Below are 288,358 nucleotides of genomic sequence, written 5' to 3'. Positions count from 1 at the left end.
GCAGTCAGATGATCTAGAATTCCAGGGGGCAGATTCAATTGACCGCGTTTGCACACTATTGCCATTAATACGGTAATAGTGTACATTATTACCGTTAGTACAGTCATTCAACGCTGATACTTGCTCGCGGCTCTAGGAACCGCAGGCATAAATCAGGTTAAAATTACCATATTAATGGTAATAGAGCGCAGGCCGCGTTACTTTCACAAGTAACACTGTCAATTGAATCTGCCCCCAGGAGTTAGTACAGGTAATTGCATAAACATACATAGAGATGATACAGAGGGAAAGAGTGATGAGATCAAATTGAATTAGGCTGTATGAAATATGTGGCTATTTTGGGAAATATGGGGACATGCAAGCTTTTACAATGTCTTAACAACTATATGAAAGCATGTGAAACTAAATGGTTTTACTAAGGGGATCATATTGGCTATAAGGATTTTCTTATCGAAATTTTAGTAGTGCACAACTAGTTTAGTGTGTCAATGGTATATTGGTGTCTAGTATTGATATTAAAATGTTCAATCTTGGCCTCATTAGACCATGGAGGGGCTAATGCTCAGTTGGAAGTATGCCCTTTGATTAGAGTAAAAAGTTGCACTGCGCATGCCAACACACAAGAGTGTACGTGTTTGTCCATAAGCTGAGTAGGTAGCTTCTGACACCTTCACCCCCTTACCACTGTAGAGTTGGAACGAGGGAGGAAATTGGTGTGCAAACCCAGGCTGAGTACAGGCTGAGTTTGCATAATTGTGAATGATGCAGAACTGCAGGGACACACATTAGCCGCATCCTTTGCTGGTGCCTGAGAGATGGTGCAATCATCAGTGACAATGATGATAATCAACAGCACAGAATTTTGCAGTATGTAAAAAAATTAAGGTAAAATAAATATATATTTTTGAAAATACGGTGTTACCCCCTGAAAGTGTGTCCATCACCAGTTCTCACAGTCTGGGCTGGTAACATCAAAATTGGGGTGAAGTAGGTGTCACCCCGAAAAGTCACTACCTGTACTAGGCTACAACAGACTGGGTGGCACTATAACAGGAAAACCTGCAGAATAAGTTCCCCCCTGTTATCATGTAACGCAGCCCTAGCCTGTTCAGCATGTGCCTGAATTCCCTAAAACAGCTCCACGTGTTTCAAAAATCAGCTCTACAAAGCTGCATGCAAAACTAATGTATTTACACCTATATGCTCAGGTGTAAGCATCTGAAGATACGTCCATTTCTGCACAAGTAGCATATGCGCCAGCTTTATGCCAAGCATATTTATACCCAGATACACTTACACTCATCCTGGTCATAAGCTCAAAAAAGTTTGTTAACCTTTGTTTTGATATGAAAAAAACACATTCATATTTAGGTTTGTTTTAAATTTAGAAAACCTCTCTATTAGAGTAGGTAGAATATTCCTAATCAAATACAAATGCAAGTATCAAAGAAATATTTTAAAATACCCCAAAATCATATAATCTATGAAGACAGCACCTATCAGCTTCAGACGTGAATTCGCAATCAACCAATCAGAAGCGGTGCTGGCATCTGTCATCATCATCAGTGCATATTTGCACTAACCATTAGGTACTCGCAATTGACAGACGTATATATGCGTCTCCGTGCAGGAATGCCTCAGTTCATAATTACATAAACGACACCCTTATTTTACTCGGGCTGTGTTTGCACATCCTTCCCTTCCCAATCCCACCTTTTCAAGCATAAGTTACAGATAGGTTTCAAATTTGCATATGGACATAGTCATATTTTTGTTTCGCGGGCATGCACAGTTCACATTTGCATGTTTTGTGCTAAGCAAATGGGTGTACTCCCAACTCACCATGAGCTCTTAAGTGTTTAGGTTCTGTGAAATTATAAACAAAATTGTTCAAACTTTATACTGAATCCACCAAGAGGATGGCTTGCTGTTGCAGTATAATCTTGGAAGGTGACAGCCTACAAATACATATTTTGTCATTATTTGAAGGCACTTTATAGACGCACAATAAGCATGTATTTTATTAGTTTTGCAGATTAAATATTTTAATCAGCAACAGATGAGTATGCCTTACTATTTACTATTTAGGCAAAAACACATGTTAATAATAATTATCACGTATTGATTATGATCCTTCGCTCTTTATATCCTGTGCTGTTAAATTGTTAGCATGGATTCCAGATGAATGATATGGCCTCATGTTGAAATTTGGTATTACCCTAAGGTAATAATTTATTGCTCCACAGCTGCCTACACCCCCTGTACTTTCCTATTGCAGCTGTGGTATTAATTGTTGTATTAATTCAGGTGCAAGAATTTGAAGTCACAACATTAATCATTTGTTTTTTAATATTTTCTTGATAACTTCCGCCCAACCAGCATTTTATAATTTAACTTCATGACAATAATAGGACAATTGAAATTTAGATGTGTAAATATAAATTTAGCTTTGGGACATGTAGAACTACATGTCAGCTGTGGGGCAATGTATCACAACATATAAATATCTGTGTGCGGGGAGTGCTATAACTTGTGTGCTGTAATAGGGATTACACTGTTGCATAAAAACAATGGTTGTTGCTTTTTATTATGTGCTAATCATACATTGCATTATATGGCTAATGACTGTTGTAGGTTGTGCTTGAAACCCCTCAGCAATTTGCTGAAAAGTGAATGCATCTGCTAGTTGGCTTGTGTCCGTATGGTTGCGTCTCTCTCTGACGCTGCTGATAAATATATATTGAGACTATAGTGGTGCAGCAGCGCTTGTATGCGCAAGGCTTGGTTGGAAGGAGATATTATGGAATAGCTAACATAGAAAATACATTGTGCATCCTGTTAAGTTTTGAGTTGAACTGTGAATGTAACAAGGATAATTGATTAGTGTTTGGAAAGTAAGAGGCAGATTTATCAAAGGGCAAGAACCCTAGTGTCAATGAACATGGATGTTTTTGCCTGCCTAGAGCTTTTTGTTGCTGGGCTTTGCCTTGTGTGGTTACCACTAAAGATACTAAAGATAACAGTGCTACCACCTGCGATAACCAGCAAAATTGAAAAAAAATTATTTATTGATCAAATCATTTTTTTCAGAACAGATCTTTTTAATATTGTTCCCAAAAGTAAATATTATTTTTAGTGTGTATGTGTGTGTGTGTGTGTGTGTGTGTGTGTGTGTGTGTGTGTGGTGGGGGGGGAAGTTATATATAATATAACTTACATTTTTATATACGTGACACAGGTGCCACTGTGCCACTGTGATGCCCAGGATAGGAGAAAAACTACATCTCCCAAGCTACACTGCTGATGGGGAGAGGCCAAAGGAGAAGGTAAGCCAGCCCAGTGGATATGCCTGGTCAAAAAGGTGTCAAACATGGGGGCGGAGTCAGTGTGTGAGGAAAAATCGGAGAGAGGAGTCCGTAAGGACAGAGAAGCTGAGAGAGGAAGATACCAAGTTTGTGAGAGGAGAGAAAACAGAGCGGAAGCAGAGAGAGAGAGACAGCAGCAAGCAGTGAGAGAGAGATACTGTGAGGAGAGAAAAAAACAGAATCCTGAAGCTGCCATTTGGGACAGAGTGGAAGAGAGCAGCCATTCAAGGAGAGTTCAACAAGGAGCTTTGAAGTGGAGGAATTGCAGAGAAGTATAGCTGTTTTTTTTACTTATTTGTGTTAGGACTCTGTGTTGGTCTCTGCCTTTGTCCTGTTCCTGGATGCAGTACCTCCATCCGCCAGAGGTGCTGCTCTTTTCTTATGGACATTTTCTTCTCACTGGTAGGAGTTCATCTCTGCACCTCATTATTGCACACCTATGTCACTCATTTCTTATACCAGCTTCTCCCAGGTTCATGGGCTGGTCATTGATGTTCCTGAGTCTGCTAATGTTTGTTTGTCCCTGGAATATCTGCTTTGTTATTGATTTTTTCTGTGGATATCCTTGTTTTAGCCAGCTCTTGCTACTCACATGTACCGTATCTCCTGGAAACCTACCTGATGTCTCATGCCTGGATGCACTACTAACTTATAGTTCCTGAGAACTCCTGATCTGGCTTCAGCTAAGTTACCTGCTGTATTTTCATTATCATTTACCTGCTGTTTTGCTATACCTGGAAGTCCATTGATTTATCAAGTCTGAGATGGTCTCTCTTTATTCGGCTTCACCTGAATTATGGTTTCGCTATAATAACCAGTTTAATGGTTGTATCACATTTCTGGCTCCATGGATATAATTATAAAGAATTTGTTTTTGAACAGAATCATAAAAGATTCACCAGTCAAAAAAACATCTTTGGAGCCGTGTGAAAAATTCTGCTTCAGATTTTTACTTCTGGGCCTCTTACTACAATTGTTTCCATTTGTTTTCTCCTGCAGCATGTCTGCCTTACCAATTACTGAATTGCCTCTGCTACAGATTCAATAAACAGGTATCATTTTGTTACGCTCACAGCTGGCTCAGTTTTTTGCTTTGCTTTTGGACCCACTCAGGAAACTGTCAGACTTTGTTTCTCACTATTCAAATACTCTTGATTTGTCGCAACTGACTTTGACTGCTGCTGAATCAGTGCAAACAGCACCTCTGAATAGTGCAATTACAAAATTGCAGTTAACTAAGAACTGCTGTGTACCAAAGTCCAGGGTTGCAGGTGGTCCACGCTTCTATCTGACTGAAAAGGAGTGGCGACACAGGAGGACTAACAAATTATGTCTTTTCTGTGCCAGTAATGTACACTTTTTACAAGACTGTCCACTCGCGGACCACGACAGCGTACAAAACCATTTTCTGTTTACTCTCCTCCTCCTTCCAAATTTGTTTGCACTTCACTTCCTGTTTCTATATTTCAACCTGTTCTGCTCCCCGGGATGAGGCCTTGCCTGCCAGCTCCGGCCACATGTAATGAGGCACCTCTTCCAGCTGCCTCAAGCTCTGAGGTACCATCTTCTGCCTCCAGCTCTGAGGTGCCATCCTCTGCCTCCAGTCCTGAATGTCCTGCCATTGTCTCCAGTGCTAAGTCTCCAGCTTCTGTTTCCGATCCCAAGTCTTCAGGCTTTGGCTCCAGTACCGAATCGCAAGCTTCTGTCTCCATTCCAGAGAGGTGCCCAGTCCCTCCAGTCCGCTCCATGGAGGGCCCTGTCCCTCCAGTCTGCTCCAAAAAGGGTCCTGTTCTTCCATGTGGTTCAGCCCTAGTTGCCATTCCATGCCGTTCAGCCCGAGTTACGTCTTCATGCTGTCTGCTCTGAGGCTTCTCACAGTGCTATATGTTCTGAAGCTTCTCACAGTGTTGTCTGCTCTGAGGCTTCTCACAGTGCTGTCCAGTCTGAGTGGTGTGCCCAACTTGCTGTTCCAGCCATGAACTCCTGCTCTGCCGTCCCAGACGGGGACTCTCCAGAGACTGCTGCACAAGTCGGGAACTCTCCAGTGTCTGCTATTGAGCCAGAGCGCCCAGAGTATGTTATTGAGCCAGACTGCCCAGAAGCCTCTTCTGAGTCATCAGATCCTCCTCCAGTCTTCTTTGATGGAGACACCAAACAGTTTATTACGGTACTTCAACTTTCCATGAAACAGTTTCAAGAATCTCCAGATTACTTTGCAGATCAATTTAACCAAGTGGGTTCAATAATCATGAGTTTTAGAGGGGAGCCACAGAATTTAGCCTTCTCCCTTCTTAATTCCGATTATCATATTATCTATAACACTGTAGATTTTGTTAATGCAGTTTGTGAAAAATATTCTCCATCTTCCTCAAATCACAATTCCTCTGTTCCAATTCACACCTCGACTTCAACCTCTGTATCAGTTCCCGAGTTAATTCATAAATCATCTGTGCACATGGCCTCAATCTGTCCTTTTATGTCTGCAAAGAGAAGCGTAAAATTAATCAGGGAAAAGTCCTTTCTAGTCTGCATCAGCCATTAAAGACGCCAACTTTGGTTTCCGGCTTCATGGGCATATCATTATCTGGTCATAAAATAAAAAGTCCAATTCCAACCTTAGGTTTGGACTCAGACTCTGACACTGAATTTGATGTTCCTAAAGACTTAGTTGATGAGCTTGCCCATTCTTCTTGTGATTTTGAAGAATTGGGTCTTGTCTGCACCCTTGTGGAGAAGGGCTCAATGTTTTTTTCTAGAAGATCCCAGAAGAAGAATAAACAGAAGAAGTAAAGAGCCTGCATGGAACCTTTGTGGAATCCACTCCTTTAAGGAGGGGTAATGTTAAGACTTTGTGTTGATCTCTGCCTTTGTCCTGTTCCTGGATGTTGTACCTTCATCCGCCAGAGGTGCTGCTCTCTTCCTATGGACATTTTCTTCTCACTGGAGTTTATCTCTGCTCCTCGTTATTGCACACCTGTGTCTCTCATTTCTTATACCAGCTTTTCCCAGGTTCATTTGCTGGTCATTGATGTTCCTGAGAACTCCTGGGTATTGCTGTGATCTGACTTCAGTTAAATTACCTGCTGTATTTTCATTATCATTTACCTTCTGTTTTGCTATACCTGGAAGTCCATTGATTTATCAAGCCTGAACTGGTCTCTCTTTATTCTGCTTCACTTGGACTATGTTTTCGCTGTAATAAATAGTTTATTGTTTGGATCATATTTTTGGTTCCGTGGCTATAATTATTAGGATAGTGTGGAGAGTCCTGAAGATGTGGATTTGTGTGGATGTGTGATCTTTTACGAATGTTCGACTGAGATATCTTTTGCAAGGGCAATCGAGATTAGGGAGAGAATGTAGTTAGGTATGAGAAACTGAGTTTTACCTGCTTCTGGTGATATAGATATTTGCTGAGCTTGACTGAGGATGACTTCTTCACATTCTTATGTCCCGCTAAAGTGATTTTCATGTTTGTGGTCATAGTAGTGAGCAAGGATCCCCTAAATCTCCTCTTGGTTTTCGTGACCCATCCACTCGACAGAAAAATTGCTGCTGTTGTCAGAAGTCATAGGACTACATCAAAAATAAAGATGCTGAACAAAGAGAATTGAGCTTGCTACCCGCCATATTGTGTGTATACAATTCAGCCCATGAAGAGCATCCATGTCAGAGATGACAAAGTTGGGCTATTTGGAAACATGTACCTCATTTATTCAATAGTCAAGTGATTTATCCTGCTAATTGCTGTGTGTGAGTACATGTAATTTATTGAAGTAACTATGTTTGAATTCAAGTTGTTCATCTACATAGAGTGAGGGTGTTCAATTGAGCTATTGTTTCTAGGGAAGAGTGATAACTGGTTCACCAAGGATGTAAGAGATCTCTATTCAAAAACAACTATGTAAAGTACTGTGTCCAAGGATTATCTGTCTTGTTTAGGTATATGCATATACCATGAAAGATCACAGGCCACCATTATACACCAACAAGAGAGCCAACATTATTATTATGCATTTACTTATTTGAAGGGTTTGGGTGTGGGAGAGTGTGTTGAGTACTGTGTAAAATACTGTGAAATAATGTGTAAAAAGTTAAACAGCTAAGGGAAATACTGCTGGAGGCTGTTATTCAATCAAACCAGCTAGAGTAATTAGATTAATTAGAGTGCCAGAGATACCTCATTCATAGGCACTATTAGAGGTAAATGTAGTAGTGTAAGGCAAATTATTGCATTTGCTATGCAAACTGTTAGCTTTCTAATACTTACGAAATTGCTGCCTTTATTCTTGTATGTCGAATTGTTTTGTGCCCTTTCATTACTTTATGTCAAAAAATATATTTTATCTATAAAATGCAGAAAAGTAGTTGCTGCCCTATCCTCATATAATAAATATAATAATATAAATGTGCCAGGATGACTTCTTCACATTCTTATGTCCTGTTAAAGTGATTTTCATGTTTGTGGTCATAGTAGTGAGCAAGGATCCCATAAATCTCCTCTTGGTTTTCGTGACTCATCCACTCGACAGAAAAGAAGTCACATGTGAAAATTTGGGAGGAGGCATTGTGCAGAATAATAGAGGTGAGAAGAAAATCTACATCAACATAATTTACATACAGAAATTCCCAGAGGAGACTGGAAAAGGGGTGTGTGAGGAAACTGGGGTGCTACTGGACTGAGGACTTTGTATTCATCACCCATTTCTCATAGTTTAATGTACTTTTTAATCCTTGGCCCAGTCTAAGTATATACACCAGATCATTGGTGTATTATGTGTATTATTATTTCATGTTATTAGGTATATTTTGACCTTGCTATTACCTGCAATATTGTATATAGTAGAAATATAAAGAATTTTGCCATACTGTGTAAAATAACAGGACAGTAGAAGTCATTTTTCTTGTGTTAGCTAATGTAAATACCATTTGTCTAAAATGTCCATTGTTATGAGGTGCATCTTACATTTGGTTTGTAATCAGAACAATGTCTGAGTCACTACTGGCAGCCCATGTTAATTAGCTAGGTCAACGGGTAATCTGAGAGGTAATTAGGTTAGAACTTCTAGATGCTATGCAAATTGCCTCCACAGTAATATACTGGCTGAAATAGCATTGGGAAATCTATCAATATGTATCAATTTAAATGTTATTGTATCAAAATGTATCACAGACTCAGCTGATGTAACACTGCTGATACAATGTGTCAAAAGTCTTATTGTTTCATGTAAGCATGCAGTGTCATTCCCTGATGTAATATTGTAACCCAATGTTTAGTGTATCCAGCCAAAATAGCTAATTGAGTTAAGCCATTCCATTGTATAATCAGGGTAACAGAGACAGTATGTCTAACTGAGAGACCCCTGCAGTAAGGGGGAGATTGAGACATTTGACCCTACTTCCTGTGTATAGGGGAAGAATAGAGGGAGAGGAGAATGCCAAGGGAGCTATTCTAGCATGGAGGATCCTGGTGTACAAAACATCAATGAAAAGGACCCGGGGCCATGCATCGTGGTGTCGCTGGAGGAAACCCTACTAGGACAGGGTCTGCGTGAGCCAGTAACCCAGGCTGGGCGACACCGTCACAGTTTTGCTATTTGGTAGAGTTAATATTGCTGGAGGATAAGACTCTGAAAGATTCATTACTGAGATCATTACTTTGGAGTGCTGACTGCAAGAGGCTGCTGGAGGATACATGCTACCATTTACCCTGTAACTTGTGAACGTCCTGTGGTGTTGTGCAGTCATAATTAAGCCTTATTTTGGATATATTCTGGTCTACCCGAGTGAGTTGAATCCCACAGAAGGTAATTGCCATCCCAGCTAAGGGTGGTATCTTCACAGGGTGTAACACATATATTCTGTTTTATTGTAAAAAAGTGTTCAATGCCATGTTTGGACCCACTGTGTAAAACAAAGCATAAACAAATGTGAACAAGTAACAGTAACTTGTTGGACACTGTGCAAATACAAAATTGCTTTTTTAAGACTCTTTTGAGTCACAATGATTCAGTGCTAATTAGCAGCGCACAGGATCACCATGGCATTTCAGGGGACAGCAATGGGATTGCCATAGAATGCAGGAAGAGTAGTTGAAGCAACTTACTGTGGAGACCATGCTAAAGTGGTGCTGTAAGAGGGGGCTGAACCCTGATGAGAATGAGTTGGCTCAGCTGCTGCATTTCACTGTCAATATCAGAGAATGCACCTGAATGCCCAACAGCAATTGGCAAATTAGGAGCTGTACAGACATGGTGGATTAGCCTCATAACATCGGAGAGCAAGTAGAGGTGTTGTTTCATAACAGGTTTGGGAATGTTAAATGACACAGTCACAGTGGGCAAAAAACTTGGATCAATGAAGATGTTTGAGGAGCTGCACCTTCATGGGGGATGTTGCCCCAATGAAAGTTTGGTATTCTCATCATTTATGGGAGCTATGAGGATCATTTTTATAAAGATCACAAATGCAGCCATTCTGATATGTAACAAGGAGGAGACTAGTTATGCTTATTTACATATTTTTGAAAAATTATGCATGAGTAACATAATATTCTAGAGATTGACTGGACTAAAATTTTTATTGAAAATTTAAGTGGAATAGTCTGTGACAACTATCAAGTGCTTTCTCCAGAGCAACAGGCAGACTATGGGGAAGTGAAACAAGCACTTTTTTAATATATGGACTCATCTCAGAATATTTTTATAGATTCTTAGTTCTACACTTTTATTCAGACCTGCCCAAGCAAGTTGGGAAAAGACCAGGCCTAAACAAGACTGAAGAAGTGCGTTTAGGTATCCAGGTGGTCTCTTCACAAAATTCTCTTTTTTTAGTTCCTGCCACTCTGACATTTCAGAATAAAAGTATCCCACTCAAGGCTTTTCTGGACAGCGGTGTAGCAGGTAACTTCCTCGACATTGATGTCGCTAAACAGTTTCACATTCCGTTGCTTGAGATGGAGAATGTCGTCACCGCCTGCAGGCTAGATGGAAATTCTCTGCTGGGAGCTTGTATCTGATTCCACACTCATCCACTCTCTCTAAATATTGGGGCTCTTCATACAGAGCTGATATCATTCTATTTGATTAGTTGTGCATCTGTCCCATTGGTCTTGGGACACCCGTGGTTATCTACTCATAACCCTGTCATAGACTGGAAGCAAGGGGAGATTCTTCGTTGGAGTTCCTCATGTTCTGCCTCTTGTCTCTCCCTTCCTCTACGTCTTACTCAGCCTGTGGATTCTCTTCTGCCCAACTTCCGAATTTTCTGATGTATTCTCCAAGAAAAGGGCAGATTCTTTACCTCCACATCGTTCCGTGAATGAATATGTTACGGAGAATTTACAAAAAGGCTTTATTAGGCCATCCAAGTCACCCTTGGGAGCTGGATTCTTTTTGTGGCCAAAAAGGATGGTATCCTGCAGCCTTGCATAGATTACAGAGGGTTAAATGCCATTACTATCAAGAACTTGTACCCACTCCCCCTAATTCCGGGTTATTCGATCAAGTATGAGAAGCTCAGATATTTTTCAAAATCGATTTAAGAGGTGCTTATAACTTGATCCATATACATCCAGGAGACAAAGGAAAGACAGCTTTCAATACTCTTGCTGGTCTCTATGAATATTGCGTCATGCCTTTCAGACTTTGTAATGCCCCAGCAGCCTTCCAAGACCTTATTAATGATGTGCTCCGAGAATTCCTAGGGAAGTTCATGGTTGTCTACCTTGACAACAGCCTTGTGTATTCCTCTTCCCGTGAAGAGCATATCATCCACATCAAAATGGCTCTCCAGAGATTGCGAGAAAATCAACTCTTACTAAATAAGGGTGGGTTCTGTGTCACAAAGATCGCCTTCCTGGGTTATGTTATATCTCCCTCGGGCTTCACTATGGATCCCAGTAAGGTGCAAGCTGTTTTAGAGTGGGTTCCTACGCTTTCTAGGTTTTGCAAACTATTATAGGCGTTTTATTGATTCTTTCTCCATCATCGTGGCTTCTAACACCGCTCTTACACAGAAAGAAGCAGATCCAAAAAATTGGACCCCTCAAGCAATCAAAGCTTTTCAGACCTTAAAACATGCCTTTCCTCAGCTCCTGTTCTTTGTCATCCTGACCCGAAACTCCCATTCTTTCTTGAGGTGGACGACTCTGATATTGGGGTTGGCGCCGTGCTCTCTCAGGTTTCGCCGGACGATAATAGACTTCATCCATGTGCCTACCTTTCCTGAAAATTCTCCCCGGCTGAGATCAACTATGACATGGGCAATCGGGAGTTGTTAGCCATCAAGTGTCATTCGATGACTGGAGACACTGGCTTTAGAGATCCACCCACCGGATCACTGTATACCCAGGGGTGGGCAAACCAGTCCTCAAGGGCCATCAACAGTTCATGTTTTTAGGATTTCTTTAATCATGCACAGCTGAGTTAATCTATTTGGCTGGGTCAGTAATTATCCCAGCTGTTTCTACAGACAGAAATCCTAAAAACATGAACTGTTGTTGGCCCTTGAGGACTGGTTTGCCCACCCCTGGTATACACAGACCACAAAAACCTCATTTACATTCAACCTGCTAAAAGACTGAATTCCAGGCAAGCCCTATGGGCCCTGTTCTTCACCCGATTCCAATTTCTGATCACAGATAGACCTGGCTCAAAAAATATCAAAGCGGATGCGCTTTCATGCAGCTTCCAATCACTGCAAGAGAGTCCTCCTGTTCCCATGCCTATCATTCGGGATCAAAACATCATTGGTGGAATCACTCAGGACCTTCAGTCTTCACTCCAATGTTTCCAGGATCAAGCCCCTGTAAATACTCTGGCACACCTCTTATTTGTTCCGTTTTTTCCTCAGGAAAGCATTCTTGATTGAGTGTCATACTTCTAAAGTAGCAGGACATCCTGGAATCCTGAAAACCTTTAAATTACCTAGATGTTCTGTATGGTGGCCTGGAATGAAGAAGGATGTGGTTTCTTTCATTTCTGCTTATGTGGTCTGTGCCCAGACCAAAGTTCCTAGTACCCAACCCATGGGGGAACTCCTGCCACTGCCTATTCCACATAAGCTTTGGTTTCATATTTCAATTGATTTTGTGGTGGACCTCCCTGAGTCTCGTGTAAGCAATACAATATGAGTAATTGTCGACCTATTCAGCAAACTTTGTTCCACTCTCTCGGCTTCCCAATGCCAAAGTTCTTTCGAATCTATTTGTGAGGCACATCATCAGATTGCACGGTCTTCCAGAGGACATCGATTCCGATAGAGGCCCACAGTTCATCGCTGCCATCTGGAAAAAAATTTGCCTTTCCCTTGACATTAATATCAGTTTGTCCTCTGGATATCTTCCGCAATCTGATGGTCAGACAAAAAAGGTGAATCAGTCCATGGAACAATATTTGCGTTGCTATATCTCTAAAATGCACAACAACTGGACGGAATGTTTACCCTGGGCAGAATTTGCTTACAATAACACCTGTCATTCTGCTTCTGGTGTTTCCCCTTTCTACTGCAATATGGTGTTCAATCCTCGTTGCAATTCGATTTCTCAAATTCCAAGTTCAGATACACCCAACCCTAGATCTCCTGCCAATCATCTCAGGGCAATCTGGAGAAAGGTCCATTCTGCTCTTCACGCTGCCTCCATTACTTCCAAACAATTCGCTGACCGACACCGTATCCCATGCTCATTTAAAGTCAGAGATCGAGTTTGGTTATCTACCAAAAACATCAAATTAAGACAGCCATCTCGAAAATTCGGGCCTCGGTGCATCAAGCCATTCAAGTTCATGAAAAGAATAAATCAAGTAGCTTTTCAATTGGAGTTGCCCAAATCCTTAAGGATTCTGTCAACATTTCATTGTTCTCTGTTCAAACCGGGTTATATTTTTTTCCAGGTTCTCACCCCGTGTCCAGACCAAACCTCCCCAGATTATGGTGGAAGGAGAACCTAAATTCGAAATAGAGAAAATCCTGAACTCTAGGCTTAGGAGAGGTCAGCTCCATTTCCTTGTCCACTGGAAAGGTTTTGGCCCAGAAGAAATATCGTGGTTTTCTAGTGCTGATATCCATGCGAATAGGCTTAAGTTTGACTTTTTTAAATAATATCCCAAGAAACCAGGTTTTAGGGGTTTCCTAACCCCTCATCAAGGGGGGGTATGTGTTATGACGCTGGGCTCTCTGTCAGAGTAACTAGATAGATAGTTAGTTAGGGATAGGTAGGCAGGTAGTTAGGTAAGTTACATAACCACTGGATGTTTAGATAGGTAGTTAGTTTAGTTCTTACATAGATTAGATAGATTAGTTTAGGTAGATCAGATAGGCAGATAGATTAGCTAGATAGATTAGATAGGTATTAGATAGGGTCAGTTAGGTCTGTTCTCTGTCAGAATCTGCCCTCAATTCATGCTGTTATTTCTATATTATGCCTTACCTGACCAGTCTGTTTCTCCTAGCTCATTCACCTGGCTTCCTAATTATCACCTGCAGCCTATTGGTTCTGCTCTCCTTAAATAGCCGGCTAATCCTCTGCAGGATTGCTGGTAATAAGTTTACCTTAGTGTTCTGCTCCCTTGTGTTTGCCCTGTTACCTGCTCCTGTTGTTTCCTGCCGGCTTAGTGTATTCCGTGTACCAGACCGTTTCCGTTCCTGACTACACTTTATTGGATTTCCCTGTGTACCGACTCGACTCTGCTTTGACTCTTCTCCTGTGTTGATATCCTGTGTACCAGACCTGATTCTGTTCCTGATGATTCTACTATCTACTCACCAGTTCCAGACAGTTTTCTCCTGGACCCCGGTAAAGTCGTGCTCTCAGGCATGGCTCCGGCATGATCTGCAGCTCCTCTGCTCATCCTACATTATATGGAGACGCAGACCCTGCAGCATCCATGTGCTCAGATTTCAACAATCTTCCTTTGGCTCCGGACTCAATCTTGCCACATGTACTATTGACTGTTGACATATATCACCGTGTGTCTATAATTGTAGTTACCCCTGGCAACCATCAAGGAACTGTTTCCCTCCAATCTCCAGATTTTCACTGGTACTGTGGGTTATAGTTACCCCTGGCAACTGCCTAATAACTATTTCCCTAAAATCTCTGGACTCTCACCGGTACTGTGGGTTGTAGTTACCCTTGGCTACTGCCTACGTTCAGTATCATCATCTTTACCTATCACTGCAAGTTCCGTTCATTTCCAGACAAGCACCGGTACAGATGTTGCTGTGTATCAGGGGACTTCTCTATCAGCTGTTTCTTTATTTATTCCAGTGGCCACGAGTGATGTATCAGTCCACTCGGTGTCTCTCCTGGCTCCCTGCTGCACTTCCTACTCTATGGCCTTGATAACTCTATTCCTGGGTTCTCCCCAGCCAGTGCACATCTCACAACCCTCTGTTTGTCTGCAGCCATGCCTGTACCCACCACTAGTGGCAACAGTTAACACCAGACATTCGGAGCAGACTCCGGGTTTTGCTGTACTGGCTGAGGGGTTCCGAACAGTTTGGGCCAACAAGCTACCAATAGCTTAGCTGCCTTAAGCCCAACAGTGCTGTCAATGAACTCTACGGGCCTTATTCATTAAGGATCTTGACTTAAGAAACTTCTTATTCAAGTCTCCTGGACAAAACCATGTTACAATGCAAAGGGTGCAAATTAGTATTCTGTTTTTCACATAAGTTAAATACTGACTGTTTTTTCATGTAGCACACAAATATCAACTTTAAATTTCAGTGTACAAATAAGCTATCAAGTATTTGTGTGCTACATGAAAAAATAGTCAGTATTTAACTTATGTGCAAAACAGAATACTAATTTGCACCCCTTGCATTGTAACATGGTTTTGTCCAGGAGACTTAAATAAGAAGTTTCTTATGTTAAGATCGTTAATGAATCAGGCCCTACTTTATTAAATCATGTCTGCTTGTGCTGCATCTTTAATCTCCTTCTCCTCTCGGGATACCTCCCACTCATCCCTGAAGAACTACCAAACTTATGAAGACACAGGAATGGATATTACAACTGGAGTGGTATTAGATCTGCTTCAGACAGACACGGAACATATGGGCAGTATGGAATCCGTCATCTGGGATACTCTGCATTGAACAGATATTTAATGCAATAAATAGACGCAGTTGAGCAGACAGTACTTAAGTTAAAACCTGAACCACCGGATGAGATCTCAGATTTAAGAGAGATGTAAAAGAGAGATACACTGCGCTTCAGAAGAATAATACAGCGGAGGCCCTGAGGCAGGTCCAGTTTAAAAAACAGCTAAGAGACCTGAGTAAACAAATGGGTGTGTCACGTGTCCCTGCAGACAAAACTTTGGAAGATGAAGACGAGGAGGTGGGCATCACCCAGAGCACTCCTATAACACAGTTGGAGATGGTGAAACCAGTGAAAAACAAAGTATGTGGTCACACGTGCGAGAGAGAAGTAATTGAAAGGATGATTGCAAACAAACTTCAGAAGGGTAAATCCGTCAGTTGTCCAAAAATTTGCTGAATCACTCTGACATGAGTATATCAGAACTTGTTCCAAACAAATCAACTAAAATGAGCCATTGACATTCACAGCAAAAAGCAAGATCGCCACTGAGCTTAGAAACGGCTCCAATCCCCCAAAAAAATTAGGGATGTGCACCGGCGACTTTTGAGGTCTCGTGTTTTGTGTTTTGGATCCGGATTTTCGTTATTTTTGGGGTTCGGATTTGTCTCGCAAAACACTTGACGAAAGGTCTCGGTTCGGATTTAAGGTTTTGGATTCGGATTTTTTTTGAAAAAAACATAAAAAGTTTAAAAATAAAGTTATTGGGCTTATTTTCACTCCTACGCTATTATTAACCTCAATAACATTCAATAACAAGCATTTCCACTAATTTACAGTGTATTCTGAACACCTCACAATATAGTTATTAGTCCAAAACGTTGCAACAAGGTATCTTTCTGGACTGCGTAGAGGAGTGGGTCACCACAATATATATTAAAAACCCTGAACTTTTATGATTCGCACCAATAAATGTACCTGGACTGCGTAGAGGAGTGGGTCACCACAATATATATTAAAAACCCTGAACTTTTATGAATCGCACCAATAAATGTACCTGGACTGCGTAGAGGAGTGGGTCACCACAATATATTAAAAACCCTGAACTTTTATGAATCGCACCAATAAATGTACCTAGACTGCGTAGAGGAGTGGGTCACCACAATATATTAAAAACCCTGAACTTTTATGAATCGCACCAATAAATGTACCTGGACTGCGTAGAGGAGTGGGTCACCACAATATATTAAAAACCCTGAACTTTTATGAATCGCACCAATAAATGTACCTGGACTGCGTAGAGGAGTGGGTCACCACAATATATTAAAAACCCTGAACTTTTATGAATCGCACCAATAAATGTACCTGGACTGCGTAGAGGAGTGGGTCACCACAATATATATTAAAAACCCTGAACTTTTATGATTCGCACCAATAAATGTACCTGGACTGCCTAGAGGAGTGGGTCACCACAATATATATAATAAGAAAACCATCAACTTGTATGATTCGCACCAATAAATGTACCTGGACTGCGTAGAGGAGTGGGTCACCACAATATATATTAAAAATGCTGAACTTTTATGAATCGCACCAATAAATGTACCTGGACTGCGTAGAGGAGTGGGTCACCACAATATATTAAAAACCCTGAACTTTTATGAATCGCACCAATAAATGTACCTGGACTGCGTAGAGGAGTGAGTCACCACAATATATATTAAAAACCCTGAACTTTTATGATTCGCACCAATAAATGTACCTGGACTGCGTAGAGGAGTGGGCACTGGGCACCACAATAAAATATATAAAAAACCTTCAACAGGTCTGCATTACACTACACATACGGCTGCTCCTCCATCCTCTCCATCATATACATGTTGGAGTTTTAGCGTGTGACAACCTCTTGTTTTTGATAATGTCAGTGCATTTTGAATATTTTTCAATTTGTCCCACACCACTGAATGTACTTTATCTATGATACGCATCTATCTATCTTGACTGCGTAGTGTGGTGGCCCCGGTACACAATTTGGTACCGAGGCCACAATATAATTAAAAAACCCTCCACGTGTCAGAATTCCACCAAAAAAGGGTATGGACTGCGTAGTGTGGTGGCCCCGGTACACAATTTGGTACCGAGGCCACAATATAATTAAAAAATTGGGCATCAACTGTCACCGTTGTTTAATATATGATACACCTAAATATGGACTGCACAGTGGAGTGGCCCCGGTAGTAAATTTGGTGCCGGGGCCACAATAAAATAAATACACCCTCAACTGGTCTGAATTCCACCAAACAAGTATCTGGACTGCGTAGTGGGGTGGCCCCGGTACCCAATTTGATACCGGGGCCACAATACCTCCTCCAAACATGGTACAGACAATTCGTCATTGAGATCCCATCAAGTATGTTAAAGACAGACAGGGTCGAAGTGTTATTGGTTGACTTTGTAAACCAAAAAACTGTCCCTGTTGCACATAGTCGTGCAATGAAGACTGACTTTTTCATTTAAAGGCACCATCTTTCAAGTGTAGTGTTTGTAAGTCTAAGTCATATTATACTTTTGGTAAAATTGGTTTATTTTGTTCCTCTTTATGGTAACTACTAATAGAATTAAAGTATTAAATAGAAGCGGCAGTTCCTCTTTATGGTAATTAGTAATAGAATTAAAGTATTAAATAGAATTAAAGTAGTAAATAGAATTAAAGTATTAAATAGAGTGGTATAGAGCTCTAGTGTGGTATAGATAGAGTGGTCCCCACAATATAATAATAAAACCCTCAACTGGTCTGAATTCCACCAAACAAGTATCTGGACTGCGTAGTGGGGTGGCCCCGGTACCCATTTTGATACCGGAGCCACAATAAAATAAATACACCCTCAACTGGTCTGAATTCCACCAAACAAGTATCTGGACAGCGTAGTGGGGTGGCCCCGGTACCCAATTTGATACCGGGGCCACATTACCTCCTCCAATTTCCAAGTGTAGTGTTTATAACATCTTAACACTACACTAATTCTAGCACGTCAAAACCTCTTGTTTTAAATAATGACAGGGCATTTAACTTTTGATTTAATTTATTGAATTTGTTGGCATTTTCTTTTACTTTTTGAACATGGCAAACGACTGTTGAATGGTCACATAATGCCAAAAAAAAAGTTGCAAGATGGAATTGTCCTTGGGCCCTCCCACCCACCCTTATGTTGTTGAAATAGGACATGCACACTTTAACAAACCAATCATTTCAGCGACAGGGCCTACCAAACAACTGTGGCTGAAATGATTGGTTTGTTTGGGCCCCCACACCAATAAAACAATTCATCTCTCCCTGTACAAACTAAACAGGCTCTACTGAGGAAAGATGTCGTCCTTATCCTCAACCTCTGATTCCTCTCCCCCTACAGTGTGTACTTCCTCCTCCTCACACATTATCAATTCGTCCCCGCTGGACTCCACAACCACAGTCCCTCTGTACTGTCTGGAGGGCAGTGCTGTACTTCATTGAGGAATTGATTATTCATTTTTATAAACATCATTTTTTCAACGTTGTGAGGAAGCAACCTCCTTCGCCGCTCACTGACCAGGTTCCCCGCTGCACTAAAAACTCTTTCCGAGTACACACTGGAGGGGGGACAACTCAGTTAAAAAATAGAGCCAGTTTGTACAGGGGCTTCCAAACTGCCTTTTGGAGTTCTACCACGTCACTACCTCTAGTTAATTTAGATTGCAAGGCTTGTAAATATAAATACTTTGAAGATAAAAAAAAGCAGGCTGCACAGACTGTGGAGCTAGAAAGTGAAATTAAATGGACCACGTTACTTTGGTGGCTATCTATGCCCCCCCCCCCGCCCTACACTTGTAGTTGAATATAAATAAAGCAGCCTGCATAGACTGTAGAACTAGCAATTCAAATATACAAAGAAATGGACAAAGGCAGTTTGGTATCTGTCTGCATCAGATCCCCTCTCCACTAGGAGTAAAACAGAAAACTTTTCAGCCGTTATATAATCTAGAATATAAATAGAAATTGAGAAATGCAATTTGGTATCTGTCTGCATCATAATCATCAACATCCTCCTCAGCGCCAGCTACATCAATATCCTCCTCCCAGTGTACAACATTCACACCTTCATTAGCCAAATCTGTAACTGGACTGTGGGTGATCCTTCCAGCATATGCAGAGGGCGTGCTGCAAATGCTGGATGGAGTCACCTCTTCCCGTACAGTGATGGGAAGGTCAGGGTTCACAACCAACAACACCCTTGGACTCGCCTTGGGGATTTGTGATGTCATCTGTTTAGAAGGCAGAGTTCTTTGCTGTTTTGTTGTTGTTGCTGACAGCATAACTCTCTTAAATTTTTTGTAGGGGGGGGAGGAGGGCTTAGATCCTTGGGTGAAGCTGGACCACTAGTCATGAACACGGGACAGGGCCTAAGCCGTTCCTTGCCACTACTTGTCGTAATTGGCATATTGCCAACTTTACGTTTCTCCTCAGATGATTTTAAGTTTCTTTTTTTGCTGTTTTTTGAGAACTTGGGCTTTTTGGATTTTACATGCCCTGTACTAGGAGATTGGGCATCGTGCTTGCCAGACGACGTTGATGGCATTTCATCGTCTATGTCATGACTAGTGGCAGCAGCTTCAGCATTAGGAGGAAGTGGGTCTTGATCTTTCCCTACTTTATCCTCCAAATTTTTGCTCTCCATTATATGTAGCACAAGATACTGCAGAATGTGTGAACTTGGTAATATTGCAGTACCAATGGACTTATACTGCTGGATTTGGTTTTGCAAATTTGGTTATAATTATATATTTTTTTTTAAATTTTTTATTTTTTATTTTTTTTTACTTTTTTTTTATTTTTTAAAAACTTGGGAATAATGGGGAAATAACTATGCCCTTAGAAGCACAGAGCACAGGACACAGCACCACTGGACTAAACAGGACACGGCACAGGACCCAGCAGCACTACGGAACTCAGCAGGACAGAGCACAGGACACAGCACCACTGGACTGATACTGCAGAATGTGTGAACTTTGTAATATTGCAGTACCACTGGACTTTTACTGCTGAATGTGTGAACTTGGTAATATTGCAGTACCAATGGGCTTATACTGCAGGATTGGTTGTGCAAATTTTGTGGTAATTAAAAAAAATTAAATTAGTTTTTGGTATTTTTTTAAATAACTTTTTTTTATTTTTTTAAACACAGGGGAATATTGGGGAAATAACTATGCCCTTAGAAGCACAGAGCACAGGACACAGCACCACTGGACTGAACAGGACACGGCACAGGACCCAGCAGCACTACGGAACTCAGCAGGACAGAGCACAGGACACAGCACCACTGGACTGATACTGCAGAATGTGTAAACTTTGTAATATTGCAGTACCACTGGACTTTTACTGCTGAATGTGTGAACTTGGTAATATTGCAGTACCAATGGGCTTATACTGCAGGATTGGTTGTGCAAATTTTGTGGTAATTAAAAAAAATTAAATTCGTTTTTGGTATTTTTTTAAATAACTTTTTTTTATTTTTTTAAACACAGGGGAATATTGGGGAAATAACTATGCCCTTAGAAGCACAGAGCACAGGACACAGCACCACTGGACTGAACAGGACACAGCACAGGACCCAGCAGCACCACTGACCTCAGAAGGACAGAGCACAGCACACAGCACCACTGGACTGATACTGCAGAACACAGCACAGCACAGCACAGCACAGAACTAAACAGCACAGCACAGAACTAAACAGCACAGCACGAGATCTACCAGGACAGAGGACCACCTAACACACCCTCCCTCTACCCTGATCAATGCCCGAGTGAAGATGGCGGCGACTAGCGGGGAATTTATAGGATTATGAGTCAGAGCCTCAGTTTCAGATTTGAATTTGGCGCCAATACCCGGATCTGTCTCGGATCCGACTCGGATCGGCAACGTTCGGGTGGGCTCGGATTTCATAAATCCGAGTGCGCTCATCCCTAAAAAAAATTAAATATTGCTAGGTACCTTTGACGTAAAGTCTCAGATTACAAACACTTTGTGCAATACTGATGAAACAGCAGTAAAGTGGAATGTTTGAGCAATACATAGACATGTCTACTTAGACATTCATGCTTGCATTACTTCTGCAAGCAACTTTGTTCTTTGTTACTAAAACATCTAGGTAACATTGGCACACAGCGGTAGCTGCAAGGAAAAGTGGTGCAAGATGGAATTTTCCTTGGGCCCTCACACCCACCTTTATGTTGGATCTTAAAAAGGACATGCACACTTTAAAAAACCAAGCTTTTCAGCGACTAAGAGTGCCACTTTTGTGGCTGAAGTGTATTGTTTGTTTGGGCTCCTACAAAACAAGCTAACAATGGTCTTAAGGCACCTAAGCTAACAGTGCTGTTAATGAACTCTTCTTTGTCAAGATGTTGTCATAATTCTCAACCTCATCCTCACCCTCATCAATGTGTACATCATACTCACACATCATTAATTCCTTTCCGCTGGAATCCATCATTACAGAAGTCTCTGTACTTTGATGTAATTGGTGGGAAAGGCCTTCATTGTGGAAATTGTAGTTAATTTTGATGAACATCCTCTTTTCCACATTTTGAGGAAGTAGCCTCCTACATCGATCACTGACAAGGTTCCTTGCTGTCCTGAAAACTCTTTCAGAGTACACACTGGAGGGTGGGAAGCTTAGGAAGTGCAAAGCGAGTTGGTACATGGGTCTCCAAAATTCCTTTTTTTCCTCCCAGTATGTAAAGGGACAGTCTGATGTGTCTATTTTTATACTGTCGTTAAAATAATCCTCCACCATCCTTTTGGATGTTGATTGTAGGATCAGGTGGCGTTACGGCAGAGGTGTCACTTTTTTGGTCAATTATTTTAGACCAGACCAGATGTCAAAATGTTTTGCTGAGTCATCTGCATAATCCCTGGGCCTCTTGGGAAAGTTTTTTCCTAGCAGCAGTTGACTGAGAAACTGAAGGAGGAGACGTCATCCTGTCACGTAACACTTGAGCTGTCATCTTGCTCACCAGGAGCTCCTTGCAACTCTTGAGATCTGGGTCAGTTGGAAACAAAGAGAAGACATAGCTCTTAAACCTAGGATCAAGCACAGTCGCCAAAATGTATTGATCTGATGTCAAGATTTTGATAATTCTTGGCTCCAGGCGAAACTAATAAAGTATTTGATCTACAAGTCCGACATACTTAGCATAATATCTTAGTTTCTTCTCCTCCTTCAGCTTCTCAAGCTGCTTTTCCAAAAGTCTAATTATGAGAATTACTTGGCTCAAGATAGCAATGTCTGAACTCCCTTCACAGGTGACTACTTCGAATGGTTTCAGCACCTTGCACAACACGGAAAGTATTCTCCACTGCACTTGAGTAAAATACATCCCCCCTCATTTTCCAATGTTATGGCTTGTAAAGAAAGCGTGGATGGTTTTTCGCTGTCGCTCCATCCTCACAAGCATATAGAGGGTGGAATTCCACCTTGATACCAACTCTTGCTTTAGTTGGTGGCAGGAAAAATTAAATTGCTTTGAAGCTGCTGCTTTTTCCTACATGCTGTTGCCGAATGCCAGAAATGTCCAGATATTTTATGGGCCACAGCAAACATCTCCTGCACGTCCCTGTCATTTTTTAAAAATCTCTGCACCACCAATTTTATTGTGATCCATTTTGTGACTGAATGACGGCTTTCATACTTGCTTCCTTTAGCAAAGGATTGTTTAACAGTCAATTGTTGTAAACTACTAGTAGTCTTCTTCTTGGTCTGCATCTGGGATGAAGATCCACCCCAGCAACAGGAGCAGCAGTGGGTCTAACGCTCAAGAATATTTCTAAGGAATCTTGGATAGTAGTGGAGTCATCTAGCCTTAGCAACTTGGATGCAGGACTAACTCCTATCGCTACGGAGGATATTGATGAGGAAAGTGTTGTGTAGATAGCAGGTGCCAGGATCTAGCTGAGAAAAGGGACCTAGCTGATGCTGGACTGCTTGTTGTCATTTTTTTAGCATAAGTTTCAGATTTTTCAAACAGCTTGCCATGAACTCACTTCAAATGGCGTAACATGGATGAGATTCCTATTTAGTTAAGCTCCCTACCTCTACTGATTGTGGCTTTACAAACGCTACAAATGGCTAGACAACTGTTGGTAGGATTTGGGTAAAAATAATTCCACACATAAGAGGTGGATTTTCTGGTCTTATGCCCAGGCATGACAATGACCTTCTTTTATCACATGCAAGAACTGCTTCCACCAGAGCCGGATTTAGACTTAAAGATTGCTTTACTCTCTTCTGTTTTCTCATCTTCTGTTCTGATTTGTCTTCTTTCTTGCCCCGTTGTGTGTGCTGCTCCTCTCCGATCCACAGTGAGTCTTCGCTGAATATGATGTCAGGCATGATGACGTGTCACGGCGTGACTCACGCCTGACATTCAGTGGAACGTAATGGTGCAAAGAAGAGGGGACGAGGCTGCCATTTAATTTATTTAATTTGTTATTTTCTACCTCAGGCACAATATTTATATATTTTTGGCTGGCATACCCTACCAACCGCCTTGCTGCCGGGCCCCCTGGGGACCGCTGGGCACTAGGCAAGTGCCTAGGTTGCCTAGTGGTAAATCCGGCCCTGGCTTCCACTGGTGCAGGACTTACACAAACAACATCATCCTCATGAACATCCTCATAAGCACCGTTGTCAGCTACACAAAATATCCCCCTTACCCTGTTGCAAGTCCAAAGTGGCTTCCTCAATTTGTGTATCAACGGCTACACTTTGGCTGCTCATCCACACATCTACAGAAATCCTAAACAGAGGTTTCTTTATGGGTACAGTATCAGAAAGATCAGGCTTGCACATTGCACTCGTGGATAGACTCTCCTCAGGGATTTGTGCCATTTCTGAATCTGAACATAGATTTTCTTCAAATGCCTTACTGTTTTCTTCCAGCTCAGCTTTTACACGTAAAACTATTTGTGCAGCACTTTTTGAGTCGGAATCACAAGGTCTTGCTTGTTTATGGCTGATCGTACAAGAAAATAGCTCAGTGACAGTTGCAGAACTAGCACTCATAGAGAAAGACAAAGGCCTGATTCTTTCCTTGCCACTGAGTGTGTAGAATGGCATGTTGGCAATTTTAGTTTTTGCTGCAGTTAACTTTGCCTGGATTTAAGATCTTTTTTCTTTACCAAGTTAAAAGGTGTTGTTTTACATTTTTTGTTTTCCTGACTTAAAAACACTATGCACTTTGACACAGGTTTTAGCAGATGACGTAGAGGAATTACTATCATCATGACTGGTGCCAGCAGCTGCTTGGTGCTCCTGGTCTTCTGTGTACTGCTGTGAATCCATTTTGACAACACAGTACAATGTGACTGCAGTTAGCAATGGAGCAATGGCACAACGACTGTAGACTGGCAACAACACTGGGACCTCTCCTCTTTCTGTGTCATTCTACCAAGTAGAATGACACTGGAGACTTTTAAGAAAACTGCCACCCCTCCTCTATCTGTTTTAGATTTGATGCTGTCCAACTGCACTAGAGACTGCCAAGAACTGTGTCTCTCTGTCAAATGGCGCCGGATCTCCGAAGAGGGCGGTACTTATAGAATCCAAAACTCATGAGTTCCAATGATGCAACAATGACGTTTAGCCTCGTTTTCACTTCCGAGGGCATGCAAAAGTACCGAGCAGGCTTGGCTCAGTACTCGGATCGGCAAAGTTCGGGTGGGCTCGGTTTTTGGAGAACCGAGCCTGAGCATCTCTAATTTGGACCCACCAAACAGCAAGATAATACATATGGCAGTTTGGAGGTGTGAAATCACTGTGTAAAAATCACCCCTTGATACATTTCCCATTAGAAGTGAAAAGTCTGACCAATCTGCTGAGAGAGATTAGCATGAGAGGTCATGAGATCAGGAATGCCTTTAATAAAGAGGAAATGGTCCTGAAGAACAAATTTTAGACAGTTGAGAAATAGAAGTTATTTCCACTTATAGAATGATGCACCAGTACTTTGTTATGAATATGAATAGGATGGACATATTTAGAATGTTCAGGAGGATATATAGATCAAGCTCAACATATTAACACATAATGTTATTAGGAGCTCCCATGAACTAGCATGCCATGGTGCACCTCTGCCAGTATGTGATAAATTTAATTAATAAGCCTTTTTTAGGAGATTAGTCTATAATAATGACATGCCTGTGTTGGCAGATAGGTGAAAATCACTGAGGGAAGACTACCAGGAGTTGTGGGGGGACGTAAACAATCCAGTTAAGAAGCATATTCTTTTATGGTCAATCTATGCAACTTGTCCTTACAATTTTATGCTGCTACCTAAGTGGATATACTTCTTGAATAAATGTATAGTATTAGTGATCAGGTAGAGCCTGTTGCATTTGCATTTAGTAAAACTTATAAATATAAATGCAAATTAATATTTGAATTGTGTGCTTTTTTGAACTGCTAGTTTGTAGCAGCAACTTCATTTGATCATTAGTTATGTTGATACAATTTCCATCCTCCTTCCTGTGGGACATTTTACCAGTCTCTATAGAGTAGTGTACTTTGTGTAGTTAGGGAAATATCTTACTATAAAATACCAACAATACAATGTGTTCATCCAGAAATGTAAAATCACAAAACTATGTAAAACGATATTTTGTGATACTCTGTTTTTATTATTATAACACTAAAATAATTGAAAACATTACTTAGTTAATGTGTGATTTATACAATTTTTTGCTGATGTATTAATGACCTAGGACAATCCCTGTACAAGAACAATTTCATAAGAGAGGCCTGTTATTGACTATAACTAGCTTGTATTGTAATAAAACTATTTTTGTTCGTTTATTTTTCCATGTGATGTTTGCGTGAATATGTACAGTATATATATATCATAAATATAAAATTATTGGACTGTTTGTCTGTTCGGTTATGCATTCGGACACCCCTGCACCGATTTGGATAACACCAACGTGTGGTGATCCATGTGGATCCTGGCCAGGTTTTAGGGGGGCTAGAGTCACGGTTGGACCTCCCGTTGGTGTAAACTGGGCGGCGGGAGATTTATGGAATGGGTTTCCATGGGCGAGAAGCTGCATGAAAGCCTCACATCACCAAGACCATTGCCAAGCGTCAGATGAAGTGGTGTTAAACCATGCTGGCACTGGACTGTGGAGCAGTGGAAATGTGTTCTGTATAGTGACGAATCACGCTTCTCTGGGAGTTAGATGGGCGAGTCAGGTTTGGCGGATGCCGGGAGAACATTACCTGCCTGACTGCATTATGTCAACTTTGAAGTTTGGTGGAGGAGGGATAATGTTATGGAGCTGTTTTTCAGGATTTGTGCTAGGCCCCCTTATCTCCAGTGAAAGGCAATCTTAATGCTTCAGCATACCAAGTCATTTTGGACAATGCTATGCTTTCAACATTATGACAACAGTTTGGGGAAGGCCCTTTTCTAATCCAACATGACTGTGCCCCAGTGCACAAAGCAGGGACTACAAAGAAATGGTTTGATGAGTTTGGTGTGGCAGAACTTGACTGGTCCGTACAAAGCCCTGCCCTCAACCCCATCGAATACCATAGGGATGAACTGGAATGGAAATTGCAAGCCTTCTCGTCCAATATCAGTGCCTGACCTCATAAAGGCTCTACAGATGAATGGGCACAAATTCCCACAGAAACACTCCAACATCTTGGGGAAAGCCTTCCAAGAAGAGTGGAAGCTGTTATCGCTGCAAAAGGGGTCCAACTCCATATTAAAGTATATGTATTTGAATACTATGTCATTACAGTCCCTGTTGGTGAAATGGTCAAACATCCGAATACTTTTGTCAATATAATGTGTGTGTGTTATGTGTGTATTACAATGTTTGTTTAATGGTTTACTATGTTCTACCCAGACATATACTGGATCCACAAAGAGGCAAGTTGCCACTCAGCCCAAGGGCTGTGTCTAGATCAGTCTCGTATATGGGTAAACATTATGTGTCAAAATTGGACAAAACCAGGCCTATTAGTACAGTTATAAGATGATAGACAGGCCATTAGTAGTCATCCTCAAATAGCATTTACCGACATGCACAATAATAATTTGATTGTTCATGATCAGATTAATATCAGACATCAAGGGGTAAGTTTATCAAAGTCCGGTTTCTTCATCTCGCAGGAGATCGGCGTCTTTGCAGCTAAAATTTAAAGGGGCGATGGCTTGTAAAGGCAAGTTTGACTTTACAAGCCATCGCCCCTTTAAATTTTAGCTGCAAAGACGCCGATCTCCCGCGAGATGAATAAACCGGACTTTGATACATTTACCCCCAAGTTTCTTTTAGGGCCACAACCGTGCAATATCACTACTGATATCGCAGAGTGTATGGTCATCCTTATATTTGGTGAGTCTTTGTTGGTCTCTAGTATAGAAACAAATTCTACATATACACTTCTGTCAATAACTGGAAATTGTAGACAATGAGCAATCATAGTGGGCAGTAATAGCTGATTTACTATTGATCTAAAATATTTACTGAGAAAATACGATCTTTTTAAATGAAACAGCAGAAACAGACCTGTTGGTAAACAGCGAAAAATAATGCTACATATGCTGTATTTTTGGATATTTAGACACTGTGACTACTCTGGAGATATCACATTTAAACACATTTAATTTCTCTTATATGCTGATGGAGAGTCCCTATTTTGCTATAAATACAGTTAAATGCGCACTTCTCATTGACAGTGAAATTTACACATGGTACATTATATTGCACGTGCACTCACAAAGTAATATCTATAATAACTAGATTGAAAATGTTTTAAAAAATCACTGTTAATACCTGAGCATGTCTTTCTTTATTATTGTCCTCAAAGGCCTCTTGCAGCTGCTTGTTATTAAAAATAACTCCACAGAGTTTTATATTATAGCTCATAAATTGTCTACGTTTTAAAAAGCGGGGTGTGTAGATAGATGAAGGAGTAACGATAAAGTCTGATGTATTATTATTATTATCATCATTTATTTGTTAGGCGCCACAAGGTATCCGCAGCGCCGCACACAGTACTAACAGTAGACTATACAGGTTCAAACCATACAGAACAATGAACAAAAAGTACCAATACTTCAGAAACTCCGGCCAGTCATATGCAGTAAAGACGGAGCGGAAGAACATGTATGGAGACAGGAGGGGAGAGGGATGTAACATACATGCATGTCACTAAGTTCTCATTTAATTCATTCACTAAAGATAGTGACATCTATACAAATTCCGTTTTACGTTGAGCAACTTCTCAATGATTTTTTCTTAAGTACAAATAGATATCAAAACATGCCAAGAATTATCCAAATATTTTGGTACATGTTCATCATCATCATCATCATTTATTTATATAGCGCCACTGATTCTGCAGCGCTGAACAGAGAACTCATTCACATCAGTCCCTGCCCCATTGGAGCTTACAGTCTAAATTCCCTAATATAGACACACTCACACACAGACACAGACAGACACAGAGAGAGAGAGACTAGGGTCAATCTTGATAGCAACCAATTAACCTACTAGTATGTTTTTGAAGTGTGGGAGGAAACCGGAGCACCCGGAGGAAACCCACGCAAATGCGGGGAGAACATACAAACTCCTCACAGATAAGGCCATGGTCGGGAATTGAACTCATGACCCCAGTGCTGTAATGTAGAAGTGTTAACCACTGAGCCACCGTGCTGCCCATGTTAAGAATAAATCAGACCAGCGTCAACACCATGAGAACCTTTGTGGAACAAAATGGTCTGCAGTCAAGAGGGAGAGGAAGGTCCACAGAGTGCTTCCAAAACGTTAGTAGACTATAGTAAGAACTTCAGTATTGGTGGGAGTGCTTGACTACAGGTTGGCCTACTGTTTGGAATGTATAAACACTGTATACAGATCCTGGTGTAACTGAAAGCCACTTGTGAGACCTCTGAAATGTCTTATATTGTCCACCACTGTCTTATGTCATTCAAACAAAGCTCTGGGATGTTTTTTTTTTAACTTTTGGTATGGAAGGTTAATACTTATACTATCATTTTACAGTTTTTGTCAGCACATTTAACTTTATATTTCATTTATGATGCTCTAACTGTTTGAGGGTAATTGTATTTTATCCATTCTTAGTGAAGCATGTAATTAATCTTTAGTGGACAGTTTGTGTCTATACCAATTGACAACTTTCCTAAATGATTTATGACTATTGTTTTAATTAACTTTTAATAATAGATATAAGCAAATTGGAAAACATTTTAGTGAACAGGTTCCATGAGTTCGGAACAACATCTGCCTAGGCTTTCTTGTATTTATTTACGTAGATATTTGCAGCTACATGATGTTCCAGAAACCCATGTTAAATCCTCCTGTTTCAGCTGATGTTTTGGCAAGATGTTCCCTGGCGGTAACCTTACAAGAATATTTCTAACTTTGACAGAGGAACAGCTGAACACTTCACAGATTTTATGCGTCTCTCAAAGCATAATTTTCACATTCCCTTGTCATGCAGGAAGCAATTGATCAACAGCTTCAGGCAGTGTGTAAAATATGGTATGCATGTGTGGACCGTTACAAGCCTGTCCAGCAGGTGCAGTGGCCTTGTACCAAGCGGAGCTCTAACTGCACTGCTTGTCACACAGTTTAACTAAGATAACTTTGGGAAAAATGTCCATGGTTGACGGAGTTGAATTATCTTCAGTTGTACTTTTAGGTTTCCCAGCAACTCCATCCTGGCTATGTTTTGACATTTGATCCTAGAAACTATTATAGTTAACTATGCTCTATAGGGTTATCCCTAGTGTTTATGTCATGGTGAGGATAAGCACTGTAACAAATAGGCAAAGGCTGATTTTCCCTAAGATAATGTGTTTTGACAAGACACAGGGTATAATATATGCCTGTTTAGTAAAATAATTAACTATTCAAATACACAGTGTAACAATGAAAGTTTGGAGAATTGTTACATAAATAAATATATATATATATATATATATATATATATATATATATATATATATAGATATAGATATATATATATAGATATAGATATATATCTATTTATATATTTATATATGTATATTTATATTTACTGAGTTTTTGTGTAAAAGCAGTAATGAAAAAAATGCCCTTAAGAGGTGATATGAGGCAAATGTCAAATCCCACCTGCTCTTTACGACAGGACAGCTGTGCAGATCCAATGGTTTTGTATCACCCTTCTGGCTATATTGCTAATAATAATTTATTTTACACAAAGTTGTTACCATGTGTTTTGGACAGCTGGATGTATTTGATAATGCTTCCTATGCATTAGGCTGTTTCCCTAAATGCCCCTAGCCCAATACATTGTTAACTCTTATAAATATGGGCCATATGTGGGATTGTCGCAATCTGATTTAAAAGTTTTAACTGCAGTTATTTTGGTTTTGATTTTTTTTTTCCTGTTTTTTTCTTTTGTATTCTGTCAGATATGCAGTTTTTACCTATGTAGCAGATTCAAATAAAGTTCATACAGTATGTTATGGATATAATTAAGGCTACCATTTTTGATCATGTTCTTACAGACATTATAACTGTTTCTATATACGATATGGCAACTCCCGGTAAGGTATGTGTACAGCTGTGTATGCTAAATAGTACAATCCACGAAGAAAAAGTGTAGGTTCATTTTATAAGCCATTTGACATATGTTTATGATTGCTCATTGTCTTTATGTTTCATGCACTCTGATTGGCCGGATTGTACAGTGGGTATTAATTATTCAGTGGTTTGCAAATCAGCACCATTTCACAAATCATCATCATCAACATTTATTTATACAACATCAGCAAATTCTGTAGCTCTTTACAATTGGAAGCAAGCAGTAATAAAACAATACTGGGCAATACATACACACAGAGAGGTAAGTGAGCCCTATTTACAAGTTTACAATCTATGGGATTAATTCTCTAACAGTGATTCTCAGAAATTCATCCAAATGTAAAACTGACTGAATCACTTTGGCCATCTATAGTGGTATTGTAGACATATACATGTTGTTATCGGATATTAAACGTGGAAGCAATTAGGTTATTCCTCAGTACCCAAGTTTAATAACATAACCCAAATATACAATCTCATCTAAGTTTTAACTGTAGCTATTTAGGTTTTGTGTTTTTGCCTGTTTTTTCTTTTATAGCTGCCTACAAACTCCTCTCTCTCTCTTTTCTCTTGTTCTATTGTTTCTTAGCTCTAGTGGCCACCCCATTGAACTGGTCTTCACACATCACTGTGATATCTCTGAATTTATAAACTACCAATTCCCCCTCTTTGACCATCACTTCCTTTGTTTAAGCCTTTCCTTACCTACTTCACCTCCTCCTCCCAAATCCACTATCATCTTGATACCATTGATCCTGATATCTTCTCCTTCTCAATGTCACTCTTCTCTCCCCCATCTCCTCCCTTTCTCCCCTAACCTATCTGTTCCCATCTACAACAACTCCCTCTGCTCTGCACTCCAAATGCACCAGACACCTCCAGAAATGCTCTGTACTGCTGAGTTACTTTTAGTTTAAGTGACAGTTTATTTCCCCACCTAGCCTCCCAGTGCTGCTTACTCTATTCCTAATAAAGGTATTGTAATGTAGAGCATATATTGTTAGTGTACTTTTTGCCTTTTTTGCTTGATCCTATTATGCCATGTTCTGTTTTACTGTATGCTCTATGTACGGCACTGCAGATCCCTTGTGGTACCTTATAAATAAAAGATAAGAAGAACAGAACAATTCTGAACCTGTGTACAGATTTGCAGTTGTGATTCCCAATCATTTGTTCTATGAATTCAAAGGCATCATAGAAAAGCAAATTCTATCAAATAGCAGTATAGACATAAATATCAATATATAACATAATATAGTATAATATAGGTAAAACACTTTTGATCATTGTATCTGTCAAGAAATGGACCTTGAAATCCTGCGGTTCTAGAGCATTCATAAAGCATATTGCTAACATTAAAAACTATTTCAGCTTAATGATTCTACAGTGCTGGGGCTAGATATCTTTTTCCTGACCTGCCCCAAGTAAATGTGAATTATTTATTAACAAATTGCAAATGTGAAACCCATAGCATCCAATAATCAACTTTTGTTTTTGTTGTCTAACTTGCTTCATTATGGTTTTGTCCATTACATCAATAAAAGAAAAGAAATGATAGTGCACACAGGCGATTTATTGTAGTGGTTGACAGAACATGCATGAAAACATTATACTTTTGATTGTCCCTGCTCCATCATCCATTTCTGTAGAAGTTGCTCGTACTGAACAGCCGTCTATGACTCTCCGTATAGATCAGTTGTCTCTCATTTAGAGTTAAGAGTAAATCCAGCTAGAAGGTGTCATTTTGCACCTTGACAAAAACGTGTTACGCCACAGGGGTAAACAAAAATAAATTGTGAGGATAGAATTAGAGTTGGGAGTGGGCAAATCCTAAATCACAGTGTAAACATTACGCTACTATTTGTGTGCTACATGTAAAAGCAGCCAGTATTTTCACTATATGCAAAAAAATCATTTTATTTGCATCCCTTGCATCACAACTTGGTTTGCACCATTTAGCTAGACTTGCACATATCTCTAGCTGAAGCCCATGCCAGTGTCCGTTTCATCTTCACAAAACAGAACAGAGGCGAGGCCAATTGTTGTTTGTTTGTTATGGATTACTGCACATTTATATTTTTGCACTTTGTTAGTCAAGAAGACAGATGTGTTCTAAAGCTGAGTACACACCTATGCAATTATTGTGCAGATCACATGATTCAGGACTGTTCGTTCAGATATTGCAAGAGTATTTGTAAAGATGCTCCCGGGTGCCCGGGAGCTGGTGCCCGAGAAGAGGGCGAAGATGCCCTGCATTGCTGCGCCCCTGGAGGGGCTGAAGATGTCCCTGATGGCTGAGCCCTACAAGCGGGTGAAGAGAGAAGAAAGAAGTGACTTACCCGTCCAGCGATGGTGAGTATGTCTCTTTTCTTCCAGGTCCTGTCCGCGGAGGAAGGATGAGCCAATCGGGGCTCACCTTTCTCCGCTGGCCAACCAGCGGCCGGATACGCAAGCCAATCGCGGCTCGTGCCCGGACGTTTGAAAGATTGGCACCACGGCGAGCCAATCAGCGCTCGCGGGGGCGCCTGCTGATGACGTTGCGCTGGCTACTATATAAGTCACCGGCCGGCGCCATTTTGGCAGAACCCAGTCGGCGGCGGAGAGAGAAGGACATTGTGGGACGTCCGGAGCGGCGGAGCAAGACAAGAAGCCGTCTTCAATCAACAAGATGCCGGCAGTGGCCGGGAGCCCTTGTAAGGGCTGAGAGCGCCCCCACCTACAGAGCAGCAGAGGAGCCAGCGCCGAACCGGAGAAGAGGCGCTGCCGGCTGGAGGTTCTGGAAGACCCGGAAAAGAAGGCAGAAGACGGCGTGGCAAGCTGAGATTCCTGCGCAGAGCAGGTAAGTAGCCTCAGCGTTAGGTCGGGCACTAGGCCCGTGGCCACGGCCGGGCACAAGGCCCGTGGGACAGTAAATTAGGGGCACAAAGCCCAGGGAAGTGGGCACTAGGCCCCGATGAAGTAGTGGGCCAGTAGGCCATAAGTCTTAAAGGGCACAACACCCTGTTAGCTACCTAGGCAGGGGGGCTCAGAGCCTCAGTGGTATAAGGGCACAAGGCCCTTAGGTAGTTAGTGGCCTAGAGGCCATAGGAAGGCCACAGGGCCTTAGTAGGGGCTGATAGCCCATAGGCTGAGAAGGGCACAAGGCCCTTGTAGAAAGCTAGGGAGGCCACAGGGCCTCAGTAGGCAGGGGCTAGTGCTCCTAGGTAGCAGGGCACAAGGCCCTAGTTAGTGGGCTCAGAGCCCTGAGTTAGAGAGGGGGCCAAGGCTCGTAAACAGAGCACAAGGCTCTGTATGTAGCTGGGCAGAGGCCCATGGTGGTGTGTTAGATGCTTGAGAGCCTTGTGAGTGTAGGCACGGTCCTATGAGGTGAGCACACAGAGTTAGGAGGTACAGTAGAGCAGAGGCTCCTGTGGGTGCTGTAGCAACTGGCTGGTTGGCTAGCAGCTGTGTGCTCTGGTGAGTAGTGTACAAAGTACTGTATTACTGTATTCTGTCTGTGCGGCGAGTATTGGCTGTATTACTGTATTTTGGGGTGTGCTACACAATTGTGTCCAGGGGCAAGACGTAAGGCCCCCATTAAAGGTAGGCTCTTGTTTCCTGTGTTTTCCTGTGCAAACCAGTGCTGTGGGGACAAGTGTAGTTACCAGCTTACACATAGTCAGGGAAGAACATGCATAGTTTTCCCGTCCCTTAGGTCCCTGGGGTCACGCTGGTTCCCAGAGGGGGTGACTGAGTGAGTCGGTGGCAGTGCAGCACACCTTGAGGCAGTTCCAGGGGTGGCCCGTGGTTCTGGTTGAGGGTCCCCAAGGCCGGTTCCGTGCAGGTCATCCTGTGGTTCAGGGTGTAAGGATACGTGTTCGATACCCGAGTACAGGCAGTCGGGCGGTTCAGTTTCGATCGGCTGTTCCGTGCGGCAGTCGGCCCGCGGGTTAGTGTGCTGTTCTAGCGAGCCTGAGTCGGGCCTGGTGCAGCCGGTCCTTAGGGTCCGTGGGTGACCCCATAGTAAGGAGACAGTCTCCTTGGTTAGACCTGGGTGAGGGGGTTAGGAACCGCCCTCTGGTATAGTCCGTGAACACCGGCTAGTGTTCCCCGTAGTATGTAGTGAGTAGTTCCGTTAGTGCACCACACCTAGTTAGTCATAGTTGTTTGACTTAGTTGCGTTGCCGACCATTAGAGCGTTGTTAGGGTCGGGTCGCTGTTGTAGTCAGTTTAGCGTTTGTGGGTGCACACCTTTAGTCTCACCGTTAGCGTAGAGGGAGGCTGTGTGTTCCTTGTCATCCGCAGGTGTCGGGGAGGTGCAGGAGAACCGGATTGGAACTGGGAGTGTCCCGGTGAGTATCACGCTCGATTCCCCCTTTCCGTTAGCCCCTCACCGGGAGGTGTGCGAGGTACTTGAGGCGGGACTGTTCCTGGTCTCAAGTGCCTGTAGTCCCCCGTCTCTTGGCGAGAGCAAAGTGAGGAGGCGGCAAGTGAGCTTGGACTGAGAGTGTCTTTGTTCATTGGTTCTCGGACAGCCCTTTCCTGGTAGGCACAGCCGTAATCTCTGTCTCTTTCTTAGAGGGACGTGGTTGGAGGTGACAAGGGTTGCGGCTGCTGATCTGCTGGGATTGAATCGCAGCTGGGATATCGGAAGCGGACTGGAGGTGACCATCATTTACAAGGTAAGTTCTTTTGGGTTGCGTCTGTCCTGTTCCCCGCAGGCGCTACATATGTATGCCCTCACCATTATATTTTAGCATACCAAAACACATGATGGAACGATGTCAGGCAAATGTGGAAGTATGTACTCACAATCTTTCCAGCAGATGGTTATGTCACAGATCTGAAGGTAAATTGTGTAGGTATGTACGCATGATTTGGCATGCTCATCAGGACTTCCAATCGTTAGTGAAATCTATCCAGCTTAACTACTTGATAGGAATCTTGCAGAGAAGAGATCAAGACTATTTAAGGAGCTCAATGGAGTAATAAATTCCGGGTCTACATCCCAAAATCTTCGTGTAACTAAGGCAACTGCCATTTCTTCCAAATACTACACCCATGTCTTTTTTATACAAATCTCCAACATCAATGTTTAGTAAACTAAATCTGTAAAATACTGTTTATGTGAAGATATTGATATTAACATTGACTTATACTCCACATAAATAATTATTTACATTTTCAAATTGGAGTATCATGTTATATTAGCAAAAATGTTGTAAAAAATGCATGTGTTACTGCACACAAATCCCACCAGAACATGATACGACCCCAGTCGCTTTTCCGACACATTGGGATGTTTTAAATCTCCAAGCAGAGTGAGTGTTCCAGCACATGCTTACATATACATATTTATATAACTTGCTCGAACCCATACCAGTTAGGAAAACCCCCGTACACCTGTGGTCTCATGGCTTCCATCACCTCAACACCCAAGGCTTGAAATCATGTAATGTACAGCTGGGAATAGGTAATCATAGCTTTTCACACCCTTTAAAACACAGGAAAAAAACCTGTTAATCTGTTCTGAGCTTCTAGATGTAGGAAAATACCACCATACGTTTAGTAACGTTTATAACTTATTTGCAGATGTTTCATTTGTGTGATTCATACCAAAGAGTAATAGCAGGGAGTGTGGGCCGGAACACTGACAAGTTCAATGTTCTAGGCAGAAAATGATAGAAAATTGTTCACAGCTCACAGCTAATGAAAATGTGATAACCTCAACCCTACCTTGTATGAAGTAGACATATGTATAGACAGAACATCCCATAATATTGAATGCATTTTTTTCCGAGAGGACAGCAAAGAAAACTATACATTTTTTTTTCAACTACAATTACTCATATGTTACAGGAAATCACATAACCTGGCAGTGACAGCCCGTGTATCAACCATGTAATGTAATGGACAACATCCAGGACAGCACAACAGGGGAATTTTAACTCAAATTGGTCATGCTTGTTAAATTTTAGTTTGCATTGTTCAGACTGAAGTATGTACTGTTATATATACAAAGGTTTCGAAATTGCAATAACTTATATAACCCTTGTTAATTGGAGTCTTCTGCACACGTTCTTAAATAAACATGTTTTTCTTATGGGAGTACATGGGAGAAAAGTAAAAGTACAAATGGTCCATCTTAGGTAACAGGCAATAATTTAATGCATTTTTATTGTAGTATTAAATAAATAAACTAAAAATACTGTGGTACATCAGGGATGATGAGATTTAAAGACACAAGATATCTGAACAGAGTAGTGCAAGGACCAGCATTAGTACTCAAAATTGCATCATGTTTTGAAACGTAATATTTGCAATGGCTTTAAAAATTGTTCACCTCCACTGATATTTTTACATATTATTTTCATGAAATTACAATGGATTTATTTGGGAATTATTGCCACTCTTTGATGCTCAGTATTCTGTATTGTCAAATAATAAAAAATCAATTTCAAAGCTTTTCTGAATAAAATACAAATAAAAAATATTGGTTACGCAAGTATTCACCTCTTTTGCTAAGGTACACTTAAACCACCCTGGTGCAAATCAACTGTCACATAATCAATTGATTGGAGTCCACCTGTCTACAATTAAAGTTTTTCAATTGATTTCCAAAATAAATACACCCAGGGGTAGATTGGCCATAGACCTTACTGAAAGCTTGTCTGCAGGGCTGGGTCATTTTGGGCTAGTATCCGGCCTTCCTGGTAGTCCAGTGGTGGATCTTAATGTGGCCTGTGGAGTCATGTCATTCACTGACACTATTGGTCCTTTAGGAAGTTCTGTAGGACTAATATTGTGTCAGTTAATGACGCAAGCACAACAGGTAGCACTTGATGCAGTCATCTATGCAGAGCCCAGATGGCCATATCATTCTCTAACAGAGTATTGGTCATACAGGGCTTCTGTAGCCAACACGATTCCTGTAAGACCAAAATTGTGATTGTGAGTGATAACAGTCACAATAGGCTGTGATCACTGGTCTCCGGTCAGCATATGCAATGATACTCATCCATCCTGAGCAGTGAGGAAACTGCCCTCAGATTGAAGAAATTGTCCACATGTTTCAAATTCTGTGCAATGATATATATATATATATATATATATATATATATATATATATATATACATAGTGAAACCCAATAGTTCTAAGCTATAGAGCGCTTAGAGAGTGCAAATGTGAGCAAATAATTAAAATAATACTTAAATATGGTAGGCAGCTCCCCAGTCATGTGACACCTGTCTGCAGGTGTAATTCCTAATAGATAAAATACAAAAGACAGGGGGCGCCACACATGGTGCAATTAAAAGTAATACACAGTGATAATCTTCCAAAAATGTATGGTTCCCATACCATATGTTCAGAGTATATAGGCCAATAGATGTATGGGGAATTCCCTCTGATGGCACCATGAGTAGAAACAGGCAATCAGGGTGGTCCTGGATAGCAGATATCCCCTCCTGACATAGGACAAGGAGAGTACTGCAAACTCAAAAACAAGCCACAATAGTGTAATACCGTCAGTGAACCACACCTGAATACTTATAAAATCATGAATTTAATCACACGATATTTCACACAGCAGGCTCTGATAATAAATGCCCGTACATAAAACAAATGGTAAAACAGCTTATCTGTCCTATGGACACTCGCAGATAATGGAAAGTACCAGTCGGCGGCAATCCAGACATCCAGTAAGTGAGCACAGGACTCGAATAACAGCGCAGCACCACCGACTCGTTTCGTCTTGAAGAAGACTTTTTCAAGGAGTCATCTCCTCATCTCCTTTTCAATCAGTTATGCTCTCTGTATTGTATATTGGTCGCTATATATTGTATATTGGTCGCTATGATGCTTTCTGTATTGTGTGGTGGTCACTAGGATCCAAGAAGGTTTTTGAAAACTATCAATCATGGGGAGGAGAGTGGTGTTTTGACTATAAAATGATTTCAAAGACTTTTGATATTCTCCAAGGTACAGTTAAGTCCTTCATAAAGAAATAGAAAATATGCCACAACTGTGAATTTTTTTAGAATGGGTCATCCTCCAAAACTGAGTATACATCTGACAGAGACATAGTCAGAGACTTCGATAGAAGATATGGGAGAAACTTCCATGGCACAGCAATAACCTGACCACTTTAAGCAGAGAGAACCACATTGTTGAAGAAAATTGGCATGAGATCTCGACTCATACAAAATGCAAGAAGATTCAGTGGTCTGATGACACTAAGATTAAAATGTTTGCTATTTTGGATAATTTACGAAATTTGACATTTGGTAAGAGTTTTATTTTAACCATATTCTACCATTCTGGGAAATATGTAAATGGAAGTTTTCAAAGTAGACCGGCCATGCCATTTAAAATAAAAAGCCTTTATGGTGTCTTGAAATGAAACGTGCTTTGTTTGTTTAATATTCAAAAATAATCTTCTTACGAGAAGGGCTACTGGTTCATGGAGACAAATTTTTCAAAAGACTTTTGTTCAACTGTTCCGTGGCTGTTCCTATCATTGCCAGCTCTTAAACATATGAAATCACAATCTCTTGACTAATCTTGACTAGCTGATTAGTAGGTCTATGGCTTCTCCAGCAACAAAAAGTGCTACACTTCTTTTTAAAACACCAACAGCACACACATATTCCCTCATATAAAAGATTTTTATTTTTATTTGCTATCATATTTTTTGTTCTTACCTGGTTTTTAAAGTCTTTATTTAGACACATATCACATGTTCAAAAAAATTCACCTATATCCTTGAAATCTCGGTACTTAATGTCTCCAGAATGTCCTGCACCTGGAATATAAACAATCCTCATTCGAGACTGTAATAGGATGGACCTCCTATGCCACCCTGTCTGTTGTGTTGCTGGGGATCGGCTGACCCTCCGTCCCCCTACTTTCTCCCAAATGCGCCCTCTCCTGCTGCCCCCACTAGTCTCCTTCGCCGGTACCTAGAACCGGTTCCTTCTGGGTAACTTTTGCTGCTAGTGTACCCCCTTGCTGGGCAGCTGGGCTGGTACCCTGGACCTCTTCCTTTTAGATCAGGGTTGTTATGGATGTCCTATCCCACTGTCCAGATCTGCAAAGTAGTTTGAGAGTTTTGGTACTGAAATGTTGGGTCCCAAACTCAGAACAACCAGATAACAGATTAGATTGGTGTAATCTGTAAATCACAGGAATTACCACAGTCAACTAGTTGTCAAAACAGGATCTTGAAGCAGTGATGCTTTATTAGCTCAAGTGTCCTAATAAGGACAGTTACATACACTAGTTTAAGGTACTAATGATCTCCAGAAGTACACATGGAATAATACTCATACATGGTCAAACTGTGCACTTTTTATACAGATTTACATAGATACCCTGGCAAGAAGTAATTCAGCCTCCTATTCCTCTAACCAAGTGCTTCATGCAGCCTGCCCATAAATCAGCCTGGAGACGTTTAACAACTTTTACATTGCTGCTCACTATGTTTGAGATTTTCTATTGAATGTTTACCATCAGGATATAACATTTCTTTAATCTCGCAATTTAACTTGCATAATTCACCTTAATCTGTGATCCCTGTATACCTGTTCCACTGCTCGTGATAAACGCTATGATCCAAACCTGTTACCTACTCGGCCTGCATTGCTGACTACTGCTAACCTGTTCCACAATTCGTGGTAAGCTGGTATTCATCACTGCTGTGTGTTCATCGCTGCTGTATGTTTGGACTTCCTCGATCTCTGCATATTCGTTCCACTGTCTGTGGTGAACGCTATGATCTACATCTGTTATCTACTCGACCTGCATTGCTGACTACTGCTAACCTGCTCTATAATCGGTGACAAGCAGTGTTTCACCGTGGCTGTGTATGTCTGGACTTTTTTGATTTCTGTGCCTCAATTGTACCACTTGTGATATTGCTGTGATCATCGCTCGCTAGCTGTGTTATTGCATTGTGCTCAACTGCCGGCGAGTATTACATCTTAAGTGATGAGCTGAGGTCATCTTCTGCATATCAAGATTCTGTAGATCTGTTCATCTTCAGTGATCTCTATTGAACTGTGCATTGCGTTCTACCCGTTGGTGGTATTTGTTGGGACTTTGATTATTGCATAAGCAGTCGGTTATTTATGAATGTTGCCAACAATTACTACTCTTGCATATCTTCGTGATCATCAGTTGCAATTATTCAAGTCTTCATTGAACTCTTGTATTAATGTTTTATAATAAATGGTAATCTTCGTTACCACCATTTGATGTCCGAATTGGATCATTCTTCTGCTGTGTAACTTGTTCTCTATTTGTCACACTGGGAGTTTTCCTGGAGGACCGCGACCTGCAAGGTGGAAGCCGCAGAAGTCCAAATTCCCTTGTGGGAATCCCTGGTAAACACCTTCTACCTTGTTAGACTCCGCGCCTCCAGGGAAGTTTAGTCAATACCCAGTGAGACAGCAGGATCTCACTCAATTATTCGTGAGCTAACCTGACAGTAAGAACCAGCCATGACGGATCCTGAAAGAGAACCCTCTGCTAAAGATTTACTTCAACATATGCTTGGGATATTAGAACGTCAAGATGCCATGCAGGCTCAACTATTCCAGTGTCTTCAGTCACTGGCTACCGTATGGACAAGCTTCAAGTTTCTCCATGTCTAATATGGTACAGGCATCAGTACACCCTGTGCTTCCAGGGATGTTTTCAAATTCTTCTGCCCTACGCCTACCAACACTTTCTAAGTTTGATGGTAATCCAAAGGCCTGCAGAGGTTTTTTGAATCAGTGTCTTATTCAATTTGAACTTCTTCCATTTAATTTTCCTTCTTCAAGGACTAAAGTTGCATATATTACCTCTTTGTTATCTGGGCAAGCATTGGCCTGGGCTTCCCCTCTGTGGGAACGGAATGATAATCTTTTGAACGATTGCTCTACTTTTATCTCTAATTTTAGGAAAATTTTTGATGAATAAGGACAAGTCATTTCTTCAGCTTCCAGTATGCTTTGTTTACGCCAGGGTTTGCGTTCTGAGGCCCAATATGTAATTGAATTTCGGACTTTTTCTTCTGAATTACAATGGAATGATTAAGCTTTAGTAGCTACTTTCTGGCAAGGTCTCTCCGATAAAACTAAGGATACTTTGTCTTCTCAAGAGTTACCAGTAACCTTAGATGCTCTAATTTCGTTATGTAATAGAGTGGATATTAGATTCCGGGAGAGATCTTCTGAGAAGGAGAGTCCTAGACCTTTATCTATTCGATCAACTCCTCAAGTTCAATCAGCTGGTCATTTGAATGAACCTATGCAAGTGGGTCTTCTCGTTTGACTCCTGAGGAAGAGAATCAAAATTAAACTTTGTCTTTATTTCGGGGATGCTGGACATGTTCTTAAATGTTGTTCTAAACGGTCTGGAAATGCCAGACTTTAGCTTGTTCAGGAGAGGTCAGGCTGGTGGTTATTCATCACTCTCCGAATTTTTCTTTTGATCAAAGTTGTTCGTTCCCTGTCAGTTTACATTGGTCTTCAGAGACTGCTCATACTATGGCTTTATTGAATTCAGGAGCTGCGGGAAATTTTTATTTCTTTACACTTTGTTAAACAGTTGGCTCTTCCTGCTCTATTGCGATTACTGGTATTGATGGAGCTCACTTCACCAACGGTTCTATTCAGCTCTGCACCAAGCCACTTTGTCTACATGTAGGAGCTCTTCATCTGGAGGAAATTTCTTTCCTTGTCCTACCTTTGGCCACTAGTCCGCTTGTTCTAGGTTTACCGTGGCTTCATCTCCACTCACCACAACGAGATTGGCCTTCTTCTCAGGTTACTGCATGGGGAAAAGCCTGTACAGGGAAATGTCTTACCCAAGTTAAGCCTTTGAGAACTCTTTAGTCATCAGATTCTAATGTTTTTTGCCACCACAATATTCCTTGTTTGCTGATGTTTTTAATAAATTTTATGCTGAATGGTTGTCTCATCGTCCATGGGATTGTCCCATTGATCTAATTCCTGGTAAAATGCCACCCAGAGGACATGTCTATCCACTATCATTGTCTGAAACTGAAGCTACTACTAATTACATTAAGGAAAATCTACAAAGAGGTTTCATTAGACCTTTTACCTCTCCAGCTGGAGCTGGGTTCTTTTTTGTAAAGAAGAAATATGGAATGCTCAGTCCCTGTATTGACTATAGAGGCTTGAATAACATCACAGTGAAAAACCGATACCCTATTCCATTAATTACTGAGTTATTTGATCGTATCAAGGGTGCAAATTTTTTTTCTAAATTAGACCTCCGAGGAGCATACAATCTCATTAGAATACAAGCTGGGGATGAATGGAAAACTGCATTTAACACATGAGATGGCCATTACAAATATCTTGTTATGCCTTTTGGTTTGTGCAATGCGCCTGCAGTCTTTCAGAGTCATGTTAATGAAATTTTCAGTGACTTGTTGTTTTCATCTGTAATAGTGTACCTCGATGATCTACTCATTTTTTCTAAGGATCTCCAGTCTCATCGTCACCAAGTTGGTGAAGTTCTTTCCCATTTACGGAAAAACAATTTGTATTATAAATTGTAGAAATGCTCCTTTGAAGCCTCTGAGTTTCCTTTTTTAGGGTATATTTTGTCTGGAACTGGTCGGCGGATGGATCCTAAAAAAAGGTTCGGGCTATTCTGGAGTTGCCTTGTCCTAATACACTTAAGGCTATTCAACGTTCTCTAAATACCCATCTCTTTTTTAAAGCCTACCTTATCCCTGATGATACTACTCACACTAATACACCCTCACAGCTATCCCAATCTTCGCTCTAAAACACACTCGCTCCACTTGTTTCAGCTGTGCCCTCTTAGACTTAAAATGTAAGCTCTGTAATGGGCAGGGTCCTCCATACCCTTTGTTTACATGTCTGCATTTATTTTGTCTACCATGTATGTCCTTTTTTTATGTATGTCCTGTTTTCCCTACTGTATGGCGCTGCGTAGCACTGTGGCACCTTACAAATCTATGATAATAATAATAATTCTGCCATGTTCATTTTGTGAGAGAAGGGGTAGGGTGTTTGAGGGGTTAAACTTTATAAAGTATTATAGCTATTAAGCTGAAATTTGGCATACCATTGGAGAACTGCCTATGGGTGCCACATACCAAATTTCAGAAAAAAAGAATACAAATTGACAAATTAGGAATAATCTAATTTTTAAAAATCTTGCCTTTTTTTTCCACTTTCTCTTTTGCAAAAAGTCACCGTCTTTCTGTTTCTTTGGGAGAACTTAATTCAGTGTACAGGTACTTTCAGACAAGGGTATTTTTTTTTGTTAGAAGCTATGATGACCGTGGAGTAATTTGAACAATAACCTGACCTGTACTTGTGTTGCAGATAACAATATATGAATTAGTGGACCACAATGAATACATTACAGTTTTTTTACCTCAGTTACCATGCGATGAATTGGAGCCACGGCATGACCAGTATTGTAATGTCACCCCAAGCATGAGATTTCACTGGGGCGGAGAGCTGCCGGGTGGCGGAGTGCAGCTTCTCCACCACCTGCTGGACCAATACCTCCACCTCCTGTGAGGAAAAATTGGGCTGCCCCCCCTTCGAGGCTGAAGCTGTGGTACCAGAGGCTTTATTTGGGCCTGCCTGTTTGTGGTCAGACATGAGAAATAAAAAAACAGACATTAATGACAAGATTTGCCCTGTAAAGTGACTCACATAGGGCCTGCTACTTGCCAAGCATACAAAGCTTGTAATCCAAGTTAGGGTGTAAGTTAATATGAAATTGTATCACATATACTGAGATAAGAACTCACGAAATGGCAGGACTTATATAATTCATGAAGATGCCTTCTCCTGCGATTGCCTGTATGATAGGGTAGGTATGGTCACACCCCTAATTGCCTAGATTCGGTTGACAATTATGCTTAATTGACAGGTGAATCTGCCATTTTACATACGGTATTGAAGGGATTTGCCAGTGACAGTCATACTTGCACTAAAAAACAATCAGTGCGCTGCATATTGTAAAGTCTCATTCACTTGCAAACATGAGGACTGCCACATTTGCCCATTCCAAGCTGCAGGTAGTTTCCTCTGCAATGGACAATTTGTATAGACCTGCTGCTCAGTACATTACTAGTGAGGATAAATTACGGGCATACATGGCTGTCCCCAGGCTCCTTTGATTACAATTTCACTGCAGACATACTGTTGTCTGGCTCTAGCGGAGGTGGAGCAACCGCAGGAGGAGACAGCTGGAGCTCCTAGCAGGTTTGAGGGCAGAGATTTGTAGACATAAGTTCTCTATTAATTGAAATTATTTATATTTAACAAATTAGATAGCTATTCGATCTGGCAATATTTAAAATTATTTATTAACCCACTTCCATTGCCCAGGGGTGTGGGTATGGCATAGTTTAGTGCTGGTATTGGTATTTTTGTGAGGGACTCTATTTTTTTTTGTCCCCTGATTTTGCGGATACCAGAATATGTTGGTGGCACTAGAGCTGGTTTTACTACGGGGTGAGAAGGGGTGCTGGTTTTTATTTATTTTGTTTTTCTTTTCACAGAGGGGACAAAGTCTGTGCTGATGATCTTCATCATCTGCTTTCACCTTGCACCACGGGGGAAGCAAATGCAGCAGAAATACCTCTTAAGAGGGTCTATATACAATGTAATGTATGGTAACACCCTTGCTGCACTAAGGCTACGCAAACACACCCTTATCTCCCCCGTTCCGCCTCTAATAGAGAGGCGTAACTGACAGATACATCTAAGTCTGAATACAGAGTTAGATGTATGCCATTTTACTGAGCATATGCAGTATGGAAAAGCACATTTTGCACTTATGAGTTGGACTTATGTCCAACTGTACATGAACCTCACCACACACACCACACACTATGTACCAATACTATATATACCCATATATTTCCAATGAGCTTAGCTATGCTTTTAACATTATAATGCAAGTGATGGGATTCCTCCATACCCCTCACCCTGAATAAACCATGTGCAGAGGACTATGTGGTTGTTCTTGTTGACTAATTCTGCTCTAAGCACTTGGAGGGAGTTTTTGTCCTGCATTTCACATTGCAAACCTTCTCCCTACAATCAAATCCTACACATGTTATTACAGATCAAATGGAGGTTCCAACTTAGGAAAGTATTTTGTAAGGAAGGGCATTGTAATGTGCAACACGCTACTAGACTTCTTTATAATGGGACTCCTTTAAACCAAATAGTAGTGATTTGCTGGGGCCTGGAGAGTCTTTGAGGACTGGGTAAGGGTCTTGAATTTTTTGAATGGTGGAGTATTTTATTTTACTGTAAGAGTTCTGTATTTTGCTGATCACACATCACATGCATGTCACATACAGCACCACTCAGTACTACCAAGTACACTAAATAACCAAATGCTTAAACTACCAGTCTGTACCTTTCATGTTTTATTCCTGGCTGAAACATACAGTAAATATGTTTCTTACCTGTGGCTGTAGAATAGTGTCAAAATGGATTTTGAGGTGTCACAGGGCAGCACTCTTGGATGCACACCAAAAAATGATTCATGCTTTAGCTCCTTCTTCTAACAACAGTCCCAGGAAGAGTATAGGGATCTTTAGACTGCTTTCACTTAGGAGTGGTGTAGTCATGAGCAGAGTTATGGGTAGAGCTATGGACGGAGTCACAGACGGCCCTCTCGACGATTGACAACCGTACCCATTCCCTTTCTGAACACTTGCCCACTCAGAGCAGTGAAAAATTGGCTTTTTACAAGTAGGGAGATACAATAAGTTATCTATAAGTGGTCCAGCCACAATATACACATAACTATAATATTGTGATTTATTTTGCAACATTGGTTTGCTGCAAAATCATCCATCTCAAGAATTTAACTGTAAAACTGTAGTTAGAAAACTGTTTTCATCTTCATTTGATTCTCTCAAATTGATTTAATCTGTCAATATTATACTAAAGACATGCTAGGCAACAATTCAAATGTTTATATTTGCTAAAAGATGGTCAGCCTCAAGTAACATTGTACTAAGCAATAAATAAAGCAATTGATATTTTAATGCTGACCACTTAGGGAGCATTCAGGTATTGAGAGATGGCATTCCTGTCTCTCTCCAGTGAGTTGTACCTTCCTGTAAATTCCAATAGTTTGACTAGTTTTATGGAAAATTCCTATCCGCAGTTCTTCACTTCTGGGGCATGATTAGTACTTAACATCTGAAGCCCATTTGCCAATAACAGTGCCTTCAGTCAGCTCTGATGCTCGGTGTAATATAGAGGTACATAGATGTTTATATGGGAGTTGGTGGTACATGATTTTGGGAAATATTTTGACTTCCTGTTACACATAGCAGCTGATTGAGAAGAGGAATAACATGGATCTATTTTTTACAGCTATGTGATACTTATTGCCTTTTTCTTTCTTTTTTTTTTCTATCCATCCATCAGGAACAGTAGGAAAATAAAGTGAGACAGATTAAAAGAAAGATTGATAAGAAGTTAAGAAGGAAATAGAGTGAAATTAAATCAATAAGTGGCAAAAGGGACCTGTTTTCATTTATGAATTTCCTTTTGTGGGGTGGGAAAGTAGATCTGGGCAATTTGTACATATTACTCTATTACTGCTATTAAAAAAATGGAAATTCAATTCTTAGCAGGGCCTTCTCACCTCTTTGCTTGCTTTACCTAGTATTGTTTATTACTGTTTTTGTCCCCAATTGTAAAGTACAACACAATTTGCTGGTGCTATATACATAAATGTTGATGATGCTGGATCCAGCTCATGGTACCAAGAAATGGCCATGTTCCGCTCCAAATCTCAATAACAGTTGAGGTCTCCAAATGGACCACATAAATTGTCCCTTATTGACCACCATACTCCCAAACATACCTTGTGACTTACCCACTCCTTCATATATGGAGACAGAATCTATATATGGACAGAATAGGACATAACTGTTATAGCTGGAAGGTAGTAACCAAAATACTAAGCAAGGTCTTAGTTGATATAAATTATATCTCCTTTATTCATTTCTCTACCATATTATTAACAGGTATCAACAGGTCAAGGCTGAAGTTGAACTCAATCCTGAGGCTACTTTTATTTTCCATTTATTTAAACAGTATAAACTTGGCCACTAACTTGGTAGTGACCTACCTAAGCCGCACAACTCAGGAGTTTCAGTATAACAGCTTGCATACTTCATTACCAACTTCATAGTAAAACTTGCTACTTAATACCAAAAAGACAATGCAGATTTCACCTAATAGCAATATCCTACCCTGTTCTACCAGCTATCACTACACTCCAAGGAGAAAATTGTACTGAAATATGAAATACTTGGAGGTTTGGCCTGACTTGAAACTTCTTTGTGGACGACCTGGAGGATTTGTTTAAAAAAACTGAGGCAGATACTAATGAGTTGATACTGAGCTGGACCTATATCCGTTTGTTTTTGTGTAAAATATGCATTTCCATACTGTGCACACACAACAAAATGAGTGGACTTCCTGGGGCAGGGCTTTCAGTATGACCACTTTTTACATGGACTGAGATCTGCATCTTTAGACATACAGCATTTTTGTGCATCCTTTTACCAAGCTCTATTGCCATACTGTTTCTTATTTTATTAATAGTGATCCCCATTTCTGCTGCAGTTGAAATAGTGGTTCTACAGTCAATGAATCGAGGATCCATATGGCTGTCTACAGGCAGAGATTTCAAACCACCAAGCACCTCACTAAGTAAGATGACAGAATGCACAAACAAATACTCTAGAGAAAAAAAACACAGGAGAGGTTTGTCTAATGGAGGTTCCTCACCTCGTTAAGCAAGAAATCTTGTCAAGATCCCTAATATCCACCCAATCAACCAACCCCCATCTCCACTTTGTCACTGTTAAAATGCTTCTCTGCCTACCCCCACCACACCCCACTTTCCCCTTACTGCTCATAAAAATCAACTCCATCCATTGAGAAATATCCTCTAGTCGGGGCCATTGATACACACTTACCTTCTCTACCCTCACTTGCTGAAGACAAGGTTTTCACACATCTCTCCTTCTCTTCCCCTTCATCTTGTCTACTTGTCCCCTTGGACTGTTCAATTCCAAATCCTCTATGTCTTTTTCCCTGATGCTTAATGCACCCAGCTCACCTCATCCTGCTCCTCTCCACTGCACCTTCCCTTCCATTTTCAAACATGCACTCATCTCTCCTATCCTTGGGAAGCCATTTGTGACCCATTTCTCTGTCCAGCTTATGTCCTATTTTTGTCTTCACCTGTTTCCAAACTGCTTGAGCGACTTCTAAACACCCACCTGGCCCACTTTATCTCCAATCTCTCTTTTGTTGACCGTCTTTTATTGTGTGCTCACTCTCTACAATCCACTGAGACTGCCTGCACTAAAGTGACCAATGATCTGCTCCTCTGAGTAGAGGGGTAACTTATCCCTACACATCTTGCTCTCTGCTGCTTTCGATACAGTTGCTCATCTTTATTGACACCCTTTAATTATTTGACTTTTGCAGCACTGTTCTCTTCTGTTTCACCTCCTACCTTTCTGAATTGTCCTTCAATGTCTCTACTACTAACTCTCCTTCCTCTCCACCACTTCCTATATCTGATGAGGTTCCTCAAAGTTCTTTTCTTGGCCCTCTGCTTTTCTCTCTTGATACTTTTTCTAACAGTAAACTCACGTGTTCCTTCGACATCCACAACCATGCTTATGCTGATGAAGCACAAATCTATCTCTTCCTCTGACCTTGCTCATTCCCTATAATCCCATGTTTCTAACTGCCTCTCTGCTATCTCCAACAAGATGTTCCATATGCTACCTAAAGCTCAATATGTCAAAAACAGAGCTCGTCATCTTCCCCCCTCCTAGATCTACAACCACCCACCAGAATCTGTCAAGGTTGGTATATTATAATCTCCCCTGTTCTCCAAGCATGCTGCCTCACTGTCCTCCTTGAATCTACCTTCAGCTTCACTCTACACATCCAGTCAATTGCAATGTTTTCTCTCCTCCTCCTACAAAATATTGTCAGAATATGGTTATTTCTCACTAAGGCATTGCAAAAATCCTAATCTTTAGCTTCTGACTTGACTACTGCAACCTCCAACTGTCTAGTCTTCCCCTCACCCTTTTTCCCCCTCTACAATCCATCCTAATTGGCACTGCAAGATTTTTGCCACTAAATATCCACTGTGCCAATCTACAAATCCATACACTTGCATCCTATTATTCCTTCCAGAATTCAATTCAAGATTCTCACCTTCAAAGTCATACCAAATTTCCTCCTTCATACATCTCTGACCTCATCACAAGATACACTCCCTCTCTCCCTCTGCAATTTGGCTTTGACCTATGCCTTTCATCCTCTCTCCCACTCCACCTCCAAGATTTCTCCAATGCTGCTTCTCAATTATAGAACCTTCTTCCTCACCTGACAAGACTGACCCAACCTTCAATCATTTTAGCACTCTCTCAATACCTACTTCTTCACCATTACCTATCCTTCCCCCACCTGATAGTACTTACTCTGCAAGTTCTACCAGCTCCAGTAGCATGCCCAGTCCTGTTCCACTAGTTCCTATTGTCTCAGTATTACCCACTCCCCCTAGACTTTGAACTTTCATGAGGGGCTCCTCTAGCTTTTGTTTCATGCCTGTGCCTCCTTTTTCAACCTCATCTGTACTTTTTTTCTATGTGCATTTGTATTTTCCATGATTTGTAACTCTGGTTTTCTGACGCTGCGTAATTTTGTGATACCTTACAAATAAATGATAGTGATGATGATATTGTTGGTTATCTGTCTGGATGTATCCAAACCACTAATATATTTTAAGAGCGTTTCCATAGGATTCATCCTACTGATAGTCTACGACGTGCTACAGAAAGCATTGAAACTGAGCACTCATTCATATTAATGTGTTTAAGAGTTAAAATACCTTGCAGAAGATTGCAACTGGTTTCAATGATCCTTGCACATTCTTTTCACTTTCCATAAAATCTCTATCTTTCCCATTGTACTCCAAGCTATGGCCTGTATTTTCATACTCTGTTGCAGGCAACAGGGTGCAGGTATCTTCAAAGTGACATCTAATATCATAAAATATATATAAATAAAACAACAGGGCCCCACAATAAATTTTATTGCCAATAAATAAATATTGACCTCCTTAATAATTTGATAACTGTACCAAAAGGTCATACCACAGGGGGGAAAAAAACCCTCAGTGTGGCATATAGGGGAATAATTACTAGATATTGTTGAGTACCAGGGAAATAAAATACCCAGTGGCCAAAACCATCAGATGTTAGGAGAAGCCTAAAAAGAACTACCGAATCTCTGGCGCTGAAATTAATAAATGTTAAAAAATGATTACAAGGTATCAATTGCAGCAATTCAATGGTAGTGTTAAGCCTCCTCCTTATATAACAAACAGAAAAAAGAAGAGAATGCGCAGATGATACCTATATATATATATAATAATAAATATACTTTATTATACATCTAAGTAACTAAATTAAAATAATACACATGTGTATATACATAAAAAAAATTGCAATATAACAACAGATTTCTGAACCACACATACTTAGCCTGCATCTCATTAAGAGCCCCTGCTGCGCATTCTCTTCTATTTTTCTGTTAGGAGATGCCTCTCCAAAAAGGCTAGGAACCTGGATCAAAAATCAGGCCAGTGCCTGCATTCCCACCAGGACACTCTGAAGCTGTGGGCTAGTAACCTGCACTCCTTCAAAATAAACTACTAGAGAAACAGAAAAGAAGCAATGGAGACCAGTTTCATAAAGACTCTTGACAGAGTTGTTCCAAACCCAAATCCAGAATGTTACGGTCTTTCAGTGTTATGCCCCAACACTGTCATCAGACATTCAAAAGAAGAATGAATCCTACCGAATTTTCAAAATGTCACAAAAGTTACAGACAGGAAAGACTACATTATTCTAACAAATGCCAAAGTGGTCTCTTCAATTGAGGGACTCAAACAGGTGATGAGACTCATGGCCTGAGTTAAAGGAGAATGAAAATGGCCAGATGTTCACCAATTTCTGTGCTTGCCATGATCTAGTGACTGGTGGTAGCCTATTCCTACACAAAGTCACATGAATATCTCCAAACTCAACCATGGAAAACCAGATATATCACATCGCTGTAACTGGGAAAGTCAGAAGATTCCTGACCAATGTTAGACACAGACGAGGCACACACATTGCTAGTGCCATCCTCTTGAAGTAGCTGAGATCCTGCTGTAAAAATTGGTATCCAACAGGAAGTTTTTGAAAAACAGGAGGTACAGTTTGGGAAGATACGTGGAGAACAAACCAAAGATAAGTTCTGGTTAGAGCTGAACAACCGCTTTGCAGTATTGGCATTTGAACCAGAGCATGAAATAGAACCAACCTGTGCAGACAAAACTTCATACCAAGAGACCATTAAATTAGAGATGAGCGCACTCGGATTTCTGAAATCCGAGCCCACCCGAACGTTGCCGATCCGAGCCGGATCCGAGACAGATCCGGGTATTCCCGCCAATTGCAAAACTGAAACCGAGGCTCTGAGTCATAATCCCGCTGTCGGATCTCGCGATACTCGGATCCTATAAATTCCCCACTAGTCGCCGCCATCTTCACTCGGGCATTAATCAGGGTAGAGGGAGGGTGTGTTAGGTGGTCTTCTGTCCTGCTATATCTCGTGCTGTTCAGTTCTGTGCTGTGCTCTGTGTTCTGCTCAGTCCAGTGGTGCTGTGTCCTGTGCTCTGTCCTTCTGAGTTCAGTGGTGCTGCTGGGTCCTGTGCTGTGTTCTGTTCAGTCCAGTGGTGCTGTGTCCTGTGCTCTGTCCTTCTGAGTTCAGTGGTGCTGCTGGGTCCTGTGCTGTGTCCTGTTCAGTCCAGTGGTGCTGTGTCCTGTGCTCTGTCCTTCTGAGTTCAGTGGTGCTGCTGGGTCCTGTGCTGTGTCCTGTTCAGTCCAGTGGTGCTGTGTCCTGTGCTCTGTCCTTCTAAGGGCATTGTTATTTCCCCATTATTCCCAAATTATAAAAAATTTCAAACAAAGTTATAAAAAAAAAAAAAAAAAGTAATTATAAAGAAAAAAAAAAATATCACAAAACAATCCTGCAGTATAAGTCCATTGGTACTGCTATATTACAAAGTTCACTGATTCAGCAGTATAAGTCTAGTGGTACTGCTATATTACAAAGTTCACTGATTTTGCAGTATAAGTCCATTGGTACTGCTATATTACAAAGTTCACTCATTCTGCAGTATAAGTCCATTGGTACTGCAATATTACAAAGTTCACTCATTCTGCAGTATAAGTCCAGTGGTACTGCAATATTACAAAGTTCACTCATTCTGCAGTATAAGTCCATTGGTACTGCAATATTACAAAGTTCACTCATTCTGCAGTATAAGTCCATTGGTACTGCAATATTACAAAGTTCACTCATTCTGCAGTATAAGTCCATTGGTACTGCAATATTACAAAGTTCACTCATTCTGCAGTATAAGTCCAGTGGTACTGAAATATTACAAAGTTCACTCATTCTGCAGTATAAGTCCATTGGTACTGCTATATTACAAAGTTCACTCATTCTGCAGTATAAGTCCATTGGTACTGCAATATTACAAAGTTCACTCATTCTGCAGTATAAGTCCATTGGTACTGCAATATTACAAAGTTCACTCATTCTGCAGTATAAGTCCAGTGGTACTGCAATATTACAAAGTTCACTCATTCTGCAGTATAAGTCCATTGTTGTTACTGCCATATTACAAATTTCACTCATTCTGCAGTATAAGTCCAGTGGTACTGCTGTATAACTCCAGTCCAGTGGTACTCTCCTGTGCCGCATATAATTTTTAAAGGCTTTGCCGAGTGTGTGTGGCTTCGGGGTACACTCTCTTGTGCTACATATAATGCAGAACAAAAATTTGGAGGATAAAGTAGGGAAAGATCAAGACCCACTTCCTCCTAATGCTGAAGCTGCTGCCACTAGTCATGACATAGACGATGAAATGCCATCAACGTCGTCTGGCAAGCCCGATGCCCAATCTCCTAGTACAGGGCATGTAAAATCCAAAAAGCCCAAGTTCAGTAAAAGTAGCAAAAAGAGAAACTTAAAATCATCTTTTTATTATATTGTTGGGACCACTCCACTACGCAGTCCAGATACTTTTTTGGTGGAATTCAGACCAGTTGAGTGTTTTTTTATATTGTGGGGACCACTCCACTACGCAGTCCAGATACTTTTTTGGTGGAATTGAGACCAGTTGAGGGTGATATATTGTGGCCCCGGTACCAAATTGGGTACCGGGACCACTCCACTATGCAGTCCAGAAAGCTACCTCGGTGAAACGCTTTGGACTAAAAACAATATTGTGAGGTGTGAGGGTGTTCAGAATAGACTGGAAATTAGTGGAAATGATTTTTATTGAATGTTATTGAGGTTAATAATAGCGTAGGAGTGAAAATAAGCCCAAAAACTTGATTTTGAAACTTTTTATGCTTTTTTCAAAATAAATCCGAATCCAAAACCTTAAATCCGAACCAATAGCTTTCGACGGGTGTTTTGCAAAACAAATCCGAACCCAAAACACAAAACACGAGACACCGAAAGTGGCCGGTGCACATCCCTACATTAAATATGTCCTCAGCTTCAAAGACCCACTAAAGAAGGCCTGTATAATAGGCAAACTTGGGAATACATTGGTAAAAGGAAGAAGATCAAGTCTCAGGTCCATGAGAGCAAAAAAAGGCAACAGAGAGCAGCAGCATAACCTAGATATTCAGCTGCAAACCAACCAAGTGAAAATAAGTATTAGGAGTCATCAGCTAAAATGGGTGGATGATCTAGCAAGGCGAACAGAAATCACGGCACACAAAGGTGATTCATGAGAACTGCAAAGTATCCAAAAAAGGATATAAATATATGTATGTATATATATATATATATATATATATATATATAGTATATATGTATATGTGTGTGTGTGTGTGTATATATATATATATAAATATATATATATATATATATATATATATATATATATATATATATATGTGTGTAAAGCCTTATATTGTGACAGAGGTCTGTCCGTGTGCCGCACTTTAATTCCTTTGAGGAGCTCAATTGGGAAGAGCTGTTTGAACGCCTCCTTATATGAGATGTATGTCTTCTCCAAAGCGGGCCCATAACCAGTCCCTGCAGCTGCTCTTCTCTCCTCTGCCATCTTCTCCTTCACTCTAGATTTGATGTCAGAGTTGCATTTGCGGCAATTTTCTTTGCTACGTTTTATGGGGCCCACCGCATTGACACGTCACATAATTGTGACCTCAGCTGCTTTTTACGTGCAAACGTGGTCTGGGCAGCTAGACTCCCCAAAATTTGATCATACATGGGGATTAATTTGTGTATGAACACACAAGTTTTGGCAAAACTAAAGCGCACATTGCTCCCAGACTTAGCCTTGTGATATGAAGGACCTGCCTTTTCCTCCTGCTCCTCCTCACCTCCTAACTCCTCTCTCTCCTCCTCCCCACTGTCTCTAGCCTCCTCCCCTCTCCTTCCTCTTACTATCCTGAATAAGAACACACAGGGGAAAGGCAAAACAGCAAACAAATAGACTCAGAAAGAAAACACAGGGGAAAGACAAACCAACAAACAAATACATTCACAATCCAAGCACAGGAAAAATACAGAAAACTAGGGATGAGCGCACTCGGATTTCTGAAATCCGAGCCCACCCGAACGTTGCGGATCCGAGTCGGATCCGAGACAGATCCGGGTATTGGCGCCAAATTCAAAAGTGAAACTGAGGCTCTGACTCATAATCCCGTTGTCGGATCTCGCGATACTCGGATCCTATAAATTCCCCGCTAGTCGCCGCCATCTTCACTCGGGCATTGATCAGGGTAGAGGGAGGGTGTGTTAGGTGGTCCTCTGTGCTGTTTAGTTCTGTGCTGTTTAGTTCTGTGCTGTTTAGTTCTGTGCTGTTTAGTGCTGTGCTGTGCTGTGCTGTGCTGTGTTCTGCAGTATCAGTCCAGTGGTGCTGTGTGCTGTGCTCTGTCCTTCTGAGGTCAGTGGTGCTGCTGGGTCCTGTGCTGTGTCCTGTTCAGTCCAGTGGTGCTGTGTCCTGTGCTCTGTGCTTCTAAGGGCATAGTTATTTCCCCACTATTCCCAAGTTTTTTAAAAATAAAAAAAAAGTAAAAAAAAAAAAAAAATTAAAAAAAAATAATAAATATAATAATTATAACCAAATTTGCAAAACCAATCCAGCATTATAAGTCCATTGGTACTGCAATATTACCAAGTTCACACATTCTGCAGTATCAGTCCAGTGGTGCTGTGTCCTGTGCTCTGTCCTGCTGAGTTCCGTAGTGCTGCTGGGTCCTGTGCCGTGTCCTGTTCAGTCCAGTGGTGCTGTGTCCTGTGCTCTGTGCTTCTAAGGGCATAGTTATTTCCCCACTATTCCCAAGTTTTTTAAAAATAAAAAAAAAGTAAAAAAAAATAAAAAATTAAAAAAAAAAAAAATATATAATAATTATAACCAAATTTGCAAAACCAATCCAGCAGTATAAGTCCATTGGTACTGCAATATTACCAAGTTCACACATTCTGCAGTATCTTGTGCTACATATAATGGAGACCAAAAATTTGGAGGATAAAGTAGGGAAAGATCAAGACCCACTTCCTCCTAATGCTGAAGCTGCTGCCACTAGTCATGACATAGACGATGAAATGCCATCAACGTCGTCTTCCAAGCCCGATGCCCAATCTCGTAGTACCGGGCATGTAAAATCCAAAAAGCCCAAGTTAAGAAAAAGTAGCAAAAAGAGAAACTTAAAATCATCTGAGGAGAAACGTAAAGTTGCCAATATGCCATTTACGACACGGAGTGGCAAGGAACGGCTTAGGCCCTGGCCCGTGTTCATGACTAGTGGTTCAGCTTCACCCACGGATCTTAGCCCTCCTCCTCCTCCCCCCCCCTACAAAAAATTGAAGAGAGTTATGCTGTCAGCAACAAAACAGCAAACAACTCTGCCTTCTAAAGAGAAATTATCACAAATCCCCAAGGCGAGTCCAAGGGTGTTGGTGGTTGTCAAGCCTGACCTTCCCATCACTGTACGGGAAGAGGTGGCTCGGGAGGAGGCTATTGATGATGTAGCTGGCGCTGTGGAGGAACTTGATGATGAGGATGGTGATGTGGTTATTGTAAATGAGGCACCAGGGGGGGAAACAGCTGATGTCCATGGGATGAAAAAGCCCATCGTCATGCCTGGTCAGAAGACCAAAAAATGCACCTCTTCGGTCTGGAGTTATTTTTATCCAAATCCAGACAACCAATGTATGGCAATATGTAGCTTATGTAAAGCTCAAATAAGCAGGGGTAAGGATCTTGCCCACCTAGGAACATCCTCCCTTATACGTCACCTGAATAACCTTCATAGTTCAGTGGTTAGTTCAGGAACTGGGGCTAGGACCCTCATCGGTACAGGGACACCTAAATCCCGTGGTCCAGTTGGATACACACCAGCAACACCCTCCTCGTCAACTTCCTCCACAATCTCCATCAGATTCAGTCCTGCAGCCCAAGTCAGCAGCCAGACTGAGTCCTCCTCAATACGGGATTCATCCGAGGAATCCTGCAGCGGTACGCCTACTACTGCCACTGCTGCTGTTGCTGCTGTTAGTCGGTCATCTTCCCAGAGGGGAAGTCGTAAGACCGCTAAGTCTTTCACCAAACAATTGACCGTCCAACAGTCGTTTGCCATGACCACCAAATACGATAGTAGTCACCCTATTGCAAAGCGTATAACTGCGGCTGTAACTGCAATGTTGGTGTTAGACGTGCGCCCGGTGTCCGCCATCAGTGGAGTGGGATTTAGAGGGTTGATGGAGGTATTGTGTCCCCGGTATCAAATTGGGTACCGGGGCCACCCCACTATGCAGTCCAGATACTTGTTTGGTGGAATTCCGACACGTGGAGGGTTTTTAAATTATATTGTGGCCTCGGTACCAAATTGTGTACCGGGGCCACCCCACTACGCAGTCAAGATAGATAGATGCGTATTGCGTATCATAGATAAAGTACATTCAGTGGTGTGGGGCAAATTGAAAAATATTCCAAATGCACTGACATTATCAAAAACAAGAGGTTGTCACACGCTAAAACTCCAACATGTATATGATGGAGAGGATGGAGGAGCAGCCGTATGTGTAGTGTAATGCAGATCTGTTGAAGGTTTTTTATATATTTTATTGTGGTGCCCAGTGCCCACTCCTCTACGCAGTCCAGATACATTTATTGGTGCGAATCATAAAAGTTCAGGGTTTTTAATATATATTGTGGTGACCCACTCCTCTACGCAGTCCAGGTACATTTATTGGTGCGATTCATAAAAGTTCAGGGTTTTTAATAGATATTGTGGTGACCCACTCCTCTACGCAGTCCAGGTACATTTATTGGTGCGAATCATAAAAGTTCAGGGTTTTTAATATATATTGTGGTGACCCACTCCTCTACGCAGTCCAGGTACATTTATTGGTGCGAATCATAAAAGTTCAGGGTTTTTAATATATATTGTGGTGACCCACTCCTCTACGCAGTCCAGGTACATTTATTGGTGCGAATCATAAAAGTTCAGGGTTTTTAATATATATTGTGGTGACCCACTCCTCTACGCAGTCCAGGTACATTTATTGGTGCGATTCATAAAAGTTCAGGGTTTTTAATAGATATTGTGGTGACCCACTCCTCTACGCAGTCCAGGTACATTTATTGGTGCGATTCATAAAAGTTCAGGGTTTTTAATATATATTGTGGTGACCCACTCCTCTACGCAGTCCAGGTACATTTATTGGTGCGAATCATAAAAGTTCAGGGTTTTTAATATATATTGTGGTGACCCACTCCTCTACGCAGTCCAGGTACATTTATTGGTGCGATTCATAAAAGTTCAGGGTTTTTAATAGATATTGTGGTGACCCACTCCTCTACGCAGTCCAGGTACATTTATTGGTGCGAATCATAAAAGTTCAGGGTTTTTAATATATATTGTGGTGACCCACTCCTCTACGCAGTCCAGGTACATTTATTGGTGCGAATCATAAAAGTTCAGGGTTTTTAATATATATTGTGGTGACCCACTCCTCTACGCAGTCCAGGTACATTTATTGGTGCGAATCATAAAAGTTCAGGGTTTTTAATAGATATTGTGGTGACCCACTCCTCTACGCAGTCCAGGTACATTTATTGGTGCGAATCATAAAAGTTCAGGGTTTTTAATATATATTGTGGTGACCCACTCCTCTACGCAGTCCAGGTACATTTATTGGTGCGATTCATAAAAGTTCAGGGTTTTTAATAGATATTGTGGTGACCCACTCCTCTACGCAGTCCAGGTACATTTATTGGTGCGATTCATAAAAGTTCAGGGTTTTTAATATATATTGTGGTGACCCACTCCTCTACGCAGTCCAGGTACATTTATTGGTGCGAATCATAAAAGTTCAGGGTTTTTAATATATATTGTGGTGACCCACTCCTCTACGCAGTCCAGGTACAATTATTGGTGCGAATCATAAAAGTTCAGGGTTTTTAAGATATTGTGGTGACCCACTCCTCTACGCAGTCCAGGTACAATTATTGGTGCGAATCATAAAAGTTCAGGGTTTTTAAGATATTGTGGTGACCCACTCCTCTACGCAGTCCAGGTACAATTATTGGTGCGAATCATAAAAGTTCAGGGTTTTTAATATATATTGTGGTGACCCACTCCTCTACGCAGTCCAGAAAGATACCTTGTTGCAACGTTTTGGACTAATAACTATATTGTGAGGTGTTCACAATACACTGTAAATTAGTGGAAATGCTTGTTATTGAATGTTATTGAGGTTAATAATAGCCTAGGAGTGAAAATAAGCCCAAAAACTTGATTTTTAAACTTTTTATGTTTTTTTCAAAAAAAATCCGAATCCAATACCTTAAATCCGAACCGAGACCTTTCGTCAAGTGTTTTGCGAGACAAATCCGAACCTCAAAAATAACGAAAATCCGGATCCAAAACACAAAACACGAGACCTCAAAAGTCGCCGGTGCACATCCCTACAGAAAACACCAAAAAAATTAAAAATAAACAAACAAAAATGAAACAAACAAGGGCAGCTAAAGCAAACAAGACACAAAAAAAACCAACCAATCTCACTTTCTACACTACTTTATACAAAATCACCTCTCTCCTGCACTGTCACCTGCTTTCTCTATGCTCCTGAAACCCCTATCAACTCAAATAAGGAAGTAGCCTGTTTCTTATAATGTTAGCGAGGTCAAAATAATGCGAATTTTGCATGTAAAACATGCAACTAATCAGAATTGTGTAATTGTTTGAAAATGGTGACTTTACAGCTAAACATGGGCGATTTGAGGATTTCTAAAATCGATTTCTTATTTGAGGCACATCTCTATTTAATACCCTTGGCAACTTGGTGGCTCAAATCACCAGTGATCTGTAGCCATTTGCAAAAATAGCAGCTTGATACATTTACCCCTAGTACTGCATTTAGAGCAAGATAGAAGGTGGAGCTCTATGAGCCAACTATAGCAAAGACTGACAGCAGCTCTTGGATCCAGCATATCATTGCTAGGGTTCTAAAAGTCCACAGACCACCAGTCAAGCTCACTCGATTCATAACCACTTTCACAGGACTGCTCATGCCTATTTACTGTCAGCAAAAGAAAAAAAAATGAGGTATAAATAAAAAAAACAACAACATGCTAAAATTGACAGGCAAGAACAGCATGCATAGATTGTAAGCTTGCGAGCAGGGTTCTCTTACCTCTCTGTCTGTATGTATTACCCAGTATTGTTTTATCAATGTTTGTTCCCAATTGTAAAGCGCTACGGAATTTGCTGGCGCTATATAAATAAATGTTGATGATGATGATGATGCATAAATCTTCTGAGGCTGCACACAAAGCTAGGAATCACATGGTACAAACATGAATTGTTGAGGAAAACATTTGTGTTGTTTTTCAAATTCTTAAATTAGTGCTCAAATATTACACTATTATCTACAGCCAAATATGGTAGTATTGGATAATAACACAGAAGATGACTTCTAGGATGCAAGTACTACTTTTTAAAATGCTGTTGAGGACAACTTCAAGATTGTCATGGGTGTGTTAATAGTGCAGAATTCCTGTTTTGGGTGTCACATGTTTCATCATCTGAGCTCTACCTGCAGTTATAAGTGGATGAACAGGAGTCAAGCCAATGTAGATGTAACACTATTTTATGCTTGAAAATTATCATTTCTCTAGTGTTCATATTTTACAATTTACTTTTTCCACTAGAGGGCACCATCCCACCAGTTTTATTCTTTTGAACTGTTATTGTCACCAAAAAATTGGTTTTGATGTTCCCTATGCTGCTTTATCCATGTTATAAACTGCTGTGCATTTTTTCTATTAGAACGTTATTGGTAGTTCTCTTTTCATACCAGTAGATGAAAAGATATATAGAAGTTAAAGTATGTTTTTGAATTAAAGTAAGCTTAATTTCTGTATTATAGTTGCAGTGTCTTTGCATTGCATAAAGTGCCTATCAAAGCTGTGATTCTTGATGGGGCGGATGGCTTACCAAACTTTTGCAAATGTGTGTAACTGAGAATTCTGCATTTTTATGTACAAGTAGAAATAGCAGCTCCCTTCCTGGTTATAGCAGTGTGGTGGGGGATTTTTCTCTGTATTTGTTCCTTTCTACCCCTTCCTTTCAAGTACCTGCTATGAACCTATAAATTGATTGAGCAACTTCCATTTCTGTGAAGCTTTGATCCTGCCAGCAAATTAAATTGTTCACAAAATGCAGCATGTAGTAGTCCAAAATTTCCAGCCAAATTTCAATTGTGATTTTTCAGATCTTGGGGTAAATGTATCAATGTCCGATTTTGCAAATCCAGCGATTTTCTTGGGAGAGTTGAAACTCGCAGATGTATGAAGCTGAGATTTCATGTAAAATCGTAAAATCGCCAGAGTTGAACTAAGTTCATTGCGTATTCTACACTGTAGAAGCTCTGATGTGCAATGAGCTTAGCTCATTGCGGTAGGTCTAATTATAGCATTAGGGGTTTCTCACGACACCCTGGCTGGCTGGGACTTGTAGTTCAACAAAACAAAATGGCGTCTGTTTATTTTTTTCAACGATAATCGCGTTATTACCCTACACCCACTGCCCGGGGGTGTAGGAAGAGCCCTAGTGCTTTCAGCACTGTGCTGAGTGTCCCTAGAGGGGGGCCTGCTCGTTTTTTTCGGCGAACCCCACTCCCTAGGGATTCCAGCGCTGAACAACCTAGGGTTGGTTTGTCATTATGGCAGGGGGACCCCTGCCGCGTGTCCCTCTGCTATAGTGTCACCAACCCCGGCTGGTTTGCCTAGTGCTGGTTCAGTGAAAATCAGGGGGACCCCACGCAAATTTTTTCCCCTTATTTTCATGGAACCAGCAGTAGTCTGGCAGCACTAGGGTTAATAGTGAATAGAGGGGGGACCCCGCGCTTTTTTTTAAAAAAAAACTTTCATCTATTTTTAACACTTTTTACAGCTGCCGGAGCTCCAGCTCTATTGCAGAACAGTGTAACAGTGATGTGTTTATACAACACGCTGCTACATCACAGGAGAGTTAGCTAACATGGCAGTGTTTTACATCGCAGCAAATCGCCAGAGATGACCAGCGATTTTGAAGATCAGGGTAAAATCGCAGCTTGATACATTTGAGAAATTTTGGACTAAAATCGCGGGTTATCACCCGCGATTTTCCGTGATTTTAACACGCTGAAAAAATCGGACTTTGATACATTTACCCCCAGGACTGTCAGAAAATAACATCTTTTTATACATATGCGCAATGATTATGCCCCATAGTATAGCGACATTTAGCTCCAGCACAGACAGCTGGACTTCGCTTGTAGCAAAACTGGACAGAAGCCCAGCCTCTCATGCTTGTACCACTTTAGCATATTTCAGTGAGGAACAAAATAGAGTTGAGGAGGAGGGAACCGGGGCCCCGACCCTCTACATCTGCCGTTCAGTGGTTCCTATTATCTCCATGGGCCCCGGTGCACGGCACCTGCCGCACCAATGGTTGTTCCACTACTGACTACAGTGGTTTCCAACTCCAGCTCTCGAGAATTTCCAACAGGTCATATTTTGAGAATTTCTTTAATCATGAACAGTTAAGTCATATCTAACTATCAGTAATTATCCTGCCTGTTAGTGAAGACAGGAAGGTTGAAAACATGACCTGTTGGGTGTTCTCAAGAACTGTATTTTGGGAAACATTGCAAAACACTACATCATTTGTTTTGGGGGGATCAATTGAAGAGTGGGTTCCAACAATGATTCCCTCTAGTAGGCTCACTAGTTTCCCACTATGATTAATCTACTAATGAAGGGCCTGTTTATGTCCAAGTCATATGAACAAACAGATTGAACTGGTGAGGAGAAATATGAACATTTTTATTGAAAGCTATCAAGTGTTTGTGTGCTACACGAAGACAGTATTACACTTGTGTGGAAAATATTAAACTAATTTGCAACCCTTGCATTGTAATATGGTTTGGACAGGAGAGAACTTATTACTTTTTGTATGACTATTGTATAGATTTACTCCTTACTGCATACAACTCCAAGATAGGGGTTATGATCCTATCTCCTGTTTCTAGGAAATTATCGGCAGCGAATTCCTGCTTCAAACCCCTGCCTATTTGTCTCAACCTAATAAAAGAGAGGCAGCAATAGCTACAATTTGAAATGCTGAGTATATACACATGGCTGTATTTATACACCTGGGCTATCCAACACAAACCATTCAATAGAGCTCTGTGCAGCATATATGGGATACAGTATTTCACATCCAGCAACACCCGATGATAATATTATCACTGGGGTACTCTGCAGTAGTGACATCTGCAGGGACCAGGAAAAGCCAGATTAGCTATCAGTTTAAATTAAATAAGTATATGGATGTTTCAGATGTACCTGCACCTTATGTCAGCTTGTAGAGCAATCAAATTATAGTACAAAAATGAAAATATATTTGTGGTGTTTTCAAAATGTTTCGAAAAATAAATAAAAAAACTGTTTCAAAAACCCTATACCGCAACACACCACTGTAACATTAAAGACTAAAGAGAAGTACATAGCACTTTACAGATTAGGTAATTATTAAAATAAATGTTAGAAATAAGGGAATGCATTTTATGATATATTTCTGAGGGGGAATTCATTTTTGAAAGATAATCATGAGTTGAACCATAGAAAGTGTAATTGTTTACTATTTTCATCTAATTTAGTTTATATGAGCCTTATAAAAATAGGAGACAAAACTGAATGAAAAAAAGCCCTGCTTATCACAGACACATCTGGAAAACCTAAGAAATAAAAAGTTCTCCTTTAACCATCACATAGCCAATATGCTGAAAAAATAAATTAAATCAAAATAAATACAAATAAAGCGACACATTAGTCTTGGGTACACAACATTAAACATGTCACAAGTGAAAATATTTGGGGGTAGAATTTACTAAACTGCGGATTTGAAAAAGTGGAGATGTTGCCTATAGTAACCAATCAGATTCTAGCTGTCATTTTGTAGACTGTACTAAATAAATAACAGTTAGAATCTGATTGGTTGCTATAGGCAACATTTCCACTTTTTTATACCCACAGTTTAGTAAATATACCCACTGGTGTAGTGCTAGCAGGCTTGTCTTCTGAATTTGCAGGCAAATTCTACTGCGTTACATAGGTAACAGACAAAGAGGAGTGCTCCATTGCTAACAGTCATTGCTGAAATACAAATAGGAGGGCTAGCTGGCTTGGTCTAAATCTGCAGCTACATTTTACTGTACCATAGCTCACTCAGAAACAGGAGAGGTGGCAGGGTTCAGTGCTGAAACAGAAATTGTCATTGCATGTCATTGCCATTTTTTTTAAAAGTTCTGTAACACCAAGTTGATTGTGTGAGCAAAACAGGGAATGTGATGGAATTCCCCCCGCTGTAATGCCCTAACAATATTAGTGGCGTTATCAGAAATTACATATCCTCAGGAGAGTCCAAGCAGGATTAGCCATGTTGCAATGACATCCCTTAGTTTTTGTAATAGATTGTTAGCTGTATGGCTGTTAGTGAAGCCACTGATACACAGAGAAGCCTACTTCTGAAAAATGTGACGTTCTTCGGTGCATGCTGCTGCTGTTCCTGCTGGTGAAGGCGAATCACCAACCCAGTGGGCTGTCACAGTCATATAATCTTTATTTTGCCCAGCTCCGCTTGTCCCCATATCTGTGGTTACGTGTACAGGGGTAGAATGGCATTTTGTAGCCCAATAATTACATTTTTACGAACTGTCTGGTAGAGGTGAGGAATAGCTTTTCTAGTACAATGGTGTTGTGATGGAATTTGGTAATAGGGACACAGGACCTCAATTAACTGTCTAAAACCAGCTGCATTAATAGTGGATATTGGACGCAGATCTAATACTAGCGTAGTCCCCATGGCGTCTGTGATCCGCTTTGCTACTGGGTGACAGTTTTCTACTTTCTTCCTCTACCAAAGGATTGTTTAACAGTCAATTGTTGTAAACGACTAGCAGTCTTCTTCTGGGGTGAAGATCAACCTCCATCAGCAGCAGCAATAATTCTTCAGAGGAATCATGGTTAGTGGCTGAGTCATCTCGCCTTAGCAACTTGGATGCAGGACTACCTCCCATCACTTTCACATCGCTTTTTGATGATGAAGGTGTTGGGGGTGTAGATTGCAGGTGCTGGGATCTAGATGAGAGAAGGGATGTAGGACTGCTTGTTGTTATTTTTTTAACATAAGTTTCTGATTTTCCCAACATCTTTCCATGAACTCACTTCAAATGCCGTAACATGGATGAGGATCCTAGATGGTTAAGGTCCCTACCTCTACTGAGTGTGGCTTTACAAACACTACAAATGGCTAGACAACTGTTGTCAGGATTTGTGTAAAAATAATTGCACGCTTAAGAGGTGGATTTTTGGTCTTATGCCCAGGCATGACAATGACCTTTTTCTTATCACTGGCAAGAACTGCTGCAATCTTTGTTTGAAAGTGTATGAAAATAATATTGTGACCTTTGAGATGGTCAAAATTGATTGCAAATGACTTGAAATTAGTGTTATTGAGGTTAATAATAATAATGTAGGATCAAAAAAAGGGCAAAAATTATTGGATTTTAGCATATTTTAGCAATTGTTCTAAAAAAAATACAGATCCAAAACCAAAACCAAATCAGACGAGGGTGGTTTTGCCAAAACCAAAACCACTTCACGGAGGTCAGTGAGCATCTCTAATAGAAATATAGGCATGGGGAAGTGTACTGAAATCTAGGTAGAGGGAAATGTATAGAAATATAGGCATGGGGAGGTGTATTGAAATCTATGTAGAGTGAAGTTTATAGAAATATAGGGAGGGGAAGTATATTCAGCTCGCAGCTCAGGGAGCTCCGAGCTGAAATCCAGCGAGATATTACTGTATCAACGGTAATAGTTTTAGAGCGCGAGTATTTAGCGGAACTCACTAAACAATTGAATACCCCCCAAAGTATTACACCACAATTGCATTGGAATTAATCTTTCAAATATTTTTCCCCAGATTCAGCTACATATTATCCAAATAAAGATTTACAATTATGAAACAGTTGCAATCAAAGTAGATCACTGAAATAGTATAGAATGAAAGCTAAAAGTATTAGCATGTCACATAGCAGTAACATTCTACAATACTTGTTAGAGATATTATATTTTAGCACGTCAAACATTTATTAAGGAATAATATTAAAAACAATTGAAAACATTAACAAAATAGTTATATTAATTAAGTTTGCTAGCATTTACTTATAGTGTTGGTTTCCAAAATAATCATTATTTATTAATGAAATCAAAGGTGAATGACCTATATTTATTAGTGAATAATTTGTAAGTAGCAAAACCAAACTACTGAATATACGCGATCTGATATATATAGTAAGACTCAGCCGTAAAACATTGCCAGTATTCATCCCCCCCCATCCTTTTTATAGTTTTAAAAGACAACCCAAGAAATGAAGAAATAAAACATGTTATTGTTATAAAAAGTAATACAGAAGTGGAAGTTTCTAAATCAATTTATAGGTTCATAGCAGGTGCTTGAACGGGCGGCGTTATCCAGCAAGGAACAAATACAGAGAAATACCCCCCACCTCAATGCTATAACCAGGAAAGGAGTTGCTATTTCTATTTGTACATAAAAATGCATAAATCTCAGTTGCACACATTTGCAAATGTATGGAAAGCCACCCACCCTGTCAAGGCTTTTTCTGCTAATAGGGCAGTGGCGGATCCAGGGGGGGGCAATCGGGGTATTCGCCCCCCCTAGCAGCAAAAAGCTAGGTCCCAGCCGCCGATTAAAACAGGAGGGGCGGGGCTAAGCGCGAGCGGGGGGCGGGGCTAAATGTGGGCCAGCCAATCAGAGTGGTCCCAGCCGGCGACCACAACGGGAGGGGGCGGGGCCAATCACTGGTGGAGGGTGGGGTTAACGCAGGCCAGCCAATCAGAGCAAAGGAGGGGCGTGATTATGCAAAATCGCCCCCCTAAACATAAAGTCTAGATCCGCCCCTGTAATAGGGTGAACCTAACTCTAAACAATGAGAGTCCCTATTATTGGGCCATACATATATATGTTTTTAATTGAGAGCTAACTTACCAAGAGGTACCCCAAACTCCTCCAAATGGCAATACAGCAAAAGCACTCCCCATCAGCTACTAATGCCAACATGCATCTCAAACAAATAATACAGAAGTTAAAGTTGCTCATTCAATTTATAGGTTCATAGCAGGTGCTTGAAAGGGTGGGTTTATCCAGCAAGGAGCAAATACAGAGAAAATCCCCCTGCACACTGCTATAAACAGCAAAGGAGTTGCTATTTCTATTTGTAAATAAAAATGCAGAAATCTAAGTGCACATTTACAAATGTATGGAAAACCACCCACCCCGTCAAGGCACTTCTGCTAATAGGGTGGTCCTAACTCTAAACTATGAGGGTGGCTTTCCATACATGCAAATGCGTGCAACTGAGATTTCTGCATCATGCATAGAGAAAATGTGGACCTGATGACGTTTTTAAGAGGAATCACGTACAAATTTGTTGTACATGATCTGCATTGGCAACTGAAAAACCATCACGGTAAAAGTTTGCCACCAAAAAATTCACGGTAAGTGTGTACTTGAAGGCTATGCAGTGTTCATCCATGTTAAAAAATTATGTGTTTTTTAAGGTGCTATCTACCCTGTAAAAAAGTAAGAGTGTAATATTGTCTGACTGCAAATGGCCTAGGAGAATTTAGCCAATCAAATGGATTTATAAAATACCGTGGATGGCAAGTATTGAATAACATATTTACTGAGGCTATTTGTATCCTAAATTCTTTGTTCTTATCTTTTAGACTATCATTAATAAAATAAGATGTACATGATGAAGATTTTTGGACATTTCAGCTTAGCAATATTGCATACAAATATACAAGAGGATTACATTTAAATTTGTTACACCCACAGTGAGTATATAGATAAAATTGGGGATTGAATAATTGTTAGTATTGATTTTTTTACATAAACTGTATGAAAATTGTTTACAATTTAAATTATTTTGCATGAAATGTAATATGTTTTACCTTTATAGGCTTCAATGACTACAGAAAACAAATAAGTTAATGTCATTTCTATTCTATAGAGACAACAGCTCAGCAGACAAGATAATGGCATAACACTGGGTCCATCACTACTATCCATGAGTATAACTGGCATATCGTGGAGTGATGCCATAGGGCAGGGTTTCCCAAACCCAGTCCTCAGGGCTCCCTAACAGTGCAGGTTTTCCATATCTCCTTGCTGGAGCACAGGTGTATTCATTACTGACTGACACATTGTAACAGATCCACAGGTGGTCCTAATTATGTCACATGTGATCCGGAAAACCTGCACTGTTGGGGAGCCCTGAGGACTGGGTTTGGGAAACCCTGGCATAGGGCCTTCCATTTAAAAAAAAAAGTGTAAGTGTTTGTCTTGTAAAAATTATTGAAATGAAATGTCATAAATGTTTGTTGTGGCGATTGAAAATTTGGGTTAATATAGTGGATTCATTGAACACGGGAATAACATTGCTAGATTGGTACCTAAGAAATGTAACTTTACAATCGGCGGATTTGATATTGACATGCATGAATTGTACATTTCATGAATCACAGAAAGCATTTTGATTCATTAAAATATTTATTGTTAATAAATTGATGCATAAACTACAAAATTTGTCTGTAGAGTGCTTACATTCTCTATATATATACATATATATATATATATATGAAAAAACAAACAAACAGATATATAAAATGGCGCTCACAACCACAACGTAATCACAGTATGGTGATATAGTAAACAGCAGAAAAGTTCCAGATGTAGAATAGCTCAAGTATGAGCGGCAGCCACGATATCCTGTAGCCAGATGGTTAATCCGGAAATGAAGACACTGTAACAGAAGACAGGCAGGGCGCCTCAATGTGTATTACCACTTGTATAGTATAAATGGAAGTAATATCATGCGTACCATTAGGTATTGATAGGTCGTCTAGTCAGATAAGGAGGATCCTCTTCATAAATTGTTCCTCCCAGTTGGTAAAATAATGGACAATGCAGGAAACAGAATACAACATAGAGTAGTATTGTCAGGATGTGTAATCACACCACCTGTGAGATATATACCACCTATGGGACTTCCTTATCGTGCACAAACACATATGCCCAGGGATCAACAGTTATAATGTATAGGACACCCATGTGTACCAACCCAAAAACAGGTATAAAAATATATAAACTGCGTACCAGATGGTCTCTTCAAGTTGGCATAAAATCAATCCTTTGAAGGATCAGTTGTATAGTCCCCCTCTTCCAATCTCAGTCATTGGCAGCTAAATATAATGATCTTCAGTCTAAGCTAAATTACATTACATTAAATGGACCTCGAATAGCTCCAGCCTTTTGCAGAAGTTAAACACCGGAAATTAGCTTTATAATAAACTTCCTGGCAGGGGGGCCGCTGGGTTAGACACCTATTAGGGCCGGGGGGTTGGCCGGCCGGCCGCCCCCCCGGATGCAAAAAACAGTTTCTCCCCCCGCGGCCGCATCCGATGTCATCAGATGCACAGGCGGCCGCATCACATGACAGGGGATGCGGCCGCGTCATCAATGACGCATATTAATTGTGTCAGGATTTCTGTTTTAGGTATGACTAGATTCAAAACTTTATAGGTCGACATTTTTACTTTGTCTGTAATATATACAGGTAGAGATTTTGTGTGTCGGGATTTCTGTTGTATCAGTAATATTCGTTGTCGGCATTTCTTGTGTTGGGTTTTAGTTTTGTTGATATTATATGCAAATAGGTACTTTGTGTATTGGGATTTTTGTTATGTCAGCTTTTAGTTTCAGTAGAAATTATATATATGTCAAAATATGTGTAGGGATATTTTGTATTTTTATCGCGACTGAAATATGGCTGTCAGTATTTTGTACATGTCGGCATTCTCACATAGGGTTTTCTTACGTTTGAACTTGTACCCAACCCGACCAATGATAGATATGCTTAGAAAACAAAGCCTATATTTATTCATTTGGGATATATTTATATATATAATTCAAACAAGTAATTTTGCTCCCTAAATGATTTAGGGTACTAACTCTAATAACGAACAATACATTTTGAAGACTGTCATATGGGGTTTTCACCACTAGATGGGACAGCAGCTTTATTTTTACAATTTATAAATAAAATAAAGTCTATAATATAAGTACCTACCTGAACTAAGTTAAGAGTGTCATACCTGGTGAAAAATTAAGTCATGCCCTCAATGATAGTCATGATCTACTCAAGAAACACCCATTTGGTCATCAAAAATCTGACCGTCCCATTAAAATCATGATTGTTTTAGGTATTCTGTGGTAAAGGGGTTTCTTCAATTTCAAAACATGAATGTAAGACTAACTTTGCATTCACATGTACTGCTATATGGAGCAATATAGAAGCCTTTTTATATTACTATCAGCATGTCTTTATAGTTTTATTACTTTGTGTGCTCCTGCCAGGGGCTAGCTGGTCTAGGGGGCATCTAGGTCGGTCAAATAGTGGATTTTCTTTAAAATGTTTCTAATGGGCTGCTGAGCAGAGTCTCGCCCCCTGGGCCAAAATTTACCAGGCAGCCACTCCGTTGGTTTGTACTTTGTATATCCAGATATTGTAGTGTACAATATTTGGTTGTGTGAAACAATCCCTATCTGTGAACACCTGCAGAAATCACTAGTACAATTGATATATGCAAGAGCATGGTATAATGGCCTTAGGGGCATTGCCAGGTCTGGAGATAGTTACAGTTGGCTCATAGCATGGACACAAAAATTATATTAAACTATGTCAATATTTATTCCTGGGCATTGGCAAATAACATATTTCAGTCTACAGTGCCTTTAAAATATCTTGTGAAATTATTTAAATACAGAGATTAACCATATGATCTAGGAAACTAGATTCTTGCAGACATCATATGAGAGGTAACTTGATACTGAATTTAGTGATATATTTACTGTTTTCACCATGGGTCTTTTCAGGTTTGTTAAAAACCCACAAAGTTAGGCGCAAAATGATTTTTCAGAGGTCTTTCCAAAGTCGTACACCGTGAACTGTGGAAGTTGAACAAGTAGACGAACTTACGCACATACAGAAGAAATGCGGGCCTGCACATTTTCTCATTAATAAGCCTTAATGTTTCCTTTACACTGTTTTGCACTTGATATAAACAAAAGTATAAAATGAATAAAACATAGAATAGAGATTTTGGGAGAAATGTATCAAACAGCATGTTTTGAAAATCAACAGTTTTTGGCAATTTCTTTAAAAACCGCAGATGTATAAAAGGACGAACTGATAGAAAACCGGAAGAAAAGCACCATATTACAAATCACCATCCCGAGTTTTATCCCTGATAAGAATTCAAAGAGTGAGATAGATGTATTAATCAATTTTGCATGCCCCTAAAAACCTGCCAGGGAAAAAAATATATATATATACATATATATATATATATATATATATATATATATATATATATATATATATATGAGGTTCTGAGAGGTGAGATAGCTCAAACTGCAGGAGGTCTGAGCTACCTTGCCTGTCAGCATGTTGAAAAAAGTAATTTGTTAAAATAAAACCCTCTCCTTCAGTAAAGGTGAGTGTTTCTTAGCATAGGCCTTGGACCTCTAGGGATGCCTGGTGCCACACTGTACCCCTGTCCAATGTCTACCAATCATCATCATTTATTTATATAGCACCAGCAAATCCCATAGTACGTTTCAGTTGGGGACAAACACAGCAATAAAAAAACTGGGTAAAACAGACAAAGAGGTGAGAAGGCCCTACTTGCAAGCTTACAATCTATTGGGCAATTGGAGTTGGATACATGAAGTTAAGTCTACATATTACATTTCGATCCAGCCAGATTAACAAAGAACAAAAGTTATTATTATGCTATTTGATCCAGTCACACAGCAATGTTGGCCAGGGGGTCAGAGTGTTGTTGCCTTGTGTGAATTTTGTAGAGGGTGGAAATAGGGTAATCTAGTGAGGTTAAGAAGGTGGTTGAGGAATATTATAAGCTTGCCTGAAGAGGTGAGTTTTCAAAGAACACTGGAAGATTTGTAGACCAGAAAAAGTCTTATTGTGCTAGGGAGGGAATTCCATAGAATGGGTGCAGTTCGAGAGAAGTACTGTAAACGGGAACATGAGCATGTAATAAGAATGGATGAGAGATGCAGATCTTGTGCATAATGGAGTTGTCGAATTGGGAGATATTTTGGGACAAGTGAGGAGATGTATGTTTGTGCACCTTTGTTGATGGCCTTGTAGGTTAGTATAAGTATTTTAGAATGGATTCGGTAAAAAACAGGCAACCAGTGTAGAGACAGACTGAGTGATTCAGCAGAGGACTAACGATTTGCAAGGAAAATCAATCTGGGTTTGAGTCCTGTTAGGGGAAGACCAGTAAGGAGGGAACTGCAATAGTCAATACGGTAGATAATGAGTGCATAAATTAAGGTTTTTGCTGTGTCTTGTGTAAGATATGTGTAAGATATGTGCGTATTCTGGAAATGTTTTTTCGATATATGTAACATGATTTAGAGTCAATGTGGGGAACAAAGGATAGTCAAGAATCACACCTAGGCAGCAAGCTTGAGAGGGTGGGGTTTAAGGTCATGTTGTCAACAAAAAAAGAAAAGTCAGGTATGCTTCTGTTGGTGGGAGGAATATTATTAACTCTGTTTTAGAAATATTGAGTTTGAGTTGGCAAGAGGACATCCAAGATGAAATGGCAGAAAAACAGTCAGTAACATGGGACAACACAGATGTCGAGAAATCAGGAGAGGACAGATACATTTGGGTATCAACCGCATAGAGATGCTACTGAAATTTAAAGGAGCTTATTAGTTTTCCAAGAGAAGTGGTATAGATAGAGAACAGAGGAGGACCTATTATGGAGTCTTATGGTACTCCAACCTATAAAGGAGGTGGAGCAGAACTTGGATCCTGAGAAATAAACACTCAGGATTAGGTAGGTAGGATGAGAACCAGAATAGGACTGTTACTATAACCAGTGCGGAATAAACTTAGAACACAGAACAGGTAGAAGAGGTCTTCACCTTTAGCAGCCGCCTTTTCCGTAGAGACTGGTTATGCTCCCAGGTACTTAGATGCCCCCAGGTCTTAAACTCAAAGTAGTGTAAGTTTATACTCACACAGCTGCGCACAGGTACAGAAGATGACATACGGAACAGAGGCAGACCTGCGATCTGCAGACTGGACGGAGCACCGGAGGAGAAGTCAGGTGTCCGCATGGTCAGGGGCACAGGCAACGGTTCAGAATCCGGGGACAGGCAATGGATCAGGATCACAGGCAATGGTTCAGAATCAGGAGACAGGCAATATGTCAAGGTCACAGGCAAAGGCTCAGGGACAGGCAATAGGTCATACACAGGTAGTCAAATCCAAGGTTCACACCAACAATTGTACAGGAACAGGCTAGGCACAGAAGGACTGAACTATAACCGGCAGGGAGGCTAAGCCATCCCTGCCTTAAATACAACTACTAGCCAATAGGAGCAGGGCATAGACATAAGCCACAGGTGGCTGCTAATAGCAGAAAAGCTGGCCAAATTGCGCACGCGCCCGGCTGGACCTAATGCCGGGAAGTGGCGCTATCTTTAACAGCGTCCCAACCGTTGCCTAGGCAACGGACGGGACGACACCCATAAGTGACGTCCCGGTCGTCATAGCAACGGCCGGGATGCAGGCGAAAGAGTCACGGCGGCTGGGCACTGCTGCGGCTCGTAACAAGGACAGTGTCTTGAAGACCTAGGGATTGTAGTGTTTGTATAAGAAGAGAGTGGTCAACAGTGGTAAATGCTGCAGAGAGATCCAGGAGAATTAAAAGAGAGTAATGGCTTTTTTTTTTAGCAGTGATCAAATCAATGACAACCTTAGTCAACGCAGTTAGGACAAAAAACATGTGCCCATTTTAGTAATCTAATTGTCAGGTTTGCCAAAGAATGGGTTGGATCCTGCTTGGTTCTGCTGGGATTGGTACTACTCCTTCCAGAGGAGTGGAGTCTAACAGTGCAGAGGGTTTTCACCAGGGATGCCTGCAAGGGAATTTGAACTTTGTGGCTTCTGCACTGCAGGTCGCGGCCCTCTTGGGAAGTAACCAATGAGACCTGTTCTATAGAACACTGTGAGGCACTTAGGAGTTATGCAACAGTAGAGCGGTAACTCTGATGTTAGATAAACTTGAGGTAGTAGAAAGAGGATAGGATGATCTGTGGAAAATTACCTCTAAGTGGTGATAGTACCAAGATGTATAGTCTGTGGACCAATAATCAGGAGAAGCTGAGCACATGGTGCAATAGTCTGCGGAGTGATTCACAAGGAATACTGGAAACACAAGGTGCGATGGTACAGAGGGTTACTACTGGACAGTGGAAGTAGCACATAGGATGCAATAGTCTGCGGACCAATTCACAGGGAATACTGGAGACAGAAAGCGATGGTCTGCAGAGCGTTACCACTTGACAGTGGAAATAGTACACAGGATGTGATAGTCTGCGAACCAATTGACAGGGAATGCTGGAGACAGGAGAGAATGGTCTGCAGAGCGTTTATTACTTGGACAGTGGAGGTAGCACTCAGGATGCGATAGTCTGCAGCCAATTCACAGGGAAAGCTGGAGACACAGGGAGCCAACCCCTACAGACACAGGTAACTGACTAAAAGAATCAGCACCTAGAGGATGAGGGAGGTGCTAGTTACAGGGTTGACAATGAAAAGGTGGCCAACAGAAGAGGGGCAGGAGGCTAGAAAGGTGAGTGGTTCTGCCTAAGACATGGCCACCGGGAGCAGCTGTATGGAGCAGGGACAGGAGAGCAGGTAAGCGCGTCAGACCTCGGGCAGAGCACCCGAGAGTCTGGTGTCTGACAGCACCCCCTTCCTTTAAAGATGGTCGCTGAACACCTAGAGACTGATTTCCTGGGAAACTTAGTGTGGAATTTCTTTAATAGTCATGGTGCATTGACATCAGATGCACGTAACCAGGAGCGCTCTTTGAGTCCAAATCCCTTCCAATCCATGAGGTACTTGATTCCTCCTCTGGAATTCTTAGAATCCATTATGAGACTAATTTCAAATTTTTCACCTTGTTTAACTATAGGATGGGTGGAAGTAGCCGAGGAAGAGGAAAATAGATTAATGATAAGTGATCTCAACAAGGAGATGTGGAAGGATTTGGAAATGCAAAGGGAGGCAGGTAAGTGCAACTTGAAACAGACAGGGCTGATGACTCAGAATATTTTATAAGGGCCAATAAAAGGGGGGCAAACTTCTTACATGGAACTTTGAGTTAAATGGAGAGCCAAACCTTATCACCAACCTTCAAAGGTGGACCAGCTCTGAGTTTCTTAGCCACAAAGAACTTGTAACGTTTAAAAGATTTCTTAAGAGCCTTCCAAACTTGAGACCATATAGATAAGAAATCTCTTCGTGACAGCTGGAACTTGAGTGGGAGGGAGGGCAGAAAATTTTGGAAGGAGAGGATGAACACCGTACACAATAGTAAAATGGAGTAGCAATTGTGGACTCATGAAAGGAATTGTTATGAACAAATTCCGTCCATGGTAAGAGGTCATTCCAGTCATCTTGGTTAGCAGAGGAAAAAATTCTAAGAAAAGTTTCGGGGTCTTGATTCTCCCTTTCTGTTTGTCCATTATTTTGAGGGTGGTACACTGAGGAAAATTTCAAACGGACACTAAGAAGACAACAGAGAGCTCTCCATCATCTTGATACAAATTAGACTCTGCAGTCGGAGACAGTCTCGGAGGGGCAACCATATAGGCGGAAAATTTAATTTATGAAATGCTGAGCCAACACTGGAGAGGACGGAAGGCCATTGAGAGGAATGAAATGTACCATCTTAGAGAAACAATCCACTATTACCCAAATAGTATTACATTTTAGATCAGTAACGAAATCCATACTAATATGGGTCCAAGGTTTGATGGGCAATGGAAGTGGATGGAGCAGGTCAGATGGAGATTGACAAGGAAATTTATGTTGAACACACATGTTGCATGCTGCCACAAAGTCCTTGACTTGAGACCGAAGGTTCGGCCACCAGTAATTCCTTGGAAATTAGTTCTGAGGTGTTAAGAGAGCCAACATGGCCAGTGAAGCGGGAAGCATGGAACCACAAAAGAAGTCTTTTACGCAGGCGTGGAGGAACAAAGGTCTTCCCAGGTGGAGGAGTGGAAAATGGAGACAGCAAGGAAGAGTTTAAGCACTTTGGGTCCAGGATAGGATGATCAAGGAAATCCTTGGGTTTCGATTAAATAGAAAAGACTTGAGACAGAGCAGCAGCTTTTTTATTTTTTTACTCTGGCTTGAAGGTGACATGGAGATTGAAACGTGAGAAAAAAAGAGACCACTGGGCCTGTTGAGGGTTCAAACACTGAGCTGTTTGGAGGTAGAGCAAGTTTTTGTGGTCTGTAAATATGGTAACAGGATGTCAAGCCAGTTCCAAAAGATAACGTCATTCGATTAGCGCCAATTTCATGGTCAGCAGTTCCTTGTCACCAATAGTATAGTTTTCTTACTCAGGCAAGAATTTGCGAGAGTAGAAGGCACATAGGTGGAACTTGCCTTATGGAGACCTTTGAGACAGTATGGCTCCAATGCCTACTGTGGAGGCATCCACCTCTAGGAAGAATGGCGGTGAAGTGTCAGGCTGCTTGAGAATGGGAACCGTGGAGAATGCGGCCTTAAGAAAGGTGAAAGCCTCAATGGCTTCAGGCGACCAAGACTTGGTCTCAGCTCCCTTCCGAGTGAGGGCTACTATAGGAGCAATAATAATTGAATACCAAGAAAACATCACCTATAATATTTAGCGATTCCCAAGAAACACTGGATGGATTTAAGAGTGCAAGGATGTGGCCATTCCAAAATGGCTCAGACTTTCTCAGGATCCATCTGTAAACCTGCACCGAAACAATATACCCCAGAAAAGGCATTTTAGAAGCTTTAAATGAACATTTTCGAGCTTTCAGTAGAGGTTGTTCCTTCAAAGTCTGGTAAGAACTTCAAGCCACGTGACGACGTTGAGAAATAATGTCCTTGGTAAAAAACAAGATGTCGTCAAGATAGAGCACTACACAAGAATATAGGAGATCCCGAGAAATTTAATTGACAAAGCACTGGAAAACAGCAGTGTCACACATCGCTCTCCGGGTATCTCCACCCGAACATCAGCACACCTGCCATCATCTGAATTCCTTCATTGTGCATGCTGTCAGCGGCAGTCTGCACCTGTGTTATGCCTCACCAACGGTTCTATTCATCACCGTACTAGTCTACTCTCTTTACAAGTAGGAGCAATCCATTGGGAAAAAAAATATTTTCTTGTTCTCCCTCTTACTACCAGTCCTCTCATCTTGGGCCTACCTTGGCTTCATCTCCATTCTGTGACCTTTTGTACTCTTCCGTGGTAGTATACCTTATTGATATACTAATCTTATCTAAAGACCTCCAGTCTCATCTCCTTCACCTTGTTGAAGTTCTTTCCCAACTACGGAAAAACAACCTGTACTGTAAGTTGGAGAAATGCTCTTTTGAAGCCGCTGAGCTGCCCTTCCTAGGGTATATTGTGTCTGGTTCCAGTCTCCGGATAGATCCTGAGAAAGTTCTGGCCATTCTGGAGTGGCCTCGCCCCAATACTCTGAAATCTACCCAATGGTTTTTGGGCTTTGCCAATTATTGCAGACGTTTTATTTCTGGATACTCCACCATCGTGGCACCGCTAGTGACCCTCACCAAAAAGGTGCTGACACTCAGCATTGGCCTCCAGAAGCTGCTGAAGCATTTTCTTTTCTCAAAGAGGCATTCTCTACTGCACCTGCCCTGAAGCAACCCGACCTCTCCCTCCCATTTTTTCTCAAAATCGATGCATCCATGATGGGAGTGGGGGCTGTTCTTTCACATAAGTCCATTTAAGGGAAACTTCACCCCTGTGCTTTCTTTTCCGGTAAATTCCTACCAGCGGAAAATAACTATTCCATTGGCGACAAGGAGTTGCTGGCCATTGAATTAGCGTTGAGCAAATGGCGTTATCTGTTGTAAGAGGCCCGACACATTGTCACAGTGTTTACAGACCATAAAAATCTCCTTTATTTCCAATATGCCCAGTGCCTGAACCCTCGTCAAGCCCGCTGGTCGCTCTTCTTCCCACGTTTTAATTTACATGTTACCTTCAAACCTGGCCAGAAAAATAAGAAAGCTGACGCATTATCTCGGGCATTTGACAGTTCTGAACCCGAGGACTTTCCGGATCGTCCCATTTTGGATCCTAAATGCGTCATTGCCATCCCCCCCCCCCCCCGGGGAAAACATCTGTTCCTCCCTATCTGTGGAAGAGACTGTTGATCTGGTTCCATGCCTCATGTTTTGCCAGACATCTGGGAGCCCGGAAGACCTTCGAGTTAGTTTTCTGTCAATACTGGTGGCCCGAGTATCAATCTGAGGTTAAAGAATTTGTAGCCACTTGTGCGGTCTGTGCCCTACACTAGTCCACCTCCGTTGGGTCTTCTTCAACCTCTTCCAGTACCTTCTAAACAGTGGCCATATATTTCTATGGACTTCATCATTGGTGAACCCACTAACTAGAATTATAATACCATCTGGGTTATTGTAGACCGTTTTTCCAAAATGGCACAATTCCTCCCCTTGGTAGGTCTGCCTTCCTCTGCTGTCTTGGCCCAACATTTTGTGAAAGAGATTTTCAGCCTTCATGGTTGCCTTTCAGAAATTGTCTCGGATAGAGGAGTCCAATTCGTATCTAAGTTTTGGAGATCTCTGTGTCATCTTCTGGCCATCCGGCTCACGTTCTCCTCTTCTCCTCTTCTTATCACCCCCAGACCAATGGAGAGGGTCAATCAAGACTTGGAAACATTAGGATCTTCTCTTCAACAAACCAAGAAGACTGGGTCGATATGTTACCCTGTGCCGAATTCGTGCATAACAATGCTTTTCATGAATCCACCTCAGTAACTCCATTTTCCATTGTCTATGGCATACATCTGCAAATTCCTGAGTTTTTGGCTCTACTATCTACTCAGGTTCCAGCAGTTAACTCCTTAAGACAAGATTTTCTTTCCACTTGGGCACAAATTTGAAGGGCTTTGAAGAAGTCCTCTTCTCTGTATAAATTTTTTGCAGACAGGAAACGCAGAGCTATGCCTCCTCTGAAGGTTGGTGACAAAGTCTGGCTGTCATCCAAGAATATTCGTCTCAGGGTATCCTGTATGAAGTTTGCTCCCCGCTACATCGGTCCCTATAAGATCTCTCGAGCCATCATTCCAGTGTGCTTTAAACTTCAGGTTCCCTCAGCTCTTCGGATCACCAATACCTTCCATATCTCGCTATTAAAACCTTTGGTCATCAATCGGTTTTCTTCTCCCATTACCTCTGCCGCTCATCCTGAGATCCAGTAAACTGAGGAGTTTGAGATGAAACAGTTATTGGATTCTAAATATTCTAGAGGAGTACTGAAATACCTTGTTGACTGGAAAGGCTTTGGTCCTGAGGAACAATCTTGGGTGCCAGCATCTGATGTCAATGCAGCTCTTCTATTGAAGAAATTTCACACCAAATTGACCAGGAAACCTGATCCTAGGTGTTTGGTGACCATCTTTAAAGGGGGGGTACTGTCACACATCACTCTCGCGGTATCTCCACCCGAACATCGGCACACCTGCCATCATCTTAATTCCTTCATTGTGCATGCTGTCAGCAGCAGTCTGCACCTGTGTTATGCTTCACCTGTGTTATATGGCCTATCTAGCCATTGGTCAGTATTCCTTTATAAGGTTCCTCCTCTCACCTTTTCACTGCTGGTTCTTCAAGTCTTCACCTGGCCTGAAACAGTTTCCTTCTTTCCGTTGTATCTACCTCTGCTGCATAACCTGGATGCTGCTGATCTCTGCTCACCTGTTCCACTCATTAGTGGTAATCGCTTTGATCAATGCCCGCTATCTCTGCATGCATTGCTGTCCTCTGCTGATCCAGTCCACCTCCATGTGGTAATAGCTGTGGTTCATTGTCTGCTGCATATTTTACTCTGATCATCATCTGTTGTATGTACTGTATATCTCTGATCTCTGCCTAGCCACCTCACCGTGGTCTATCCTGTTCGGGCTCATCATCTCCTCCTCTCTAGTGTTCTGCTAAAGACTCATGTATCTGCCTTTTACTGGGGATAACCCTCAGTGTCAAGTTGCCTCTTAAAGTCACCTTTGTTTTGTCTCACTGGGAACTTCCCTAGAGGGCCGCGACCTGCAGTTTGGAAGCCGCTGAAGCCCAAATCTCCTTGCGGAGTTCCCTGGTGAATACTTTCCGCTCTGTTAGACTCCGCTCCTCTGGGTGAGTCTAGCCAATACCAGCTGAGACAGCAGGATTTCACTTATCCTTCGTGAGCAACCCTGACAAGCAGGAGCATTATATAATCCGAAAGACATAACTAAATATTCGTAGTGGCCATCCTGAGTGTTAAAAGCTGTTTTCCATTAGTCCCCGTTTCGGTTCCTGATGAGGTTGCAGGCCCCATGGAGATGTAATTTCGTGAAGATATTGGCTCCTTTGATGAAATCAAAGATGCATGGAATGGGATATCGATTTTTGATGGTAATAGAGTTAAAGCCACGGTAATCTATACAAGGGTGAAGTGTCCCATCCTTCTTCTTAACGAAAAGGAAGCCTGCACCGGCCCGGAGAAGTGGAGGGTCTAATGAAACCACGTTGCAAATTCTCCTTGATATAATCTGCCAATGCTTCTGGTAGGGAGAGGTGATACACCAGACCACAAGGAGGGATCTTGCCAGGTTATAGATCAATAGGGCAATTCCAGGGGCGATGAGGTGGTAGACAATCAGAGTGAGCTTTATCAAAAACATCAAAAAAAGAGTAATATTGAAAAGGCAGGGTGGCAGAGGAAGAGGCCAACGATGTAAGGTAGTACCCAGCGGTCGAACTTGAGTAAGACACCTTCCCGAGCAAGCTGCTCCAGAGGCCAATATTTGGGAGGAGGACCAGTCAAGATGAGGAGAGTGTAGCTGAAACTACAGTAGGTCCAAAATAATAGGACTGGTGGTTAGGGGTAGAATGAGGAAAGAAAACTGCTCCCAATGTAGAGCCCCTACTTGGAAGAAAATAAGTTTGGTGCATCTATGTAACCATAATGGGGGTTTTCAAAGGAACTGAAGGCAGAGCCAGTTGTGACACTAGAGAAAGGGAAATAAAGTTCCTAGCTGCGCCCGAATCCAGTAATACGTTCGATTGGAAGGAGCCTGAGGACCAGTGTAAGGTGACAGGAATGGAGCAAGCTTGGGTTACACAAGAATTTTAAGAGGATTTGGACATAATCTGTTTTTCATTCTTTACTCTCTCTCCTCTGGTGTTAAGTAAGAATGACACAACTGCATGGGTTCGCAGGGGATAAACATGCTGGAAGCGAGGTGATAACTTGAAAGAGGGATGCTGGGGTGGTTCCTTTTTCGAAGATCTCTCCGAAAATGAAGATCAACTTGGTTACAAAGCGAAATGAAGGCGTCCAAGGTGGTAGGCAGTTCTTGGGACGAGGGAACGTCCTTGACCTTGTTCAAGAGACCCTGCCAGAATGTGGCAACTAGCTCTTCATTGTTCCACTGAAGTTCGGAGAAGAGGTTCGAAATTCAATAACATACTGCGTCACTGAACACTACCCCTGGCGAAGTTTGAGGATACTGGAGGCAGCTGAGGTAACTCGTCCTGGTTCGCCAAAGAGAGTCCGACATGTGACACTAATAATGAAATCTGACCCCTTTATTATTACATCATTATATTATATAAACATTTATATATTATATAAATTAGGGACACCTAAATCCCTTGGTCCTGTTGTATCCACACCAGTAACACCCTCCCCGTCAATTTCCTCCTCGATCCGGATTGGAGGTAGTCCTGCAGGCCATGTCACCGGCATGACTGAGTCCTCTTCAATCCGGGATTCTTCCGGAGGATCCTGCAGAGGGGAAGTCGTAAGACCGCTACGTCTTTCACTAAGCAATTGACCGTACAACAGTCGTTTGCCATGAGGACGAAGTACGACAGCAGTCATCCTATGGCAAAGCGGATAACTGCAGCCTTGACAGCTATGTTGGTGTTAGACGTGCGTCCGGTGTCTGCCATCAGTGCAGTGGGATTTAGACAGTTGATGGAGGTATTGTGTCCCCGGTACCAAATCCCGTCTAGATTCCACTTCACTAGGCAGGCGATACCCAGGATGTGTGAGGATGAGGAAGTACACACTGAAGGGGGCGAGGAATCAGAGGATGAGGTTGACATCTTGCCTCAGTAGAGCCAGTTTACTTTGTACAGGGAGAGATGAATTGCTATTTTTGTGTGGGTGCCCAAACAAACCAATCATTTCAGCCACAGTAGTTTGGTAGGCCCTGTCACTGAAATGATTGGTTTGTTAAAGTGTGCATGTCCTTTTTCCGCAACATAAGGGTGGGTGGGAGGGCCCACGGACAATTCCATCTTGCACCTCTTTTTTTTCTTTGCCAGCTCGTTTTGTGAGGGTCCAAACGAACCAATCATTTCAGCCACAGTTTTGTAGGCCCTGTCGCTGAAATGATTGGTTTGTTAAAGTGGCATGTCCTATTTCACAAACATAGGGGTGGGTGGGAGGGCCCAAGGACAATTCCATCTTGCACCTCTTTTTTTGGAATTATGTGCTCTTTGGGGCCTAGTTTTTCAAACTGCCATCCTGTCTGCCACTGCAGTGCCACTCCTAGATGGGCCACGTGTTTGTGCCGCCCACTTGTGTCGCTTAGCTTAGTCATCCAGCTACCTCTGTGCAACCTTTTTGCCTAAAAACAATATTGTGAGGTGTGAGGTGTTCAGAATAGACAGGAAATGAGTGGAAATGAATGTTATTGAGGTTAATAATAGCGTAGGAGTGAAAAAAAAAACAAAATCTGGATTTTAGCAGTTTTTATGCTTTTTAAAAAAAAAATCAGAACCCAAAACCAAAAACCTTGAGAGGGGTGTTTTGGCAAAACCCATTAGAACCCAAAAGCTGAAGGTAATCAGAACCCAAAACCCAAAACGCGAAGAAAAGTGGCCGGTGCACATCCCTAATTATATAGTGCCCCATGATGAGAGACCGCTCCTGATTAGCTGACAGTCTATTAAAGAACGGAGCAATCAATTTACTTTCAATGGGTTTTTTCCCCATGGATTACTTCAGACCAAGAAAAGAAGAAGTTAGGTAGGTATTTCTTACCCTACACTACAGAAACTAAGGGCCAAATTATTAATTATTAAAATAAAAATGGGGGATATTTATTTCTATAGGTGGCACTACATTATGTTTTAATAAAGTGGGGTACATTATTAGATTATTAAAAGGAGCACATGTTTTTCCCAGGTACACACTGGCTAGGGGTACCAGGTGGTACCACGAGGGCCCCATTGCTGCTTAGCATTGGGCCGGGCAGCCCTAGGTGCGGGGACTAATGCTAAAGAGCATAGTCCATTTATGAAGGGGAGAGGTTTTTTCTTTATAATTACTAATGGCCCCCGACTTCAATCTAACATACTCCAAAAAACATACTGGTAGGTTAATTGGCTGCTAACAAATTGACCCTAGTCTGTGTGTGTCTCTCTCTGTCTGTGTGTGTGTGTGTATGTTAGGGAATTTAGACTGTAAGCTCCAATGGGGCAGGGACTGATGTGAGTGAGTTCTCTGTACAGCACTGCGGAATTAGTGGCGCTATATAAATAAATGATGATGGTGATGATGATGATGAATCTACACCCTCCAAACTGTACAGGTTATAAATAACAGCAGCTTGATACATTTCCCCCTTAATATCATCTGTTGGCTTAGGATTGCTTTATTGAAATTTAAGATACTTATGAAAACTTTTGAGTTTACTGCTGAATATATTTTTTTATGAATTCAGTGACTAACACACTTAATGTAATTAATAAATGCAGAAAAAGCAGGCCTGTAGCACAAATATGTATTTTACTTCTTTTGTGTTATTGAGTGCCCATTTGTGCCAGATTGTAAAGTGTATAGCTTAACGCATCAATTTGGTGGTGACTGCATGGGAATAAATTTTACTAAATCTGATAGGTGAAATTAGCAGTGCAGGTAAGTAAGTAAGTAAGGGTAATGCCCCGGATTCTGTACTCAAATTAAAAAACAAGATTTTGTTTAGTGGATTGTGTATATTATAATGAACTGTAAAGAGTGGGGACTGCATAATTAAGTAAATATTCCTAGTTTAGTGAATGTCCACATAGCCTTCTTAGCCCAGTGTTTTCTGCTACCTACAGTAGGTACAATTGATATGGGAAAGTATATTTAAATGTGCATAAACCAATGTAAAACATTAAATGGACTATGTTATAGGAGAAAAAGAAAATGTATTGAGGAGCTATTGGGTTGTACAAAAATGATAGGCACAACTTTGAAGTGACATTTTAATAGAGATGGGCGGGTCCGGTTCTCCGAGAACCGAACCCACCCGAACTTTGGGTATCCGAGTACCGAGCTGAGCAGCTCGGTACTCTCCCGCCCATTCCGAATCCAAATCGAGGCCGAACGTCATTGTGACGTCGTCGGATCTCGGGGCTCGGTTCTCGCGATACTTCAACTTTATAAATACACGCCTCCACAGCAATCCATCGCCATTTGACAGAGGGAGAGAGCAGGGTGTAGTCATAGGCTAATTAGAGCAGGGACAAAGAATACAATATTGTTCTTGCAATTGCTCTAACCAAAATCGCTAGTGCAGAGAGGAGGATAGAGGTTTATTATTTTTTCTTCATATTTGCCACTCCCCAGCGCTTTTGGGGTGTCCCCCATAATTGTGCATTAATATTTCTGGCTGTCAAAAGTCATATCTGTCAGCAGTATCTACTAAATAATTTTTAGCACTCCTCAGTGCTTTTGGGGTGTCCTCCCTAATTGTGCATTAATATTTCTGGCTGTCAAAAGTCATATCTGTCAGCAGTATCTACTAAATAATTTTAAGCACTCCTCAGTGCTTTTGGGGTGTCCTCCCTAATTGTGCATTAATATTTCTGGCTGTCAAAAGTCATATCTGTCAGCAGTATCTACTAAATAATTTTTAGCACTCCTCAGTGCTTTTGGGGTGTCCTCCCTAATTGTGCATTAATATTTCTGGCTGTCAAAAGTCATAACTGTCAGCAGTATCTACTAAATAATTTTTAGCACTCCTCAGTGCTTTTGGGGTGTCCTCCCTAATTGTGCATTAATATTTCTGGCTGTCAAAAGTCATATCTGTCAGCAGTATCTACTAAATAATTTTTAGCACTCCTCAGTGCTTTTGGGGTGTCCTCCCTAATTGTGCATTAATATTTCTGGCTGTCAAAAGTCATAACTGTCAGCAGTATCTACTAAATAATTTTTAGCACTCCTTAGTGCTTTTGGGGTGTCCTCCTTAATTGTGCATTAATATTTCTGGCTGTCAAAAGTCATATCTGTCAGCAGTATCTACTAAATAATTTTTAGCACTCCTCAGTGCTTTTGGGGTGTCCTCCCTAATTGTGCATTAATATTTCTGGCTGTCAAAAGTCATATCTGTCAGCAGTATCTACTAAATAATTTTTAGCTCTCCTCAGTGCTTTTGGGGTGTCCTCCCTAATTGTGCATTAATATTTCTGGCTGTCAAAAGTCATATCTGTCAGCAGTATCTACTAAATAATTTTTAGCACTCCTCAGTGGTTTGCGCTCAGAATGGATTCAAAGCAGTCCACATATGATCTGAATGAGCAACCAGGTTCTGTCACCAGTCCTGATGTTAGTGTTCCCAGTACGTCATCTGGCCAAGGCGATGTCAAACAACAGAGTGTTTTCAAATTAGTGCAAAAAACAAAAACCAAAAAAAAATTTACTGTATTGAAGCGAAAAAGAAGTGTAACTGAGCAAAAGTTAAGTGACGATAAAAAAAAAAATTGCAAGCATGCCATTCTACACACGCAGTGGCAAAGAGAGAATGAGGCCTTCACCTTTGGCTATTAGTGGCAGATCCCAAAAAGTTACCCAGCCTACAATTGGTGCACAACTACTGTTACGTGTCAAAGCCGAGCTGCAAGATAACAGTGAGGCATTACAGGAGAATATTTGCTCTGATTCACAAATGACAACAATCCCTGTGGAGAGTCCATCCAACAGTGGGATGTCTAATCGTGAGCATTCTGCTGATGTGTGCCTTAATAGCCCGAGTGTAGCCGGTGATACCCAAATTGAGGATGCCACTTTGGAATTAGAAGAGGATGAGGGGGAGATTTGTGTAGGCGACGAGGGCGCTAATGATGATGTTGATGATTATGATGCAGACAGATACCAAATTGCCTTTCTCAATTTCTATTTATATTCTAGATTATATAACGGCTGAATAGTTTTCTATTTTACTCCTAGTGGAGAGAGGATCTGATGCAGACAGATACCAAACTGCCTTTGTCCATTTCAATTTATATTGTACAGTATATAACGGCTGAATTTATTAGTATTTTATACAAGTGGAGGGGGGCCTAGAGAGACAGAAACCAAACTGGCTTTCTCCATGTCAATTAATATTGTACAGTCTATAACGGCTGGATTTTTTTGTATTTTATACAAGTGGAGGGGGGCCTAGAGAGACAGAAACCAAACTGTCTTTCTCCATGTCAATTAATATTGTACAGTCTATAATGGCTGAATTTTTTAGTATTTTATACAAGTGGAGGGGGGCCTAGAGAGACAGAAACCAAACTGGCTTTCTCCATGTCAATTAATATTGTACAGTCTATAATGGCTGAATTTTTTGGTATTTTATACAAGTGGAGGGGGGCCTTGAGAGACAGAAACCAAACTGGCTTTTTAGCTTAACTATAAGTTTAGGGTGTAATATACATTCAAAGACGATGGCTGCATTGCCAATATGCATAGATGGAGAGGAAGACAATCTGTTTTGTGTGTAGAATAGGCCTACCAACGAAGAATTAAACTGTTTTTTTGGATGATTTATTACCTCAACAATTAAATTACTTGTCTCTAAAACAGTTGGAGCACTAAATTGGGTTAATTTAGGCCCAAAAACATGGATTTTCCAAAAAAAATAGCAAAACAAAACCAAACAAAACCAAAACCAAAACCAAAACACGCAATGGCAGTTTTGCAAAACCAAAACCAAAACCAAAACACGACGGTAATCCAGATCCAAAACCGAATCCAAAACCAAAACACGGGGGTCAGTGACCATCTCTACATTTTAATGACAAGTGCATTCCTATGATGACCATATGGCTGTATATAGTCATGTAAAACATCTGCATGCATCTCTTCAGAATGTAGAATGGGAGCATGCACTTGTGTTTGGATAGTGGATATAAACAGACACTATAATATAGCCTAATATAGCCTAAAGCAGGGTTTCCCAAACCCAGTCCTCAGGGCTCCCCAACAGTGCAGGTTTTCCGGATCACATGTGACATAATTAGGACCACCTGTGGATCTGTTACAATGTGTCAGTCAGTAATGAATACACCTGTGCTCCAGCAAGGAGATATGGAAAACCTGCACTGCTGGGGAGCCCTGAGGACTGGGTTTGGGAAACCCTGGCCCAAACTATAAAATTCTGCAAATGCATAGTATGTATCATTCCATATAGTTCCAATGATATGAGTTACTGACAGCCTCTGGCTATGATACCAGAGTAGATTTCATATATTTGAATATCGTATCTTTAAAATGTGAAGTGATGTTAACTAATATTAGCTAAATATATATTGTCTTTGGAATAATTATGATATATTTCATGCAGAAATATTTAGTTTAATTGGAATTATGCTGATTAGACATGCCACATTGCTGCAGTTAATCTGACTCATAAAACAGAATCAAATTAGTCTTATAAATCAGGTCATCTTGTCCTATGAGTAATACAATTTAGCGAGGATAGACACTTAATTTGAAGGATTAGTAAATGTAATAATAGATAACTCACTGAGCAGTATAAACCTATAATACTACTGAGGAGCTCACTGTATTTTGTACCTTGATATGGGAGCTTGAGAGTTTGAGACACTCTAAGGGTGTTTTCAAGCGTAATGGCTATTTATTTGATTTGCTATCACGTTTTCACATTGTCATCCCATGGTAGCAGGTTATTATTATTATTATCATTTGTAATATAATATCACATTTTTAGCTAATATAAGCCAACCTTTTATTATACAGTCTTGATAGGATTTCCATCTTTGTCTTGCACTATAGAATTCTAATCCAAGGTTCTGAGTCACTAAGGCACATATACTGAAGGCATCGTGCATTTGTTTTAAACCGCACGTAAATCGGCTGTGCATGCTCCCGAAGTCAACAAGAAAGGGATCTGAAGATACATGTGGTAATGACTACGGGTGTAGTTTTACTCTGCCAGACACTGAAGGATACGTACAATACCTGTGTGGAATATAGAATCTCAAAAGAACCCACAGAAAAAAATTAAGCATGTAATGTTACCGGTTAATAATAATATGGTCATTTCTGATTATAAATGGAAATTTACATTTTTTTCCCCTTTGAAAAACATTTATTAGGCTGTCCTTAATGTCTACTGTACATTACAGACTTTTTTACAGTTGTTCCTGATTGCAAACACATAATAAAGTATGCATACAATACTGACATCACTAGGACTCAAGACTAAGGGCTAGATTTACTAAACTGCGGGTTTGAAAAAGTGGAGATGTTGCCTATAGCAACCAATCAGATTCTAGCTGTCATTTATTTAGTGCATTCTACAAAATGACAGCTAGAATCTGATTGGTTGCCATAGGCTACATCTCCACTTTTTCAAACCCGCAGTTTAGTAAATATACTCCTAAGACTAGCCCTATAGCTGGTGCAAGAGATAAGGCAGAAATACAAGTAATTTTGAGATGCCCAGAGCTTGACTTGACTCAGACGTGGTTGTGTGCGCTGAAGCTTGGCACGCCCTTACTGTAAATTGACTAGGGCCAAACACCCCTTCCCAGTCTGGTTCCCTCCCTAAAATCGAAAGGCTGTAGGAAGTGTCCTTTGCGTATGAAGACTGAGCAAACAGGGCTTTGCTTTCTGGGGTATGGGTCAGACTGATTTTGCCTATGTTACGCTCAAAATCGGAAGATACATGCCTCAATGACTCAAGCCCATTAAGTATAATTTAACATATACAGAAATAATACAATAGTTTCTAGTAAAACAAAAAGCAACAAAACAACAGAAATGATAACTTACAAATGATCAGTTTCTGCCTTGCTGGGGGAGCACGAAATAAAGAGACACTTCTAAATATCAAATTGACTCCCAAAAAATGTTACAAATTTCTTAGAGTTACAGGATATTTTGAAACATGCTGCTGATATCCACAGCCCCCCTTTCAGTGTGATGTCAGAACTAGAAAGTCTGTGTAAATGCAAATTAATTGTTTATGACCTCTGTGCAAAAACCTCATCAGAAGGTCCATAGGCAAACCGAGGGGGGGGGGGGGGGGGGTTCCTAGTGCATGGAAACCCCCCATCAAGCCTGGGGCACTGTATAACTGAGGTGGCTGGATCCTGTACCCCATACCAGCCACTTTGCAGCTTATATGCAGATAGTTCTTATCTGCACTGTTCACAGCCCTCTCTCCCTGACCCCTCTCTCCCACTGCCTGCATGTCTCCTGTGTAGAGCAGGAGGAAACAAGACACAGCACTAGATGAAGAGGGTAAGTGTGAGTGTGTGAATGTGAATGTGTGTGTGTGTGTGTGTGTGTGTGTGTGTGTGTGGGTTCTAATGTGCTTTTAATGTAAGTGGGGGGATTTTATGTATAAGTACAGAATTTTCTTTGTAAAAATTGGAGGGACTTTTGATACAAGTGTGGGGAAGGTGGGAAAGGGATTTTAATGTAAGTGTAGGGGGGTATTTTATGGGATGTGGATGGGGTGAGAAATATTAATTTCATAGTAGGTTGAGAGTGGGAGCTTTTAATTTATTGGTGTGGTGAAGGTTGGGGATATTTAATTTAATAGTGGGGTTATGGTGAACACCTATTAAGGGTGGGATGATGGGACTATTCATTTAATGCTGGGGTGGTTTGGGTGCTATTAATTGAATGTGTGGCTGAGTTTGGGGAGAATGATTGTTATTTCTTAAAAGTGAATGCTAATTATTTAATGCTTGGGAGGAAATAGGTTTATTTATTAAATGTAAATACTATTAATTTAATGTAGAGGTTGTTTGCGGGGAAATGGATCTTTTAATTAAAGGTCAATGACATTCATTTACTGTCCGGGTTGGTTGCTGGGAGGCCTAATTATTAAACATGGGTGCTTTTGATTTAATATCGGGCTGCTTGGGGAGAGGGAGGCCTACGATGTTCACTCATTGCTGGGATTTCGAAATTAGGTACTTGTCCTTTTTCCAAACAGGGACCCAACATTCCAGGATCCAGAAAAACAGCAACTTAGCTTAGGACACGAGCAACAGCAACAAGTGGTGAAAGCAGCAAGAACAGGTCGAAGAGAGCAGGACAGTCTGTCAACTGTTCTGACACACAGTCAGGGACAGTTGGAAGGTATGTCTCACTTCACATGGCTCTGCTCACAAAGAGAGAGCTGTGTGCAACTAACAATAGTGCAAACAGCAATGCCTGTATATATGATGGGGATAAGAAAAGTTGGAGAGCAGCCAAGCATTGTCTAAAATTATAGCCACGCTCCCATGCATGCTGGTCACGCCCACTGGTGGCGTGTTGTGGAAACCCCTCTCTACAAACCCCCTGAGGTAGCACATTTACCTCCACACAACAGGTCATAAGTTTCCTTCTTTGCATACCAAACATTACTCCTGTATGATATTTGAGAGACTATGATATGACATTTGTCTGTGTCCTTATTATCCTTTGTTCACACATATCCCAGCTGCTCTGCCGCCCCCCCCCCCCCTTCCCCCATTGAGGTTTCTGGTGATATCACAGAAGTTATTGATGTAACCTTACAGAGAGATTTCAAATACAAGGTATGTCTATTACATGACAAGACTGTGATTCCACCTAGTAAATAATGCAGTCAGAACCGGTTATAACTGCATATGTAGTAACCTTGAATCTGTCTGAACCTGCATAAGAAGCTGCAACATGACGTTCAGTTGATTTTGAGTCGCCATTTAGTTTGGTTGTGTTTTCTGTAGAGTGCCGAAACAAATGCTAAGTTTAAAAGTTGAACAACGTGCCAATTTGACATTTTTAGTAAAATTGCACGAAACACCAACAGAATGTTTTGAAATGCTTACTACGGCCTATTGGAATGACTGCCTGTCTTGTGCGCGTGTGTTTGAGTGGCACAGAAGATTTAGCAAGGGACATGAAAATGTTGAAGATGATGAACGCCCTGGACGACCTTGCACTTCAAGAACCGAAGAAAATGTAGAAAAAATCAGTCAGATTGTTCGAAAAGACCGCAGACTCAGTGTTCGAATGATAGCTGAATCAGTGAACATTGGCAAAGACACCGTATGGAAAATTTTGCGTGAGGATCTTAACATGACGAAAGTTTGTGCAAAGATGGTACCAAGGGTTCTCACACCAGAGCAAAAAGAACGTTGCAAGGAATGTTGTGTTGACATTCTGCAGGAACCTGACGCAGATCCAAACCTGTTTCATAAAGTAATCACTTGTGATGAGACCTGGATCTTCCAGTACGATCCTGAAACCAAAAGACAGTCAATGCACTGGAAAACACCGTCATCACCAAGAATGAAAAAAGCTTTTTAAAGCAAGTCAAAATTCAAAGCAATGCTCATTGTTTTTTTCGATATCAAGAGTGTAATTTTGGAAGGATGGGTTCCAGAAGGCACAACAGTTAATCAGCATTATTATAAGGAAGTTTTGCAAAAGCTGAGAGAAAGAGTCAGAAAGCAACGGCCGCAACTGTGGAAAAAAAGTTTCTTTCTTCACCAGGACCTTCCAGTACGATCCTGAAACCAAAAGACAGTCAATGCACTGGAAGACACCGTCATCACCAAGAATGAAAAAAGCTTTTCAAAGCAAGTCAAAATTCAAAGCAATGCTCATTGTTTTTTTTCGATATCAAGAGTGTAATTTTGGAAGAATGGGTTCCAGAAGGCACAACAGTTAATCAGCATTATTATAAGGAAGTTTTGCAAAAGCTGAGAGAAAGAGTCAGAAAGAAACGGCCGCAACTGTGGAAAAAAAGTTTCTTTCTTCACCAGGACAATGCGCCTGCTCACACAGCACTTTCTGTGAAGCAGTTTTTGACCGACAAACACATTACTACACTTGAACATCGTCCATATTCTCCCGATTTAGCACCTTGCGATTTTTATCTTTTCCCAAAAGTTGAATCAGTGCTTAAAGGGACAAATTTTGAGTCAGTTGATGCTGTAAAGAAGAAAATGGCAGATATGTTGAAACAAGTGACAGAAATTGATTTGCTCCATGCCTTCAACCAGTGGAAAACAAGATTACAGCGATGTATTAGTGCAAATGGGGAGTATATTGAAGGGGACAAACATTAAATTTGTAATACCAATAAATAAAGGTGAGTTATTTAATCAATCTCGATATTTAATAGATATACCTCGTACCTCAGCTTTGTGACCTGGGTCATAAATTGGTACTGGGCACTCATCTGCAGCCATGAGTCTGGGAGTTATCTATCCATAAATACCCCCTGGGTAGAACAAAAGAGTTTAGAAACAATGGAAGGGAAACAATAATTTAGATTGAGGTTTCAGATTTTAACTCACGTCTGGACACATCAAGCTAATACTCTGAATTAATTCACATATATGCCGTTTTATATGACTAGTAATTAGCTTGCATATGACATTGTGTATTGAATTTTTTGGCATGGTGACACAGTGGTCAGCACTGCTGCCTCACAGTGTTAGGGTCTTGAGTATGAATCTGACCATTACATGATATGTGTGGAGTTTGTATGCTCTTGCATGCTTGCGTGGGTTTTAACATGATCAAATTTGAATTTGAGACACTGTTCAAATGGGTTGTGTATGTAAAGTTGGCAGTGACAAATGTCTACAGTGAAAATGTCTAAACCAAAATGTCTACAGTCATAAGTTCGACACAGTTAAAAGGTCAACAATTAGAATATCTACATGGCCATAATGTCTACACAGTTAAAAATCAACATGTAAAATGTAAACAGGGTTATAAAACCGACAGCCAATATGTAGGCATAAATCACTACATTTAAAATGACAATACATGTAAATAAACAAAGGAATGTAAAGAAAAAATGATGATCCCCCTCCCCCAAACAGCTTAAACATCCCCAGTGCTGCCAGCCAAGGCTGGTACTCATAAAATCATGGGGACAAAAAAGTGTCTATGTTTCTTACAACTGAAATGACTAAAGCCATGATGAAAAAATTTAAGTTAAATGATTTCTGAATTGGAGACAAATTCAATATTATTCTACATTTGGGAAATATTAAGGAGGATTCAGCCACACATTTAACAAATTATGGAATACTCTATTATCTAGTAAAAGGCAGACATAATTACAAGTTCAAGATGATTATAAACCGAATAGAGTATAATGGTCTAGTCCTAGCAGGACTAAATTTGAGAACAGAAAACATTGCAACATTTAACTGCAAGGTTTTTCTGAAGATAAACATTGACATTTCACTCAAATCCTATACTCAAGAGTTGTCTAACAATTCCTCCCCCCCCCCTTTATCCTCTTTTCCTGTTCATGACATGGAACACGAGTGGATAGTGGCCAGGGTTTCTAAGTATCAATTACCAGACAACAGAATGACTTCATGTCTGTCGAAATCTCAATTCAAAATAATGTCAATTTATCCTCAATCAAACCCAAAATTAGACACCTGCTCAAAAGTGAGGGCAAATCATAGCCTCTGATGTAGTTACTGGTGAAAATCAGGTTGTTGTGAATTTATCAGAGTATTATGTTTTACAGAAAGGTTTAACTTTTATACTTACAGTTAGAAATGTTCACTGACCCCCGTGTTCTGGTTTTGGCTTTGGATCTGGATTAACTTCGTGTTTTGGTTTTGGCAAAACCGCCCTTGCGTGTTCTGTTTCTGGTTTTGGATACCGATTTTTTTTTAAAATCCCTATTTTTTTTTTTGCTAAAATCACATAATTTTGCTCTTTTTTTCTGTACATTATTATTAACCTCAATAACACTAAATTCAATATTGGGATAGTTGTTAGGGTGCATTAGTGTGAATAGTGTTATCAAGGATAAGGTCACCTCTAAGAAAGAGATGGGTTTTCAAAGAGCATCTAAAGATTTGAAGGCTGTAGAAAAGTCTGATTGAACGTGGTTGGGAATTCCATAAGTGGGGAGCAGCACGGGAGCAGTCTTGAAGGCGGGAGTGAGAGGTGGTTATCATAGACAAGACAAGGCGCAGGTCAAAGGTAATACCACTGACTACCTGTTTGAAAAACTAAGGGATGCCATTGCAACATGGCTTATCCTGTTTGGACTCTCCTGAGGATATGCGATTTCTAATAACGCCACCAATATTGCTAGAGCATTACAGTGGGGGGAATTCCATCACATTCCCTGTTTTGCTCACACAATCAACTTCGTGGTACAGAACTTTTTAAAAATTGACAATGAGATGCAGGAGATGCTGTCTGTGTCCCAATATATTTAGGGTAATTTTCGGAATTCTGCTACAGCATGTAGGAGAACGCAGCAGCTGCAAGAAGAATAGAATTTAGGCGGAATGTACTTTAGTCCAGCGCAGTGGAGAATACTTTCCGTGTTGTGCAAGGTGCTGAAACCACTCAAAGTAGTCACCTGTGAAGAGAGTGCAGACACTGTTAGCTTGAGTGAAGTGATTCCCCTACTTAGACTTTTTGAAAAGCAGCAAGAGATATTGAAGGAGGAAATGAAACAGAGCAATTCCGATAATTATGTTGGACTTGTAGATCAAGTACTTTATTCGCTTTGACAGGATCCAAGAGTTATCAACATGCTGAAATCGGATCATTGCATTTTGGCAACTGTGCTTGATCCTAGGTTTAAGAGCTATGTCTTCTCTTTCTTTCCAATTAACCCAGATCTCAAGAGATGCAATAAGCTCCTGGTCAGCAAGCTGACAGCTCAAGTGGTGCATGACACAATGACCTCTCCTCCTTCAGTTTGTCTGGAAATTGCTGCTAGGAAAAAACCTAGCTTTCGCAAGACACCCAGTGGTGATGCAGATGAGTTTACACAACATTTTGACATTTGGTCTGGTCTAAAAGAATTGCCCAAAACTTGTGACAGCTCTTCCGTAAAATAAACTACAAATTCCAATAGGAAGGCCATTACTGGCAATTACATCAAAGTACACAGACTTCTGTGATGGTGGATTCCAGCGGGGATGAATTAGTATTGTTTGAGGATGATGTACACACTGATGAGAGTGAATATGATGACAGAGTAGATTGCAGATGCTGAGATCTAGCTGAGAGAAGGGAGCTAGCTGATGCTGGTATGCTTGGTAATATTTTGGGTAGAATGGCATGTTGGCAATTGTATGCTTTTCTACAGTAAACTTTCACCTTTACTTTTTATTTACATTTTTGTTTCCCTGACTTAAAACCACTATGCACTTGAACATAAGCTTTAGCACATGAGGTAGAGGGATTAGTATCATCATGACTGAGACTGGAGAGTGACAACTACCCCTTCTGAGCTATGGCACAGTAGAATTGTGATTTTGAAAAAACACTGCCAGCCCTATTATTTCTATTTCAGCAATGACAATTAGCAATGGAGCTCTCCTCTTCGTGTGTTATCTATGTAACACAGTACAATGTGACAGCAGATTTAGACCAAGACTGCAAGCCCTATGATTTCTATTTCAACAATAACAATTAGCAATGAAACAATGGAGCTCTCCTGTTTTTATGTTACCTATATAACACAGTACAATGTGACTGCAGATTTAGACCAAGACTGCAAGCCCTATTGTTTCTATTTCAGCAGTGACAATTAGCAATGAAGCAATGGAGCTCTCCTCTTTGTGTGTTACCTATATAACACCTTACAATGTGACTGCAGATTTAGACCAAGAAAATCTTGCTGGTAGCAATTATTTAACAACCCTTGATCTAACAAAGGGTTATTGGCAAGTTCCCCTGACTTCCACGGCCAAGCCAAAGACTGCATTTTCCACCCCTTATGGTCTCTATCAATATTAAGTCCTACCCTTTGGGTTGCATGGGGCACCTGCCACCTTCCAAAGGGCTATGAATAAATTGCTACGACCTCACACAGCTTATGCAGCTGCTTACTTGGACGATATAGTGATTTATACCCCAGACTGGGGATCACATTTAGCCAAAGTTGAGGCGGTCTTAGCTTCATTACGGTCCACAGTGTTAACAGCTAACCCAGAGAAATGTGCCATAGCCATGAGAGAAGCCAAATATTTGGGGTACATTGTTGGTCGAGGGCATGTAAAACCCCAGCTAGACAAAGTGGAGGCAGTCAAAAATTGGACAAGACCAGAGAAAAAGTCACAGTTTAGAACCTTTTTAGGCTTAGTAGGTTACTACAGGCGGTTTGTAAGCCACTTTGCCACTAGAACTGCTCCACTTACGGACATGTTAAAAAAAAGTTGTCCAGATAGATTAACCTAGTCTGATCTTCGGTTAGCTCTTTGTTCCTCTCCAGTTCTACAAGCACCAGATTTTACCCAGAGGTTCTTCCTCCAAACTGATGCTTCTGGTGTTGGCTTAGGTGCAGTCTTGTCACAGGAGAAGAATGGAGTAGAAAATCCTGTGCTGTACCTAAGTCATAAGTTGCTTCCAAGGAAACAAAAATATGCCACTGTGGAAAAAGAATGTCTCGCCATAAAATGGGCTACAGAAGCTCTGCACTATTATCTCCTAGGCAGAGAGTTCACCCTAATAACAGACCATGCACCATTAAGATGGATGCAGAACAACCGGGAGGTAAATGCCAAGCTAACCCGCTGGTTCTTGGCACTACAACCTTTCAAGTTCTCAGTAGAACATAGGCCTGGGATTCTACACAAAAATGCAGATTCGTTGTCACGAAAATATGCGCTCCTCACGAAGTCTGCGTCCCCCTACTTGGAGATGCTAGGGGGAGGGATATGTAACAAAAGGAGGCATTTAGCTGGCAATATGCAGAGAAAGCAGGGAAGTAGAGTAAAACATTGGCACAGTTATGTACCTAGGTGGAGATTAAACCAGGTAAAAACATATGTGTAGTTTAAAATTGGTTTACTTACATGATTTAAAAGCTGCTTACGCTGAGCAAACAGACAGGGTGTGTCTGATAGTATAAACAGAGCCAGGGATGGGCGTTTCCTTTTAAAGAGAAGGTGGGTGTGTCACCTGTCCATCAAGCTAGGCCTGTGGGAGGAGTGTCAGGTATAAAACCCTGCTTGTTTCATTGTTCAGGGAGATCAACGGTGGGCTAGCTGGCTGATCTGGACAGAGAGCTGGACTATGTATAGTAAGCGTTGAGGGTCTCCATAATTGCTGTGCAAGTATACGGTGTCAAAACATTATTACCATCCTGACAATAAAGAACCATAAAAAGGAAGAAGTTGTACGCGTGTGCTTCTGCAGTAGCGGGCTCTTGCCACAATATATATCACAAACACACTCCCAGCTGCAGTGACTTTGGGGTGTTTGCTGTATGAGGTTACAGACGATTCCAGCCCATAGTCTCTCTCTACCTATCACACAGGTTTTAGACCTACTGAATCACCCCTACACTGCGCTCTCACACCTCACACCGTCCCACACTTCAGGATTGCCACCACCTATTGAGTACGGCAATAGGACCCCAATATACTTTCCCACACTGGCACACAAGGCTTCTGGCAACCCACAGGCTAACAAAGCCCACACCAACAAACAAAGGGTTAACCTCCAGACTGTTACACAAATGTAAATGCAAGCACACACTAAGCTTGTTAGTCAAATGTATCAACAACTCACGCACCGGCATTCAAAGTTTTAACTTGGTCGAGCTATATTCTTCTTAACAGGCTAATGGATTTGTTAGAGTATCAAGGACGCTGTCGTGAACATAGAACACTTACAGTTATTTATAAGGGTTAACCCATCACATAATTGTGGGGAATAAGGGATAAACCATAACTGCAGTGTAAATATTTTATATCAAATGAATACATTGATAAATTGAGTTATTAAAGTGTAAAATGTGAAGACAGAAAGTCTGATTTGATGGCTTTGCACACTCCAGTGTGAGAAGATATGAGTGTCACCTGTGGCAGCTTCAAAGAGCCCCTGCTGTGAGATATAGCCTGGCCTGGGATGGAGTTTGACACTTAAAAAGACTTTTAGGAACTGCTCATCATGATGTCTGGATCACAGAGCCCATCTGCTAACTTGGCAATACTTTATATAGACAAATAGAATTCAGTTTTAAAATATGCCACTTAAAATCAATAAAAGTAGTGATCAACCACATATTCCTTCATAGCATGATGATGGGCAACTCATATGTCAAATTCAGAATGCCCCACAGAGAAGTTAAGGAAATGAGTATAAGCTCTACTATTACACTGTTTCTGGGCGTGTTTGATTTCAAAAGATGGACCAGTTCATAGGGGATTTATTAATGATAAAATTGGATCTGTGTGATGCTCCACAGAAAGGTTACATCACAGTAGAATTGGTTAGTAAATCAGGCAACATGCAAATGGAGATTGAAAAAAGTGTCACAGGCCACAACCCCCTGGGGGTGGGAAGAGGTGTGAAAGTGTCTTTAAAAGGCTGAGACCAGGTACAGCAAATTGTCAGACTTTGGGGAAATCAATTCACATTGATAAGCTGTCCATCTTCTAAGCAAATTTCCCTTGGCAAGAATATACCACTTATCTCTAAGTTCCACTCTGAACTTAATCCTTTTTATTTTAAACTGTTTTGCTTGTGTATGTTATGTCAATCTATTAATTATTTATTAATTATTTTTGTTATTTGAATGCCCTGTACTTTTGTATATTAAATCTATAGATTAATATGTTGCATCCTTGATACTCTAACGAATCCATTAGCATGTTAAGAAGAAATAGCTCGGCCAAGTTAACCCTTTGAATGCTATTGTGTGATTTGTTGATAAATTTGATTAACAAGCTTTGTGTGGGCTTGCATTTACATTTGTTTAACAGCCTGGAGGTGTGAAGAGTTAACCCTTTGTTTGCTGGTGTGGGTCTTGCTAGTATGTGAGCAGCTATAAGCCTTGTATGCCACTGAGGATCAGTAGATTGGGGTCCTATTGCCCGTATTCAAAGGTGGTGGAAAACCTAAAGTGTGTGAGGTGTGGGTGCTGTTTGGGGGCGATTCAGTAGGTCTATAACCTGTGTGATAGGTAGAGAAAGACTGCGGGCTGGAATCATGTGCAACCTCATAAAGCAAACACCCCAATGTCACAACAGCTGGTAGCGTGTTTGTGACAGACGCCACTTACTAAATCTATAGATTTACTATACAAAGATACAGGGCATTCAAATATAAAAAAAAACAATTAATAAACAATTGACATAACATACACAGGCAAAAAAAGTTTACAATAAAAGGGGTTACATTCAGAGTATAACTTACATGAGTTGTATAATCTGTGCCATGGGAAATTGGCTAGGATGATGGACAGTTTATGTATAAGGATTTCGATGGTGATTATGGGGTTTTAATCACCCTAATAATCTGGCAAATGTATGGATGGCCATTTAATACCTTTAATTATGCAACCAACTCTTCGCAAAGGTACTTGTGACTTAACCTGAGAAATATAATTCTTATTTTCCCTTAAATCCACAGGACCAATATTCATATAATAGCTTATGCTCATATCTTCAAGAAAAACTATGCACAAAATATAGCTTCATTTAAAACGTGTTGTATTGTTAACATTCTAATTGTAAAACTTATGTATATATTATAAAACAGTAAACAGCGTTACAATATTTTACACAAAGTATAGATTTTGGTGCAATGCATTACATTTATTGCCTGTTATATAAATACACAAGTCATTGTGTCTGTGTAAGTGTATGAGTTAAGCTTTACCTATTGTCTAAAGTTGTGTGAATGTGTGTGTGTGTGTGTGTGTGTGTGTGTGTGTGGAGGAGGAGGAGAAGGGAGGGGGAAGATCTTTGGGGGGCCGCTCACACAGACAAGACTCCATTTTTCTCACATATATACGGTTACCATTTATTCTCCGATTATTTCATTTCACTTATCTCAATGTCCAAAAGCCATTATTCACTATCTACATTCCCATCACATGGAATCTTCTAGATCACCTCCATTTTACCATATTAACTATTTCAATTTGTTCAGCAATAAACTGCATTATTTCCATTACAAACTACCTTTTAACAATCTGACCACTTCCTGAACAATACTATCAATGAGCAGGGCTCAGTTCTTAAACCTCTAATAATATACTTATAAATCCAATACAAATATCTATTTTATACAAAAGACATCTGTACTAAATATCTTTCGCAACAGTCACAAATTTAAACCAACAATCCATTCCAAATATAACATGGATTACAGGAATAGTACAGCATTACAGGAGTCAACACATTGTCAGCCATCTTAATAACATGTGGTTTTAATGGCCTAATTTACTGCCAATGCAACTTTCATAGCAACAGGGCCCAGTTCTTATTAGACTACATAATCACATACAAATTAGACTAACACCATACCATTACCTCTGCATACCATTACCTATATTATAGCTACACAGCATTGCAACATTATTACAAGGCATGCAGTTATGTAACACTATCCAAGCCAAACCGAAGTCTAACTTTTAAAACCAACACAAGCTGCACTTAACCAACTCTTGCACTAAACTCAGACAATTTCTTTCACATTTACCATCTGTATACAAACTTCGATATAACCAACGTCAAATGATCATTCATTCTCATATATTCTACTGCATATGCGTCCAGATTTGACCACCTTCCATTCAAAACTCCATTTCATCTGAACTCAGACAATTCCATTCAAATAACCTAACAAAACTCTATTACAACATTTATACAACACAGAACCAAACAGACACAGAAACACACAGCAACCATCTTCCATTCAAAACTCAATTTTTCCTGATAGCCAGGTTCTAATATAAATGGCCTCTCCAGGTTCCTTATACAAACCGCCATTCCATTCCAGCAGTTGGGCCATGTGTGTCCTCAAAGGTAGAAAAACACCCAGCAAGCGAGCTTCACTTCCCTTGTTATATGAGATCAAAAAACCTTTATTCTGGGCGGAGTTTACCTTTCCAAAGAAACTGCTCACATCATGAGGCCTGCCTCAAAAAGCTAAAACCTGTTTTTCTCAAGTCTTCACAAGTTCCATAGTAACAGGTGGCGGAGGAGAGCTTTGTGCCTAGTCACCTTCTAATTCAATTGTGGCTTAATCTGTTCATATGTTATGAAATATAAAACAATAGATTATTTATATACTCTTCGTGGATTGATAACACCTTCACACCTTTCCCCAACTCCCGTGAGGGGTTGTGGTCTGTGACACTTTTTCAATCACCATTTGCATGTTGCCTGATTTATTACCCAATTCTACTATGTTACCTAACTTTTCTGTGGAGCTTCAAACACACCCAATTTTATTATTAATAAATCCTCTATGAATTTGGCCATCCTTTGATACCAAACAGGCCGAGATACAGTTTATTAGTAGAGCTTATACTCATTTCCTCAACTTCTCTGTGTGGCAGAATTCTTAATTTGACATATGAGCTGCCCTTCATCATGCTATTGAGAAATTTGTGGTTGATCACTACTTTTATGGGCATATTTTAAAACTGAATTATTCTTGTCTATATATATATACTATAGCCAAGTCAGCACATGGTCTCATTGAGCCAAACACCATTCTGAGTGGTTCCTAAAAGTCTATTGCGTTGTTAAAACTCCATCCCAGGCAAGGATATATCTCACCGCAGGGGCCTTTGAAGCTGCTACAGGTGACACTGCTATCTTCTAACACTGGGATGTGCAGAGCCACGGAATACAAACACACACAGCCTCTCTGGCTTCAGTTTACACTTCAGTAGCTCAACTTATCAATGGATTCATTTGATACACCAAATTTACACTGCAGTTATGATGATTATGATTTATGCCTTATTCCCCACAATTATGTGATAGTTTAACCCTTAAATAACTGTAAGTCATCTCTGTTCACGACAATATATATATATATATATATATATATATATATATATATAGATAGATAGAGACATATATAGCTACACATATACATAATATATATGCACACAACATGCTTGTTTACTTTATTTTTGTAATTATCCAGATAGACACTGGTTGGCGGATAATATAAAGGATCTAGGCATTCATATCTTTTGTTTCATGGTAGGCATATAATGCATTATATTTCAGATTAGATTGATTGTGATTAAGTAATATTTATAGATATAGATTTATAGATCCTGTCTGTTACTTCAATATGTTTAATCCATCTGTGTTGACTGCTAAAAGAAATGCATGACTCAAAACTGGTCAGATATTCAGGTTTCCATAAGAACGTCTAGCTTGGTGTCCTACTTATAGAAACAGAGACATTAAGGTGTATATTGAGGCTGAGTGCGCTAGAAATATATTTCATTCTGCTTCATTGGTCCGTTTAATATTTGCCTAACCCGAAAGAATTAGGCTCTCGTTATTTTCAGATTATATGAATGCCGACCAGTAAAGTCATGCCATCAACTCCAACGCCTCTTAAAAAAAAAATTGTTTCATCTGAGATAAGAATCTAAGTTTAAAAAAGTGACAAACTTCGTTATCCACTAAAAAAATTCAACCTCACCTGCTCTCACCTAAGTTAATTTGTCCAAAGTTACTGAAGTAAATCCTGTTATAGTTTTAAATTACCCTCCACATTCAGAATTCCTTCTTCATATTTGACATCCCCTATTCTGGTGGACGGTTGAACTGAGTATGAGAGATATATTGTTTTGAGTCTAAGAGAATTTGTAATACTCTGCAGTATCTCATCCTTTGGGAAAGAATACTGATCCTAGAAGAAACTTTGGGTATCTGCTAAACATGCAGTGTCTACTGCATGCCTTGAACCTGCGCCTGAAATATTGACCACTTTTTGTCTGCTGCCTGCCCTGAATCTGGAATACTGACCATTCACCGTCTGCTGGCTGCCCAGAACGTGTGATGTAAATACTTCCACGGTCTGTTACCACCAGTGTCTGCCTGGAATTCTGATCACACTCCGTCTACCATATGCCGGTACCCTAGTTTTAAGGTATATCATCAGTAGAGCCTCTTCCTGGATATCAATACATTTTGCTTTCCTTACTGTGAGTCTGTCTGTGTCTCCATATACTTTTTATACTCTGTTATGCAACCTAGTGTACACAGGGTAAGAGTCTACTACTATGTGCTTAAGTCCTGGTGCAATCGAGTACCAATGAGCATAACAAGTGACTTAGTATTTTATCCTGTGTTCCAACCTCTGGACCTCACAGTTTCTCATAGTCCACACTGAGTCTTGCACATGTGCTGACACGGAAGTATGTATGCTTTTAAGTAACAGTACATATATAAGGCGAGGCCAGGCCAGGCATCACTCAATACACATAGCCTGTGTTTCCTGATCTGCGTGTTATTGTCTATTGGATTACTGTTTGCTGACCGTCTCTTTGTTCAGGACCATATTTCTTTTCTGCCTGCCCTGACCTTAGTGCCTGTTTTGACCTTGAGAACTTGCATGTTGATTTTGTACCATTTCTGTCTGTTTGCATGTGAGCTAACCTGACCACTCTCTCTTTTGTTGGTCATTAGCTGTCCATACTAGTCAGTGACTATAAGTACATGTACAAGGTCTGGAAGCAATCGAGTACTGGTGCAGACATTAAGTTATATTGTAAAGGGGAAGTTGAATCATGTTGGATGAAATAATACAATGCATAGTTCCAGTGACCAGTTCTAGTCAATGTATTCATGAAGGAATCAACAGATAGGTCCATTTACTATTCAAAAGCAGTGCATACATTTATGTTGTTCTCGGTATAAAAGTATAAACATCCAGGAATATCACCTTCTCTTCTATATGAGGGTAGGAACTGCTGGAGAGGGGTGGGACGGCTACGGTACAGTGGAGGAAAGTGGGTAATGAGTTACAAGGTGAAGTTAGAGCAATAGTCACCCACATGCTTCATCTGCCCTGCACATTGAAGTAAATGGCAGATATTTTGCACCTTGCTGTCTATTTTAACTATTTAGCGATAAATGTATAATTGATTTTAGGTGCTTCTATATGCTATTGGTAAACCTATTTAACAGTTTTCCATTCAGCGGATTGCTGCTGTCCTCATCTTTATTTCATAATTCTATTACTTCCTTCCTTCTATTAATCCTATTCATTTGTGGTAACTGGCTCACTATACCATAACTTGGTGGCATGGTCTAGTAGCAGGGTGAACATATTGCACAAATGTGAGAGTGATAGGACTGTGGCAGTCCTTGCATTTCTGAAATATGACAGAACCAGGCAAAGGACAGACACAAACTCCTTTTGACTCATAGGGCTAGATTTACTAAGCTGCGGGTTTGAAAATGTGGGGATGTTGCCTATAGCAACCAATCAAATTCTAGCATTCATTTATTTAGTACTGTCTACAAAATGACAGCTAGAATCTGATTGGTTGCTATAGGCAACATCCCCATTTTTTCAAACCCGCAGCTTAGTAAATCTAGCCCATAGTCTACACAGAAAAATAACTACGTCAATCATATAGATACTCATATCATCTGTTCATGAGATTCAAGCACCTTTAAGGAATATATGGATATCTTGGCTTGGTGTCAAAGTGAAGTGTATTCATGGGTTATTTTGTATATGGGAATTAGTGATCAAGTTATTTTATCTTGCTCTGCAATGGTGAACTACAAAGGTGTGCCTTGCTTTACAATAAAGCAGTATGGAAATAGACTGGTCTGGGAATTCTATTATTAATTCTTCTAGAGCTTGGTGATGCCCACATCTGCTATCAATAAAGTATAATAGTTGTGAGTATGATGAGGGTCTTGAGCCCAGTTGGGGGTACCAAAGCCATACTAAGAAAGCATAGTCTGTTCATCCTATCTAGAATACATTGGACAAGAAACACCATTACTTTGCCACATTTTACTTAAATGCTTTACCTCTTTTTTTAATTATGGGTACAGCTTTAGTAAACAGACTAACAAACATGGATAAGTACAAAGTTCTTTTATTAAGGTAAGAATTTTTTTTTTTCGTTTTTATTTTTGTTACAAAAAAAGCTAAGTGGTTCTGAGAGCAAAAAGTACAATTATTGTGTACATAGTGCTACAGATCCTTCAGGCTGGTCCAAGGCTCAAGACTATTAGATCCATAGCTGCTGCATGTCTGTATTGAACTATGGCTAGCAAGCCTATAAAGTCATACTTCTATCTCTAGCGCACCTTAAGATATTTACACAGTAAAAAATGAGTACACATTTCAATACAAAAAATGCTTGTAAAAAAAAAAAGTGACAAATAAAAGTACTTGTTTCTATCTTACATTTTTGCAGGATGCGCCATACAAAGGCCATCCTGTAATTTCACAAAATGAACAATCATGACAACTAGAAGATAACAGGTGTCAGACATGAGTAAAAGTGTTACGTCATCTGCTGACTTAACTGACGAACTGTGGTAGGATGACTATGGTTTGGCAATATTATTGGTCCCCATTTAAAGAATTAACATAAAATAAGGCACATACATTTCAAGAATGTTCTAAAACAATGGTGTGTAATGGACAAAACAGTTAACTACAAAGTAAAACAAAAACATTTAAAAGTAGTACCTTTTCAAAGAATTAACACAATTAAAACCAAGTATCTTTGGGAAATAATTCTGCAGTGCTACTTGAAATCAAGTACTGTACCGTTCCGCCATATACAAGAATACCATACACTTTGCACATAACAATAATTATAGTAATTAAAAGTGGATAGTTCCCTTTCTATGAAAAGTATGCCTTTTCGTTACATCAAGGCATAGGCAGAAATGTCAGTGTTAATATAGGCCTGGACTTTAGGAAGTATATTATTTATAAGGACAAAACAAGTCATGTTTTTAAAAGCAGACATAACACAACAAGACACATTGATTGCCTTTGTTATAGAGATGCCCCTTTCTAAGAAATAAACTACCTGTTTAATTTATGGGCTTGTACACCAGCTGAGAAACAATTATATGTGAAATGAATATAAATCAAATTGAAAGCAACATTTATAAAAAGACAGGGACATGTCATCTGTACACCCATTTTAGCATGCGACCTTCAACACTATCCACATAGACCTTGCCCTTTAGACTAGTGGTGCAGAATTATGACTGTATGTTTCTTATCAGCTAGTTGAGAAGATGTGTGATAGAAATTGAATTAAGACGTGAGCAGAGTAGTCACAATGAGTTCTGATAAGTCTGTTAAAAACGGCAAACAAGTTCTGTTTATCCCAACACAATACATTTTATACAACATCCGTCTTCTAATTGACTAAACAGAACAACTAAACAGAATAAGACCTTTTTTTCCTTTTCACATGTCGAACATGCACAGACATCACACATTTAAGTTGTTTTACGCTAAGGGAGAAAGCATATAGACCCATTTGGAGAAAAACAAAGACATGGTTTTCAGTTGACAATACTAATCCAAAATTGAAATGGAAGACTATTTCTCCCTACAACACTTTAGGGTGTGAGTCTTTATTCCATAAATGGAACATACTTGGAATGTATCCCGTTTTGTTGGGATAAAAATTGCTCAAATACATACATATGTATAAAATGAATTGTTTTCTTTTTCATATAAAGTTCAGTCCAATCCTCCAATCTATTGCATAACAGCAAGAAACTTGCTTTCTTCTGCAAGTGAGGTTAGCAAAGAACTCATGTCCCCAATTGCCATGTTACTGGTGCTCACTGGCATGGTTGGGAATGTAAGAGACACTCGAGGAGTGGTAAGACGTGATGAATTACGTGACAGATTCTGGATGATGCTTGGACTAAGAGCTCCTGAAATTAAGCTGGCATGATCTCCGTCATCTATAATCGCATCAAAATCAATTTGCACCCCATCTAAAGTGTTGCCATCAATGTTATTTACTGTGCTGGTCACCTGATTAGCGCCTGGGGAGAGAAGCTCAGATGTATTGCTACTATTAGCATCTTCTAGGAGACAGTTGGCTTCTGTGAGAGCAAGAGAGCCAGATTTCATTCGCTGCTGAGTGTAGCTCATGGACTGGTCATAGAACTGACCTGAGTAGTTCTGTGTACTTGCACAATGTTGCTGTGGCTGCATTTCTACTTTAATACCATTCACTTTATAAACGTGCTGGCTGTTGTCATTCATGTGTTCTTGCAGATATGCCATGTTTCTTTGTATATTTTGTCTTCCATTCCCATTAGTGTTTGCACACGACTGGTAATTCCTGGTCAGTGGGATCTGCTGGTTAGCATTGGCTTGTGACATTGATGGGAAGCTCTGAGCAGCCTCCATATTAGACCGATTAACTCCTAAGAAATGCATGCCATGTATCATGTGCTCAGTTGCAAGTTGTTGCACATATTCCTGGTTTAGAAGATTTTGATTCTGAAATATGTCAGCTGTTTCAGATGGCTGCTCAGTATAGTGCATGGATGGTACAAGGTTCTGCTGACCATTATTCATTTGACTATTGCCAGTACACTTCTGTCCTCGGGTTGCTGGACTGCAGGAATTGCCTGGTACTGGGTACTGCTGATCTTTGTTAGACTGACTAGCCAGTGAATTATTGTACACATTATGGTTGTGTTGTAATGCTTGAGTATTGTTTTGTGTATTTTGATAACCTCTTAGCTCTGACTGTACACCTTTTGACATGTTCTGCTGCTGGACCATCATATTATTATACAGCCCAAAAGCTCGGTTCTGCTGTGTAGCAAAACGCTGCCCGTACTTTACCCTGGAAGGGGAATGATCTGCACTTCCTGAGGTAACTTCATTCCATTGTATCGGAAGGTGATTTTTATTATTTACTTGATCGACCTGTTCCACACTGTGAAATGCTTGATTAAGCGAGTTGTTAGTCATGTGGGACTGGTCATAGTTGTTAATGTTCCTCCCTGAAGCTGTACTATTTTGTGATTTATCCGTCTCTGTGTTTTGTGAGTTGGTTTGACTTTGGTTTTGCAAATTAAGGTACTGAACCATATCATCAGGTAAGAAATCCTCATCATCCAGATTCCCTTCTGCTTCCATGATCATAGCCTCAAGGGCCACATTTTCACTAATACTGGGAGGACAAGGAGAATACACGTTGTGAGTATAGTTTTGCAGGGTGAAGTTGCGTCTTTCCAATGGTGGAGGCACATCATGAGAGTTGATGCTGTTAAGACTGTTAAAGCGCTGAACTCTGCCAGTAGATAAGTTAGCAGAGACCATTTTTACAGGGTCACTTGCTCTTCGCATAGCATTCCCTTGCAAGTCACTGGACATTAAATGCCTTCTGCCAAAACTGCCTACTCCGCCATCACTACATCTTCTTGGAACGTTGGTTGAAGAAAGAGGATATAATCTACTATCTCTCATATCACCCAACAATGCCATTCTGTTCTTTAGACTCATCATGTCCATATTAGGTAATGGTGTTGGTGGAGGACCACCAGTAGCAGCAGCATATTTAGCTTTTAACCTATATTGCTGTGCGGGAGTGAGGCTAAGGAGACTTGGTAGCCCATCACACTGACTAGCTTCACTTGATCTCCTTGAGGCATCAGTGGAGATGGGATCATATGAATCTGCAACACTTAGATTCTGAACCCTTCCTTCCACTTGAGAAGCTTCACTGGATCTTCGACTAGAAAAGCAGGGTGAGATTCCAGAAGACCTTCTACTGCTTAGGTATGCAGAACTGATTGTGCTAGTATTGCTGTCCCTCCTGTTGTTTAAAATATTCAATACTGTGATGTCTGTACTTGAAAGTTCATTTCTGTTTGGTAGAATGGTCATTGATCCCCCCAAACTGATGTTGCTGCCCAACTGCAAACCTGAAGGAAACAAAGAGCACACACAATAAGTGTCAATTTAATTTACTAAAGGAAAATAAACAGATATAAATGTAGAAAAGAAAGTTATGTACTGCATTCATTCAAAGTGCAATATAATGAAAAAGACATACACACATTTGTTGCTATGAAAAAAATATATACGTTAAAAGTAATAATTCAATTGCACGATATACTTAAAAATATAAATTACCGTATTTGCCGGCGTATAAGACGACTGGGCGTATAAGACGACCCCCAACATTTCCACTCAAAATTATAGAGTTTGTTATATACTCGCCGTATAAGACTACCCCCTCTTCCGCACACCTTCCACACACACACTGTATTAAATCACTGGCCCCCACACACACTGTATTAAATCACTGGCCCCCACACACACTGTATTAAATCACTGGCCCCCACACACGCGTATTAAATCACTGGCCCCCACACACACTGCATTAAATCACTGGCCCCCACACACACTGCATTAAGTCACTGGCCCCCACACACACACTGCATGAAGTCACTGGCCCCCACACACACTGCATTAAGTCACTGGCCCCCACACACACACTGCATGAAGTCACTGGCCCCCCCACACACACACACACTCATATATGCTGATCACACACACACTCATATATGGTGATCACACACTCTGCATTGACATGCCATAACATAAAACAAACATAACATAACACATACTAATAACACTTACCTTCTTCTGCTGTCACTCTCCTCTGTACCCCTCCTGTCACTCTCATCTGTCCCTCTCTCCCTCTCTCACTTTGCCCCCTCTGCCGCGCCACAGCCATAAAAAAAACAAACCAGAAACACTTACCAATCCGCGCGGCGCCGGGACCCAGCATCCTCCTCTCTCACGCAGCCTGACACTGATGACAGGCTGCGTGAGAGAGGAGGATGCTGGGTCCCGGCGCCGCGGATTGGTAAGTGTTTCTGTTTGGTTTTTTTTATGGCTGGCCCGCGGCACCCCTGAGACCCCTGAGTTTGGCACCCGGTGTATAAGACGAACCCCCCACTTGGAGGCATGTTTTTCAGGTCAAAAAAGTCGTCTTATACGCCGGCAAATACGGTAGTTGTGCACAACTCGGTAAGTGCTGCAATTACAATATGAATTTAATTTTAAGAACATTCAAATGTAAATGAAGCATGGACATAACATCTAACGGTAATAAAATAATAATTTTACCATTTCCAGTGTGTGGTGGTAGAGACAGTGTCTTGGAAGGTGGAACTGGGTTCAGTCTTGGAAGCATCCCATTAATCTGCTTGATTCTTTCTACTTTAACTTGTTCCATCCATTTGGTCCCTGTCATTATCCTTCTGCCTTGTAAACCAAGTCCTGTGGTTGCTGTGGATATGGTAGAGTCCATGATTGGGGTATCATCCAGGGTGCTGAGGTCTCCTACGCTGCCTCCATTGTTTAGAGTAAGCTCGATCCCACTGTTGGTATAGTTGCTGATGGGGGACTGCTCGCTGCTGCATGAAGACTTACTACCAGGGCTTGGCTGAGATGTCTGTTTGAACAAAATTACAAATAATACATGTCAGTCTAAAAAAGACAGCTATATAGGTATAAAATGCAGAGTAAAGACTAGAATTTTATTTTTGTGTACACAATACTAGTAATATAGCAAATGATAGTTATGTATCAAGATGTACCTCGCACACCAACAATCTGAGAATGATGTGTAACAATTTGCTATGGACTACATGAGTGCCTTTACTTGTTAGGGAAGATATGACATTATATTTTAATATTGTGTGTAAACTTAAATTGTAAATAAAGCAATATTTATTTTGAAAAACCAAAACTATTTTTATTGTTTGTATTAATGTTTTTACCATGTTGATTCCTAAACAGTCACAAATAATTCAGAACTAATTCATGCTACATCTCGATTTGTATATCTTTTTACAATTTCTGTACCTCACCTACAGTACATGAAACATATTCTATGCTTTAACTTTATGTACTGGTAACACACACAGAGAACAAACATCGCTAACAAAAATTGGAATAATACATACAAAACAGCACAATGGTGTCATAAAATTATAAATGAATAATTACTCTTCTAGGGAAAATGAACACAAGAATTACCATTTATACAGAGGAAATGTGATGTATTTTTGATTCCAAACATATACAAAATAAGGTAAGCCCTCACCTTATTACCCACTGTCCTTAGTAAGGTTGAGAAAGACATTTAAGAACATCAGACAGAAAAGACATTAAATTAGTAAAAGTTAACAAAAGCAAGTCAGTCACACTACAATACTGTCTCAGTCACAGAAATATCATGTTTTATTTGACATGCATTTATGTTTACAGACAATGGTACTGTATCTCTGCATCAATATGAATAAACTTACTGGATATACACTTCAGCAGTACTGTACATATCAAAGCCTCTTGTTTTAATTCACATCCCCCAATTCACAACAAGTTCTGTAAACAATGTTTTTCATTCATTCATTCATTTTGCTGGCTCACATTTGAAAAACAAGATGTATTAGGTTCTCTGCAGACTTTAGGATTAATTATTGCGTAGAGCTGCAACATTGTTTAGAAAAAATACAAAAAGAGGCTTTTTAAGTGTGGAGTTTAACAACGTCTATATTAACACATACTCATTCAAGCACTCACAGAAATAGTTCATTAAGCATATTCCACTCTGTGCCCATTGCAGTAAAACTTCAACTGCAGGATGTCTTTGATGTTCCCCACTTTTAACTGGATACGTGTAAATGTTGAGGTGAAATGTGCCGCTATGTAAACTGCAGTTCCATCTTGTTAAGTGTTCTAATGCTAGTTCTAAGACTCCATTCATTGTAAGGCATTGTAGGTGCTCATCTGGTAAAGTATGTTGTTACAGTAGTGGCAGCAACCTACCAAGTACTACAATAATGCATAGGGAAAGAAAAGCTCCGAATACTGTCATTTCAAGCTAAATTCATGCATGTCAATCCCTATTTCAGTAGAATAAAAGGTAGGCAAACAACATATGATGCTATATTGCAGAGAAATCATTAGCAGAGAGAGAGATAAGCGGTGATGCCACGATATAGGTCATTTTTGAAACCACACTTAGGGGCATATTCAATTGTCCGCGGTTTCCGCCGCGGAAAAACTATTACCAGTATTACGGTAATAGTAAGCTGGATTTCAGCTCGCAGCTCCCTGAGCCGCGAGCTGATATCCAGCGAGAAAAGTACCGTAATACCGGTATTTATGCGCACTATTACCGTAATGAAAGTAATAGTGCGCGCGCCGCAAGATTTTTGTCTTTAACGCCAATAATTGAATATGCCCCTTAGGGGGTATTCAATTGTTAGCGAGATCGCTAAAATACTCGCGCTCCAAAAATATTACCGTTTATACGGTAATATCTCGCTGAATTTCAGCTCGCAGCTCCCTGAGCTGCGAGCTGAAATCCAGCGAGTAAATTACAGTATTAACGGAATTTACGCGCAATATTACCGTATTAACGGTATTTTTTAAAAGAAGGCACCTTAATTTATATGAGTTATTGCAGTAAACAATTCAAGTATATGTGCAAAGGTAATACATCTGCTGATGATTGGGTGTCTGAGATTTCCCAGACAGGAACAAGTCTGCCATTTTTACTGCTCCACTGATACTTTCACCAGATCAAACATATACTTTGTTATTTAAATTTAATGTGGATATTATCCCATATAAGGAGGTGTTTGGATTTGATCTCATCTACCCTGAGATACTAAACAAGGTCTTATACATGAATAAGACGATAGAGTCCACACTTTCTGTTAGTTATAAACTGTGAATAAACATTCTTTATTTTTATTCACCCTAGTGCTAGACTTTTAAGTAATGTCATATAACCTGTATATATTAGAGGTCATTGCAAGATGAGCGTCCTGATTACAATGTGAATTCATATCTCAACCTTCAATACACATACAGAATGCCAGGTGTTTCTAATATAAAGTGCTGCTATTAATATCATTGATATTCAATTGTTGCAACTTGGAGAATAAACCAAGGAGTCTTTATGCTAATATTGGATACTTATCAATATATCTCTACAATATGTCTTTACAAACTCTATATTAGTAAATATTATTCAGCATTGCTTGGGTTTAAAGTGCCACTTGTTGCAATTGCTGCCAATGCAGAAGACTAAAACCTCTCACTGGAACCTGTCAGATTTTAAACTGGAACTACCATGAAAATTCATTAAAATATCCTGTGGGCTTTACCCTACCCAGGGCCGGATTAAGGGAATGGAGGCCCCTGGGCTAAGGGCGCCTCCATTCCCCCGTGAGGCCCCCAATGTGAGCCACCCGCCGCCCCCTGTGAGGGCCCCCCTTCCCCCAAGTGCTTACCTGTCAGTCCAGTCCTCCGTCCCCGGCGCGCTGTAAACTCCTTACTGAGGAGATCTCGCGTGAGTTCACTCGCGAGATCTCCTCAGTAAGCAGAGTACTGAGCGCCGGGGACGGAGGACTGGACTGACAGTGCTTAGCAGCATTGATCGGGCTGGGGGCGCCCCCGCCCCCGGACCGATCAATAATGCTGCTGAGGACTTTGAAGGGCCCCCTGGATGCCCGAGGCCCCTGGGCTATAGCCCAGTTAGACCTCGGGTTAATCCGGCCCTGACCCTACCATGTACATGATGACAGAAGAAAGGGAGTTTGTCATATCAATGAGCATGCTGGGAAGAGGGCGTTTCAGAGCCACTGTGCTTACTACACCATATGCCATGTGTCTGCTTGCCATGGTAGTAACATTACATGACACTGTAAATCATTAATAGCAGCTTGAAGATAAAGAGGTATTAAATACTGACACCACCATATATCTTCTTACAGTAAATCACAGTTACAAGTTAACAACACATTAAAATTTCTCATCATTTTGTAATGGGATTGCAGCTTAAATTAAAAAAAAAACTTGGTAGTGTTACCCTCTTAACGTTTCACAATAGTGTCACTATATAATAAAACATTTATTAATGATACTGGTTGAAGACTGAAAAATCCAGAGAACTTTTTACGCTTTGATATATGAGGGTTAAGAGTTGTGGCCTTGAACGGAGTGAGGATCTTATTTATTAGGCAGGTTGGGGAAGTGACAGGTGTCTAAACAGTAAGTGACATACCATTGGCTTTTCAGTTTTCACTGCTTTTACATGGAGGCATTCTTCGTGCTTTGAGGTAGTGTTACTGAGGTCCTTGGGCTCTCCATGTGCACCATGTATTGGATGGCCTGGTGATCGGGACTGTGAATGGCTTCCTGGTTCTCTTGGTGGAGGAGGTCTTGGGTGGATGTCTCCTCGCTGTTTCTTAGTGACATGGGCCTCAGGACCATGCACTGTCTTCACATGTTTTCTCAATGAGCTGGGATCTGTGTAACGTTTAGTGCAGCCAGGGATCTTGCACACATATGGTTTCTGTAAAGGAAAATATGAAGCATGAAACATACACAAAGGGAGAAAATGTGAATTCATAAGAATTTTTACAATCGTTGTTGTCAGCATAATAATAATTTGTTGTGGCATTATTATATTTCAAATACTGTTAAGCATCAATAAGTATTTTCTTATCTCTTTCATTAATTTTATATTCACAGGTCCATATACAAACATATCTCCTAATATGGAAATACTGTCCAAAGCATAATAATAATTATAATAATAGTGGGTCCCTCCATATAAATGTGATGATAATGCTGCTTTTACTTTAATCCCTCTGGGATTTATAGTTTATAATAAAGATTAAATAAAAAATAAATAAATAAGTAATTAAATCATAATTTTTAGATGGTTTTAGTCCATTTCTATACATGAAGCAAAGAAACTGATAATTTCCTGGTTAAGTGACCCACTTCTACCATGAAATATCCTACAACTGCCAGCTTACAATAGGATGAAGAGGAAACAGCTTTATCATCACATTTCACCTATGTACTGCCACTTAGCTGCAAGTGATGTATTTGTAGCAAAAACAAAAGAAGTAGTATAAGGTGACTGATTAATGGCGAGGGCACGTCTAAATACTAAATAGAGACATAGCACATGAAATCAGGTCAGTGCAGATGGAGACTGAACTTCGTCTGTCTGCACTGATACAATTACAGTAAGTTGTTCACAAAGTACATACATTATTGGAAACAACCAGGCAAAGTGGCAAAATTCATATAAACTCATATCAGATTCTCTTCTATTAAACTAACCTAAACCATCTTGTTATATTCTAAATCAAACTAAACAAGAAATTATAATTCACAGAGGAACTCGTGATCCTTCATTGTTGCGATTTGCTATAATTCTACTTATTTAAAGTACTTCTAAACCAAAATACAATTTACTTTGTATAAGAGAGATACTTATAATATTCACAAATGAATTTGTAAAAGTAGCCATACATTGGTAGAACTTGAAATGTTTGGTATTGCAGTTACATTTGCCATGCAGCCGAGTGCAAGTTATTAGTCTCTGTTATCAGCAATTTCCAACTGCGACTAGCTCCTTCAGTAGGCTTAAAATCTGGAAGTCAACTTTATCTTAAATATATTCATTCTGATAAGCTCATTAAACACTTACACTGTTATTTGTGAATAATGTTAGGATGACTTGTACATTTAGATATTAGGGTCCTTCACCAGTGCAATCATTTTAAAGATTCAATGAACCAGTTGTTAAGCTGTTTAAATAATAACTGTTGAGTTTAATCTACACATTCTTTGCATACTTTTCATGTAAGGAACTGCACAATTAAAAGATTATCCTGATGAAATGTTATAGAGACAGCTGGCAACAATGGTACCTCTGAGTGAAGGGTAACAACTTGATTATATTCAGTAATGTTAATAGGCATTATCCTGGGTGTGAGAAAAGCAGATCCATAAAATGAATTAGAAAGGGTAAAATAAAAAGAGATATTTCAAATTGAGAGTAAAAATAGACTGCAACCATATGAATGTTAAAAAACATATAATGTTCCATTTGGCAATCCATACTTTTGAATTATTAGACTTTTAGGGGCATATTCAATAAGGTCCCAGGATCTTGGTAATGCACCGTGACGGGACGTAAAAGTAATCCATGGAACTGCAATAAGGCTGATTTTCCTTTGCACCCCATAGGGTTAGAACGGAAAATCTGCGGTTCTGTATTAAATGAATATTCCCCTTAAAGTGCATTTTGCAAATTTTTTTATTCACATATCATCTCATGTGAATTTTGAATTGTTACATTTAAAGAGCTGTTGACATATCTCCCTGTAGACACCCTGCTAGATTGCTGAAATGTAAGTGTCCAATGTTAAGGAGAGATGTCCATAGGGTGATTATGCCTGTAATAACTTGAAGGTGTGTAAATGGCGGTGTAATTGCTATGTTTGCTGGCATATACCTCATTGGAATGAGTTCGGTTTTGGTGCTTGGCTCTGTCAGATGCGTTGGAGAAAGCCTTGTTGCAGCCTTCATGCTCACAGACATACGGTTTCTCTCCAGTGTGAGATCTCAAGTGGGTTTTCAAGTTTTCTAATCTGGAATAAGCCTTCGAACAACCTTCAAACTAAATAAAAAATAGAAGAGAGCCAACGTTGTCATTACAAACATTTTGGTACAAAAGAGCTTATAAACATTGGAAAACCTTTGCTAACCTGTGTCTTTCAAATGCACAATGAAAGACAAAGGTTAATATGAGAATTGTACTTTGAGGAATTAAAAACTTGTTTATACTTTAAAAAAGCCATGGTTAAAGCTGTGGATCAATTTGCCAAATACAACCAAGTAACAAAAACATTACAAATATTGAAATTAAAAATGATGCCTAAATTAACTCTTTAACCTTAAAATATCTCCATATTGCTAAATATGCCACAGGATCCAGAATTCTGATTCTAATTTATAATATTTTTTTCTGTTCAGGTCATTATTATTTCGTTTTAATTAATCAGTGACTAGTAGATTTAGAATATCAGCTTTTAAATAAAAATGTGGAAGCATTCAGATTGTCTAACAATTTGGCAAACCTATTGGATAACTACAATTTATCATGCAGGCAGGAATATCATCATTATCATCATTTATTTATATAGCGCCAATATATAATATGATTACGAATATGAAATACAAAAAATATTGACACACGGGACAAAATAATGAAACAATTCCAAAAAATAATCTAAATTCTTACAAAAGAAATAAGTAGTTGTAAGTATTTTTAACGAAATTTTTCATGGAACCATTCAAGCATGACAAAAAAATCTACGGCATAATCATTAGAAAGAAACAAACATTTGTGTTCAAGGAAAGTGTACACAGGTATGCACTGTGATACATTGTCATTAACAAATTAATACTCAGATTATATCACAATAAGCTGTCATTATTACACATTGTATTCTTATTTTATAACAAATGAATTGGCGCATCTACTTACAGTGCATTTGTGTGGCTTTTCTCCTGTGTGTCTCCTCATGTGAACCACTAACATGTATTGAGCTTTGAATGGTTTTTGTTCTCTTGAACAATCCAGCCAACGGCAAACAAATTCTTTTTTTTCACCATGTATGTGATCGTTGTTTATATGCTATAGATAGGGGTAAAAAGACAAGAATTAATACATATAAAAAAAACTATTAATGTGCGTACACTGGGTCTTAATTCGCTAATCCAACTAGAAGGTACAATTGTACGCCTTGGCAACACCATGTTGTGTTGCAGGGGTTATACTGAAAATCGGGATACCATGTTGTTTACTGTGGCTATAGTCTTTTTTTTTAAATCCACTGTGCTCTATTAAACAGACCAATATTTTATTGTATCGCAAAATTAATTTATGCTTGTACTTTTATACCATGAGCTACAAATATTATTCAGAGACTTGTTCTGACTTCAAATGACAAAGGTTGAGAAGCCTGCATTTAGAAGTTTAGGTTAACATTTTGAACATGTGTACTCATTCGTAACAAGATACCATACTCTGGAAGCATATAATAAAGTCAATAGGAGAAACCATTATAATACACTTTATAAAAGGCTGCCATAAAAGGGTTATTCAGTTCCTACACATTTTGTACAGTTCCCCATACACCTATGGGGTTATTTCATTTAAATTTGCACCTTTCTACACTGACATGTTAAACCACTAAACTAGTATAACCGTGTCAATAATGTCTAGGTCAGAGCTGGCAGGCAGCTTTAAGTCTAGAAAGCCACAGGGACTAATCTGTGTAACTATTCCAGCTATACTGATTCCGGTGAGATGACAGCAGGCGCTGTACAGACAAAGACACATAAACCTAGTTTCTTTGTGAGGGAGGAATGGATCAAGCAGCAATTAGAGGTAATGACATTTGAGAAAAGCCTAAAGGGACTATTGTTAAGTCCATCAATTTCAGCAGACATGGCCTCTCAATAGTACAGAAATGAAAAAGTATCCGACAAGTATACTTCAGTAAGAAAAGAGTGAACAGTCACCTAATATACTTCTTAAGTATAGGAACATTATGAAGGCAATCCCAAATTATGAAGGGTCCCCACAATTGTTTTGGAACCTAAATAAAGTGGTAAGACTTTCTACAGTGACAGTGACGTTCCACTTCAAAGCTTCCATTTATTTTTCCATTCGAATAAAACTATAAAAAACACATACTGTCCATGATTGCATTGTAGTGTGTTTATACATAGAACTCATACCTTTAAAATAAATGCAGCTATGCATTGGGAAGCAGTTAAGTTGCTAATACAATGCAATTCAAGCATTCATAGTAGTAATTCTCCCCGATTACCACTAGATGGCGAAGCATACAAAACAGTTGCATAACAAAGTGATAATGTCCTATCTTTTATTATAAAACAAATATTGAACTTAGTACACAAGAACAGTTAAGTTACATCAGGCAACCACATTTGCAGACATTACTTGAAATCAAAATCCTGAAAGGCATTTGAAAAATGTAACTCCAAAATATGTAATAATACTAAATTTGGTTTTATAATGCTACATGTCTGGGGTAGGTGTCCTTTGGCTCTCTAAAGTTTGTTCAACTACAACTCCCAGAATTCTTTGAGATAGTGGCAGGCAGATTATGCTTGTAGTTTAAATTCAAAAGCAGCTAGAGCAGGATTTTTTTTAATAGGTGGTTTAAGTTAAACTCAAGATACCTGATTATTTGGCAAACATTATTAACATTCAGTCTTACTTGTAAACTTTTTTATGCTTTTTAGGTTGTACTTTGTGATTATTTAAAATCAAAATTGAGATTCATGCTACTAAAAGAACACTGAGGCAGAATGACACAGGTTTTTTTTTACCAAACATAAACTCAATTTTGTAATTAATTAAGGATTTAGTATGCACTAATTATAGCATTTTGGTCTTAGGATGCTTTAGAACACACCGCTTTCTTTTACCAAGAAACCGAAGAATTCTAAACTTATGATGGGAATGATGCATTAAGGAAAGTAAATTTAAAGCGGAAAAAAAAAATGAGTAACTTTGCACCTAGGCAAAACCAAGGGAGGCAAATTTAAAATGTGACGGCAGATTTATAGTTAGGGCAAGGCATGTTCTATATCAACTTTAAATTTCACTGTACAAATAAATCTATCAAGTATTTGTGTGCTACATGAAAAAACAGCCCATATTTATCTTATGTGCAAAAAAATAAACTAATTAGCACCCCTTGCATTGTAACATGGTTTTGTCCAGGAGAAAACTTACTAACTTTTTGCCTTACTATCCTTGATGAATCAGGCCCGAAATGTGTAGTCAGCATATCATGAAAGTGAATAGGGAATTCTGTTTTCCCTCTCACACAATAACAATTTCATTGCCAAATCGCTGCATGCAATCACTATGGTTTTACGTTTCCCATTCACTTTCATTATAACTTTAGAAAGCCCCAGTTTCCTGGTCAGAAAAGAGCATGTTTTAAAGTACCCATCTGACACTGATGTCAATGTCATAAGATGAGAAAGTTTCATAAAAACAATACACTGTCTAAAACCATGCAGATACACATGACACCAAAAAGCAACTAGCTGTGTGAAGCAGTGGTATTCATATATCCTATTACAAAAATGCTGATACCAATAACGTTTTAAAAAGTCTTGACAAACTATGTAGGCCATTAAGTTGGCGCATCTCTCTTTCTCCATTTTTCAGATGCAATTTAAGGGACCAGACTACACAAATGTTTCCTGTATATGCGTGCAAGTTTATTTCTGATGTTCTTGGTCGTTAGCTATCGGGTAAATAGAAAAGACAAGTGGTGATTGTAAGCTTGCGAGCAGGGCCCTCTTACCTCTCTGTCTGTATGTATCACCCAGTATTGTTTTATTAATGTTTGTTCCCAATTGTAAAGTACTACGGAATTTGCTGGCGCTATATAAATAAATGATGATGATGATGATGACCGCTTGCACACGGCTATAATTCATTTAATAAAGTGAATTTATGGCCTGTATGCAAAACTATTTATTTATTAATATTATTTATTTATTAATATTTATTTATTAAGTTAAATTTATTAACTTTTACATGCATTTCTCATCATCATCTTTCTAAAGAGCTTTTGTTAAAGGTGTAAATTGTATATTCATTTATAGTTTCAAACAAAAACACATATGTTAATATATAATAAAGTGTAATTAATGCAATATTTTATATGATCATGTTCGATATTTGCTTTTCTTAAACCTTTGTGGTTGTGAAACTTGTAAAGCTCTGCACTCTATGAAACCTGAGCAAAAAATGTCATATTGCAATATAACGCTTTGTTATTTCTTATAGTGATCATTTAATTATAGTGATCATTTCATTATATTGCATAGTCTTGTGAAACTTGTAAATATCATTTTATATTAGTAATCAAAAACCCTTCACAAAAAACCTCCATGCCAATTAAGTATAGTTACTGGAACAAGACGCAATTGTGTGTTTGTCAGATTTTGTAGGGTATCCTATCTTTCTACCTGTCAACCTCCCTGAATCCCTGAGATAAAGCCGAGCTATGTTACCAGGGTAGCTTATACTCCTGCCCTCGTTTCATGATATAGCTTGCATTTCTCTTTTATCCATTGGTTTTGCAGCTGCCCATACATAACAGTCAATAGGTTAAACATGCTCAGTTTGTATGTTCAAATGCAAGTCCGAGAATTCCCATAAGAGAAGAAAATCCCTGGCTCTTGTACAAAGAAAACACTGTGCTTTTCTCCAAAGAGCTTTCTGTGGCAATTTAAATGTACAGAGACAGACACAATATCCTGGAGAAGTAAAATCTACCTTATAACATTCCTGACCCCAAGAAGAAGATATCCCCCCGGAGGTATCTATTCAGTAAACATACAGTCATTCATAATGCAGCAGGGTGATGCTCTTAATCCCCTTCATGTTACAGCAGTTATACTCGTGTGTTACACAACAAGAAATTCAATATATGCTATGTATAAAAATCACCAATCTGTTGTGATGCTGTAAATCTAAGAGTATGTTTCACATTATCCCAAAAAATACCAAGTGCTTAATATATAGAGTGATGTTATTTGGGGTTACATACACTATTAAGCGGCATAACAATACAGTATTTTAATAGTGCATATATAAACATTTTATTATTTGAAAGAATGTAATATAATTGAAAGTAATTGCATATGGAATGCACAGAAAATTGTTTTTACATTCCAATATAAAGTGGCCTTCTGCAATGCCTTCTAATGAGAGCAGGAAAAAAAATATGGGGGTCAAGAATTATATTTTCCCCTTTAAGTACAGGTATTCCTCACTTAACGACCGAGTTCCGTTCCTACGACTAGGTCGTTAAGCGAATTGGTCGCTAAGTGAGTACAGTACTGTTATATGCACCTACATGTATTGTAATCATTTTTATTGATTCTGAATGAAGAAATAGACTAAAGAAAACTGTATTTTGTTAGTTTGCTTTACATTACATAACACTGCATAACAGAAAATAAACATGTGTACAGTAAAGCTCTACAAACAGCAGCAATTATAACAATGAGGACCCAGGGAGAACCTGGTTGTAAGTCCGAGCGGTCATTAAATGGGTAGGTTGTTAAGTGAGGAATACCTGTATGTGCTTTAACAAATATAGTGGGCACTTATCCACGTTTGGAAACGTTTACATATATGTTTGTATAGACAGTTTAAGTTATGCTGCAAGTACAATTGCTCTTTAACTCATGAGAAAATTAAGTAACAGATCAGCTTTAATTCCTTTAAAGCATTTGAGAGGTTAAGAACACACTACGGCTCGGATTTACTTGCTGCTACAGCAGCATTGCTGAGTTTGTCAGCTCTGTCAACACTGCTTTGGGAGCCAGTAGCAATGTGATGCTATTTCACTTTCCATGTCCTGCCTTTGCTCTGCCTGAAGAAATGGAATCATGCAGGAAGCTGGTTAAGGAGGTGGTATTTAGGATGTGACATTTATCCCCTGAGATCTGTACTTTTTTGGTCTCTGTGGAACAACCCTGAAAGATGCATTTAATGTTTTCCAAAGAACTGTGGCCCATTTAACATCATAGGAATATAGCACTAAACGCACAGAGAAAAGCTCAGATGACACTATGCTGGGATTTATGACAGACCGGTGAACTGCAAAAATGAGCATCTATTCCAAGTGCGACCATTTGGATGTCTGATGAGAAGATTTTGCTTCTGGTCTGAGATTACATTATGATGACCTTTGCAAACTAAATGGTATCCTTTCACTAGTGCAATATCAGGTCTAGCCACGTCCCTCCCTGTTCCATTGGCCCACCCCATTCATGAAATTGCCATTACCTTAGTGCTGAAATTACACTGCTTGTCTGAGCTGCAGTTTCATATTAAAAAGCTCAAGAACGTAAGGAAATAACGTGAAAGTGTTTCATTCCAGCGTCAGGCACTTTCCAAGCTCACATCTGCACGGCATTCACAATACACATAATATAACATACACAAAAGTAATGAACACTCTACTAAAAAGGACCAAAGCCAAGTTACTTATCATACAATCTTCATTGGTTCTCGTGCGTAAGAACATAGTGTAGTGAGACTGTTCAATTAAATTTGCCCTTTTTCCATATAAATGCTAGGGAAATAATGTACAGGATCAAGAGAAGGAAAAAAAATGCAGCTTTAATTGTGAGACATAGTCTTTTTTTTCTATTTGCAGGAAACACTTTTTATAGGTGCTATGAATTTTCTCATAAAGTATTAAAAAATAAATTCCAACTAAATTCCGAAATTGATAGCTGGAAAGTTAATAGCATAAATACCTCATTCTTGTGTTATGGAAAAAAGTCTTGAAACACCTCCAATCTGGCTCACAGACTGAGCCTTGCCAATCTCTTCCACACAGTGCTGACATTTTTATAAAGCATTTGCATTGGTCCAAGGTGGGCGTAATTATTTCCACACATCATGAAATTCAATTGGCAATTAAGTGTTTTCACATGTTTATGGGGAAAATGTATAAATTGGGAGACAAATTTTACACTTCAAGCCTATTTTCTGTAACCACTGTTGTGCTTTGTAAAAGATCAATACAGCATTTAAGAATATATCATCCTGCGCCATGTCAATGATGCTATCCTCTCATTATATTCATATGTTCAAATGTCATGTTATTTTGCTAAATAGAACTGGAACACATGTCTTATGAAGAGGATCTGTGTAATTGTATCTGCTGTAAGGAGGTGGGATGTTTCTGTAACTACGAATTTGACATTAATGCCTCCTAAAAAGCAGCTATTTAAATACTTCCACCCAAAGGCTCATTCCTGAGAAGCAGTAACCAAAAGTCAGTTTGTCATTGCACATGAAAGGTGTGTATGAATGGTATTGCTTATGTGCAAATGGAATCCACCAAGAACAACTGCCCTGTGTTTTCCCCCCACAATCATTGTACGGCACAGTTATAGTAAGCTTTACAATAACACTTGCACATCAAACAAGGTTACATATACAATGTGCCTTTTAGAAAACAGATACATCACATTGATGAGGAATATTTTATTACCTCTGCATTACAAAAGAAGACAGTGAGACAAGTTTATGGGCTAGATTTACTAAGCTGCAGGCTGCAAAAGTGGGGATGTTGCCTATAGCAACCAATCAGATTCTAGCTTTCATTTATTTAGTACCTTCTACAAAATGATAGCTAGAATCTGATTAGTTGCTATAGGCAACATCCCCACTTTTTCAAACCCGCAGCTTAGTAAATCTAGCCCTATGTGTTGAATAACAAAGTAATACAGCAAAATGACTTATGACATCTCAGATGTGTAATATATATTTCACTGGCAGCTGTTCACATGCACATAAGATAATCGTCTGCCTATATAAGCTCTAATAAAAAAAAACAGGAAAAATAGAAGACTAAAAACTTGTTAAATTATTTTAGAAGTTTTATATAAAAAAAATAGCTGGCAATGTCACTTTTTGGTGCTTTTTTGGCAGAGTGCATACAGAGGACTGGCAGAACCTTATTAACCGCTGGCCACTTAGCCGTTGAAGGGAATTTAACCTGTTTCCTGCAGAGAAGACAGACAGGATTCTGCGAGGGAGACTTGCCAGGTCTAGAACAGGTTTACTGAGTCCTGTTTTCAAACACATAGCACATTGTGGGTTTTTATTGCTCATTTCCAGCATGGAGAAGTTCACTAAAATATGGCAGGAATCGAAAAGGGCTGGCCTGGAGAGTCTCATCTCGTTGGCACTGTTTCCATTTGGCATGCTATCTATGTACTTTCTGTGCTGTGAAGTCCAGGATTCACTTAGTCATGCTAATAAACTACATTACAGTGCATCATAAATATAGATGTTGCACAGGTCAGCAGCTGGAGCACAACCCAAGTAGAGGAAATATACAGAAATTCAATTTACAGCTAATTGTGAAGATGGGGTGAGGTATATCTTGAGTGGTGCTGAGTTGAATGTATGCTGTGATCTGTAACGCCATCTTAACCACTTGCTATCATCACTAACCGTGTGGCCAAACACAGCTCTAACTACTGTACAATAACAACACAGCTGGTGAATTTTATATGCTGTACATTGGGGTAAGGAGCTAAGGCGAAAATAACACAATGAGTTACAGTTCCTGGTTTCACCCTACTGCTAGGACCAAGCAGTTTCTCCTTACTACCTTCGAATACCCTTAGGCTAGTGGCACATGAGTGTTTTAGAACCCTGTACTTTCCAGGCAGAAAAACATGCTATTCTGAAGCTCCTGCAGTGACATACAGCAGCTATGGGAAAGCTCAGGTTCCCTGTGCACAGAGTGCAATTCTCACAGATCATGCTCTCTAAAGTGCTTACCCTTGTGATGGAGATATATGTCCTTTTTATATCTTCAAATAATTAATATTAGTACCCTACCTGTTATATCCAAGCCTGCAAAACTGACCACTCTCACATCGCAAACATGGATTAGACTATACCTTTCAAACTAAAAGTCTCGCAGGTGACGGAAACATCTCACATAGTGCATACGCGCTGGTATGTAATGCTCTTTAGAGAACATCGATTTGAATCTTACTCATCCCTAGTCTGCAATGGTTTTCACAAGATTGGGAACATGCACCATAGTGGGTGGACCTATTGAATCGTATAACATTTCTGTAAAGATACGGTGAGTATTCAGTTGGTAACCGAACATCGCTGATTTTCCTGCGTACCTCTATGGAGAGCCTTCCAACCGTTTCGGAGGCACTTTGAGGCACAAGGCTGCCCATTAATTCTGCCCATGGGGTGTGTCCCTTTTTAATCCAAAATTCATAAGTAAGCTGACCCTATAGTCAGCACAGCATAATGACACCTGTTAATTTAATAACACATGTCACTAAAGCATCTGACCTCCCTTTAATTAACACTGAGCATACATGAAGAAATCAAAATTGTCCCGGCATTGCTTTAAGTGTGGGGTAATCTGTATGTTAAGGTAAGCAAGAGTTGAATTGATTGGGAAACACACATAGAGTCCAGCATGTATTGTGTGCGAGTGCACTGCAAATGATGAGCAAATTATCAGTAAATAAAAGATAATGGTTGACATGTCACTGACTGTAATGTGTATAAATGTACTAGGTTGGCTACATGTATAACTCTGCATTTAATCTATTCTAGCATACTGTCCTTTACTACGCACTGCAACATACTATCTATGTTACATGGAATGGCAAGTTTAAAGTATGCACTTGTTCAAAAAAGGATTTTTGCTTTAAAGGAAATTAAAAAATAAATCAGAACAATCATATTTGTCTAAAAATCTCTATGATACAAAATTAGATTGTTTTTATGTTTGGTATTTTATAAACTGAAATGGACACTTTTGTACATATTTTTCCATTTTAGTGTCACATAGCACATATAATATAAATGAATATGTAGCATGACGTGAATTTAATTATATAATCCTGTCACCAGTCTGATTGTATGTAAAGGCGCACATGAATGGCTGATTCTTTGAAGGTAAAAAACATACCATGTTTACATTTTAATCTTTATCAATAGTAAATATTTAATCGAGAAAAAATGCTATCAAAGTCCCAGAACAAAGTCAATGTCAATTTGACACAGAGGGGGATGGAATTCATAATCACTTTCCACTGGAATAGATCCCTTCATAACTAAAACAAATTCACATAATTATGTGAATTACTATTTCCTTGAAATATGTTCTCTACCAAACTGGACCTGATTCTTCCAAGATCTTATTTATCTAATGGCTTACTTATGTGGTTCCCACAGTTGTACACGCAGTTCTAGATGTTATCTCATTTATTTGTTGAACCCTGGCAAAACTCCAGTTTTATCCAAATCCAACTGGAGTTAAAATATAAATATCCAGATCAATTTTACAACAACTTATAATTTTCACTATGAACTAACTGAAGGTCATTAATGAACCTTTCCCCGTTCTGCCTTTTCAATCATAAGGGGCCACAAACAGTCGAAAGCACAAGATGCGACTCAGTCTACATATGACCGAAACTACTGCTTTGTGGGCAAGCTCTACAAGTAAAAAAAAAAGCGAATTACGCGCTGAAAAACATTATTTGTGTCCAACTCTATATGAACCCCATAATGTTTAATTGATTTGAAATTCATTTATCCATAGGTTCATAGAGTTTCTCCAAAATACTTGCACAGCATTAAGATTTCAGTCTAAAATATTTCTGTCTCCTACCGAGGTTAATGAAACACTACCATTTATTTAGTGATAATAATATTAAGTACCTATTAGTTTGCCGCACGATGAAAACCAATAGTCCACTGAGTGACAGCAGAAAGGGCTAGATTTACTAAGCTGCGGGTTTGAAAAAGTGGGGATGTTGCCTATAGCAACCAATCAGATTCTAGCTATCATTTTGTAGAAGATACTAAATCAATGAAAGCTAGAATCTGATTGGTTGCCATAGGCAACGTCCCCACTTTTTCAAACCCGCAGCTTAGTAAATCTAGCCCTAAGACAGTAAAAATGAAGACTTATTGTGAAACTTTTTAACCCTACAAAACAGCTATCAACAGTGGGCTTGAGTCATTAAGGAACACATCTGCCGATTTCGTGCATATCATCCACAAAATCACTCTGCGCATTCTCAGAACTAGACGATACGCAACAGAACACAGCCACGTCCAAGTCAGCTTCGGGTGCAAACGACACTTCCTACAGTCTATGATTTTGGGGAGGGAACAGGTGGTTGCACGTAGGCAATACACAGTCAGGGCATTCTCGTGCAGCAACGTCCAAGCCAAACTCAGATGTATGCAGAAATACGCTGGCTTTCTGCCGTATCTCTTGCTCTAGCTAGAGGTTCTGTCTAAATGCCAATTACTAGTGCTGACGGCTGAGTAAGCATGTTATAACGTGTTTGCAATCAGGTGCAATTGTAAAAAGTCTGTTATGTACAGCAGGCATTAAGAACACCCTAATAAATGTTTTTAAAGAAAAAAATAAAAAACAAAAGAAAAAAATATATTTTTTTTAATTTCCATTTATATTCATAAATGACTATAACACTGACATTAATTGAATATATATTTTTTTCTGTCTGTTTTTTTTTAGATTTTATATTCACATAAGTATTGTTTGTGTCCTGCAGTGTTTGGTCTAGTAGAGCAGAGTAAAACTACACCTGTAGTCATCACCACACTTATTGACTTGGGGGGTACACAGAGGCGATTTCCGTGCGGTTTAAAACAAACATACGATGCGCTCAGTATGCGTGCCTTAATGACTCAGGCCCTTTATGTTCAAAGATTATGTTTAAACAGAAATTGAAATTATGCACAATCTTGCCAATAGCATCCCTTTTACAAGAGGAATAAAAACCAGTCAAACCACTGTAACAGTATGTTCTATCTCTTTCTTTTTTATTTAATGTGTATGGAAATAAACACTGGCGAAATATGTATTCTAGAGAGGTCTGTGGTACGTTGAGTGACTTGGGCACGTCTTGCAGCTCCATTTTCAATGGATTGGAGACGGAACAGACAGCTTAATGTGATGCCAGTTTGGCTGAGGCTGTAAAGTCTAGCCGAGACATGATGAGTGAGTGGATTAAAATCTTGGAAACATCTTAATTCACAAAGTAATAATTTCTAGATATGCTTTGTAAGTGATGAACCATGGATAATGAGTCTGGGATGCTGATGAAATTGTGACGATGTTTATGGTTGCATAGGGACTGTATCACAGCAGAAACACAGAAATGTGGAGAAATACATACTTTGATACAACACTCTGGATGGCCGATGCAGTTGCCATAAAGGCTTGGAGACAATGTGTTTTCCAATAGATTAGGAACAGTATCTGCCCTTACATTTGCCAGTCATGTGGCCAATATTAATCTTTGTTAAAACGTATTTAGTTGGGGTGGACAATCACCACAGGAAAATATAGATAGATAGATTTCTTAGGGGCTATGTAAAATGAAATTTATTTAAATTTGAATATAATTTCAAAAGCACGGTGGCTAAGTGGTTAGCATTTCTGCCTTACAGCACTGGGGTCATGAGTTCAATTCCCGACCATGGCCTTATCTGTGTGGAGTTTGTATGTTCTCCCCGTGTTTGCGTGGGTTTCCTCCGGGTGCTCCGGTTTCCTCCCACACTCCAAAAAAACATACTGGTAGGTTAATTGGCTGCTAACAAATTGACCCTTGTCTGTCTGTGTGTGTGTGTGTGTATGTTAGGGAATTTAGACTGTAAGCCCCAATGGAGCAGGGACTGATGTGAGTGAGTTCTCTGTACAGCACTGCGGTATTAGAGGCGCTATATAAATAAATGGTGATGATGATGATGAAAAGTATGCCCTGTCTGTACTGAACAAACAGTATTCCCAATGTACCAGGTGTATCACTTAGAAATAGAAGTAAAGAAGGGGTTACGATGAATAATTGTGCACTAAGTGATCTATGAATAGTCTGAAAAAATTGCATGTTGATTAATATATTCCACTTTCACTATAAAAAAACTTGTCTTGCTTCACATGTGCTCTTGGATGGACTGCTGTTTGAACTTCCTGCTGAATTCTTGCTCGCACTATTGTAACCCTCTTTGACATTTGAGGCATGTAAAATTACAGTTTTCCATGTAGTCTGTTGCTGCCAAACATCCGAACAGCTTGTTGACCGATATCAAACTGTGGGATGAATAACTGTTGAAAGTTTATTGGAAAACACATTTCCTTTTCCCCAATTGACAATATATTGTTTGTCAAGTTAAAAGATTTTGGTGATCATCATTTTCATTTATACAGATCATATTAATGGAAGAAAAATAGAACACTTCTGAGGCTTTTGAAAGACTTTGCATAATTAAATAAAAAAGTATAGCAGAGGTAGACAAACTGGAACAAAACGTAGCAGATATTTCACCTATAGTCACTGGTTCTCAATGTGATGTTAATCTCAGAATGACACCAATATAAGGCCTTATACCCACTGGTGACAAAATGCATGCATTTACCAAGCATTGTTCACCATATCCACTTGCGTTCATACTTGTGTTTGAGAAGTGATTGCAGTACAGTTTTTGAATGCTGCCCACTCTATTATTTGCAAGTCTAACGTACTGAAGTCAACGGAGTCCTCCAGTGACCTCACTGAATGCAAGTCCTTGTTAGCCAATGCATATCAAATGTGTTCATGTTTGACATGCGGAGTCACTGGTGTTCAAACGGCACTGGGGAAAAGATGTAAGGCAGACGAGGCTTTAATATACAGAATAGATTTTTTTCTGAATTATTCCTCTCTGTCTAAGCAGTAACAAGTCACCTTGCCTCATGGTACATCACAAGTTAAATAGATATTTAGTTATTTATAAAGGCTGTGACACAATTTACTGGCCACAGTGACTAACTCAGCAGAAATCCTGGCCTGTGTATGCTCACAAATACAATATAATTTGTTTATAAAAGATAATATGTCTTCTCATCCGTATCACAATTAATGTGAGTCCAATAGAAAAAGGTAGCAGCCCCAGAACTGTCTCGCTGTCTCTGTGATCAATAAAGTTCTTCCTAAGTGGGCAATCCTAAAACAAATGATTGCCACCCTCTGCCCTTCTTTTCAGATGTGACTTTGTCTTTGTCAGGTATTACTGCTATTGCTTTGCGTGTTGTTCTTAGTTTGCCGGCGCGTACATAAAATGGATATCCCTAATAGGTGCGGATGTCACAGCAATATAAATGAGCACGGCACAGAGCTTGATTCATGGCTCAGCATCTCACTGTCCGCTGCTGTTTGCGATTATGGATCAACTCACAACCTAATGACACTTTTTATTTAATCAATAATTTCCATGCTGAGCAGACAGGCCTCTTACAGGGAATTGACAAGCCGCTACTGATAGCGACAAGGCCCTGTTATTAATCTTCCCTTTGCCAGCTTATCAGACAAAACTGGAAAAGAACCACCAAGATAGATTTGAAGAAATGTAGACTGGCTTTCATATCCTAAAAATGTGCCTAACAGTTTTCAGGCCTCTGCATCCGTTTTGTGGCTGTTTGTATCATTTATTGCAAATGCTGTCATTTTAAGAAATATTAACAGGGAATCGCATATAAAAAGCAATTCATTTTGAAAAATTTGCAAATCAGCGAGACCTGCACTAGATTACTTAGGCCAGGCTAGCCAGTACAGACTAATAAATCACAGTTTCATTCGAGATGTCAGTCGCCACAGCGCCTTGCAACAATGTTGGCATCTGTGATTCAGCGAAGCCTTTTCATCTTCAAATAAGATGCTTTATACTGATAAGAAGAGTAATCCTCTCCTGATCAAAAAAAAAATCTGCATTTTACCAATTAAAGCTTCTGCCAGGAGCAGCACTGAGACTCCAGTGAAGTTTATCTCTGCTAAACACAAGGAGGAATACAGTCAGAGCTTTGTTTCAGTTTCAGCTTGAATACTTATCTTTCTTTAAGAACTGCAGTGTCTAGGCCCTGTGATACGCTAGTTCCATACCTACACTACAGCTTAGTATATGACAAAAAATGCAGACACACCACCAATTCATTTTGCAGATCAGATATGCAGACACCTTGCTTGAAAATAACTAACCGCACTAAACACAACTACATAAATAAATAACACAGAGGATAGATATGCCATAACTGGAAAGCCATTTTCTAACCCTTCTGGTAGGAAGAAAAGAACCTTAAAGTCAGATGATAATTAAGAATCGTTTAGGTGGCCAGCCTCTATGTAAACCACTGATACACTCTCTTACAAAGCTTTAGCACAGTTTCATAGCTCACTAGTTTCAATGTCTAAATTGTACAGTCTTGTTTCATCCACTTTGTTATGAAGATATGCAAGGGTTTTATTAATTGGCTTACATTTTCTCTACTGTGGCTTTCTTAAAGTGTTAAGCAAATCAAAGTGTTGCCCCCTTTCTATGGTTCCTGGATTTGTCTGTAACTTCTAATACCATAATAATACACTGAATAGAATACATCATCATCATCATCTTCATCATTTATTTACATAGCGCCACTGATTCCGCAGCAGTGTACAGAGAACTCATTCACATCAGTCCCTGCCCCATTGGAGCTTACAGTCTAAATTCCCTAACATACATACACAGACAGAGAGAGAGAAAGAGAGACTAGGGTCAATTTTAATAGCAGCCAATTAACCTACCAGTATGTTTTTGGAGTGTGGGAGGAAACCGGATCACGCGGAGGAAACCCACGCAAACACAGGGAGAACATACAAACTCCTCACAGATAAGGTCATGGTCGGGAATTGAACTCATGACCCCAGTGCTGTGAAGCAGAAGTGCTAACCACTAAGCCACCGTGCACCGTGGTACACAAGTGGTGTTAACATAGGTATAAGCTCTTGCAAGCAATATCTGTATAAATGTCAGACAACCCCTCCCTATGTGTGTTTCTGCAGCTCTGCATTAGCCGCATTTGTGTGAATATGCCCTTACTGAACTGGGCCTGGGTTTGCATGCGCCTTCCTTCCCCCATTTCACCTCTCCAGTCATAAAGAGGAACAAGTACAGATACGTGCAGTGGTGTACTTGCGTCCGTTCTCTTTGTGGGCGTGAAATGTGCAAAATTGCGCAATTTACAGTACGCAAACTGTCGGAAGCTCAACTCAGCTTCTGGCCCATGTTCTTTTACTGCATTTGGTCCCCAAAAGGAAAAAGGGGTCACGATTATGAGCTGGACAAGCTTCAGAAGGGTTTACAGGTTTTTTACCTTAAAATTAATGGAGATTTGAACACATATTATTTTTAAATACACTAGACTGAAGATATTACTGCAGATGCATTGCATCTTTATGCACTTATAACCCCCTTCCACTGACAATACTGAATAGTTCTATCTAGACAGTAAAGCCTCTCTACAAGAGTCTGCCTTTCACCTTGTGTATGTATGATGCTATTTGTCATTTTCCCTATTTGAACATTGCTGCCAAATATATCCAAAGCTTTATAAATAAAAAGTAATGTTAACAACAGAGTTACTAATGCTAATATTAATAATAACCTCAGTGCTTCAAACAACTGTATTATTTAACTGTGTGTGAAACGTATCTGTGGGAAATGTCTCTGGAAGAGCAAATTAAAACTAATAGTTTCCCTTTAATATCAGTAACTGCTCTACAATGTTTGTGTGACTTTAAAGAAAAGAAAAAGAATACTTCAAAGATTCAGCTTCTCCTCTAGTAAAAATAGAGTGAGTTATTGGGGCTAATGTGGGGCAACTGTATAAAAACAATAACGGCTGCAGATGAGTTCAGCTAATTGTTAACAGTTCTGCAATGTGATCTTGAACAGTAAAACAACAACTGTTTTTAATACAAAGCTGAATTAATACAACATACCTAGTCTAAACTTGTCCAGAAAACAAGTTGAAGATTAATTGAGTCCGACTGTCTTTTGACCTTATTTCAAAGCCAGGAAAAATTCAAAGTATGACCAACACTTCATAAATTAAACACCACAGGAATGGTAGCAAGTATCTGGAGAGTCTGGAAAAAGACTACACACCACACTGGGTTTTTACTGCTTCCCTAGTCACTATGCCTTTGTCAGGACATTAACTGACCAATCGGACAGGTCCTTTACATGCTTTTAAAGAGTTGAGAAAAGCCATGCACATTTAATACATAACAGTGGAATCATTATGATACATTTCTGGACAATACTAGGTTTTGAAATTTATTCTGGAAAATGTTTGTCCCTGAAAATGTCCATGGTTTGTCTCAGTTGCCCACTACTTCATTGTTTTGGTTGCCTGATGTAGTCCATGATCAGTTATTTTCCTGTAGGTGTTAAATCCCATATAAACCTCAGAGCAAGCCTTGTTGGGAAAATGTACTGTATTGTCAGGATTATCATGAGTACTGATCCTACGTGGAATATTCATATGCAGTGCAAATAGTTATCAATGTGGTAAATGGTTGGGTGCTACTCTGATGGTCTTAGGCCAGTGGGACAGCATAGTGGCGACGTGGTTAGCATTTCTGCCTCACAGAGCTGGGGTCATGAGTTCAATTCCCGACCATGGCCTTATCTGTGTGGAGTTTGTATGTTCTCCCCGTGTTTGGGTGGGTTTCCTCCAGGTGCTCCGGTTTCCTTCCACACTCCAAAAACATACTAGTAGGTTAATTGGCTGTTATCAAAAATTGACCCTAGTCTCTCTCTCTCTCTCTCTGTCTGTATGTGTGTGTATGTTAGGGAATTTAGACTGTAAGCTCCAATGGGGCAGGGACTGATCTGAATGAGTTCTCTGTACAGCGCTGCGGAATCAGTGGCGTTATATAAATAAATGGTGATGATGATCAGTATTGAGTAAAAGTACAAGGATTTGTAAGATGACAACCTTCCACACAGCTCAATTTGCCAGCTCTTAAGTTTCTAGCTATCCTATGTAATAGAAATGTTGACCAGGCCTACTACCAATATGATGGTACCACAGACATAACTTCAAATCTCACTATGATTAAGGATACATTTACAGGATATATATTCTCCAAAACCATTCTCCTGCCATTATTTATCAGGTTAGGTATAGAAACAGACCAATCCCAATCTCCATTGGCCCTCCATCACCAATCAAACACAAGTGAGTATGTAAAACCACTGAAATTAGAGTCATGGCAAAATAAGAAAAAAACCTAGTAATAACAAAATAATTCTAATACTTAAAATTGCTAATAAAATAAATATAGAAAAATAAGAATAATATGCCTGTCGTAGGCGTATAACAAGCTTTATTAAAGATATTAAATTCACATAGAGTCAGTCTTAGTTTGGCACATACTAACTGACCATGTTGTTTAGGGAGCTATTTCCCTGTTCCCATACAAAACCTTTACCAGGTTGAAAGAAGCCTCAAATTGCAGCCGCTCACTCAATAACTAAGTCAGAACAAGAGGCAGGTCTTGTCAGGATTGAAAACTGCTCAGCAAAACTCTTCAATTGCAGTCTATACTCCATTCCATGGAAGGATATCAATTATAGATAGTGACTTGCTGTAGCAGGAAGCCAGTACTGTCACAGACTAGACAGACAACCATGGAGAATCATGAATCCTGCTATTAACTGGATGTAGTAGTGGCGATGGATAGGTGCTATAAATAAGGCAGATTGTCAGGATGGTTTAAAACACCTTGTATGTCAGTTAATGTATCATGAAAGCTTCACTATTTGAACAGTTGAAAGTAGATTTTCAACGTTTGTCCCACATAATCTCTTTTTTATTAATATATATATATATATATATATATATATATATAATATTCTATACTTTGAGTAATTCTTTCTTCAAGCGTTATGACACTGTGTAAAATCCTATATACAAATCTATATATTTTATAGAAGTCTTATACGCAAATTCATACAGGCTAAAATAACATAGAAACGTAAGAGCAAAAGAAACATGATAACCCCCACCCCCAAGATGGGAGAGGATAGAGGTAGTAGAGGAAACATATTATCCTGCAGAAAGACATGCCTTCTGGCTCTTCACAAGATGCTACCTGTGCACTCCTCCTTACAGTAGTCGGTTAAGTGTACGAACATAGAAGCTGCTGTTGTACAACGAACCTGACAAGTCCTACACTTAACTGTGCACCATTTAAGAAGTGGAAATGCTAATCTGTACCTAGGCTCATATTAACTTTCTTCATTTTATATTTGCACTGCAAAATAAACATGATTTGTGGTGATAAAACATTATATACATACATTTATAGTAGCAAGATATGGCTATAACATTATTCTCAGGCTAGGCAACAGGAAAACGTTCAGGGGATAACAAGATGAAAAGCTATGCTGTGAAGTTACTCCCGTAACATAGGTAATGTAAAAGAAGGAATAAAATAAAAGTTTGCCTGTACTGTATCTGAAAAAGGGGCATAAAATAAGACACAAAAGATTTAGGGGTATATTTACTAAACGGAACCCCTGATTCTTGGCGCTTTGAAGGCATTTTCTATAAACAGCACTTTTATCAAAGGCAAAATCTGATGGACTTTGTCTTTAATAAAAGTGTCGTTTTAAAAAATGCCTTCAAAGAGCCGGGAATTGGTGTTTCTATGGAACCACCGTATAGGAAATATACCCCCTAGACTCAAATTGATCCAAAAGTCAGGCTAACATTAACTGATTGCTTGTTTATTTTATATCCACTCTAGCATGTCCTATGTTTGGAATTCATGGAAAGTTTAATAATAAATAAATATAAACTAGTGAACAATGGTTGTTATGACATCACACCGCAGCTGTACTGCTTTCTTGCCAAACAATAATATCTGAGACACTGAGGCTGCTTTACAAGAGGAGAAACAAATGTTTTATATAACATTCTTTATAACTAACATGTTGAAAATCAAATTTCACATTAGAAAAAAAAAAAAAAACAACAATCATTTGTTCTAGAAATTTCCCAGAATTTTCTCTGAAACCAAAATATACCACCTAGCACATGCAGTAAATGGAACAAAAAACTATAGGTAGCTCCTTTCTGTTTGATTGATAGCAAGCAAACCTATTAACTGCTGATCAGACTCTAAACAGCATCCAGCCTGAAAGGAAAAATATGTCCCTCTGATATGTAACATATATACATAGGGCCTGATTCATTAAGGATCTTAAATTAAGAAGTTTCTTATTTAAGTCTCCTGGACAAAACCATGTTACAATGCAAGGGATGCAAATTAGTTTTCTGTTTTGCACATAAGTTAAATACTGACTGTTTTTTCATGTAGCACACAAACACTTGATAGCTTATTTGTACACTGAAATTTAAAGTTGATACTTGTGTGCTACATGAAAAAACAGTCAGTATTTAACTTGTGTGCAAAACAGAATACTAATTTGCACCCCTTGCATTGTAACATGGTCTTGTCCAGGAGACTTAAATAAGAAACTTCTTAATATAAGACCCTTAATGAATCAGGCCCATACAGTTTACTTGTGGTGCTAGCATATTTCACCCTGTAACAACAAAATGGATCAGTGCCGTCAGCTTCCGAAACATCCATTGCTTTATGTAACAAAAAAAAAATCTGCATATCACTTTTAAATATATATCTGCATAAAATACCCATGAACATAGGACTGAAATATTCCATCCAGTTTGGATACTTTGCTATAGGATGAAGAAGACTATATTACACAGGGTGTTTAGCTGAGTCCCGAAGAGGTGGTCCAAAGGATGTGAGGGTCAGCAATCCTTTTCTGCCTAAAGCGAACAATCTTCTTTTAACAAAACTAATAATGTATTAAATTTGTGAAGAAGAAATAGAAGCTTTGGTTTATAGAAAGAAGTCCTGGCTTCAGGTGAGTATTAATTCATGTTCAGCTTACTATTACTCAATAAATATCAAAGTCTCCTAAATAAAAAAATAATGTTTGCTGGCTTACAAGATCAGAGCCATTACACTCTCTGCTGAAGACTTTATTGAATTTTGCAGAAAGCTTTAGCTGACTGAACAGGTCAAGCACCACAGCTAAGACTTCCCTTTATTCTTTGAAACTCATAAAGTCCTCTCCAGCATGCAATGCTGCTGGCTAAGAAACTTGACTCAACACAAGGTCAAAGACCCTGACCTCCACAGAGAAAGGTCACATAGCTTTCAAACCCCAGTTCCTGAATTCCATTTACTTACATGCACTAGCTGTTCTTGTGTGTCAAACTCTCTAGAGCAGGCTTCCCAATGGCAGTTTGTCTCATAGACTACTTCAGGCTCTTGTTTACTTTCATCTTTGTCCCCCTCCTCTTTCACCAGAGTCATTCCATCTGGCTGATCCTAGACACAGAGTTAAAAGATGGGAATGTTGAATTAAGAAGGGTAGGTGGAAAAAAGAGATTTGCAAAGCTTAATTGTTTAAAATATTTAGCCACTACGTTTAACTTAAAAGACCCTCATTCTTCAAAATTGGATACAGATTGTTCAAAAACATATATAAAAAATATATTTTCATTTGTGTTATACACATGCATTTTCATTTTCTTTATCTAAGGAATATAACTTAATAATGAGAAAAAAATATATTTATAAATATATATATATATATATATATATATATAAATAAATATTAGCTTCTGGTTATTATTATTCTCACATGCCTCCCAATATACTTCCCAACATTTAACATTTCTAAATCAGGCCATGACTTCTCCAAAGGGGGCATGGCTGCTTCACACTAGGCACATGGACACACCCATTGGTTCTAAAGCTCTACACCGCCCCCAGACCCAACACCCTCCCCTAAAAACTCTGGTGGGAGGTGTGTTGATAACTGCATACTGTAAAGATTATAAATGAAATATAGCATATTTCCCGAAACTATATGCTGTCTGACTGTTAAACTGAGTCAGGGCATTTGAATACACTTGGCCCGATTCATCAAGGAAATTAAATGCTGATATGTGCCGTATTTTGCGTAAAACTGCACCCAAAAAAGTACTATATACCTGTGAACCCAAGTACATCCAATTCATCTTCGAACGCAAATAACAGATGATACAGCCGTATCATGCAAGGGGTGTTACAATGCATGTTACAATGCAAGGGGTGCAAATTAGTATTCTGTTTTGCACATAAGTTAAATAATGACTGTTTTTTCATGTAGCACACAAATATCAACTTTAAATTTCCGTGTTCAAATAAGCTATCAAGTATTTGTGTGCTACATGAAAAAACATTCAGTATTTAACTTATGTGCAAAACAGAATACTAATTTGCACCCCTTGCATTGTAACATGGTTTTGTCCAGGAGACTTAAATAAGAAGTTTCTTAAGTTAAGATCCTTAATGAATCAGGCCCTATATTATTAACAGATGACAATAATTGAATACTTTTTTTTTGTGTTCTTATATTCTACATATGTAGTGTACGTATCCTGCAGTGTGTTGTGTCGGTCTCAATATGGCAAGTGCCGTATATGCAGAGTGTACTTCCACCTGTATTGACCAAGAGGTGTTTTTTCAGATCCGCATGTAGTGTGCATGCCCGATTTACGTGCGGTTTTAATTAAACGCACGTTATGTGCATTTTGCAGACCTTAATGAATCATGCCCACTGTGTGCAGATTTTCTTTGGTAATAATCGATTTATCTAAGAAGTCCATTGCCATTTTTTTAAATAACAGAACCATACCACAACACATGGACATTAGTGCTATAAACCCAAAAAATAATGGCCAAAAATATTACCTGTATGGCCCCAGTAACAGGACTTGGCATCTCCTCCTCAGGTTTAATCTTGGAGCGTTTATTGTGCATTGGATCCCCTGTACTGCTTACTGCAGACTCACTCGTGGGCTTGTTCTGCTGAAGGATTTGGTATTACAATTTTGTAAACTTTAAGCATTAAATAAGTCCAAGATTTGTACAGTACACACAATCCAAATCCTGACATACTGTATGCAGTCACAGACTAATGTTACCTCTGTGCATTGAGCCTTAACTTTATGAGATGTCCTTCACTCTTACCAGACGCTCTTAATATAGGAAAGCACGTTTCAGGGAAAAAATTGTAAGAGTTGTGATTTATTACGCATATTGTTCAAGGTAGGCAGCATTCTGAAGTGACATTTTATTGTCTGTGTGCAATCCTATATCGGCCGGCAATCCAGAAAATAGTTGGGCAGAGCATTTGCACAAAGGAAAAAGAAGGCATGCACCTCATCTCGCCAGTTAAATAGACACAGTTGCGCAAAATAAAATGTGCTGCATATCTGCAGATTTTGTGGTTAAAAGATTATCCTTATTGTCGTTTTATGATCATTTGTGTTTGAATGACTGGTGAGGTGTGTGCAGAGGTGTATATGCGTCTACATTTGGAACAGTCTCTCCCTGGGACGTACGTTACAGTGACAGAGACCAGGGTACGCTCAGAGACCAGATTGTTGCTTCCAGCTCTTCATTATTAAAGTAGACTAGAAGGAGGTAGCAGGCTTCCAGTGACAGTTAATTAGAATCCCCATTGAATCACATGTTAATATAATGATATGTACAACAGTAGATGTACAGACATGGGAAAACATAAAAGGAAAACAATGGGCCCGACAGCAGTGATACATTTAAGTATAATGAATGGTCTCCAAAACTCCTCTACAAAACACCCTGGGGCTTTGAACTTGCAGCTTCGGATGGACAGGCAAAAAATACTTTGCTACTTTTGATGCATGAGTGCAAACACATTTTCACGTAAAAAAATATTTTCCTCACATGCAGTAGCCATAAAAAATAATTCAACGTTTCTGTATAATAACATTCTGTATAAGGCAAAAAGAAGACATACAATGACAGTTTAACTGAATCTTTGTATTTCCTATCATGCTTGCTAGATGATATTCATGATACCATACTAAGCGAAGCACACACGTAAGGTTATTTTAACTGGTGTTGGTAAGTTGCTTTCCTTATGGCAAAGCTGTCATGTGAAATGCATGCGCATGTTTGCAGCAGAAAATCAGAGGTTATATTTGGAAATGCATGTAAATTACATATGAACCAACTGTATTTACTACTTTGACAATCTGATTAATATAAAACTCTGGTTGACACAAGTAATACAGCTTTCATATATGAAGGACATTCTCATTTAAGTTGGGCTATGGAACATAGGTAAATGAGTAAATGTTAATGATGACTTTGTTTACAAGCAAATGTATCAAGCCGGCACAAGTTGCAGACTGTACATTTATGTATGCCGTAGACTACAGCATAGCCCTTGCTCTGTCGTTATAAATAACTCTACTGTCAGGGGCATATTCAATTGTCGGTGGAAACGCTGAAAATCTCTCGCTCGTCGCACTATTACCGTTACTACGGTAATAGTGCACGTAAAAACAGTTAATACGGTAATTATCTTGCTGGATTTCAGCTCACAGCTCTCTGAGCCGCGAGCTGAAATCCAGCTACATATTACCGTATTAACGGTACTAGTTTTTCTGCGGTGCGGAAAACTAACAATTGAATATGCCCCTTAGAATGAAAATGCATTTGAAGGTTATAGACTATGGAGCTGGCTGACAATTATAGTTCAACAACATATATGGTATATTACATAGACAGAATTGGTATTTTTTTCCATATGCTTATACTTGGAGAACTGTTAAAAATTAGATCTCACCTGTGTGATCTCTGATGGACCCACGCTGACCTGGACTGGATTCAAAACACTAGGGATCCCGGGAACAGTTCTCTGAGTGGGAAAGGTGGGCGCAGGATGTATAAGTGGGGGGCTGTGTCCAAATGCTGAGCCTATGCTGTGCTGACGATTTATTATATGCTGATGCATATGCTGCAAGGACACTGGGGTAGGTGGGTATGCAAAGCTCAAAGCTGGACTGCGAACAGACAGAACAGTGGCGGTATGAGAATAAATCATATGTAAATACATAAAAATTAATAAACAAGCATATAAAATATAAATAGTGCAGAGAATAATTTTACACATATTCATAAGACCCATATATTGTAAATGACATTTCTATTAAATGTACTACAAATGTTATACTTGGTGTGCAAACTGACAGCTTTAAAACAGGTACATAGATATTCATTTTCACAATCTGCTCCGATAACATATTATACAAAAGGGAAACGTAAAAGCAATTCTAAAATATTTGAAGGCAATGTACAGTGGATTTCTTGGGTTGCCTCTTTAATCTTAGAAAGTGTAAACTCCTACATATGTCTCCAAATCGCATCAGGAGAGAAAATCAATTGGTAAATGTGTTTTGTACACAGTGCTTGTCATATCACTCATTTCTTTTTAAACGATGGAAGGTTCTGCTCAGCCAGGATGTCACCTAAAAAGAATTTCCGTCAGCGTAGCTTGCACTAAAATCTGCTGTAAGACTGCTGATCAATGCATTTCAGTGTGGGGATATTCCAATGGGAGATCCCGTCTCTCTCTTCCAGTTTAACATCATTAAATGTCTATTAAAGCACATTATGCATGCTAATACCTGTCATCACTTCATTACTCCTCTGTGTTTCTGAGTCTACAGTTCAATTCTGAGGAAAATTATATTACAGCATAAAGACTTCACTCTGCAAGCAGGCACTGCCAAACCACTCTTTATAGCATGCTCCTCCAATAAATTGTTCCCAGTGATACACTTCAATTGCAAACGTTAGATAAGAGAAAGCAACATTTAATTATTGCTTTTCCTTATATCCGCCTCTCCCGATTGGATGTCTGGTTCTGGATTTATTTTAGTTATCCCTAATTAACTGGTCTGGAGATATCACATGCTAAAAGCAAGAATTTTACAAAACTTGTATTGCAAATCTTCAAAAATATGTAATCTCTGTATATAGCGCTTGGGTCTTTGCTGTCTGTAAAGGACATTAGTAATAATATTTTTGCAGAAATACATTTTAGGACAGGATAAAGAAAGGAATATTTGTACCCTCCTCCCTAACCCTGCCTTTCATTACATGGGAAAAAAAAAGAGTTTTGTCACATACTTAAAATGAGCACCAGTTTCATCGTTACCTATCTACTGGTAAACACTGGGTAGATAAAATGATAAATCTTTGTACTGGTATAGCGTGATCATATACTGTGATCATGTGACATGCAGCTTTGTATTTTACTGCAGATTAACAGCCAATTTAATGAAGAATTAATACATCTCACTTTCAGCCCCATTAGATTAAAAAATATACATCTTATAATTAAGGGCAAATTAACTCATTAGAAAAAATAATTCAAACGATTTTCATTAGTTTGCTTTCTTGATAAAGAGCAGCCCAAACAGGACTTACTCAGAGTAATTATATTACTATTATTACGACTTGCAAGAATGATGCTGTTTAAGACAGAATATCATTATAAATACCCTAAGAGAATCTTGGTAGTGTATGAACAGAACTATTTTCATTTTACTCTGTGCTACTTTTTTTTTTATATATATAATGCAAAGCTCTAACATGGGGAACATAATAATTGTTCTCTGGAAGATTCAGTAGGAAAACAGTAATAATGTTCAGTTATTACAAGCCTATAGTCCCTGCCAGTGTTCCTGAAAGGAACTATGAATGATTACAGCCAGACTTTGCTAAGGTAACCACTACGGATGATTGATAGGGCATTAATCAAAAGATGCATATCAGCTTCAGAATTTGTTCACAAGCTCCCTTCTAATAGCTGATTTCATGTTCACTGAGTTCTATGCCAGTTTGTTCAATTTATTCTTCAATGTACAGTACAAACCATTCATCACAGAGCACAATGATTTAATGCTCCCTCTTCCTTTCAGTGAACATATATTACAAAGTGTAACTACCCTGTTCTGTTCATTAAAACGCAGAAAAACAATGTCATATGTGGCTTTGGAAGATCATTCTGAATTGATAGAGAACATATGCGCAATGAAGAAAAAGATAGTTGTTTATTGAATCAGTGAAGTTTAGTATTTATTTTCAGAACATTTTATTTCCCCACTTTAAAGTAACATACCTGACTACAAATCGTTGGCATTTTGGGTAAATCAACTTGCTGTCAGTTACGTTTTGACCAATAACCTTCATCTCAATATTCCGTATAGTTAATCTGTCCTGTACCGATAATTAATTCATGTACAGTAATTATCCATCCACCCACAAAGACGTGGTGAAACAGCACAAAAAGATGTTGCAAGGAAAGATGAAAGATAATAAGAACGATAATGAATCCACTGCTGGCCATTAAAATATTTCAAAGCCTACCAATTGCTAATATATTTAAAATAGTGGCAAGTTTATTGTAAATTAAACCAGTCCACCATGCTGTCCACCCCCTTTCCTAAAAGATATCATGCTCAATGATGTGTGTGGAAGTTTTTCTCTCTTACATGACTCCGAAATAGGCAGGGTAGGAAAATGTCATACACAGCAGCCTAAAGCCGAATTATAGGCTCGCAGCCTCCTAATAACTATAAATGGCCCACACAGTTTGATTGAATAAATTAAAATGAAAGGTCTGCTATAAGCTAATTTAAGAAATATTTAATTTATGTTTTGAATCTGATATTTAGAGATGTCATCAATGAAGATGTTAATATAATTTCATTTGCAACAGAGGTGGATAAGAATCTGAAAAACCCAGCAACATTTTAAAGAGTCAGCATAACACACTCATCTGTCTGTTTTTCCTCCTTCGCTAGAATCTAGTGCAGCAGTCCCCAGATAGGAAATACATTAAATGGTCATAACAGTTATGATCTTAATATCAATCACTTCACAAGGTTTATAAGATCTGTTTAAATAAACTATGAATGGAAAATAATGCACTTCGATATAATAATGAAAGGGTTTTACCCCTCTATGTTTTGTCCAGGGCAATGAGAAAAACCAGAGGAGCTCTGGGAAAATGGCTGCGCGGAGCAGGCCACAAGGGCCTCTGCCAGGGGAGGGAGGAGATTAGTAAAATGAAACAATCGTGCATGCGATTGTGAAACATTTCTGTATCTCATGAATAACATTGACGGACCACTAATAAAGAAGGGATAGTGTGGCTGGCAGCTGGTCGCTAGCACCCTAATTCTAAGCATCTGATGCCTGTACTTTTTACACCCCTGCATTAAAAAGCCACGCTGAAATTGTAAAGAAGGTTCTTGACCTGAGGGTCAAGGCCTAAAAGATGGGTAAAAATGCTGTTGATAAAACTCTTGTCTACTACTAACTAATGAAAAATATTAATGATATTTTTTAAACAAACATTAGAATGTCTTCAGTTATATTTCAACAACCTAATGACAGAATTAAAATGACAGAATTAAAATATGGATAAAGTAAATACATTGTAAATTCTAAGTGGAATTATGGATTTTGAAGATGATAGTGTCTCAATAGACAAATATTTGCAGAGTGAGACAATTATCATACATGAAATTGCTCATAGGGAATACATACAATTGCTTGTGGCTTGGTGAGTGCTGGATCTCGGACTGTATGAGTTAAGGCTGTCATGTTGGGGGCTAAGGGTAAAGATCTGCGCCTCTCAGGTTAGTGCGAGTTTTTTTCTGCAAGTGTCCCATAAGACGATGATGCTTGTCTGTGCTCTAGCAATACCGTTTGTGAAAGCACTATTGCATTCACAGCTATCTGACATTTGTCAAACCAAGCACATCAAAATACCGATTTGGGATAGCTATCTTTCAAATAATGAAAATGTGTTTTTTTTGTAGTAAGGAAAAAACCAACAGAAAGAAGTAAGCTCAATCATGCTTTTATAAACAGGAGAAGACGGGCAGCTCATTAAGATCTTACTGACAGCTGCAGATGGGGTAAATTTATCATCTCAATCTAGTTTTGTACATGATTTTTCCCTGTAATAACAATACAATATTTACAATACTGCAGTATGTTACAGGCTTTGCCTATTAATCTACTGCTACAAATTCATTTTTAAATTAAAATAACTGTATTTGCAAGCTAAAATAAAAGTCACACCATGACACAGTACTTTCCAACATAAACAATTATAAATTAAAAAGCTTCCATATTGTGGCAGGACTGTTGATTTTTTTTGTTGTTGTACTTTTAAAAATTATGATTTTTATTTGATACTTTTTAAAACATGGTATATACAGTGTTGCTATTGTCATCTATGGAAAATGTTCATATATAGGTCTTACAGATGGCAATTACGGTATTACTAGTAAAGGTAGAGTAGACTTCAGTGCACATCCAGTAATACACTACGTTACATACATCACCAGAGTGTATCAAAACTGATCTCCATTTGTTTCAAAGAAAAAACATTGGTCATGGGCAATCTAAGTGCTACTTAATGATGAATCATGTTAAAAATGCTGCACTAAAGATTGTTAAGATAGTCTCCCGGACATTAGCAACATCTGCCCAAATGTAAGCAACGACCATAACTAGCTATCATTTTACTGAGGATTTAAGTAAAAATAAGTGGTTATGAGCTAGATCTAACTTAGAAGCAAGAGCACAACACTCCTTCTTAAACACCCAAAGCAGTATCTAAAAATGGAATTTATACTAGATGATAAAGATCTTTATAACATACAAATTCCATAACATGAGATAACTTTGTCAGTCATGGTGCTGGCTGAGAACATTTCTATTTCCATAAAATCGGTAGTTCCTTAGGGATCTGGGCAGTCTAGAAGTTCCTTCCGCTGTCAATCTGCTATTTTCCTTGAACAGTGTTTTATTTCTAGTATGATGCAAAATGAGTCACAGCTCTATACCACATTAGGTCAGCGTGTTGAGGATTAGCTGCATGTACATGACAAACATGCAACAGAAAAAAGAGGCTCAAAGAAGAGGACAAAGAAATAACTCATTTGTATTTAAAGCTTTTTGAAGACTGATATGTAGAGTTTTGGAAGACTTTTTTCATGCAGGGTCAGTGAACTGCATTGTAATTTCATTAAGATGTGGAGTTTCAAATAGCTAACATAACTAACTTAAAAATAATAGAACAAAACATTACAGGCCCCATAATGAAAACCAAACTTGTGGCAACTCTGCTAACAAGTACATACTGATACTGGTTACAGCTGTGGAACTGACCAAGAAACAGCTGTGACTGAAGTTACAATGATGCCCTCTATCTTTTACTATAATATAATTTTGACTCATTTACTATGTGTCAAATATACTAAAATGCATACTTTAAACACTAAGGGCTAGAATTACTAAACTGCGGATTTGAAAAAGTGGAGATGTTGCCTATAGCAACCAATGAGATTCTAGATATCATTAATTTAGTACATTCTACAAAATGACAGCTTAAGTCTGATTGGTTACTATAGACAACATCTTCACTTTTTTTTAAACCCGCAGTATAGTAAATATACCCCTAAGATTCAGCTTCATATGAAGGTGTGTGTTTAGCTGTACATGAGCAGTTTAACATTTGTGAAAAGTGCTGTGTAACTTGGTCAGATTCAGCAGATTCAGCTATTTGCAAAGCCAAATTCCCAGCCAGGTGTTGTCTGGCTATCCAATGTGCTGCAGGGGATACACCGGGGAATCTAGGGCATTCTTGGCAACTCTCCTGGAATGTCCGGGAGACTCCCGAAATTTGGGTCAGTCTCACGGACTCTGGGGAGAGCCGTCAAATCTCCCGCATCCCGCAATTGCGGGGCTAAAATGACGCGATTCGCTGTGAATTTTGGCCCAGCCCCCTACTACAAAATGGCATATTTGTCACGGGGGGTGGGGCTAAAATGACGCGATTCACCGCGCCCCACCCCCTTTCCTCTAGACACGCCTCTATCCCAGATACAACTTGCCAAAAGTAGGCAAGTATGATCTAGGGTGTGTCATCACTGAGGCAGGGGACAGACTTTATATCCTTTCAGACTTCAGTGACTTTCACAAATATTGATCAGTTCAATCATTTTTGCTCTTATAGGGGATGTAGCCAATTGGCTGCTATAGGTAAAATATTCACCAATCTTCTAACACCATGGTATATATTGAAAAGTACATTGCCATTTTAATTTCATCATCCTCATCATTTACTTATATAGGGCCACCAATTCTGCAGCGATGGACAGAGTATTTGTGATTCACATCATTCCTTGCCTATTGGAACTTACAATCTAAATTCCCTAACACACACAGACACACACAGACTAGGGTTAATTTTTGTCAGCAGCCAATCAACTTACCATTATGTTTTTGTAGTGACCATTCATTTTTAATTTAACATAAGTGTTACACACCAAACACATCTATTGGGGTTTATGTAATTTTAAATTAGTTATATTTGTGTGCATTTACGTAAACTTATAGGACAAAAAGGATTATGAGGATTATCTGTAAATTATATTTCAACTGACAATATATCTACTGATTTGACAGTGATTTTTTGTGATAGCATCTTAATTGGCCAATTTATATAGCTTGTTTTGTCTTCCTTACATAGTTCCTGAGTGTAAACACACTTGTCACATGGTATGTAGTTTGGCATTAGTGAACTGCACGCCAGGAATGTAAACACAAAATAAATGCAGGCAGAATAATAGCATCATGGTTTATTTCTTGTCAGTAGGTATAGACATGCTGGAAAACATTGCAATCACTTCCAGAGGCAAATTGAACTGTTTGTCCCAGTATGTTTTTCTCCATATATAGTAGTACAAACGATTAAGTTAACTAATTTCCATATATTTTAAGGAAGTTACTAAACTTAATATATAACATTTATATATATATATATATATATATATATATATATATATATATATATATATATATATAAAGTCTCCAATAACATCTACAAAACTCCATTTGTTTAAACTCCTCCAGGGGAGATTCCTGAGAACATCGTGGCTAATTGAATCTCTCCCTTATTGTGTGGAATAAAAATGAAGCAGCATTGTTAGGACACCAAGGGGTAAATGTATCAATCTGCAAGCTTCTGGCGGGTTTGAAAAGTGGAGATGTGGCCTACAGCAACCAATCAGGTTCTAGTTATCATTTATTTAGTACATTCTGGAAAATGATAGCTAGAATCTGATTGGTTGCTATAGGCAACATCTCCACTTTTCAAACCCGCCGTAAACTCGTAGATTAATAAATTTACCCCCAAGAGTTAGATTGCAAGTTATGTAATTTTCATATATAGGTTCCTCTCGTATTTATAGTTTACTGAGATTATTGTTCAACTCAAATATTATATGGTTATATTGATTAAACATAATGGGCCAGATTCACTAAGGAAAGTAAGGCAAAAAATTAGTACGTTTTTCTCCTGGACAAAACCATATCACAATGCAAGGGGTGAAAATTAGTTTATTATTTTACACATAAGGAAAATACTGGCTGTTTTTCATGTAGGACACAAATACTTGATAGCTTTATTTTTACACTGACATTTGAGGATGATCTACGACATGTATTACCCCAATTATAATTCTGTCCCCATGTTTTAAATTTATTTCCCCCTCCAATGCAACATGGTTTTGCCCAGGTGAAAAGTTACTCATTTTTTTTGCTTTACTTTCCTTAATGAATCAGGCCCAATATGTGAAAAAGAGCTGTTTCACATAAAAGTACAGCTTACCACTATTTTATGAGAGGATTATAAAATATTGCATTACCTTAATGCACTTGCTGATAAATGTCCATAAGAGCCACTGGCTGAGGAGCTGCTACGTGAGTTGTTGAGAATGGTAACCAGAGAGTTTGGAGATGTTCGTATCATGGTCTGAAGGTCAAAGCTGTGATCAGAGAGAGGGGATATAGACAGTGTTCGTTTTCGGCTTGGTCGGGCTGTCAGCCTGGGGCTGGAGAACCTGGAACCTGAAAAAATGATGGAAAGTTACAGGGTTATCTGGTCCACAACCACTTAGTAGGTAAGCCTTATTCACAAATAGTCAAGTTAGAAGTGTACAAATTGTAATCAGAGACTAACAAGCACTATTTCCTTCAAGCTCAAAGCAAACATGTTACACGTTGCAGGACACAAAATGTGCGTATATTTTTTGCTCTGAAAGCATAGCTGTAAAAGGTGATGTGTAGATACAAGATATTAATATTACAGTGCAGCCCCAGTTCTCATTGAGTGGATCAAAACAGCGAGTGGTTTTGACAAGTGCCTTCACTTTCCACCTGTGATCTACTGGCTACAATTGAGGAAAATTAGGAAGAAAAATGTATCTTCCCAAAGCTGTCCTCAAGGGAGCTCTGTTTATTAATGTGCAAGCAACATGATAAATTGCTAAACAAAAGGATAAGACTTCTATGTATTAGCCCTCTCATTTCTGCTGATTTATGAATCTGACGGCTGCTACGACATTCCCATCATTAATTCACTACAAGCGATGAGACGCTGGGGCTCGGGCCTGAGCACCTTCTCCGGCAAATGAGCGGAGCTGAAAATAAACCAACATTGAGATTGAGATACATGCTGCCTTACCCATCTGGCCCCATTTGATCTGATTCGCAGTCTAGGAGTAAAATCGTTGCAAAAATATATTTTTCTTAATAAATGTAATAAAAGAAATGAACCAATAAGCAAATGACTATTTATTGTTATGCATATTAACAAAACAAATAGATAAATGTACAACTGAAGAAACATTGAGGTGAGCAAATACTGTATCTTATGTGTCTTTATAAACTGAAGTTATGCCTTTAGCGCGTATCATCAGGTACATGTACTGTGAGCATGGATCAATAGTGGATGTGTGATTTTCTTCTAGCTGTCTGACAACTAGTTGCAAATTTCACACCACAGCGCAAACACAATTAGGAAACAAGGACCTCTAAGCTAATCTAAGTCTACCCTTTAGGAGCTATGGAGAAAAATTAATTACGAGTTTACAAAATCAATTGTCAACACTCCAACACTGAAGTTGCAAATATTATTATCTCTCATTTAAGGGGAGATGAAATGACACAGCGGCATCAATTTTCAAGTACTCATGCCATGTAACCCCATTAATGTCTTCCTGCTATAGAGGAGATTAACATGCGTTATCCACCGTGAATACAATTTATTTGCTGTTTAAATAAAGCCTTTGGCTCTCATTATAAGCACACACGGCAGGATTTATTTTATGCCCAGAGATAATTATCTGCTCACAATGTTTTTCCAGTTAGGCCAACTGCTGCCTGTTAAAGAAACCAGGGTCTGTGTGCCTATCTCTTCTACTTTCAGCAGAAAGTACCCCTGGAACTTTGAACATCTAGTTCACTGTATAAGCATTCGATAGAAAGCTGCTAGTCGTCATGTCTGAAACTTTTAAATAGTCACTGCAGTTTTAGAAATGTGTTTATTGAGGCACTGGATTTATATTCATTTTAATTTTTCCTAATTTGTTATTTTATGTAGTAACAGTGCTGTCCGGGTGAAGTTAGCATAAAATAAACAAAAAAAACAAAACAAAAAAACTCTTTTGATTTATACAAATTACAGCTAATACTTTTAACCCTTTCATAAATAAATCTTATAAAGAACATAGTGCAAGAGGGGTGTGACCATATGTTAAAAACAAAAGATGTTCATAGTGCTATTATAGCTAGTTATACTATGTTTTAAAATGCTACTCTAACTCACCATTTGGTGATAAATTATCACAATCAAATTTGTCTCCAATGCAGAAGCCACAAGTGGTGAGCTAAATACATAGGCATCAGTGCATTTTGGTCTCCAAAAAAATAGCTGCGGCCTATACTTAACTACTGAACTTAGTCAATAATAGACACACTGTAAGGTAGAAGTTTAAGTGTCATCACGTAATATTTTTTTGTAATTTACTAAATAGTGTTAACAAACATCCAGAATTAGGGTTAATAGTGATTTAAACCTATCACAATTCCTAAAGCTTCAGAGGCTAGGTGGCTCCCAACCATTCAGTTATATTTACCGTACGGCCACCTCTGAATTTCCACTTTGACTCAATGAAATACTTGTGGTAGAGCACAATACTGTCTGTTTTGTAAAACCAAACCCTTATTGGAGCTTTCCTTCTTCAATGTCATTTTGTGTGTGTATACCGGTATATATATAACCACAGTTAGCAAGGTCCCCCCACACGCTTGTATGTTCAAAGATGTTCTGTACAGTAATGTATATGTAAGCCTTTTTGCATAAACACAGAAATGTAAGCATACATATAGTCTAGCCAGAGGTTTGGTACTATTCGCCTAACCAACCATAAGCATCTAAATGTTGAATTCATAATGATCAGTTTGTGTGGCTTTTATATGTAAATTTACAGAATATAACATCTGTTGCTTACTATTTTTCCGTGTGGACTATAAAAACGTTTTAGTAACTCAGTAAGGCACATTAGTTTCTAGGAAAAAGAACATTTTTCTTAAAGTTGCCTCTTTCAACACGAGGTACGTAATGACTGAAAGACAACAAGCAATTCATTATCTCAGTCAGAAAATTGTTGTTTTTGGCTTCTGCCCACATGCTGTAGAGACTGTGAGGACATAGCTTCTGTGCACCATGTATGGTAAACATGGCTTACAATCATACAATTAAGGTAAAAGCTATTCTAGATACAGCAATTATACAGATCAGCACATTTTGCTGGCATCTAGTGTGATACATGTCAATAATGACTTTCTGTAATATAGGTAAACTGAATGAACTGGTTAATTATGAATTTATGAACATTTCAGGATCCTTACAACCATTATATAGAACAAGTTTATTTGTCTAGAAATAAAATTACTAAAATATTTTGAAATAAATGAATAAAAATGGTCCCTGCCAGTGGCGGAACTGCGGCTGTCCCAGGGGATGCAGCTACTACGGAGCCTTGAGGTGGACAGGAGCTGGCGGTGAGTGTGGCTCAGTGATGCAGGTCCATCCTCCGCTCTACTCTGGAGACAGGGGACAGGCTTTGGGGACTAAGGGGACAAGCTTTGTACTGTTCCACCCCTGGCCCCTTATATCTTAAGTTTTCAGCTACAGATGATAACTATATATATAATTTGTCCTAACATTTGTATTTTAATTAAGATTGCCAATCCCAGCACTGCAGCGTGTCCTTCCCCTTGCTGTCAAGCATCAGAAGGTGAGCCAATCAGGGCTGTGTTAGTAAAGAGCTCAGAGCCGACATTCTGTTTTTTTTTATAGGCTAGGTAGCCTGAAATAGGCTAATAAAGTCAATGTTTAATGGACTGAGACACGAGAAAAGCAATGCAGACACACTGTACACAGTACATATATAAATTCCAAACCAATACATGCAAACATTTGGAATTTGTAACACTGATTACAGAACACTTTTTTTTTTTACAAAACCCACACAAAAAAATAATTTGTTTTTATGTTAGTGTCATCTTGAGAAGGATTTAGATATAGGAAAGTGTATCAATAATTAGGAAAAAGAATCACAGCCATGTTATCCAGAAAGTACAGCAAATGTCTATAATATCCCCTCTACTAAATACATTTTTCCAATTGTGCCTTGTCGTCTGTTCATCTTTCTGTTAAAAATGAATTTGGTAATTCTATTATATTATACCATATACATTCCATACGTGAATTGAAAACATAAGCTAATATGAGTGAACTTGGAACATGAGGAAGGGTTAAGAAGAAGTGTGAAGAGAATGTCACCAATCCAACTTTGGTATATTTTGTTTTGCTCTGGAAAAATCTCATCAGAATTATTTAATATATTGTTATATGTTAATTAAAGTGGATTTGAGAGGCTTTGTTAACTGCAATCCATTGATATAGTATTGAAGGCCTTATGGATTCTATGGAAATAACAGTAGTTTATCATTGTCGTTGAGGATTAGTGGTGGAGGCTGAGTGAAGCGGAGTCGAGTTTCTTTTTAATCATGGGAAATGGGAGGTCGGGTTTCAAATAATTGTTGGCTCCCGACAAAATAAAAATAAAATAAATTTTCTTGCCAGCTTATTTGCATCACTCACTGGTTCACCAAAGAAAGCAGTGTTGAAACAATTAGAATGGATATATGTGTAAGATGGTCCCAAATATAAAGTCTCCACCTACTTTTTAAATGCCTGAGCTACTTGGCAGCCCAACAAGATCTGGAATCTTCTACCTATCCGAGCGGCCTCACAAGCATGGGGAAGTGAGTCATATAGATAACACCAGAGCTAGATTAAAGTTTTGGTGGGCCAGGGGCACTTAAGACATGAGGTGTTAATGTTCCTGACCATTTATATAGCGCCACTAATTCCGCAGCGCTGTACCAGAGAAATCACTCACATCAGTCCCTGCCTCATTGGAGCTTACAGTCTAAATTCACAAACACACACACACACACACACACACACACACACACACACACACACACACACACACACACACACAGACAGAGAGAGAAAGACTAGGGTCAACTTGATAGCAGCCAATTAACCTACTAGTATGTTTTTGGAGTGTATTAGGAAACCCTCAAACACAGGGAGAAAATACAAGCACCATTGATATCATTTACACTGGAAACATAGTGAAGACTGTACCATTAAAATTATGCTAAAACATAGAAAAGCTTTATTCCTGGGACCAATAACAATACAAAGTGTATCTCCTATCATTCTCTAATTCTGAGATACTAGCAATAATATACATCAATGTATACAATTATTTATTAAATGTTTTAAAAGTTGGCAAATTATCAATGTCACTAAATCTTCTTTCCATTATTATTCTTTTATTTCAAAACAATTCTAGAACTCGTCCTATATATCCAGGTCTGCTTTTAAAATAAGTTTGCAGGTGGAAAGCTGGTTTACATTTCTCTACTACTGTATTGTGTACCAGGAAACAACAATATCACTGTGTTAGATCAAAGGAGTTACAGTCAGTAGCTTGTGACTGCAAAAGTTACATATAACCTATGCATGCAAACTATGCTGATAGAAGACATGACTTCATTTGCACATCCCTGCATTTCTGAGGTCACCTGTGATATTCAAGTCTGATTGGTAAATGTTTCATTTTCTCAAGTGATGAATGATAGGACATTAAAAATCTGTCTTAATGACAATTAATTTACATACCAGGGAAATGTTTTTAATTGGTTTTCCCACTTTCTTTTGTCTAAATAAAAACACACAGCATCCATTACCTGACTAAATAGATTCCCATCATGAGAGGAAAAGGAGAATGTGTCACCAGATTTTATATTTCTAAACGTTTAAACTTAATTTGTCTCTAAAAATGAATCATTATCAAAATTTCAGCGAATAATTTGTATTTTTGGAGATTAAATGGAAACACGGTTGTACCACAAAATCTCCTATAACCATACTCTACTGGTTCTTAAGAAAAAGAAATACAAAAATAACATCTGCATTTATATTCAAATTAGTAGAAGTAATTTATATAAAGTTCATCATAAATTAGTGTACCTTGTCTAGTGGTCTCATGCTTAAACACACAGGTTTCATGCCCTGAGGAACTATGATACTGTCTATCTACTATTTATTGCACTTCAAAAATGCATGGAGTGCAAAGGTAAATGAAAGTTGGGTCAAATCACATTCTCTGCTGATTAATTAATTTTTTTTGCTATTTTTTTTAAAGCACTGCCTGTTGGAGTGTCATTTAACTAAGGGAGGTTTCTTTACTTCAAGTGTTATATTTCTAGATATTACACTTACAAGTACATTAATCTCATAGTAGTAGTTAGTCGCAGTAGAAATAGTGGATAATACCACAATACCATTTTAGTTGGTGCATGGAAAAAAAAAGCTGAGAAAAGTCACAAGATATGAGGTAGCTCATGTTAATATCATACTTGCCAACTCTCCCGGAACCGACGACCCGAATTTCGGGAGTTTCACGGACTCCCGGGAGAGCTGGCAAATCTCCCACATCCCACAATTGCGGGGCTAAAATGACACGATTCACAGCAAATTGTGTCATTTTAGCCCCGCCCCCACGGGAAAACGGCATATGTGATGCGGGGGCGGTGCCAAAATGACACAATTCACCGTGTCCCGCCCCCTCTCGCCCTCTAGACACGCCCCTCTCCTGGATACAACTTGCCAAAGGTAGGCAAGCATGGTTAATATCTTACATAAATACCAGCATATTAATTCAGCTTTTTAGGTGTGCTTACCAGTGATTTATCATGATTAGATTATTAAACATAAAAAATTTCCCTGTCCACTCATCATTCAAAGCAAAAAATTTTTCTTTAGCAAAAAATGCCATCAAATTAATTTACGGTAATACAGCAAAAACAGACGCAACTAAATTATGAACTGCCACAATAGAGGAGAAGCACAAATTCTCTGAGAAACTAGCTCCTCTTTAAAACTGGTTTTGGGAGCAACAGTTTTTTCTTAGTATGTATTTATATGTAATAGCTAACAATAGATTGCATTGATAACACCATTACAAAATTAAACATCATGTTTTCTTCCTAAAAGAAAAACATGTACTTATGTTAAAATGTGCATTTTCTCACCCGCAGAGTACTAATAGTTCAGCAAGAGGGAGAGAGAGGAAAAAAAAGGCTTTTTGGCTGGACACTCGATTCCTGTCTGCTGCAGTCTGGCATTCTTTGTCTGCTTTGTAGAATAGTTTAGTCTAACATTTATTCAATAATCCCTTCTTTAATGAGCTTCCTCGAAAGTTGACCTATTAAGTGTAAGCATTTTACAGAGGTTGCTTTAAAGTCAATAGCGGACATATTCACATGAACTCCGATGGTAGGTAAATACTGCTTTATTGATCTCTCCTAGACTACAAAGCTGTTTTATAGTTATTGCAGAACTGCTTGGGTGACTCCTTCTCACAAATAAGGAATGAAACTATCTGTTTCTTCAATGTACAGCAAGGGGCTCATTTCCAGCTAGGAGAAGAGTGAAAACAGGTGCAAATTTGCTCCTGGACAAACCATGTTGCGATGCAAGGGGTGTAAATGCATTTATTCATTTTTTTTGCATGCAAGGAAAATACTTGCTGCTTTGGCATGTAGCACACAAATACTGGACAGTTTAACTTTTACATTGCAATTTATAGTTATGCTGACACGACCCCTCCCAATTCTAAATCTGTCCATACATTTTCGTCGCCACTGCAGTGGAAAATGGATTTGCCAAGGTGCAAATGTGCTCCTAACTCTAACTGATACCATGTCACTATACTATGTCACTATCACCAACATAAAACATCCAAACACCATGCTTAAATTTAATACATACATAAGTGTAAAGAAGTTGTAGGTAACCTGCATATGATTCCGTTTCTCTTACATTGCACAAGAAAACAGTAGTTTATCAAAGAAGTCAAAATTATATTTTTCTGTCAACACAGCTATTTCCATACTGGTGGTGTATAGGTGAGGGGGCGGGGCTTAATAGCATTGCACCTATGGGAAGGGGAAGAGGGCACAGTTCTCCATCCTGGCTTCAATAAAATCAGAGTTCCCTCTTTCAAATGATATGGCCCCTTGGTAGAAACTGTTTGGTGATCACATGTGATTATGAAGCCCCAGACGGGGAGGGGTTTAATAATGTCCACATCTCCCCATCCAAGAAACTAAGGGAAACCCTTCTTTTAAAAAAGGATAGTCCTCTCTTTCAAATGATGTGCCCCCATAGTCTGGTAAACACCCTACACTACAGAAAGCATTTTTAAGAAGTCCAGATATTATAATGCCCAGATCCCCCCATCCTGACTTCAATAAACTCTGAGGTGCCCTCATTTGATACAATAGGTTGGATAGTTGGGCTATAATGCTGTTCCTAAACATTTTCTGCATTTTCAAGACAGTAAAAACTAATAAAAAACATGCATTATAGTTTTCAAGTGGAGATTTTATTATGAAAAACTATGTGTAGAATCCTGTTGCTGTTTTGGAAATGTGGATTGATGCCAAAGCAAGAACCACAAAATATTTCTTAGTGGTGTCTAGAAAGAACAAAATACACACATTTGCTTTTAGTTTACTTTCTTGCAATTTTAAATTTAAAAAAAAGCAACACTTTTTGGGCCACTGTGGGTCTTTTTCGCTGTGATAAGATGTATAAGCAAACTAATTGTATTTTCTGAAAAAACAAGGCATAGTATTTTGGGTACTGCACACACATCTGCAGTGAAGGGGTTAAAAAAGCATGCCTCGGACCCATTCAGGAAGAAGGCTCTTGATGCATTATGCAACTTGAATTACATTTTAAACTTTCCTATGAGCTCCATGCTTTGTGGGCATTAGTCATGTATTGTTTTACCCTGATCAGACTTTTATACGAAAACAGTACTATAGACAATCAGAAGAATAAAGACGAGAAACATTTCCTAGCGCAGAACTAAATTGTTTCCGTGCCAATCTGCCATTACTTGGGCCAAAAGAATTTATGATTAAACACTACATTTCCCAGTGCTTCTCCGATGCTACTTAGCGGCATAATACACGTCTTAGCTGGATATGTCTAATAAGAAGAGCACAAGAAAGCATATTTGAAAATGTCCACAGTTTTTCTTTGATGTTCTTACAAGGTCCGCTCAAGAAGTTGTTTGACTTTGGATTAAATCCCAGAAAATAACCGGGCAAATGAGCAGTGTAAAGTTTGTGATGACTTTATTTCTCTATTTGAGTGGCACACAGAGGAAAAATAATAATGGTAGTGGGGCGGGAAGTGAACTAAAAATAACAATGGCCAAAGTAAGAGGTTCGTAGCCATTTTTGGATTATGTTTTACAAATTTTGCATGATAACATTTTATTTCATCAGACAGATGTTGAACTGTGGTTGCTTCTGGTTTAATCACATAAAATATTAAATAGAATTTCCTGACTAAACCGCATGATAGTGTTGATATATTTAATATATTCTTTGGTGCTCAGCAGTGAAGGGATTTGGCAAACTACATGTCAGGTCCTCTTCTTACCTAAGCCCAGTACATGAATACAGATAACATGGATTTGTGGGGGAGGGCAGAGCTAGATACTGTTTTATGCTGTTTATCTGGGTACACTATTTAGCATGTACATTTGTTCTCTTTTTCCAATGAGGCCAGATTCATCCCCCCACCACAAGTCCATGACTGCATGAGTTTTAAAAATATTATTTTAGAATGGTAGGATTCAAAATCAGGCTAAGAATAAGGTAGATAAAGTCCTGCAACAGGAATATTTTCATCTGTTCTTAACGTATTAGACACACAGAAAGGGAAAATAAAAAATAGGGGTAGTTTGCACCACTCTCCACTTGTAGAGCCTTCTGAGGTTCTGGTGGCAAAGGCGATATCAGTTTTGTAAAACTAATACATATGAAAGCCCTAGAAATCCTGCTGTTGACACAGTCATTTATTTAACTACTATACACACAACGCTATAAGAACCTAATGTTTTTTGTAAATAGCTCCTTCTGACTGGCCCCTTTTTTCAAGAATTGAGCCTTTAGTCCTATAAATGAATATAATGTAAAATGGGTTGTCAAAGTTTGTCATATCTTTGGCTAAGTCATCATAACATAGAAAGTATTAAAGGTAACAGGAAAGTTAAGGGTTACAAAAAAGTCTAGAATGGCCAATGATTTTACATCTAGTGTTGACAAAGATGCCCATGTATTTAACTACATACGATTTGATAAAACCTAATGATGAAAATCTGACTTTATGGTCTTGTGGAAACATAATCTTAAAGCCACATTGTTAGACCATACTGAATGAACCACGCAGGAACCAAGCCAAACTATTTGGCCACAGTACCACACTTGTGTTTGAGGAGTGTACATGGGTTAATACAAGAAAGCTATGGCCAACATTCTCTATATTACTAGCACTGTAATTATATAAAAAGGGCAATATTCAAAGGTTGCTGTTATATAAAACCTGAATTTAGTATTCCTGTACTCTGCAACAAAACTCAAATGTCAAAATAATACATTACTCACTTTCCATTGCATGAAGATACTCCATATGAAGAGCAGTGGCTCCGACACCTGGAGTTGTTGGGGAAGTGATGATATCAGCATACGGACTGCGCTGTCCTGCGAGCAGAGCCATATGTTGGTAATATTCAGCAGGGCTAACACCAGCATGTGGAACTGGAAAACATAACAGTTATGAGTATGACTACAAGCTTCCATACCGCAACACTGCAAGAATCATGCAATCTACTGACTTGATTCTATGTAACTAATATATTTTTTTTAAATCAGATTTTTCTGTAAAGTAAGTAAAGAAGCAATAAGTGTCCACAACTAATTGGCAAGATATATAATCTTTCAAAAGTACAAAAGTACCAGGTCATTGGTTAGAAATTAACATTTTGCCTCCCCAAATGTACTGCCCTACGTTCTAATAAGTAAAATAAAAATCCCCTTATTTCCTGGCTGTACACAAAGTACACAATAAACAGTAACTGTACACCTTTGTGCCATCATATAATCTGCAATGATGACATCAAGCAGTGTTACATTAATTTACATAATGTAATTATATTTGTAGTAAAAAAAATATTTTTATTGAATTACGGCAACAATGAGCATAAATAAACTTTTTGTCTTACTAACTTTGCTAAACGACAATTTTAATTACGTATTGATCCTCTGACATGAATGGGCATTAACAGTCGGTGGTTGGCAAGAGAATTGTAGCACATTGTAACCGATTAGTATAATCACAGAAGAAGGGGGGGAAAAAACTAAACTTCAACGGTCATGAATGTCCCACCAAAAAATAGGCGCATGTTCATATGCACCAACAGCAGCACTGGCTGTTAGTAGCGCTTAAGATTCTGATACTGACACCAATATTTTTGAGTGGATCTTTATATTTCGGCTGGAATCTCTAATTGGTGCATTTGGGACAAAAAACACATGGGATGGAGGAGGAACATTGCCTTTTTCCCCTTAAAATGTTTTTAATTATTTTTTAAACCATCTCAAAAAAATATTGTTTTTAAATCCTCTTTAATCGAGGACAGGAAATTAATTGTACAATAATGAAAAATTGTTGCTGATGCTGTAGACATGGAACAGTTTCAAAATATGCGATTTTTATTTGTGTTTATTCTTAAATATTTAACCAAGTGACAAAACTGTCAGGTTTCATCCAGACGTCTCTTTATGTGGTGCTGTCAGCAAACTCCTCTTTCTGCAATATGTTAATGCAAACAGTACAGATGAAATGAATACTGCGGTAAATTGTTGTGGTTTAGATTTATTGATCTTATTCACGCATATAGACACAAAACAGAAATAATACAATGTATACGGTAGGTTCACGTCAACAGCAGCGCTGGCTGACAAAAGACAGAATGCAAGATCTTTAGAAAAAAGTAAGAGGAAATGTTAGCAATTTCCTTCCATTCTGTCTTATCTTCTATAATTTATGAAGGTGTCTAATAGACAAGATATGTCCTTTGCTGTCATGCAGCCAGCACAGAAATGGCTGGGGATGCCTTTCACATGCTGAACATCCTTTCCTCGCATGGGTTTTCCAAATAAATAATTTTAATTCTTTTAAATTTGCTACTTTTACTAAATTACTTAATTTACACTACATTTGTAACTATTATTTTGAATGCTTCTTTGTAAAGTGTTAGGGATTCTTCTTGTAGAGGTAACAATCTGCAGGTTCTTCGTGTTTCTGACTGTTGAAGAGGTAATGTACAACTGTCCATTGGAGAAGCATGGATTTCTCGAGTTGACACTGGACCCTGAGCTTTGTTGATGGTGAGGGCATAACACAGCTTATCAAATTATCAGATGGAATGACTACTGGCGCATGTGGCGGGCCATCGGAATATTTGACCTTTGAACATTTTTGGGGTCTAGGAATTTCTTGGCAACATCCATTTGGAAGTGCTTAAGAGAGAGCAGTTATTAACTAGGCATAACACAGCATGATGTGGAACTGACTGCACTTGAATGCAAAGGGGTACTTACTGGGGTTGAGAGTTCAGAATTTCCACAGGGTAGTTAAGAGAGACTTTATCATTTGCTGCGCTGTTCACTGTCTTGTATGTCCTCTTCATGTTGGGGAAATAGCATAGCAGGTAGTCATTAATGTTCCTGGCGCTGTCATTCTTTGGTGTTAAAAACTTTGTAATATTTAATGGAACTATTTAAGTGCCAATAATATACAGCTCACATTCATGTGATAATGACTGTTCTATACCAAGCAGTGACTGTTATATCAAGACTGAATGACATCACAAAGGCTGAGTATGACATATGTCTGTCACATGATCAGCCTAATCAGCTGTTACAACTCAACTTGCCTATATTTCACTACTGAATGTAAGTCACTGCTTCCTTACAGGGAAACAGTGGATGATCCATAGTCTCGAACCTAGACTGCTAATGGTTTCATATTGTGACATGAAAGCTACCAGTGTGCCAGATTTCAACTAAACATATTGTACATCCACTCTTTTTTATATATATATATATATATATCAATATTACAATCTGATCAGCCTGATAGTAAATGCTGCATTTATGAATAAGCAAGAAAATGCTAAAATATGACCAGTTAGGTTTTAGATATATTATATTTAGGGGTAAAGTAGCGGTCAGCGCATTGCATAATAACAGTACACTAAAAAGAAAAAAAAGAAATTACATTTTTTAAACTAGGTGTTAAACGTGCACAGGATTATAGTTATTTATTGCAGTCCATGATAGTGGAGGGTGGCTGTGCCTCCTCCATAGACACAGTAGATATGGCTTCCACAATCAGAGCTAGTACCTAAAGCTGTACACAGACGAACCATCTTGCCATTCGACCCAATCACCCATATCAGATGGAGCTTCCCAGTGCAGTTGACAGATGATCAAAAACAAAGATCAGCAGTGTTAATTGGATTTTAAAACATGGAATTCACCAGATCATTCTCAAGCATATCAACCATCTTGGGGCAAGAGATGATGTTAGGTCGGTTCAGCAACATGAGCACAGGCATGTGTGGCCACAATTAGAACGCCTATAGTTGCCAATTATTAATGATACCTTGCTGGGTGCAACTCGCACATTATCACATATACAAGATCTCCAAGTTATCATGTCACTGTTTAATAAGCTCACCATCAGTAGGGCTGAGTCCACGAGCTGCTGATATCATTGAAAGTGAGGGGCTACTGTGCAAAGATCTGATATAATCCATGTATGGATTGATATAAGGGTGAGGAGGGCTGAATGGTGAGTCTGACGCTGTTGCATGGTTCCTGTGTGGAGATATCCGTATGAATGGAAGATCAGAATATGTTGGGCTGCTGGCTAATGCAGAAGGCCTGGAAAAATAAGAGAGAAAAAAACCATAATTAAATAAATGATTGTACAAAATCATATTGTTATATTATTATTTGTTACAGTACTTTCACCTTAGATTTCCATATCCATTTGCATCCAAAATGTTCACGTAAAATGCGCCACTCAAAAATATTGCATGTATCTAAAGGTGATGATAACTTTAGTTTTAATGTAGAATGATAAAAAATAAGAAAATACATTTTAAAAAATGCATGTTTCCCCCCTAAAGTGATCCAGTGTACTATAGCCTGGGCTGGTTGTCCCTCATACAAGGAGAGGAACGTTGTGGGGTACCCACACAGACGCCATAGCTAGGACCAGGCTATTACTGGTTGGGCTGGTCACACTATAACCCACAGTGTGGATTCCCCTGTTATAGTGGGAAAAAGCCCCAGCATGTTCAGCATGGGGTTGAATTCTTTAGGTCCACAAAAAAATGCCCCTCCCACCCAAGGAAAAAAACAGCCCTGTGCTGATACTGGGCTCTTTCAAACACCAATTTCCTGGGGTAACAGTGTTTAGGATAATAGTGAATAAAGGGTAAAAATTGGATTGCAATATTGAGTCTGGGGGGATTTTCAAAATTGAAACAGATGGGCGGTTGCCTACTCTGGATTAATTTCAAATATAAGTGCAGGATCGCAGGAGATCCAAAATAGGTTGAACTTGATGGACTGGTGTCTTTTTTCAACCTCATCAACTATGTTACTATGTTACAAAATAGCATTTTTGTATGTGGAACTACTGGTGACAGCAATCCTTGGAAGCCATAAACTGCATGGGCATGCTGGCACTTTCTATAGGTCACCCCACTGTTCATTTTAAACTGTAAGATTTGGTTTTAATCGTAATCTAAACTATCAAGTGCTTCAAAACCATTTTCAGGTCCCTTGTCACGCTGTATTGTTACAGAAGTTATAAGAAGCTCTGCAGTACAAATTATTTATCATATTGTACAGTAACAATTTCTCTGTTTTCTTTACAGACTCCAGTTCAGCAATCATAAATTCAATTCAGAAATGGCCACAATTCAATGAGCAATACCTACACCGAAGTTAGACATAGATTTACTCCCTGTAAGTCAGTTACCGTGTACGTCATTGATCGCATCGCCAACATCAATAAAATTCCTTTTATAGTTTGTAACTCCTCCCCCCTTTCTTACGACTAATGCTTCCTGGGTCCAGTTATCATTCTCACCTGGCTGACAGTTCTTATATATAAACCCTGTCACATGGGTGTGTGTGTTTTAATGTTGTAATGCTTTATGTGAATGGCTAAAGAACAACATACAATCTGTGTAGTTTATACATCCTCCCTGTGTTTTTGTGGGCTCTGGTTTTCCACCAAGCCCAAAAACATAATGGTAGGTCAATTGGCTTCTGGGGCAGGGACTGATGTAAAATATTCAATATTCGCTGGATAGCACTGCATAATATAGTGACACTAATAATAGTAATAAATGAGTTTATTATGAGATCCAGCTCAGTATAGTGTAACGTAAAATATAATCCTGCACACACACATGACATTTTTCAACCTGGATAGAGTTTCTATAAGATTATACCAATACTGAAGATTCACCCTAGAACTGAAGAAAAAGAAAGAGAAAGTCTAATCATGTAATATGTCGCAAGAAGGTAGAGGGCTCCCCAATACAGAAGGAAGAGGATGTGTTTTTATAATAGTGAGGGCTGCTATTGGCAGATGTCACTAAAGCAGACTGTAATCTAATGTAAAAGGCAGTTCTACCATGTCTTCCAGGCTAGACACATAGATATCTTAATCACAGATCAAAGCAATTCCCGGGAGAGCTCCAGAACCAATGAAATAAAGTATGGTGGATATGATACTTGTCTCTTCTCACTCATTCCTCTTCTATCTGCTTGATCTGTAACTCATACAAATCTGTTTTATCCTCAGCACAAATTAAAAGCAGTTATAGATTGAAATATGCAGATTTTAGTAACTGGACAGCCCTTCTAAGTCACTATACCCACACAGGAGCAGAGACATAAATGAGGACAGTTAGGCAGTATTCTTCCATGTGTCTCCCTTGGCAGCAGGAACTAATAAAATTAGTTGTTTTTAACTTTGAAACTATCCCAAAGACCAGCCGGTAAAGGGTTTACTTCCCCTCAAACACCATTTTTACTTTGGGTGGAGTTATCCTTTCAGTCAACATCTTTGTATTGTGGTCTCTATTTAATATTCCAAAGTACATCATGCTTAATACTAATCTAAATATCATATTGGCACTTTGCTTAATTTTCTATTACCCTGTTTAACAAAGGTAAATCCAAATTTTTATTACTGTGCCTCCCCTTGCAACAAGTGGGTCTGTAAATCTGAGGTAATACCTTTAAGACCACCAGGAGAATCAACACATGCAGGAAGACTAGATCCAATTCTTGTGGCTCCTTCTATACCTGTACTTTGCTTTCTATGATCTCAACCATGTGATTGGGTCCAGGCGCACACAAGGCTCTGTAACGTCTGATGTTTAATATCTAGTCAGTCCCAGTGGTTTGTCAAGTTAGCAAAAATCCATGTTGCCAAACAGTAATTGGAAAACATTTCAGCTTTGTTGTTGTGCATTGATGCAGAGATAGTTGCTGCATTCGCTATAAGTTTTGCTATTGTTGCACGGAAAACACTGTAAAGCAGTATGGATTTATAAGTACAGTGCAGGTGTGAGGTTCCCAAAGTCTGTTTAACAAATTAATTACTTCCTGAGCTCTGTTCTCACATAAAATGCCCTGAGTTTGAATAGCCCAGATTCAAGACATTGCAATGTCTGTAACTAATAAACTTACTAATTCTTTGTCCAGTCCTTTCTCTTGACTATTCCTGTACTGTAGCCAAATCTTTACAGTAAAGCTATTGTGTTTTTTTTATGCACCTCTAATAATAAAAATGAAATAATTCATACTCCCGTGTTTATGTCATGTTATAAATGTAAAAAATTTAATTATGGTTACAATGTTAATGAAAAGTTGAGCCCCCCCCAAAAATAAATAAATAAATAAATAAATAAATAATGTAGCTTGATAACCACCATTCCAACTAATGAGAAGACCACCACTTGTGAAATGGTCAAGCCCCCATACTTAGGATGACATAGTTAGGACATAACAGCGATATGAATAACCAAGCAAGCCTTAGCAGGCTCAGCATACTGACTAAGTTTACAGGGGTCAGCTGGACGGGCTCTTACAGAGCAGAGATGGACTACACCATTAACGTTTCAAAAACAAATGACAAAGGGGTCGTTTGAAATGAGCTCAAATTAACAACACGTCTGTTTTGTGGGTGTGAAAAATTGAGGCAGGGAAATTATATTCCAGCAGGAGTGAAATAAGCTGGATTTAGAAGGCAGTTTATATAGCCCACATTGCAGCAGGAGTAAGCATGCGAGTCCAGTAGTGGATGTGTAAAATAATAACCGCACAAACATGATTAAAACTCGAAACATAAAACTGTGACTACAGCCCACAAACTAATATATCACCCAGACTCAGGTTGAAATTCTGTATATCTGCTGATATTGTAAAGCAATTACTGACAGCCACCAATTTATAAATTAATAGTTAATATGACACTAAAAAGAATTTAGGAGATATCCACAGAATACAGTGCTTAGAAACTTAAGGGGTAAACAATTCACTCAGGGACAAACGGTACAATAGATATTATGAAGTTTTATTAATTACAGCAGGATGCCACGTTTTACTGCTTATTAGATCTTCCGCATTCATTTCTTTACTTTTGATGATGCTGTGGAACAGGAATTTTATTTCCTTTTCAGTAGATTTACTGATAATTGACCACCATGATTTAGACAATCCAGCACTAATTCCCAACTGAGCAGCTCCTAACTGAAGCTAAGCTGTACCAAGTAGTTTTGATCCATAGATAAGATCCACATAACGGCTAAGGAGTAGAGTAAAGCAGGCCCACCTATAGGCAGCTGTGACTGCTCAAACCACCCAGCTATTATCTGATCTTATCCCAGAGAAGTCCCAGAATACAGCCTGGCACCGGGATGCTATGTTCTCTGACAGATTGCCTCCTGCAATATATAACTCTAAGACCGCAGTCTGTTGTCCATTAGGCTCAGGTTGCACTGAAGGCTCAGCTGCAGGTAAGGCTCCCACCACATGCACGCACAGGGCCCAACTAACTGTGGAGGCATTCAGAACTCCTTGTCTTGCAGGAGCAGCTATCAGGAGATGGACACGATGGTCATGACATATTGGGTGTCAGCATCATTCCCTCTGTAAGTTCATTTAAACTCTGCGCTGAGTCCAACCCTTGGTTATACCAAATTTTCAATGCAAATCCAACTGCCAATGTTCTTCCTCGCAAATTGCGTCACGGAAGAAAGCAAAGATGAGTCCACTACTCATTTATAAGCGGATGGACTCCTCCCAGGCAGAAAGTACTAGGGAAGTCAACTACTGTTTCCTGGTATTAACGGGAGGGTTCCAGCTAACATTGGAGGGAGTCATTTGATTTATATCCTTGCTAAGTCAAATCAAAATCCCGGACTTATTTCATAACAGAACCAGAACCCTGACACGTTACCACCTACACTAATGCCCTTTTCTGAAGTTCACGTAATTGCATCTGTGAACATGTCTCAGACTTAAAATGCAAAACAAAAAGTTAGATGTGCACAGTTTGTACTTACAAGTAGTTACCAAAATGTTGAGACACACAAACAGACTGGAATAACGTCTGGCCTTGGGCAGTGTAAGGCCAAAATATCAATAGCAAGGTGTTTGTGTATTGTATACGATGTGTATTGATCGCACTTCTACATGCTTTTTAGCAATGTATTTAAAAAATAATAAGATATCCAACATGAATAAAACATATCCTCTTTGTTCCATTACTTTCCAAAGTTTTAAAGTATCTAAATGAGGAATAAACAAGCAGTCACACATTAAAGTACTAAGTAAAGTTGGTTTACTGAAGGGGTGGATCAAAGTTGGTAGCAGGACTTTACATGGATGTACATTCATTTAGGGAATGAGTGGCGTGCACATCCAACCACTGCCAAACTATGCCCAGATTTATTTAGCTGACCACGAATTGCTGTGATATGTACAAAAACAGGCACAAAACATACAAAATAGATGTAACCACAAGTGGTTCTAAAGTAGTAATACCTGAACTTTTGGTCAAAACTTTAATGCCAATTCTGAGATAATCATTTATAAACTGTATTTTTATTTGTATGTTTTCTGTTCTTTAAGTATATGTAGGGTAGAATCATCCACACTTCCTTCTTTGCAATCAATACTTTCTAAAGATGTAATTAGATCAAATGAGAAAAAAACGACATAATTACTTTCATGAATAACTGGAATGTTTGCCCACAACTGTCGGCATTTAAGAAAGTCTTGTGAGATGATATTAATTCCTTGGGGCAAATACAAATGAGGCAGAATAGTGTCTTTTATAGTATCTTATAATATACGTGACACAGTTCAATCATTTGCACGCAACTTATTATTAAGTAAACTTAGTTAAAAGTAAACAGGCATTGAGTCTGCTTTTCTTTCGATAATGTAGCGTAATGTATAGAGAATTAAGCTGTATATTGTTACTGGGGCTTGTTTCAGTAAAATCCTACAAATCTGGCATATCATCATCATCACCATTTATTTATATAGCGCCACTGATTCCGCAGCGCTGTATAGAGAACTCATTCACATCAGTCCCTGCCCCATTGGAGCTTACAATCTAAATTCCCTAACATATACATATACACACACACACACACACACACACACACACACACACACACACACACACACACAGAGACAGACTAGGGTCAATTTTGATAGCAGCCAATTAACCTACTAGTATGTTTTTGGAGTGTGGGAGGAAACCGGAGCACCTGGAGGAAACCCACACAAACACAGGGAGAACATACAAACTCCACACAGATAAGGCCATGGTCAAGAATCAAACTCATGACCCAAGTTCTGTGAGGCAGAAGTGCTAACCACTAAGCCACCATGCTGCCCCTAACTAACTAAAGATGGAGCCACCAGCCACTTTGTTTTAGACAAGCAGCACATTTGTGGGGATATGATAGAGGTTGCCAACTGCGATGCCCAACTCTAGCTGGGCACACATTCTTCATGGTCCTCCCCTAGGGAAGAGATTGGTGCTGAAACAAAGTCCACTGGGCTGAACATGGACAATACTCATCCAGAGGACTCTGTCACTTCAGATTTCTTAGTCTTTATTTCTCTTACTTAAAATATTGTTTCTATAGCTCTGGAACAATCCTAGCAATTTAATCATTACATTTTTTGACTAGCCATGACTATAATGTGCTCTTAATAAGCATATATAATATGCCTCTCAGCCTGACCACTGAGAGGCTGGATGGCTATCAGATTTTGCCATTCTAGTACATACATGTGTGGCAAATCTGTAACATTCAGCTGTTTAGGCTAAACCATTACCACAGTCAGACTATGATCGAGTATTTGATCAGATGCAGTTATCATCCAACTGTAATTACTGCTTGTCCTGAATGACATCTGATAGAGCAGAATTAAATGGTAATACAGATTTGCAGTCCTTTTTGGCCAATATACACTGCAATTTGTGACCAATTCAGTCTACGACAGTTGCATGCATGACCACCACTAGTAATGAAAGATAGCAACCTTACAAATTAGTAGAAACTGCTTATAAACATGGTTTTCTTCACAAAATGCTGACGATCTATAAGTGATTTCATTTGTCCAGCAATCACTCAGTCTGCAAGAGTTTCAGATTATATTAGCTGGATGTCCCTTTTTATTAAATATGCCCACATCCCTTGCAGTTTCATTTCAAATTGCTATAAACACCGAATGGAAATTTCTAAACAGCCGCGCTGGGTCTATAATCAGTCAGATGAATGATAGGGTCTCCCTGAGACCAAAGCCGGGTTGTCATTGATTAGAACAAACAGAGCTACATATCAAGGCAAAATGCTTTAAACTGATCCTCAAAGTTATAATACTGAAGGACCTTTTCACAAGTCACTTTACTGCTATTAGACGATTCCACATTTACATCATTTCCCCCATCCAGGTCTCAGCTTCTTTATCTGTATTCTTTCAAATCCTGAAATTGCTTGGATAAGAGTGAGGTATTTTTTTTTCTTTTGCATTTCTAAGAGCAGTCTGAACTTTCAGTGGAATTGAAGAGGCTTTGTGTCAAGTACAGCTAAATCCAGCCTTTCCGTATCAAACCACTGCGAGAAAATTACTGTGAGGATGATAAGGCTGTGAGATATAATAAAAAGTGACTCTACTCAATTTACACTGCAATATTGGTATGACTGAATATTTCTCATTCAGGTGACTGATAAAATCGCTAAACTGTATTGCAGATAAATAGAGGAGGCTTCTGTCAAGAATAAACACCATTAATCATCAAGTCTCAGCCACGGAGTGGATGTGCTTAGTATTGCTATACAGCACCAGGAAAACATTGTATGTAACCTGCACTTTTGTCCCTTCCCCATCTCTGCTTAACCTCCTCACCTTTAATTATTTTTATTTTATTTATTTTTTTCCTAGGAGACGCTCTGAACAGTTGGATTACAGGCTGATAACCTCCTAATGGTTTATCTGGACCAGCCGGAGAGTGGCCCACAGCGTCTATAGTGGTGTTTGTATACGTCAAGTATATATCAATAGAATGAACTAGGTGGTCAGGATAGAAGATTTGAAGATGGATGATGGATGACTCTATTTGTCTAGGTTCTACCAATTAGCTGGCCCAAGACTTATCATGTCTTATTTATATCAAGAGGAAGACTTTTATTCCTTGAACCAACATCCTGATAAACTCACTCTTTGTCCTACAAAATGCTGGACAGCATGCTTTCAGTAGCCAGTTAAACCATCTTTTATGAAGCTTTCCTAACCAAAACAACAGGGACCTATAGTGTTATTTCTCTATGGAAGAAACATTGGTTACCAATAGCGAGTCTCTGTGAAACAGTTGCCGTTTTCCAGGCTTTTCTGAGCACCCCCAACTTTCCTATGACCTGTGCTATATGGCCCTAAACATAATGGGCCTGATTTTAAATTAGGAGCAAAGCAAAGAAAAGGAGCAAATTTGCACCTGGACAAACCATGTTACAATGCAAGGGGTACAAATTGACTTTTTTTTTTTGCACACAATATAAATACTGGCTGTTTTTTTATGTAGCACACAAATACTTGATAGCTTATTTTTACACTAAAATTAAAGTTGATCTATGACATGCCCTACCCCAACTATAAATTTGTCCCTACATTTTAAATTTACCTCCCCCTCTAATGCAACATGGTTTTGCCCAGGTGCAAATTTGCTCCTTTTCTTTGCTTTGTTCAAAATCAGGCCCAATATAAAGACAGCTACTGACATTGTGACTTTTTCATTGTAAATGATTGATTTGGGAATTATACGTAATCACTCACTTAAGAGCTAACTAGGCTCTCAGTGTCTGGTGAGTAGTAGTTCTGTGCTAACATGAGCTCATAGAATTCCTAGCCTATTGAACGGCTTGTGAAACTGCTCAAGGCTACAAATCCGCAAGTAAATAGACCTCCTTAAAAATGCACTCTGTCTTGTCTCGAAATTTAAATCTACAAACTGGCTATCTGGATTTATTAAAAACATTTTTTATTTCTTGCAGAAATACCAAGTTTATTTTTTATATACCTGTCATTACTCATTATTTTATAAAGGAGACATAATAATATTCTAGCATAATCAAAGGATGAATCTGAATGAGTTATTTACAATCAATGCGAGACACATGTAATCACAGATCTACACACTAACAAGAGCAAGTAATACAGTACAAGCTATACAGTTGGAGTACTTAAAAACAGTTTACTATTGCAGGGAAGCTGTAAGTGGGGACTAATAAAAAAAAAGGCAGGAATCAATCTCTGAAAAAGAGCTAAGGTGCTGGCGCCCAAAGGAATGTCATTCAAGCAGAAAACAAGCTGACAGGGAGGGGGTAGGCTGGAGGAGAAAAACCAGGGATCCCCATGGGAAGAAAGAGAAAACAAACCTCTCAACAAAGAAAACAAAACCCCAACAAACAATAGCCCTCCAAACACTTAAGTGCACTGGGACTTTACTGGGAGCAAATATCACAAAAGCCTAAACAAAGGACGCTCTTCACACAAGTAAATACTCTGGAGGAGAGAACAGTGAGGCCAGGGCTTAACGTTGCAGTCCCTCTATCTGTCTCACCGGCTCCTGCGTTACTCAGGATTCTGACCACTTGTGATGTATAATTTCAGCAGTGTTAGCACAAGCGTCTGGCTTGTGTCATGAACATTTTCAGCCTGGTTACATATGCTGCATTATAACACACAGACATTGGGACATTACACTCTAAGATTAGCAAATGTGTTTCAACAGTTTACATAGTGAATGAAATTCAGGATGGTAGAAGCATGAGATAGATGAATCCATATAAATGAATCCAAGCAAGCCTGTTCCATGACATGAAACAGGGAACCAAATTTCGAGATTGATTAAGTTAAAAAAATGTGTTATTTAAACAACACTGGGTTAAATGTAAAAGAAATTGCAAAATTAAAGGATTTTCGTTGAAATGACGTATGAGAACCCACAACAGTTTAGCGTGGAGCACAGGAAGGAGCACTTGTCATTTTACATTGTATCATTTAAACATATTGGGCCTTATTCATTAAGAAAAGTAAGGCAAAAAATTAGTACGTTTTCTCCTGGACAAAACCATGTTACAATGCAAGGGGTGCAAATTAGTTTATTATTTTGCAGATAAGTTAAGTACTGTCTGTTTTTTCATGTAGCACACAAATACTTGATAGCTTCTTTTTTACACTAAAATGTAAAGTTGATCTAGGACCTGTCCTATCCCCACTATAAATCTGCCATCATATTTTAAATATACATTCCCCTCCAATGCAACATAGTTTTGACAAGGTGCAAAGTTACTCATTTCTTTGCTTTCCTTTTCTTCATGAATAGCTACATTGTAGCTATTTTCTAAAATTTTGTTTTGTGAAAGAAATTTCAAATCAACAATGAAGGTGTTGCTATTTTTACACCTTGATAAAATTTAGAAAATATTCTATGTTGCTGACTGAGTTGCCCCATTCATTGTACTTTGTGCAGTTTATTTCTTGGCCATGTTTTACTTTATACCAGTTTCCATTCACTCTCTGAAAACTACATTTATCTGCTAAATGTTACTGAAATATGCCTATGACAAGATATGCTCTCCCACTAATCCCTCTTCTATACGGTAACTTCTGAATACACTTGTTCCAGTCCCAACATTCAAGTAACCAAATAGAGTCTTTTAGGATTATCACAAACTTTCAAATGATTGTACTAATTTCAATTAAACATATACATGTTTTTAAAAGTCAGCAGAACCATTTTATTAAATAATTTGAAATAATTTGATTCAGTATAATACACTGAATACCCAAGCTGTACTATAATCATGAAATACAGAAAGTAAGTTATAAGCCTAGTGATAAAGCGAAGTCAGTTCTAAAAGTTTTTATAACCCCGGTATAAAACATGCAAAGTTTAGCATACTGCATCAATAAACAATTAACACTGCAAAATGATATATATGTTTTTCATTTGGATGTTTGAAAAGTGCGGAAAATGTCTCCGCAGTCATTGATGCTGTACTGATTATGAGAGATAGCTTTGTACTGGGGAGAAACTCTGTTACAGTTCAGTGCTTCATCGGCCACTGCAACAGGTTTGTTTGACAGCAGTCTATAGAAGTAGCTTGCTTCAGGTTCACTGCTTGTGAATACATGAGTTCATATCTAATACTGCTGACTGTAGCACAAAGAACACAACAGTTTTGTCCAAGGAGTTCAGAGCAAGCCCCCAAATGTACATTATGTGGAGAGTCTGCATTCCTTAACTCTTATGATTAATTAGAAAGCTCAGAAATGTATCAGCAACTAAGTAAATTCACAATTAAATTCTCTGCCAGGGAAATAATGAGAGATGTGCAAACACATACTTTCAATGTTTGCTATAAAAGAAGAGAACAACAGTATACTGTTTACCAGATCCAATACTTTAATTTATTTTAAAATATGTTAATCTCAACATCTGCTTCCTGAGAGCCCTAACTTCTATTATTTATGAAGTGCAATAAAGAACTCAGCAAGTACCAGCTCACTTGTTCTGGGCCATTTTTTTTTCACTATCTAAAACTGAACTTCAGTTACAACCTCTAGAATACACCTACATGTGATCACTGGTAGCTGTAGGGTGACTCTGAAGAGAACCTGTCACTATTGGGTCACATCTTATTTAATTCACTATTATCAATAGAAGCTTTATATAAAAATAATATCCTCATTCCTTCTTCTGTTCATTCAGGAATCACTGGCTTGGTAGAGCTCTATTTCACCACTACCAGTGACACTGCTACATATCAGTGCTCTCATCGCTCTTTACTGGTACTTTACAGGGTAGGGGGAGTGGGGAGGAAGAGGTTAGAAAGGTTGATTAGCATGCAAGAGGCTCTGCTGGTCAAATGTAGTGTGAGAGGGCAATTGTTGGGGGAGGAATGAGTTTCTATTAATATCTAGTAATTAAATAACCACTGCCTAAATAGTGACAGTTCATCTTTAACATTTATTGGCGCTTGACATAGATCAGTCACATAACAATCTACTTTGTTAGCAGTCAATTCTCTTGCCTGAGCAATTCAATCTTAACACCATGGGGTAAATGTATCAAGCTGAGAGTTTTTCGGCGGGTTTCAAAAACAAATCAGATTCTGGCTATCATTTATTTAGTACAGTTTACAAAACGATAGCTGGAATCTGGTTGGTTGCTATAGGCAACATTTCCCCTTTTCAAAGTCGCCGGAAAACTCTCAGCTTGATACATTTCCCCCCATGTGTAACAAAGCAAATATAAACAAGATGTTTTAGATGCATAGAAAATGGTATTCTAAAATATAAATAAAAGTAATTTCTATTTAATATTTTGGGCATCTCCAATATCTTTGATGAAAGGATGAGGAGCCTTTTAAGGTGAGACTTTGAGCAGTCTGTCTCATTGGCATGCACCTCATACTTGTTTAAATCATCATGCAAACTATGTTACTAAAATATTTTTTTCTTTTATGCTTATGTCACATTTTACATTAGTATGGATTAAGGAATATTACCATCTATAATTGAAATTATCTGACTATTCAAATGCTACTGCTGGAAAACAATGGCAGGTTAATTTGTGATTTCCCTGCATATTCAGAAGCAAATGAGTTGTCATCCAGTTAATATGCAGCATATTTCATGTTATGAGGTTTTAATTTAATCTGCTCTTTTTGATGAAGTCTTAATATGCGCTCGCTGGTCTAAGAGCAGCAGTTGGAGCACAGCCACATTGTACAGAGAGAATGTAATAATAAAAAACAAATGAGAAGTTGCCATTCCAAAAAACACTCAAACGATATTGAATTTGGGTAAGTTTGTGGAAATTTACATGTACTGCTCAGATATGGAGTTCATAAAGCACTATTGGCCCATAATTCATAAGTGACAGTTGTATTTCATATACTAAATTGCTGTATACTAGGCATTTTTACTATTATTATATTGACAACATATTAATAAGTTTGCATTTTTATCCTTTTTATAATTTAAGAATTATGCCTCATATCACTGGAGATATAGCAGCATGTGTGGATAGCTTTAGTTTACAGAGGACAGAGACTGAGGGGTATATACACTATATTGCAGGTTTGAAAAAGTGGAGATGTAACCTATAGCAACCAATCAGAGTCTAGCTGTCATTTTGTAGAAGGTACTAAATAAATGACAACTAGAATCTGATTGGTTGCTATAGGCAACATCTCTACTTTTTCAAAACTGCAATTTAGTAAATATACCCCTGGGTATCATAAACTTGTCTTCTTAGATTTTAGATACCTAACCGCAGTAACACTCCCCATGGGCATAGGCTGCTTGGTCCCATGGACATTTGTCTCTATATGTGTGGCCAGAATAAGAAACATATGATCCCTACTTTTACATAAGTGTTGTCTTAAAATGACAAGTGAGAACCATTTCAATTGTATCTGTGCAAGTTTCTTTTTAATGAATATCGTCACTGTATTTATTTTATACATATAGGAGGCTCCATTTAGAATCTCACACATAACCACATACAAATAGTGTACAGATTTGTAAAAAGTGAATGCATAAGTGACAAACCTACGACAGCTGTCTCACAGAGTAGTAAAGTCAATTAATAATTAGTGCAACAAAATATCAATCCATATTTTTTCCAGTTAGAAAGAAACTCACTAAACTTTTAAGTGTTAAATGTTTGAACTGAAAGGGCTTCATTTAGATTCGGACGCAATGTGCGTCTAAGACTTACATGAAAGAGCAGGAGTGTGTCGCAGCTTGGTAGGGTATTATGAGTGGCTTGCAACCCCAGTTGTGTCCCACTCATAATACCCTACAAAGCTGCAACCAGTTGGGTAGTTTTTGCAGGTAGACGTCCATAGTATCTGAATTATTCATAGTCACGCCTACATAACTCCGTGTTCCACCCTTTCCCTCGTACTGAGACGCAAGCTGTCGCAGTGAACATTTGCATCTGAAAAGCAGACGGAACTGCAGGGAACTGTTGCTTACTGCGTATGCCCCATCAGTGGAAATGTGCAGGATGCGCCTGAAATGGACTTTGCGTCCGACTCTAAATGAGGCACAAAATCTTCAAAAGCTATAAAAAAAAGTCTCCAATTGATTATTATACAAGGCGTGTATTGAGACACTAGCTATCCAGTCTCATGAAGACCAAATTGTTCTTTGCTGTTTGGTTCAGGTGTAGCCCAACGCAGAAAAAAAGATTAATCATTGCTGGATATAATATAATAATAAAAATAATAGTAATAATAATAATAATAATAATAATAATAATAATAAGGGGCCTGATTCATTAAGGATCTTAACTTAAGAAACTTCTTATTTAAGTCTTCTGGACAAAACCATGTTACAATGCAAGGGGTGCAAATTAATATTCTGTTTTGCACATAAGTTAAATACTGCCTGTTTTTTCATGTAGCACACAAATATCAACTTTAAATTTCAGTGCACAAATAAGCTATCAAGTATTTGTGTGCTACATGAAAAAACAGTCAGTATTTAACTTATGTGCAAAACAGAATACTAATTTGCACACCTTGCATTGTAACATGGTTTTGTCCAGGAGACTTAAATAAGAAGTTTCTTAAGTTAAGACCCTTAATGAATCAGGCCCAAGATGGTTATATGTGTATCAAAAAGTAAATGTTACTAATTATACGTTAAAGGTACAGCAAAAGTGTCTCTCTGGTGCGCACCACTTAAAAATCTGGAAGAAAAACAAATTGATAAACAGAAGTTTCACTTAACTGTGATCTCCAATTCAGTAGTAAAACTTGGGTCAGTTTAGCAACACTTGGGGCTAGATTTACTAAGCTGCGGGTTTGAAAAAGTGGGGATGTTGCCTATAGCAACCAATCAGATTCTAGTTATCATTTTGTATAAGGTACTAAATAAATGAAAGCTAGAATCTGATTGGTTGCTATAGGCAACATCCCAACTTTTTCAAACCCGCAGCTTAGTAAATTTAGCCCTTGAAGACATAAACTGACCCAAGTTTTACTACTGAATTGGAGATCACTGTTAAGTGGAACTTCTGTTTATCAATTTGTTTCTCTTCCGCATTTTTAAGTGGTGCGCACCAGAGAGACACTTTTGCTGGCATATACCCAAGAGCCGCTTGTGCGGTAAGAAGTTTATTATACTCTGTTTCCTCGTCGGGTGGACTTGTGCCATATTGATTTATTCTGCCGGACATACTGACGGATCAGCTACATTATTTGGAGGTACGTGGATTTCATTATATATAAGCCGCTGATGCGGTAAGAGGTTCATGGTATCCTGTTGTCCCTCCGCTGGATGTCTTGGTGAACTATTGAATTATAAGCACGTGGACTTTGATGTACGAAAGCCGCGTCTGCGATAAGAAGCTCATGTTACTTTACCACCCTTTTGGGTGAATCATTGTTTAGTTACTAAACCTTCTGTCGGATACACCTGCGGTCAAATCCACGGAGGGTGTGTAAAACGAATACCTCTTCTATGCTCAATTTATTTTCTGGACATCATTTCAGTAGTACTGGTCATTGATTAGCCATATTACATAATATTCACAAGCTGGATATATGGATTGTTTAAGGCTCAATTTCATATCATACACCTATATATTCATTTGATCCTATGTGGACAATTTTATTTATTGGTAATAATGCTTTAGAACTCTTTATATGTTTATGGAAGTTTAGCTCTTTTTAGCTGCTTATATTATATGACGTATGTAATGTGGTTTTTTTACTACTTATAACTATTACTGTATCTTTGAATTCTATGCTCTATATACATAATCCAAAGGTAATAAATGCGGATTTGGGTACTTCTGCGCAATTCTATATTCTTTGATAAAGTATGAGTAAGCTGTTATTTATCCCCATTTGTAGGCAATGTTCTTAAATGAATGACCTTCTCTGATATTTTTGTCTTACTTTTATTTTTCGCATTATTTCTGCACAACTGTTGTAGTAATATCACCAGTTTTCATTATTGATTGATGAAATCTGTTTAATGAATGATGTGGTACTTTTTAGGATGTAATAATGCAAAATCTGAAACATTCTAGAGAATTGTCTCTATAAAATGTATCCAACATCTCGTTTCACCAACCACATTAACCAGCCTCAGATACAGTACAGAGTCCATTCTAACTCATCAATATTATGGTTGGACATATATTTCCACAATAATACAAGAAATATTAAGTCACACCTCACATAGTAAGTACAGAGCACAGTAGAAACTGCAAGGAAATAAAAAAAGAAAAGAAAATTGTGACACAGATCTATTACTTTCCTTCTGGCAAATTTCCTCTGAGATTGCCGGCTTGTAATGGCTAGACTAGAGCAAACATCATTAGCTGTGTACTTCAGCATGTAGTTAGGAGTGCTAATATCAATTAATTCTACTCACAGACGAGGACTTATTTAAAAAGAACCTCATCTATCTTCTTCTTAGACATAATTACTTAAAGACTACAAGTATTAAATACTGTATAGGAAGGCAAGTACAAAGCACCATCTAAATACTGTTTTCTCTAAGCTGAGCAATTTGCAAATTATAGCGTTAAATGCTGAACTAGCTTTGAATAATCCATTGTACATTGTTGGAATGGACAGTATCAGGACATGCATGCTCCTTACCATCTGTCATATATAACGGCATGTGCCTGATTGGGGGGCATTTCTAAAAAGTATCAACAGAGTACAGTACCAATTCTAATCCTTTTCATGGCAGTGATGCTTGTGTGTCGCCAACTTTGAGCTATGCACGCACTGGTGGCACATTGCTTTTGAAGTATCGAGTATGAAATAAATATAGTCCTTATAGAATACATTAAACAGTGGTGCTTTTAAGGTGTGATTCCCTTGGTCTGAGCACCTTATTATTTAAATCTTCATCTCCTACTCTTCTTGGGTGTATTGAAATTTACAGTGGCCAGGGACAGAACAACCTATAGCCAATCAGCTCACTAAAAATTCTGACTAGATGCAATACACAGCACTGACCTGGGGATAAATGTATCAATCTGCGCATTCTGCAAGTCACCGATATTCGGCGACTTTGCAGGGTAGATTTAAAATGGCACTGTCTTTACAGGCAAAACTTGCCGTTTTAAATCTCCCTCGCAAAGTCACCGAATACCCCCTGGAAGCAGTGCAGAGTATATCAGGCAAGTAGTATACTGATCTTGTGGGGCGTCATCCTAGTAGTGAGGGCATGGCTGCGTGTGACAGTGGAAATTTTATAATGTGAGGAAGGGAAGGGGGAGGCCAGAATAAGTTAGTGGTAGAGTAGAGTTCCCCAACAGCACAGTGTAGCTATGTGAGGCTTCTGTCATACTGATACTTGAAGATTGTGATATCAAGCACACCTCTAAATTAAACATGATTTATACAATTTGTTGTTGTTTTTTAAGTGCATCCTCAAAACCGTTTTATATATGTTCTGCAGTATATGAGATAGAAAACCAGGTCCTTGTACAAGACCATAGGGAGTGAAAATCATTGGGTGTGTTCACATTATAAGTATACCAAAACACGATTACTCCCAGTTATAAAGGTTCCTCATTCAAACATTTGTTGCTCAACAATGCAGACATCAATTTCAAAACAATTTTGATTCTTCCAGTACAAACTAAATTTCAGCAGCATATACTTACACATGCAGTGGAGGAATAGGGGAGGGTTCATAGTGATAACGCCCTTCATGGTGTCTCGCGTCAATTGGCACAGGGGGGTGAAAAGCTGGAAACAGATGAGGCGGATCTATAAAAGGAAGAATGAAAAAAATATGTCAGGAATAAAACCAGATAAATACTAGGAATATATTATATACTAAAGAAAAAGAAAAATATAATTACAGAGCACTGCTGGTGATAACCTGAACACTCATGTACTTTATAGGAATTATGCTAATGTAGATAGTTCCCTGGAAGACTACAGCATCTCTGGTGACTAAGCTCAAACAAACATTTATCCTTTATGTCTGTACCAGCTTCACATTTAGCCATTGGATCACTGTTATTAATGCATACCTCCAACGGTATTCATTTTACTATATGTAGTATAGTGGGCATGTAGATTAGCTGCATAAATGGTATACCAAGGTGTTTGCAGTGTGGTGCAAATAATGACAATAAGGGCCTCATTTAGAGTCGGACGCAGTGTTAGTTTAAAATGCAAACACAGGAGCAGCTTCGGTAACTGGCCGCAGATCAGTAGGGTATTATGAGTGGGACACAACCCAAGTTGCTTCCTACTCGCAATACTCTACCGAGCTGCGGCAAGTTCCTGCAGCTAGCTAACTACTTGCAGCACAGAGGTGCAAGTTGCCACAAGTATGAACTGCGTCGGAGACACAGACGGAATTGCTGCTTACTGAGCATACGCATCAGTGTAATCGTGCAAGATGCTTCTGAAACTGACTTTGCATCCGACTCTTTATGAGGCCCTAAGTGTGCAATTCATATCCAATGGGTTAATGCAGGTCACAACTTTGAGAAATAATTGTTTGAATCCATAAAGTCTATGCAGATACTTGTAATGTAAATCATTGCTTAGAACTGTCACATAGATGTTTAAATGACCAACAGCATGCACAATGTATACTGCTGAAGAGCTATTTTCCTGGGTGACCGAGTTGAGCCAAGTAATACCACCTCTATCACTCTGATTGACAGTCCCAGTGCTAGAACTTGCTAGGCAGTGTAATAGCACTGGGACTGTCAGTAAGAGCGGCATCATTGGTATGACGCGGCAGTGTATGCATTGCTGTCCTTAACCTCCTTAGTCATAGATGCATGGTTTCCCCTGTTTTTATCTAAACAATGCTGTATATATGACCAATTCCTGGGGCTGTGAATGATTATGTCTACAATGTCAGGGGTAACAGTCCTGTTGTATTTGACATACACCGTGTCAGTTTTGTAAGTCTTTGCAGAAACAGTAAATCATTCATAAGGAACTGTCTCAACCTAAATGCCTAATACACTACTGCATAAAACATTGGGCATCTGATACAATTATCCGTCTCACAGTTTATTATTTACACATGAATAGAGCAGCTGGTGCTTGTCATATCTCAAATACATGTGAAAAATGTTACTGTATGTGATCAATCTCCCGATGTTACCCCTTGACAGTATATCACATGACAGCCTCTCCAAAGTCAGGCTAAAACTGCTGAAGCAGAGTAAAGTGCATGCGGACCTGGCTAGCTCCAATTTATCATACAATTTCCTGACTGATGTTCCAAAAACCAGCTGCTAAGCACTGTATAATGTACCGTAAAGCAAGCAAGCCACTTTTAATCCAACATAGCTTTTTACCTTACCCTAAGTATTAAATGTTAAACACTTATTTTGTTTATTATTATTATTATCCGAGCTGAGAACTGCAAAATTTGGAGGTAAATTACACAACAAAGAAAACGTTTTAAATCATCACAAACATAGAAGACTGCAATTATATAATGTGAATTTAAAATATTTTAGCATTTGGCCTTGTGTAGATTGTGCAGTGTACCTGCAATTCTGGGAACACATCACCACTGCATTAATGTACATCAGTGACCCAGACATTTATTTAGTACATTCTACAAAATGACAGCTAGAATCTGATTGGTTGCCATAGGCAACATCTCCCTCAGTTTAGTAAATATATCCCTAAATGTTGTACTTGCTGCGATTAAAACTATTTGAAGTCATTCACCAGGTTTTGGATTTTGTAGCATTTATATGCACGATCATAACAAATGTGTGCAGCAAAATGCAGTTTGAAAACAAGAAAGTCACGTGGTCAATTTGTATAACATGGAAATTCTGACTGACAAAAATGTCAGTTGAACTGAACACGCAATCTGATGCAGTACAGTCTGCTATGGAAACCTGTATACTTAAATGGGGATTATGTAGTGAACCAATCTGCAAACATATTCACATGTGAACTACTTATTGCACACTGTAGGTCAGTGTAATAAATTTCATTCATTAATAATATATTTGTTATCATACAAGATTCAAAGAGCATGTCAATTTTCATTAACAACTAAAGGATATCTCTTATAAGTACACTAACGCTGCTTATTTAGAAATACTGTACATAATAGCCAAAGGAATCTCTGCCATATCCTACAAATATTATGCATACACCATTGCAAGCAATGAGCCGTCTGCAGATAAAAGACACATATATAACAACAATCTAATAAGACCCTGAAGGAATGCGTTGAAAATATGCTGCTCAGTACAACTCTGAGCAATGGATTAATTTCTGAGCAAGTTCATTTTTCAAAACTGCCCTTCAGATTGTTCAGCTTAGATGGAACAGTCAGTATAAGTGTCAAAGTTAACATACTTATGCTGGTGAATCCACAAGTTGATTTACACTAAAATTGGTAACTAATGAGTTAATGGTAATTGTGTTTCTTCCATTTCCATCTTTCTCACACAACTTTCCCCTTGGCAGCTGCACCTCAAACTCCCTCTATTCTTTCAGGATAAATTCCTTCGTTCATATTCTTAATCCCCTATCTGACAGGACATTAAGCAGATCCCAGCCTTTGCATTCCTTATACATTTCTTTCTTTTTTGTTTCATGGTAAAATACTTGTAGGAGTTCTACTTAAAAGGGAAATAACACCAGTCTAGTATTAATACTCCACTTTGAGAACAGCATTGTCAAGAAAGCTACAGTGAACAGTGTCTTGTAATGCAACAAAGTCTAGGCTTCTGGCTTACTACATGAATGTATTTATTTCTTTTGTCACACGACATAATCTAGCCAGGATAGTCCAATAGTCTAATTGCAGGACCTAAATAAACTCATTCCTTCTGTCTTCTCTGACCCTGTGAAAGAATTAACTCAGGCAGTTTGCTGTCATATAGGCCTGGTACATCCGTTCTGAGAGTTACAGTATAAACAGCTTCCTTGCAGTCCTTCCTAAAGGTAAACTAGGGCCAACTAACTTTCTTTCACTTCACATAGCACATAGGCAGAGTTTATTTGAATGACTTCAATGTTTAAACTAGTCACTATTTAAATACGCTCTGTGACATATTTCAAACAAACAGCTTTGAATCATTAGAAAGGCAAACTACAAGCTGCAGAACACAAGCTCAGGAGAAGAGCATGGCAGGCAGCAGAGAAGCCTTTTGTCCTGTGTAAACAGTCTCTGGCCCTCAGCTCCACACACAGAACAGCTTTCTTCAAAGGTCTGTTTGCTTACACTTCACTTAGCCTGACTTGTGACATTAGGATAACCCACAGAGGGTATCAACTCCAGATGTATGTTATAATTGTCTCCAAAGTTGGATCACTTTGTGGCTACAGAAGCATAAAAAAAGGCTTCACCATTCAGCAACATTGAATACTATAGCTTCCATATGTCTAATTCAAATTAATTCACAAATACTATCCCCTTTTCTTGTACTAAAACACTCCTGTGCTTATTTTCTTTCAAAATGTCCTACTATTGGATCTGATCAATATACCTGTATGAATTAACTTCTCCACTGGCAGCCAAAATGTCAATGTCAAATTCACAGCTTAATACCATCTACATTGCATATATTTATGCTTAGTACTTTGTGGTATTTATAGCTGTGTATAGTAAACTGTGTTCTACTGAAATTTGTATCAATGTGCTTGTATGTATACATTATGCTTTCTTTTAACAACACACCTTTCAGTGTCTGTCTATGGCAATTAATGAAACGTTGGGAGGTATGCAAATATGAATAAATAACTGACAGTATATTGGGACACACCATTGCATTGTGGGAGAGAAAAGATCTAGGGTACTATTTATGAAGCCCTAAACCATGTGGAAACTGCTTTTTTCGCATGGTTTAGGCATTTTTAAGTAAAATTGTAATTTAAGAAAAGCCTAACATAAGAGATATCTCCTGCATTAGGCAAATTAACGATAGTACCCATAGTAGTCAATGGGGACGGTGGTCTGGGCAATTTTAGCAAGTTCCAAAAAGCTTTTAAACAACATAACTTGTGGTACTACGGCCCCCCTGCACCTCCCCACCAAGAGACTAGACTTCTAGCCAGCAAGTATGGTGAATGATAATATTGCAGCATATGGCCATTAATAAGCCTTAAGTCACTTTGCTTTCAAAGGTGCCCTCTTCAGTAAGAGCGGTAAATACAGAGTCCAAACCTTGGGGTGCAGACATGTTGGGGTCATGAGATCAACACAATAAATAGACATAAACTTGCAAATGCTATCTTCATCTTACAATGTCTGGAGAACAATGACTCTGCTCATTTTTCTTGGTATAAACATGCAGAGAAGGTGTTGGCGAGTCAAGCTGAACATTTATTTGTTCATTTATTTATTTATTATTTTTAGCATAAATGCTGCTAGGCAAGATAGGGGGATACACAGAAGGATGTGGTACTCATCCTGATATATCTAAAATATAAATTAAGTTTAAGGTGAGAATCCCCACAATCTGCATTCTTCAGTAAGATTTATTACATTTCTAAACTTTTAGCTCTTTGATATTTCCTCTGCTGCTTGTAGTACCATCCTAACATGTAGTTTATTATTGCACAACCATAGTTTGTGCCCATAGATCAAATCCTAAATCTAGGCTTTCATTTGATTTGAAAAGATTTATATCCTCTAGCTAAAGGATTAGAGGGGCCTGTCAGGGCACATACTAACAGTTGTGTGGGTCACATATGATAAAGATAAGTGGGATACCTTTTAAAGGTCAGGACAAAGAGCTACATGAAACATATTTTCCTTTTTTACTTTACAGACATACATTCTCTGGATTGTGTACTCTAATAAGAGGCAGTCGTCTTTTTGAACTAGTGGAAAAAGTCTGCTGAACTTGTCTGTTTTTACCCAATTTCAGTAGCAAAAGGGATGGAGGCCGATAAATACAAATAAAAACTATTAAACAATATTTTTTGGGGAGGAACATATGACTATAAAGATACATAGGTGGCCTGTGACTTACTGTAAATTTATAAAATATTACTTAATGGAAACCGGTTCAATTTAATAAAAAAAAAAGAGACATTGGTGAGGCTGCATTGGCTTAAAACAGGATAAAGATTATATCTTTGTGTAAAATTCCACCCTTGATTGTGACTATCCTTTTATGTCAGATTTCCTTTATCAGTGGCAATGCAAAACTCTTCTGTATCCATTCCTCCAGCTGGCATTTTGATAGTAGCAGTGAGTATGGAACCTTTAATGTATCAGTTTAAAGAGTACAGCTTCCCTCTGACAAGTACTTGGGATGAATATTGAAGCACAGTAAGTTACTGACACTTTTGGTCTAGTTTAGTGCTCATCCCTTTGATACACGCACTGTAGAGATGCAACATTTTCTAAACTGTTAGGTAAAATATTTGCCTTGTTCCACATTTGAGAGTGAACTTTTTGAAATGTAAAATTTTGGAATGTGGCTTTAAGTGTTCCCAGTCCTACACCAATCATACCACACAGCAGAATTAATTGCCTGTTATCACCCCCAGCTCTCTACATAGAAAATAAATTCAGCAAAATGCGAATTTACCAGCAGTGTGGAATGGTGAAGCAAAAGATTGTATTGCCAGAATCGCAGCTCTTAGAAACAGCCTGTTCTGTCACGAAACTCAATCCCAAGTAAAATTTTGCAGCAAGTCTCATCTCTAATGCTCAGATTTATCCATACTTACAGCATGCAGGGGAACTGGAAACAAACAAAGATAGGTCTTATTATGGAAAAAGAGTTTTGACATGTTTAAATTGCTCCGGGTCTGGTTTTGCTGTTGAATGGAATAAATGATGTTACCAACTTGAAGCTGCCAGTTTGCATTAGTAGTCTATGATCTCACAGCTCATGCATGTGCATTTACAGTCTAGTTTAAATGTGTATCATCAGTGTTCATCTACAGAGAATGGCAGAGGAATTTTCATTCCTACAGCAACATTTTCAAAGTTATTCCGCAAAATATTTGACTCGTCTGCATATGTCTGCAAAGTTGTGCACTTTACCCTACTGGAATTTGGCCTCAATGTTTCCCAATACTATCCCCAACCACAACACACAGAAGCATGAATTGACCTTCAATGTCCCAACTTTATTTACAGACTGTACCATTTACAAAATACAAATTTAAAAATACAGTGCAGTTGGGAAATCCACAGAATCATGAAATAAAAGTGAAATGCAAAAATTGTACGGCTGGAGTTGGCTAAAACCACTATTGAGTTGATCTGAAAGTATCAATATCAGAGTGAAGACAGCCATACATTTATAGTATGATCATAAACATCCTAATATATTCTTCACTTGTTTACAAAGCAATGCCTATGAAACCAGTTAGTCTTCTCCCGCCAATGGGGGTCATGTGCCCCTGGTAGGCTGATTCAGAGATATTTGCTGACCATCTCGGGTATTAAAGATTTATCCATGGAAATTCCCCGATTTGAAAGTATTGACCAATGGACAATGAAATTAATATTTCCCTGCATGTTAGATGCAATTCTTATATTAAATTTCTATTATATATATTTAAAAATTTTATTGCAAAAATATATATTGGAGTCAGCACAGTGTGTCTGTGCGGTAGGGAACATAGATTGTAAGCTCCAACAGGGTAGGGGCTGATGTCAATAATTAAAATACTTTGTAATATGCAAGTATTATAGAAATAATCAATATCACGTGTGACGTGCTTGGAAGCACTTGTTAAACAGTGATCTGTTCTTAGATGTTAAATTAAATGCAACTATGCATGCAGCCAGTATAAGAATGTGACACCAAATTCCTGCCCTCAGTAACAGCATGGAATGCATATAAAAGAAAAACTGATACTAAACGATGGCAGAGCCAGAGGAGGCTTGGCTGTCAGTGTAATAAAACATGCTTCTGATTGACCTGCCCTCGTGACACTGACAAGTTGTGCCACAAATAGGTCTACTTCTGGATCAAATTCTTTTATCTCCCATTAATAACCAAACCTGTTTACTGATCTTTCCACCATCTCTCATAAAATAATACTGGAATACTGCCCACACAGTAATCCCACTTCCTGCAATGTCATATTCAATCACTTCCTTTTAGAAGCTATGTTTTCTTTTACAGAAAAGAGAAATCTGCTTTCAGTATTGACAATTGCTGTCGTTGCCCATGTCAGGATTTCATCTGCAAGTTAAAGGGACCGGTTCAATTCTACCGCGTATTTCTAGAAGTAACACAATATTACCGTTAGTACGGTAATTTTAGCGCTGATTTTCGCTCTCTGTCCTCGGGGGCCACAGGCAAAAATCTGGGTTAAAATTACATTATTAAAGGTAATAGCATTAGCGCTGCGTTATTACTAGACTAACGTGGTCAAATTGAATCGGCCCAAAAGAAAAAATTCTGATTAGGTCAGATGAAGGAGAGACATGACTTAGTTCCAGGAACATAATAGTCTGAATAAAACAGGACGGATACTAAGCAAACCCTTTATTTACTTCAATATATAGTCCAGTTGAGCCACTATAAACCTTGTATGAATTAATGAACATGCAGTTATCAAAAGAAAAACATCAATCAGAGTGAATTTAAAGGTGATAAACAATTTGATCAACTGACAGAAGTGGTGCAATGTGGCGATGTCTATCTCAGCTTACATGACACACGCCAATTGTTTTTCATGAAAACACGTAACACAAGTACGTAAGAGACACAGAAAATAGGTACCACGTATGCATAGAGAGGACTGTGGTGTCAGGAAACAGTTTAATTATACACAGGGCAACATAAGGAATCATTGTACACCATGACGAAGGGGCTGCAGGGGTCATGGACATTGGAACCCCAGGCTCTGTGAGCTGGAAGTTGATAATTAATATTTGGTTGAACTTCTTTTATATGAAATAAGTTCATTGGGTGACTCCCCTGAGACGCTGTTAAGTCTGTACTGCGATCACAGCAAATAGGACAGGATTAATTTCAATTGGGGTCTTCTGCATTAGCCATGGCACCAGTTCAATCATCATCATAATCATTTATTTATATAGCGCCACTTATTCTGCAGCGCTGTACAGAGAACTCATTCACTTCAGTCCCTGCCCCATTGGAGGTTAGCGTCTAAATTCCCTAACATACACACAGACAGAGAGAGACTAGGTTCAATTTTGATAACAGCCAATTAACCTACTAGTATGTTTTTGGAGTGTGGGAGGAAACCGGAGCACCCGGAGGAAACCCACGCAAACACGGGGAGAACATACAAACTCCACACAGATAAGGCCATGGTCGGGAATTGAACTCATGACCCCGGTGCTGTGAGGCAGAAGTGCTAACCACTTAGTCACTGTGCTGCCCAATGAGCCACATTTCATCTGCGTGGGGAAGGTTTAAGGTTCTCCTAGACAGGTTGCTGGCCACCTTTTAGAATTTCATTGCCCTTTAGAGAAGAAGTGGCAAATGCTATTTACAGTAATAAACAATAACTTTAATAAGTTGCACCAATGAATAGTTATTGGCGCGATTCATTTGTCTGGAAATAGGGTTACGAGTTAAGTTGTGTAAATCAGAGCACATATGAATCACGTCTGTGGAGTAATAGCTACCTGATCCCCATCTTGCCAAGTAATATATCAGTTCATTAGTATATGGCACGCTCTGCCTGTTTGAAGTGTCCTGATCAAACAAGTTACTGAAATTGTCATAAATAGTTCATTTAATCCAGTACAACGAAAACTTAAGTTGCATAAAACAGCCACACTAGCTCCATGAAAGGAAAAACGTTCTCAGTGCTGTTATATACCGGATATGAAATTTGCTGTAGTAAAAACTGACAAGGTTTTTTCCTGCATGTGTTGCAGCTGGAACATTTCTTTACATACATAGTGTCTGGATGAAAAAAAAATGTGAGCGTAAGTTGATTTTTAACATTATGTCCCATGGCAATTAGGCCAGGGAACACTTATCAAAGCAATTTCAAATCAAAATAGTTTGTAGCAGCTAATTACACAGCCAGGGCCGTATGCTGAAGGCATTTACAGTCCTGCTGCTGTGATTAAAAATATCAGCTATTACATCTGCAGAGAAATGTATAAAGTGGGCTCTTTACAAATTGTTATGGAGCAATTTGCGCACAGTTAGTCCTTTGTTTAATCGAGAAATCTGCCCAAACCCTTGATTGTGCGCTTATTTCCCTACGGCTGGGAATGAAGGTTATTTCATTATGACTTCTGGGAGCAGCAATCTATCTAATATGTTGTTGAATTATGGCAGACTGAGTCAAGCATAAGAGCAAAGTGGCAGAGTACAGACGTTAGCTCTCACAGGGAAAAGGTTTACTCGAAGAGTTGCAAGTGCGGACATAGAAACTATCAAGTAACTAAATGTGTTTTCTTTCTTGTCATAGGTAGCCAAATTGTTAATTAACTAGATCAGCTAGACAGCATGCTATCCCATTCTTAGGCTCCTATTGGGCAGTCACAAGCTGATTATTAAATGCATCGAACAGATTATTAAATACACAGGCATGCAGATTTATTTGTACTCATTTGCACAGCTCAACAACAGTAGAGCTATGTAGCTGAGTATTTCAATATTTAAATATAAAACAAATGCAATGTTGTCAGTTGTAATGCATATGACATTTACAAATGTTGTCATAGCTGTAATAAAAGCAGTGTCATTAAAATCGAAGTGGAGTTAAACAGGACATGAAGACACTCATTTGAAAAGTCAATGCAAGGCCTAAATACATGATACATATTGACTTGCAACAGTTCTACACTCTTGGGGCTAGATTTACTAAGCAGCGGGTTTGAAAAAGTGGGGATGTTGCCTATAGCAACCAATCAGATTCTAGCTTTTATTTATTTAGTACTTTTTTCAAAATGACAGCTAGAATCTGATTGGTTGCTATAGGCAACATCCCCACTTTTTCAAACCCACAGCTTAGTAAATCTAGCCCATGGCCTTTACTGAAGGGAAGCAGCCATGATGCTCTTTCTAAAACTGGGTGGTACTCTGCTGTATATACTAAGCCCAAATAAAAGTATACAATAATACTCTGCTCTGTTTGTCTTTTTAAAAAAATAAATATATATATGAAGGAGATAAAAAGTGTGATGTGTCAAACTGGCTTAATTATTAATTCTTATATTACAAGCCTTTTACATCAATTCAACAACTGAGCCCAGGCTGATTTAATCAAAAAGAAAAAAGTAAATACCAGACCAGACAAATCTATCACTGATGAAATGAGTCAAGTTGGCGCATCTGTGTACCTGACAGAGATTGACATTTCCAATTTCTCAGTAAAGATCACAATTGAGGGGGATTGTACAGGGAAGGAATCAGACACATGTTGGAATGAGCAGTAAAATGTAACAACTTCTAACAACAAGAGACATCATCTGCAACAATTTGGTTAGCAGAGATATAAGAGGGCAGGTACACCATCACAACCAATGAAATAAAACAGAAAAAAACTGCCACTAACACAGTACAAGTGATTTATCTCTTACTGATCTCATAAGATTTTTTTTCTTTTTTTTTTTAATTTTCAGTAAAATAAGTAAAATTACTCTCCAAAATGACTTACCACACAGACACACGGTAGGGTTAATTTACCTACTAATATGTCTTTGGAGCGTGGGAGAAAATGAGAGCATTCGGAGGAAACCCACACAAACATGGGGAGAACATAAAAAACGTCACAAAGATAGAGCCCTAGTCAGAATCTGACACCTGACACATAAGCACTTTGAGGAAGCAATGCTAACCTATGTGCTATTGTGCTGCCCATTATTGCAGCCAATTAATTCACCAGAATCAAGTTACAGCATGGCTGCACGGATTGCTTCAGTAGTATTATATATTTTCTCTTAGATGTTTGCTTGTATTCATAAAATGACTGCATGTCTGAGACTCTATTGACAACAGACTTACTTTAGTGGCAGCTTCCATATGTTCAACTTGTGATGCATTTAATAGGAGAATAGTAAAATAATATGCTTGCCTTTACTAAACATTAACTTTTGAAGAAAGCATCTATAGAACATAGCAGTACATTTTTCAGTAAAACATTATGTGTCTGATTCATTAAGAAAGGTAAGGCAAAAAAATGTATTTATTATTTTGCACATAAGTCTAATACTGGCTATTTTTTCATGTAGCACACAAATACTTGATAGCTTTACTTTTAAACCGAAATTAAAGTTGATCTAGGACATGCGTTACCCCAACTATAAATCTGTCCGCACATTTTAAATGTACCTTCCCCTCCAATGCAACATGGTTTTGCCAAGGTGCAAAGTTACTATTTTTTTTGCTTTTCTTTCCTTAATAAATCCCTATATTTTCAACAATTAATGTTTCAGTGTGAATATCATATACTGTAGAAAACTCACATATCGATTGTATGAAAGAGAATAAATCTAATATTAGACTAATAACATCTTAGTGCAATAAAAATGACTATTACACTATCATACGTATTCAACAGTTTTCAACCATCCCTAGTCAAGAATACTGACTAACCAAACTGCACAATTCCTCTTACTAGTATATCAGTCTTCAGTAAAAATTTTAATTATTGAAATAATGTAATTGCATGAATCTGCTGTCCAATGTGATAGGCCCTACAAGTCATGAAAAGTCACAGGTTCTAGCTAGGGCTAAAATATACCACATATGAAGTTTTCATATAACAGGCATATCCAGGACAATCATGTTTATGCCAAATCAAACCATTAACTTCAAAAGATAACTTTCCTAAAATTAGGAATCCACTGATGCTCAATTATCCAGGCTACAAGGAATAGGTTGATACAGGATTAGTAGACTATAGCTAAAGCCATTTTGTATAGACAGTAAAAACACCAACAACAATGAAGGGAACTTTCTAAGTATACAAAAGGAAGGATAAATGGGCAGGAGAGGTATAATGGAATGTGAAATTATATATTTACTACATAGCTGTAATAACAATAATAATAATAATAATAATAATAATAATAATAATAATAATAATATGCATGCCTAAATATGTCTGATGGACAAGAGAACTATAGTCATCACAAATCCCCCCTCTTGCTTTCATTTATAATCTCCTAATTATGTCTAACATTGTTCCAACTGTATTAAAAATCTCACACACTAAACTTTAAACTAACAAGATGTCCTATTAACCGTTTCTACTATAACAGTTCCAGAGACATTGTACTTGAGGTAATGTGTAACCTTTAGAGAAAAATATGCTACAGTACACTAAAGAGTGGTCATAACTTTGTCAGTGTTTTACAGCAACATTATATCATACCTCCCAAAATATTAAATGGCCAATGGAAAAAAAAGAGTTCATACTAAAACAATGCATTTTTACTTGTGTCGAGACAAGTACCTGCACATTGGCAGACATGTAGTTTCAAGTTATCATAAAACAGAGGTTAATATATAAAAGTACAAACCCCACATAGCCATAAATGCCTAATAATATATAGGATAGATTTTATACACGTAGAAACCAGATATCTTAGTAAGAGATTATCTGTTAATGGGGCAGAGTTTGCCTATATATCTGTAGTGGCGTTAAAATATTGGGAGAACCTGGCGATTAAGAGAAATTTGAGTCCAAAGAATGACTGTTCATCCAAAAAGGCAGACACCTGGTATGTATTATCCAAGTGAAATAACATGTACATTGCTCTTACTTAAAACAATATCAAAAAGTTATATTATATGGCAGCACTGTCAAATTGTATGCACATTTTTAACCATTATTTACTTTTGTTCATACTTTGTTTATATTACCTTAGTGTTAAAAACAAGTATTATTATCAATGTATTTATTTATCCTGAGTTACTTACTATACCTAGGAGCATATTCAATTGTTCCCGTTTTCCACGGCGTAAAAAGTATTACTGTTATTACGGTAATACTAAGCTGGATTTCAGCTCACAGCTCCCTGAGCCGCGAGCTGAAATCCAGCATGAAAGGTACCGTAATAACGGTATTTATGCGCACTATTACTGTAATGACGGTAATAGTGCACGCGCCACGTTACTTTGGCCAGTAACGCCAAAAACTGAATATGCCCCCTACTGTCTAACAAGTTGTCTTATGAAAAAGGCCACAAGAAAAATCTAACAATAATTTCTCAAATGTGATGACTACAACATTATATTAATATTTTTATGTTTAGTGATTTCTTTTCTGTGATGTCTTTAACTTCAACGGAATACCACCATGTTTGTAATAATGGCTAATCCATCTTGATGTAATAGATTATCTTCTAGGAAAAGGAGTAGTTTTTATAGATCTATCCAATTCCAAACTGTGACACGAACTGTGCCATCAACATGATGTTATCACAACGCTCTTACATCTGTGTAAAAGTTTGCACATTTAGAAAATTAGAACTTTTCTCAAATAATTTCTGATCGAAGCGACTGTCAGCAAATAACGTAAAAATAAGGGGTGTCCTTTCAATGCCAGGAGGATTCAGTAAAGGTGTAACTTTTACCTTAGTTTCCGGAATCTGTGTTACTTTCCCAACCATGATAGGAGAACAGTTTTTAAAAATTATATCTTTTAATAAAAAAAAGCCCAACCTGATTGGTTGTTGACATACAGGTTTGCAAAGATGGTGTAAAATTTAAAAAATCCTTCTCTTAAGATGGGTACACACCTATGCAATCATTGTGCAGATCACACAATAAACCACTGTTTGATCCAATTGCGAGAGTGTGTACGGAGTCACGATCTTTTCAGCAGATGGGTATGAAAAATGCAGATCTTAGATCTGAAGGTAAATTGAGTAGGTGTGCACACGTGAATTGGCATGCTCATCGGGACTTTCAGTCGTTGGTAAAATCTTTACAGAAATCACATCTAGGTGTATACCCAGCTTTACTCAGTGCCTGTGTAGCTTTGTTACATACATACACATTCATTTATGATATTTTCTTGTATTTAGTCCTGGCAATGAGTACAACAATACTTATAAAAACATTATTTTATTGGATCAGCTGTCCTAAAATCAGAATTTATATATTGTTTCATTGAAACAAATATAAAGGTCACATAGGTGAATTTTCTTTTGGAAATTATGTACGAAAACAACTATAATGGCTGCAGTAATAGTAAAATACTACATAAGTAGCACAAAAACAGTCACTGAAAAAGGAGCAAGAGCAAGCTACTGCTGCGCTGAGTGATTCTGAGAATTTAGTTACGGGTCTGAGGACTATTAGATGTTCCTAAACAGTCTCAACATCATACTTTGAGACTTTTCATGTATGATTATGTTGTCATTCTGTGTAAATCAAGAACCAGGGAACAATCTGCCAAAAAAAGCAACACAAATTGACTAACCAGTGGTTGGCAACTGCAAGTGGCTCCATGTCGGAACTGGGCAGCTAATGCTCTTGCTGTGGTTAACACTATGAATGCTTGTGCTATGGTGATGTAAGCCTCTCCAGTATTCCGAGTGTGCATGGGGCTTAAAAGGGCAAGTGCTGCAACATCACATATGACCAATGATTGCACATAGGTTACGAAACTGGAAGAAGCTGAGGTGTCACAAATAGCAAGTTACTATATGTTTTATACTTTACTGAACACCAATTATTGATACCACAGTTAGCTGTTGTTTCCAAAGCAACGAAAAGAATTCACATGGACACAAATTCCGCACTACCACGCACTGAAAATATTTGTCCAACCTGCTTCTCCCCTTAGCCGGAGCCGCGTGGCAGGTGAGATTGCGACAAGTAATTGGTCCTCCCGTTGACTAGCCCCAAATGCCACCATTTTAAAGTGAAGATCAGCATCGATTCTGTTTCTATATTATAGAACCACAGGGCCCCGATATAGGAGGCTGCATGGATCAGCCCTGGGTCTCTGGACAGGGAAAGGAGTTAAATTGTACACTAGGTGGCAGTGCAGCTGGCCACACTAAATCCAATGTCATGTGACATTTTTCAATGGCCAGTAAAGCAATTTGGCCACACACACAGATGGCCATATTGTACAGATCTAGTCATTCAGGTCACAGGCCAATGTCTGGATAGCAAGTAAAAGTTCCCCATTTCACTTTGGGGTTATTTATTGATGTCACATCATCAGCAAAGTTCAGCTAATTAGGTTGAAAACAATTATGTGGCCGCACCAGGCTTTCTTCATCACTTGGCGACCCCAGCTTACAGAGATTATCGATTCCTATGACAAACATGCTGCAAGTAAATGCTAACTCTTTTGTAAGTGCTACAAGCTGTGATCAAGGAACAGTCAATAAAAGGGGTCATTGCATACTGAAAGCATAACCTATATCAAAGGAAGGAGGACAGGATCCCATAGCTCCTACTGGTGGAGTAAAGCTTGATTTCTTCAACTTTGAGGCAGGTCTCTGTGGTGAGGCACTCCTCAAATTGATATACATAGATAGGCTATAATGAAATTTAACTTGGGAACAAGGCAGAACTGAATAGGGACAGAAAAAGATACACATGGAGCTAAAAGATAGAAGGACTAGACAAATGTCACTCTGGCCTAACAAAATGTTTAATTGAGTCTAGTACATGGCAATGCATATGCTTTACATAGTTTTATGTTAACTATCTGTAGGGAGGTTGTATTTGACACCTCTTTGTAATCCTGCCATCCTTCCCTTTGCCTGCTTTCTGCCATTTGTAGTCCAATCTGACACCAGGCCATGAAGGGATTACTACACATTAGATGTACTTGAGGAAGGCAAAGTTAGTATTCACCTTGATTCTGGAACTACAGTACTTTAATGTGCTACTCTAATTGGCTGCATCATGATTAACGCACAGGTACACATTAGCTATGACTGTAACATATGTATATATGAATGGGCTTTATTTCTAAGCTATTGACGGTTGAGAGTCCTTGCATTCCAGCTGTATCAGTATTCCAATTCAGGACTCAGCAAATTAGATATCTGATGATCTACCCTCTGTGCTATATGTCATCATTATTATACCATTTTGTCCCTTTTTTATATAGGCTTTAAATCTCAAAATGAAATAAAAAAAATAACAAACAAACAAGATTGCTATAATCCAAAATCATCCACTGGAGATTTGTATAGGTGGTACCAAGATCCCTAGTTAGGTATGCAGACAAAACCTCTCTGTGTAGACCTCAAAAAAGGATTAATCCTCAAGGACTGTTGCAATAAGACCTTAAAAGGTAGAACAGCAGAAGCCTATCACAGAGGGAAAGCATAACCTGCTCCCAGAAGTCTTGCCTAGCATTCTGTACATCAAAGCAAACGGGGACCCGATAGCAGGATTCTGCATGAATCCCTTATCTCAGAGCAAGCGGATGCTTCTCCTCTGATTGTCTTGAACTGCCACCTGTCCCAGCATCTTTGAAGGCGATGCTAAGCCTGTGATGGATCTGACCTCCTTGAGCTGGGATCCTTTTATGTCTTTCTTCATTTTCAGCTCAGTTACATTTTTACCCTTGCAATGCACAGTACATGAAACAAATAGAGTTCTCCCTCTTGACTCATTTTGTCCCCAGCTATTTAGAAAAAGAGACAGGGAAAAAACAATGTTAAGGATTAGATTATACTCCACCCCACAATATGGGGGCTGTCCTCTTGAGACAAGCCTCTTATTTATAAGTTAGAACTAGATGTCTGCTGTGAGAAGAGGCTTTGCAAGCAGTCTCCTATTAACTGAAAGCCAGAATATGAAAGCTGCATATCAGAGATAGCTTAAAAGCATAAAGCCTTATAATACACATGTATAAAGCAGGACTCTGGTAAAGAATAACAGCTCAAAAAATGCTATTTGCTTTTGTAAGCAGTAACCTTGCTTAACATTAGCCTGTTCCCAGCAGAATCATACGCAAGGGCTTAATAGTCATGCCATTGGTACATGTTAAAACCCGCTTGGCTGTAAGCAGACATGTCGACCTCCAAGTCTGTGTCTCGATAATAGCATCAGACATGGTGCTCTACACAACAATGTACACTTATTCTAGAGACATGAATAGTCCTATAGAGCTAACAATCTATTGTATCTGGTGCAAGGTCATAGCAATGATACAAGCATCAAAGTACACCTCAATACTCCATGGTATATAATAAGAAACGTGTGCTGCTGTAAGCACTGCACATCAAATTTACTAGCCTAAAGGTAATAACTACACCAAAAGAGCACTAAACAACTTGATTGTTTCATACCTAAAAAGTAAACACAACAGGTTTTAAACTTACATAAGCTTTGATAACTCAGGATTGTAGAGACATCCACAGCACAAAGTTACTTATTGTTGCTGTCACTTATTTTGCTTTCAGTCAAGTAAAAAGAAGAACTGGAGACATCCACCATTCTTACACAAATCAACACACATCTGTATATTATTAAACTATATGGGGCATATTCAATTAGGTCCGATTACGCGCAACGCACGTGTAAAATGACAATACGGTATCATAACATTGCGGATTTCCCTGCGCAACCCTATGGGGTTGCGGTGTTGCGCTAACAGGACTTGTGCAACCACACATAATTGTGAGCGCAGGACCTAATTGAATATGCCCTTATGACTTAATAGACACATATTGCTAATTTAGCATTAGGTTTAAGGGAGAGATTACTCACTAAGGGGGTCATAAGGAATTGGATGTAAGTCCGACTCCTAAGAGCAAAAAGCACTTTTAACAACTGTGCACGCGCAGTAGAAAAACTTCCGTCTCAGTCTGCTCTGCTCTTAGAGAGGCGGAACGGTGGAGGTAGTTGGTGGGCAGTCGTAGGCATAGTGCAGTAAAGGCATGTTAACACTCTTTACTCGCTTACGTTGCAAGTATAAACTGCGTCTAACGCTACATGACTAATTATTCACCTTAAGAAAGAATTCACAGAAATTTTTGCTCTCTGTACTGGGCTCCTCGAAACGCCTCAGTTTCCACGGTATGTCAGTGTTCAACACTTCCATAGTCTGAAACCCTTGTTTAAAAAAAAAAACTAGGTAATCGGGGAAACTGCAGTAGCGTAATACTATGGCTTAATCAAAACTCGTTTTTCAAGTTCCTGTTTCATTTTTAATCGTAAAATGTTAATAAATGGATAGGGCTGTGTGCAGTGCATTGTGGGGAATTTAGCAGGAATGGAAGGAGAACCCCCACTAAATAATAACACAAAGCAAGATCTTTTACAGTCTCTTGTAGACTTGCTATTTTGTTCCTTAGAAGCAATAAGCTGCCTTTTTCTTAGCCGACTATGGATAACAATGCTTTTCTACTATGGTAATAATACATGAACATAATGTGCCTGCAGCCGCCTTTGGGGCTGGATGGCCTCCTTGAAACCTGAGTGACATTTCAAAAAAGAGAAAGAGGAAAAAAAAAGAAAAGGCAAGATAATAAATATTAACATTATTCTGACTTTTCAATTAAATCTTACATATGTTTTGACACAGATAAGACCAGATTTTACACAACCTTCATCCTCAGCTTTGTGGTTCAACCACTAGAGAAATATCCTTTTTAACCTCTTTCAAAGCATAAATCTCAATGTGTGTTTTCAGAGTTTGCTTTCAGCCTTTCTAACTTTCTTTAATCATGTGAAAGTGTGGCGATAAAGTAGATTGAAAAATGCATGTGGTAGGCATTGTGTTAGCTTGTGTACAGCAGGTGACCCTTCCCTAATATCTATAGTGAACAGAAACTAACCAATTCACCAAATGACTCAGCTTCCAGAGCCATAAAGGTGCCCATTTTCTGCACTGTTGTCCCATTCTTCCTCATCATTAAAAATGTCTTCAGAGCTGCTATACCAACGCTGTACATTTCATCACTCACTTGCCCAGTCCCAGTTCAATTGCTATTAGATTGCCGTTCATTATCTGAATCAAGAGGGGTAATAGGAGCCCAGAACCACTCACCCCTTTTCTCTAGAGCATACTTACTTTAATAATTGATTACATATGTATTCATCCCTTTTGCTAATATACACCTAAATAATCCCTGGGGCAATCGGATAGACGCCATATAATTAATAGACTGCAGGCCACTTGTGTACATTTAAAGTGTTTTAATAGTAACAGAAACCGGGATCCATACCACACATTTGAATATGTTACATTGTCAAAATGGAGATATATGTGCAAGAGGATATAGATCTACAAAATATATGCACTTACAATTGTGCTACTTCAGCAGAAAAGCTTAATCTTATTATCAGGATGGCCCATATATGATAGTAGGCCCTGCTTGGTGGTGTCTTTCTCAGATATGCAAAGAGAAGTAAGCAAGGACCTGAATGCGCCTCTTTAGTTTTTTAGAGGTGGAACCGGGAAGGTAAAGGGCAGTTTGATGAGGGCCCAGTACAATAAAGACATGTTTACATACTTACGCTCTACGAAGAGCTAGAGACAGCTGCAGGTACAACTGTCAGAAGACGTATCTGTTGCAGGAACTCTGCCCCAGGAGCAATGGTCCATGCTGAAGATTCTTTGTAGTTAAAAATATGTTTTAAATATACTTTTAAAAATATGTTCTGTTCTTTGACAGTTACACTTATAGTGAAGGTCTTCGTCCACAAAAGTGAAGATCTGCTAAAACATCAGAAATCTCACAAAAATCTTGAAATCTCATCACCTGGAGATAAGCAAGTCACGTGTCTTAAAACTTAAAAGAAGGGTGATGTAATAAGTAGAATAGAAAAAGTAACTAAGGCATCCCTGAATGCTTCCAGATTAAAGAAATGTTAGCAAGCAAACATGTATTTTTTGTTATTTTTTAAAAAAAATTAAAAATGTGTGCTGTTCTTCGTCTGAGCTATTTTTATCTCATTATGTGAATATTAGAATTCTATATGAGGATACAACCAATAAATGAAAACCTTAATGTAACGCTTTATAGTCAAGAAGTCTTAGGGCTAGATTTACTAAGCTGCGGGTTTGAAAAAGTGGGGATGTTGCCTATAGCAACCAATCAGATTCTAGCTTTCATTTATTTAGTACCTTCTACAAAATGATAGCTAGAATCTGATTGGTTGCTATAGGCAACATCCCCACTTTTTCAAACCCGCAGCTTAGTAAATCTAGCCCTTAGTGCATGAATAGATGCTAACTGGGAAATAACACAAAACACTATCACCTTGTTCATCTTTCCATAGCTATCTTCTCTGAGCAAAACAGGGGCATTTTGTATCTGCAACAATGCGCAATAGCGCACAACTGGAGGAAGTATATAACAAGAACAATAGTGGTGCTTCAAATGTACTGTTTCACTACCTTTCTGCACAAATTATATATATATATATATATATATATATATATATATATATATATATATATATATATATGTCTTTAAAGCTCTATCAGATATATGATCAAAAGCTGGATTCTTATTTAGTGATGTTGAGAGGTATTATTGTCATTGCTACCATTGCCATAAGATAAGTAGTGCCAAAATATGTTTAAAAATCAGAGATTTCTCATTTATTTCAATGTTCCTGATCCTGTTCATTTCAATGATGTTTCAACTCATTTAAAATGAGTGGGTGATTTGAAATGAATGGGAGCAGTTCCTTCTGTGGAGTTTCTCAAATTTAGCCAAACAGGCTAATTCTAGAGTAGTCTTATATTTGGAAAGCTTTGCAGAGATGCCATTTAAAGTCCATATGATGCTAATTTGTTTAAACAAACCCCAGAACACCCCAGCAATGTTAGTTATCTTATTATCACAAAAATAGATATTCAGAGGTCTTTAATTAAGTGATTAATTTGTTAACATTTTGATTATGCTTTACAATACAATTCTTTCACCGAAAATTTATATATTAATTAACTAATAGCTGCCCCAGGTGTTACACATCTTTGTGTACAATAACTATACATTTAGGCTTAATAAAGAACTCTTATTTAAAGTACAACAACCGAGATGGTCATTGTGTTTGATGCCCAAGGAAGAAGCACTGCGCTTCATAATAATTTAAAGAGCGCATTTTGGTATACAGGCAATCTACATAGTTCAGGGCTACTAAAACACCCAAAGTGCTCTTTACCTGACAAAAAACTGTAACTGTATCTGTTGCTAGTCCTTGTGATTCCTTTTAGTTACTCTGCATCCAAGACATGTGGACAAGTTACCCAAAGAGGCAAGGGGACAATCAAAGTGCCCCAAATCTGTTTTAATCCCTATGTAGAATTTCGTTAATTGGCAGTGTGGTATAGGTGCGCCTCCTTTTCAACTACTTCTGAATAAGACTTTGGCTAGCTTAGCTCTCTTGGGGGTAAATTTATCAAGCTGTGGGTTTGAAAAAGTGGAGATGTTGCCTATAGCAACCAATCACATTCTAGCTGTCATTTTGTAGAATATACTGAATATATGATAGCTAGGATCTGATTGGCTGCTTTAGGCAACATCTCCACTTTTTCAAACCCGCAGCTTGATAAAATGTACCCCTTAGGGGGTATTCAATTGTTTCTTTTAACGCGCTAAAACAAAAAAAAACGAGCGCTCTAAAAATATTACCGTTAATACGGCAATTACTCGCTAAATTTCAGCGAGCTGAAATTCAGCCCGCTGGCAGCGAGTAAGTACCGTATTAACTGTTTACGCGCGCAAAATTACCGTATAATATGAAGTTTTTGCGAGCGCTCATTTTTTTTTGTTTTAGCGCGTTAAAAGAAACGATTGAATACCCCCCTAGCTGTCATTTTGTAGAATGTACTGAATATATGATAGCTAGGATCTGATTGGCTGCTTTAGGCAACATCTCCACTTTTTCAAACCCGCAGCTTGATAAAATTTACCCCTTAGTCTCTGCTGGTTTTAAAGTGAACAGATGCCCCTACCAAAATGGTACCTATTCCCGTTCACTGTCCATGTTGCACCCATGCAGCACCACATAAAGAAGACATGCACAATGTGCACCTCTACCAGCTCATTTCAACACATCCATGCAAGTCTACAAACAGGCTTTCATGGCAGCACTTGCAAAATAGTTGTGCTGCAGATCTTGTCTGTGTATGGCAACCCATGGCTCTTCTTTTACATTGTGCTTATTTCCCTTCATTACTATTCCATTGTTTATGTATGCATATTACAAATAGAACATTGGGCACTTGTAGAAAGCAATAATATTAACAAAGGATAAATAGTAAATACTATATTAGTTGATAGTACACAATAGTTTTGCAAAAAGAGGATTGCCACCCCTCTGATTTAGTATCCTTGTGAAGTTAGAGTAGAGAGGAAATTTGATTGAACTTACTATAATAGTCATGTATGGTTATATATTAATCTCCCACTTTTTTATCTTGATTACTTGCATTTCACTGAGTTGTAGCTGAACAGCAGCTGCAGAGTCACTGGTTGACAAAACTTGTCTCAGATATAGGGGTTAATGTTATAAACATCCTTTTGGGCAACTCATGGATAGCATATGTTGGCTCGTTATCATTTTTGCAATGGTACCTCTATCACAAATATTTAGTAGTGTTGCCATGGGGTTTAAGTTATGTTTATTCAGAAATCCAGACGGGCCGAGCTCATCCCGGAGCTACTCTCAGCAAGGGGGGAACATCCCCCCTGCGATGTTTTTATTCTACACATATGTTATGGATGTTTGAAGTAATGGCTACCATCCGTTGCAATGAAAGTCTTTCAGTTCTGCCTGATCAGTGGAACTCCCCGAGAGAAGACTACATTCCACAGGCATAATCTTAGAAAAACCCATAATAATAAAAAAAAAAGATTCGGAACCACACCAACATTTTTTACAATGAGAAGCATATACATGGCTTTAAAAATCATTTTCTTCTTCTCTCTGCTTCAGGAAGCTGACCCTTTTCTATGGAACACAAAACATTCATAAATCATAACTGCTAACCTTAAAGAATACATTACTCCAGGGCACATTTTTCGTACTACACAATTTGAGAACTATGAGAATTCATGTTTGTAGACAGAAGTCTGGACCGGACAAAAAGAGGTAAAGCTCTGCAAAAAGTACTTCCCACAAACGAAACAATCAGAGTTTGGGTAGCAAAACTGATGATGTTGTAATCAAAGTTGCAAAGTCAAGATTTGATGCAGTACATGATGAAACATTCTTAAAAATAAACAATATGGGCCTGATTTTGACTTAGGAGCAAAGCAAAGAAAAGGAGCAAATTTTCACCTTGGCAAAACCATGTTGCATTAGAGGGGGAGGTAAATTTAAAATGTAGGGACAGATTTATAGTTGGGATATGGCATGTCATAAATCAACTTTAATTTCAGTCTACAAAAACAGCCAGTATTTAACTTATGTGCAAAATAATAAACTAATTAGCACAGCTTGCACTGTAAGATGGTTTGTCCAGGAGAAAACTTACTCCTTTTCTTTGTGTTGCTCCTAACTCAGAATCAGGCCCTATGAGGACAAAATGTTTCCATATAATTTGATTCATATTAATGTATTGTGCTATTAGATAAGCAATTTTAATCATTATGAATCATAAAAATATTTTATAACAGTTTTATTGAGAATACATCCGTTCTATTGATTCCCCAGGTCACATGCAATAAATTCCACCACACCTGGAGCTTTGGTGGGTCAAGTGGTACCACGTCAAGATAATACAAATGGCACCCATCACACAATCAAAAAAAATCCAGACCAGTAATGCATGTCTACCATTATTCCAATACTTCTAGCAAAGCTAGCAAGGATCTTAATTGAAGATTCCGTTAGTCATGCATAGTCAGCTACATACAAACAGTCTGATGAGTGATGAAACAGTATAATTGTGTGGACTCAGGTGCTCTCATAAAAATAGTATGAAATTTAAAACACTAAATCTGGTGATTTCATCAATGTGAGCAATTTAGGCAAAATTGTCCCAGAAATACTGCATTTGTAGGCCTCCACCATCAATGGACAAGAGTGACTAAAATACATTCAGATTTAATAGTTGCTGGCTGAAAACACAGTTTACGAATGACTGTAATTGTTACGTGTGTATGGTCAACAGTTTACCACAGGAATTCTGACCATTCGCTGAATGACTGGTATCTGTCCAACTGTTATCATTATCAGCGGTAGGTTTGAAAGGAGGAGTAGGCGTCAGCTGATGAACTCAGTGGCAAATCACTGGGTGCCAGCCAGCTTACTAACAAACATATACTGACCTTTATGGTAGTGAGAGCACAATGATCTTTTCAATCTTGTCACTGATAGCTGTCAAAAGCAATGCTGCTGTGGCAATGTGAAAGGATATAGATATATATATATATTATATATATATATATATATATATATATATATATATATATATATAATATAAATGCTTAGTGGCGTCTGTGTGTGAAAAAAAAAAAAACAAGTTGCAGCGCCACCTGCTGGGCAGAGTTATACACTGGCCTACTAAATTCTTAGTGTGTGTGGGAAAAAAAATTCAAAAAGGGCTGAAATTTAGTAGGGCTCAAACACATTTTCGTGAGGTAATTTTACCTCATGAACACACATGTGTAGAGGCGTGCGTTAGTGTGTGTGTGTGTGTGTGTGTGTGTGTGGAAAAAACTATTTTCTCAGAAAGGGCTCATCCAATTGACCTGAAATTTGGTATACTGACATTATTTGACAAAAAAATTAGAATAGTCAAGTCAGTTAACTTCCATCATCCCCCCTTTCCCCCGTGGGAGGGGTAGTAAAGGCTAAATTAACGAGTTGAGGGGTCAAACTCATTTTCGTGAGGTAATTTTACCTCATGAACACACATTAAAAAGGCCACTTGCGTCGGGAACTAATGCTCTTCCCCTGAGGAGGCCTGGGCTAGGTCCAAATGCATGACAAGAACCTTTTTAAGACCTTAAGTAGCTTGATTTGACTAGAATGCATGAGTATCATGCACGGGTTACCTTGTGTATATATATATATATATATATATATATATATATATATATATATATATATATATCCCATTTAAAGCTGCACCACCTCCTAGCTGGAGCCTTGGCGGCACCTCCGTGCCATTACTTTTTCCGGTGCTCCTCTGTTCAGAACAAAAACCAGGGGAGAAGTTGAGAGAGGGCCAAATCTCAAGCTGCAATCAATAGATTGGTTCTCCTGCTCACACTCCACAATTTAAGGGTGGTTAACTTAAGTGATTTGCATGTAGCGGCCAATGTGGATCCCTCTAGGAGTAGAGGCCTGCAATACCACCTCTTACTATATGTTACTGTATTCCTTACATTGTTTTTCTGTGTGCGTTAAAACTTGGTCTTTGTAAAACGGTTTGACCATGTCTAAAAGAGAGGTTGAAAACAAGTTTCTAATTAATAAGTTTGCCTGCTAGTGTTTGTTACCACTGAATAACCTCAGGATTGATCTTATTTGTCCATAAACATATAGAATTAGGAGCAAATGTGGCCAAATTTGCATCTGGACAAACCATGCAAGGGATGCAAATGAATTTATTTATTTTTTGCATGCAGGAAAAATACTGTATTTACATTACAATTTAGAGTTGACCTGGATGCTTCCTGCTCAACTCTAAATATGTCCCTACATTTTAAATTTGCCCTCCTACCTCATGCAGCAAAACGGGGCCCTGTGTGAGCAAGACTATATTCTGTAACATTCCTAAGAATAAATAAAAAGTATTGTGCCAAGAGAAGAAGTTGATTAATCACAGCAACAATGACTACTAATCAGACTTCAGCAAGTATCTGTGGTGTTAATAATATCTGTGAATGTCGCTGGAGCGCACACAAAGCACTCCATGCTCTGTATCAACACAGCCAGGTGCTGCACAATCCAGGTGCTGGTGTTTTGTTGACTGCATTTAGCAATGACTACAGCGGACACAGAAGCCTGACCCTTTGGGGATACTGAGACTGTTCTCTGCCGACTCTGCAGTATGCCAAATGGCATCACTGGCACCTGTGACATATTTAAGAGGTGACACTTAAGGCTAAGGTGCAGGGAGGGTCAAAGTGGCATTTGTCATCACTAATGTTTTCTTTACACATTCAGCTGCAGGGCTCTGAAATTAGATCATTTGCTTATATAAACCCCCCTGGCTCTCTGAAAATACTGTGGAATGTACATGCCTCGATGTAGTTTTATAGGTTAATGAGAAGCAGTCAAAGTGATCTCACCGGCTTTAAATGAACCCAACTAACACCTAGGCTACTCGCCTTCATCACTTTCTGGATTTTTCACTCATAAAGGCAAATAGTAAACTTTGAAATATGGCCAACTCCTCAGTTCATTTAGACCCTGTGAAGCCATTAAGCAATGCTCCACAAGTTAAATGTCTACTTCTAAATTAATATCCTGTGTAAGTTGCAATCCTTAAAGAGCATTCTGGTACCGCACCAGTCTTTATTTATAGCAAACATTTATTTTCAAACAGGGGATGATACAATGTTTGGTGGTAACTTTAAGCAGTTGAAAAAAATTTCCAAGAAGTATCTATTTTTTTAAAATATTTTAATTTTATTTTACAATGCTAAAAATCACATTGTATTTTGAAGATGATAATGGTTCTGGGATAGATAGTTATACAGAAATTTGCTTTGCAATTTGACTGTTCAGCTGTTTACGGTAAAAAAATATATTTAATTTAAATTATATTAACTGGCCATACTCCTTGAGCACATACACATACATTTGAGTGTGATGCACCAGGGAAAGAAAGGGACAAAAGATCTTAAAAAGTGGCCATTGATCCATATATAGTAGAGTGCAGAGTCCAAAATTTATGGACTCTGATTATTGCACATGGATGAATAATCCCTATTTTAAGATCCATTTCTGCTGCGTTTATTGGCTGTTAAAAGGAGCAGTGCTTAATTGTGGGGTGGATGACAATGTGTAAGAGCTTTAAGAGAACTCTGTATTTTTTTATGAGTGCATTTTCTGTACACAGCAGTGAAGCTTGAAAATATTACATTTTGTTAAAATTGCATACATGTGTAAGCAGATATTCCCACTTCATAATTCATCCTTATGAGTATTCCACAAAAAGCTCACTACTAAGAGATGGATTTTGAAATATATTTTACATTGGCTGCCCTATAAGTCTATATGATCCACATCTTCTTACTTGGCACATATTTACTGTAGTTCCATTTAAAGGAAAAGTGTCATTGAAAATTCCATTATTATGAGCTACTTCTTTCATTGAAGAACACATGTTTGAACACCCTTATGCAGTATCAAAGTCTGCAGGGGTCAATATAGCACACTGTTGTCAATAAAGCACGGTCTATCAGCAGTTACAGCAACCCATGGCTAGCAACAGTGCCACCTGCAGCTGTTGTATTATCCTCAGGCTTAGAAAAAAGTGTCACAAGTTTGTTTATGCAGGATATATCATTCAGCAACTGGGAAAATCTTCTTTTAACCTCTTAGGGGGACAGCTTCTCTCTGACACGTCCTGCCATGATGGCAGTCCAGTCATGCGGACAATAGTGATTGATTCCTAGACTGTCAAATCACTATTACAAGTGATCTGTTTCCACAAGGGATGCAGGGGAGCTATGGATCAGGTCCACTCTCCCCCTGCACATTTAAAAAATAATATTAAAACAGGATTTTAAATGGTCTCCCCCCAGTTCCCTTCCCAGACTCCAAAATGATGTCCCTTATTCTTTGTTATACTGATGCATTGTGTATGACTGTCACACGCAAAAGGGCTATATTTACTAAACTGCAGATTTAAAAAAGAGATGTTGCCTATAGCAACCAATCAGATCCTAGCTGTTATTTTGTCGCATGTACTAAATAAATGTTAACAAGAATCTGATTGGTTGCTATCGGCAACATCTCCACTTTTTCAAAACCGCAGTTTAGTAAATATACCCCAAAGTGTATGAATGTTAGAAAATGCGTTGTCACAAACCTACAAAAAAAAGATGTCACCACCCCAATTTTTGTCTGCGCTCCCCTGGCCCTATGCCACTAAATGCCTTATTCACTCTCTGATCATCTCCCGTATGGACTACTGCAACCTCCTCCTTACTGGCCTCCCCTAGTCTCACCACACTCCCCTTCGATCTGTACTTAACGCTGCCACTAGGCTTATCTTCCTTTCTCGTCGCTCCTCCTCTGTCTCCCCCTCTACCAATCCCTTCACTGGCTCCTGAATCCTGTTCAAGCTCCTTACTCTTACATACAAGGCCCTCGCCAACTCCAGAGCACCCTACATCTCCTCCCTCCTCTCTATTCATGCTCTATCCCGCCCTCTCCGATCGGCCAATGACCGTCGCCTCTCTTCCCCTCTGATCACCTCCTCCCACGCGCGTATCCAAGACTTCTCCCGCGCTGCCACCCTCCACTGGAACCAGCTCCCCAGCTCCATCAGAACTTCCCCTAATCTGTCCAGTTTCAAACGGTGTTTAAAAACCCACCTTTTTCTTAAAGCCTTCCAGTCTCCCACTTAACTTCCTACCTTTTCTTCTGACTCTTCCCCTTCTTTCCCCTTCCCCTATCCTTATCCTCCGTTCCTCCTTCTCTCCCTCTCTCCCCTGTGTCTCTCTGTCAGTCTTCCCCACCCCTTAGATTGTACGCTCCTTTGAGCAGGGTCTTCTCTCCTCCTGTCTTCACCACTTTTACTCTGCTCGCCAGCTACCTAGCCCTCCTCCTCCTCTAGGACCCTCTTCCCCCTGTCCCCTCTCGCTCCCTCCTCTCCCCCCTAGGGGTCTCCTGTCATCTGTGCCCTCCCTCCTAGGTGCCGTTGTTGGCTGACCTTCCCCTCTCCCCTCCTCCGCCCCTCTAGCTGTGCTTTGAGCTCACTGAGTTACTATGATTATTGTTTACTGTACTGTGCTGTCTCACCTCGTACTGTAATTTCATTTGTCCCTGTAATGGTGGCGCCCTATAAATAAAAATTAATAATAATAATAATAATAATAATAATAATACTCCTACCATAAGGATTAGTGCAGTTGAAATAATTCATTGAGACAAAAATGTATTAAAACTAAAATGTATAATAGCTGGTTAAGTTTTGGGGTAACATTATGGGCTTAATCTAATTGCCTACAGTAGTGCATTTTTTCAAGTTTCTCTCTATTTTTTCCTGTATAAAGACCAAAAAAATAAAAAGATATTTCCCAGTGAAACACATTCACCTCCAAAACATGAACATAGGTCTGGCAATAAACCTCCAGCATTAAATGGTTAACTAGCATTGGTATATACAGAAATATCCAACAAAAAGATAATGGATCCTGCACACCAAAACGCCAATTGCAGTTGTTATTTCCAAATAAAGCAGAAATGCAAATGGTGCATAATGCAACCTTTCAAGAGAAAAAAAGAAGACAAGTGATCCGAATAAAGCATAAGAGAAAGGGATACCATTGTTACTAAGCACATTGAATTACTGAAACTATGCACTGGATATTGTTAGATGAGATCCAGGGAGCATATTCACAACAGGTATACTCTTACAGAGGGGGATTTAATATATCATAACACATGTATCTATGTAAGAGTAGGAGACTTGTTTGTACATATAGGACCTCATTTAGAGTCGGACGCAAAGTCTGTTTAAGAAATGTAGGAGTGGGAGTGTGCCGCAGCTTGGTAGGGTATTACGAGTGGCAAGTAACCCCAGTTGCATCCCACTCTTAATACCCTATTGAGCTGTGAGCAGTTCCTGCAGCTAGCTAACGCTTGCGCCACCTAATTCCTGCCACACAGCTTTAGCCCTGTTTTGACGTGTGTTGCGTCTGCGCCTCAGTGCAACTAGGATTTATTTACATGTTCACGCCTTCACAAATCCGTGTTCCTCCCATTCTCTTGTAGTGAGTCGCAAGCTGTCGCAAGTGTTAATTGCACCCAAGATGCAGGCGGATTTGAGGCTTTCTGCACATGCGTGGTAGTGTTTTTTGGTTAGATGCGCCTAAAACGGACTTTGCGTCCGACTCTAAATGAGGTCCATAATGTGTTAGGGTGCATTCTGTGTCAGTTATTGCTTACTATTATGATATTGCTGCTCATGTTGGCTGATTTTTACTTTGTTGAAACAATGCTGCACTGTGTAAAGCCATTAAACCTTGGTGCTGAAGAGAACCTAATAAGTTTAAATAATTTAGGAGTGTTATCAGTGTAAAAGGGCTTGGCCACCTTAGGGCCCTGGAAGTGGGGTTACCTCCGAAACGCCTGTGTTATAATTTGCCACTGACTGTGTGTTCTGTGGCCAACAACATTTTCACAGTGTTACTTGATCTTTTTGTAACCTCTAACATACATGCATTTTTTTGCAAGTTGATTTAAGTAAAATGTTACCCCATATAAATACATGCATAAAATCATGAAGTCATTTTAAGCCACACCAGCAATCAACATCTTAAACAATTAAATCAACTGGATTCTTCACAAAACATTAAAGATGCCTATTGCTCATAAATAACTTTTTAGGAAGCGTTTTCTAAGCAAAAAAACATGTGTTGTCTCATTATTATAAACGGCTGAATAATAAAGACTAGCTGGTGAAAATTATTAAACTTGTGAAGCACTTTGATCTGTTCCCCAATGAGTGAGCATTGCTCGTTTTATGCTGCTTACCAACTAATGAAGGGATAACGGTGCTTTTATCCTGGCCACTTCTCTTCCAGCAAAACCTGTGCACTAATCAGCTGTCCCTGCTAATCAGTCATCTGGTCAATGACCTTTTAACATAAACCTTAAACTCTGGTGAATAATATGGGGGCTTGTGGAACTGGCTGGTGTGAGCTTTTTTTCCTTTTAGGTCGCCTAGTGTCATATGGAATTGGAGACCAAAAGGTTAAACGGCAAAGTCATATCCTGCCTGGGTGATAAATCTGTAATAGAAAGGCGTGAGCTCTGACACCTCAAGATGCACTTCATTACCACACAACTGTTTGTTTTTCATTTTGGCTCTTAGCAGACTTCAGTTTCACACATCTGTGTGACACAAAAAAAGTAATTTTTTTGCATTCATGGTTTTTTTTTTGGTTTTTTTTACACGTTCTGAAAAAATAAATATATATAGTAGCATGCACTAAAGTGAAAGTTATTTATAATAGTACAGGATATCCCAGACATTAAAGCGAAATATGTCAACAGTGACATAATTGCCTTTTGCTACAAGGACCCTAACTCTAAGCCAAATCAATAGTCTTCCCAGGAAGATGCCTCAGTGTAGTTTGCAGCAGACATGTACATTGAAGATGCTACGTTACATACATTTTCCTTCCATTCTGAATGCCTTAAATCAACATCCTATCAGGAAGGAATTGCTGAAAATGTTTTCCACTGCTCATTGCAATCCACAATCATATATATTTATAAGGAATGTGGTTTTGGGGCTAGCATGACGCAATAAAATGAAAGGGCCCTGTGACTAATGGACAGGCCTGTGAAGTAGAAATTTATGTGCTGCAATAATGTGACTTGTGGGGTCTGTTTTGTATTCTGTGCTCAACTTTACAAGTGAACCTTTATAAGATGAAGATTCCTTGTGTTTATGAGATCTTCTGTAGCATCCGCTGTTAGGGTTATTGAGTAGAGAATAAAGAGTATGCTGAAGAATGGTTGTAACATGTAAAACAACAAATCAAAGAAAACATATTAGTAATAATAATGAGAAATCATTAACTATATACTTACATGTTTAGTACAATAGTTCCCTATATAGCAGTGGGTTAAAAGTTTAATTGATGTAATGATGACATGATAGACCTATTCTGACCGGTAGATTGGATAATCTGCCCTCTCCCTGTTTCAATCATCCATATCAATACCTAAAATAACTTCCACAAAAATATGTATTTTTTAAAAATAAATAAAATAATAGCAAGCATAAAAGCATAAGAATATGTTTAGGAAAATCAGTATGTAAAGGTTTCAAAAACCATGCACAGTGAGTGACATCTTAGAACTTACGATAGTGTGGATCAATGTAACCATTCCGTGGATCCATTGTAAACACATTGCCCCGATATGGAATAGAATGTTCATGCAGGTGTGTTATAGATCCATGAGTCTCTTTCTTTATTAGTGAGGCCCTTTCCTCGCTAGAAGTAGAAGGTTCCTCGCTGATTTTAGTAAGGCCTTGCCCTCCTTGTGGTTGCATGGTAATGGCGTTCCTTCTTTCTCTGTGATAGGTCTGTCCAGGACTTTCATCCTCTGGAAAAAAAATAAAAATACAATAGAGAATAGTTAACAAAACAATACTACAGAGTATATTGATTGGAATTGTGATGTTTTTCTTAATTTGTTTGGGTACAAAACTAAATATATTTGAAACTGTGACATGATAATCTGCTTTCTTGATCTTAATAATACTGTCCTGTAATAGGACCTTCAGGTTTCCTCTTAATTTCAAAACACCAACATACTCTTTGACGCTATATAAAACAATAAATACAAGAGTTTGTGAGAAAATTTTGATATATTGATTTATCAGGAAGAGCCATTAAACCTTATACATTCTTTTTATCCTGTTTATTAATATGTTTAATATTTCAGGTAGTACCAAAATATATTACCATCTAGAGGGAATTCAATTGGTCACGTTACTGTAAAAAGTAAAGCGGCCTGCGCACTATTACCGTTATTACGGTAATAGTGCACTTAAATGCCGTTATTACATAGTTTCAACTCCGGCTTTCTGCTCGCAGCTCCCTGAGCTGCGAGCAGAAAGCCGGGTTAAATTTACCGTAATAACGGTAATAGAGTTATCACGGCGCTACTTTTGGGGAATTGAATTCCCCCCTAAGTGTATAATGCTGTATATATGTATATCTTTATTTAAACCAGTATATGTTTATCTCTTCTATGGCTTCTTAAGTCTACATCAAGATGAATATTTTGTATCTTTTATCAAATATTTGTCAGTATACTAAATGCAGTTAGACCATGACCATAATTTACCATATAGATTAGCATAGTTCACACTAACGGTGCCCTTTCTTATCTTGCCATTTGGCCTTAGATCTGTCAAACTGGACACAGTTTTACAAAGCACAACAGGATTATAAGTCTAGAACTGACTTTACCGGGAGAAAGAGTTTGCAACATAAGTAATTTTGGAGCAGCTTGTTATAGATCACAGTGACAACGCAGTAGCCACTATAAGGCTATATAAACAATTCTACCCGTGAAGTAAAAACAGAGCATAAGTAGCCCATGCATTAGGGATGCAGAATTTTAAACCCTGTACTTCTTTAAAACTCCAGATAGATAGGAAACGAAACATAAAACAGCATTCATTCAATAAAAGTGTAGTGGAGTGACTGTATGTATAAAACTCAGTGCCAGCCATAAATGGTGCAGACTGAATTCCACTACAAGCTAAATTCTGTTTCTGCACAAAAATAATAAAAAAAAATATACCACTACATAGCTACTTTGCTATTTATCATGTCTGCATAACGTTTATTGCTATTGTCTTGTATTGCCATTTTGCTTCTTTGATAAATATGTTGCTCTTTTGCTTCCAGAATTTAAAAATATACAACACACACAATGTAAGACACAAGGAGCATCTTCTATTATAAATGTCACACATAGCATGCAACAGTTTTTGCCACTATCATCATCATCATCATCATTTATTTATATAGCGCCACTGATTCCGCAGCGCTGTACAGAGAACTCATTCACATCAGTCCCTGCCCCATTGGAGCTTACAGTCTAAATTCCCTTACATACACACAGACCAGACATAGAGAGAGAGAGACTAGGGTTTATTATTTATTTATTTTTATTTATTTATTTTTGATTGCTTAGAATCTTTCCCCTGAGTATACAGTTAAGGTGCTCTCAATAGGGAACAATAATCCTTACTTTTATCTCCTCCCATGCTCCATTTGTGTTATATTTGCTACATGGTAAATATAGCAGAGAGAATAGTAAATGTAGGGGACACTCTGGCCCATGGTGTAAAATCTACCTGAATGCTGGCCAACGTCAAATTCTGTCACATATAATGTATACAAAAGATCTATATTGCTATTGCTCCTTATTTTCCAATTTGCTCATTTTTTGCTGTATGTGGATGGAAATTGCATTTGTTATTATAGCAACTCAGATTCAAATGTTTTATCAAAATCCATTAATCTGAAGTAAGCAGTACAACAGAAACATGGGCTAAAATAATTACAAACTCTGAAATGTTCCAATAAGAAAATGTAGCAAGAGATGGCACTGTCATTATGTAAGCTTGCTCCTTGCTTGCTGCTAATTGCTAAAATCACCAGCTCCGCTCTGTAAAAATTCACACTTGTTTCTACAAAAGCTGACAATTGCACATATGTGACCTGGCATTTTGTTAATTGCTGTAGTGTGATAAATGAAACCCCGCTGTCTAATGCTAACAAATGGTTGGAATGAGCTGTACTTATTTGAATAGAGGATCATTTTTTAACTAAACATACAGGTGCAATTAGTGGTGCATTTTGCCACAGAAGCTATAAAGATAGGTGGGAAATATTAATATCTTCTGCATAGCACATTTTTATTCATAGCTAGGTAAGGAAAGGAAAAATAACTAGAAATGTATAACATATACACTAAGGGGTATATTTACTAAATTGCAGGTTTGAAAAAGTGGAGATGTTGCCTATAGCAACCAATCAGATTCTAGCTGTCATTTTGTAGACTGTGCTAAATAAATGATAAAAAGAATTTGATTGGATGCTATAGGCAACATCTCCACTTTTTCAAACCCGCAGTTTAGTAAATATACCCCTAAAAGTCTTTAATGTAGGAACACAAATTTAAATGTGCACAAATGTTTCACACTCTTTAAACTACAGCAGCATCTCATAGTGCGTACTTGATACATTTCCAGCGGTTTTGGATTTGCCTGTAAGGAAATGTGAATAATCAGGAAGGTCTTGTAAATGTATATAATAAATATTTTTATGCAGCTCATACAATTTTTCACTGTAGTAAAGATAGACTTTTTCAGAAGACTAAAAAATATACAACCAACCAAAGTTTCAATTACATAGCAGAAAATGTGTTCAATAAGTTTGTATTCATATATTTATATATAAACAGATAGATAAGTGAGGGATAGCAGGTGTACTTAATACATCTACTGCTTGTCATCACTTCTTGCTGTGAATACATTGTGTGCGCCAGCTGCCATTGTGAAGCCAGTTCATCTGTAATTCCTATCCTTTTTGCTTTAAGCTACGACTGGATGAGATCACAGTCTTGGCATATATACGTATGGCCATGGTTGCTTACTTTATATATCTTTTACTTTCTTGACCACTGAAACTTTTTTAAAAGCACACTGATAATCACCCCACTCTCAAAGGAGCTGAAGTATCCAACTACGAAAGCCATAAATATAAGCCAAGCAGTTTCTCCCAGACTGTCAAAGATCCAATTTTACCTGCCTGCGGTATAGATGGATTATACACAGTCTTTTAAGAATCGGAACAGGTCTAGGCTGACCGATATTTTTCCCAGTAAATGAGGCAACCAACACCCAAGAAACACATACACACTGATCCGGCACACATGTATCAATCCAACTTAGCTGTCCAGATTGGATGAGATTTGGCGGTTCTGCCCTCCGGTTTTTTGTTTCTAGCTTTCGATTTGTTTTGCAGCTTTACAACATGAAAAAACTACTAAGGGTAGATTTACCTAAAGCTCCTAAAATGGAAAGGTGGAGGATCAGTTTCCAGCTATCATTTTCTAGAATGTACTAGATAAAGATATCTGGAATCTGATTGGTTGTTTTAGGGAACACCTCCACATCATCATCATCATTTATTTATATAGCGCCACTAATTCCACAGCGCCGTACAGAGAACTCATTCACATCAGTCCCTGCCCCATTGGAGCTTACAGTCTAAATTCCCTAATATAGACACACACTCACAGAGAGGAAGACAGACAGACAGAGAGGGAGAGACTAGGGTCAATTTTGATTGCAGCCAATTACCATACCAGTATGTTTTTTGGAGTGTGGGAGGAAACCGGAGCACCCAGAGGAAACCCACTTTTCCTTTTTAATCAATTTAGTAAATCTAACCCCAAGTCTTTCTTCAGGCTGTATGATCAAGCTTACCAAAAAAATAAATAAGAATATTAATAACAGCAACAACTATTAATTATGCACACTAAACAATGAATATATTTCCTATAGTTACCAGTTTTAAAGACAAAAAGTTAACATTGCACTAGCACTCAGTATACTCATTTTAATAAAATGATGATTCCCTATCAGAAGGATCAGAGGATGCACCATTTTTTCAGGGCTCTGTAGGTCCTGTAATACAGAACTGACAAATCTATTTAATTTGCCATTTTAAAATGGCTGAGGGGGAGGGCTTGTTTGCAACTACTAACTGGTCTTTCCACTCACACCCCCGCCGCAGTATGTAGTAGCCTCTGACATGAGTAACTGCGACAAAAGCATGCCAATTGCTGTAATTTAGACAAGTAGGAAATAGCGACTTACAAAAAAAGAGACAGACAGCTATTCCGGCAATTCTGCTATCAATATCAACTGTAGAACATGCCGGCACTTAGAGTGACGTAACTTCAAATAGCGACACTTAGATTGCAAGTATTAAAGGGCAATGCGACGACCCGGCGGCTCAATAATGTTAAACCCTTTGTAAAAATATTATAGAGACGGCGGGTCCTCGCATGGCGCTTTTAGTACTAGCACTTTAACTTTCGCTACTTGAAGTGACATCACTCTGTGTGCATGTTCTACAGTCAGAGTTGATAGCAGGGTTGCCGGAATAGGTGTCTGTCACTTTTTCAGTAAGTCGCTATATCCTACTTGTATAAATGAAAGCAATCGGGATGCTTTTGTTCCAATTACTGATGTCGGAAAGGTGGTCATCGCACCGGTGATTACCACCGGCACCCCTCTGCTAATATGGCAACCTGCTGCAGAGGAGTGAAAGAAAGTATACTGAACTTATAGCTGAAGGTAAGCACTCCACTTACTTCATATATATTATGTTGCTCAGTTATAACGGTGTCTTTACTTGCTATAAAGTAAAGCCGCCAATTATACCCTTTTGTTTGATACCAGACAAATGAAAGTACTGACATACATAAAACTTAGGAGTAACATATGTGAATTATGTCACATATATATGAACTGTAAGGATAAATTTGTACTTTGGTGCTCAGCGTTATGTAAATAGTTTATACCTCTGGCAGAAAAAGAAGAGAGAATTCCCAGGAGTTGTCACTGTGAACAGTAAGTAAGTATTAACAGCTGTGACATCAGAATGTAAGGGAAAGAATAAATCACCACCAAGTTTTACACGTAGGTACTGACTTATTTCTTCTTCCAGCTCTATAAAATAGACTAGATGTATACACATCAGACACAACAGTCGTGAGCAAGAACATATTTTCCTCTTTTAATCTTGGGAATGTTGCATCATTTTTGGTGTCTAATCATTAGCTTTACAAGAAACACAACTTTGCCACTTTTACATTCACTGCAATTTTGAGAAACGGTTTCGTCCCTGATATAGTTAAACATCTCTGTAGTAGCAGCGGCTTTATAAACTAGCCTGTGGAATCTTTTAACAGCTTGAATTCAGTGTTAGTCATACAGTTTTCTCCTCTTTTATTGTCATATAAAGAAGTATTAAATATCATATATTATAAATCAAAAACTAAATTCAAAGCTGGTTTTGTTAAAACTATGACGCCATAAATTGTGAGCAATTATTTCTGAAAGCCTTGATTGAAAGTTGTAATTGAGTCCTGTTCTGTTTTATCGTAACATCACAAATAACATCCCTTAATTGTGGCTGAACTAATGGAAATGAATTCCAGATTTTTCCAGCAATTAACAGCTTAATTTAGGCTGATTTTTTCCAATAATATTGATGTATCAGGCCCAGTATGCTTTTCTAAACTTCTTTATCCTGTTGCAACTTAAACGTACAATGGTAACATATGTTCCACAATTGTGGAACTTTTTCTTATCCAAGAATGGTAAACTTTAACAATCCCTGGTAATGTTTTATCTGTTATGTAGTTCATGTAATTCATCATTTTGTCATAGAAATTGTTATGCAAATGGAGATGTGCAGCACATGCTAACATCTAACAATATGTTACATATAACTGCCATTTTAATGGGTTTGCTGTAGACTTCACAATGATATGAAAAATATATTTATATTTACAATATTATTCAATATGGATCATTGTGTTAGTGACAGCATCGTTTTTTGGGGCTGATCCTTAACAAGCGAATTAATGCATAGGAAATAGCTTTGGAACACTTTGTAATTCCACTAAACACTCTAGCATCATCCAGTCTGCCAGCATACATACTCCACTTTCATTTGCTTAGCTCCACTTCTGCTCTACCTAAATCTGTCCCCATAGTACTCCAAATTCCGCTGGTCTAAACACAAGCCCTGGCATGTGCTAGGGCCCTTAACTACTGACATCATGTTAAACACCAGTGACACTGCTCTGTATTTGTCAAGTGATGGTTAAGGAACGCTTGCACTTACTATGGCGTGGTAACCAAGCAGTGTTGGAGAAACCATGCCACAATGTAAATGCTCCTGAATGTAAGTGCAAATGCTAGTGGGTATGCAGTTATTGGAGCCAACTGTGTTCCGATAGCTGTTCCATTCCCATACCCATTTACATGTTTTTAGGGTCCATATACTGTTGGCCATCAACACAATGCTGGTTAATAAACAGAGGGGGGGGGGAAAGTTCCCATGCCATGGTGAGTAAATACACAATTTTCCTCTATTCCATTACTTTTACCAACACAATACAATTAGATAATTAATAACTGTTTGACTTGTTGCTATATAATGTAATGTATTTTTTTTTTTTTTATCTAGATATTTCCCATTTAAAAAAAAGTGCATTTTGTGCTACTTTAGATTGGGTGGGACGATACTAAGCTAGACAAGAAGGTTGTGAGATGTAAAGAAACAAACATGTACAGGAGTGGGATGAACCTAAATAAAAAAGCATAACTTTTTTGTCTTGTTATGGTAAAATAAGTATAAACTTCAGCAAATAATATCTGTGTAAATAGTGAGCTCTGATATCACTAATAATCAATTACTTCTGATGTCAACACTAAACTTTTATATTATTAGAAATAATGCACTCTCTAAAGTAAATATTAAATAATTAAGCCTTTTACTTTTATAGGGTCACATAACTCTTGGTGACTTCTAATATCATATAAAATGACACTAGGGAGTGCATTATGCCATATATTATTCACCAAACCCAGAAGAAATAGCGAATGTATCTACATGCAACATGATTATACCCATCTAGCAAACATATATCTGAACAAAATGTGACCACTAAATTTGCACCAACATTCATAGTACACTTCTATCAAGTCATATTTATGCAAAACATTTTTTAAATTTAAATGGTATAAATAGAGTTCTCTGATTGTATATTTCAGAAAATTATTTAGTTAATACAACTATTATTATGGTAACAACAACTAATTTCCTCCTAAAGGCAGGTTTTTCCTTATAATCTATTAATGAAAATAAAAGCAGGTAAAGGTAGGACCACGATGAATACAGATAATTCAGCAGAGGACATGGTCTACATTCTCTTTCTACAGATTGGTTTTCTGTATATGAAAAATTAAAATAACTACACATTTTATTGCAACAATTTAAAGAACTTAAAAGTGAGAAATTCAACAGACAAAATAATACTTTGTATCTAGTCATAACATACACAGTTGAATCCATTTGTTGACTGCACAGTAGCGGTGGAGAGTATTTGCTTAGCTTCTCACTATTCTGCAGATTTAAATTTCCTCATACTGACAAGGAATTCCATCAGGCAAACATTATGTTAAGAGTTTACCTTGTGCCCCACATCACAGAGATGCCTTTGAAAGAGGCAGATATAAACTTGACAGTGCACACACTCCAGAATACAAATAGCTAAGGGATTTGCAAGAGTTTTTTTTCCCTCTATGCTATCAGTGAGAAGAAACTTCCCTAGCAATAATTTTGCCTGCAGTAAGTGCAGCAACCACTTCAGCTGGCCAAAGACGAAAGCTCCCTAATCTTGTTCTGTTGAACTGAATTGTTCAATAAGGTTTTTAAGAGGATGTGTAGACAGACTGCGCCAAGCCAAATTATTGACAGAAACATACTGCCCGCCATGGCAACAAGTGGGAGTCTATTGCAAAAATGTAAGCAAACAGCCCACTTCTCCGGCAGTATGTGCCAAAGGATTTCAACAGCCAAACACAAGACAACTGTTACTGCTTGTCCAGGTTTTTCAGTAGACAGCTTCAGAGGCAAAAGCAACATCCGATCTGCTAAAATGTTCTTCCCAGATGAATGCCTTACAGTTTAGGAAAGATATTCCCTTTGGGATGTTTTTTAGTTTGTTTTTTTTTACGTAGTCCCGTTTCTCCAACACACATATACAGACACACGTGCACTAAAAAATGAATACATTCTAAAAGGTTTGCACACTGAAAGCAAAAACAAGCACATTATACAGTATACTGTGCACCTCTTAAACTGAACCCATAAGTGGTGAGTCAGTTTAAATGAATTACTAGAGCCTTTAGGTGGCTTTTAAAGCTATATTATTCATTTACATTTAGCAAACAGAAAAAAAAGAATACCTGAAACAGAAACTAAATGTATGAAAAGGCAACTGTTAAAAAATAGGTATATTTATTTCAAATGTTTTAAAATTTGTTTTAGAACATTAAATAAATGCTATTTTTATTATCTTTTATTCATAAGGTTCCACAAGGGTTACACAGTCCGTACGTAGGAGGTTAGAACATACAACAAAATGGCAAAATGTACAAAAGGAACACAATTTAATAAATGCAAACAACATATTCACATATTTACATAAGCAATACCCCAAAATTACATAAATTATGTAAAGAAAACACTAGGAGAGAGGGCCCTGCACGTTGTGGAATTGTTCACACAAAAAACGCATGTGTTCCATGCCTTTTCTACCTATTCCACTGGTAGCACGTGATAACTCATGAGAACTATGTCATGTTTTGTTTTAAAATTTTAAATTTGGAATTAAAATTATATTTACGCAATGTTGGGTACGAGCCATAAAAATATTATTAATATTATTTTTAATACATTTTTCAGGTGTAAGTTATCAACTGTTTATTATTGTGAACAAGTAAGTCCTTAAGATAAATTAAAAAAAAAAAATCTAAAAGAAGAAAAGTAGAAATCAAGCACATGAAAAGTTATTGAATGCTGCTTGCTCTTAAGACAACAAATGCTAACTGATATGCTCTGTGACATGCACTAAAAAACCATGCAGCATGAATGGATTAGCTATAGAAAAGGGTGTTCACAATGCAGATTTGGAATGCAGCAGGTATGCATGAATACACTGGGTTACCACATTCTCATTTTGCAACAGTTAGAAACTGGTAATGTCTAGACCAGAATAATATAGAATACTCACAACAACATGGAAAACCAGCGTGCCTCACTGTACGAGTTAATTCTTTCAATGACATGTCATGTCCTACTTGTGCAGATATGCAGCCCTTTCTCAGGCTCTACCTCTCCCTGCCTCTCGCAGAAACAGAGCTTCCCCCATTAGAAGAATTGAGTGTTTGGTACCATGCTAAATTTAACAAGCTCATTAGTATTCCTGTGGAGTTCCCGCTAGTGAACTCTCCCCATTCAACAATCCTTCCCTGTTTAAGGGGTCAGCCGACTACAATTAAATCAAACTAGTGTCACATTGTCAAAACTGGCTGGTGCGACGGAGAGGTTTATTATTTTGGCTTATGCTATATAAATAATTGCTTTGTTTTCTTTTTATTGTAGTTTTTCTGAGAGAGGTCAACATCAACATTTTTCAGGGAGGTCAACAACAACTTCAACAACAAGGCAAACTTCACAAGAGTTGCTATGAAGCAAAGAGCAGGCACTAACTTTCGCTGAAGTTGTACGCGCATATTGCCAGTAGAGGGGCTGTACAGGAATGCATATTATCATACAGTGGAAGGGGAATCTATTCTTTGCCAAATTTGCGACTGCACAGAGACTGCTCATTCACCTCTCCCCAGCCAGAGAGCTGCTCAGCTCAATTCACCCCACACAAAGGCTGAAGACCAGACCTCAATGGACCGAGTGAAACATGTTCAAAACTAGGCTCTCTATTGTGACTGAATTTCTTAACATCTTTTCAAAAAGCGGAGAATGCCTTGAGGCTAAAGGAAGAAACAGGCTAATGGTGAATTGGGAATACTGAGCAAATTTCAGAGCCCTTTCCTCCTAGCTTTTGAGGTTGAAAGCAAGCTCTTTCCTTTCAAGTTTCAAAGTCCTTTTTCCTCCCGCAGTGTCACAGAAGGATTTGAAAAGAAGGTAATTGTGCTCACACTCTCCCTGATCAGAGCTTACGTCCTATTTCTGGTATTTCGAAATACTTCTTGCAATAATGGTGCGTGTAGCTCAATCCCTTAGCCGTCCTGTACTCTGCAATTGCTCATTAAATGAACAATTGCTGGTATAAAATGCCTTTTATGTTCAAGGTCTGGATATAAGATAAGCATTCCAGTACTCTAAATTTGGTTTACTAAGGAAACTCGTCTCCATCATTAAATCACAACCGCTGAAGTCAGTGTATGAGTCTATCCCAGAAAAGTAGCAGGTTGCTATACATCCACTGCATTTGTGACAGCGTACTATAAGAAGCAGACACGTTTACCTCCTAGGAGCACTGTTCACATGTTCAAGACTCACTTTAGCGACACAGTTCCCTTTCACACATTTTTCTTGCCTTTTTTTAATTCTTAAGAACAATAAATTTTACTCACAAGTCCTATATTAATAAACTATTTGTCATTTAATGAATTATATAGAGAGATCAATTCTGCCATTTTGTTTTTCACAGATACGTAGAAGTACTCCTTTACACTGGGTATTACTTTTGTGTACATTTATTACTCCCTTGGTTATAAGTCTTCAGTGTTTGAGATAGACTTACATCAATTTCTTTTGCCTAAAATACTCATTTCCGTACCAATCGTGCACACCAACAATATGTATGCATACATCTGTATAAAGTTATTTGAATATTATTGATTTGTGTATCCTTACCCCTGGAGAAGAGGAACAAGGAGGCCGAGTACAGTAAGGGCACGTAACTGTGACACAATTAGACGTGGACTCATCCGCAGACATACAGGAGTCTTCTCTCTTGTTGACTATCATCAGCACTAACTACTGTTGATTGATTGAGAATTGACTCCTCCAGCTGCTATTACCTTAAAAATTGGTATTTATTGATAACTGACCAAACAATATTCTCTCTTGTGTATATGAAACTTCATTAGATTATTATATTGAACAGATAGGGTAAGTGACTTTTGCATTTACTATAAACACTGTCAAGCCACATCTGTACACTATTGCTGCGCTATAGTGGTGTGTAAATATGCATATCTGTACACATGACGAATGTCTGGTGCAAATACTACTGTTTCTGAGGTAGACGCATCTTGGGCCTGATCCATTAAGGATCTTAAATTAAGAAGTTTCTTATTTAAGTCTCCTGGACAAAACCATGTAACAATGCAAGGGGTGCAAATTAGTTTTCTGTTTTGCACATAAGTTAAATAGTCTGTTTTATTCATGTATCACACAAATACTTGATAGCTTATTTGTACACTGAAATTTAAAGTTGATATTTGTGTGCTACATGAAAAAACAGTCACAATTTAACTTATGTGCAAAACAGAAAACTCATTTGCACCCCTTGCATTGTAACATGGTTTTGTCCAGGAGAATTAAACAAGAAACTTCTTAATTTAAGATACTTAATGAATCAGGCCCCTTGAGATGTCTGCCTGAACATATGTACGTAAATACATCCACTTGTAAATGGGCCCCTAAATAAGAACTTCAGGAAAAGAGTCTCAATAAACCCCTCTTCTCTCAACAAGAAGAACCGTGCTCCTGAGGGCGAGCAGCTCTAGAGATGCATGATTCACGGGAACTAAACATCTGCAGTTCAACAGCTACTTAATAGCCTTGAGTAGAGTGAAAGTACACAAGCTGAATAGAGCAGTTGCAGCCATCTGATCAGCAGAAATGACAGTGGTCTGGTTTGTATACTTTTAATCCTTTCTGGGCTCTTATGTCTGAGAAGTAACTGTGACCAGGGAGGTGACTGACAAAATGTATTATTTTCCTGAGGTTCTTTCATTTTTAAACTTTTAACCTGTTTGCACCATCACGGTGTTGGTTTTAAAATAAAAAAATTAAATAAATAAAAAACAGGTGGTCTCCGGCTAAGTGACTCATACACATACCTACATCTTCTGTTCTAGCTCTACCAGTCATTACAGCACTACACAACTGCACTAAAATTCATGTTTAGGCTGCAGCGTCCCTGTGATTGATTTGAGCATATAATAGTAAAACATATTTATTAAGTTAGGAATAATGCCCATGGCAACAGGTTTTACTGCAGTGACTAAACTGACCATGTCAGCTATTTACATAAACATTGGCAACATTAGCATGAGGTTAAACTCACCTTGAATTCAAAAGGCAACAATAGGAATTTCTCAACATGGTCATTTCATTGCCATAAAACAATGAACATTTTGGCAACTTAAAAATATAGTTATATCTTGTTTAAATGTTTGTACTATGTTACAACCACTGAAGCAAAATTCTTGGGGACTTGAACTTAAGATACAAAATCACATTTAGTAGGTCAAAGGCTAAAGTCTTGCTCCTGTTACCATATGACAACAGTTAAAGAAAAAAAAAACATCTTTAATGGAAGCACTTTAGTGATTAAGGTCTCAGCTTAAATGTCGTATTTTTAAATTTATCAACATATGCATCTGTTCTCTTTGAAAATAGGAGCCTTTTCAATACTACACATCTGGCTTCTATAAATTCGCAGAGTACAAGACTCAGGTTCTCCAATCCCATGTTTTCCGAGATTCCTCAAACTGATAACAATTCACAGATTTTTCAGCAATTAAATGAGTATGATGCAAATGTGTGGTACAATGTTAATATAAAAAGAAAACAAAATGCAAATGTGGCATTAGTTTGGCTGTGCCAAACAGTTGCACCTATGTCAACTTTACTAAATATCCATTGATCAGCAATCTGATGGCTTGCCCATAGGTAGAGGGACTTCTCTATTCTGTATAAACACTGCCCAGTCCCCCTCCATCCAGCATGCAGAACATGCTTTTATTAATATATTTACCTGTCCACAGAATGTCAGATAACATGATTTCAGCTTACATTTCAGATGCACAGCAGCATACCAACCACCATATACACCGATCAGCCAAAACATGAAAACCACTGACAAGTGAAGTGAATGACATTGATTATCTCATTACAATGGCACCTGTCAATGGGTGGTATATATTGGGCAGCAAGTGGACAGTCAGTTCTTGAAGTTGATGTGCTGGAAGCAGGAAAAATGGACAGGCGTAAGTATATGAGCGACTTTGACAAGGGCCAAATTGTGTTGGCTAGACGACTGGTTCAGAGCTTCCCTAAAACTTCAGATCTTGTGGGGTGTTCACGGTGTGCAGTACTTAGTACCTACCAAAAGTGGTCCAAGGAAGAATCACAGCTGAACCGAAGACTAGGTCACGGATGCCCAAGGCTCATTGATACACGTGAGTAGTGAAGGCTAGCGTGTCTGGTCCAATCCCACAGAAGAGCTACTGTAGCACAAATTGCTGAAAAAGTCTATGATAGAAAGGTGTCACAGTTTGCTGCCTATGGTTTTGCGTAGTTGCAGACCTGTCAGAGTGCCCATGCTGACTCCTGTTTACCTATGTAAGCACCTACAATGAGCATGTGGGTGCTAGAACTCGACCATGGAGCAATGGAAAAAGGTGGCTTGGTCTGATGAATCACATTTTATTTCACATCATGTGAACGGCCGGGTGCGTGTGTGTAGTTCACCTGGGAAAGAGATGGCACTAGGATGCACTATGGGAACAAGGCAAGTTGGCGGATTCAGTGTGATGCACTGGACATTGTTCTGCTTGGAAATCTTTTATTCATGTGGATGTTACTTTGACATGTGCCACCTACCTAAACATTGTTGCAGACCAAGTACACACCTTCATTGCAACGGTATTCCCTGATGGCAGTGGCCTCTTTCAGCAGGACAATGTGCTCTGCTACAGTGCAAAAATTGTTCAGAGATGGTTTGAGGAATATAGCAAAGAGTTCAAATTGTTAACTTGATCTCTAAATTCCCAAGATCTCAATCTGATCTGTGGGATGTGTTGGAAAAACAAGTCTGAGCCATGGAGGCTCCATCTCACAACTTACAGGACTCAAAGGATCTGCTGCTGACGTATTGGTGCCAGATACACAGGTCACCTTCAGAGGTCTTATGGAGTCCATGTCTCTACAGGTCAGAGCAGTTTAGGTGGCACAAGGGAGAACTACACAATATTAAAGAGGTGGTTATAATGTTGTGTCTGATTGGAACACATTTTAGTGAAGCACATATAAAGGAGACATTGTGAAAACTCGTTAACCTGTCAAATGGTTGCTCTTTTGCTGTGAGTTTGAACTCCTGCGATTTTCTTTGTGATACTGAGGTCAATGCAAGATACTGGACATACTCTTGGTTCTTACAGTATTGCAAAAAATATAGCAATCTTGCTCCACACATATGTGGCTGGCAGAGATCACACTTTCGCACATTAAGGAGTTAATACATGTACTTAAATAACTTGTGTGGTATAAGCACAACAAGGCACCACTGCTGATATTAAGAAACAGATAATTTGCAACAGTAAACAATACTGAAAATGATATAAAGAATAAAAAAGTGTTCAACTTTACGTGTGTCAAGGATCAGAGCTCTTCACCACTTAGCCTGAGAAAGCCGTCATTGAAATACATTAGGAAAGAAGCTATCATTCTCAAAATAATTAATTACTGGACACCCAACTTTGATATTCAACAGAATGCCTTCATCTCATGACAGCTGACATTCTTTTCCTCAATTTGAATACTGGTTTTGTATCAAAATTTCACAAAAGCTTCCATTAAATCTGCTTGTCATTGTTTGTTTCAAGTAGCCACATCAAAAAGGGGCTACCCCAAGTATAAATAAATAAATAACATAGGAAGGAATAAATATTTCCCAGAGGGGATACAACATGCCATATTCATCTGTGCATTTGTTCTTATCGTTAGGTAACAGTTTCACTCATCTTACAAGGTATTTAAAACCTAAGGGGAAAATGGATGACAGAATAAGCCCTTCTGGCTCTGCGAAAGTGTGGAAATAGCCACTGTGGTACAGAGAGGGTTAACGCCAAGGAGGCTGATGGATTTACCTAGTTCTAAAACCTGCTCAAGCCGCTTAAACTCGATAATTAGCTCTGCAATAAGCAGTTTAACTACAACAGTCAAGCGTGAAAACCATTTTAAATACAGATATTAGTTCATACCAGTAAAAATTTGAGTGACTTGCATAGTTCCCAACTGTCCCTAAGTTTCAGGGATAGCCCCAGTCCCTACTTTCAATAGCCCTATTTTTCTCTACAGTGGATTCACTTGTCACTCACGATTGGAGATAGTTTGCACAATAATAAGAGGAACAATTTGAACTTTTTAATTCTTTTAGTTTGCCAGGAATTACATTTTGACTTCTAAGTCTAACTTAACTCATTTTCTATTGTTCTTTTCAGAAGGGCTATCACTTTCTTTTCGTAGCATATTGGAAAACATATATTTTTAATTTATCAGAATTGTATTGGAAAAAACTTTTAAACAAACTTTTACTGTGATCACAGCAATCACAAATGTTAGAGCCAGCTGCATCGAATGTGACGTGCCCAAATGTTTCTGCTTATAAGCAATGTGTGCTTGAAAATTATTTTTAATGTGGTTAAGATTGAATGTCCATATATACAGGGTTTTTTTTTAGTCATTTTAAAAGACACATTGTTAAAGACACACAAAACTTTATATTCAGATTGCCTAATTTAAAGTAGTTTCAAATAACATAAACAATTACATAAGCAGAAGTTCCCATACACTGACAGAACTTGTGATATTTCACATTGCAATTACATTTGCTATGCAGCCAAGTGCAAGATACTGTTCTGTTATCAGCTATTTTGCACAAAAAAATAACATTCACTGACATTCAATAGGAAGTTTGCTGGATATAGGCAAATACCTTCCCCAATTATAAATATCTTCACTTCTGATAACGCATGAATTCTTTACACAAATTTGTGCATGCTACTAGTGCTTTTACACAAGTCAACCTGTAATTTAAGTTAAGTGTGTCTTGGGTGAGCAAATGGAACTTAATTGAAAGCAGCAGAAGTAAAAGCATATTAATTGTGCGTAAGAAATACCTATGCTCATCTCATTATCATCAGTAAAAATTGTTTGCTGTTAAAAAGAAAACTATGTAATTTCACCATGCAATTCTGTGCACAGACGCAATGGCCTCATGTTAAGATGAATGCAGATTGCGCTCTTGGCGTATAATGCACTTTTTTTTACTTTTGAGCAAGCGCACAAAGCACTAATTCTGAAATTAGTGATTTGTGCACATGCTCAGATGTAAAAAAAAGTGCATTATATGCCAAGAATGCAATTTGTGTACAACTTAACATCACTGGGTGTAAGAGAAGGTACATAATGTAATGTAACAAAACAAAAACAAAAAATGACTTACTTTTTTTTTGGAGTGCCTTACAAATTTTGCTTTGCAAATAGCCACATTTTCAGAAAACACACTAGAATGCTTAAAATTAAGACTTTGACCAGGTATTTTTCGAAGACATAAGAAAACAGTTGTTTTTTGACCCTCAGTTTATTAGCCTAGAGGCAGGTGGTAGTGATGGGTTGGTGCCTCTCATACATTTTCTATATACACTTCTCAATCTACAACAGTGGGTCACAACTTTTTTTCATGTAGTGACACACCATGACTTCTAGGTCCTTTATATAGGACAGCTGTGTTAAAATAAACAAAATCAGAATCAATGCAAGGCCGGGCAGGATAAAATATGACATCTTCAAGTTACCATTAAATTAAATTTTTATAATGAGACTCAGTGCCAGGATTAGCAAAAGTCCTGGAAGAATCCAAAAGGGAGACCTCAAAATTCCACTTTGTTACTAATAAAAAAAAGGCTCATTATCAAAAAGTTATAACAACTTAAAAGGTAAAACTCATGATGAAAGAGACTGAATTTGCCTCATATAGCAAATCCTTGCTTAGCCTTTTTCTAAAATTATTGCAACTGAAATGATGAACTGTTATTGTAGTGTTATTCTTAATGAGTGACATTCAGGATGATGTTAAAGTGGCTCAAAGTCTTTTGGTTTCACAGGAACAATTTCAAAGCTGCATATTTGCACTGAGTGGGACTGAGTCATTAAGGAAAGTAAAGCAAAAAAAGGAGTAACTTTGCTCCTGGACAAACCATGTTACAATGCAAGGGGTGAAAATTAGTTTATTATTTTGCACGTAAAGAAAATACTGTATGTTTTTTCATGTAGCGCACAAATACTTGATAGCTTTATTTTTACACTGAAATTTAAAGTTGATCTAGGACATGCCCTACCAAAACTATAAATCTGTCCCCACATTTTAAGTATTCCTCCTACTCCAATGCAACATGGTTTTGCCCAGGTGCAAAGTTACTCCTTTTTTTGCTTTACTTTCCTTAATGACTTAGGCCCAGTATGTGGAGTCAATGCTGTGATACTGAAGTACTAATCAATTCAGAAAAGTGTTAAACAATTCTAAACACAAAAAAACACCACAAATTATTTAGAATGCTCAGTCTACAGTCTGAACAATTTGTTCTAAGTCTATAAAATAAGCCAGGACTCTGCAATCTACAGTGCATATAAACACTGCCTTAATCCAACCACTCTTTCCAGCATCTGTAACCAAGCATCTTATGAAAGAACAGCTGCAACATGTGTGTGTTGGCACAGATGCTTGGCATGTGCCAGCAGGCAGCTTATTTATTAAATATTTGTGCATGAAGACATTTTTTGTTCCCATATTTCCGCCGGAAGAGCCTGAAGCATTTGTGGGTTAATAATGTGACACCTGTTAAACCACAGTTATGGCGATTGCCAAAAAGTTAAAAAACTGAAATAATTATTTCTTTATTCATCCTTAAAATGCAAGTTAAGCCACTTTTAAGCATTAATATTTATCAAGCCTGTTTATTTACTGAGCTATATAGTATAAAAGGAATTATTAATGTGTTCATATTAGACAAAATACTAGTGGCATGTTGTCTGCTCATTCCTTAACAAGAACTACGTCATTGTGGAGCAGTAATAAGCCAGTACACATGTGACTGACTTTCAAGTGTCCAAGGACCTAGAGATGAGCGCAACTGCTGAACAATTTGCACAACTTATGTTTTGCAGTAAAACAGAATAAGTTCTCATGACTCAACCTTCAGTATCACCATTTTCACCATTCCGCAGTGTTCTATATTGAATTTGCAAATCTGTATTTTGGGGTGTCCAGCTGCACATTTTACGGTAAGAAATCTCTGCTCATTTCTCTTCCCACCTCTATGAGGTGCAAGGAAAAAGGAAGCAGAGACTTCAGCCCCAAAACACAAGGGGCCTGAGTCATTAAGGAGTGCAAAGCATGAAGTAAAGCATGAAAAAGGAGTAACTTTGCACGTGGGCAAAACCATGTTGCATTGGAGGGGGATGTAAATTTAAAATGTGGGAACAGAGTTAAAGTTGGGATAGGACATGTCCTAGATCAACTTTAAATTTCAGTATAAAAATAAAGTTATCAAGTATTTGTGTGCTATAGGAAAAAAACAGTATGCTCTTTATGTGCAAAATAATAAACTAATTTGCACCCCTTGCAATGTAAAATGGTTTGTTCAGGATCAAATTTACTCCTTTATTTGTCTTGCTCTCCTTAATGACTCAGGCCCTACGTGTCTCTATGGACTGTTCCGGAGACACATTGCACTGAACTAAACCTCCCATATGAATAGAACTGGGACAATGGTAGTCAGTTTATTCTGCTCTGTGCTGTGGTTGTTGTAGGATTAGCAACATGTAATGATAAATTCTGTGTGAAATTTTTCAGCCAAATCCAGAATGGGGCAACTATTCTGCAGAACAATTTTTATATTTCTTCTATGCTGTAGGTTACCTCCCCCCACCCCTATCTATATGACTGCAAAATGCAATGCATATATATGGGTAGTGGTTTTGGCGGAACAAATATTTGGAGTGATCAAACACCCACAGAACTGGCTCATATATCCCAACTAATAGAAATGCTTTGTACATATTAGTACATTTACACAAATTGCAGTGAGGCGTCAGCAAGAAAATTAACATTAACTGCTTTATCATCTAAACTTTTTATCCTATAAAAGCACATTTTAGTTAGTTTGCTTAGAGCTGTTCGGCAGTTATAGCTAGGGATGGACAAAATATTCATACGATAGTAATATTGCCATAATAGAAAGTGATGGTAAGGCAGTATGTCTGACTTTTTATTACCGCAATATTATAGACGTAAGTTTCCAACCCACCCCCAGGTGCCCTCAGCTTATGGTACCTGATAGTGCTGTAGTCCCAATTATAACACTTAGGGGCAGATGTGCTTCCAGAACGGTCACAAGACACCTCGCGCTGGTTTATTTTTCCATAATTGCGTTACCTTTTACCGTAATATCCAGGGAAAAGCACAACCACAATGTTCTTAGGAACATCATGAACAATTGAATCTGCCCCTAAGACCTAAGTGACTAAGACATTAAAGTAAGAACACTGCACTGCCATTGATAAGTGTATCAGGCAACATGTTCCCAGAAAGTACTTAATTTCCCGGTGTGCTGGAGAGAATTACATGTCCCAGGCCAGGTTATATGTTCCAGTTGTGGGTATGGGATTTCTGTAATTCCTACAATGCCATTACCATACCTGCCAACATGCAAGTCCCCGACAGAGGGACAAGACCCATGGTCACGTCTTCATGGGGTGTGACATTAATATGTTGCGTGGCTTCATCATGATGGAGGCATGGCCACACCCCAGAGGACAGCCTAGTGCTGTAAAGCCTTTACCCAATATTCCTACACGTGGGATAAACAGAGCCCTAAATTCAGGACTGTCCCTCTGAAATTGAGACAGTTGGGAGCTATGTGTTACCTCCCTATAGGGTGGCTCTTACTGACCTGTGTACTAACTCAGAGCCAGACAAACTGAAAATGTTAATTTCAGACAAAGTGAGGTAACATTTATGCTTTAACCTCTAATTTCTTATAAATAAAACAAAGCTTACTATATTATACTGAGACTTAAAATTCCCTTCATGGTTTAGATTAATATTGACATAATCTTAATAATATCATACCTATCCAAATATCTACGTTTATCCAGGAAGCATATAAGAATTACTCTAAATTCAAGTATCCAAAGTTCATAGAGATAAGATTACTTCATCCACTGGTTAAACTTACCGTTTACTGGCAAACAGATACATTATTTTAACCTAGCCATATAGAAAATGACCACTTTCCTGCTTTAAAAAATAAAAGCAGAAAACGCACCACGTTCCAGGTACATGAAAATAATATGTAGGCAATCTTTTATATACAGCATCTACCAACCTATTACCAGAACACAAACGATGTCTTACAACAGCAATAAATATTTTATCACACAGGCACTCTGCTACAAAAGACAGAATGATTAACATTTCTTTGCAGAAGATGTGCAGCATATCAGAAAAGGGGGGAAAAAAAGGAATCTACATTTAAATGGGAAGACACAATAAAGTGGTGCACAAAAGCATCCTAAGACATTCACTTTAGAAAGAAAAGCATAGGTGAAAGGGTTGATTTATGTAGTCTTTAAATAAAAAGGTAGTGTTTTACTTTTATAGAGCAGACTGTATATTGTACTTGTATGCTCACCTTATATCGATGAGGCGGCAGAGGATGGCACTTTTGAAGTACATGACTAAACATGAAGGGCTATTTACACATGGCAAACATGTTTGTTTATCTGTGCACTGTAGTGCGACCACATACAGTAAGTAATGTCAAGAAAATACACTTCTTTTAAGTTTTATATTCTTACATATGAGAAAATAATTAAAAAACAATTATTCCTCAACAAGTTCTAAAATGTTATACATCTAAACCCATGTGGCAAATAACCAATAACTGATTTTGCTTTCTCGGTATTTCAAGGAAGAAGCCATGTGTGAAAAAGTAAGTACACCGAGGACCCGGCTGCCTTGCAATTATTGAGTTCACCATGAACTCCTCTTTTATACCAAAGTATTCTAGAGGAAAATGTGAGGCCATCTGTCTGACAACTGAAGCTTGTCTGAAATTGGATCATGCAACAGGACAATGATCCTAAACACACCAGCAAATCTACAACTGAATTGCTGAAAAAGAAAAGAATCAAGGTTGTGGACTGGTAACGTCAAAGTCCACATCTCAACCCCATGGAGATGCTTTGGTGTAACCATAAAAAACTGTGCATAAACAAATGCCCTCAAACATAAATTAACTGAAAGAGTGCTGTAAGGAATAGTCGGCCAAAATCGCTCATACAGAAATGAATTTAAATTAATGTTGCTAACAGTGGTTCAACAAGCTGCTGAATCAGGACGAGTACTTTTTCACACGTGGCTTCTTCATGTTGAAGATATAGGGCCTAATTTACAATTTGGAGTAAATCGAGCTAAAGGGTGTAACTTTGCACCTGCACATATCATATTGTGATGCAAGGAGCACAGATGCATTTTCTTTTTGCATCCAGTGAAAATACCGCATAGCAGCACACAGTAATTTGCAGATTTATTTTTACACTGCAATTTAGAGTTGAGCTAACTCTAAATCTGTCTGCCTGTTTTACTTTGCCTCACCCATCAGTGCTACATGGCTCTACCAAGATGCAAAATTGAACTATAGTCCTAACAGTAAATGAGGTCCATAATAATGACAACGTAAAATCTGTTATTTGGTATTAGTCACATGAGACGTTATAAAATTGTAGTACTTGGCGAATATTAGATTATTGTTAGTTACATCCTAATATGTAAAAACATATAAGAGGGCACTTTCTTTTTCACATGAGTTTATGCTTGTGCCCCCCTATAAGATACATAAATGTGTCCAATTGAGCCTATAACATACAAAAATTTGGCCAAAGATCTACTGATGCACCTCTTTAAAAGTTCTGTCCCCTTACTGTACACCTCCCCTCAAAAAATTATCATAACCTTTGTATAACTGGTTAGAAGATCATAAACTTGTTTATTTGTAGCGAAAATTTCCATCTAGTCCACTAGGATAAACTCAGTGTCTCCTGCTGTGTGGTTCTCAATACAAGGCATTTTTATTAAATGTCAATAAGATGATAATTTACACACTAGATAAGTATGTATAAATATCCATTGAGTCCCGAAAGCATTTGATTGAATCCTGTTTTAGTGCTTTCATGTGTATAATAAACGGTGTTTTATGATTATTTATATCCTAAAGTGTTTGACCAGGTTATGAAAGTGCTTAATAGTTCTCTACAATTCCTGAAACATACTTTGTAATCAAACTTATTTTATTTTCTCACTAAAGAAGTGCTGTGTAGACCAATAAAGAATCACTGGACTTAAAAACAACATTGGGGGAGGAGGTTGGAAGTTATTCTAAGATTAAGCAGCAGGAACTACTTATTCATTGGCATTCCACAAAGGCTTGTTAAGGATACACAGAGAAGGAAGGAAGAGCTAATGAAGAGGAGATCACCCATCCATTTATATGGATATTACTTAAAGCATTAATTGTGGTAACACAACATAAGTCTTAAAACAATCCTTACATTTCAATGTCAATTTGAATAGGGTAATTGAAGAGTTACACAAAGATATTTTATTTACACCCAAGTGAGACTAAGAAAGACACTTTGTAAGAAGCACACAGATAAACTTGTTTGATGTACATTGTGTTGACAAGTTATATTTTAATTGCTATTTTTATTGCCTCTCTTTAAAAAGGAATTAACTATAGTATGCATGACCGTATACAAGAACAAAATTATTTTATTTAAGTTCTTGAAGAGATCATTTATTTTCATAAATAGATTTATTTTGCCATAATTCAGTGGGAATAGACATCGCTAACTGTTGCATTGCACATGACATAAGTTTTCAATATGAGAAATGTTAATTTCGTGTATGAAAATTACAAATGTTGTAGATTAATGTTTGTGACATGAACCCCATTAGAAAATTGTTTGTGTAATAGCTCTCAGAGAACCTGAAGACCAATAATATATCCAGACTGTGAGCTACATATGGACAGTTCTGTTCTAAGGCATTAAGATAGCACATTTTCCCACAACCAAAGTAAATAAAAAACATATGCGTGCAGGCAACATGTGGATTGCCTTGCATGCAATCCTGACTTCTGTGAACGCATCTTTAAAGTTACTTATCCAATCAACAATTTTTTATTGTAATACTGGTTATAATGTAAATAAATGTCCTCATCTATTTAATTGGTATGAAGAACATATCTCCTATGCCCACTATAGGATTTTCTTCAATTTGCAACACTCTGAACATTTTGTCATTCGTGCTGTAGAGTAATATGTAAAGATTTGTTTCTTCTTACAGAGACTACAGAATTTTACAGAAATATAACTAGAATGTATTAGTATATATTAAGATCAGAATTGATAGCTGAGGCCTCTCAGTCTTTCGCGGGAAATCAGCGCTGTTACCGTTACTATGGAATAAATATATACGCCATAGAGGTGCGAGGAAAAATGAGCGGATATTTCAGTAAAAACATACGCGAGAAGTGACTCTGGAATGCCCGTGGGACACTACACACTAAACTAAACTCCCCCCCTTTATGTTTGAAATTCTGAATTCTCTATGAATCTTTGTCTAATGAATTTTGCAGAATTGAATATATCTATGTTAAAGTTTAGCTCAGCTGCTCCTTCCCATTATTGGAGACCCGGGTTCTGCACACTGAAATATTTTTTCCCATTACTGCAGTACAGCAGACTTTGTGGCGTCCTATTGGTCCACAGGGTCACACCCCATCTGGTAGACATATTCAGCAGACACTTTTAACTAGTCAAATAAGCTAGGAGCCATTTCCCGGAAACGAAGCTGCCCTGGGAAAAACCCTCCACTAAGGGGAAGAAGCAGTTCAGTTAACATTTCAGTTAAAATTTTAAAATCATATTATATAAAGGAGTCATTAAAGCACTGATGATTAAACTGAAAATATTGCCTCATCCTTTGCTCTAATTACTCCAAGTTGTACAATTTACTTTGGGATGCGAGCTCTTCAGGGGATGTAGATAAGCAGTCAGCTATTAGGGCTTATTTATCTAACATCAACTACCCAGGACTTTCATCAGAGTACAGGGACCTCCTAGAGAAACTGTTTACCCTTATGGAATTGACCCGGCGGCTTCACAATTAGTTATTATACGATGTTCAGAGATAACTTTGCACCTCTTCTTTTGGGGGCATGTAATACCATCTCAGACCAAGTTTCCTTCGCAAATCACTCCTTAGAGGTGCACATCACCCCAGTTATCGCCCCATATCTCTCTTTAATGTAGATGTTAAATAATTTGCCAAATTGCTGGCAAAAAGTTTAAAACTCCAGCTGATGAAAATTGTGCACAGCGACCACATAGGATTTGATTTGTGCTTGGTCGCACAACGAAAGTCTTAGATCTTATTGACTATATTTCGGATTCTGATATCTAGGTGAACCTCTTGTCGACTGATGCAGAAAAGTTTTTGATAAGGTCGATTTGGGGTTTTGTCCAGGCTCCTGGAGCATTTTGGAATGGGCCCACCCTGTTACCAAAAGACACTATGTTTATATAAATATCCATCATATAGAATGAAGACAAATGGCTCCCTATCAAATCTATTTAACATTTAAAATGGTACTAGGCAGGGCTGCCCTTTTTCCCCACTGTTAATCGTCCTCTGGAAGCTCTTGTGTGATCAATCAGAATGAACCCTGATATTACGGGGATCAATATAAAGGATAAAGAATATACATTTGCTTTTTTTACAGACGATCGGCTTGCAACAATCACCAACCCAGTAGTATCACAAGTTGTTGAATTAATTCAGAGAATTTGGTACACTTTCTAATTTTAAAGTGAATGACCTCAAATCCGTGGTTCTAAATCTTACCATATTGCCCCAAGTGCTAGTGGGTGTGAAACAGGAAACAAATCCCCTCTGTATTGCATTAATCCCATATCACATATTTGGGATTGTATATCAAAAATTATTTGAGTCAACAATTTCAGGTTAATTTATTGCCGCTGTTAACCAAACTCAGTAAAAAGTTACAGAATTGGAAATCTAAGAACTTCAACTGGATAGAAAGCATTATCAGACTCAAAATGAACTCACTGCTTAAATACACTTTATCTTCTTTAGACATTGCCCATACTCATACCTCTCAAGTGGTTTTCAGACATCCAAAAAGTGATACAGGATTTCATTTAGGGGAGGCGGGGGGTAGACGATCTCGCCTGAGCTGGAGGAACTTTACAGACTGAAACACAGAGGGAGTCTTCAACTCCCTTATATCTTTGGCTATCATCAAACCACTTTGTTAAATAGGATGCTGGAAGGTAGCTGAAAAGTAATGGATAGGGATTGAGGAACACTCCTTACAGGCCCTCTCAATAACATCCCATGGACCTTCACTTTGCAGATACTTACACATCTTTGCATCTCTCCACTGTTGCTTGTTGGAAAAAAGATACAGTAAACCTATTTAATCCGTAGTCTCCCCCTTGCTGTCATTCATAGCAAATTTTCAGTTCACACTGGGGCTAGACCTCATTGCCTTTAGAAACTGTCTGGAGTAGGGGATCTTTCGGGTTGGCCAGCTGGTGAGTCCTACTGAAATTTGCCCTTTTAGGGAGCTTGAAGAGAAATGGGACCTCCCTCACACAGAGGAATGGAAACACATAATTTTATCACTTTTTAGGTGTAAAAGGTTTTCTTGCAGAACTCAGCAGATAACAAATATGCTCTAGCCCTCAAAATCCCTCTCATTCAATTTCAAATTCATACAAACTAATACTTGAGGACATGTATAATTCATTGCCACAGTACACCAAAGCCTGGAAGAGGGACCTTGGACACGAAACCAAAAGTGAAAGTGAACTAAGACTTTTCTGATAACATATACTAGTTTCCCAAGCATTTGCGTGGTTGAGACACTATTTAAATTGCTCACTAGATTGTACAGATCAATTTATGCTGTAGAAGCCTTAAAGAACTGGACAACCCACTATACATTTGGTGGTGTTGTTGGTCATTTAAATAATTGTGGGACTCTGTTTTACACCTTTCTAGCGCAATTCTTTGAAGAGGTGTTCCTGATGATCCGCTGTTTTGGCTCCTAAACTGGTCAAAGATACCAGTCTCTAAATATAAAAATCCCTTTTAAAGCACCTTAGCAATGCTGCTAAAGCATAGACCGCCTCCCATTGACAATCTTCCTCTCCTCCAACAATAACCGAATTGATTATGTTTTTTGAGATATGGATGACATCACTTCTGCATCAGACAACAACTATGAATCTTTAAGTGATACCTGGTTTCGTTGGTTAGATGTCTTTTAGAACTTATCTCTCTGCTCCCACCAGTTTAGTTGTTTGTACTGCTTTGATGGTTGGTGGTGAAAGACATACTGCTGATAGGATCCTGCGCACTCTTCTTCTCCTTTTCATCTTCTTGGTGCCCAGTGGAATAGTACCTTACTGACTTATATATTATATAGAATAGTCATCTAGGTGAACTGGCTATTATTTTACATTTTCTCTCTGTGTGCCCTTCAATAGCAGATATATTAGGTTTATTTTTCCCATCCACTGCCTTTCCTCTCGTTTTGCCCTTCTGGCTTATCTTTCTGCCCTCCCTGTTTACTTTTCTACCCAAGTGGTATACAGAATGAGGTTGATAATGTTTTGTTATTTTGGTGTCTTAATAGCAACTGTATTGCTCTGAATAATAACTAGCCTTTACTTCTGTTTGCTATTACTGTATGATAGAGAATATACACACAGCGCTGAGAGTGGCATTCCCTCTGTATATAAATTCACGGAATACAAGGGTTCAAACACATAAATGAATTTAATATATAGCAGTACACAATATAATAAAAACAATAATCAATGATATATATCAATAAGTCTCATGATCAGTGCACTGATCTAACATATCGCTAGGACATATATGCTTAAACCACTGTATAAACAATCATGAACTGCTAAAAATGGATAGACAATCCAAAATTAATTATAATCTATGTATACAGTATAATATATACGTGTCCCTACAATTAGAGGTATTCACATACAATAGAATGTCTCAATTCATCAGCCTCAACAATAAATATCTCACAAATGGCTGATTAAATCCCACTTGGGTGCCGGCTTGAAGAAAGTTCACTGTCCCACCGCTGACTACAGCGGTAATGAATAGCCTCTGTTAGATAGTAAGGATAGCTAAATCTATCTTAGTATGAGCCCATACGAGCGAATCTCCTTATATGCAGTATGTTTCAATATACAAGTCTTCTTCATAAATGGGGAAGAGAATGTAGATGTTTATATGCACATATAAGAACATTAGCCAGTTCTCTCACTGTGATGTACAAACTTCAATATGGCCACACTGTAATAACTCAAATGCCGGAATCTTACAATCAGCTATGAGGGTTAATCTCCAATACTCAACTGTGATCGAAACAGAAAGTCCATGATTTAGGGTTGTCCAAACTGAATGTAGTCACCGTCCTTAGGGTTAATTACCCACTTCTGGGTATGAATGCCACTCTCAGCGCTGTGTGTATATTCTCTATCTTGCTATCTTTTTAGGATTTCACTAATCCCTCATAGCTGCGATTGTGGCTTTCACTTTTAATTATTTTGTATATATATCTATCAGCGCCAGAATTTTTTTGTCTTTTTGCAATTACTGTATGCCCTGTTTTGCTGTGAAAATCAATAAAAAAGTTTAGACAAAAAAACAAACAATAAAATACATTTGGGTATGTTACAGCCATTGAGGAACTATACAAACAGTGCACCCATGTCAATTAAATGTTTTGTTTTGCTTTTCTATATTAACTCATTGAACTTCACTCAATACAATATTTTTTAATTTCAAGTAGAGTCATCCTTTAAGATGCATTATGTAAGAGCAGTAAAAGCAGAGAGCGGTACAACATTTTGGTCATCCCCAATGGATCTAGCGAAAAGCACATAAGTACAATAAAAATGGGTAGAGTTCTTCTTTAAACAGTCACAAATGCGTTGGGTAGAGTTCTTCTTTAAACAGTCACCAATGTTAATGTAAAGCATGTATTTTCATATTATATTTAATAAAGTGGTAGGAAATCACCAGCTGCATAGCAGCATTTATTATAATGCAGCTGGGTCCTGGACAGCAGCGGGACATATCTGGCCAAACAAGTAATCCCTTAGCAAGATGTGATGTTCATAACCAATCCTTGGATGAACTCTTCGGCCAGGTGTATCCAGCAGCTGTCCTAGTTGCCCAGTCGTATCGGGATAAAATGATATTTCAAATATTTTGAAACAAGATTGTGTGTCCACTGGTTATTCATCTAAGGCTAACATAGTAAAGGATGAGGTGTATGCATAGTCATTGTGGTTTTAAATAAAACTCTAATAGATACATATATAAATGAGACAATATGCCAGGCACTTCCTCTATTTATACTTTATGACTTTGTGTCCTTTTGCTCTTCCAAGGGAAACTTTGCAGCCCCCAAAAAGTGCCTTTCCAAAATCCTTCAATCAATCTCCATCCGTAATTGCTTTACTGGCTTATCACAAGGATAGACTCATTTGCATTATCTGTTATCTATAGATACTCATCCTGGTCTATAAACACAGTTATCAATCCCATTCAGAGGCCAACCCACAAATTGAAGTTTTCTCTAGAGGGAACCAGCAATAAACAAGCCTGCGGCAATCTCCTTTGACAGTCAGTGGCAGCCCTTAGGAAGTAACTCTGCTTATGATTAATAGTTCTGCTCTGGTTTGCATCAAACTTTTCCTTTTACAGCTCCTGTTCCATCGAACTGGAATTCTGCAGATGTTCTCATTTTCCATTCAAGATGCAATCACTCCACACTATTCTTAGGTGTATCTGATTCAATTTAAATGCTGAATTCATGGTAAGCATAAAAAAACACTACCTCCCTCCTCTATGTGTTATTTCAGCTATGGTATATTTTTTTCTGGGCTTGCTTTAAAAAAATCTGTGTTTACCAACTGCAATTTTTTACATGCAAATAGAAGAGTGTCTTAAACAGTTTGTAGAGTGAATTAACAATGTGTTTTATGTAGTATTTACCTACAATACAAAATGAAATTAAATCTATATCTCCCAAAGATCGCTATTAGACTCAATAACTTGTAATATTGTAACTGATTCAAACAAAAAGTCTATCCAGCTATTATAATTATGGTCCCCCCATTCTAACATTGTTAAACTGCTTCATATATCCACCTATTATGCCCTGCACACACATGCAATGAAATTGTCTGTTTACACTTTTATATATGTCTGTTTTACCCAGTTTGTTTATTAGTTTACTATGTTTGTCCCCAATTGTAAAGCGCTACGGAATATGTTGGCGCTATATAAATAAATGATGATGATGATGATGATGATGATGATATACTCAGTGGCTCATGTAGTAAAGTAATCTTTTTTACTTATGCATATGCCCACAGAGCATCAGTTATATTAGCGTTCATCTGCATCTTGCTTATGTCCACTTAAAGACCCTTACGATTTCAGAGGCGGAACGGGAAGGCAAGGGTCATGTAAAGGTGTGCTGGAGCAAATACGACCTATGTCAACTGAGAATCAAACACACGTTTCTGCCAGGAGGCGGAAAACATGCAGGTGCTCAATCACTAGTGTAAGTTACTATGCGATAGTGAGGACTATCAGCTTAGATGCATTTAGCTCAAAATATCCCTGTAAAATGTATCTCTTTTAATGTAAGCTCTGTCTGCGTTCTAGATGGTCACAGGGCGGCCGAGAGGGGGGCGGGTACTAATTCCCTCACTGCCAACCTTATTTTTTTATCTTTTGTCTTTATTTATTAATTTATTTTGGGGGTGATGAAGAAGGGGGGAGAGAAACGTACAGTGTGATGAAAAAGGGGGGGGATACACAGTGTGACGAAGAAGGGGATGGGGGAGAAAGGCACAGTGTGATGAAGAAGGGGGGCACAGTGTGATGAAGGGGGGAGAAAGGCACAGTGTTATGAAGAAGGGGGGAAAGGCACAGTGTGATGAAGAAGGGTGGCGGCACAGTGTGATGAAGGAGAAGGGGGGAGGCACAGTGTGATGAAGGAGAAGGGGGGGAAAGGCACAGTGTGATGAAGAAGGGGTGGCGGCACAGTGTGATGAAGGAGAAGGGGGGAGGCACAGTGTGATGAAAGAGAAGGGGGGAGAAAGGCACAGTGTGATGAAGAAGGGGGGCACAGTGTGATGAAGGGGGGAGAAAGGCACAGTGTTATGAAGAAGGGGGGAAAGGCACAGTGTGATGAAGAAGGGGTGGCGGCACAGTGTGATGAAGGAGAAGGGGGGAGGCACAGTGTGATGAAGGAGAAGGGGGGGAAAGGCACAGTGTGATGAAGAAGGGGTGGCGGCACAGTGTGATGAAGGAGAAGGGGGGAGGCACAGTGTGATAGAAGAGAAGGGGGGAGAAAGGCACAGTGTGATGAAGGAGAAGGGGGGGCAGTGAGTTGAAAGTGAGGGGGGAGCAGCATGGCACAGTGATGAAGGGGAGGGGGAGAAGCATGGCACAGTATGATGGAGGGGAGGCAACATGACACAATGATGAAGGGGAGGGGAGAGCAGCAAGGCACAGAGTGATGAAGGAGAGGGGGCAGCAGTATGGCACAGTGCGATGAAGGGGGGCCAAGTGAAGGGGGAAAAGCAGCATGGAGGGCGCAGTGTGATCATAAGGGGACATAGCATGTTTGTGATGAAGGAGGCACAGCGTGGTGATAATAAAGGGGGAGCAGCATGGCACAGTGATGAAGGGGAGGGAACATGGCACAATGATGAAGGGGAGGGGAGAGCAGCATGGCACAGAGTGATGAAGGAGAGGGGGCAGCAGTATGGCACAGTGTGATGAAGGGGGGGCAAGTGAAGGGGGGAAAAGCAGCATGGAGGGCGCAGTGTGATCATAAGGGGACATAGCATGTTTGTGATGAAGGAGGCACAGCGTGGTGATAATAAAGGGGCACAGTAATGTGTGTGTGATGGCACAAGGGACTTGAGGCAATGTAGTGTGTATGATGGCACAGATGGCTTGTGGCAATGTAGTGTGTGTGAGGCAGGTGGTGGCTAATTAATGAGTGCTATTTTGTTTGTGGTGTGATGGTGGGGCAATTTAATAGTGGGGACTATTAATTTAAGATGGGGTGGTTTGGGGGCTATGGAATGTGGGGGCGAGTTTGGGGAGAATGAGGTCTCTATTAAATGTGACTATGAATTATTTAATGGCAGTGATGGTTGCAGGAAATAGGTATATGTATGAAATGTAAAAACTATTAATTTATTACTGGGACAGTTTGGAGGCAGGGTTTATGTATTAAATGGAAATAATATTTTAATGGTGGGGCTGGAGGAAGGCCTAATTATTAATTGTGAGTGCTATTGATTTAAATCCGGGGCTGGTTGGAATTTTCTAAATGTACCCATTTTTTTTTTTTAACAAATAGGGCCCTCAACATTCCAGGATCCAGACAAGCCGCAAGTAAAGAAACCAGCAGCCACAGGTGGTGAAAGTGACAAGAACAGGTAGTAGAGAGCAGAATAGTGAAATGTTGTGATTCTGGTGGGACAATTCCAATTTTTGGTGACTGTGAACTCTTTATATACACACTGCATTCTTTATATACTTTAATATAGTGCTAGATGTCCTGAAAGCCAGGAGTGCTGCGACATATGTCACGCTCCGGCGAGTGGGCACTGCACCCTTATGCCAATGGTGTACACAACAATGCTGGGCTTTTTTCTGTAGGAGGGTGGCCTAGCGCTTTTCATCTGCTAGCTACGCCCCCAATTGTATAAACACACCCACACACAATTTTTTTTGCCATGCTAAACTATAAGGAGGCCCCCATGAAGTTGTTGTACCAGAGCCCTGAATTATCCTTGGCAGCCCTTGATGGTCCAACTCAGTGCACCTTATTTGCTGCTTTTCCAGTGCATGGGGTACAAAGGTAAGGAATTCAGAGCAATATCTGCTTCCTCATTTGGACTTACCCCAAAGTTTTCTTTTTTTCAGGAATTCTACTACTCATTTGACCTTTAGCTTTTACTGGATTCGAGAAGGAGATATGGGGGCTGCCTTAATTTTAAGTGTCATTTACAATATTGAATTTCATATATGAAAGCTTGCAGGTCACTTTTAAAACTAAAATACTTTTTAAAGATATTTTGGGCTTTTTTTGTAAACTGGTGCCAACCTGTCAACTCTACATGACTTCACGAAAATCACCCCTGGCCGCAAATATTGATTTTGTGAATTTCATTGCTTATTCTGCAATGAAAGGCGCATCCAGTTATACCTAGGTGCCTAAGATTTGCAAGCAACAGTTAAGGTCAACTCTTTTCTTATGTTAACATAAGAGCCTTATGCACAGAAAAAAAGCCCATGCCTTCCATTTTGTTTTGTCTCCAAACCTTTTGGTTCATTTAAACGCCTCACACGCATAACAAGAGTCTTATTTTGCAATATTTTGAGGCACAGGTCAGCAGACCACTGCAACTAGATCATTATGTATAGAGTATGTATTGATCCAACCCGATGCAAAAAATGCCATCTTATAGTGCAAAGCTGTGCACATCAGTTTAAAGCTTGGTAAAATAGCTTTAGCGCCTGTTAGAACTGTGCTATCCGATCACAAATTATTAACAATGAGGGGCAATTAAAGAACAACTACTGTACAAAACAAAATATCTTGAACTAGACATAAATAGGTGGTGTATGAGGATTGCAGAAAGTTTACAAACCAAATAAAAAACAAATCAACCTCATTGAGACATCGACAAATTTAAAAAATGTGTTTGTTGCATAGGACCTAAGTGAGAATTGGTACTTCATTCATATATGCAGAGTAATTTTTAATCTTCATACAAAAAACTTTTATCAGTGTTTATACTTATTTTTGTCTGTTGAATTTAGGACAGTGCCCTCATTTAACACTTCTTAATAGAAAGTGTGCTACATCTAGTTCAATGCTACTTTACTTGCAGCACATCATTTTAAATACTTTCCGACCGACCATCACTTTAAAACAGGTTGGTGACCTCTTTATTTTTTTACTTCCTATTTTACAATTGCAGGCAGAAAATAGTGTCCATGCTCTTCTGCGGCACTGGCACTGTTAGTCCAGGCTATAGAGGACAGTCAGGGGTTCAAGAAAAGGCGCCAGCAACTGTCCCTTTCAGTTCCAATCTCCCGGGCTGCAGCACATAGTGGTCATTATGTACTGCTTCCGCAATTGAAGAGGAAATCCTGGCGACCATGCAGTGATGTCACAAGGACCTCCCCCAGCTGAGGGCAGCCCCAATGCAGTGCAGGTCTCAGGTCTCTCAGATTACATTGTACCTAATATAAGTGAATCTTATAGCATAAAGCATAAAGAGAAATCCATCAAACAATTTTAAAAAAAAAAAAGGTTGAAAAAGTAAAATAAAAAGCAAAAAGACATTTTTGCTTTTACAGCACTATCACCCCTTCTAATGTAAAATAAGGAACACATATTTGGTGTCATAATACTTGGGAGAGCTCACTGTTTACATCTTTAGGCAAATTAATGACTTGCACTAACTGGGCAAAAGTAACAAAAAATAGAAAAAGTGTAAAATGTTGAAATATTTATATAGAATTTAAGTACAGATATATTTATTCCAATGTGCTACAAGAAGAAAGCCCTATTTCTGATAAGAAAATAACGTACATTTCATTTACATTTGTAAAGTAAAAAAAATACCTTATTTCAGACAAAACAAATGTGTTGTTGTTAGGAAAGTTAGTGGGAAACCCTTCGGTCATGAAATAGTTAAACCAATAAATACCTTTAATGCGTATTTACTGATGGAATAAGCATCATAAAACATAAAAACATTATTTTAAATATGTGAAACTAAATGTACAAAAAAGTACATGGGATTGCTAATATTTAGTGTTTTGTTTGATATCATTTCTTAGTATGTTCCGATTTGTGGAGAAATTGCACTAAATAAACAGATCACCCAAAACACAGGTTACCAGGAGCGTTACACCAAATCAATATATAATAAGACTATGGGCCTGATTGTGAGTTAGGAGCAAAACAAAGAAAAGGAGCAACTTAGCACCTGGACAAACCATGTTACAATACAAGGGGTACAAACTGACTTATTTTTTTGCACATAAGGAAAATACTGTCTGTTTTTTCATGTAGCACACAAATACTTGAATAGCTTTATTTTTACACTGAAATTTCAAGTTGATCTATGACATGCCTTACCCTAACTATAAATCTGTCCCTACATTTTAAACTTACCTTCCCCTCCAATGCAACATGGGTTTGCCCAGGTGCAAAGTTACTCCTGTTCTTTGCTTTGCTCCTAAATCAAAATCAGGCCCTACGTTTTCCCTAACAATGTTGGCATATTTTTTGCAGTTAGCGCATTTGCAATGATAATATGCTACATAATGCACAGGAAAGATAGCGTTTAAAACTGTATAAAGAGAACATATATTGTAAATGTATTAAATCCTGTAGTATATTTGACTATTTTCTTATTAAATCCCAAGATATGGAGCAAACATTTTTTTTAGTTCACACAATAGTCAAATGAATGCCAAATTGTGATTGTGAAACCCCGTAAAAGTAAATCACCCTAAGTAGAAACAGATTTCAGTTTGAACCTAGTCTGTGTAAATATGCTTTAACAATAATTCTGCTCTGGGTAAAATGATAACCAGAACTTAATTATGCTTTCATTTAAGCACTTTCAAAAGCTTAAATAAAAATTACAAACATATATAAATTTACTGTTGTTTTAACAGTTATAAATATGAGATGGTCATGAATTTAATGTGATAAGAAAGAATACATGTAAAATGCTGCACAACTTCTGTTCCCAATCAATCACCAGAGATCAGTGACATCATTAAAGCCTTTGATCACAGATCTTCTTTCAAGCACTGAATAGTGGATGAGTTGACCCATGCTAGCACAAAGAATGGCGAAACACCTAGGAGACAATTCAAAGTGAAATATGAGAAGTTCATAACATTTCCCTTAAGAAAAACTAACCCTATCTGAAAAAATGAAAACATGCCGCATTCCAGGAATTGAGACACAAAAAGAGAGATGGGAACCAATTATATAATAATAATTATATGAATAATAATAACAAATTTAATTTCAGTTGTATTTAATTAATTTAAGTTACTTTTCAGTTTTTTTCCCTTGTGTCCTTGTTGCATGTTTGTGACTGTCTTGTTTTTGCTTTTTTTAATCTTTGGTTAAATTTCCACTTACACATCCTTTGTTCACAACAAATCTAATTGTTAGATTGCAGAAAAATCCTGTATATTATCGTCTTCATGAAATGATCAATGAGTTCATTAATAAGACCTATAACAACACTGACATGTCATCGACACTGTTTTGAAAGATGATCCAGGTTCCCAGCTCCACACGCCAAGCTCTAAGATTCTCTGTGGCAGCTTGGAGCCCATTCAATATTTTTCTCAGACAGAGGAAAGTGAAAATCCATTTTGAAACCAATTTCAATTAGGATCTGAGAGCTGTTATCACAGGTGTCGCAGAATGGGTCCGTTAGGGGAAATGTCGCTTATCCATTCTGAAATGAAACCTTATCGGAGCTGCAAATATGGCTAAGGACAGACTATCTGTAAATTACTTTTCATCCAGGGTTAACTCAGCTTTAAGTTCTGTCATGTGTGATTCCCTCTGCCCACTTGCAATAATCTAATGAGTAACTAGATGCCGCATGCAAGCGACTGTGATTCTCAGCAAAGGGCTTCCCTACCTACAGTGTTAAAATGCAAATAACCAAAGGCCAGACAAGCTAACTTACTTAGCTACATCACATAAAGCCTTTATACCTTATTATGGGGAATAAAAGACTTGCATTCTGAAGTCGGTCTCCGCCCCTCATTGCATTCCTGGTGATTTTTCAATTGCAAACTCCAGGGCCCAAGTTATTTCATTAATTCAGCACCCAAGTAGTGAGGCTTTTCTCTCAAATCTTTCAGACTCCTTTTAGCAAATTATCCCATGACGGCGGATTTATTCAGCCAAAGACCCCCGGACTTTGAGAGGCAACAAAAGAATCAAGAGACTTTCTGGTCCACCTGCCTGGCGAATGATGAGGCAGGGAAAAGCCTCCCCCAGAGAAACCAATCAAACCATTGTGTGGCACAGTCAGAGCTTTTCAACTGTCAAGCCAGGAGAGCAGGGAAGGAGATGAAAGAACACAGGATGAAGCTACCATTTACACAACCATGTGGGAATGGTCTCCAAAGATTTAATAATTGGAATCGAACTTAACTTTTCCACTTCTTAAAAAAATTGTATCAGTCAGTTAGGCCTTAAGAGAACTTCTTGACAATACTCTACACCACATAAACCGAGAGAGTTAATAAATAATAACAAGAGGACTGGCAATGCATCGGCTTTAGCTTGTGGAAGACAGTTTATTTCAATCCAATAACTTTATGATGTATCGTAAAAATTGGGGAGAATTGTACAGTTTTATGAGTGAATGAGAAATTTTCAAAATATTGTTAATTATTTTGTAATTATTATTGTAATTATTTTATAATCTGTTTATAAGTTCTGGAACAGATATATGTTTCTCTGTGTTATCTCTAAATTTATTTATTTACTAAACTCTATAACGACACTGATTTCTTCTTGTAGCTTTAAATAAATGTTACACATGCAGTATCTTCATGACTTTTCACCCTGCACTGCACTTTGTTTGTGACTCCAACTGTTGAAATATGTGGGTTGTTTTGACTATTGTTGAAAAAGGTTGTGCCAGTCATATGCTTTGGAATATCAATCAGCAATTTTACAGCCCCTTTAAAAGCAACTACAATCCCTGTACTAAATTCTACTATGTATATATTTTATATAATAAAGTGGAATAAAGTATAACTGTCCTCACACCCTTTCCACCACTATTACAATGGTTGCATGTGGCAGTCCTGGGAGAGATGGGGAGGGCACATTAATAAAACAAATCTAGATGGTATTGCAGCTTTATTGTGACCTAGATTTTAAAATACATTCCTTTAAGTTTTATGACAACAAATGCATTAATATTAATAAAGTCTCCAACTCATTATGTAGAATTTGTTATTCTCCATTGATCAATATCTCTCTGAGATATGTAAATTGTGGAGACACAATTTGTATATTTGGTTTAGAACATTACTATCTATAAACAGCAGTAGAAAGACTATCTGGTGATGAAAGAGAGGGTTGCAATAAGAAGGAATTTGGTATAACAGGAAATGTCTATGCAGGGCATTGATTGGAGATGATAAAACATTCATCCCACAATACACAAGGGGTTGCAATGAAATGATGACCTCTCATAGCCCATGGATTTCAGTAGCATCAACTAATGTCACATTTACATTGCCTTCTTAAAAGAAGTTTGCTTATAAGTAAAGAGGTAAGAAAAAGTGGACGCAATCTCCCATTTACTCATATGTCAACACCGGTGTCATGTTGCACAATCATTAAGATAAGCTTCTAGGGCTCTTAACTACCTGCTCAGATCTCCCCCAAGAACTTACAAAAGAGCTGATTTTTAAGCAAGGACATGATTACAATCAATGCTTCATTTTTTTAAGGCTGCGTTGAACAACAAATATTAAATTACAGAGATAGGTTTAAATGCAGACAATGAGGGGACACCCAGTCCTCAAAGAAATTACCTAAACGTAAAAGGCTGTTTCACCGCAGAGAAGTCAGTTTTTCTTCATTTGCAGCAGTCACCAGATTATACTGCATTACTACATGTGCCATGTGCACTAAGTATTTAGCAAAGTAACAGGGTTCCTTACCTAGGAAAGAGAATTTAATTCAGAGTGATCTTTATGTGCTATGCTCTCTCCTGTGCTCTTGCTTGTGCCAACTTCCTCCAGAAGTGGGTAAAACACTGCCTTCTAATTGTCATTTGTGACGAAACGTTTTAGGGGGCCCTCATTTACAATACACAAAAAGTGCAGCAGGAAATCCTCCATGTGCCTCGAGTTACGCAAGTAGCCAGAACTTTCGGACAAATCACAAGCCCCCAATGATGCACTGCACGCCCCCAATTGTACGACCACTTGCATGGCAAAAAAAATGTTGCGCCGCCGCACATTTTTTTTATCATGCTTGGCTATAAAGGGGGACACATGAAGTTGCTATACTGGGGCCATGAATTTCTCTAGGCAGCCCTGTATGTATGTATGTATGTATGTATGTATGTATGTATGTGTGTGTGTGTATATATCAGTGGCGCACGCAGGGGGGGTTTCTGAGTCTTTAGAAACCCCCCCCTGCGCTAACTAAGTGGCCACTGTCCTATAGAGCAGCCGCGGCGCTGTCAAAGAAGCGTCCGCGGCGGTGCTGTATTGTATACAGCACCGCCGCGCGCCCCTGTGTATATATATATATATATATATATATATATATCACACCCAACTGGCACACCTGGGCTTCACTAGATTTTAGGTGGCACTCCGATAGAAAAAGGTTGCCAACCCCTACCCTAGACTATCTTTAAATTTCAGTGTAAAAATAAAGCTATCAAGTATTTGTGTGCTGCATTAAAAAAGAGTCAGTATTTAACTTATATGCAAAATAATAAACTAATTTGCACCCCTTGCACTGTAACATGGTTCGTCCCGGAGTACATTTACTCCTTTTTTTGCCTTACTTTCCTTATTGACTCCGGCCCCCCATGTCTAGAGAGGGGAGATTATGTAAAGAGACCCTACAGAGAAGAACTGCTGCAAGATGCAGTGTAGCCGTATTTAATGTGACCCAGACAGCAAAGAGGGTGTTATAGCCCAAGGGATGAGTGAAGAGGCTACGGAGGACACAAGTGAGAGTGTCAAATCTACCAAGGCTGAGTGTGCACCGGATGGGTATGTTGTCAGAGCCTGCGCAATATCCAGTGAGTTTAAAAATCCCAGGAGGGCCAGAGATAACACAGAGAGCATGTGTTATAGCCTTAGGGATAGGGCCCCCATAGAGGAGGGGTAATTAGCTGTGCTGGAGTGAAAAAGGAGATGTACATATTTATTTTAGTGTTAGTTTCTACTCAAGTATTGTGCTGGAGTGAAAAGGAGAATAAAGAAGAATTTATTTTTATACAGATGGTCTGCTGCCCAAATCATTGAGACATTTGTTTGCACTGCATCCTAAGCTACTACACCTGTGTCCCAACACCTTAAAGAGACATTTCTGAAAACCCTCAGCTGCGTAGTTTTCAGCAAGGGGAGATCCTCCCTTACAGCCACCCCAGTATATCGGGTGAGATCTAATTTGAACTATTTTACAAGACGTGCTCACCAAAAAGTATTCGTAATTGTGGGTCTGACTTCTGGCGGTGTATACATCAGGAAGAGAAGTACCGTTTCTCCTTGACAGCCATCACGCAATTTTGGTGAGATCGAACTATATTTTCAATTATAGAACAAGGCAGTTATATATCTGAGAAGTATAATTTCTATCCTATTTCTACCAAATAGACACACAGCATTTGTAGACTTTATGTTATTTTTCTAGTGGACTGGCCACCCACTTTGAGTGTCATTCATTACCATAATTTCTGTTGTGAAAACAACTGTGTTATACATGTTATTTATTGTTTTTTTTACTATATTATTCCTTAGCTGTCCATTGTGATACATAGTATTATTTATACATGTCTTTTTGACATATATTCTATTATTTATATTTCATTTGTTTTGACATTTTATCTGTACATTTTTATGTATTTATTGTATATTGTATGTTCAGAATTCATACAAGCATCCTGCCATTACTTTTGTATTATATATTATGTGGCGCACCTTTCTACATTCTTTATATATTACTATAATCTTTTAGGGATTGGCACACCTAAGACTGGCTGCAACACACTCCATTTCGATTTTTATTTATTTACTTATCCCATTTAAGCACATAAGAGTCTAGTTTTTTTTACATTGCTGAAGACCCGCATGTGCAGGGACCCTCTGGTCACTCATACGGACGCCAGAGAGCCAGCTATGACTGAGGAAAGTGCATTACCCACCTATGGACCCCAGGACCACACACAGTGACGGAGTTACAGATCAATTTCATTTTATAAAACTATCCATATACAAAAAAAAACACTTCCATATACAGCCCATAAAAAAAACTGAATACATAGCAACAGTGATGAAACTATAAAATGCATTCTGTAAGAAATAGGATTTTTTTTTTAAAAAAAAACATACCTTCCTTGGCTGCAAAGCCAAACTTTTGTTTAAGGGCTCGTTTACATGCAATGGGAAAACAGGTAAAACACATGAAAACTAACACATGCTTTAGTTATGGGTTTTTGTTTTTTTACTGTGTTTTCCATGCGATTTTTAATTTACTGCAAAGGTAGCGCATGTGAAATAAATCATGCAAATTGTAAAATGTGGTATGTAGCATTACAATGTTAGAATACAATAACTAGAATGATACAAGTGGCTTATATAGGACCTATCTTTTATTTTTTTTAACAAATTTAAAGACAAAAAACAATAGATGTGAACGAGCCCTATAATGTTAAATCGCTTGCACACTATGGATAAAGCTAGTGTCAAGTACTAAAAGAAACCTTCACAAACAATACATATATAATAGGAAAACAAATAGAAAGTAGGTGAGCGTAGTGATTTTTTAATCGATGTCCGGCTGCGCACATTGCCAGCCATTACCGTAAGGAATCTCCCTATAGAGGTGCGAAAAATAAAGAGCGGAGATTCCAACACCAACATCGGCGCGATGTGTCACTGTGGACTGTTTCGAAGACACATTGCGCTGAATTGAATCTCTCCATAAGATACAGTGATAACTTATGGTTATGTTAATAAACATTTTGGTAATTTACAAGTCACAATACCAAAGTTTAATAGATAAGGAAAAGTTTTTCTCGCCATGATGTTATATAAAACCTTCTCCATATAGGTACAGTATATAAGGGACAGATGCTAAAATACAAATCTCCCTATGCAAATAAGCTTTGAAATATGGTTGTGTTAATTCAGAAATAACTATAACCACAGCTATCTAAAGTGGTTGTTCAGGAGGATTGGCAACACAGGTTGTACCTGGCCAAAATGGGAGCATGAACAGAATGTATGTCAGACAATGGAGACATTCACCTCCTCTCATGTGGCAGTTTCTTCAGCCAATTATGCCACATTGTGGCTGAGCCCCCCCCCCCCCAGCCAATTGTGTTAAGTATGCATTTCAGCTAGGAGCGATGACATAACTACCATAGGTGCAGAAGGTGCAGCTGCTATAGAACCGATAGCTGCCAAAGCCCTATGTGTTGTTGTGTGTATTTCACCATTGGGTGGTATAAAATTTTGCTATGGGACCAGCAAATGTGTAGTTACCCACTTTAAACTGAAGCTCTTACTCAGAAGAGGCTACTACAAATGTGCCGCGGCAATAACAGTGAATCCATCATATCATGATAACTGGCTCAGATAATAGCATGGCTGCTTCATCAATGTGTTGGCGATAGGTGCACTTCAAAATCTGGGCTGTGCACAGGGGTGGGCTGGGCCAGGGGGCAGGGGGGCATCGCCCCCCCGGTCCGCTCAGACTCACCGCTGTAAGGGCCGGCCCCCGGATGCAATATCGCCTGATTTTTACCGGCGGCCGCATCTTATGACACGGGATGCGGCCGCATCAGCGCACAGGCGGCCGCATCACATGGCATGCGATGCGGCCGCGTCATCAATGACGTGGCCGCATCCCGTGTCATGAGATGCGGCCGCCTGTGCGCCCCCCGGGCTGAATTCTGCCAGCCAGCGCCTGACTGTGTAACTAATAAATCAATGGCAATATGTGTTTTTTAAATATATATATATATATATATTAAATTCAATATGATTTGTGATAATGCACTTATAAGATCTGGAAAACCCTCTCAGTGACACCACATCAGATAATATCTAACACATACATATACATTTAGTTCTAAGAAATAAATGGTTTCAGAGCTTTGCACTCACCATTGGAAGTTGTGCTGGAGGCTACAGCCTTCTCACTCACGTCTGTCCGAGTGTGGCCTTTCACTAGGGAGTTCTCTACTTTTTTCTTTTCACTCATGGTAGTGCTGTGAGACTGTGCTTCCATGTTGACTTCTCATTACTTACAACCTCCCTGTACAAAGCAATTGAAAGAAACACAAGGTTTTCAGATTTAGAACACAGGAAAACATTAGCAAAATGTCACAAAAAAATCTTAGGAATTTTTCAGCATCGGTGCATCCTGTACATATCTATTGGATTAGTATAAATCAAAATATTAATACTTTCTGTCAGAGAAAGTTGTTGTGCACAGGTTGGAAGCAGGACAAGTGAAAACATGGGTTTATATAAAAATAAAAACAGAAATAAAAGAGATGAAATAGCTCATTTATTTATGAGATTTAAAAATATCTAAATAGGATGCTACATCAAGAAACTCTAAGGTATTATTAGAAACAATATCTCCAGGACTTAACTCTCACATCACAAAATAGCATTTTCTGATACTGTAAGTAAACTTTCTGCGTATTTGATGGATAATAACAGAGGGATGCAATTTTCACAGTCAATTAAACTTCCTTAGACCTAATTGGCTACAAATTACAACATGTACAGGCCCACAAAGAACATCAGTCCTGACTAACATGTGATCAGGTACTGTTGTATGTTGGGACTGATAGTGACCACATCTGACCATGTCACTGTTAGACTGTAATAATGATCTGTCTGATACAGCTCTCCAGTCAAAGTGCCAAACAGCTGGATGATACAGATTTGGTCATGAAAGTGCATGCAAGTGTATGGCCAAATGTGAGAGAGACCCAGGCGCTGGCCGATGCGGTTGAGCAGTCGGACCACCCTATACAAAGGGGCCGAAAGTCACAGAAAAAAAGTGCTCTCCCCACAATCACACACAATCTAATATCTCTATCTCTAACAAGTTTTATCTATTTTGTACAGAATATTATTAGTAGCTCTACTGTAATTGACTGGGGAAGCCTTATAATATCTAAATTATTATAACAATAAATTCTATGTCATGAATCATTCAGATATATCTAACAATGAGTGTTTGTTCCAGATTGTGTAACAGCAAAGGATGATGAAAACTTGACCAAATCAAAGCTATTTACTAATCGGTGAAACTTAGAACAAGTTTGTGGATATACTTGTAGCTTTGTTCTACAGCTTGTTTATATCAACATTTTGTAATGTTTTTTTTAGCATTCAAACAGTAGTAGTGTTGCCAACATAAATACTACTAACACTTTACCGATTTATTCATTTTATTTTTACAGTATTTACAGTATTCATTAACCTGAAAATAATGCAGACATTGTAAAGCAGCATATTTTGTTTGATAAAAAAATTGTATGCATGTGTTTAAGTTCGTCTTTCTTTTAAATCTCAAAGATGTTTACAGGGATGTGTTAAGATGAGCTAGCATTGACTACATAATGCCTCTAAATAGCTTAACTAAACAATCACAGCTCATATTAATCCAATAACAATATCAGTATACATAGTGTTGAGCTGTGAATTACTGTTGGGGTTTTGGTAAATAAAAAAATATGTAGAGCATCCATGTATAAGCGTTCTGCAAAAAGAGCATGTTTTAACAGATAAGACCTGGAGAGAAGATATGCTTTTTATCATACTATGGAGTGTTAGAGACGGCCGCCTTTCTCGGCCTTTTTCATAGTGTTCATTTAACAAGGATGGCGATCTTTTACTTTTTTCAGCAAAGGTAACATTTGTACTGTAAAGTGTTGATAGCTACTATAATAATAATATTAATAATTATAACAATAACAGTAATAATAAAAGGGATAATAAACTCCCTACAGTAAAGTGTAAAGAAATTAGAAGTAACTGAGGAGTTCTATGACCATCTCTATATACTTATCTCTCATGGTAGGGAAAGTGTTAATACATATAACGCACTAATTTAATAAAATAAATTGGCACATCAAAAAAGATGTGTCAAGCAACTCCTAATCAGTAATTAGAAAACTACATTATCACAACTTACTATTAATTGAATATGATGCATTTGCCAAACCGCATAAAACCATGATCCTAACCTCAGCTGTTAGTAATGTTAATGAAGGTTGAAGAAGGCTGGAGAGGTAATCAGCAACTGAAAAATATCCTTATCTTCTGCACATCTGATGTAATACCTTCCCAATGAAAGGGAAATTATGTTTATGGTTGTTTATACACCTATTTATATAATAAGTGTATTATGTAGGGATAATGTATCATACTGTATACTGTAGTTTATAAGGATATTAGAACTCATTGGGCCTGATTCATTAAGGAAAGTAAGGCAAAAAAATAAGTAAGTTTTCTCCTGGGCAAAACCATGTTACAATACAAGGGGTGTATATTAGTTTATTATTTTTCACATAAGTTAAATACTGACTGTTTTTTCATGTAGCATACAAATACTTGATAGCTTTATTTTTACACTGAAATTTAAAGTTCACCTAGGACATGCCCTTTCCCAACTATAAATCTGTTCCCACATCTTAAATTTAGCTTCCACTCCTATGCAACATGGTTTGCCAAGGTGCAAAGTTACTCATTTTTTTGCTTGACTTCCCATAATGAATCAGGCCCACTGAGTGCTCATCGCATGCCCACATAGGAAATAATGATAGAGTAGTGTTGTATGGTTGGTAGACTATCGCTGGTCACTGCAGCTTTATAAACAGGGACAGTTGTATCTAATCCTCCAGTGGGTGTTATTTATTTGCAGAATTTTTGGCGCATCAAGAGCTATTTGTGAATGAATTTGCAAGCAGTGAAACTAGTACAACTTGCTGACAGGATAAATAAACCTCAGGAGGACATTGCAGATGTATAAGCTATGATTTATTGTAACCAAACACACTGAACACTATGAAATACAAATAGGATTTCAAATTGTAGTGACTAGAAACAGATATATTAGTTTAAATGTAAAAACGCTGAAGCATTATATGGGTTAGACTTTTTGCAATAGAAAAAATATGATATCATTGCTCAGAAGTAATAGCTCAAAGTCTAGCTATGCAAATGTTTTATGTGGTTATCTGCAATGTAAACATTTATTTTCAAGAAAAAATACCTGAATTAGGGAAAACATGATTTGTTTTTCATCCAACTATTCTTGTCAAGGCCTGTTATTGCAGAGTATGGCTGGGCTCTGAACTTTCATATAGGATAAACATTCTTTCCTTAATGCAAACATCCCTGGTCTCACTTCATCCAACCGTGGAGCAGCCATTTCTAATTCTCCTTCAGGCATGAACCCAGTGGACAATTCATTCCAGACCCCTACTAAACCTAATCCCTCTCATAACAGCAACTTGCCTACAGGTCTGTCTTTCTTTCAAGACCGTAAATGTGATTACTGTCAGGGTACTATTATTATAATCCCCTCTATGATTAAAATTGCTTGTAATGTATTGATCTGGACAGTGGCTTAACTCCAGCCAAAACACTGTCCTCTGAAGTTAGTTGATTATTTACTACAGCTTTAGACCAGTCAAAACTGAACTTTTTGCATACAGACAAAAATTATAATATTCTTTCAGTCTATATAGGAAATGTTGATATCAGACGTACAATGTAAAGAAAAATGTTAGATATAGAGCTCAGAGGCCACACATTACATAAACAGTAGAGTATTTGCACACAACACACCGTACTATAAACATTAGTCCAACCTTTGAGGAAAAATAATTTAGAAAATCCAGTCATCTGTAACATAATTTTAAACTACACTGCTTACCAATTTAGTGAAAAGGTTTTATTAAAAAAAAAAAATATATATATATATATATATATATATATATATTAGGCTCCCCATTCCTGTTATACAGATGGAGCACATTTCTTTGAGATAAACAGCGCAAAGCAGCATATAGGAGACAGTTTTTAAACAATGTCTGGGAGCGGCTCTGGTTAATCCTCCCACATGGGACTGGAAAATGGCATAAAACAAAGAAATGATTAGTGGTAGCACAAATACTAGGGGTGCTCTTGGATCTACCGCACCTACAGAGCTGACTCCTATAGCGTAGCACATGACAGAGTGAAGAACATTTCTGTCCTATTTGCTCAGCAACTGGACTTGGTGCACTGTAAATGCACAGCGACTAGTGCTGCATCTGACTATTTGTCGCAAACAAACCTCACCTATATGTATTTCCTTCATGCCATCCTCATTTATTTTAGCTAACGATTATGGTTTAATTCAGGGATAAATGAAAGGCACCGTCTAGTTTAGAACTTATTATCACCTTACAACCTAGAAAGTGATCTCAAAGAGGAGAAAAAGTTTGATGCACATAAAAATGCAAGGATGTTTAGATCAAGAACACCAATGCCAGAGTTTACAGGTTATTGTTCATGGTTATAATGAATAAATTTACCTTCCTTTTCACATATCTGTCAGTTTTTGCAATTGGAGGTGACTCAAGTCAAAGCAAATTATCACTGAGTTTCACCAAACATGATCTATGATCGGTTCTGTTTGTTAGCTCAACTTTGGAAGTTTTAGATACAATTTGCATCTAAAATTATCTTTGAAATGGGGTTTCCACCCTAAAAATAAATTTCTATACCAATAAAAACACATTCCCACTCATATAAAAGAAAACAGATTCTGATTTGGAAGCACTCTTAAGTTCGACCGTAATATCAAAATATAACTCTTTATTTTTAATCATTAAAATACTTTCCCAGAAGAAGCATGGCAAAGTGTCAGTATGATGCTATTATTGGTGGCTCAATGCTTAGTGGAGCGATGTGAGTGTGAGCACCCCAAGTTTAGGACTCACTATGTTGTAAAATAAATGAATTGCAGCAATAATTTGGGGTTGGGATACAGAGTAATACAACATCAGTTTGTTTGTTAATGAGAAAAGTGACATTAGAGTCAGAGCATTATTTTAAAGCTAACCTCAGACACTTTCTGATTGCAAATTAATAATCAGATGCAAACAAGCATATGTTAAACAATTAGCATCTGAACACAATTTCTCTGAAATCTGCAATTACAGTGGTAATTCACCTGGTTGTTTGTAAAAGCATAGGGTGGCTACTAATGAGAGGGGTGTGAGTGTAGTCTTTGCTATTTGAGGACAAACATAAATATCATTCGTTAATACATATATGTAGGAAAAATGTAATATAGACACATGCCTCATTAATCCCAGAGAATTATGCTTTTTTTTCTCCTGCAACTAAATGCAACTGCAGGAAAATTATTTTACTGTGATAATTGCATATTAATTGCTTGAAAGAGCCTCACACTGACAACTTATGACAGCCTAGTACACATACTAATGGATAGAAAACACTGCTATGAAAAGCACTAATTGCTTAAAAGAGACCCAGTGGTAAATGTATCAAGCTGAGAGTTTTCCGGCGGGTTTGAAAAGTGGTGATGTTGCCTGTAGCAACCAATCAGATTCTAGCTTTCATTTTGTAGAATGTACTAAATAAATGATAACAAGAATCTGATTGCTTTTTCAAACCCGCCGGAAAACTCTCAGCATGATACATTTACCCCGAATGTGATTTGTGTAAAACAGTAATAAAATAGCTGCAAGCAAGAAGGTTTGTTAATTTAAGACTGGGGGGCTCATATTCAGCTAAACGGAAATTGCATTTCTAGAGTATAATACACTCTTTTACATCTGAGCATGTGCACACAGCACTACTTCTAAAGTAAAAAGAGGGTATTATAAGTAATTTGCATTCAACTTAACGTAAGTCTGAGTGGATGGCGGTAACCGTCATTATGTATCGATGCAAATTGCAGCAATACACAATAAAGTAGCGGTGAAAGAAGGTAGTGCTATGAGAATGTGCAGCTAATGTCATGCGTATAATGCTTTGACTCTAGAGAAGCCGGAAAAACTTCAACTGGATCTCAAGTGAAGGTCAAGTAACGCAATCTTTAAATAGCACTCGTTTTTCTGAAACAAGCTGTCCCCATAGAAGTCTATGGGAACCATGGTAAGTGTCGGTAAAAAGGTTATGGCCAGAAAAATCTCTGATTTCTTTGGAGTTAAACAAGAGTCTTTTACCGGCGTTTATGTCGGCATTTTGGCTCTTCACCAAAATATAGATTTATCACGTGTATGCTGAATAATTTTTTTTCATGAATGTGCCATAGATGTGTAAGTGAGAATGTAACATACAAAAGTGAATAAACCATCTAGACTAACAGGAATAAATAGAACACACCCACCATGGAAATATGATTGTATACAGCGGCAAAACACCCCAAGTTTGTTGTTAGAATATTAACTTGCACCCTGACTGAGTGTTCAGTCTTCTTAAGGGTTATAGTTTTTTATAAATCTTTATTCAAAACTGATCAGTAGAGGTTTCAATGTCTCCTAAATACAGCAAATGCTGGGAGTCCCAGGGGAAGTTATTTATTACAATTGTTTCTTAAAGCGGGAAAACCTTGTTACGGGGCTATATGGATTTTTTTTATTTTTGTAATAAATCTTGCACACTATAAAATAGCAGAACCACAGTGGTCCCTTGCCCAGGATCCCAACAGTTTGGGAACAATGCACCCAAACTGAAGAGTTTGTCTGCCCTAATAAATTTATGATTGTCTCTGTTAAATGGTTTGTTTGGTGCTCAAATAAAACACTGTGCGGGAAAAAAATTGTCTGCTCACAGGAAGTGATAATATGTTATGACAAAAATATCTTAAATAGAAAATAAAATTTATCTCTGCCTTGGAATGGAGACACGCTTCAAAAATTTACAAAGATAAGATAGCAATCAAATTAGTATACAGCCTTTTGAGTTTATATATTAGGAAGTTAATTAAAAATATGCTTCCCTATTTTAGAGTTAAAAGCTTTCATTGATTCATCACCTGGAATTGTTATTATAACCCTTATTCCTTTAGAGTTCTGTGATTTACTAATATTAAGTACGTTAGCTTTAAACTGTATCAACATTTTGTGACTAAAATGTGTATTTCTAAATATCAAATTCATGTTTTAAATATTGTATTGCTCTCAAAGTAAACCTATTATTCATTGAAATCTTAAAATAAACATCATACCAATACAGGAAAAAGACTAAAATGTCAATATTAGTCATACAGAAAGCATTCTGGGACTGACAGACTGAACACTCCCAAACCTATACAACACAATATGTGCAGGAAATAATCTTAAACTGAAATTGCTCTAAGAATTATTCATAACATGTGTAACTTGTGTCCCTCAGTATTGGTATCTATAATGAATAAGCACCAGTAAAGTTTGTTCTGTTATAGTCTACTGCAGGCTATGTTATTATAAGACATAGTAGACAATAACATACCTATACATTTATGTGAAATAACATTTGTAATACGTAGGTGATGTAAATATGTGTAACAATTCCTATAAATAACATCTGTATAACCAGTGAGTTCTAATTCTATTGCTTATAATCTTTATTGCTTATAATCTGTGCATTCTGATGTTATCCATTCAGTGTTCATTAGGAAAACCTGAGCATTATAAGGAATAATGCCCCTCTACTGTATGTAAATTATTAGATAGTAAAAGTCACTTCAGATAGCTGTAACCTGTATACAAGCCCTTAGCTTACTGCCTTGCACTTTTATATGGTCACATAACTTCTCTGTGACTACTAACAGAGATATAATTTATAGACTAGACTGAGTTATCCCATATAGTTGATGAGTTGTGATGTCTAAACTTCCCATTGTATATAGATTGCCAGAACCACTTTTATGAAATACACATCTATGATAAGTCACAGTGGAGCTCCAAGACCATATCTATATCTTTATATCTCAAGGTACTGGATGTATTAATCTAAATAGTACCCCAGTCTAGGAAAATCAATTACCCCAGTCAGTTAATATATGTTAGACGTCTGTCTGTGTTCTCCAGCATTCCCTGTTTTGGAGCTCCCATCTTGTAAAATAATGAGATTACTCTGCAATTCCTAGAGGTGTAGGACCTGAGTCATTAAGGAAAGTAAGGCAAAAAAAGGAGTAAATGTTCTCCAGGACAAATCATGTTACAATGCAAGGGGTGTACATAAGTTAAATATTGGCTGTTTTTTTATCTAGCACATAAATACTTGATAGCTTTATTTTTACACTGAAATGTACAGTTGATCTAGGACATGACCCCAACTATAAATCTGTCCCCACTTTTTAAATTTACCTCCCCCTCCAATGCAACATGGTTTTGCCCAGGTGCAAAGTTACTCTTTTTTTATGCTTTGCTCTCCTTAATGACTCAGGCCCGTGGAATCGTCTCAGGGCAGTTCTTTTTCTCTCAATTGGCTCCGAGATCTGACGATGCTATATAGCAACAATGAGTATATATGAGATTTGGAAGACACGAAAGCAGGGTGCTTATTGTATATTTATCTACCCATCAGTTGTGTCTTCAAGATTAAGGCTGTCCGCGCAGGTTGTAGATGGGATGCGCTGTCCCGACATGACTTTTACAGTAAATTGCCCAAAAAGTCCTTTGTCAACGCTGTGATAACAGAGGCAAAAAGCAAAAATCCTTAAATAGGTTCTGAATGATGTATCCTGAGGCTGAAACTGACATGTCACCCTGTCACACTTTACACAAACTGGCAGAAACATTTATCATTAGTGAAATGTGCACATGTCTTATTAACACTACCAACAAGGGTGAAACCAGTAGTTTAAGACTATCACAGCAAGAAAAAATGCATTTTCATAATAATTCCGTATATTTTGAGTCCCCACTAAAACCTTACATCTGAGACAGCCATTTCTATATGTCTCATGTCAGGCATCTCCCTGAGAAAGCCAAATCTACTAGCAAGCAGGATCTATTAAAGAACCAGGCAAGATGTGTATCAACTGGCAGCAGAATAAATGATGAGAAAGTCAGAAGCCAGCAGTTGTAAGGAAGGTACTATGAATACAATAGATAATAAGTTTACAAAGCAAAAGTCTGAAGACTAAAGGTTTCAAAATCTGGTTCTTTTTAACAATTAAATGAGCATCATCTAAGAATATAACTTATTCTTGTTGGGCAAACCTAAGAATCCACAAAAAGACACAGACAAACCCTCATATCAGCACCATAAAAACAAATAGATTCTTACTGACTTGTCTCAGAGGAAAGAACAAAAGGTGTAAACAGTAAATAAAACAATACAAAAAATGTATTGTAATAGAAAAGGCAGATGTGGCTTCATTTACAGTGGACAGTGGTCACAGCATGAAATCTGAGTTAGTTTAGGATTTCATTGATCCTGTTTTTATACATTTCTGATCAAATTTGCTGCCAAAATGGCATATTTTGAAAATGGCTTTAAAATGCACACAGATAATATAGTGGAATTTCAAGTCTATGGGGTATATTTACTAACCTTCGGGTTTGAAAAAGTGGAGATGTTGCCTATAACAACCAATCAGATTCTAGCTATCATTTATTCAGTAAATGCGACAAAATGATAGCTAGAATCTGATTGGTTTCTATAGGCAACATCTCCACTTTTTCAAACCCACAGTTTAGTAAATGTACCCCTCAGGGTTAGATTCAATTAGCTACAAGGTTCCTTAGTAGCCTTGCGTGTTGCTTCTGCGTGATGTATAGGTAATGATCTTCTCTCATTTTTGCTCACACCTCATAAAGGTGTGAGCAAAATAGAGCATTTTTATCATTACTGTAATTGCCATAATTTGCGTAGAAACATCACTTGCGGCTACACCAGATCTCGCTGCAAAATGAATCGCCCCATTGACTTAAATGCATTGAAAGGGCAGTTCACCATGCATTTCCACTCATCTGTGAGAGGTTAAAGAGTTTTGCCTTATCTCAAATGGGAATAATTTTCCTGTTTGGTCCACAAATGTTGATTCATACACAGAGGCTTAAATCTTTTGATCTGTATGAGTTCCCATTAGAACACTATACTACATTGGGGAAAATTTTCTGTAGTGTGTACCCAGCGTAAAGGAGAACATTTCAAGATATGGTTCAATATGTATGAGGGCAGAGGTGGAACTAGCAAGCTGCGGGTCCCGGTTTAGGGAGGTGGTGAGAAGGGAGCCGGGGCCCCGGCCTTCTGCATCTGCCAGGTAGCGGGCTCCATAGGCCCTGGTGCATGGCACCTGCCTCACCAATGGTAGTTCCGCCACTGTATGAGGGGATGGTGTTGTTGAGTGCTTTGTAGGTGAGGATGAGTCATGGAGGATATGAGGAGCCAGTGTAGGAATGTGCAGTTCTTTAGTGGATATAGTGTAGTGCTTGCAACAGCATTTAAAATGGAATGAATGGGACATTAGTGGATGAGGGTAAATCCAGATAGGAGGAGATTGTAATTGATGAGGAGAGAGATGATGAAAGAATGGATTAGAGACTTAGTAGTATGTTAGGTAAGAAAGGGAGTGTTTTATAGTAATACTTCAAAAGGTGGAGGCAACCGGACTGGGAGATAGACTGGATGTGAGAAGTAAAGAAGAAGCTTAGGAGACTGAGGAATTTGTGGTGTTGCTGACAGTGATGAAGATTTGAGGGGAGATGGCGATTCTGGGAGGAGAAAAAATAATAAACTCAGTTTTGGACATGTTGAGCTTCAGATAGTATTGAGATATGAAAAGATACCAAGGAAGAGATTTTTACTGTTCAAATATTTTCTGATTTGTTAAAGGAGGGCAATGTTATCCAATCTATTTATAAATGGGGTGGATTTATAGTGAGAACATTATAAAAAAAAAGCCATATAATAAAGGTAGCCGAAAGAAGAAAGTGTAATGTAAATTAAAAACATAGGGGCATATTCAATTGTCCACGTTACTAAGAAAAGTAACGCGGCGTGCACGCTATGACCATCATTACAGTAATAGTGCGTGTAATTACTGTCATTACGGTACCTTTAAATCCAGCTTTCAGCTCGCAGCTCAGGTAGCTGCGAGCTGAAATCCGGTTTATAATTACCGTAATAGCGGTAATAGTTTTACCGCCGTGTTACTTTTGCAAGTAACACGGACAATTGAATATGCCCCATAAAATATTTCTCTGCTCTTTAATAAGAGGAGTCCTAGGACTGGGCTTGTCTCTGACAAAATAGTAAGTCCAGCTTGGATCTAAAATAGTCATATATGTATTTAGAATATTTCAGATGTCAAGTAGGCAGACAGTAAAACTGGTGTTGACTGCATCTGACTGCATTAAGTGTTCCCAAATTCCTAACAGCCAGTTTTTTACTATTTGGCTACACATGCATGCAACCGAATAAGACAAAGATGTTTAGCACTCAGATCATGGGCACCATGAGAAACTTTCTCAATGTTTCTGTCAATGTTTCCTTAATAATTTATGTGATTACTTAATACAGAGAGAGAGAGTTGACTGCTACGCATAATTGACTAATACAATACAACAATGATATGTATGGTACACTTGTCCATCTCTTTGTCTATACTATGACAAAAAAAAAATCAGTTGCACAGATTAAATTCTTGGAGTAAAAATTTCTGCCCATTTAAAGGTTGGGAAACTGTTAGCTGTGGGCTGCTTAATGCTGTAATATGTTAAAAAGGTGCTTATAAATGCAGTCAGTTATTGTACATCTGTGTTTTTATACTACAACTTCCTAGGCAGAGAGTGAAGTGAGTGCTCTTCAATGACACTACAATCAGAGGCAATTTGTACAATGCTGACCCTATAATATACTTGAAGAATTCTCTTTGGTCAGCATCTGCCATTGCTGTAATGCAATTGTACTAGTTTCTTATTGACCTCTTTTTTCTGGTTTTCAATAAAGAATGAACATTTTTTTATAGACTAAACTAAGGTTAAAAACAGTGTGTTTAAATAAATGACAAATCTAACAAGCCAAACCTGAGATGTTTGGTACCTAAAATGTTGCTTATGTTTTTTCACGCACCACACAGAGGTGAGCAAATATCAGTGATCTTTCAGGGACCGTAATACCCAGAAGTATGCACAGCCGACTATGGAACATCACATTGAATTTAATTCCTCCCAAATTGCGCTATATTAGTTTCTACCAGACACTCTGGCTCTGTGCAATATGCAACTGTTTTAAAAACGATAACAACACACTATGCACCTTCTCTTCTCCTTGTTATGGACAAGAAGAGAGGAGCATTAAAAGCAATAGTACAGCTGAGTTCTGTGGACCTTGACATGGGACTCCCACAGTTCTACTAGTTGGGGTAAGAGCTACTGCCAACTAAATAATACATTTTAGCTTCATTTATCATATGTCATGCAACAGCAATGTCTGTGAGCAATTTAACCTCTCTTTAGAGCAGAGGAGGGCTGTCAAATTTCAGTCCGGGGGGGCAAGACTCGACTCAGTAGCCTATTTTAAAGGAAAAAAAAGTAGGTGGACCAGTGACCCAGCCCAAGATAGCCCTCTCTGGGACCGGCCCAGGGGCAGATGCCTCTTTGCCCCCCAGCCCAGCCAGCCCCTGCCTAAGAGACCAAATTGTACTGCTCTACTTGCTAAGTGAAGCACTAAGCAGCAAGATTACAATGCAAGTGTGAGGTCCTGTATTTGAAAGCCGAGCAATTGCATCATACAAATGGCAGCTGGAATATTCAATCAAATATCAACCAATGATTGAACAATTAGGTTGGGTTGATCAACCTAACCAATAAAAATTGTTCACAAGTTTGAAGTAACAAAACAGGTATGGTAACAATTGTTCCCCATTTTATTTTCACAAAATTCAGAGACCTACGAAGGTAAGGCGATCTTATTCCTGTTTTACTGAATTAAGGAACTGAAATTTAAAAACATTTCTAACCTTTAATTAACTTGACACATAATCCTAAGTGAAGTACAGCAGGTGTTTGCGAGGCCTGATTTTAAAATTACCCCTATGAAAATGAACATCAATGTTAGGCATAGCCGGCATTAGACATTTAGGGCTAGATTTACTAAGCTGCTGGTTTGAAAAAGTGGGGATGTTGCCTATAGCAATCAGATTCTAGCTGTCATTTTGTAGAAGGTACTAAATAAATGAAAGCTAGAATCTGATTGGTTGCTATTGACAACATCCCAGCTTTTTCAAACCCGCAGCTTAGTAAATCTAGCCCTTAGTGTTTATAGTACTGGAATAGGATATTGAAAATCAAAAATCAAAACAAAAACAGTTATCTAATTCAATAATTAAGTTAAGAACTGAACTTCAGAGCACTTACTCATTTAAATAAAAATAAATGCTAAAGACATGCACAAGCCATTGCATTTGACTTGCAATGATGTATAACTAAGTCAATATTAAACCTTGCTGAATACGTGCCCCTTTGTGGCACTCTTATTTCCAATAACTTTTCAGAATCACACCTATCCATCAATTCATATTAATCAATATAATTTCACTACACATGAAGAAACACATATACTTGTACTCATCTACCATGGAGCTAAAATGGACTAGCAGTACAAATAAATATGTAGAAGGACCGAAGATCCACCTTAATGTCCCCTTCTTCATTCTTCCACTTCTAGTTTTACGTTAAAGGAAAAAAAAGTATTACTGCACTTACATAAGATACATTAAGGTGAACGGTAGTCATCCATTCCCTTCAGCAAGCAAAGGGTTAACAACAATTTTGTTTCTGAGGTTCTTAATGTATTATCAGTAGCTATAAAGCCTTATTCTTTTTTTTAGTATATGTCCTTATTATCCTAGCGTATAGTTTCAGATAGCCAAAGTAGTTGGTTTCTTTGCACATTTTTACTAGCTGGATATAATTCAATATGTATATTCATATCACTGTATCAGTTGAAGGAAGAGGTTACATGGTAACCTTTAACACTGTATTAACAATACTTATAATGACCAATCTTCACACTGACTGAACGTAGTGCAAAGTATTTTTAAAAAAGCCCTGGATGTCTATCTGAGTAATGTTGTTGTACAGGATGCACGACACACTTAAAACACCTATAAAACGCAGCCAACATATCAGGTTCAACAGAATATACCGACTTGCTAAGCAATCTCATCTAAAGTTTATTTTATTGTACCATTATGGTTGAAAATGATTTGCTTTATTACAATTTGTAGACATTTTATTTAAAAGTTAATAGTTTTCCCGTTATGCATCTTGTGAATTCTTACCTGCATGTTGTTTAAACTTCTGTGTACACCCTTCATGCTGCTTGTTCTGTGCTACACTGTCAGTGTTGTCTACACAGAAATAAGATGTGTCAAACCAGCATGTTTGCTCCTCAATGTGACACAGTGAAATATCATCACTCACTCATATACTAATAACATACTGATATTGTACATAGCAATACTTGGGGAAAGCCAGTTAAGCCTACAAATCAAATCTCACTCTTCTATATAAAGTGTATTGCATAGTTTGTGGCATATTAGTAATATGAGGCTGGCCATCCCAGCAGTGAAAACAGAACTGGACTTAACTGAACTTGTAATAATAATTACGAAAAACGAATGTTGTAGATAACTAAGAGAATATTTCAAGTTCAATATCTGCATGATTTACCCATTCTCCTAAAATCCAATAATAAATCATTTTCCATCTTTACACAAGTTACAAGTAAAATAGCGTGATTTTGCCTTGGAACAAAACATTCAAACTGAAACAGTTTTGATTCCAAGGGCTTGTCCTTATGAAGTTGTAAAATTTGGCTCACAAAACAGGCCAGTGAGTAAGCCTCCTTGGAATGAAATACACAGGGGGTGTGAGAAAGGCATTCAATAAAACAAAGCTCATACTCCCTCTTAGGGGAATGATTTTAAAAGTAGGCAGGAAACATTTATTTCATCAAGCTTCATTGTTGTCAACACTTCTACATTCCTAATGTAAAATGTTAGCATGTGCCAATATGCCATTTGCCTATATTGCATCTCAAATTAAAGATGGAAGTCATTATTAACCACATTCAAACAAACTGCTTTGGTGATTGCAGCAATGTCCAAAAAATTTTAATGATTTTCAAACACATAGCATTGAAGTCTGCTCTTAAAGTTCAGTTAAACTAACGGCACAACACCAGGTGTGTGCTAGATTGTGCCACTTCTTTATATTAACCCTGCTCTATTTGGTAACCGAAGACAGAGGAAAGTGGAAGCTTTTAATTAAACATATGTACATATTTTTACTCTCTTTATATTATGTATGATCGTAATCAGTCTTTTCAATTTTAGCTAATAATAAACTTAATATCTAAAAAACATTTCTTCATATTGTATAACGTGTAATATTTTAGAGTGACTTACTGCACGTTACTTTGTTGCAAAACAAAAACTAAAAATGTATTTGAATTGTTAATGCAGATGACATGTGCCTAATGTTTTATCAGGATTTCAGTAAGAATATTAGGCTCTATTTCCAATAATAAAAGGATAATTCAAATGACATTTCAAATGTGCAGTTTGTAAAATATCAGTAATATGGAGTTTACATGGCAGTTCACACTCTCAGCGAACAAAGTATCCTACAGCTGTCCTCTCTTATCCTTAAGAACGTCATTTATAAACATTTGTGGTTGAAACTGCCAAATGTCTCAAACCATATGTTTTATAAGTTACTTACTATGCTTGTAGGTTTTCAGTTAAAAGCAAACGGCCCAGAGGAGCCAAAACAAGGATACAATCCGCATGATTACAACTCGCTTTTTCATGAAATCGAGAACATTTTGCAGACAATATAGTGAGTGAACAAGGTTTAGATTTGGAAAATGTACATAAGAGTTTAAGGAATAGAATTTCATTGAAAAAAAGAATATTAATGCATTAATCTACAGAAATAGCATAGTTATATTAGTGGTGGGAATTAATGAGAATGCTCAGTAATAAAAAATGCTCAGTATTAAAAAAAAAAAGCTTAAATAAACCTGCAAATAGTGATTCACATAGTGTAACACATCCTGATATTTTTAAGAAAATCTAATATCAGTTAGTCTGACGAACAGGACAGGGTTCAAGGGACGCAGAGCTAATTGTCATGAAACCTTCCCTTAAAGTCACAGAAAGCAGCTGAACAGAAAAGGAGGATTATGATGAGTGATAAGATGGGGAGGGGACTTACCTAGGACCCAGTTAGGCGGAAATAACAGCAGTAATTCTACAAGGCAGTACAGTAAGCTTTCAAAGTCATGCTAGTGTGAAGTAGTGTGGGGCTGTACTGCCTGAGGCCAGTGCTAATACAAAGATGACTAATGACTAGGCCGTGCAGACAATGAATTTGGGGGTTGAAAACTAACAGGAACCTTGTACTACCTTGACAAATGGACTTTCACATTTCCATTCATTAAACAACCTTTGAGCACAATATTGGCCGCGGTCTTCTGGGTAATGAGCTGACACATGTTATTGTTTAGAAATAGGATATGACTTTTTTTCACTTCTAATTAATGGACTCACACCACATTTATAAGAGGAGGGGCTGCCATGTCAAGCACCAGCATGATTATCCTGTGATTAGACAAGGGGGTAGATTTACTAAGATAATTTACTTGAGGGTGATTAAGAGGCTTCCGCTCTTTTTCATGGGATAGAACTAAATCAACTTAGTGGCGTTTAATAAGAATTATTATCAATGACTAAGTAAGCAGGGTTAGATTTTGTATATGGGCATACATAGGTGTCTACATATGCACATGTATTAGTGCATATTAAGTCTTACACATACTGTGTCAAGTATGTCAAATTGTACATGCAACCTTAGATATGTGCACATTTAAAGTAGTGTTTTAATATGAACTGAGCTCAAACAATGCACATGCAAAAAACAACAAAGATGAAGAGACAACTTAATTTTAATTAGAGATTTTTGTGTTCACCTGTCAATGCTGAATGAATTTGTGGACATACCATAGCAGACACTTTGACCCTTTTATTTGACATTTATGTTATAATAAAATAAAATCACTTATTTAATATAATATTCTAGAAATCTGTTTCTCTGCTGATATGCTGACCTAAAGCACTCAAACTGAATGTAATTAACCTACCAACTTTGATCCGCCATCTATACAATGTCTTCTAATGTAAGCAAAGGAGCGCACCAAACTGCCTTTATAAATGTAAATTTTCTATCCAACGGCATATCTATATATCCTTGTCACCCTCCACCCTTATCACTTCATATACTCGTTTGAAATCTACAAGATAAAATATATTACTACTCTGACAGAAAAACTATAACGAAAACAATTAGCAGACTTTTCTAGCTCTAATACTAGATAAAAAAACATATTTTGAGTGATAACCTTCATACATATACTTTCTTAATTTGCCAGAATGCTAGGTATATCAGTATACTTGAATAACTGCATAATCCAAAGATGCATTTGTATATAATTCAAGAAAAAGACATGCTTTATAACTGCATATCGGCCTATGTTTTGTGTATTTTGGTACATTATTTTCCCATTCCACACGAAGAGCTTGAGCCTAAAATAAAAAATATGGATACTTTTGAGACCGGTTTTGCAGCTAGTGTCAACTCCAGCTCTCTACCTGCTCTGTATTATACATAATGTGGTGGTGAAATTAATTTTACATCTATGCGCCCTTTAGTTTTGAAACTGACTTAAACACTAATCTGCACTGCATAAGAGCCTATGTAGAAGCAACATTCCTCTGCAAACATGTAATAGAGGCATCAAATCCATCAAAGCTTTGTGTTTTATTTCTGCAATAAAAAATCCAATTTAAAAAACTTCTATTTTGGCAGGTTGACTCTGTCAAGAATTATACATCCAAAACTTTCTTGAAATTAACAGTGTCCATTTATTGCAGACTCCAAAATTCTTCAGAAAATGACTTGATAAAGCTTAGGTAGTTTAGTGGGCTATCTGTTGTTGGGCTAACTGTTGGGGCAAGGAACACATAGCATATTTAATCTGCAAACTGTGCAACTTTACAATGATTTCAGCGAGATCTGAGGCATGCCCTCAAGGTTTTCAGGGAGTTGGGATTAGGGAGCTGATAAGAACCTCAGCTGCCCACAGACATGCTATTTCTTCTGCACTTAAACACAAATGCATGGAGACGTTTGACTGCTGCTTAGCATTGCCGCTCAGGCTATATAAAAGCTTTGCAAGCTCCTTTTGCTGTCAATATATCAAAGTTAGATGCAGGAAGAGAAGAAAGGGGGGGATCATCAAAGTGTAAAATTTCATTGAAAGTCCTTGCTAGACTACACAAGGCTTTTTTTTTTTTTCACAGACCTATTCGAATACCTGTAGAAAGTAGAGGGATGATGAGACTGATGTACATATTGGGAAAGTTTATATCTGGCACCCTGTTGGTTTATGTTTTCCCCCTTTGTCAATTGTATATAGTTTTAAAGCACAGCAAGCTAATTCTCATGCATGAAGGGCAAAGGGCATTGTTGTGTTGTTTTCTTTCAAATTTTCAGAGCCTTAATGGGCATGAGGAAGTATTAGACTCTGGGTGATGTCTTGTGGGCCTTGACAGCAGGGGAGGCAGCCTGCAAAGGACCTCTCTGCATGATTAACCTTTTTAGTGCTGTAGGGGTTCTAAAAACATTGGAGTTTCTCTTGGCTTTCAACATGCCAACTGATTAAACCCTTCAGTACTGCAAGACTCTGCAACTTTATTACTCAGTCTGTTTTAAAATATGTCTGGGGATTAGCCATCCTGTTGCTCATAGGCTACATTACAATGCAAAGGCTGACAGTCTGAAGAATGGACAAAATTAACCCCTTTGGTTCTAAACAAGACTTTACACAAACCACAAGACAACATATGTAATGGATCCTACAACAAAACACACACACTTAAACTTCATCCCAGCTTTTATAAATCCATTCTGTCTCTTCAAAAGTATGCTTTGAGTAAGAATTTCAGAGTAATCTACTGATCTAATGCACTAATAATTCATGTTTTTCAAACTGATTCACTGGCTGACCGACCCTTTTCTTACTTGTATCCGACCTGCCAATAAAATTCAAGAAAGAGGCAACACTTTTTTTATATGCTGCATAGCATAGAAAAGAACATATGTTGTCTGTTATATAAATATTGCATATCTGAAATCTACAGTATACAATAAATATAATAAGTATATAAAATAAATAAATAACTTAAAATAAATATTTTTTTTTATAAATTTGGTAATGCTATTTTAAGACACTTTCAAAATTAAAGGATGTGAATTGTGTGAGTTGCATATGGGAATGATATAAACGCACAGTTACTTAAAATGCAACACACACTGAAATCCATGCACAAAAAAACCCTGTAAAAAGCAAGTTTAGCCTCAATGAACCACTGATACTAAGAACTCAAAGGAAGAACCTATTTGAATGATTTTAAGTGTTCGTTAGTTTCAATACATATTGGTCCTGGGTCTAAATATAAGGATTTTTTTTTTTAACACATTGAATATTATTTGAAAAAAAATTGGTGCTAAAAGAAATAATTCTATAACATGTATATCATTCATCACTGATGTTCTAGAACACTATGGTATATTACGATTGTAATTATGAAAAATGTGGCTTTATCTCTATCCCACAATTTTTGTGAAAGTCAAAACAGAAAGAAAAAATAGGCAAAAAAATCAATAATTAAGGATTTGTGTTAAAAAATACATTGTAATTTCTAAAGCGTCAAGCTCTTTTACATAATTTACTGGGTTTTCAGAAATTCTTTGAGGGTTTTTAGTTTGCGTGTACCCTCCATCAAAACAATAGTGACAATGCTAATTTAGAAACTGCAAGGCCACTGTTAATTTTTAGTATAGTACCTAAATATAATAATTATAGAATCAATCAGTACGGCACCTTTCTAAATTATAAAGCAATTACATTACAAAAAAAAAATGGAAATTGATATTATGGGTGCAAGGCTTTTTTTTACATTCAAATTATTAATCTCCAAATAAGCAAACACAATCATGAATCTTGAAAGATGAATGAATTCCATGTTTCCAATTACAAAGACTGACCATGCAAAAAAAAAAAAGAATGAAAGAAAATAGGAGACTGGCGCCCTCTTTAAATTGTTTGTTAATTGTCTTTAACCCCTTCAGCTACACAAGACAGGACACAAGTGAAAGCTTGTTGGTTTTGTGGACATTTTATTGCACTGACTCGTCTTGTCAAATATGGGGACTATTTAAGATGTGTTTAACAATTTGAAAGTTTTTGCTAACTTTGCTGGCAGTTAGCATATAGAATTTTGTCTTACATCACTTGTTCTACTCTAAGTTATCACCACCACATAGACTGGTATCTAAAAATGAAATTAGACTAAAGAAGAAACTAGCAGTTACATTTCTGATGGAAATTTTAAATGTCAACATGCATTTGTTTTTGTCCTGATTTTTGTCGCATATATTAAAACAATGTTTTAAGTTTACCAAAATGAGTCTGTTATCTGGACTTGATTCACTAATACCATGCTCTCATAGCCATGCAGCTCCTCCTTTGGCAAAGGCTACTAAACTTTATGTATCTGCTTGTGTGTGAACTTTTACTAGTTTCACACTTCAGTTTGAAAAGAGCATGTGAGTAAACAACGTAAGTACATATGCCACCAGAACCTCAGTATCCGCTTTACTCCCTTTCTGTCTCTCAAAGCTATTTATTTAAAAGGTGTAGATCAGTTAATCCAGTCTGGTTTGTGGTGTTCTGTGTATTTACTTTACCTCTTTCTTTTCCCTTTCTCTCTCCTCTTGGAGAAAGTAAGTATCTGGCATGATTCATCTAGACTAGAGTCCTTGTTTGCCCCCTCTAGAAAGTGCCTGGCCCTCAAACCACAGGGAAAAATAGATTTAAACTAGATTCAATTAAATTATTCTAAATCCTTCAGTTAAGTTATAGAATATTAAGCCTGAAACAGCACAAACACCACTCATCAATTCAAACACAAAAATGCCACATAAAATAATTCTTACTTCAAAATAAAATATTCCAACACACATATAGAACATACTTTGGTAAACCATTGTGATTAATGACAGATGACAACTTCTTAACATGCATCTTAAACTTCTTAACCTGCCCAGCATAAAAATAAACTAGTCTTTTCAGGTCTGGAGGAAATTTATTTTCTACTTAAAAAAAACCCAAAAAAACACCATCTCGTGGATAACTTAATGCAGTCGTGATCTGTAACACTAGAAGACATAACTCAAGTTTCAAAGTTCTTTCTGTTGGTTTCCAATCACATCAACTATGCAGCTGGAATCTCAGCTTGTACTAAGCCCTGCTGTTGGGAGAGAGCTCACAGCTAGGAGCAGCGGTGCATGTGGGTTCCCTCCCTCTGCGTCCAGATGTGAGGACCGTGTTACAGACTCTCAGGCAGCTAAACTTTAGGACTCGGGACAGTTTGAAAATCAGTCAAGAAACATACAGTGGCAGACAAGTACTGCGGTGTGCATGCAGAAGGGGAGGGTTCAGCACTGCAGGGGTTGAGTAACCATGCAATTATGGGTCTTCAAAATTAAGACTTTCGCGCCTAGAGCTTCCAAACTAGCTGGTCAAGTCACGAGTAACGGACCTGTATGTGTGTGTATGTATATATATATATATATATATATATATATATATATATATATATATATATATATATATCTTACTGAGGTCTATACATATGTGTATCCAGTGATTAATGCATAGCTACATGTGTGTGCATATACTTCTTTAAATGTCCATTGATGTAAATCACTATGTATGTACATACAGCCAATTAAGACTCATGAATGTACCTTCTGCAACAAAGTTTCTAGATAAAGTTAACATGAGAAGTTCCCCTTTCCCTTCTACAGCAATCACAGCTCTCCCCTCCTTTCCTTCCTTCGCGTGGTTTATTGTGAAACAAAGACACAAACGTACCAGAGATCACCCTTGGAGAACAGTCATACCTTCCAGTAAAGCTTTCCAGAACACAGCCGGCGTTCCCTCCTGCTGACATGGACTGCACAAATCTCAGTGTCAAGAAGAACCTCTACGAGCTGCCCCCTGGCTGATCAGCCTCCCTTCTAGCAGCCACTAACTGAGCACTTGGCTTTCTCATTTTTCTTTGCAGACTCCGGCACCACTTTCAGAGATCTTGTAATCTGATCCTTCTTCTGACTCACTCCTAGCAGCAACACACTGACATTTCTGATTTGTTTTAATGTTGAATACACTGGAAAGTCTAAAATAAGAGCGAGCCACAAAACACTACTACTACAAATGTAAACTATGTCTCTGCATTGGTAGCACATGCAGTAAAGATCAGCGCATACTCACACGTTTTGTTTCAAAGTTTCTCTGTTGAACTCTTCTTTCTTTCACTTAGACATTAGCATTTTTTTCTTTTCCTTCCCGTCCTCCTCTTTTTTTTTCTTTTCCTCCTCCTCTTTCTCCTTCAGTCCAAGTTTTACAGATGTTGCTTCTCTCTCAACTTGCAGCTCTCAGTCTGCAGTGTGGTTCGCACACAAGATATTATGAAATGCAGCAATGAAAGGGTGCTAGAATTTGTGCAAGTGTTTTGTATTGTGTGGGGTTGTGTTACTAGGGATATACACTCAGGGTCTTGGTGCTCAGTACATTATTACTAAGCTTCATTTATTTTTCTCCTCCATCCTCTTAATAAATGAATCCAGCAAAAGAGATACAGGAGGGAGTGGCATAAGTTGGGAAAGACAGAGAAAAGAGAGTAGGAGGTGGGAATGGAGGAGGAGGGGGTGTGTATCTGTCCCCCGTGGCTGGCTCTGTAGTGTGTGCCAGTGAATGGAGCTGTGTGTGCGCTGGTGAACGCAGCTTAGAGCAGGGGAGACATACACGTGTGGCACCACCCCTCTCCTCCCGGGCATTCCATCTCCCACTCAGCGTTGAACCACTGAGGGAACACTCCCACCGCAGCTAGGCGGGGAGGGATAAAGCAGGAAGGAGGGAAAAGAGAGAAGCTTGGAATTGGCAGTCATGGTACACTGGGAGTCTGTACAAGACATGACAATCCTATACATTTACTCATTTTGTTACTACTTGTAACTCTCCTTAACACGTTTATGTATATTTATTATTGTATTTATGACCATTGGTTTTAACCATATGATGATTGGAAGTGTTCTACTTAATGACAAAAGCATTGTTGTGCATGCTTCACACAGCAATTGAAAAATAACCCTAAAGTGTAGCCAAAACATTATACTTTCTGCTTGTACTTAACTGAGCATTAGAAGTGAGTTATGAAAGCTTCCCTGCAGCATAGTGTATTATTTCATTTAGCACAACTGTATTTTACCTAGCATTAATTCTTCTGTAATGCTGAAATTGACATAAAGGGAACACTTGTCTGTCTGTCATATGAGGTTGTGTATGAATTTCTGCTGGTAGAAATACAGACGGAAATCTGACTGACACGAAAATACCGACAGTCAAAATCCAGACTTGTAAATGTCACTGACTGAGATAAAATACTGACATTGTGATTGTCGACAGTGAAAATGCTGACAAGCACAATGCCGGCATTAAAACGGCAATGCAAGTGGGTCTGTCCACAGTAAATAGTGATATAAAGAAAGGAAATAAAAGTTTATCCCCGCTTCCACAGTCATATTTACCCTAGTGCTGCTAGCCTAGTGTTGGTTGGAGGAAAATCGGGGGGACAAACAGCATGGTGCCCAGGGACGGACTGGCCATCTGGCAAATGCCAGAAGGGCCGATGGTCAGATGGGCCGGTCTAATCTGTCAGTGCACTGACCGTGCAGCAGATGAAGAGTGGAGAGAAGCAGACAGACAAGAAGCTGAGAAGGTAAGTACAGAAAACGGGGGAGGGGGGGAGATAAAAGGTGCCAGACAGACAGAAAACGGGGGCGGGGGGGGAGAGAAAAGGTGACAGACAGACAGAAAACGGGGGAGAAAAAGATTGCCCTTCCAGAGTGGAAATGTAAAGGATCAGTCAATCTCCAGACACCCCCAAAAACAGACAAACCAATACACCAAGACTTTCCTGACCTCCCTACCCTTCACCCCCACCCCCTGTCTCCATACACCCTGCTCTACTAACAATACCCTCCCTGACACATTAAACGGGGGGGGGGGGGATAATATAGCCCACTACTGTGTAGCACAATATCAACTGGGGGCACTATTGGGGCATAATATCAACTGGGCGCACTATTGGGGCATAATATCAACTGGGGGCACTATTGGGGCATAATATCAACTGGGGGCACTACTGTGTAGCATAATATCAACTGGGGGCACTATTAGGGCATAGTATCAACTGGGGGCACTTTTGTGGCATAGTATCAACTGGGGGCACTATTGGGGCATAATATCAACTGGGGGCACTATTGGGGCATAGTATCAACTGGGGGCACTTTTGTGGCATAATATCATCTGGGGGCACTATTGGGGCATAGTATCAACTGGGGGCACTATTGGGGCATAATATCAACTGGGGGCACTATTGGGGCATAGTATCAACTGGGGGCACTATTGGGGCATAATATCAACTGGGGGCACTATTGGGGCATAGTATCAACTGGGGGCACTATTGGGGCATAATATCAACTGGGGGCACTATTGGGGCATAGTATCAACTGGGGGCACTTTTGTGGCATAATATCAAGTGGGGGCACTTTTGTGGCATAATATAAACTGGGGGCACTTTTGTGGCATAATATCAACTGGGGCCACTACTGTGTGGTAAAATATGATTTTGGGACACTACTGTGTGGTAAAATATGATTTTGGGGCACTACTGTGTGGTACTATATGATTTTGGGGCACTACTGTGTGGCATAATATCAATTGGGGGCATGTACTCAGGCATGAGGGAAGGAGGAGAATGTTAATATAATGTGGGAGGCAGGCTATTAATTTAATGGTGGAGTTTAGGTGGGGGCTAATTATTTAATTTGTGCTGTTTTATTTGTGGGGTGATGTGGGTTAATTTAATATTAGGTTCTAGCAATTTAAGATAGGGTGATTGGACCTTTCAATTAATAGTCCCCAAACCACCCCAGCATTAAATTAAAGTGGGGCTGTTTGGGAAAAAAATATGAATTTAATGGCAGTGATGGTTGCGGGAAATAGCATTTACGTTTAATAAATAAACCTATTTCCCTACCTCCAAACAATCCCAGCCATAAATGAAATAGCATTTACGTTTTTATACCTATTTCATTTATGGCTGGGATTGTTTGGAGGGAGGGAAATAGGTTTATTTATCAGCAGCAGCAGCTATTTATATTAAATGTAAATACTAGTATTTTAATGTTGGGACTGGATGGAGGCCTAATTATAAAACATGGGTTGTATTGATTAAACACCAGGGCTGGTTGGAGTTTTCTAAATTACATGTACCCATATTTTTCCAAATAGGGCCTCCAACATTCCATTATCCAGACAAGCAGCAACTGAACTAAAGACACCAGGAGCCATAGGTGGTGAAAGTATCAAGACAGGTAGGAGAGAGCAGGACAGTCTGCCAACTGTCCTGAATCTGGTGGGGAAGTCCCGAATTTCGGTGACTGTCTCGTTTAGTGAGATTTGATCCGACTACAAGGACAGTTGGGAGGTATGTCCCACTTCACACTGTACTGCTTGTGAAGGCAGAGCTGTGTGCAACTAACAGTATTGCACACAGTATTGCCTGTATATTTGCCTAACATTTTTCTAAAATGATAGCCATGTTACATAATAGGGGCTCCCTGTCTTAAACACCCCAGGCCTCTCAAGTGTTAATCCAGCTCTGGTTAGCAGGAGGGAGTGGATAGCTGCTCCCAGTCCCTGGATAGGACACAGCCTGCAGAGCAAGCCGAGGAGCTCTAGGTCTCACAAGATTTGGTAATCTTGTGAGACTAAGAGCTTCCCTGCTCACTCTACAGGAAGTTCCCACCCTGATGGATGTCAGCAGCACCAGAAGCATAGATAAGTACAGTGGGCTGGGGTATCATAATGTGCCTCGGGGGATGGCGTGATAAATGTAATGTTTTATTTTAATGTATGTATCATTGCCTCATGTGGCCACACCCACAACACAATGTGGTCACGCCTTTTTCGGTGCTGCCACGCAGGCCCACCTCGGTTTCTTTCCGCTGGAACTAAGGTGGGCCCATGGACTGTAAACGCCAGGGCTGATTTCTAGTCCCAGTCCGGCTCTGATGGTGCCCCACCAATTCTCATCCAACCAGCCCTAGATTTAGCCAGCCAGGGTTGGTGGCACCATAGCTGGGCTGCGGTTTGCAAAAAAAGAGGGCCCCCTGCTGAACTACAGGTACCAGCAAGCCTGGGCTGCCATGAGCAGTCTGAGTAGCTGGTGCTTGTAGTACTACAACCACCAGCATACCCATGGCTGCCAGGGTATGCTGGCACTTGGGAATCACAAATGCCAGTATGCTTTGACAACCAGGGCCCACTGTGTCCTGTTGTGCACCAATGTAAAATGTAAATAAACACACAACTCTTGTTTAAACAACCAACTTTTATTAAAAAACAAAAACACATTCATATTTACCAAATCTGTTCTTCTTTCTTCTTTACAATCCAGTCTTGTAAGCTTCTCATACAAAGTGAGTTCTCGTAATTTCAAAGGAAGCAGACCAGCACGGACATGCATATACACCTGTCAAGAGCCACGTCGCTTGTGGCTCCTAAAATACAGGTGCAAATACGGTACCATTAGTTAATTGTTTCTAATTGGATAATTGTGGATTCACCTCTCTAGCTGATAGCACTTCTTTCAATAAATTGCGGCTGCATTGGAGGATTTAGCGGACATTTGTTTCTATGACTTATATGTGCTTATTTGCGATCAAACCAACACAACACTGGGGTTCTACAGAAGTATTTAATTGTTTTCTGTCACTGAACAGCAAATGCGTGGCACACTAGCAAACTGAATGTCAGAAAACGATTTTGATTAGGACATTTCCATTGCAATTTTGTTTGGCTATGTTTATGGAGTGTGTATGGTTAGAGTACTGTAATGTACACTTGTAAACTTATTTATTTGTATAAGTTTTTCTCTGATTATATTAGCCATGAAAACCTTATATAATTTTTATTTTGCAAATCTATCATAGATATTTATATACCTACTTTTTTGTTCTATTTTTTTTGTTGAATTAAGCTAATATTTTCGCCTTCACCAGCATCAGAACAACAACTATGGGCAATGGAATGTGTCTACAGGTCATATATAAGCCTCTATAAGGTGCCATACACAGAGGTGAAGAATTAATAGGCATAGAGTACTATAGTTGTCATAATGTTCCATGTATTTAATCTCATTTTCGCAATGTAACTAACCCTTTTAGAATCATGTTCCTTTTAATATTGTCACGGGCACTAGGAGTCTTTACCCAGGGATCACCAGGTGATAGGCTTACCAGAGCAGTATAGATGGTAATATGGTACTCTGGTAGCAGGGTGATCACGGAACAGGAAATAGCAGATGATAGAGATGCTCAGGAAAGTCTATGACTAGCAGCACTGGTAATATGGATGTAGTAATACACGAGGAACTGTATGGACAAAGGACACGTGAGGGTAGTCAGTGGTCTGCGGTAGCAAGTTGTACCACTGCTATAGTGAGGAGGAATGTCCAACAGAAACGAGGAGGTGATGAGAGTCAGCGGTCTGCGGATAGCAAGTTGTACCGCTGTCTGAGTGAAGGAATGGAATCCAAGTGGAGGTATCCGGGGAGTCAGTGGTCTGCGTTAGCAAGTTGTACCACTGCTATGTGAGAGGATACTGGAACAGGTGACACAGGAAACAGGGATCAGTGGTCTGCCTCTAGCAAGTTGTACCACTGCATATATATGTGAGGAGGAGCACGGGGAGAGACTGCAATACAGAGGATACACGGGCACCTTAAACTTGATCCACAATAACATGCACAATATAGTAATGACTGAACAGCACTGCAATAACAGAAAGTCACTGAAACTATCCGGGCAAAAGATAACACAGTCAATGATGGTAATAGTCTCAGCGGATAGTAAACTCCAGAGGAGAACAAACTCAGTCCAGCAAGATATGCAATACACCAGCACAGTCAATGAGAAGTATGCATACCGTGATTCAGGAGCAGGCTGTCAGACAGGAGTGCAGAGATACCTGAACGGCTGGAGGCCGGCAGGATGCGAAAACCCTGAAGGGTGAAGCGGTAATAAAGTAGGTGCAGCGCACAGGTAGGTAGACCAGCAGGGGAACAAATACTCAGGAAGCAGTAGTATGTAGAACTGGACTCCTGGAGGACCCTGAAGAGTAGCGATGGTCTAGACGAGATGAAAGCAGTGAGGCGCAGATCCGATGCAGACTGGCGAGTAGAGACCAGCAGGAACACTGAGAAGCACGGAGAGCGGATCAGCTGCTGCAGACAAGTAGAACTGAGGAATAGCGGCCAGCAGGACTCTGCAGGTACACGGAGGTAGCGGATAGCAACCAGCAGGTGCAGCCACGATGAAACACGGGAGAGCAGAGCTGAGCTGGAACTGTTGAGCACAGAGAGCAGCGGATAGGAATCAGTTGTAGCAGTCTCGAGGAAACACGGGAGAGATGAGATGAGCTGAAGACTGAAGCGCACGGAGGCAGCAGATAGGAATCAGCCAAACAGTCACGATGAAACACAGGCGAGTTGAAGTAGATTGAAGACTGTAGTGCACGGAGGCAGCGGATAGGAATCATCTAACAGTCACGATGAAACACAGCAGAGTTGAAGTGGTTGAAAGACTAGTGCACGGAGGCAGCGGATAGGAATCAGCTAACAGTCACGATGAAACACAGCAGAGTTGAAGTGGTTGGAAGACTGTAGTGCACGGAGGCAGCGGATAGGAATCAGCTAACAGTCACGATGAAACACAGGAGGGTTGAAGTGGTCTGGAAACCACAGGAGTAGAAGTGGTCTGGAAACCACAGGAATCAGCAGCGCTGAATACACGAGGAAACACAGGAACACCTTCAGAGGCTCATGGGGAATGAGACTCCAAGATCAGGCCACGTGGTATTGACCACAGGTGCTTAATATAGGGAGTGTTGCCTGATCTGCCAATTAAGTTAAAGGAACAGGTACTGAAGGGTTTGAAAGGGCTGCGCATGCGCAGACCCTCAGGATGGAGGACGGCCACGGTTCCTAAATATACGGGAAGAAGCACTCACAGTCCGGTGAGTGACAAATATACACTGTACATAATTTCGTCCACCTCTAAATCTACACATTTCAGAGACTTTAAAGTGTATGTAGAAGCCCTCGGGTATACTCAGAGTGTTGTGTGTGATATTACTGGTCTGTACTTTATAACATTGCATATAGCAATGGGGTGTCATTTGAGGATGAGGTTGACATTGTTGGGGAGTAGGCTGACGGTGATGGACTGGAACCTTCCCCATGGGAGTTTTCCTGATCCTGTTGTAACAATATTTCAATTGTAAGTGAAAACTAAAAATACACATTCTAAAAAACAAATACTACATATTGTCCCATATTCTCTTTGTAACCAAAACATTTAATAATTAATTACATAAATTATGGTAATTTTGGATGACAATTTTACCCAAATATGTATACATGGGTATAACATACATGCTGCAGGAACATTTTGCTGTGGTGTGTCTGTCAAACTTTTTGACAAATGGTAATACCCAAGAACATATTCTGATTTGTTCACGGGTTCCACACAGATTTCACCATGCAGCATATATTTTTCTATTCAACCAGATGTATTGGCCATCTTTTACTAAGAACAACTTATGCTCTGAATTAATCTATTACAAGTGTAGGGTTAATTTATAAAGACCAGCAGATTCTTTAAACATTTTTCCCAAAAAACTAAAATCAAAATAATTTTTATTTCCGAGACGTTTATCTCCGCGGCTGAAATTAGATAGATCCCACCACACCTGGTTCCTTGTGGCCAAAGCACTGGGGATGGAAGAGTAGAGGAAGGTGTTGAGGACTTTGCTCCCTCAGGCTCACTGGTACCAGACGTGATGCCAGTACCTGGGTCCTGTGGACCATCCCTTTTAGTTGTTATCATCTACTTGCCTGATGGACCTGCATCTCCAGGACGGTCTTATCAGTTGTAGTCAGCAGCTCTTTGTATCTTGCCCACTTTCTTTTTTTTCCTTCATGAGCCACACTGATGGAGAATGTACAGCCAGGGAGGAGGTTACTGATCCTGGTGGCACATCCTCCCACTCTTCCTGTTGTTCTCATGCACTGGGTGGATGTTCTGCAGCTCAGAAAATTAATTAATAATTTTGAGTTATGTTTTTAATAATTAAAAAGAAAAACAATTTTTGTTTAACTTTTTGGAGTTAAAATGTTAATTTTTGACATTTCAATAATGATAAAAACTAAACTTTTGTACACGAACATAATATTATTTGTTCAAAATATTTCTTCCATGGGTCTAACTCCTGACAACATTTCTGACAACTAATTATACCAAACTTGTTTCATGTGTAGCCTGTTCCTTTCTTAAGAAGAAGCAAGTTGGATCAGGTAATAATGATTAATCACCATTAAATCATTGGAATTCACTGTAACAAAAAACAGTATCAGGTACTATGAAATTTTGTTTGTAGCAATTAAATAATTTATCATTTTCAGGTTTGGTTGCAGTATGCCCCAAAACAGACAATATCTCTACAGACTTTTACTGTCACTCCTTTGTAATTCTGCCTAGCGTATCTTTCGACTGCAGCTCTCTCATTCTGCATTTCAGCTATCACCTCTCAGTCGTAAGGATTCAATGGTGAGGATTGTTGAGCAGGTTCCACATTCTGGAATATCCATAGCCAGACTGGAGATCAGAGAAGTCCATGAACAGAGCAAGGATCAGAGAGTCAAGAAATTAATCAGAGATACACGAGGTAATACACAAGGATCAAATTTCAGGGAAAAGTTGGATCATGGCGGAGAAGCACTGTAATCTGGTAGTATTATTGATTGCCAACTTTATATAGCACCAAATGCTGGTTACAGAAAGTAAGTGAAAGTAAGTGTAGGCTGAACTGATCATGCTCCAAGCAAGTTCATAGTACAAGTTCTGTAGAATAAGAGCTGAATGCAGTGATTTGCCTGGTAGCGCCAATGTTCCCAAGCTCACAAAACCAGGGATTAAGTCTGTTTGCTTTTTACTCTGGATTAAACGGCAGCCAGCATCTAGGTGAGTGACAGTGGAAGTGATATAATTTCTCCACAATTACCAGGCAAGGCTGTCTCGATAAGCTGGAACTTGGAATCAACTCAGACACTCCAACCAGTTCTCCATAGTTAAGGTTAAGTGGTTAGGCTATTTAACTTGGGTCCCTGTACTCCCAATACATTTATCTCATTACCTTTTGTGATCTTGAGAAAACACACCAATACACCAATCTAACCAACCACCGAGATGCAGTAGGGAAAGTTGCAGTATACCAGCCAATTTCAACCAATGTATATATATATATATATATATATATATATATATAATGAAAAAGTTTTAAGAGACAATCTTAAACATGGGCCTGGTAAACAACCCCCCACAAAAAAAACCCTTACACCAACAAACACCTTTGGGTCATTCTAAAAAGTCTTTATGTGCATGCTCCTAGGCAGAGCATATATAAAAGATACTAGATAAAAGTCCCATAATTATATTTGTCTGTCTAGTAATGGAGGCTTGGCAAGGCTTCTTTTTTAGTTCACTAATGTACTAGCTAGAGAACCGTTGTTTAAAAAAGGATATGGGTTTTAAAAGTGGGCTTCCTCTTTACCTTTTCATCTTTGAAAAGGTCATAACATGTAAAACTTTTTTGAAAAGAATGTAAGAAAATTCACAAGGTTAAATTCTACCAATAAAAATATAATAAAGTTCTTCCTTCTAGTTTGGAAAATTTTATGAGGGGCCCACTAGTGAGTTATTTGTATTGCTGTAATCACCAAAATCATGAGCTGTAGTTGAGTAAAAAATACATCTTAAATGCAATAGTACTGAAACAAATATCATTTATTATTATTGTTTTATGTATAAATTCCCATTAAAATTTACAAATAAAAACAGCAGTTATAAATCTTCTATATATAAATATATGAATTCTTAGGGATCCTTTAAATATGTGGTACCACTATGGGGACTATATATGCCCCTAGCTCAGCTTATCTTTTTATTGATATTTGGGAATAAAACTTTCTTTAAGAGTAATCTCTTCAATGAAAATATTAAATTGTTTATCAAATATATAGATGACATCGTTTTAGTTTGGAAAGGTATGTCTGGGAATTTTAAAGCTGCTATGGATTTTAACAGTGACAAAGAGATTAAATTGAAATTTATTTTTAACAACAAAGACATAATTTAAATCCTAGGTCTGGTTTTAAAGCACAATACAAATAGGGAACAGACCAGAAATTATATAAATCATAAACGGGAAAAAGAAAAGCGGGTTCTGTATTGGAGGCTCTTTAAATCCACTCAAGAGTTATAGTAAGAAATCATGTCTTTATTTTTATTCACTAAAAGTTTTTTTTGTATGACTTTTTATTTATTTTATAGCTTTTTATTCTAAATAAAAAATTGTTAAAATATAGTAATGATTACAAATAGAAAGTGTTCTAGACTAA

The 288,358-nt window shown here is 38.6% G+C and overlaps 1 protein-coding gene across 4 annotated transcripts; it reads right to left on the bottom strand.

The window, feature by feature from the left end:
• Nucleotides 1-106,169: 106,169 nt before the first annotated feature.
• On the bottom strand, nucleotides 106,170-278,563 carry GLI3 (GLI family zinc finger 3). Of its 4 annotated transcripts, none has more exons than XM_075212540.1 (15): nucleotides 278,047-278,563; nucleotides 255,772-255,922; nucleotides 213,274-213,516; nucleotides 181,078-181,183; nucleotides 163,492-163,697; nucleotides 160,353-160,505; nucleotides 150,107-150,308; nucleotides 142,159-142,375; nucleotides 140,235-140,351; nucleotides 138,684-138,824; nucleotides 118,474-118,623; nucleotides 117,439-117,603; nucleotides 115,186-115,476; nucleotides 111,231-111,558; nucleotides 106,170-110,017 (listed from the first exon to the last, which is right to left on the bottom strand). In XM_075212540.1, exons 2-15 carry the CDS (start codon nucleotides 255,893-255,895, stop codon nucleotides 107,823-107,825), a joined length of 4,638 nt encoding a protein of 1,545 aa, XP_075068641.1. In that variant the 5' UTR covers nucleotides 255,896-255,922; nucleotides 278,047-278,563; the 3' UTR covers nucleotides 106,170-107,822. The 4 variants fall into 4 exon arrangements, with proteins under 4 accessions (XP_075068641.1, XP_075068644.1, XP_075068643.1 ...); XM_075212543.1 differs by having other exon boundaries at nucleotides 140,235-140,348; XM_075212542.1 differs by lacking the exon at nucleotides 278,047-278,563 and adding an exon at nucleotides 277,648-278,020.
• Nucleotides 278,564-288,358: the final 9,795 nt, after the last annotated feature.

The sequence above is a fragment of the Mixophyes fleayi genome, chromosome 5 (assembly GCF_038048845.1).
Source record: "Mixophyes fleayi isolate aMixFle1 chromosome 5, aMixFle1.hap1, whole genome shotgun sequence".
In the NCBI taxonomy this organism is placed as follows: Eukaryota; Metazoa; Chordata; class Amphibia; order Anura; family Limnodynastidae; genus Mixophyes; species Mixophyes fleayi.
This window is presented reverse-complemented; position numbering and strand designations above follow the sequence as displayed.

Coding starts and splice junctions, on each gene's coding strand:
- GLI3 (XM_075212540.1), bottom strand. CDS start 255,895: ATGGAAGCACAGTCTCACAGCACTACCATGAGTGAAAAGAAAAAAGTA. Junction 181,184..213,273: donor TTACATTGATCCACACTATC/GTAAGTTCTAAG, acceptor TTCCTTTTATAG/ATCCGCCTCATCTGTTTCCA. Junction 140,352..142,158: donor GTCCATCAGAGATCACACAG/GTGAGATCTAAT, acceptor CAAATCCTTCAG/CAGAACAAGCCCACGAGTGA.